Source organism: Salmo trutta, chromosome 38 (genome assembly GCF_901001165.1).
Source record: "Salmo trutta chromosome 38, fSalTru1.1, whole genome shotgun sequence".
Classification (NCBI taxonomy): domain Eukaryota; kingdom Metazoa; phylum Chordata; class Actinopteri; order Salmoniformes; family Salmonidae; genus Salmo; species Salmo trutta.
Window position 1 is genome coordinate 85,502 of NC_042994.1, and position 255,803 is coordinate 341,304.

The 255,803-nt window shown below is 41.6% G+C and overlaps 4 protein-coding genes and 4 long non-coding RNA genes across 10 annotated transcripts; 2 read left to right on the forward strand and 6 right to left on the reverse strand.

The window, feature by feature from the left end:
• Positions 1 to 43,167: 43,167 nt before the first annotated feature.
• On the reverse strand, positions 43,168 to 45,929 carry LOC115178722 (B-cell receptor CD22-like). Its single transcript, XM_029740013.1, has 7 exons — positions 45,897 to 45,929; positions 45,269 to 45,613; positions 44,269 to 44,472; positions 43,807 to 44,073; positions 43,627 to 43,714; positions 43,496 to 43,535; positions 43,168 to 43,374 (listed from the first exon to the last, which is right to left on the reverse strand). The coding sequence occupies exons 3-7, from the start codon at positions 44,435 to 44,437 to the stop codon at positions 43,207 to 43,209; spliced, it is 732 nt and encodes a 243-aa protein (XP_029595873.1). The 5' UTR covers positions 44,438 to 44,472; positions 45,269 to 45,613; positions 45,897 to 45,929; the 3' UTR covers positions 43,168 to 43,206.
• An 8,322-nt stretch (positions 45,930 to 54,251) lies between these two features.
• On the forward strand, positions 54,252 to 55,749 carry LOC115178738 (uncharacterized). Its single transcript, XR_003872691.1, has 2 exons — positions 54,252 to 54,756; positions 55,422 to 55,749. It is a non-coding gene; the product is annotated as an uncharacterized LOC115178738 (long non-coding RNA).
• Positions 55,750 to 57,763: 2,014 nt separating this feature from the next.
• LOC115178729 (uncharacterized) lies at positions 57,764 to 60,885 on the reverse strand. The gene is made up of 4 exons (XR_003872679.1): positions 60,850 to 60,885; positions 60,265 to 60,591; positions 59,408 to 59,472; positions 57,764 to 59,224 (listed from the first exon to the last, which is right to left on the reverse strand). It is a non-coding gene; the product is annotated as an uncharacterized LOC115178729 (long non-coding RNA).
• A 5,147-nt stretch (positions 60,886 to 66,032) lies between these two features.
• On the reverse strand, positions 66,033 to 71,561 carry LOC115177895 (B-cell receptor CD22-like). Its single transcript, XM_029738890.1, has 10 exons — positions 71,384 to 71,561; positions 69,201 to 69,413; positions 68,672 to 69,016; positions 68,330 to 68,560; positions 67,717 to 67,980; positions 67,324 to 67,414; positions 67,119 to 67,158; positions 66,720 to 66,800; positions 66,456 to 66,548; positions 66,033 to 66,301 (listed from the first exon to the last, which is right to left on the reverse strand). The coding sequence occupies exons 1-10, from the start codon at positions 71,559 to 71,561 to the stop codon at positions 66,278 to 66,280; spliced, it is 1,560 nt and encodes a 519-aa protein (XP_029594750.1). The 3' UTR covers positions 66,033 to 66,277.
• Positions 71,562 to 103,842: 32,281 nt separating this feature from the next.
• LOC115177896 (sialoadhesin-like) lies at positions 103,843 to 110,197 on the reverse strand. Its single transcript, XM_029738891.1, has 4 exons — positions 110,067 to 110,197; positions 104,709 to 104,956; positions 104,193 to 104,537; positions 103,843 to 104,081 (listed from the first exon to the last, which is right to left on the reverse strand). Exons 1-4 carry the CDS (start codon positions 110,195 to 110,197, stop codon positions 103,843 to 103,845), a joined length of 963 nt encoding a protein of 320 aa, XP_029594751.1.
• A 5,648-nt stretch (positions 110,198 to 115,845) lies between these two features.
• Positions 115,846 to 117,911, forward strand: LOC115178732 (uncharacterized). The gene is made up of 3 exons (XR_003872684.1): positions 115,846 to 115,961; positions 116,048 to 116,234; positions 116,815 to 117,911. It is a non-coding gene; the product is annotated as an uncharacterized LOC115178732 (long non-coding RNA).
• Positions 117,912 to 152,291: 34,380 nt separating this feature from the next.
• On the reverse strand, positions 152,292 to 153,959 carry LOC115178727 (uncharacterized). The gene is made up of 4 exons (XR_003872677.1): positions 153,830 to 153,959; positions 153,473 to 153,590; positions 153,201 to 153,387; positions 152,292 to 152,618 (listed from the first exon to the last, which is right to left on the reverse strand). It is a non-coding gene; the product is annotated as an uncharacterized LOC115178727 (long non-coding RNA).
• A 14,114-nt stretch (positions 153,960 to 168,073) lies between these two features.
• Positions 168,074 to 239,624, reverse strand: LOC115178715 (B-cell receptor CD22). 3 transcript variants are annotated; one of them, XM_029740004.1, is made up of 13 exons: positions 174,091 to 174,312; positions 172,276 to 172,494; positions 171,794 to 172,138; positions 171,454 to 171,684; positions 171,004 to 171,219; positions 170,537 to 170,866; positions 170,210 to 170,425; positions 169,787 to 170,053; positions 169,281 to 169,544; positions 168,909 to 169,172; positions 168,652 to 168,742; positions 168,474 to 168,528; positions 168,074 to 168,379 (listed from the first exon to the last, which is right to left on the reverse strand). In XM_029740004.1, the coding sequence occupies exons 4-13, from the start codon at positions 171,533 to 171,535 to the stop codon at positions 168,140 to 168,142; spliced, it is 2,025 nt and encodes a 674-aa protein (XP_029595864.1). In that variant the 5' UTR covers positions 171,536 to 171,684; positions 171,794 to 172,138; positions 172,276 to 172,494; positions 174,091 to 174,312; the 3' UTR covers positions 168,074 to 168,139. The 3 variants fall into 3 exon arrangements, with proteins under 3 accessions (XP_029595864.1, XP_029595865.1, XP_029595866.1); XM_029740005.1 differs by lacking the exons at positions 172,276 to 172,494; positions 174,091 to 174,312 and adding an exon at positions 239,539 to 239,624; XM_029740006.1 differs by lacking the exons at positions 171,794 to 172,138; positions 172,276 to 172,494; positions 174,091 to 174,312 and having other exon boundaries at positions 171,454 to 171,753.
• Positions 239,625 to 255,803: the final 16,179 nt, after the last annotated feature.

Genomic DNA, 255,803 nt, shown 5'->3' on the forward strand with positions numbered 1-255,803 from the left:
CTCCACCCGGCACAGCCAGAAGAGGACTGGTCACCCCGCATAGCCTGGTTGCTCTCTAGGTTTCTTCCTATATTATTAGTAGATTTGGATAGAAAACACTCTGAAGTTTCTAAAACTGTTTGAATTGATGTCTGTTGAGATATAACAGAAACTCATAAGGCAGGCAAAAACCTGAGAAAAAATGCAAACAGGAAGTGGTCTGTAGGAATTCAATTAATTCCCTATTAAAACTACAGTGTCTGTGGGGTCATTGTTCACTTCCTAAGGCTTCCACTAGATGTCAACATTCTTTAGAACCTTGTTGAGGCTTCTACTGTAAAGTGATGATGAATAAGAGCTACTGAAGTCAGAACCACTGCCAGCAGGGCATGAGCCTCAGACATGCCTTTCACATGAGAGGTACCTCAATTCCATTGCATTTCTGAAGACAAAGGATTTCTCCGGTTGAAACTTTATTGCGGATTTGCGATAAAAACATCCTAAAGATTGATTCTATACATCGTTTGACATGTTTCTACGAACTGTAATGGAAATTTTTAGTTTTCGTCTGACATGCGCGTCCTGAATTTGGATTTGTGAACTGAAGGCGCGAACAAAAAGGAGGTATTTGGACATAAAGGATGGACTTTATCGAACAAAACAATCATTTTTTGTGGACCTGGGATTCTTGGGAGTGCATTCTGATGAAGATCATCAAAGGTAAGTGAATCTTTATAATGCTATTTCTGACTATTGAGTGACTCCAACATGGCGGATATATTGTATGGCATGTTTTTGTGTCTGAGCACCGTAATCAGATTATTGCTTTTTCGATTAAGCTTTTTTGAAATCTGTCACAGCGGTTGCATTAAGGAGAAGTTTATCTAAAGTTCCATGTATAACACTTGTATTTTCATGAACATTTATGATGAGTATTTCTGTAAATTGGTGTGGCTCTCTGCAAAATCACCGGATGTTTTTGGAGGCAAAAGATTACTGAACATAACGCGCCAATGTAAACTGAGATTTTTGGATATAAATATGAACTTTATCAAACAAAACATACATGTATTGTGTAACATGAAGTCCTATGAGTGTCATCTGATGAAGATCATCGAAGGTTAGTGATTAATTTTCCCTCTATTTCTGCTCTTTGTGACTCCTCTGTCATGACGTTGGCCTGTGGGTAAGGTTTATGACCCCCCCATAAATACCTTTCTCCCTTCCCCTCTCTTTCTGACCCTACTGAAGGACTGCTGTCCTGAAGGACTGCTGTCCTGTTAAATATAGAGTCTGGGAACATCAAACAAATGGGGAAATGAACCATATTTTGGTAATAAAACCAGTTGGAAATATGCTTTGGAACGTAATGAGTATGGATGTCAGTTCGGTTGTCATCTGAGACATTATGACTGATGACAGGAGGACATAAACTGTACCTGGGAAAGTATACACCCTCTAGTTATCAGAGTCACATGGAATTGTTATGCAATTGAAATGTTTGATATTGAAATTGTTTGTTAGGAGATTAAATGTAATTTTAGCTTCCAAATGAGAGAATTGGGTTTTCATAAGGAAAGTGCCCTGCTTGATCAGTGGCCCACCCCTGTGAAGAGACAGGGGTTATAAACGATGAAACACATCCTTCCCCCTCTCCACTATATAAGCCTTTGACGAAAGATAACAACATGTTCCAGTACGTGAGGTCTGCAGCCTCTACGTTAGAAGGACACACGTCAAGTACAGAACTAACCTCGGCGTGAGCTTTGGTGGCGAATGGTATGAACTTATGAGCTTATTCACTACAGAAGTGATACTTCCTAGCCATTGAGTTAGCAGCGGCCGCTGTAGACGTGGGCTAGGAAAGGACGGACGACGGATCCAGTCTAACAACGAACAGACGAAGATACCACCACGTATCCAATGTACCACCAGAGACATTCTTCCGAGGACAGGAAGATCTGTTGGCCAACCCGGCCAGCATCTACGACCAATATACCAAAGCACAGCTCAGAGTAAATATTTATTGCATTTTCCTTTTCCAAATGGGCGGTAATTTAGAATGCATAATTTATAATTTATAATTATTTACGATAGCATAGCTGCTGTTTCTTTGTTCCTAAGTCTTCCCGCTCTTTCATTCAAGCCCAACACCCGATAATATTCCGACCGGGAAAGCGTGTTTAGGTTCAAAGAGAGAGAAAATAAAAACATGGGGTCGACTCGTGCATGCGCCTCCGTCCCATTGTCCTCTGATAGAGCACTTACCAAAATCGCTAATGTTTTTCAGCCAGTGGCTGGAATTACATCATTCAGCTTTTTCCCGCCTTCTGAGAGCCTATGGGAGTCGTAGGAAGTGTCACATTACAGCAAAGATCCTCAGTTTTCATTAAAGAGAGCCAAGAAGAACAAGAACTTGTCAGACAGGTCACTTCCTGTAAGGAATCTTCTCAGGTTTTTGCCTGCCATATGAGTTCTGTTATACTCACAGACACCATTCAAACAGTTTTAGAAACTTTAGGGTGTTTTCTATCCAAAGCCAATAATTATATGCATATTCTATTTATTCTGTTTTTGGGCAGTAGTAATAACCAGATTAAATCGGGTATGTTTTTTATCCGGCCGTGCAAATACTGCCCCCTACCCCCAACAGGTTAAACCCAATTTTGTATTGCTGATTCAACTTGTTAGCCAGGGTTCGTGAAGATAGCCAAGAATTTACAACTTTCATTATGAGACTGAAAATAAGATAAGGGTTAATATTGACTGCTATCGATGTAAAAGATTACTAAGTATTTTAAGAGTTTATTCGGAAGATAACGGCTCTATAAACGTTCTTCCGTGGTGCCCCGACTTTCTAGTTAATTACATTTACATGATTAGCTTAATCAGGTAATATTAATTACAGAGAAAGAATTTGATAGGTTAGCATGTCATATCACTTAATCCGGCATAGCCAAAGACACGACATTCAGAGCCCCCATGAGAGGAATCTAAAATAGGATGACGCTTTCATTTTGATTAAGCCTATATAAAATTGAAAAGCAGATTACACAATATACCAAGTTTATTATATACATTATGGGAATTGTAGACCGGAGTTATTGGTGCGTGTGTGCTCTGGAGAATCGCCTCCGTGTTGTGCTCTGACGTAGTCAGTGGGTAGCATAAGCTATACAGTTCTGTATGAGGGCTGATAAAGCTGAGAAATAGAGCGTTTGGCCAAACGCAGTGCTATTTCTGCCTCGCGCGTTTCAGACGCGTGTTGGCTTGGTCATTATTAATTTCTCGAGCGAGGACAAAGAGCCAGCCGATTGAAATTTAGGAGAGATTAGCTTGACCAGCGATAAGTATCTCTCTGTCTCTCTCGCGTTTCGATGCGAGTAGACCACGGTGCATTACGTTGTTTGCCGCGAGTTCCGGTTAAAACATCGTCAAATATCGCCGAAAAGGGTTTGAACATAATACGTTATAAGTAAAACCTTTCCCTTGCCAAGGGAATCCTATGTTGTACATTTTTCAGGCATAAAGTAGCATTAGCTTGCTCGAGATGCTAAGCTAACAAAAGGGAAAACAGCCATTTTGTTTTGTGCCACATTGTAAATCCTCCGCCTTGCTGAACGGAAGTCCCGCCCTGGGTACTATCCTTCAAGAAGAATTAGTCAGGTGACACTCAAGTCGTTACTCGTGATATCCAGACGGATATCGATGTCTTATTCAATTGAACTAATAAGTGAAATTGCCAGATTTACATTCTCAAGTGGATCTTTTAAATAATATCCAAATTGATGAGTTTTCTAAATGAGACATTGTAAACTTTTTTCCACATTAACCTAGATGAATAAACCTCTCAGGTTAATTAAAGTTTAAATCCCAAATTTGCCTATACAGGTTTAATTTATCATTAAAATTGATCAATCAGTAAGATTTGGTTTTTGCAAAACCCATTCAGTAATCCAGTACTGACAGAGGTCCCGCCCCCACGGGAATCCCATGTGGCTTCGGCCCAAGGAAGAAGTGTACCATAGTGGGGAGTGTTCCCAACATTTGATCCACTGTTTACACTCATGATATGCAATCAATGGAGATTGTATGGATTATCGTCTCATTCAGTTTAATAAGTTAAATTGTTGAACATACCTTAATGTTCTTCCAATCAAATGAGACACTTAAACTTTGCATATTGACCTGGATGAAGCAACCTCTCAGGTTATTTCAAGTTTAATACCCAGATAGCCTACCCATGTAGGATTAATCATTGGCATTGATTCATTAATTCAATTTGCTTTTGCAAATTCATTCACGTCCAACTTCCACATTACTGGTACAGTACTGATTGTTCGTCAACATCTATAAATAGATTAAACTTGTCCTTGCAGCTTCCAATGAATTCCAAACCCAAACATTGAAAAAAATAAAATAGGAACATTTTTCCTCTACATTTTTCTAATAATGTGCAAGCTACCAAAGGAGGTGGTCACCACTCCTCTGCTAATTAGTGAACCTCCACCCATAAAAGGATTGATCTCTGACGTCAGCAGGGATACCAACCCTAATTGTGCCATTAGTGAAAAAACAGCCCGAAATTGCGAACGCTCTCCAAAATCAACCATCAAACACAGGCTTCGTGACGGTTCTCTCCACTTTAGCACTTATGTATCGCCATCAAAGGTTGGCATCGGTCCAATACCACAGTGCACAGCTGAAGCACGTGCAAGACATGGCTAACATGAGGGCACAGGTGGAGAGAACTGAGCAACTATTGACAAAAGCAGGAAATGAAAACATTCTGCTAGTCGAGGAACTGTGTTTGAAATCGGAACAATTAAAAGTAAATGCAAATACTTATGATGATGAACGAGCACAAACTCTCCAACAAAATCATCGTCTGCAGGAACAACTCGATTTAGCCAAAACTAAATGCGATGTAGTCCATGCCAAACTAGATAAATATGTTGAGTTATCTACAAACAGGAGCGTGCAATTTGATAACATGCAGGCAGTTTTGTTGAACGTTACTCAAGGTAAAAATGTTCTACTCCAAATTCTGCAGACCAAAGACGATCAGTTGATGAACACAATGACTAAGTTGGATGACAAATCAGCAGAACTTATTGAAGTTGCTGACCAAATGAATGATGAGAGAACTCAGGTGATGAGGATGGAAATATTGATTTCTAAGCAAGCAAAGGAAATCTCATCACTGAATCTCTCGCTCCGTACTCAAGACCTCTATCTGCAAACCATGACAGATAAGTTTGAGACCGAAAGGAGCAGAGGTGACACTCACGTGTCCAAAATCGGTACTCTAAGTGCTCAAGTGGACTCTGCAATGCAGCAGAAGACCACCCTTAGGTACCATCTGGAGGAAGTCCAGAATGGTCACGCTCTACAGCATGACTACCCATCCAAGCAACCGGAGTCCGGTACTCAAAGGAGTGAAGCCGATAGGTTTCAGACATTGCCTCCATCATGTGTCCCTCAGTCTTCTCCTCTTGGCCATTCGGCACTGAGCAATATGGAGCCTCTTGGACAACAAAGCCAAAGCTTGGCTTCTCCTCTTGGCCTGTCGGCCCCAATTTCTCCTCAGGATGAAGCCAACCCTCTCCGCCCGCTTGGCGCGGAATACCTTGACAAACTCGTTAAGAATTTCCCCACCTTTGACCCCGTTCCAGGTCAGCCAAACGATACTGAGACGTTCCTAGCTGACATAGAGGACCCGTTGGGTGGCTACCCGAACGCTACGGGTTCTGACAGGGTTTACCTGTTGAAGCGAATGTCGAATAGACACCTGACAAGGTTCATTCGTCTACAACAGCAACACGTGCTAAATGACTACGCTAAACTTGCCACAGCTTTGAAATTAGAATTCAGTGGTTCTGCGACTCGCAAACACGATAGCTCACTGGCTAACACGGTCAAACAAGCTCGGAACGAACACCCACAAGCTTTCTATCATAGGCTTCGTTCAGCTTACTTTGGCCTACTCACAGAAACAGGAATGGAAGAGCTGTTACCATTCAAACAAATGTTTCTGTCGAACATGTATCCCACCTCCATTACCTACTTGGGCCCTGCAGCCCACGTTGGCTTGCCTATCTTACAACTCAGAGAGCTTGCAAGCACAGCTTTTGAGGCATCAAAAGCTCGCAACTCTGAGAGCCCTGCCCACTCGGTTTTGAAGTTTGACCAGGAGCACTCACTCCAGTTAGAGGGTGCATTATCAGGTATTGGAGCGTTGAGAGATGACGCACAACAACAGTTTCTACAACGAAACCATGATTCCAATAACCGCCGCGGTCGAAATAACTGTAAAGTACGTCGCCTTCAAAACGACTACCGCTACAATCGACCTGTTCACTACGTTCCTGCACCCAACCCACACAAAGTGTCAGAGCACAAGGGTAACAAAGGGTTGAAGGACGATCAAAACGTAGACCAATGTTCTCCAGAAGTCCCACTACGGAAAGAACTAAAGCGAGAACAATTTGAGAAAAGGGTAAAAGATAAGTCACAAGGACTAGACGGGGAATTACCGGACACCAGGTCCGCAGAAATTAACACCCATAGCAAGGACGTTAAAGTTCAAATTTCTCCCGCTCTCATTCAAGACCCTATCCATGGCCCGCTTGATCAAGAAACAAGCCCCCAGGCTTTGTCTATAGACTCTGATACAAAAGTTGCGAAGAAAAAGGTCAAACGCTTCGTTAAAGCCAAGCCCACTCAAAATCGGAAAAGTCAATCTGCTTCCACCTTGAACAGAAATGGCACATCACGTCGTTGCGAACGACCACTCCACTTTGTGGGGAATATGTCCACTAACCACGAATCTAAATGGCCATACCTGGAAACAGTCCTGGAGGACTGCTTAACTTGTCATGCGCTAATTGATTCGGGTGCTACAATATCACTCATCTCTCAAACATTGTTTGATGATCTCAAAAGGGCTTTGAAGCCAACTAAACGTTGGTTAAAAGTGGAACGATGCGACACTACTCTTCGAGGGGTCACTCAGACTACCTCGCCTCTCACGTTGAGAGTCATGCTGAAACTACACTTCAAAGACGTATCGCTCGTTCACCCGGTGTATGTTACCAGCCTCGAAACTGTACCCTTGCTACTTGGAGTAGACTTGATGGATCGGTTAATCCCATTGATGGATTGGAAAACCAACCAGGTATGGTCACAGGCCACGGTGCCTTCTCCACTAACCACCCTGTCTTCCCCTAACGCTAGCTGCAACGCAGTCATTCACGAGGGATATCTGTCGAAAGCACCCCCTGGGAAAAAGACGTTTAGAAACCTCTTGGTGCAGAATCCGATCCAAGGAGATATTACGATATCTCGACACATTCAATCAGCCAATCTGATTGACCATTCTTTTCATGATTTCGAGCCAGCTGTCTCTGTGAATGAGCAACTTCCCTCCTCCTTGCAGTCGTGCAATACGGTAGTTGAGATGAACTTCTCTTGCCCTTCGTACACTTCCGCAAGCACTGCGGCCGTCTCAGCAAGAAAAACATTGATGCGCAGCGTATACTCTGCTTCCGATGATACACCTTCTGCTTTGTTGGGGACTGTCACCCCTTACAATGACACTAATGGCGTCAGTCCAGCAACTGACCCGATGACTCCCACTGGTGAAACACTTTGTGATATCACAGACCGATATCCTCGTCTCAGTTTGCAGGTACTGAAGAGGTTGCCACCCGCGGACGTGGTGGTGACTGACAGACCTCGACAGCCACTGAGGGTGTTGAAGCACAAACACCAGGAGATTTGGTTGAAAGGTTACAGCCATTCTCATAATAACGCGGCCACATAATAACGCGGCTGTCACGGTTGTCGTCGGTGATGGAGGACCAAAACGCAGCAGGTACGTGCAGGCTCATCTTGATGTTTATTTATTTTCAAAATGAACGTACAAAAATAACAAAACACGAACGATCAACAAAAACAGTCTGGTAAGGCACAAGGCGAAACACAGAACAATCACCCACAAATAACAAACACAAACACACCCTAATATATGGGACTCTCAATCAAAGGCAGATAGACAACACCTGCCTTCAACTGAGAGTCCCAACCCCAATTAACCAAACATAGAAACAGACATACTAGACTAAACATAGAATACCTGAAAACCAAACAGTGCCCAAAAACCCCGGAATACTTAAACCAAATGCCCCTTCAACAAAACACACCACCCCGAACCACATAAAACGAATACCCTCTGCCACGTCCTGACCAAACTACAATACTAATTAACCCTTATACTGGCCAGGACGTGACAGCAGCCAACTCGTACATAGGGTCCGACCTTTTCGTTTGCGCCTCGGACACCAACACCACCTGCTGGTGGGGGGGTCCCGAGACACAAAGGGGGGGAATAGTAGCCCAGACCCATGATGAGCCTCATCGAGGCCGGTGGGGGGTCGAGACTACGGACAACACCGTACGAGGCCGCCAGAGCATAAATCAAATCTAGTTGTAAACTCCCCTATGAGAACAGTGAGGAGCAGACAGGCCCCTAGACGGGGATTATCTTAGAACACATCTAAGATAGTACAGAGGTGTACCACACTGGTCGTAAAGGAAGTCCAGTGGACTTGTCCACCTCCAAAACAAATGGCAACAATAATCATTCCTTGCCATGTGTAGGTTCAACTACAACACAACTAGTAATATGCTCCAATCATGTGTTCCGGTAGATAATATTTAAGAATAAATCGGTAGGACAACTGGACCCCTTGAATACCAGTACCAATACCACAGTCAGTCCAGCAACACTCAGTAAGAGGATTAGTAACCTCACAAGTTAAATTACTATTGATAATAGCAACATAGGAGTCACTCAGAGTGCAACACGGGGAAGGGAATCTCCATTGCACTCTTCCAATGGTTAACACACGGCACTAATAAATAGAACCCTACGTTCAGGAGAAAAGTTATTAGAAGTCATGAACCATGATCACACCACGTACGACTGGTCTAATACTTAGACTACTTCCGTCGTGAGGTTAGCTCCTCCTTGGATAACATAGCTATGAAATAGACTTCATACCTACCGCCACTACAATAGTGGAAGACACAGTGACTTGTAGAAAAACTACTACAGACTCCCTTGACACCAATTCTGACTGACCTCCAGGCATTGACCTGAAAATTATCTGACTACGTCAGACTCATTCTGAACAAGTTGTAATCTGCCAGGATACTTGGTTTTCTTCCCTTGACATGCACGATTGTGTAAGCATAAACGCACATGCACAACGGAACATCCAATTAGGATTTATGCTAGGATCACTTAAGGGTCCAAGCAAAATACCAGCCTTAGTAAAGTTGAACATTTACTTCTAGGCCTTTGACTCTACAGCACTCACCAGTTTTCTAACCAGAAGTCCATAGGTCATCCCTGTAGACTGCCCAAAACTAGCGCCTTACAGCTGTAGACTTATCATATAGTTGTCAACTTAGGATAGTACCCTAAGCGTCACCCCACAAATTAGGAAAGCCCTAGATATGACATTAGACAATGCCATGATAGGGTCATTTTTCCAAGACCATGGACGTAGATAGAATACAGTCCAATTAGATGATTAAGGTGGCATAACTATATTTTGTTTTGTTTATGCTTTCATTCATTTTGTTTCATTTTCTTCGGCACATAGAAAGTGATAGAGCTATAAACAACTCCCCCATACAACCATCAGTTAGTGCCACAACGCCGCTCATTTGGGAGAAAATGTAATGATATATTTCATGAGTGTGTGTGCGTTGTTAACATCTGCCTAAGTTACTGCCCAGATATTCCAGTCTGGACGACCAGACGACGGTTCCGGAACGGCGATCCCAATCCGGACATCCGCTGCCGAGCCATGGAACGGACTTCTTCATTTGCAGAGACCCTACCCGGGTCGACCACCAGAGGGGGGACTGCAATAGCAACCACCAACTGGACATCTGCTGCCCAGCCTTGGAGCGGACTTCTTCATTTGCAGACACCCTACCCGGGTCGACCGCCAGATGGGGACCACAATGATGATCCACAACCAGGACAACCAGGACAACATGCAGGTTAATCGCAAGATTGAACCCAACATGGGGGGACTGTCATGACGTTGGCCTGTGGGTAAGGTTTATGACCCCCCCATAAATACCTTTCTCCCTTCCCCTCTCTTTCTGACCCTACTGAAGGACTGCTGTCCTGAAGGACTGCTGTCCTGTTAAATATAGAGAGTCTGGGAACATCAAACAAATGGGGAAAGGAACCATAAGTTGGTAATAAAACCAGTTGGAAATATGCTTTGGAACGTAATGAGTATGGATGTCAGTTCGGTTGTCATCTGAGACATTATGACTGATGACAGGAGGACATAAACTGTACCTGGGAAAGTATACACCCTCTAGTTATCAGAGTCACATGGACTTGTTATGCAATTGAAATGTTTGATATTGAAAATGTTTGTTAGGAGATTAAATGTAATTTTATCTTCCATATGAGAGAATTGGGTTTTCATAAGGAAAGTGCCCTGCTTGATCAGTGGCCCACCCCTGTGAAGAGACAAGGGTTATAAACGATGAAACACATCCTTCCCCCTCTCCACTATATAAGCCTTTGACAAAAAGATAACCACATGTTCCAGTACATGAGGTCTGCAGCCTCTATGTTAGAAGGACACACGTCAAGTACAGAACTAAGCCAACCTCGGCGTGAGCTTTGGTGGCGAATGGTATGAACTTTGAGCTTATTCACTACAGAAGTGATACTTCCTAGCCGTTGAGTTAGCAGCGGCCGCTGTAGACGTGGGCTAGGAAAGGACGGACGACGGATCCAGTCTAACAAACAGACGAAGATACCACCACGTATCCAATGTACCACCAGAGACATTCTTCCGAGGACAGGAAGATCTGTTGGCCAACCCGGCCAGCATCTACGACCAATCTACCGAAGCGCAGCTCAGAGTAAATATTTATTGCATTTTCCTTTTCCAAATGGGCGGTAATTTACAATGCATAAGATAATGTATTTACGATAGCATAGCTGCTGTCTTCCCGCTCTTTCATTCAAGCCCAACCCCCTTTCCTTTGTGTAACCAGCCATCATACAGGTTCCGTCCACCGGGACGTTTTCTGTATGACATCATTTGTATTCTGTGCATTTGTAATTCTGTGTGATTAGTTTAGGTATTTAGTAAATAAATAATTAAACCCAATTTTGTATTGCTGATTCAACTTGTTAGCCAGGGTTTGTGAAGATAGCCAAGAATTTACAACTTTCATTATGAGACTGAAAATAAGATAAGGGTTAATATTGACTGCTATCGATGTAAAATATTACTAAGTATTTTAAGAGTTTATTCGGAACATAACGGCTCTATAAACGTTCTTCCGTGATGCCCCGACTTTCTAGTTAACCTGTTATGGATAGGGGGCAGTATTTTCACGGCTGGATAAAAAACGTACCCGATTTAATCTGATTATTACTCCTGCCCAGAAACTAGAATATGCATATAATTATTAGCTTTGGATAGAAAACACTCCAAAATTTCTAAAACTGTTTGAATGGTGTCTGTGAGTATAACAGAACTCATTTGGCAGGCCAAAACATGAGAAGATTCTGTTCAGGAAGTACCCTGTCTGACCATTTCTTCCCCTTCTTTATTATCTCTATCCATTACAAAGGATCTCTGCTGTTACGTGACACTTCCTACTGCTTCCATGGGCCCTCAGAGCCCGGGAAAAAGCTGAATGACGTAATTCAAAGCCCTGGCTGAAACACACGAGCGCTTTTGCAGGGTGGTCTATCAGAGGACAAAGGGCTTCATGCTCGTGCCCGAGTCGACCCCGTGATTTATTTTCTTTCGGCTGTTTACCTAATTGCAGATTCCCGGTCGGAATATTATCGCTTTGTTACGACAAAAATGGCATAAAAATTGATTTTAAACAGCGGTTGACATGCTTCGAAGTACGGTAATGAAATATTTAGAAATCTTTTGTCACGAAAGGCGCCGTGCGCACGACCCTTATTTACGATTCTGATAGTGTCTAGAACGCACGAACAAAACGTCGCTGATGGAACATAACTATGGATTATTTTGGACCAAACCTACATTTGTTATTGAAGTAGAAGTCCTGGGAGTGCATTCGGACGAAGAACATCAAAGGTAATCAAACTTTTCTATTAGTAAATCTGATTTTGGTGAGTGCTAAACTTGGTGGGTGTCTAAATAGCTAGCCCTGTGATGCCGGGCTATCTACTGAGAATATTGTAAAATGTGCTTTCACCGAAAAGCTATTTTAAAATCGGACATATCGAGTGCATAGAGGAGTTCTGTATCTATAATTCTTAAAATAATTGTTATGTTTTTTGTGAACGTTTATCGTGAGTAATTTAGTAAATTCACCGGAGGTTTGCGGGGGGTATGCTAGTTCTGAACGTCACATGCTAATGTAAAAAAGCTGGTTTTTGATATAAATATGAACTTGATTGAACAAAACATGCATGCATTGTATAACATAATGTCCTAGGGTTGTCATCTGATGAAGATCATCAGAGGTTAGTGCTGCATTTAGCTGTCTTCTGGGTTTTTGTGACATTATATGCTAGCTTGAAAAATGGGTGTCTGATTATTTCTGGCTGGGTACTCTGCTGACATAATCTAATGTTTTGCTTTCGCTGTAAAGCCTTTTTGAAATCGGACAGTGTGGTTAGATTAACGAGAGTCTTGTCTTTAAAATGCTGTAAAATAATCATATGTTTGAAAAATTGAAGTTTTCGGATTTTAGAGGAATTTGTATTTCGCGCCACGCCCATCATTGGATATTGGAGCAGGTGTTCCGCTAGCGGAACATCTAGATGTATTAGGTTAATTACATTTACATGATTAGCTTAATCAGGTAATATTAATTACCGAGAATTAATTTTATAGGTTAGCATGTCATATCACTTAATCCGGCATAGCCAAAGACACGACACCTCTCTTTGGCTAGAAAATGTCTGTGTTTTTGTGTGTGTTGGCGCTGACCTAACATATGTTTTGCTTTCGCCGTAAAGCCTTTTTGAAATCAGACACTGTGGCTGGATAAACAAGAAGTAAAGCTTTAAAATGGTGTAAAATACTTGTATGTTTGAGGAATTTTAATTATGAGATTTTTTTGGTTTTGAATTTGCCACCCTGCACTTTCACTGGCTGTCGTCATATCGATCCCGCTAACGGGATCAAGCCATAACAGTTTTTAAAAGTAAAACGTTTCATATGAATTGTCTAAAACTTTGAGCTTATTTACAACATGATGCATAAATTACACTGAATCATACTTTATCTAAAGTAGGTAGAAATTCATAATTTTAGGTAAAAGAAGTGTGATTATGGTATTAATATTCCTTCTCATTAATGCCAATGCTCAAAAATGTCTGACAGCAATACAAAGTACATAATTTCAACACATCAAGATAAACTTGGTCTGAGACTTTACACATTAAAAAGCTGTTATCAATGTTATCAATATTAGTCACTGAGAAAAGTGCATTAAGTAATAAAAAAATCTCTAAATGGCAAAACCCCACAGAAAAAGAGCAGAAGCATAAACTATCCTATTTATCATCAATATACATAATTATCATTACAAGGAAAGACAATTCAACTCCAAATTTACTCAAAAGTTAAAGCTATGGAAAACATTCTGGATATGATAACAATATGATAGCAATATAATATGAGAATAGAGGTGTGAGGCCTAGCTTTGGTTTGATGCTGTAGCTCTTCAGTCCAAGTTCTGTTCTGGTTCTCTTCAGTCCAGGTTCTGTGGTGGTTTTCTTCAGTCCAGGTTCTGTTTTGGTTCTCTTCAGTCCAGGTTCTGTGGTGGTTTTCTTCAGTCCAGGTTCTGTTTTGGTTTTCTTCAGTCCAGGTTCTGTGGTGGTTCTCTTCAGTCCTGGTTCTGTTTTGGTTCTCTTCAGTCCAGGTTCTGTTTTGGTTCTCTTCAGTCCAGGTTCTGTGGTGGTTATCTTCAGTCCAGGTTCTGTTTTGGTCATCTTCAGTCCAGGCTCTGTGGTGGTTTTGTTCAGTCCAGGTTCTCTTCAGTTCTCATAATTGGAGGGTTGAGCGTCTCCCTGAGGGTCTGTATCACTGGGGGAGTCCCTCCCACTCTGAAATAAAAGGAAACATATTAGCACATTGAGACACAATGAGACACAGTTTCTCAAAACACAGTTAAATACTATATAAAACACAAACACACTCACAAACAAAAAAACACATACATAAATTAATTATAAGAGACTTACTGTCAGAGTGTCGTACTCTGTCGTACTCTGGTCCTCATGTTCAGAGCTGTGCACATGTCACTGTTAGGGTCAGGATGGACACTCTGTGGAGAGAGATTGAGAGTGAGGGAGAGAGAGAGAGAGATTGAGAGAGAGAGAGAGAGAGAGAGAGAGTGAGGGAGAGAGATTGAGAGAGAGAGAGAGAGAGAGAGAGAGAGTGAGGGTGAGAGAGAGATTGAGAGAGAGAGAGAGAGAGAGTGAGGGAGAGAGAGAGAGATTGAGAGAGAGAGAGAGAGAGAGAGAGAGAGAGAGAGAAAGACAGAAAAACTCTCAATACCATGTAAAATACAAACACACAAATTAAGCGTCAGCTGGAGTGGTGGAATCGCGTTCTCTGGAGGGGTGAATCACGCTTCACCAGGCCTTATCGCTCAACATCAGTCACCAACCTCACTAATGCTGTTGTGGCTGAATGAAAGCAAGTCCCTGCAGAAATGTTCCAGCATCTAGTGGAAATCCTTCCCAGAAGATTGGAGGTGGTTATAGCAGCAAAGTGGTGACCAACTCCATGTTAATGCCCATGATTTTGGAATGAAATGTTCTGTGAGCAGGTGTCCACATACTTTTGGTCATGTTGTGAATATACACTGAGTGTACAAAACATTAAGGACACCTTCGTAATAATGAGTTGCACCCCCCACTTTTGCCCTCAGAACAGCCTCTATTTGTCAGGGCATGGACTTACAAGGTGCCCGAAAGCATTCCACAGGGAGCATCCCTGTGGCCCCTTGCTTCCCACAGTTGTCAAGTTGGCTGGATGTCCTTTGGGTGGTGGACCATTCTTGATACACACAGCGTTTGATGGGTGGCTACTTTAAAGAATCTCAAATATTAAATATATTTTGATTTGTTTAACACTTTTTTGGTTACTACATGATTCCATATGTGTTATTTCATAGTTTTGATGTCTTCACTCTTATTCAACAATGTAAAACTAGTACAAATAAAGAAAAACCCTGGAATGAGTCGGTGTATCCAAACTTTTGACTGGTACTGTATTTATTTTTTATTTTTTTTAAATCTTTATTTTAACAGGGAAAACAGACTGAGACCTGGATCTCTTTTACGGCTGTGCCCTGTGTAAACATGTTGACATATACAGTTTTAGGCATACAGACAATAACATTTCAAACATACAAAACAAAGACACAATTCAACAGAAACAATCACAGATAACATCGTATTGATCCTCCATAACATTTTTAAAATGGGCAAGGGACACCAGAGTGTCTAACTTAAGTTGGATCTGCAGTTTGTTCCATAAATAAGGCGCAAAGGAACTAAAGGCAGTCCTGCCCAACTCTGTGGAGACCGCAGGAGTCTCTAATGTAATCCACATCTGTGATCTGGTTTTAAAATTTGTATATCTAGTGGAAATTAATGATGATATATATGGAGGTAGTTTTAAAAGAAGCGCTTTATAAATAAACAAGAGAGCATGTTGCTCTCGCCTCACAGATAGAGAGGCCCAACCCACATGTTGATAAAGGATACAGTGATGAGTTTTGTAACTATCACCCGTGATAAACCTGAGTGCACAATGGTAAATAGCATCCAGTGGTTTTAATGTGTTTGCCGATGCATGCATATAGATAATATCACCATAATCTAAAACGGACATAAAAGTAGCCTGCACAATTTGTTTTCTATTTACAAAGGACAGACAAGCCCTGTTTCTATAAAGGAACCCTATCTTGAATTTGAGCTTTTTTCCCAATTCAGTAACATGTTTTTTTAAAAGAAAGCCTATCATCTAACCATACCCCTAAATATTTATATGCAGAGACCTGTTTGATTTGAGTACCATCCAAGCTAGCGATTACAAAAGTGTTTCTAACTGAGAGTTTAGACCTAGAAAAAAACATGACATTTGTTTTCTTAGCGTTTAAAACAAGTTTAAGCTTTAAAAGAGACCCCTGTAGTATCCTAAAATCAGACTCCAACTGCATTAAAGCTTGGTCCGCTGTTGGAGCAATAGAGTACATCCCTGTGTCATCTGCATATAAATGGAATTTACAATATCTGACATCATCACCAATGTTGTTTATGTAAAGTGAGAACAATAGTGGGCCAATTATTGAACCCTGAGGGACCCCTTTAAGTAACTGTAAGGAGTCAGACTTGATCCCGTCGACCATGACGGCCTGAGTTCTATCTTTAAGATAGTCATAAAACCATCGGCAGGCATCCGTGCCCACTCCTATAGATGACAGCTTACTCAAAAGGATAGCATGGTCTACAGTGTCAAAAGCTTTTGACAAATCTACAAACAACGCAGCACAGTGCTTTCTATCATCTAAGGCATTTGCAATATCATTTACAACAAGCATAGTGGCCAATGTGGTACTGTGTTTAGATCTAAAACCAGATTGATTGGTGCTAAGAATACTGTTAGCAGAAAGAAAAGACTGTAACTGTTTGTTGACTATAGATTCTAGGATCTTTGCCAGACAAGGGAGCCTAGAGATGGGTCGATAGTTATCCAAATCACTACCGTCACCTCCCTTATGTAATGGCAGAACAAAAGCTGCTTTCCACACCTTAGGGATAATTCCTGTGCTTAATGTTAGATTAAAAATGTGTGTCACTGAACCAGCAATGATAGGTGCAGCACACTTAAGTAAGAACGGGTCTAAATTGTCAGCGCCTAAGGATTTCTTAGTATCAATGGCACACAGGGCAGCTAGAACCTCTGCTTCGGTTATTTTCTGGAAACTAAAAACAGGGTTACCATTTTTTAGAGTAACGGTTGAAAAGCAAGACGAAAAATCAACTAACTGGCCAGTGCCACAATGGCCACTTTTCCTTTCAAATAAAAAACCAGCAGAGATGAAATGCTTATTAAAAGCATCACAAATATCTTTTTTTTCACTTAGGATACAGGAATCTGAGGTAATTTGCTTAGGAAGAGAAACAGCAGAATTCCCCCGTTTCAGTGAATTAACGGTTTTCCAGAATTTTGCAGGATCTCCTGCAGAATCTGTCATAGCATTAAGGAAGTAATTTGATTTTGCCTTTTTGACAGCTGCAGTACATTTATTTCTCAATTGCCTAAAAAACAGCCAATCAGCTGTAGTACCTGTTTTCGTCGCCAAGGCCCAGGCCCGATTCTTTTGCAGCAAAAGACCTGACAATTCAGGAGAGAACCTAGAACTGGTTCGGTTTCTTACTCTGTGTTTCTTAAGCGGGGCATGTTTATCAGACATAGAGGTAACAATAGAAGAGAAAAAAGCAAGGGCTAAAACCGGGTCCAGAAAGCAGCAAGTGGATAAAAACTCAGAGTGATATAAGTCAAGGGTAAAAGCTTGCTGTGAGAAATGTTTATAATTTCTCTTAGAGATTATACAGGGATCAGAGTGTTTCAGCCTGGTATCTCTAATACAAGCAATAGGGCAGTGGTCACTGATATCAATTGCAAAAACCCCACTGGCTGTGTATTTATGGGGGGTATTTGTTAGAATAATGTCTAGTAGAGTAGATTTTACTGGGTTCTTAAAGTTGGGACGGGTTGGTTTAGTTATCAGCTGAGTTAGATTTAGCTCAGTACAAATGTCTTTTAATTTATCGGATACTGGTGAAAGCCAATCCAGGTTAAAATCTCCCAAAATACACAACGTCAGGTATCAAAGGCTCTACATGAGGCAAGGGTAAGAGACATGTTGGTGGAGAGGATGCTGGAGCCATACCTGTTAAGATGTAAATTGTCCCGAAGAAATAGACCTGGTCGGTCTGTAAAAGCTGCAAAGTTATCCACAAATGGAATTCCCATCGTGCAGCAGTATCCCTTAAGCCAGGTGTGTAATTGGCGTATACGACTAAAAACCATATCTGTGTAGCGTGGGGATGGAAATGGACCGGAAACAACGCACTGCTTCCCAGATTCCAGCAGCGTATTTATCAATGTTTTAAAATCGTCTCTCAATTTCTCTGACTGCTGGAGTTTAATGTCATTAGACCCAACATGGACAATGACAGTTGAAGCGGCGGAGTGCTTGCTAATAAGTAGCGGTAGCATGGAATTTAGGTCAGGGATCCTAGCGCCAGGGTAGCAGAATGTCTCAGCTTTCCGGAAGGAAACGTTTCGGACCATGGATGAACCCACCACGAGAACGGAAGGACTACAGATGGGTTTACTGGGTAAATGACAGGGCCTCTCCCGGGTGATCTGCCTCCTAGCAGGTTGAGGGGGGCTAGCAGCTGAGTCTGACGACCTAGCGGCGGGCAAGGAGCGCAGATGAGTATGCTTGGGCACTTCCACCTGAGAGTGAGACGGCAGCAGTAGAGATATAGCGGAGGGACCCTGTACAGTATGATTGGAATGCACTTCCAGGTCTTCCAGGACCTCGAATCTTCTCCCCAATTGTAGCATCTCCGAAACATTTGATGGATTCCGTTTCCTGGAGTGCTTTACTCCCCGGACAGCAATCCAGGCATCCTGAGGCGGAGCAGAAGGGGTGGAACAGACCAGGCCCTTCGGTTTAGCTCCTAGCCTGGGCCATGGCTCGTTTAAGGGAACCGAATGGAGTTTCTCCTTTACAGGCTCCCAAAAGTTGAGGTGCCGAGCCAGGGGCAGGTGACGTCGTCGATTTTGGAGGTGGTTTGTGCAACCATGGAGTCCAGGAGTTCTTCGTCCTCCTTGATCTGGCGCACGACAGATACTCTCCCCTCCAGCTCAGCGACTCTCTGGCTCAGATACTGGCAGGTGGTACATCCAGGGGTGAGCGGAGCCATGAGAGACAGGTGGTTTTGGGTCCGGAGGCTAGCAGTTAGCAGTTTGTTTTTAGCCTAAAGCCAGCTTTAAAATAAATCCTCAAATAACATTATAAAAATGGAAGTGTAGCAAAAATAAAAAGGCTAGAGCTGCCGCTTTCAATTGTTCTCTGCTTCCAATTCTTAGAATAGCCTAATTGACTTTCCAGGGAAAAATAAAAAATATACGGTAATGAAAAAGTAAAAACCGTGAGGTAGTCAGGTAGCGAAGTAAGATCGGCAACAAAACGCACAGCAGCACGTAAGCAAGTCTGCAAGTTGTGACCGGAAACAGGAAAACGGGAGATATAGTGTGTAATGTGAATATTTATGTTGTATTATACAGGGCACATTTGAAAAAGAGACCTAGTTCTCAATATGTACTCCATGTTAAAATAAAGGTTAAATAAAATAAATAAACCATTTTTGGGTATGAGTATGATAAAAGGTACCTCTACATGGGATCTTCAGTCTCCCTTCTAACCCTCTATGTCCCCAAAGAGAGACACCTACCTGGGAAGGTCAGTAAACAGTTAGGGAGTCAAGAGCCACGTCATGTTGGAGACCATAGCACTCATTCTATATGACATCACATTCTCACTAAACAATGATGTAATCTATTCTCTAACTACTAGTTCGACAAAATCATGGACTGTTATTCTTCTAAGGACAAAAGGCTTTAAATCAGGCAATAATCTCACTACTTGGTCTGATCTTGTTAAAACCTCTTTGGGCTCGACAACATCCGGTGAAATTGCAGAGCGCGAAATTCTAAATACAAAAATCGTAATATTAAACATTCATGAAAATACAAGTGTTATACATCGTTTTTAAGCTTACCTTCTTGTTAATCCAACCGCATTGTCAGATTTCAAAAAGGCTTTACGGCGAAAGCATACCATGCAATTATCTGAGGACAGCGCCCCACATACACAACATTTTTCAAACCAGCGGAGGCGTCACAAAAATCTGAAATAGCAATAAAATAAATCACTTACCTTTGAAGATCTTCCTCTGTTTGCAATCCCAAGGGTCCCAGCTACACAACAAATGGTCGTTTTGTTCGATAAAGTCCTTCTTTATATCCCAAAAAAGTCAGTTTAGTTGGCGTGTTTGATGCAGAAATCCACCTGTTCCACTCGCTCAACATGCAGACAGAAGAATCCCAAAGGTTACCGGTAAACTTCGTCCAAACAAGTCAAACAACGTTTCCAATCAATCCTCAGGTACCCTAATATGTAAATAAACTATAACATTTAAGACGGAATGTAGTATGTTCAATACCGGAGATAAATAACGAAGTGCGCGCCCTCATTCACGCGCGCCACAAGACGAGTCCTACTGAGGGACACTGAAAAACTACAACTACTTCTTCATTTTTCAAAAAACAAGCCTGAAACCCTTTCTAAAGACTGTTGAAATCTAGTGGAAGCCATAGGAACTGTAATCTGGGAGGATTTCTTTTAAATATCCCATAGGCAAGTATTGGAATGGCCTGTGACCTCAAATTTTTTTTTTTACGGATGGATTCTCCTCGGGTTTTTGCATGCCATATCAGTTCCGTTATACTCACAGACATTGCTTTAACAGTTTTCGAAATTTCAGAGTGTTTTCTATCCAATGCTACCAATTATATGCATATCCTAGCTTCTGAGCCTGAGTAACAGGCAGTTTACTTTGGGCATATCAGTCATCCGAACTTCCGAATACTGCCCCCTAGCCCTAAGAAGTTTTAACTGTGAGATGTATTATTATCAGCGATTGAACATTCCGTAATGTTCCGTCCCTCAGTGTTCTGGAATGGAATGCCATCACTTTCCTGGACATAAAAAATAATAAATATACCAAACTTATACTATGTGTATCATCTAACAGTACCATATGAAGTAATACAATATAATAGAAACAGATATAATTACTTTCTTGTTCTTTGCCTTCATACAGCATATAGTCTCATAAGTCTGATGATTGTTTCAGAAATATAACATAAAAACATATAGAATATATAAAATATAACTGGACCTTGAGGTTGCCTACTTCAGAAATACAACATTTTGGGAAAAAGATATTGGAATCAGTTTACAGTGGTTCCCAAACTTGGGGTCAGGCCCCCATGTGGGCTCCCCTGAGAAAATCTGTACTAATCTAATCAAACAATTATGGAACATAAAAATAAGATATATTTCAATATAAACATCTCCACAGCACCTATCTTCCCTATAGTCCTACATGAAAATGCTATCAACATGCAAACAATACAGTTCTAAAAATTTCACACATCAAGCAAACTTCTCCTTTAATGCTGTGTGTTCAGAATGTGTTCACAATTGACTGTTCTATTGACAGAATATGCTCACCGGGTGGCAGCACTGGGGAGGTTGATTTTCAGAGCAGCGTACTGGACATCCTCATCCTCTTTCTGGGGCTGAGGCACTTGGACAGTGGAGTACAGAGCCACTTCCTTGTTTTTGGAATGAGAGAAGTGGACGCTGGTTAAGTGAATGTCATCCTGGTCGTCTGTGTCAGCTGTCTGTGCTGCAGTAGGGGTCATGGCCATGCCTGAGATGTTGTCATACACTGGACTAGAGTCTCCCTGATGGAGGGAGAGGACAGACAACATGAGGAGTAGAAATGTTCCACAAAGAATACACAGTCATCACAGTCATCTTCTGATTCCAACAGACTCATCTGTCCATCATCTGCTGTGTCTCTTGTGTCAGAGGTGGATGTGGAGGCCTGCGTCCTGTTTTACACATGAATGAATGTATGAAGAAAAAAATCTATCAACGAAATTACATTTATTTATTTTTATTTAACCTTCATTTAACTAGGCAAGTCAGTTAAGAACAAATTCTTATTTACAATGACTAATGTGAAACTATGTGACAAATATGCATTCTCACTCACCTGAACCACATAAAGCCAGAGAGACAGAGGATGAGAACCAGAACCACTATGATTCCTACAGCTGCAGTCATAACTGAGGTCTGTTTCCCTATAATATAATATGGATGATATGAGTACATGGCATGTTCCTGTAATCTAAAAACTAACACAATGCAGATTATTAGCACAATACATGTTAATACTTTGGGATAATATAATACTTGTGACATCATAAAGCAACACAATTATAAACCGAAGTGTAATCAGTCAAAACACAATGATTAACATTCGATTGAAACATGTAGTTTTATATTGAAGTATTCAAGATGGAACTTTACCTGCTACAATGATCATCAGAGCTGTAGAGTTCATAGATCCTCTTCCATTCTGGGCCTCACAGTAATATTCTCCTCTGTCCTCAGAGCTGATGTTAGTGATGCTGTAACTCTGTCCTGATGCTTTTGGTGAGGTTACGTTCTTCTTGTACCAGGTGTATTTGTACACAGGTGGGTTGGCATCACTGCTGCAGGTCAGAGTCACTGAACTGCCCTCCACTATTTCACCAGAGGGTCTGACTGACACTGAGGTGTCCTTGGACCATCTGGTGTTGAAGATGACGGAAAAAATCACAACTCATATAACATGTAAAGCACCAAGAGATGATGTAAATTAGTATAGATTAGTATATTACACTGACATGTAGAACCATGTATTAGAGAGATGATGTAAATTAGTATAGATTAGTATATTACACTGACATGTAGAACCATGTATTAGAGAGATGATGTAAATTAGTATAGATTAGTATATTACACTGACATGTAGAACCATGTATTAGAGAGATGATGTAAATTAGTATAGATTAGTATATTACACTGACATGTAGAACCATGTATTAGAGAGATTATGTAAATTAGTATAGATCAGTATATTACACTGACATGTAGAACCATGTATTAGAGAGATGATGTAAATTAGTATAGATTAGTATATTACACTGACATGTAGAACCATGTATTAGAGAGATGATGTAAATTAGTATAGATTAGTATATTACACTGACATGTAGAACCATGTATTAGAGAGATGATGTAAATTAGTATAGATTAGTATATTACACTGACATGTAGAACCATGTAATATAGAGATGATATCAATGACTTTCACAGTAGATATATCAACACCCCATGTACTCACATCTGACAGTGAGAGTCTCTTCTGGAGAGAGGATTCTCTCAAAGCCTTCTACAGCACAAGAGTAGTTCCCTGCATCCTCACAGCTGACTGGGTCTAGGATCAGACTGTTATAACTGCTGACTGGGTCTAGGATCAGACTGTTATAACTGGTGACTGGGTCTAGGATCAGGCTCTTATAACTGTTGACTGGGTCTAGGATCAGGCTGTTAGAACTGGTGACTGGGTCTAGGATCAGGCTGTTATAACTGCTGACTGGGTCTAGGATCAGACTGTTATAACTGGTGACTGGGTCTAGGATCAGGCTGTTATAACTGTTGACTGGGTCTAGGATCAGGCTGTTATAACTGGTGACTGGGTCTAGGATCAGGCTGTTATAACTGCTGACTGGGTCTAGGATCAGGCTGTTATAACTGTTGACTAGGTCTAGGATCGGACTGTTATAACTGCTGACTGGGTCTAGGATCAGACTGTTATAACTGGTGACTGGGTCTAGGATCGGGTTGTTATAACTGCTGACTGGGTCTAGGATCAGCTGTTATAACTGGTGACTGGGTCTAGGATCAGGCTGTTATAACTGCTGACTGGGTCTAGGATCAGGCTGTTATAACTGGTGACTGGGTCTAGGATCGGGTTGTTATAACTGCTGACTGGGTCTAGGATCAGCTGTTATAACTGGTGACTGGGTCTAGGATCAGGCTGTTATAACTGCTGACTGGGTCTAGGATCAGGCTTTTATAACTGGTGACTGGGTCTAGGATCAGGCTGTTATAACTGCTGACTGGGTCTAGAATCAGTCTGTTATAACTGGTGACTGGGTCTAGGATCAGGCTGTTATAACTGCTGACTGGGTCTAGGATCAGGCTGTTATAACTGCTGACTGGGTCTAGGATCCGGCTGTTCTAACTGGTGACTGGGTCTAGGATCAGACTGTTATAACTGCTGACTAGGTCTAGGATCAGGCTCTTATAACTGGTGACTGGGTCTAGGATCAGGCTGTTATAACTGGTGACTGGGTCTAGGATCAGACTGTTATAACTGCTGACTGGGTCGAGGATCAGGCTGTTATAACTGGTGACTGGGTCTAGGATCAGCCTGGTATAATTACTGACTGGGTCTAGGATCAGACTGTTATAACTGCTGACTGGGTCTAGGATCAGACTGTTATAACTGCTGACTGGGTCTAGGATCAGACTGTTATAACTGCTGACTGTGTCTAGGATCAGGCTGTTATAACTGCTGACTGGGTCTAGGATCAGACTGTTATAACTGCTGACTGGGTCTAAGATCAGACTGTTATAACTGCTGACTGGGTCTAGGATCAGACTGTTATAACTGCTGACTGGGTCTAGGATCAGACTGTTATAACTGCTGACTGGGTCTAAGATCAGGCTGTTATTACTGGTGACTGGGTCTAGGATCAGGCTGTTATAACTGCTGACTGGGTCTAGGATCAGGCTGTTATAACTGGTGACTGGGTGTAGGATCAGGCTGTTATAACTGCTGACTGGGTCTAGGATCAGGCTGTTATAACTGCTGACTGGGTCTAGGATCAGGCTGTTATAACTGCTGACTGGGTCTAGGATCGGACTGTTATAACTGGTGACTGGTTCTAGGATTAGGCTGTTATAACTGGTGACTGGGTCAAGGATCAGGCTGTTATAACTGGTGACTGGGTCTAGGATCAGGCTGTTATAACTGGTGACTGGGTCTAGGATCAGACTGTTATAACTGCTGACTGGGTCTAGGATCAGGCTGTTATAACTGGTGACTGGGTGTAGGATCAGGCTGTTATAACTGCTGACTGGGTCTAGGATCAGGCTGTTATAACTGCTGACTGGGTCTAGGATCAGGCTGTTATAACTGCTGACTGGGTCTAGGATCAGGCTGTTATAACTGGTGACTGGGTGTAGGATCAGGCTGTTATAACTGCTGACTGGGTCTAGGATCAGGCTGTTATAACTGCTGACTGGGTCTAGGATCAGGCTGTTATAACTGCTGACTGGGTCTAAGATCGGACTGTTATAACTGGTGACTGGTTCTAGGATCAGGCTGTTATAACTGGTGACTGGGTCTAGGATCAGGCTGTTATAACTGGTGACTGGGTCTAGGATCAGCCTGTTATAACTGCTGACTGGGTCTAGGATCAGCCTGTTATAACTGGTGACTGGGTCTAGGATCAGACTGTTATAACTGGTGACTGGGTCTAGGATCAGACTGTTTTAACTGCTGACTGGGTCTAGGATCAGGCTCTTATAACTGCTGACTGGGTCTAGGATCAGACTGTTATAACTGCTGACTGGGTCTAGGATCAGACTGTTATAAATGCTGACTGGGTCTAGGATCAGACTGTTAAAACTGCTGACTGGGTCTAGGATCAGACTGTTATAACTGCTGACTGGGTCTAGGATCAGGCTCTTATAACTGGTGATTGGGTCTAGTATCAGGCTGTTATAACTGCTGACTGGGTCAATGATCAGTCTGTTATAACTGCTGACTGGGTCTAGGATCAGGCTGTTATAACTACTGACCGGGTCTAGGATCAGGCTGTTATAACTGGTGACTGGGTGTAGGATCAGGCTGTTATAACTGCTGACTGGGTCTAGGATCAGGCTGTTATAACTGCTGACTGGGTCTAGGATCAGGCTGTTATAACTGGTGACTGGGTGTAGGATCAGGCTGTTATAACTGCTGACTGGGTCTAGGATCAGGCTGTTATAACTGCTGACTGGGTCTAGGATCAGGTTGTTATAACTGCTGACTGGGTCTAGGATCGGACTGTTATAACTGGTGACTGGTTCTAGGATTAGGCTGTTATAACTGGTGACTGGGTCTAGGATCAGGCTGTTATAACTGGTGACTGGGTCTAGGATCAGGCTGTTATAACTGGTGACTGGGTCTAGGATCAGACTGTTATAACTGCTGACTGGGTCTAGGATCAGGCTGTTATAACTGGTGACTGGGTCTAGGATCAGACTGTTATAACTGCTGACTGGGTCTAGGATCAGGCTGTTATAAGTGGTGACTGGGTCTAGGATCAGCCTGTTATAACTGCTGACTGGGTCTAGGATCAGCCTGTTATAACTGGTGACTGGGACTAGGATCAGACTGTTATAACTGGTGACTGGGTCTAGGATCAGACTGTTATAACTACTGACTGGGTCTAGGATCAGGCTGTTATAACTGCTGACTGGGTCTAGGATCAGGCACTTGTAACTGCTGACTGGGTCTAGGATCAGACTGTTATAACTGCTGACTGGGTCTAGGATCAGACTGTTATAAATGCTGACTGGGTCTAGGATCAGACTGTTAAAACTGCTGACTGGGTCTAGGATCAGGCTGTTATAACTACTGACCGGGTCTAGGATCAGGCTGTTATAACTGGTGACTGGGTGTAGGATCAGGCTGTTATAACTGCTGACTGGGTCTAGGATCAGGCTGTTATAACTGCTGACTGGGTCTAGGATCAGGCTGTTATAACTGGTGACTGGGTGTAGGATCAGGCTGTTATAACTGCTGACTGGGTCTAGGATCAGGCTGTTATAACTGCTGACTGGGTCTAGGATCAGGCTGTTATAACTGCTGACTGGGTCTAGGATCGGACTGTTATAACTGGTGACTGGTTCTAGGATTAGGCTGTTATAACTGGTGACTGGGTCTAGGATCAGGCTGTTATAACTGGTGACTGGGTCTAGGATCAGGCTGTTATAACTGGTGACTGGGTCTAGGATCAGACTGTTATAACTGCTGACTGGGTCTAGGATCAGGCTGTTATAACTGGTGACTGGGTCTAGGATCAGCCTGTTATAACTGCTGACTGGGTCTAGGATCAGCCTGTTATAACTGGTGACTGGGTCTAGGATCAGACTGTTATAACTGGTGACTGGGTCTAGGATCAGACTGTTTTAACTGCTGACTGGGTCTAGGATCAGGCTCTTATAACTGCTGACTGGGTCTAGGATCAGACTGTTATAACTGCTGACTGGGTCTAGGATCAGACTGTTATAAATGCTGACTGGGTCTAGGATCAGACTGTTAAAACTGCTGACTGGGTCTAGGATCAGACTGTTATAACTGCTGACTGGGTCTAGGATCAGGCTCTTATAACTGGTGATTGGGTCTAGTATCAGGCTGTTATAACTGCTGACTGGGTCAATGATCAGTCTGTTATAACTGCTGACTGGGTCTAGGATCAGGCTGTTATAACTACTGACCGGGTCTAGGATCAGGCTGTTATAACTGGTGACTGGGTGTAGGATCAGGCTGTTATAACTGCTGACTGGGTCTAGGATCAGGCTGTTATAACTGCAGACTGGGTCTAGGATCAGGCTGTTATAACTGGTGACTGGGTGTAGGATCAGGCTGTTATAACTGCTGACTGGGTCTAGGATCAGGCTGTTATAACTGCTGACTGGGTCTAGGATCAGGCTGTTATAACTGCTGACTGGGTCTAGGATCGGACTGTTATAACTGGTGACTGGTTCTAGGATTAGGCTGTTATAACTGGTGACTGGGTCTAGGATCAGGCTGTTATAACTGGTGACTGGGTCTAGGATCAGGCTATTATAACTGGTGACTGGGTCTAGGATCAGACTGTTATAACTGCTGACTGGGTCTAGGATCAGGCTGTTATAACTGGTGACTGGGTCTAGGATCAGACTGTTATAACTGCTTACTGGGTCTAGGATCAGGCTGTTATAAGTGGTGACTGGGTCTAGGATCAGCCTGTTATAACTGCTGACTGGGTCTAGGATCAGCCTGTTATAACTGGTGACTGGGTCTAGGATCAGACTGTTATAACTGGTGACTGGGTCTAGGATCAGACTGTTTTAACTGCTGACTGGGTCTAGGATCAGGCTCTTATAACTGCTGACTGGGTCTAGGATCAGACTGTTATAACTGCTGACTGGGTCTAGGATCAGACTGTTATAAATGCTGACTGGGTCTAGGATCAGACTGTTAAAACTGCTGACTGGGTCTAGGATCAGACTGTTATAACTGCTGACTGGGTCTAGGATCAGGCTGTTATAACTGGTGACTGGGTCTAGGATTAGGCTGTTATAACTGGTGAATTGGTCTAGGATCAGGCTGTTATAACTGCTGACTGGGTCTTGGATCAGGCTGTTATAACTGGTGACTGGGTCTAGGATCTAACTGTTATAACTGCTGACTGGGTCTAGGATCAGGCTGTTATAACTGGTGACTAGGTCTAGGATCAGCCTGTTATAACTGCTGACTTGGTCTAGGATCAGACTGTTATAACTGGTGACTGGGTCTAGGATCAGACTGTTATAACTGGTGACTGGGTCTAGGATCAGGCTGTTATAACTAGTGATTGGGTCTAGGATCAGACTGTTATAACTGCTGACTGGGTCTAGGATCAGGCTGTTATAACTGTTGATTGGGTCTAGGATCAGGCTGTTATAACTGTTGATTGGGTTGGTCAGACGTTGTCCATTCTTGTACCAGATGTAGGTGAGATGTCTACATCTCAGTGTGACTCTCTCCCCCTCTGACACAGACGTAGGATCCATCTCCAACAGGATATCTAAGAGGAAACATCAGTCATATTTGACTCCAGACAGGCTTGTCATGTGATTAGACTTGTCCTTTTACAGTAATAACTGTAGGTGGAGTATTACCTGTGACAGTCAACATCACACCAGGAAGTCCAGAAAATCTCCAGGTCTGTGATTCTCAGGATGCAGTCTTTCTCAGGTAGTTCCACGGAACTCCACACGACCTTCATACTTAGGGTCCCATCTCAGATCATAAGGCTCATGATTCAACCATTTGTTATACCAGACTATCTCTGTGACTTGGGTCACACTGGGAACAGGACAGCGCATGTCCACTGATGACCCCTTTAAGGCACAGACACTCCTCACTGTATTTTGTCCCAGAACACCTGAAACACAAAATGAGAGAACTTCATCTGTGACATCAAGACTATAAAAAAACAGACATTACAATATTACATCCAAATGCATGTAAACATGTGCAGGATACTGTAGGACCCATCTACTCTAATGTTAATTCCCTTATATCATTATAGGATTCATTTCAGTATACATCATGGAAGTAAAAAGCACTGGTGGCAAGAGTTGGGGCCAATCCCGTTTCAATTCCAGTCAATTCAGAAAGTAAACCAAATTCCAATTCCACAATTTCCAAATGTTCCTAATTGAAAAGCATTGAAAATAATTTCAATTGGAATTTCAGTCTAGTTCCTGAATTGAGTGGAATTTAAATGGAATTGAACCCAACCCTGCTGGTGGTGGACAACATTCTTATACTGCTGCTGCTGCTGATGTGCAGAAGTGTGAATGGAAACCAGAGATAAGCATCACTCAGTGAGGTATGAAAGATAACTATTTATAGTGAAGTGGAGACACCTAACAGAACACACCAGAATAACATTATGATTCATATCCTTTTAGAAATGTCTGTAGATTGACATACAGGGCAACTGAAACATTATGAAGGAGACCATACCTGCTACAGACCAGAGAAAGACCACCAACACACTTCCTGCTGTTCTCAAGGCCATTGTTGCATCTCCCACCCTGCAGTCTTAGAAACATAAACAACAAGTCACTCTATAGCTGGTGAATAACTCCACCTGATACATTGAAGTAGAAACTGTAAATGGGGTACAGGGCCTCATTACTGAAAATGAACCAGGCTCATATTGCGTTGTGTTGTATTGTGCTATATGGTTGTCTATGTGAATACTGTCTGTAAGTCTATTGCACTATGTATGTAATGTGTGACGTGTTGCATGTCTGTCTACGTTTATCTCTTTAAGATGACATGATGTATGATGCAAAAATAATTTCCTAATGGTTTCAATAAAGTCATTATCATAAGAAGCATCAACAACAACAATCACTTATTGAACAGATCTGTGGAACTGTAAACACATATTTCTACATTGATTGTTCTGAAGCTGTTTTATTCTCAGAACCCCAAATATAGGAGGATAAATGTTCAACCCTCTATGGTCCGTCAAGCTGTACAGCAGCCTAAAGGCTGACCACCAGGTTCAATGATAGCTCCTATCCCCAAGCTGTGAGGCTAAACAGCAAGTGACTCAGACAGACACGCACGCACGCATGCACGAACGCACACACACACACATACAAACAAATACAGAAACCATCTGTAGGAAGGCCAATAAGGCCATCAAAGTCTAGAGAGCTGGTTGTTACGGATGTAGAATAGTTAAAACACACATCCTACACAGTATAGATGTCAACCCTACTCCCTATCAGTCTGGTCCTGAAGGGCCCTCAGCTAAATCCACTGTGTCATACACACACACACACACACACACACACACACACACACACACACACACACACACACACACACACACACACACACACACACTGCAGTGTTACAATGTTTGTTTACATGTCCTTTTTACCCTGTTTAATCATCTCATCTCTATGTAGATCAACACTCCTACACTGAGACACTTTATGAATACTGACCCTGAAGTAACAACCAAAACACAGCTCAAAACACAACAATAAGTAAAATGATACATTATCCTCAAGTATATGACTTATGACAAATAACAAATAACCTACAACTATATTTCCAGATATTGTCAAGTGTACTTACAGAGTGAAGTGAAGAGGAGAGGTCTTGTACAATGAGTTAACTGACTGGTAGTGAGTGGGAACTGCTAGTAAGTGTCAGTTCTGTGGTTGATACATATTTATAGCAGTCAGGACACAAGTAGCTGATACAGAACTGTTCTTTCCTTCCTCTTTAAGACATTAACTTGTCTGTTCCAGTGTTCTAGACTAGAGTTCTCCCTACTGGCATCTCAACATTACTGCACCATCCTAATAATAATGTCCTCAATAATGTTGGGCTAATAACAACATAACAAACTGACAATACATCAGATAAAATGGTGAAACACAACACCGTCTACTTGACAAAGTCACATTTAATAACACAAACACTGATGTCTGTAGTATTACAACATACCACTATCATATTATGTTACACTGTTGACCCTTGTGTACAGTACTGGTAGTAGCATTAGTTAGCAGAGGAATCAGTATCATCATCACCATAGCCTGCTGTATTGACTGCTGCTGTCCATATACTGTATAGTCTAATGTAGCCTGTTATCCATATATAGTCTAATGTAGCCTGTTATCCATATATAGTCTAATGTAGCCTGTTATCTATATATAGTCTAATGTAGCCTGTTATCTATATATAGTCTAATGTAGCCTGTTATCCATATATAGTCTAATGTAGCCTGTTATCCATATATAGTCTAATGTAGCCTGTTATCCATATATAGTCTAATGTAGCCTGTTATCCATATATAGTCTAATGTAGCCTGTTATCCATATATAGTCTAATGTAGCCTGATATATCCATATATAGTCTAATGTAGCCTGTTATCCATATATAGTCTAATGTAGCCTGTTATCCATATATAGTCTAATGTAGCCTGTTATCCATATATAGTCTTATGTAGCCTGTTATCCATATATAGTCTAATGAGCCTGTTATCCATAATTAGTCTAATGTAGCCTGTTATCCATACATAGTCTAATGTAGCCTGTTATCCATATATATTGCTTAATGTAGTCTGTTATCCATATATAGTCTAATGTAGCCTGCTATCCATATATAGTCTAATGTAGCCTGTTATCCATATATGGTCTAATGTAGCCTTTCATCCATATGTAACAGTATAGCTTCCGTTCCTCTCCTCGCTCCTACCTGGGCTCGAACCGGGGACCCTCTGCACACATCTACAACTGCCTCCCACGAAGCATCGTTACCCATCACTTCACAAAAGCAGCGGCCCTTGCAGAGCAATGGGAAAAACTACTTCAAGATCTCAGAGCAAGTGACGTCACCGATTGAAACGCTATTAGCGCGCACCACCGCTAACTAACTAGCCATTTCACATCGGTTACACTCACCCCCCTTTTGACCTCCTCCTTTTCCGCAGCAACCAGTGATCCGAGTCAACAGCATCAATGTAACAGTATTGCTTTAGTCTCTCTCCTCGCCCCTACCTGGGCTCGAATCAGGGACCCTCTGCACACATCAACAACTGCCTCCCACAAAGCATCGTTACCCATCGCTCCACAAAAGTGGAACAACTACTTCAAGTTCTCAGAGCGAGTGACTGAAAGGGGTGCGTACTGGTGGCAGAGAAGTCAGACGCAGGAGAGCAAAAACTGTGTTTCCAACGGCGCAGTTTAATAATAAAAAAACACCGGAAAACAGAACAATAAATATATGGGTACAAAACCCGACAAAACCCTGTCTTCATGATGTCTCTTCCTGGCAACCAACACGTCGGTGAAGAGCTTTAAGAAAGGTGTGAACATTTTCATGAGGAGAGAGAGGGACTTTACAAGAAATGTCTGTCTTATATGTCATAGGCTACTTGTATTTCTTCATTGGCGGCTACAATATGGAGAGTGGATAGATGGGTCCCTCCTGAGAGGTTTGAGAAACACTAGTTCTGGTGGGGGTGGTGTTCATTCCCCAAACTTGTTGCTAAAACTGTATTTGTTTTTTATAACACCGTTATACATAGCCTTTCTGAATAATGACATTACATTAATAACGACACTACATATGATGTGATAAAACTGTATTTTATTATGAATGAATACAACTGATTGACATAATAAAACAGTCATTTGTACACCCAGCTACCCCACATGCTGAGAGGATACAGACAGATTGTCATTTTACATTGATGCTCTCAATCAATCATTCTGTGCTCCTCATATTGTCAATTTAGTCATTTTGAATTGAATTAGTCCACTGAACAGACATGTATTAGTCCACTGAACATACATGTATGTATGTATTAGTCCACTGACTGTACATGTACAGTATATATTCACTGAACTGAAGATGTGGGTCTCATTCCAATATCACAGTAGCACACTACTTGTTTCAGTTAAGGTGGTCTGGTGTGGATGTTAGAACACCCCATGGACACTGGGGGCATTCCAGGCTGACTACATTACATTTACATTTTCGTCATTTAGCAGACGCTCTTATCCAGAGCAACTTACAGTAGTGAATGCATACATTTCATGCAATTTCATACATTTTTTTCCTGTGCTGGCCCCCCGTGGGAATCGAACCCACAACCCTGGCATTGCAAACACCATGCTCTACCAACTGAGCTACAGGGAAGGCTGTACAGTCAAGCTGTGCGCAGCAACCAATGTTTGTGTGCCACATCATCAATTGCGCAGTCAGGAATCACGGGTTAACTCATATCTTAAACACATACCTATATATATATATAGTCTGCCTGGGACAATATAGTCTGCCTGGAACATGCCCTATATTTAATTGCAATTCATTTCCAAAACAGCTCAGGCCGAGGGAGAGGGGAAAGGAAATCAGAGGAGCACCCCTCTTCACTTTGATTGACACTTCACACACTCATACTGTATGTCCAGTGTTCTGTCTGTGTGTCAGAGGACTACAAAAGTGGTGACACTCCCCAACACCCCCATTCTATCCAAGCTTCCTGTTCCCTTTTAAGGTAGGTACAGTACACGGTCCCTCCTCCTCTTCCTCAATCTTCATATTCATTATTCTGTTCTTCCTCTTCCTCTTCTTCCTCCCTCTGTCATATCCAGACGGTGCGTGGTGTTCAGGATAGTCTGGATGGTCAGGGTGTTCAGGGTGGTCAGGGTTGCCATGGTTTCCTGTCTCTTCGTCTATGGTCAGGCTTGTATTTGATGCAACATTTATCATCATAGAGACAGCCAGTGGTCCTCCAGAAGAAACACTCATCACAATTGATGGGAGCCATCCTCCTGGGACTGGGAGAGAGACACACAAACAGTATGAAAACACAATCCTGTCCCCACCTACTGTCAGGTGTCTGTAATTTTGTACAATTCATGGCCCATAGATTAGTAACACTTTAGAATAAAACATTACAAATGCTTATATAATTTGAAATTATAGATTATGTTTTGACAGACAGATGGATGTCCTTACCCTGTGGCGGCGTACTGGGAGGCTGAGGAGGTGTTGAGGCCTGTAGGGTTGGTCCTCTGAGGAGAGGGAGGGGTTCTCTGTATCTAGTGGTCTGGGTACCTGATCACCAGCCTGGTGCTCTCCAGCAGCCACTGTCAAAATACATAAAGTGGAACCAATAGGAACCAATAACACAGTTCCAAAAGTACAATGGAACCAATAGCCTAGTCCTAATAGTACAATGGAACCAATAGCATAGTCCCAAAAGTACAATCTCCTATAGTGCATGCTAAATAATTGAAAGCACATCTCACATAGTTAAATGCATTTGACAGCATTATGTTTCATCCCACCACTCACCTGGAGCCTCTCCAAGGCGCGAGCGGTCATGTTGGTATTCTTGAAGTTGACGAAGGCACATAATCTCTCATGTAGAACTCTGATACTCTCTATCTCACCACACATATAACCACAACTAGAGAGAGACAGAACATAGAGAGTATTAGAGTTGCCTCCCGAGCCTCAGAAGCCTGATACCTGATTGCATGAACACTTTGGAGCCTACTCTCCCATCTTGTGTCACTCCATGACTTCACTGTTATGTTCACGTGTTTCTTCAAAACACTTCATCTGTGTGTGCCAGCTGAAAAGAAGGTGAAGAGCTTTTGCACATGCCCAAAAAAACGAACTGCATCTTTTGAAGATTTGGCAGCATCTGCAATGACAAGGTTTAGAGTATGTGCTCCACATGGGACCAACACGGCTCTGGGATTTTCTTTGCGAAGTCTGGCTTGTACTCCTTGGTGCTTGCACTTCATGTTGGCCCCATTGTCATAAGCTTGCCCTCTGCAATCTTCAAATGGAATCTTCATCTCGTTGAGCTTATCTAAGATGACAGTGGACAGATTCAAGCCTGTTGTAACCCTCTAAATTCACAAAGCAGAGGAAGTGCTCCTTGATCTCTGGCCTTCCCTTTAAAGCCACGCTTATCAGAATAATGGACATTTGCTCCTGGTGACTAATGTCAGGTGTACAGTCCACGATAATGGAGAAGTACTTTGTCTCTTACTTGAGTCACTATTGCTTCCACAATCTGTATCAGTTCATTCTGTTTGCACTTCAAGGTAATGAGCATGTGTCTCTCCATCTTTAATTCTGCTGAGATGATTTTCCATAACGGGGCCACATTTTGCCAGTAATTCAACCTATTTTAGGAAGTTTCCATTATCTGGTTGGAAGAGTTTGTCTGATGAACCACTGAATGCTAGGTTTCTTTCAGCCGGAGACTGGGTGATGATACTTATTAAACGTGTAAGGATATCCCACCATCTCTTTCTTTCAGCCTCCAAAATTGTCATTTGTATCTGGTCAAGAGTCTGTCCCCGACTTAGGCGCAGATCAAGTTCTCTCCACTTAATCATATTGCTTGTGTGTTCAGGACTACCCTCATGGTGTTTCAGAATGGCGTTGATATTTGACCAGTCATTCACGCCTTCCTTTATTATTTTGTAGTCTTTTGTAGTAAAGAGCTTACAGCAAAAACAATACACAGCATTGTTTTTAATTGAGTATGTAAGCCAGCTCCTGGTAATCTTTTCCCCATTTAGCCAGCTCCTGGTAATCTTTTCCCCATTTAGCCAGCTCCTGGTAATCTTTTCCCCATTTAGCCAGCTCCTGGTAATATTTTCTCCATTTAGCCAGCTCCTGGTAATCTTTTCCCCATTTAGCCAGCTCCTGGTAATCTTTTCCCCATTTAGCAAGCTCCTGGTAATATTTTCTCCATTTAGCAAGCTCCTGGTAATATTTTCTCCATTTAGCCAGCTTCTGGTAATCTTTTCCCCATTTAGCCAGCTCCTGGTAATCTTTTCCCCATTTAGCCAGCTCCTGGTAATCTTTTCCCCATTTAGCCAGCTCCTGGTAATCTTTTTTCCCCATTTAGCCAGCTCCTGGTAATCTTTTCCCCATTTAGCCAGCTCCTGGTATTATTTTCTCCATTTAGCCAGCTCCTGGTAATCTTTTCCCCATTTAGCCAGCTCCTGGTAATCTTTTCCCCATTTAGCCAGCTCCTGGTAATCTTTTCCCCATTTAGCCAGCTCCTGGTAATCGTTTCTCCATTTAGCCAGCTCCTGGTCATCTTTTCCCCATTTAGCCAGCTCCTGGTAATCTTTTCCCCATTTAGCCAGCTCCTGGTAATCTTTTCCCCATTTAGCCAGCTCCTGGTAATCTTTTCCCCATTTAGCCAGCTCCTGGTAATCTTTTCTCCATTTAGCCAGCTCCTGGTAATATTTTCCCCATTTAGCCAGCTCCTGGTAATATTTTCTCCATTTAGCCAGCTCCTGGTAATCTTTTCCCCATTTAGCCAGCTCCTGGTAATATTTTCTCCATTTAGCCAGCTCCTGGTAATCTTTTCCCCATTTATCCAGCTCCTGGTAATCTTTTCCCCATTTAGCCAGCTCCTGGTAATATTTTCTCCATTTAGCCAGCTCCTGGTAATCTTTTCCCCATTTAGCCAGCTCCTGGTAATCTTTTCCCCATTTAGCCAGCTCCTGTTAATCTTTTCCCCATTTGACAGCTGTCTCTGTAATAAGCCTGAATGGAAACCTCTTCTAGTCTTGTCTTTAGGGTAAGAAAAATCCAGTCCTGGTTTGAATGGACCTCCGCGCACTAACTCAGTCCTCATAGAGTCTGTTAAGACTGGGGGGCCAGTCTGCTGGGTCATTTGGTGGAGCAGCAACTGTTCTATTAGGGTCTGAGCTGCTTGTATCTGATGCTGGCTGTACACCTCTGGTTGTGCTAGTACTGGCAGAGGCTGCCTGTACTTCACCTGGGTCTGTGTTGGTACTTGCTGAAGACGGCTGTATTGGGTCTGTGGTAGTATTTGCTGAAGCCAACCATACTGGGTCTGTGTTAGTACTTGTATTGGGTCTGTGTTAGTACCTGCTGAAGCCAGCTGTACTGGGTCTGTGTGTAACGCTCGTCGTTGGGTGATAAGGAAGCGGACCAAAGCGCAGCTGGGAGCGAACACATGTTTATTTAGACACAAATAAACACGTTACCAAAACAGCCAAAGAATAGACGAACCGTTAACTTGCTCAAACAAAAGAGACAACAACCCACAAACATCGTGGGGGGAAAAGGAACTTAAATGTGATTCCCAATCAGACATAACTAGCGACAGCTGTCTGATTGGAAATCACCCCCGAGCCCAACATAGAAATAAACCACAAAGAAAGGCTATAACCTCTCTGGGGCATGTGGGACGAACTCGTCCCACCTACGTAACAGCCACTGAAATCCAGTGGCGCGATTTTTGAATCGTTAGAAATGCTATAACTTCAATTTCTCAAACATATGACTATTTTACAGCTATTTAAAGACAAGAATCTCGTTAATCTAACCCCACTGTCCGATTTCAAAAAGGCTTTACAACAAAAGCAAAACATTAGATTATGTCAGCAGAGTACCCAGCCAGAAAAAATCTGACACCCATTTTTCAAGCTAGCATATCATGTCACATAAACCCAAACCACAGCTAAATGCAGCACTAACCTTTTATGATCTTCATCAGATGACACACCTAGGACATTGTGTTATACAATACATGCATGTCTGTTCAATCAAGTTCATATTTATATCAAAAACCAGCTTTTTACATTAGCATGTGACGTTCAGAAAAAGCATAACCACCGCAAACTTCCGGTGAATTTACTAACAGTTTGCTAAATTACTCACGATAAACGTTCACAAAAAGCATAACAATTATTTTAAGAATTATAGATACATTACCCCTCTATGCACTCGATATGTCCGATTTTAAAATAGCTTTTCGGATGAAGCACATTTTGCAATAATCTAAGTACATAGCCCGGCATTACAGGGCTAGCTATTTAGATACCCACCCAGGTCAGCATCCACCAAAATCACATTTCCTATAAGAAAGATGTTCTTACCTTGCTTGTTCTTCATCAGAATACACTGCCAGGACTTCTACTTCAATAACAAATGTTGGTTTGGTCCCAAATAATCCATCGTTATATCCAAACAGCGACGTTTTGTTCGTGAGTTCTAGAATGCTTCTTCGCGGTGTCGCGCATGGCGCATTGGCGTGTCAAAAATGTCTAAATATTCCATTACCGTACTTCGAAGCATGTCAACCGATGTTTAAAACCAATTTTTATGCCATTTATGTCGTAGAGAAGTGATAATATTCCGACCGGGAGTATGCATTGAGCCTAAACAGCCGAATAAAATTTCTCCTCAGAAGCGACTCATGCACGCGCATCATTGAAAGGTCCTCCGAGCATCCACTTACAAAAGGCGATAATATATTTCAACCTGAGGTTCCCTCGTAAACCTTCAGTTATTTCGCGGGCTCTGAGAGCCTATTGGAGCCCTGGGAATTGTCACGTTACAGCTAAGATCCTTACTTTTCAATAAAAAGAGGTAAGACGCACGACTCCTTGTCAGACAGGGTACTTCCTGCTTGAAACCTTGTCAGGTTTTTGCCTGCCATAGGAGTTCTGTTATACTCACAGACACCATTCAAACAGTTTTAGAAAATTCAGAGTGTTTTCTATCCAAACCTGAACAATAATATGCATATTCTAGCTTCTGAGTTGGTGTAGGAGGCAGTTAAAAATGGGAACATATTTTTTCCAAAATTCTCAATACTGCCCCCTACCCCAAACAGGATAACAAAACATAGAAAATAAACCATAGAAATGCCACACCCTGACCAAAATAGCAGAGTTCACTTGGTCAGGGCGTGACACTGTGTTAGTACTTGCTGAAGCTGCCAGTACTGCGTCTGTGTTAGTATTTGCTGAAACCGGCTGTACTGGGTCTGTGTTAGTATTTGCTGAAGCCGGCTGTACTGGGTCTGTGTTAGTACTGGCTGAAGCTGGATGTGGATCAACTGAGTCTGTGCTTGTACTGGCTGATGATCCAGCATCTCCTCTACTGACAAAATTAAGCATAGCACCTGTAAATTAAAGATATCAATACTATTATTAATTTTATCAGCTGCTTCAGGCCCATTCAAACTGTCTCCCCTAGATTTCCTTTTTATACATTTTAAAATATAAAATACTATTTACACTATGGCTTGGATGAATAATTGATGGTTATTGTTTACTGAGAGATGTGCATCCATATTGCCCAGTATGCCCAGCTAATCAACATTTTAAATTAAATATATAGATCAATAGTCAATGTCAATCCATTGCTTTCCATAATGCATTAGTCCAGAGTTGTAACTAAACCTTGACTGAGAGACTAGATATTCATTGTCTTGCTTTAAAATGATGTGCGCCTAAGAGGAGTGCCATCACGCCCATATATTGTCTGGACTGGTCCCCACAGAGGTTGCCACTGGAAAGCGCAAGTTTCATTTTGTGCACAATCATATGAACACATATGAATGCATGTTCACGTGCGACGCGATTATCTTTTCCAAGCTGCAGTTTATAAACACCGTTGCCCGTTAGTGTTTATCAAACTTAGTAGATAGTTGTATTTCACTCTCACTTTTGTCAGGCACAAAGTAACAAAACACAGCCCTGGAAGTGGCTGGTAATCAAGCAAGACACAGACAGACCAAGAGATGCACTGCCCAGCTAGGATAACAAGACAGACAGACTAGAGACAGATGCACTGCAAGCTAGCCCATCAATTTAACTTTACATCAAACTTGGAGAGGAGAGAACACAAGTTTACCTGATTGCTGTTCCCGCAATTCACTCTCGTTGTTTTTATTTCTCTTTTTGTGACCAGAAGGATAGTTCCGCTTCATCCTTTCATCGAAGTTGTAAACATTGACACATTGACACTCGCTTTAACACGAGGGGGAGGCGGGGCCCTTGCGTAATTTGTGGGACACTACGCAACTTGCGTAGTGAGCGTATAGGGCCGCCCGGCTCTGGATAGGGCAGAGAGTTAGAGCTCCAGACACCAGTAGCAGTATGAACCATTCCCAAAGAAATACAAGAAAGTAGAAATAGTCCATCCAGATCTTCACCACCTAGGAAATCTGTTGGACAACTTATATTATAGTACTCCTGCAATAGTCTAGGGAGTGACACACACACACACACACACACACACACACACACACACACACGGACGCAGGCATCCAAACGCACACACCTGTACAATGTCTGAACTACTGGGAAATAATCTGGCAAGGTTGAGGTGTGTGTGTGTGTGTGTGTGTGTGTGTGTGTGTGTGTGTGTGTGTGTGTGTGTGTGTGTGTGTGTGTGTGTGTGTGTGTGTGTGTGTGTGTGTGTGTGTGTGTGTGTCTAGCCACTCACGGTTACATGGTTCAGTATTACCATCTTGTGTCCAATAGGTAGAAATACAAGAAACAACATCAAAGTTTAAATAGTTATGAATCAATGTAAGTTAATAAAACAATCACTTTATTTGTTGCCTAAACTTCAGCTTATTTACAACATGATGTTTATACTGTACTCAATGTATCTAAAATACATAATAATGAATAATGAATAATTTGATAATAAAACAAGCAACATTATGACACAGAACAATATGGTATTACATAATACAAAATATAAAATGCCCAATAATATCTGACAGCGATACAAAGTAAAACATCTTTAAACACATCAGGAGCAACTCCAGAGCTACAAATATTTAAAAGCTACTGTCAATATTGTTTCTTTTTGTGTCACTAAGACAAGCCAAAACTTTAGATGTTATAAAAATCTGGAATTGGCAAAATCCCATAAAAACAGATAAGCAATACTATCTATAGACAGTAAACAGATAAGTACAGGAGAAAAGTAGGCCAGTTCAGAAAGGAAACCCGAGTGTCCAATTAGAGACTAGTATCATTCACCACCACCTTATTCTGTGGTCTATTTAAACTGACCGGGTCTGTTCTCACATCAGTCTACTACTGCTACTGTTACTATACGCTGGCTTCTTTTCCTCCACTGACTCTGCTGCTGTAACTACTGTTACTATACGCTGGCTTCTTTTCCTCCACTGACTCTGCTGCTGTAACTACTGTTACTATACGCTGGCTTCTTTTCCTCCACTGACTCTGCTGCTGTAACTACTGTTACTATACGCTGGCTTCTTTTCCTCCACTGACTCTGCTGCTGTAACTACTGTTACTATACGCTGGCTTCTTTTCCTCCACTGACTCTGCTGCTGTAACTACTGTTACTATACGCTGGCTTCTTTTCCTCCACTGACTGCTGCTGTAACTACTGTTACTATACGCTGGCTTCTTTTCCTCCACTGACTCTGCTGCTGTAACTACTGTTACTATACGCTGGCTTCTTTTCCTCCACTGACTCTGCTGCTGTAACTACTGTTACTATACGCTGGCTTCTTTTCCTCCACTGACTCTGCTGCTGTAACTACTGTTACTATACGCTGGCTTCTTTTCCTCCACTGACTCTGCTGCTGTAACTACTGTTACTATACGCTGGCTTCTTTTCCTCCTCTGACTCTGCTGCTGTAACTACTGTTACTATACGCTGGCTTCTTTTCCTCCACTGACTCTACTGCTGTAACTACTGTTACTATACGCTGGCTTCTTTTCCTCCACTGACTCTGCTGCTGTAACTACTGTTACTATACGCTGGCTTCTTTTCCTCCACTGACTCTGCTGCTGTAACTACTGTTACTATACGCTGGCTTCTTTTCCTCCACTGACTCTGCTGCTGTAACTACTGTTACTATACGCTGGCTTCTTTTCCTCCACTGACTCTGCTGCTGTAACTAGCTGTTTCTAACTATGCTGCTGGTTTCTGATATAATGTTTTCTTTGTGAATGCTCGCTAGCTGTGTTTGAACCTCGCAGGCATCGTTCAATATGCTCATGTTGCAGTGTTTGGCTGCTGTGGGGATGTGATTGATTGCGAGGATCAACCATGTTGCTGCTCTGTTGTCAGTCAATAGCCGGCTACAAGCTAGCTAAGTAGAACTAGCATCGAGAGTAACCTATCATACTGCCTACTTGTTTCTTCCCAATACCAGCTTCGAGCTGAGTCAGTGTGCTCCGTGAACCATCATGGAGAATACTCCCTCATCCATACAAGGAAGAAGTAGTCTATGCTAGACTAGCATACAGGCTATGTGTTGCTAGACAGTGAGTGAGTAGCAATGTTTTCTGATCATGAGCAGGAGATTAGCTCCTCCCACCACCCCAGGCTCCACCTGTTAGGTTCTGTGTTCCTGCTGGGGGATTGGTATAGCTGCTACCCTGAAGGAGCAGAGCCTATATCGCCAAGATTTAAATTAATCATTTGCTAATAAAAAATAAAAAATATTTCTATGTGAAATGTAATCAAATCTGGAAATGGCCAAATCTCATAGAAAAAGAGCAGAAGCATAATCTATCCCATTTATCATCTATTAACTGTATTTATCATCTATATACATACTGTATTGATCATCTATATACATATTGTATTGATCATTAGGAGAACAATCTACATTCCAGCATTTACTCAAAAGATAAAGATCATTGTCTGGTAAACCTTGATGCTGTCGCTCTTCAGTCCAGGTTCAGTGGTGGTTCTCTTCAGTCCAGGTTATGTGTTGGTTCTCTTCAGTCCAGGTTCTGTGGTGGTTCTCTTCAGTCCAGGTTCTGTTTTGGTTCTCTTCAGTCCAGGTTCTGTGGTGGTTCTCTTCAGTCCAGGTTCTGTTTTGGTTCTCTTCAGTCCAGGTTCTGTTTTGGTTCTCTTCAGTCCAGGTTCTGTGGTGGTTCTCTTCAGTCCAGGTTCTGTTTTGGTTCTCTTCAGTCCAGGTTCTGTGGTGGTTCTCTTCAGTCCAGGTTCTGTTTTGGTTCTCTTCAGTCCAGGTTCTGTTTTGGTTCTCTTCAGTCCAGGTTCTGTGGTGGTTCTCTTCAGTCCAGGTTCTGTGGTGGTTCTCTTCAGTCCAGGTTCTGTTTTGGTTCTCTTCAGTCCAGGTTCTGTTTTGGTTCTCTTCAGTCCAGGTTCTGTGGTGGTTCTCTTCAGTCCAGGTTCTGTTTTGGTTCTCTTCAGTCCAGGTTCTGTTTTGGTTCTCTTCAGTCCTGGTTCTGTGGTGGTTCTGTTCAGTCCAGGTTCTGTGGTGGTTCTCCCCAGTTCTCATAATCGGAGGGCTCAGCATCTATCTGAGGGTCTGTGTCACTGTCCAGGTTCTGTGGTGGTTCTCCCCAGTTCTCATAATCGGAGGGCTCAGCATCTATCTGAGGGGCTGTGTCACAGGGGAGTCCCTTAATCTGAAAGAAGACACATTGAATGAGCACTTTACGAACCCCTCCCTGCAACATTTTTATGTAAATTAATTTGCTTACTGTCTATGGTATTAGGATTGAAATCTTTGGTTGTTGACATTATTACCTGTGTGTCTGCTGTGGCATCACTTCCTCCTGTGTGTCTCCTGTAATGATGGACAGAGTGAGTTCTGCTCTCTACTGACCTCTAGTGGAGGTTGATGTGTAACTAACAGTATATCTCAATGAAAGTCTCACCTCTTCAGACTGCAGTAGATGGTGAGTAGCAGAGCTCCAGCAGTCAGGACAGCCCCCACCCCCACCACAGGAACCCAGGGAAACACTGCTGCAGGATCATGGGTTTATAAATGCATGATGTCAGAATGAAATCTGTAAAATGCCAGGGCACCAAAAATGATCAGAATGTGACATACTTACATGTAACATTAATATGGACAGGGATATGTTCTCTCCCTATAATGTTCAGAGCCTCGCAGTAGTATCCCTCTCTGTCCTCAGAGCTGATGTTATGGATGGTGTATCTCTGTCCAGAATGTCTCATTGACATTTTCTTGTATGTTATCTTGTACCAGGTGTATTTGTCCACAGGTGGGTTGGCAACACTGCTGCAGGTCAGATTCACTGAACTGCCCTCCACTATTTCACCAGAGGGACTGACTGACACTGAGGTGTTCTTTGGGCCATCTGGATAACAGACAAATTAAAAGTTTGGCTTCTCATTATGAAATTGTGTAAGTATTTTGAACTGTAAAATCAACATCCATTAATCTAAATGAAATAGTAGCCCTATTTGATGTCTGTTTCACTAAACATCAACACTGACCAATGATGTATTGGATGATTTTGACAGACTTTATAAAGTGTATTAGTCACACTCACACACTGCAGGAGAATTGATGCCTTTTACAGCACAGTAGAAGCTGTCTTCAGTTTTTAAGTGGACTGAGTACGAGGGGGAGGAGTCCTCTTGTCCAATCGTGCTGTTCCTGTACCAGATGTAGGTGGGGTTACCAGTCAGAGTACAGGTGGTGCTACAGGTCAGTGTCATTGACAACAATGTAGTGGTCACCTTCACCTGCAGGTCTGGAGTAGATAACATTAAACCCTCAATTACCTGTTTAGTTCAAATCAAGACAATTTTCCAGAAACAATTAAACAGATTAGCATTATATATATAATATCACTGTACCTGTTACAGACAGAGTGACTCCAGGATCACCAGTATATAGAATGTTACTGTACCTGTTACAGACAGAGAGACTCCAGGATCACCAGTATATAGAATGTTACTGTACCTGTTACAGACAGAGAGACTCCAGGATCACCAGTATATAGAATGTTACTGTACCTGTGACAGACAGAGTGACTCCAGGATCACCAGTATATAGAATGTTACTGTACCTGTTACAGACAGAGTGACTCCAGGATCACCAGTATATAGAATGTTACTGTACCTGTGACAGACAGAGAGACTCCAGGATCACCAGTATATTGAATGTAACTGTACCTGTTACAGACAGAGTGACTCCAGGATCACCAGTATATAGAATGTTACTGTACCTGTGACAGACAGTGACTCCAGGATTGCCAGTATATAGAACGTTACTGTACCTGTTACAGACAGAGTGACTCCAGGATCACCAGTATATAGAATGTTACTGTACCTGTGACAGACAGAGTGACTCCAGGATTGCCAGTATATAGAATGTTACTGTACCTGTTACAGACAGAGTGATTAAACAGATCAACACTATATATAATATCACTATACCTGTAACAGACAGAGTGATTAAACAGATCAACACCATATATAATATCACTGTACCTGTAACAGACAGAGCGTTTAAACAGATCAACACTATATATAATATCACTGTACCTGTGACAGACAGAGTGACTCCAGGAGTGCCAGTATATTTCCCTCCAGTCTGATCTGTTATAAATCTGAATTTGTACGTAGCTGAGTCACTCTCTCTCAGGTCTGTGATTGACAGGGTGTGACCATTCTCTTTATCCTTACGATACGTCACACGACCTTTGTAGTCTGGGTCATCTAACAGACTCACATATTTCCCCTCAGCATCATTTTTAGTGAACCAGAAGGTTGTTGTGACTGTACCACTGGGATATATGTAAGAGCAGGACAGCTCCACTGTTGACCCCTCCAAGGTACAGATACTCTGAGTGGTGTATGTAACACTCCAGCCAATCTGACCCAGTACAACTGAAACACAGTTAGAAATCACAAGGACGTTACATTAAGTTCAAGGTCTTTTGACTCACATTAACACTTTGTTCCATAGTTGCTAAGTTGAGACAATGATACTCTTTGGTTGAGTGAGAATGGAAACCACAGATAAGCATCACTCAGTGAGGTGTGAAAGACAACTGTTTAAAGTGAAGTGGAGATGCCGAATGTGTTGACAGTAGAACACAAGTTGTTATGCTTTTAGAAATATCTTTATATTGATAAACAGAGCAACTAAAAGACAGGAATGAGACCATACCTGCTACAGACCAGAGAAAGACCACCAACACACTTCCTGCTGTTCTCAAGGCCATTGTTGCATCTCCCACCATGCAGTCTTAGAAACATAAACAACAAGTCACTCTATAGCTGGTGAATAACTCCACCTGATACATTGAAGTAGAAACTGTAAATGGGGTACAGGACCTCATTACTGAAAATGAACCAGGCTCATATTGTGTTGTGTTGTATTGTGTTGTATTGTGTCTATGTGAATACTGTCTGTCTGTAATATGTGTGACGTGTTGCATGTCTGTCTACGTCTGTCTATTTAAGCTGACATGATGTATGATGAAAAAATAATTTCGTAATGTATACAATAGTCATCATTATAAACAACATCAACAACAACAATCACTTATTGAACAGATCTGTAGTACTGTAAACACATATTTCTGACCACCAGGTTCAATGATAGCTCCTATCCCCAAGCTGTGAGGCTAAACAGCAAGTGACTCACAAACATGCACACACGCACACACACACACACACACACACAAACACACACCCAAACACACACACAACCACACACACACACACCCAAACACCCTCACACACACAGCAACACCAGCCTTCGCTTTGGCTCCACCTCCTGGCCAGCTCAGGCTTCCGGCTTCGCTGGCCTTCCAGATGCTGCCAAACCTTCTGCTGCTGGCAAACGCCCTTCACTCATCAACCCCGGACTTGTTAGTCTTCATTACACACACCTGGTTCCAATCCCCACTCTATCACTGTATATATACTCCCTCTGTCATTCGTCTTTGTCGGTCATTGTAAATGTTGCTTGTTTCCCTGCTATTTCCTGAGTACTTTATTATTTTAATAGATTTCAGTAGTTCTAAACCTGCAACTGCCTCCTGACTCTCTACACTTGTGACACACACACACACACACACACACACACACACACACACACACACACACACACACACACACACACACACACAGAGCATCTGTAGTGAAGGCCCATAAGGCCCATGGAGTCTGTATCAAAGTCTATAGAGCTGGTTGTTATGGATGTAGAAAAGTTAAAACACACATCCTACACAGTATAGATGTCAACCCTACTCCCTATCAGTCTGGTCCTGAAGGGCCCTCAGGTAAAGCCACTGTGTCACACACATCAATCAAATTGAACATTTCAAAGGTCCCTGAATGCGTGGCACTTAGGTACAGAAAGCACCTCCCTCTCCAAACAGCTAGACTGCCCACGTTGCTGAAACAGAGCAATACCTAGCCAATTGTTTTGCCCTAGTTTTTGTCAGGCCCGCAAATTGGAGGCCACGCACTGCAAGCCTGTGTGAGTGGCCGAGACTGACAAATATCAGTGCCACCAGCTTGCACCTACACCAGAGGCTGTCCAAGCACCACAAGGGGCAGGTATTTAAGCAGAGTCTCAGGAAAGCCGTTAAATGAGCAACCCACTTCCACAATGAGCACCTCTCCCTGGCCTCTCCCCAAAACAACAATATCTGGTGTATTTGGCACACAGGAAAACATATCATAATTAACATCAAACCAGCTTCAAATCAAATTGTTTTTGTCACATGCGCCAAATACAACAGGTGTAGACCGTACAGTGAAACGCTTACTTACAAGCCATTAACTAACAATGCAGTTTTAAGAAAAATACAAAAAAAGGAAATAAATAAAAGTGACAAATAATTAAGAGCAGCAATAAAATAACATAGTGAGGCTATATACAGGGGTAAAGGTACAGAGTCAATGTGCGGGGGCACCGGTTAGTCGATATATATATCCTGGAATGACATTGACCTCATCCCGTCAGTAGATGACGCCTGGCTATTCTTTAAAAGTGCCTTCCTCACCATCTTAAATAAGCATGCCCCATTCAAAAAATGTAGAACTAGGAACAGGTATAGTCCTTGGTTCACTCCAGACCTGTCTGCCCTCAACCAACACAAAAACATCCTATGGCGTTCTGCATTAGCATCGAATAGCCCCCGTGATATGTAACTTTTCAGGGAAGTTAGGAACAAATATACACAGGCAGTTAGGAATGCTAAGGCGAGCTTTTTCAAACAGAAATTTGCATCCTGTAGTACTAACTCAAAAAAGTTCTGGGACACTGTAAAGTCCATGGAGAATCAGAGCACCTCCTCCCAGCTGCCCACTGCTCTGAGGCTAGGAAACACTGTTACCAACGATAAATCCACGATAATAGATATTTTCAATAAGCATTTCTCTACGGCTGGCCATGCTTTCCACCTGGCTACCCCTACCACGGTCAACTGCCCGGCACCCTCCACAGCAACCCGCCAAAGCCCCAACCATTTCTCCTTCACCCAAATACAGATAGCTTATGTTCTGAAAGAGCTGCAAAATCTGGACCCCTACAAATCAGCCAGGCTAGACAATCTGTGCCCTCTCTTTCTAAAATGATCTGCCAAAATTGTTGCAACCCCTATTACTAGCCTGCTCAACCTCTCTTTCGTATCGTCTGAGATTCCCAAAGATTGGAAAGCTGCCGCGGTCATCCCCCTCTTCAAAGGGGGTGACACTCTAGACCCAAACTGCTACAGACCTATATCTATCCTACCCTGTCTTTCTAAGGTCTTCGAAAGCCAAGTTAACAAACAGATTACCGACCATTTCGAATCCCCCCCGTACCTTCTCCGCTACGCAAACTGATTTCGGAGCTGGTCATGGGTGCACCTCAGCCACGCTCAAGGTCCTAAACGACATTATAACTGCCATCGATAAGAGACATTACTGTGCAGCCGTATTCATCGACCAAGGCTTTCGACTCTGTCAATCACCACATTCTTATTGGCAGACTCGACAGCCTTGGTTTCTCAAATGATTGCATCGCCTGGTTTACCAACTACTTCTCTGATAGAGTTCAGTGTGTCAAATCGGAGGGCCTGTTTTCCGGACCTCTGGCAGTCTCAATGGGGGTGCCACAGGGTTCAATTCTCCGGCCGACTCTCTTCTCTGTACACATCATTGATTTTGCTCTTGCTGCTGGTGATTCTCTGATCCACCTCTACGCAGACGACACCATTCTGTATACTTCTGGCCCCTCTTTGGACACTGTGTTAGCTAACCTCCAGACGAGCTTCAATGCCATACAACTGTCCTTCCGTGGCCTCCAACTGCTCTTAAACGCAAGTAAAACAAAATGCATGCTATTCTATCGATCTCTGCCCGCACCTGCTCGCCCGTCCAGCATCACAGGCTCTGACTTAGAATACGTGGACAACTACAAATACCTAGGTGTCTGGTTAGACTGCAAACTCTCCTTCCAGACTCACATTAAGAATCTCCAATCCAAAATTAAATATATATCTCCTATATCTCAACAAAGCATCCTTCACTCATGCTGCCAAACATACCCTCGTAAACCTGACCATCCTACCGATCCTCGACTTCGGTGATGTCATCTATAAAATAGCCTCCAACACTCTACTCAACAAATTGGATGCAGTCTATCACAGTGCCATCCGTTTTGTCACCAAAGCCCCATACACTACCCACCACTGCGACCTGTACGCTCTCGTTGGTTGGCACTCGCTTCATACTCATCGCCAAACCCACTGGCTACAGTCTCTGCTAGGTAAAGCCCCGCCTTATCTCGGCTCATTGGTCACCATTGCAGCACCCACTCGTAGCACGAGCTCCAGCAGGTATATCTCACCGGTCACCCCCAAAGCCAATTCCTCCTTTGGTCGTCTTTCCTTCCAGTTCTCTGCTGCCAATGACTGGAACGAACTGCAAAAGTCTCTGAAGCTGGAGACTCATATCTCCCTCACTAACTTTAAGCACCAGCTGTCAGAACAGCTCACAGATCACTGCACCTGTACATAGCCCATCTGTAAACAGCCCATCTATCTACCTACCTCCTCCCCATACTGTATTTATTTATTTATCTTGCTCCTTTGCACCCCAGTATCTCTACTTGCACATTCATCTTCTGCTCATCTACCATTCGTGTTTAATTGCTATATTGTAATTACTTAGCCACCATGGCTTATTTATTGCCTTAACGCCCTTATCTTACCTCATTTGAACTCACTGTATATAGACTTTTTGTTTTCTTTTGTTCTACTGTATTATTGACTGTAGGTTTTGTTTATTCCATGTGTAACTGTGTTGTTGTATATGTCGATTTGCCATGCTTTATCTTGGCCAGGTCGCAGGTGCAAATGAGAACTTGTTCTCAACTAGCCTACCTGGTTAAATAAAGGTGAAATAAAAAACACCACCTGGTATAGAGGTCCTGGATGGCAGGAAGCATGGCCCCAGTGATGTATTGGGCCATTCTCACTACCCTCTGTAGTTCCTTGCATTCGGAGGCCGAGCAGTTGCCATACCAGGGAGTGACGCAACCTGTCAGGATGCTCTCGATGGTGCAGTTGTACAACCTTTTGAGGATCTGAGAACCCATGCCAAATCTTTTCAGTCTCTTGAGGGGGAATGGGTTTTGTCGTGCCCTCTTCACGACTGTCTTGGTGTGCTTGGATCATGTTAGTTTGTTGGTGATGTGGACACCAAGGAACTTGAAGCTCTCAACCTGCTCCACTACAGCCCTGTCAATGAGAATGGGGGCGTGCTCAGTCCTCCTTTTCCTGTAGTCCACAATCATCTCCTTAGTCTTGATCACGTTGAGGGAGAGGTTGTTGTCCTGGCACCACACGGCCAGGTCTCCGACCTCCTCCATATTTTCTGTCTCGTCGTTGTTGGTGATCAGGCAGGCCGACCACTGTTGTGTCATCAGCAAACTTAATGATGGTGTTGGAGTCATGCCTGACCGTGCAGTCATGAGTGAAAAGGGAGTACAGGAGGGGACTGAGCACGCAACTCTGAAGGGCCCCCATGTTGAGGATCAGTGTGGCGGATGTGTTGTTACCTAGCCTTACCACCAGGGGGCGGCCCATCAGGAAGTCCAGGATTCAGTTGCAGAGGGAGGTGTTTAGTCCCAGGGTCTTTAGCTTTGTGATGAGCTTTGAGGGCACTATGGTGTTGAACACTGAGCTGTAGTCAATGAATAGGATTCTCACATAGGTGTTCCTTTTGTCCAGGTGTGGAGTGCAATAGAGATTGCATCATCTGTGGATCTGTTGGGGCGGTATGCAAATTGGAGTGGATCTAGGGTTTCTGGGATAATGGTGTTGATGTGAGCCATGACCAGCCTTTCAAAGCACTTCATGGCTACAGATGTGAGTGCTACGGATTGGTAGTCATTTAGGCAGGTTACCTTAGTGTTCTTGGGCACAGGGACTATGGTGGTCTGCTTGAAACATGTTGGTATTACAGACTCAGAAAGGGAGAGGTTGAAAATGTCAGTGAAGACACTTGCCAGTTGGTCAGCGCATGCTCGCAGTACACGTCCTCGTAATCCATCTGGCCCTGCGGCCTTGTGAATGTTGACCTGTTTAAAGGTCATACTTCAGCTGTGGAGAGCGTGATCACACAGTCGTCCAGAACAGCTGATGCTCTCATGCATGTTTCAGTGTTACTTGCTTCGAAGCGAGCATAGAAGTAATTTAGCTCGTCTGGTAGGCTCTTGTAATTTAGCTCGTCTGGTAGGCTCACCAGGCAACTCTCGGCTGTGCTTCACTTTGTAGTCTGTAATAGTTTGCAAGCCCTGCCACATCCGACGAGTTTTGGAGCCAGTGTAGAACAATTCTATCTTAGTCCTGTATTGACTTTTTTCCTGCTTGATGGTTCGTCGGAGGGCATAGCGGGATTTCTTATAAGCTTCAGCGGCATCTCTAGCCTTTAGCTCAGTGTGAATATTACCTGTAATAAAATGCTGCTGGTTGGGGTATGTACGTACAGTCACTGTGGGGACAACGTCATCAATGCACTTATTGATGAAGCCAGTGACGACTGTGATGTACTCCTCAATGCCATCAGAAGAATCCCGGAACATTTTCCAGTCTGTGTTAGCAAAACAGTCCTGTAGCTTGGCATCTGCTTCATCTGACCACTTTTACATTGACTGAGTCACTGGTGCTTCCTGGTTTAATTTTTGCTTTTAAGCAGGAATCAGGAGGATAGAATTATGGTCAGATTTGCCAAATGGAGGGTGAGGTAGAGCTGTGTACGCGTCTCTGTGTGTGGAGTAAAGGTGGTCCAGAGTTTTTTTCCCTCTGGTTGCACATTTAACATGCTGGTGGAAATGAGGTAAAACAGATGTAAGTTTCCCTGCATTAAAGTCCCCGGCCACTAGGAGCGCCAGCTCATTGAGTTTGGTCTTAGTGCCAGCATCGGTCTGTGGTGGTATGTAGACAGCTACGAAAAATAAAGATGAAAACTCTCTAGGTCTACCTGTCTACCACAGGTGGGCAAAACCTTGAGACTTCCTTAGATATTGTGCACCAGCTGTTGTTTACAAATATACATAGACCGCCATCCCTTGTCATACCAGAGGCTGCTGTATGTTATTCATGTCGTCGTTCATCAAAGATTTGACAGTTTTGAATGTCCCAATGGTAGGATATATGTGATTTTAGTTTGTCCAATTTATTATCCAGCGATTGTACGTTGGCCAATAGTACAGATGGCAACGGCATATTAGCCACTCGTCACAAGGCACCCCGATCCTCTTCCGCAAAATCTTTTCCGTCTCTTTCTCCTGCGAATGACAGGGATGAGGGCCTGTTCGGGAGTCTGGAGTAAATCCCTCTCGTCCAACTCATTAAAGAGAAATTCTTCATCCAGTTCAAGGTGAGTAATCGCTGTTCTGATTTCCAGAAGTTATTTTCAGTCATAAGAGATGGTAGCAGCAACATTATGTACAAAATAAGTTTCAAACAACAAGAAAAAACTAACAAAATAGCACAGTTGGTTAAGAGCCCATAAAACGGCAGCCATCTTCTCCGGCGCTAACAAGGTGTCCCTTTAGACAAGAATGTTTATGCATGTATGCTGTCGGTGAGACTATTTGTCTCACCTCGCTGGCTATCAGGTCAACAAGGCGGTCATATCTAGCAATGTACAAATCCCCCCCCCCTCACACACTGCAGTGTTACAATGTTTGTCTGAATGTCATTTTTACCCTGCTTAATCATCTCATCCCTATGTAGATCAACACTCCTACACTGAGACACTTTATGAATACTGGCCCTGATGTAACAACCAAACACAGCTCAAAACATAACAACAAGTAAAATGATACATTACCCTCGAGTATATGACTTAGTACTAAAAAAAAACAACCAAAAACTATATTTCAAGATATTGTCAAGAGTACTTACAGAGTGAAGTGAAGAGGAGAGGTCTTGTACAGTGAGTTAACTGACTGGTAGTGAGTGGGAACTGCTAGTAAGTGTCAGTTCTGTGGTTGATACATATTTATAGTAGTCAGAACACAAGTAGCTGGTATAGAACTGTCCTTTCTTCCTCTTTAAGACATTAACATGCATGACGACCAGAACAACATGTCAGAGAAGGAAGGTTACTCTATTAGAGTGGGCCCTACATTTCTTAAATGGACAAAATGTCCCCCATTTTCACTTTTATATAAATACAGAACCATGTTAACAATATGTTTACTATTCTATATGGAATGTTTATAATATTTTAGAATGTGTTGCCTTGTCCCTCTGAGTTCTACATGGAACAGGTCAAAGTTCCATTTACATTTGGTCAGATCCATGATGTCATTCATTCTATTCTACAAACACATTCAATTTACACTCCTCATCAGCTGCATCAAAGTGGTACTGAAGGTTCCAGTGTTCTAGACTAGAGTTCTCCCTACTGGCATCTCAACATTACTGCACCATCCTAATAATAATGTCCTCAATAATGTTGGGCTAATAACAACATAACAAACTGACAATACATCAGATAAAATGGTGAAACACAACACTGGCTACTTGACAAAGTCAGATTGAAGCACACAAACACTGATGTCTGTAGTAATACAACATACCACTATAATACTATGTTACACTGTTGACCCTTGTGTACAGTACTGGTAGTAGCATTAGTTAGCAGAGGAATCAGTATCATCATCACCATAGCCTGCTGTATTGACTGCTGCTGTCCATATACTGTATAGTCTAATGTAGCCTGTTATCCATATATAGTCTAATGTAGCCTGTTATCCATATATAGTCTAATGTAGCCTGTTATCCATATATAGTCTAATGTAGCCTGTTATCCATATGTAGTCTAATGTAGCCTGTTATCAATATATAGTCTAATGTAGCCTGTTATCCATATATAGTCTAATGTAGCCTGTTATCCATATATAGTCTAATGTAGCATGTTATCCATATATAGTCTAATGTAGCCTGTTATCCATATATAGTCTAATGTAGCCTGTTATCCATATATAGTTTAATGTTGTGGCGAAATCCTGCACAGAGCCTTCACTGTGCGCTGCCACTTTAAAAGCACATCGGCAGTCAGGAAGGAGGAAATAAAGTTATTCCTGCTCTCTGTGTGGAGCTGTCGGTTGGTGCACAGTGTGTGCTGCTCTGTAGAAGTCTTGTTTATTTTCAGTGTGCTTAGTTGTAAAGTGTTAAGTTGATCGCCGTTGTTACCTCTCTAGGTTGTGGTTTTAAAATACTTGTTTTTCCAGACATTAAAGTTAGGTTGACTTTAGGTTCTGAATGAAAGATGAAAAGACGTGATTTATAGACGTCTTTGTTTGAGCCAAATGAAAGCTGGTCCAGAGCAGGCAAAATCTCAACCAAACACAGAAGTCTATGATGGTTTCAAATTTGGTCCGGACCAGACCAAAAACCAACATCCGTGAACGTGGAAATCAGGACCGGTCCGGAATGCACCAAAAAAACATCCAGTCCAGACAGGACCAAAAAAAGACCTCCAAAAGTTGTCAGTGTTGGACGGTGCTTACTGAGGTATAGCCTACAGTGTTGTCTGAAATAGAATTTTAGGAATGCCCATCTATGTTGTAGGCCTACCATTTGTAAAACACCAAAAAAGACTGCCAGTTCGGACATGACCAAAGATGTCCAAAAGATGTCGGCCTGTGCTTACGGGGATGTATTCTACCATGTCGGCCCAAAACGGAATTTTATGAATGCTCATCCATTTGGTAGGTCCACCGTTTGTAAAACAGGCCATTGCATCATCTTAATTAGTCCTGATTCCTGTGACTAATCAATTTGGCTAATTAAGCTCTGAAAATCTGCATCCCAACTTTTTCAGGAGGATTTATCCTGAGCCTATTTGCAATGTGTTCACACAGCAACAAATGCAGAAATATTTTATTTTCGCTATGATCAGCTTAGTAAAAAATTGAAGGATACAAACTTGAAACCACTGATCATGACAATTTAGCCAATGGATGAATCTCCTGGACAGCAGTGACTAGCCTGGTTGTCCAGACAATATTGTCTATTTTACCTTGACTTGTATTGTTTTTAGAAAATGTTGTTTGTTAAGTGTCAGCACATTTTTTATGTGATTGGGCGTCATTTAGGTAAGGCTATTTGATAGGAGAAATCTGATATAAACAGGTTCCCGAAAAGGCCACATACTCTTTCTTTTTCTTTATTTACAGAATGTTGGTGGAGCTCAGCAGTGATGCGTCTCTCCAACAGCACCCTGGACAGGAGTGCTGGGAACGGACAAGATAAATATTTTGCATCCCTGCCATTGACAAAGTGGTTACTGCTTATCACAGGGTGGAATCAGTGCTCACCTAAAAACCCCACTGGTTGAGAGAAATTGTCATTGTTTTTAGTCAGAATTATGTGAGGTTTTCTGTGTTGTTGGAGGTGGGTCTTGGTCAGTTTAGCTCAGAAAATGCTGCCCTCGTCAAAGCATAGGCCTAATCCTATGCAGGCCGGCCTTGTGTTTCATGTTAATACAACTGCTAAACAAAACCAGCCATCACTGTGTCTCATGTTAATACTACTCCTAAACACATCCCACCATCACTGTGTCTCATGTTAATACTACTCCTAAACACAACCCACCATCACTGTGTCTCATGTTAATACTACTCCTAAACACAACCCACCATCACTGTGTCTCATGTTAATACTACTCCTAAACACAACCCACCATCACTGTGTCTCATGTTAATACTACTCCTAAACACAACCCACCATCACTGTGTCTCATGTTAATACTACTCCTAAACACAACCCACCATCACTGTGTCTCATGTTAATACTACTCCTAAACACAACCCACCATCACTGTGTCTCATGTTAATACTACTGATAAACACAACCCACCATCATTGTGTCTCATGTTAATACTACTCCTAAACACAACCCACCGTCACTGTGTCTCATGTTAATACTACTCCTAAACACAACCCACCATCACTGTGTCTCATGTTAATACTACTCCTAAACACAACCCACCATCACTGTGTCTCATGTTAATACTAATCCTAAACACAACCCACCATCACTGTGTCTCATGTTAATACTACTCCTAAACACAACCCACCATCACTGTGTCTCATGTTAATACTACTCCTAAACACAACCCACCATCACTGTGTCTCATGTTAATACTAATCCTAAACACAACCCACCATCACTGTGTCTCATGTTAATACTACTCCTAAACACAACCAACCATCACTGTGTCTCATGTTAATACTACTCCTAAACACAACCCACCACCACTGTGTCTCATGTTAATACTACTGATAAACACAACCCACCATCACTGTCTCATGTTAATACTACTCCTAAACACAACCCACCATCACTGTGTCTCATGTTAATACTACTCCTAAACACAACCCACCATCACTGTGTCTCATGTTAATACTACTCCTAAACACAGCCCACCATCACTGTGTCTCATGTTAATACTACTCCTAAACACAACCCACCATCACTGTGTCTCATGTTAATACTAATCCTAAACACAACCCACCATCACTGTGTCTCATGTTAATACTACTCCTAAACACAACCCACCGTCACTGTGTCTCATGTTAATACTACTCCTAATCACAACCCACCATCACTGTGTCTCATGTTAATACTACTCCTAAACACAACCCACCATCACTGTGTCTCATGTTAATACTAATCCTAAACACAACCCACCATCACTGTGTCTCATGTTAATACTACTCCTAAACACAACCCACCATCACTGTGTCTCATGTTAATACTACTCCTAAACACAACCCACCATCACTGTGTCTCATGTTAATACTAATCCTAAACACAACCCACCATCACTGTGTCTCATGTTAATACTACTCCTAAACACAACCCACCATCACTGTGTCTCATGTTATACTACTCCTAAACACAACCCACCACCACTGTGTCTCATGTTAATACTACTGATAAACACAACCCACCATCACTGTCTCATGTTAATACTACTCCTAAACACAACCCACCATCACTGTGTCTCATGTTAATACTACTCCTAAACACAACCCACCATCACTGTGTCTCATGTTAATACTACTCCTAAACACAGCCCACCATCACTGTGTCTCGTGTTAATACTACTCCTAAACACAACCCACCATCACTGTGTCTCATGTTAATACTACTCCTAAACACAACCCACCATCACTGTGTCTCATGTTAATACTACTCCTAAACACAACCCACCATCACTGTGTCTCATGTTAATACTACTCCTAAACACAACCCACCATCACTGTGTCTCATGTTAATACTACTCCTGAACACAACCCACCATCACTGTGTCTCATGTTAATACTACTCCTAAACACAACCCACCATCACTGTGTCTCATGTTAATACTACTCCTGAACACAACCCACCATCACTGTGTCTCATGTTAATACTACTCCTAAACACAACCCACCATCACTGTGTTTCATGTTAATACTACTCCGAGAGCTCTTATGAAGCATCCACTCAATCACTCTTACTTTAGGCCATTTTCAAACAAGTCTCCACAACAATCTATTACTCTTAAAGTCCTTAAAATAGCATGCAGAAGTATTATGTGTGAAACCACATGTACAATACTGTATCAGATTAATATGCAAAACTACATCTACAAAGTATACTGTACTTAACAGAAAAATAAAACAATGAAAATTGTAATAGCATTGCCATGCACAAAACAGGATACAGAAGTTCATGGATACAAAGAAATGATAAAAGATACATATTTTAAGATATCGTCAAGCGTACTTACAGAGTGAAGGGGAGATGTGTTGTAAGTTAACTTACTGGAAGTCTATGTAAATAGACACTGAGTGTGAGGTTTGAAGTGTGTGGTTGACAACTTTGAAGCAGTCAGGGACAATAGAGTTGAATAGAGGGCACACTTGCTAAAAAGACTGTTTTAGCATGGCTAAGCCATTGAATACACCATTTCAATTGGTATACCGACTGTTATTAAACTTATGGAAGTTGAAGAAGAATACATGAACTGCTTTGAAATGGAAATAGCCCTCAATGGCGCTGCTCATTCTGTCACAGAAGACATCTTGACAAAGATGCCAAGATATACCCTCTGTCCAACTCTATGTCAGTAACTAAGACACTTATGCAGAGAGGGCTTCATTCCACAGTCACACAGACAGTGTTCCAGAGCATCAAAACTGTGATGTATGATGGGTAAATTGTGACTGACTGGTCTATTAATAATGTTGAGTAGTTATTTATCATGCAAGGTGATTTGTAGATCTTGACTCGCCTATAAAGTCGGCTGCAATGTCGAACATTCCCACATTTACATAACATTATAGCATTTGTAACAAAAATCCCATTCAAGTCATGGGACCGACATTAAGATTTCACATATTAACATTCTCACATCAGGTTCAAATCATCTATAAGTGACTTTGTTGAGCTTCACAATGCATTTTTTTACATTTGAATGATTTCGACATTATGTGTGAGAAATGCCTTTTATCAGTCGCATTACTTGAATGGGATTTGTGCCACGAATGCTACAACGTTAGCAAGTTGAAACAGTGCCAGGGGAAACTAAACCAAAGCATGTACTGCTGTCACACCATGTTCATAGACTGGTAAAAGGGTAAGGAAACCAATGTGTCATTTTGTAATTTGGGTGAACCTTCAAGATATTATAACAATATATTAGCAAGAGAATAGAGGTGTAAGGACTAGCTTTGGTTTGGAGCCATAGCTCTTCAGTCCATGTTCTGTGGTGGGTCTATCAGTCCAGGTTCTGTGGTGGTTCTATCAGTCCAGGTTCTGTGGTGGTTGTCTTCAGTCCAGGTTCTGTGGTGGTTCTATCAGTCCAGGTTCTGTGGTGGTTCTATCAGTCCAGGTTCTGTGGTGGTTTTCTCCCCTGGATGGTCTGATACACGGAGGGCTGAGCATCTCTCAGAAGAGCTGTGAACGTGTCACTGGGCGAGTCCCTCACACTCTGAGAGACAGCGACACAGGAAACACAGTATGAACACTTTACACACTGCTCTGTAGCATTCTCTCTCACTTCTACTTTCTGTGTCTCTCTCTCACTCACCCAATTACCCACTCACACAAACAAACAAACACAAAAACTGTATACAAAATAAACACATAAATGAATACGTTATAATATACTTACTGCCAGACTGTCTGGTCCTCATTTTCAGTGGTGTGTGTGTCACAGTTAGGGTCAGGATGGACACTCTGTGGAGAGAGAGCTGTGTCAAGGTAACACTGAAAATAGTAGAAAGAGACTATTGTGACACAGTAAAAAAATAAGCAGTTACTTATCAACAGGTAGTTTGTTGATATCATGACCATCTGTAGAGCATCTATCCAGATTATCCAAATAAAGTGTGACTAAAAAACAATATCACTGTAAATCCCTTTATCACTGAGTTTTCACTCTAATACACTGATGGAAGAAATCCTATGTTATACAGATGTAAACACAAACCAAGACAAATGCCCATAACTAAATGGAATTCAACAGTTTAGCTTTATTGAATGTAACTGTCCCTGTGACAGACAGAGTGACTCTAGGATCACCAGTATATAGAATGTTACTGTCCCTGTTACAGACAGAGAGACTCCAGGATCACCAGTATATAGAATGTTACTGTACCTGTTACAGACAGAGAGACTCCAGGATCACCAGTATATAGAATGTTACTGTACCTGTGACAGACAGAGAGACTCCAGGATCACCAGTATATAGAATGTTACTGTACCTGTTACAGACAGAGAGACTCCAGGATCACCAGTATATAGAATGTTACTGTACCTGTTACAGACAGAGAGACTACAGGATCACCAGTATATAGAATGTTACTGTACCTGTGACAGACAGAGAGACTCCAGGATCACCAGTATATAGAATGTTACTGTACCTGTGACAGACAGAGAGACTCCAGGATCACCAGTATATAGAATGTTACTGTACCTGTTACAGACAGAGAGACTCCAGGATCACCAGTATATAGAATGTTACTGTACCTGTGACTGACAGAGTGACTCCAGGATAGCCAGTATATTTCCCTCCAGTCTGATCTGTTATAAATCTGAATTTGTACGTAGCTGAGTCTCTCTCTCTCAGGTCTGTGATTGTCAAGTTGTGTCCATTTACTTCATCCTTAAGATACGTCACACGACCTTTGTAGTCTGGGTCATCACTCAGAGTCACGGTATAAAGGTTGGTAAACCAGAAGGTTGTTGTGACTGTATGACCTCTGGGATATGTGTAAGAGCAGGACAGCTCCACTGTTGACCCCTTCAAGGTACAGATGGTGTACATCATACTTCAGCCATACTGACCCAGTAACACTGAAACACAGTCACACATTATAGTGATTATACATTACAGACCCATTTGCTCACACTAACAGCGTTTGTCCACACTTTGTTGCCGTACTCTACTTGCTGAGTGTGAATGGAAACCACAGAAAGGGCCTAAGCATCACTCAGTGAGGTGTGAAAGACAACTATTTCAGAAAAGAAGAAGCCCCTAACAGACGATGTCACTGAACACACCAGAATAACATTACGATAACATTACTAAAACAGTTATGAATGAGACCATACCTGCTACAGACCAGAGAAAGACCACCAACACACTTCCTGCTGTTCTCAAGGTCATTGTTGCATCTCCCACCCTGCAGTCTTAGAAACATAAACAACAAGTCACTCTATAGCTGGTGAATAACTCTGATACATTAAAACAGTCCAGGGTCCATATTCACACAGTGTCTCAGAGTAGACTAGGAGAGCTGATCTAGGATCACTTTTGCCTTTTAGATCATTATTATATGGACTGGTAGGACCTGATCCTACATCAGCACTCCTACTCTGAGACAATGAATGAATACTGGCCCTGATGTAACAACCAAAACACAGGTCAAAAATGTAAGTAAAAGTAAAATGATACAGTACATAACCACAAGTATATGATTTATGACCTCCCACCAAAAAAAAAAAATATATATATCTATATATATATACTGCTCAAAAAAATAAAGGGAACACTTAAACAACACATCCTAGATCTGAATGAAAGAAATAATCTTATTAAATACTTTTTTCTTTACATAGTTGAATGTGCTGACAACAAAATCACACAAAAATAATCAATGGAAATCCAATTTATCAACCCATGGAGGTCTGGATTTGGAGTCACACTCAAAATTTAAGTGGAAAACCACACTACAGGCTGATCCAACTTTGATGTAATGTCCTTAAAACAAGTCAAAATGAGGCTCAGTAGTGTGTGTGGTCTCCACGTGCCTGTATGACCTCCCTACAACGCCTGGGCATGCTCCTGATGAGGTGACGGATGGTCTCCTGAGGGATCTCCTCCCAGACCTGGACTAAAGCATCCACCAACTCCTGGACAGTCTGTGGTGCAACGTGGCGTTGGTGGATGGAGCGAGACATGATGTCCCAGATGTGCTCAATTGGATTCAGGTCTGGGGAATGGGCGGGCCAGTCCATAGCATCAATGCCTTCCTCTTGCAGGAACTGCTGACACACTCCAGCCACATGAGGTCTAGCATTGTCTTGCATTAGGAGGAACCCAGGGCCAACCGCACCAGCTTATGGTCTCACAAGGGGTCTGAGGATCTCATCTCGGTACCTAATGGCAGTCAGGCTACCTCTGGCGAGCACATGGAGGGCTGTGCGGCCCCCCAAAGAAATGCCACCCCACACCATGACTGACCCACCGCCAAACCGGTCATGCTGGAGGATGTTGCAGGCAGCAGAACGTTCTCCACGGCGTCTCCAGACTCTGTCATGTCTGTCACGTGCTCAGTGTGAACCTGCTTTCATCTGTGAAGAGCACAGGGCGCCAGTGGCGAATTTGCCAATCTTGGTGTTCTCTGGCAAATGCCAAACGTCCTGCACGGTGTTGGGCTGTAAGCACAACCCCCACCTGTGGACGTCGGGCCCTCATACCATCCTCATGGAGTCTGTTTCTGACCGTTTGAGCAGACACATGCACATTTGTGGCCTGCTGGAGGTCATTTTGCAGGGCTCTGGCAGTGCTTCTCCTGCTCCTCCTTGCACAAAGGCGGAGGTAGCGGTCCTGCTGCTGGGTTGTTGCCCTCCTACGGCCTCCTCCACGTCTCCTGATGTACTGGCCTGTCTCCTGGTAGCGCCTCCATGCTCTGGACACTACGCTGACAGACACAGCAAACCTTCTTGCCACAGCTCGCATTGATGTGCCATCCTGGATGAGCTGCACTACCTGAGCCACTTGTGTGGGTTGTAGACTCCGTCTCATGCTACCACTAGAGTGAAAGCACCGCCAGCATTCAAAAGTGACCAAAACATCAGCCAGGAAGCATAGGAACTGAGAAGTGGTCTGTGGTCCCCACCTGCAGAACCACTCCTTTATTGGGGGTGTCTTGCTAATTGCCTATAATTTCCACCTGTTGTCTATTCCATTTGCACAACAGCATGTGAAATTTATTGTCAATCAGTGTTGCTTCCTAAGTGGACAGTTTGATTTCACAGAAGTGTGATTGACTTGGAGTTACATTGTGTTGTTTGTGTTCCCTTAATTTTTTTGAGCAGTGTATATATATACATATATATTTAATGATCACGTCAACCGTACTTACATAGTGAAGGGGTGTAACGGGTTGGCAGTCATGGTGAAGGAATGAGGCACAGGAAGCAGTGAGCACAGGGTAGTGGCGTATTTAATTCACACTCACTCATAAAACAAATACTCCCAAACACAGGGGAGAAAATACACACGGCGTAAAATAGCGCCGCCACGAACATGAGCCGTCACAATCAAAATAATCCCGCACAACACGGAAGCGGACCAGCTAACATAAATAGCCGCGCTAATTAACCAAACTAACACAGGTGCACAAAACCAAAAAGAAGGGAAAACCAAAAATTGAATCAGTGGTAGCTAATAAGCCAGTGACGACGACTGCCGAGCGCCACCCGAGCAGGAGGGGGCGCCACCGTCGGTGGGAATCGTGACAGTACCCCCCTCCTGACGCGCGGCTCCCGCAGCGCGCTGACACCGGCCTCGAGGACGACCCGGAGGGTGAGGCGCAGGGCGATCCGGATGGAGGCGATGGAAATCCTTCAACATGGATGGGTCCAAGACGTCCTCCACCGGCACCCAGCACCTCTCCTCCGGACCGTACCCCTCCCAGTCCACGAGGTACTGCAGGCCCCTCGCCCGGCGTCTCGAGTCCAGAATGGCCCGTATGCTGTACGCCGGGGACCCCCCGATGTCCAGAGGGGGTGGAGGGACCTCCGGCACCTCACCTTCCTGCAGGGGACCAGCTACCACCAGCCTGAGGAGAGACACATGAAACGAGGGGTTAATACGGTAATAGGAAGTGAGTTGTAACCGATAACACACCTCGTTTATCCTCCTCAGGACTTTAAAGGGCCCCACACACTGCGGCCCCAGCTTCCGGCAGGGCACGCGGAGGGGCAGGTTCCAGGTCGAGAGCCAGACCCTGTCTCCCGGTACGAACACGGGTGCCTCACTGCGGTGGCGGTCAACACTCCTCTTCTGCCGTCCACTGGCCTCCTTCAGGGAGTCCTGGATGGCTCTCCAGGTCTCCTTGGAGTGCTGTACCCAGTCCTCCACCGCAGGAGCCTCGGTCTGGCTCCGGTGCCATGGTGCCAGGACCGGCTGGTAACCCAAAACACAATGAAAGGGTGACATGTTAGTAGAGGAGTGGCGAAGTGAGTTCTGGGCTAACTCAGCCCAGGGAATGTACCTTGCCCACTCCCCTGGCCTGTCCTGGCAATACGACCTCAGAAACCTGCCCACCTCCTGGTTCACCCTCTCCGCCTGCCCATTGCTCTCGGGGTGATAACCGGAGGTCAAACTGACCGAGATCCCTAGCCGCTCCATAAACGCTTTCCAGACCCCAGCGTCTTCAACTTCTTGAAGGCTCCGTCCGCCTCCGTCGACCATCGCAAACGCACCGGCCCCCCCTTCAGCAGTGAGGTAATGGGAGCCGCTACTTGGCCAAAACCCCGGATAAACCTCCGGTAGTAATTGGCAAAGCCTAAGAACCGCTGCACTTCCTTCACCGTGATTGGAGTCGGCCAATTATGCAAAACCTTAACGCGGTCACACTCCATCACTACCCCCGTGGTGGAAATACGATAACCCAGAAAGGAAACGGCTCGTTTGGAAAACACACATTTCTCAGCCTTAACGTATAGGTCATGCTCCAGCAGTCTACCAAGCACCTTGCGCACCAGGGACACATGCGCGGAGCGGGTGGCGGAATATATCAGAATGTCATCGATATAGACAATCACGCCCTGCCCGTGCAGGTCCCTGAGAATCTCGTCAACAAAGGATTGAAAGACGGCTGGAGCATTTTTCAACCCATACGGCATGACAAGCTACTCATAATGGCCCGATGTGGTACTAAAGGCGGTTTTCCACTCGTCTCCCTTCTTGATACGCACCAGGTTATACGCGCTCCTGAGATCCAGTTTTGTGAAGAACTTTGCTCCGTGAAATTATTCCACCGCCGTAACGATGAGAGGTAGTGGGTAACTAAACCCCATCGTGATAGCGTTTAGACCTCTGTAATTAATGCATGGACGAAGACCTCCCTCATTTTTCTTCACAAAAAAGAAACTTGAGGAGGCGGGTGAGATGGTGGGCCGAATGTACCCCTGTCCCAGGGATTCCGTGACATATGTCTCCATAGCCGCCGTCTCCTCCTGTGACAAGGGGTACACGTGACTCTTGGGAAGCGCAGCGTTAACCTGGAGATCTATCACACAATCCCCGTCGATGGGGGTGGTAATTTAGTCGCCCTCTTTTTACATAAGGCGATCGCCAAATCGGCGTATTCAGGGGGAATGCGCACGGTGGACACCTGGTCTGGACTCTCCACCGACGTGGCACCTATGGAAACTCCTAGACACCTCCCTGAACACTCCTCTGACCACCCCTGGAGAACCCCCTGTTTCCACGAAATATGGGGATTGTGACCAGCCAGCCAGGGGACCCCCAGCACCACCGGAAACGCAGGCGAATCAATAAGGAAAAAAGGAATGCGTTCCTTATGATTCCCCTGCGTTACCATGTCCAGTGGCACCGTAGACTCCCTGACTAGCCCTGACCCTAATGGTCGGCTATCTAGGGAGTGCACGGGGAAGGGGGAATCTAACGGCACCCGCGGAATGCCCAGCTTAATGGCAAGTCCACGATCCATATAGCTCCAATGACCCCAAGCATACTTCCAAAGTTGTGGCAAAATGGCTTAAAGACAACAAAGTCAAGGTATTGGAGTAGCCATCACAAAGCCCTGACCTCAATCCTATAGAACATTTGTGGGCAGAACTGAAAAAGCGTGTGCGAGCAAGGAGGCCTACAAACCTGACTCATTTACACCAGCTCTGTCAGGAGGAATGGGCCAAAATTCACCCAACTTATTTTGGGAAGCTTGTGGAAGGCTTCCCGAAACGTTTGACCCAAGTTAAACAATTTAAAGACAATGCTACCAAATACTAATTGAGTGTATGTAAACTTCTGACCCACTGGGAATGTGATGAAAGAAATAAAGCTGAAATAAATCAATCTCTCTACTATTATTCTGACATTTCACATTCTTAAAATAAAGTGGTGATCCTAACTGACCTAAGACAGGGAATATTTACTAGGATTAAATGTCAGGAATTGTAAAAAACTGAGTTAAAATGTATTTGGCTAAGGTGAATGTAAACTTCTGACTTCAACTGTAGTAAACAGATTGGTACACAAGTAAGGTAAGCCATTTATATAATCAAAAATATGAAAATGGAAAAATCCCATAGAAAAAAAGCAGAAGCACAACCCATCCCATTTATCATTAATATACATGATTATCATAAATGCCTGCATTAACTCAAAAGCTTAAGTTCATGGTCTGGAAAACATAATAGATATGATAGCAAGAGAATAGAGGAGTGAGGCCTAGCTTTAGCTTGGAACTGTAGCTCTTCAGTCCAGGTTCTGTGGGGATTGTCTTCAGTGGGAGAGTCCCCTCACATTCTGAAAGAAGACATTCTGATTTAGCATTCCCTCTTTGGACACACACACACACACACACACACACACACACACACACACACACACACACACACACACACACACACACACACACACACACACACACACACACACACACACACGCACACACACTTACTGCCAGGGTGTCATACTCTGGTGACCTGGTCTTCATGTTCAGAGGTGTGTACGTGTCACTGTTGGGGTCACTGGTAGGGTCAGCATGGACATTCTGTGGACAGAGAGAGAGAGAGAGAGAAAGATAGAGAGGGGGAGAGGGAGGGAGAGAGGAAATGCATGAGTTCTTTGAGACAGCAGTCTTTCCATAATTTTCTCTGTACACATCCATGTGTAAAACACAAACACATTCACAAACAATCAAAATTCATTAAAAGAGACTTACTGCCAGAGTGTCGTATTCAGGGGACATGGTCCTCATGTTCAGAGCTGTGTATGTGTCACTGTTACAGTCAGGACGGACACTCTGTGTAGAGAGAGAGAGAGAGGTAACAATAAAAATAGTATGAAAGAGACTGTCGTGACACAGTAAATTAATTCCGGCAGGTATGAAGGTGGAGGTGTAACTCAGGGTTTCCCAAACTCTGGGTTGGGTCCCCTCTGGGTGCACGTTTGGGTTTTTGCCCTAACACCACACAGTTTAATCAAATAATCAAAGCTTGATGATGAGTTGGTTTATTGAATCAGCTGTGTAGTGCTAGGGCAAAAAACAAAACGTGCACCCAAAAGAGAGGGGGGCCACAGGACCGATTTTGGGAAACCCTGGTGTAACTGATGGAATAACCTGTGTGTCTGCTGTGGCATCACTTCCACCTGTGGATCTCCTGTAAAGAGGAACAGAGTGATTTCTGCTCTCTACAGACCTCTAGTGGAAGTTGACATGTTACAAATACAATTTTGAACATTAATTCATTAATTAACAAACGAATGAAAGGAGTAAATAACAAATCAGAGTGCTAACAATCATACAAATATGCATTTTAACTCACCTGAAACACATGAGTCCAGAGAGACAGAGGATGAGAACCAGAACAACCACTATGATTCCTACAGCTGCAGTCAGAACTGAGGTCTGTTTCACTATAATAGAATATAGATTTACATTTACATTTACGTCATTTAGCAGACACTCTTATCCAGAGCGACTTACAAATTGGTGCATTCACCTTAGATGACATGAGTGCATATTATTATAAACTGAAAATGAATATACGGCAATACAGGACATTAATGCAATACAATACTTGTATATTTAAGCCTTTAAGCATGTATGTATAGTTGTAAACAAACATGTAACAAGGCAAACTAGAAGAAGATTACCTTAAAACATAATTTCTTATTGAACATCATTTTGTTTTGAAGTATTGAAGATGTAACTTTACCTGCTACAATGATCATCAGAGCTGTAGAGTTCATAGATCCATTTCCATTCTGGGCCTCACAGTAATATTCTCCTCTGTCCTCAGAGCTGATGTTAGTGATGCTGTAACTCTGTCCTGATGCTTTTGGTGAGGCTTCATTCTTCTTGTACCAGGTGTATTTGTCCACAGGTGGGTTGGCATCACTGCTGCAGGTCAGAGTCACTGAACTGCCCTCCACTATTTCACCAGAGGGACTGACTGACACTGAGGTGTTCTTTGGAGCATCTAGTAAAGCAGAATTTGTCAGAGGGTTAGGACTATAGTATACTACCTCAAATGACATCATGTGTAAAATTAATTATATCTAAAGTCAGAGGACTATCTAAAACTATCACTTACAAAAAACATGAACAAGAATACATTTGGAGATACTTTAGGACCGGAGTGTCTACTAAACTATTCTTCAAGTGTTTGAGGTACTGAACATTCTAACTATAGACATGCATACATCTATGACATTGTCTGTCATTTCTATGTAATGATGAATATTGATAGATAAAGCAGTAATACCCTTCTCATTGATATTAAATTATTGATACTTGCTAAGTAGAATACTAGTTTAATTCATACTCACACACTGCAGGAGAGTGGAAGTCCTCATGGTGTTCTACAGTACAGGAGTAATTGTCCACAGAATGACCCAAGACTACTAGGGTATTACTAGAGTATTGTTGGGAAGTGGGCTCATCTAGACGTTGTCCGTTCTTGTACCAGATGTAGGTGGGGTTACCAGTCAGAGTACAGGTGGTGCTACAGGTCAGTGTCTTCTGTCCCTCTGCAGCAGGAGTCACCTTCACCTGCAGACCTGAAACAATATGTATAAAACCACATACACCTCTGTGCTAACAGGATGGTTCATTTATTTTCTCCTGTAATTCAATATGATATACAGTTGTATCATACAGTGTAGTATTACCTGTGACAGTCAGAGTTGTTCCTGGGAAACTATGACCCCATTCAAAGTTGTTTGTTTTAAAAGTGAAGCGATACTCAGCTGAGTCTTCCTCTCTCAGATCTGTGATTCTCAGGATGGAGGGACCTTCATTTCTCCATGTCTCTTTGTCAGTGTACTTCACACGACCTGCATACCCTGGGTCTCTGGTTAGTTCTTCAGGGGTCGACTTATCACTTCTAAACCAGAATGTTGATGTGGTGGAATAATAACCAACATAAGTACAGGATATGTCCACTGTTGACCCCTTCAAGACACAGATTCTCCTCTTGGTGTAATTCACTCTGTTGCAGTTCTGATTCTGAACACCTGAAACATAAAGAGGGCATCATTTACACAGTGGGATCGTGAGCTTCAGTAATCCAAAGTAGTTATACCATCCTGTCTTGTCAAAGTGTTGCACTTTTGCTAGACAACTGTGAGGGCTGTTTAGTAGACAGAAGAGTTATACTTGAACAGTTATTCTAAAATACTGAGTTAAATCCAGACTCACACACTGCAGGAGAGTGGTGATCCTCATGGCCTTTTACAGCACAGGAGTAACTGTCTGAATAATAACTATTGACAGAGTACTGCTGGGAAGTGGGCTCATCTAGACGTTGTCCGTTCTTGTACCAGATGTAGGTGGGGTTGTCAGTCAGAGTACAGGTGGTGCTACAGGTCAGTGTGTTATCCTGATGTCCACCAGTCACCTCCACCTGAAGATCTGGAGAAAAAACAATATCACTGTAAATCCCTTTATCACTGACTTATCACTCTAATACAAAGATGGAAGAAATCCTATGTTATACAGACTATCATACATACACACCACAACAATTGTCCAGAACTTATTGGAATTCTAATTCTAATTGAACATCTTGTGTTATACAGACATAAATACAAACCAAGACATTTATCCTGAACTAAATGGAATTCAACAGTTTAACTATATTGAATGTAACTGTAACTTTACCTGTGACAGACAGAGTGACTCCAGGACTTCCAGTATATAGAATGTTACTGTACCTGTTACAGACAGAGTGACTCCAGGATCACCAGTATATAGAATGTTACTGTACCTGTGACAGACAGAGAGACTCCAGGATCACCAGTATATAGAATGTTACTGTACCTGTTACAGACAGAGAGACTCCAGGATCACCAGTATATAGAATGTTACTGTACCTGTAACAGACAGAGTGACTCCAGGATCACCAGTATATAGAATGTAACTGTACCTGTTACAGACAGAGAGACTCCAGGATCACCAGTATATAGAATGTAACTGTACCTGTTACAGACAGAGAGACTCCAGGATCACCAGTATATAGAATGTTACTGTACCTGTTACAGACATAGTGACTCCAGGATCACCAGTATATAGAATGTTACAGTACCTGTGACAGACAGAGTGACTCCAGGATCACCAGTATATAGAATGTTACTGTACCTGTCACAGACAGAGTGACTCCAGGATCACCAGTATATAGAATGTTACTGTACCTGTGACAGACAGAGAGACTCCAGGATCACCAGTATATAGAATGTTACTGTACCTGTTACAGACAGAGAGACTCCAGGATCACCAGTATATAGAATGTTACTGTACCTGTCACAGACAGAGAGACTCCAGGATCACCAGTATATAGAATGTTACTGTACCTGTGACAGACAGAGTGACTCCAGGATCACCAGTATATAGAATGTTACTGTACCTGTCACAGACAGAGAGACTCCAGGATCACCAGTATATAGAATGTTACTGTACCTGTTACAGACAGAGTGACTCCAGGATCACCAGTATATAGAATGTTACTGTACCTGTTACAGACAGAGAGACTCCAGGATCACCAGTATATAGAATGTTACTGTACCTGTGACAGACAGAGAGACTCCAGGATCACCAGTATATAGAATGTTAATGTACCTGTTACAGACAGAGTGACTCCAGGATCACCAGTATATAGAATGTTACTGTACCTGTTACAGACAGAGAGACTCCAGGATCACCAGTATATAGAATGTAACTGTACCTGTTACAGACAGAGAGACTCCAGGATCACCAGTATATAGAATGTTACTTTATCTGTTACAGACATAGTGACTCCAGGATCACCAGTATATAGAATGTTACAGTACCTGTGACAGACAGAGAGACTCCAGGATCACCAGTATATAGAATGTTACTGTACCTGTGACAGACAGAGTAACTCCAGGATCACCAGTATATAGAATGTTACTGTACCTGTTACAGACAGAGTGACTCCAGGATCACCAGTATATAGAATGTTACTGTACCTGTGACAGACAGAGAGACTCCAGGATCACCAGTATATAGAAGGTACTGTACCTGTTACAGACAGAGTGACTCCAGGATCACCAGTATATAGAATGTTACTGTACCTGTTAGACAGAGAGACTCCAGGATCACCAGTATATAGAATGTTACTGTACCTGTTACAGACAGAGAGACTCCAGGATCACCAGTATATAGAATGTTACTGTACCTGTTAGACAGAGAGACTCCAGGATCCCCAGTATATAGAATGTTACTGTACCTGTTACAGACAGAGAGACTCCAGGATCACCAGTATATAGAATGTTACTGTACCTGTTACAGACAGAGTGACTTCAGGATCACCAGTATATAGAATGTTACTGTACCTGTTACAGACAGAGTGACTCCAGGATCACCAGTATATTTCCCTCCAGTCTGATCTGTTATAAATCTGAACTTGTACGTAGCTGAGTCTTTCTCTCTCAGGTCTGTGATTTTCAGGTTGTGACCATTCTTCTTATCCCCATGATACTCCAGACGACCTGCATACTCTGTGTCCTGACCTAGATCTTCAGGTTCTACACCAGTCTCCATTTTAGTGAACCAGTAGGTTGATGTGACTGTACCACTGGGATATGTGTAAGAGCAGGTCAGCTCCACTGTTGACCCCTCCAAGACACAGATACTCTGAGTGGTGTAAGTCACACTCCAGCCATCCTGTCCCAGTACCACTGAAACACAGTCACACAACACAATGGTATCAGAATGAAGACAAGGTCTATTGGCTCACACTGAAGGTAGGGTTATTGCACACTTTGTTGCCGTAGTTGCTGAGTTGAGTGTGAATGGAAACAACAGATAAGCATCACTCAGTGAGGTGTGAAAGACAACTATTTATAGTGAAGTGGAGACACCTAACAGAACACACCAGAATAACATTATGATTCATATCCTTTTAGAAATGTCTGTAGATTATTAAAGAGAGCAACTAAAAGATAAGAATGAGACCATACCTGCTACAGACCAGAGAAAGACCACCAACACACTTCCTGTTGTTCTCAAGGCCATTGTTGCATCTCCCACCCTGCAGTCTTAGAAACATAAACAACAACTCACTCTATAGCTGGTGAATAACTACATACATACCATCAGGGGCAGCAGGTAGGGCTCTAGTCAAAAGTAGTGCACTCTATAGGGAACATGGTGTCATTTGGGATGCAAAAATAACAACACATCATCACCACAGCCTTGAGTGGATGGTGTGTAAATAGCATCATCAAAGTAGTTTGGTAATATGGTCTGTGTCAGCGGTATCGGCAGGTAGCATAGCTGTTAAGAGAGTTGGGCCGGTAACTGAAACATTATTGGTTAATATCCTCGACCAGGCAAGGTGGAAAAATCTGCCAATTTGAGCAAGGCAGTTACCACCAGGTTGAATGATAGCTTCGATCCCCAAGCTGTGAGGATAAACAGCAAGTCACACATAACTTTTATATCATCATTATATGACAGTGTCTGTATTCACAAAGTGTCTCAGAGTAGGATCTAGGATTAGTTTCCCATTTAGATCATAATTATATGGACCAGGAGGACCTGATCCTAGATCAGCACTCCAAGTCTGAGACCCTTGAGTACATGACTTGTGGCTAAAAACAAACAACTATATTTCCAGATATCAAGAGTACTCACAGACTGAAGGGGAGAGGTCTTGTACAGTGAGTTAACTGACTGGTAGTGAGTGGGAACTGCTAGTAAGTGTCAGTTCTGTGGTTGATACATATTTATAGTAGTCAGAACACAAGTAGCTGATAAAGAACTGTCCTTTCTTCCTCTTTATGTCATTAACATGCATGAGGACCAGAACAGCACATCAGAATAGTGTTTACTATAGCCTACTATATGGAATGTTTATAATATCTTAGAATGTGTTTACTATAGCCTACTATATGGAATGTTTATAATATCTTAGAATGTGTTTACTATAGCCTACTATATGGAATGTTTATAATATCTTAGAATGTGTTTACTATAGCCTACTATTTGGAATGTTAATAATATCTTAGAATGTGTTTACTATAGTCTACTATATGGAATGTTTATAATATCTTAGAATGTGTTTACTATAGCCTACTATATGGAATGTTTATAATATCTTAGAATGTGTTTACTATAGCCTACTATATGGAATGTTTATAATATCTTAGAATGTGTTTACTATAGCCTACTATTTGGAATGTTAAAATATCTTAGAATGTGTTTACTATAGCCTACTATTTGGAATGTTTATAATATCTTAGAATGTGTTTACTATAGTCTACTATATGGAATGTTTATAATATCTTAGAATGTGTTTACTATAGTCTACTATATGGAATGTTTATAATATCTTAGAATGTGTTTACTATAGCCTACTATATGGAATGTTTATAATATCTTAGAATGTGTTTACTATAGCCTACTATATGGAATTTTTATCATATCTTAGAATGTGTTTACTATAGCCTACTATATGGAATGTTTATAATATCTTAGAATGTGTTTACTATAGCCTACTATTTGGAATGTTAATAATATCTTAGAATGTGTTTACTATAGTCTACTATATGGAATGTTTATAATATCTTAGAATGTGTTTACTATAGCCTACTATATGGAATGTTTATAATATCTTAGAATGTGTTTACTATAGCCTACTATATGGAATGTTTATAATATCTTAGAATGTGTTTACTATAGCCTACTATATGGAATTTTTATAATATCTTAGAATGTGTTTACTGTAACCTACTATTTGGAATGTTTATAATATCTTAGAATGTGTTTACTATAGTCTACTATAGGGAATGTTTATAATATCTTAGAATATGTTTACTATAGCCTACTATATGGAATGTTTATAATATCTTATAATGTGTTTACTATAGCCTACTATATGGAATGTTTATAATATCTTAGAATGTGTTTACTATAGCCTACTATATGGAATGTTTATAATATCTTAGAATGTGTTTACTATAGCCTACTATTTGGAATGTTAATAATATCTTAGAATGTGTTTACTATATTCTACTATATGGAATGTTTATAATATCTTAGAATGTGTTTACTATAGCCTACTATATGGAATGTTTATAATATCTTAGAATGTGTTTACTATAGCCTACTATATGGAATGTTTATAATATCTTAGAATGTGTTTACTATAGCCTACTATTTGGAATGTTAAAATATCTTAGAATGTGTTTACTATAGCCTACTATTTGGAATGTTTATAATATCTTAGAATGTGTTTACTATAGCCTACTATATGGAATGTTTATAATATCTTAGAATGTGTTTACTATAGTCTACTATATGGAATGTTTATAATATCTTAGAATGTGTTTACGATAGCCTACTATATGGAATGTTTATAATATCTTAGAATGTGTTTACTATAGCCTACTATATGGAATGTTTATAATATCTTAGAATGTGTTTACTGTAACCTACTATTTGGAATGTTTATAATATCTTAGAATGTGTTTACTATAGCCTACTATTTGGAATGTTAAAATATCTTAGAATGTGCTTACTATAGCCTACTATTTGGAATGTTTATAATATCTTAGAATGTGTTTACTATAGCCTACTATATGGAATGTTTATAATATCTTAGAATGTGTTTACTATAGTCTACTATATGGAATGTTTATAATATCTTAGAATATGTTTACTATAGCCTACTATATGGAATGTTTATAATATCTTATAATGTGTTTACTATAGCCTACTATATGGAATGTTTATAATATCTTAGAATGTTTTTACTGTAACCTACTATTTGGAATGTTTATAATATCTTAGAATGTGTTGACTATAGCCTACTATATGGAATGTTTATAATATCTTAGAATGTGTTTACTATAACCTACTATATGGGATGTTTATAATATCTTAGAATGTGTTTACTATAGTCTACTATTTGGAATGTTTATAATATCTTAGAATGTGTTTACTATAGTCTACTATTTGTAATGTTTATAATATCTTAGAATGTGTTTACTGTAACCTACTATTTGGACTGTTTATAATATCTTAGAATGTATTTACTATAACCTACTATATGGAATGTTTATAATATCTTAGAATGTGTTTACTATAACCTACTATATGGAATGTTTATAATATCTTAGAATGTATTTAGTATAACCTACTATATGGAATGTTTATAATATATTAGAATGTGTTGACTATAGCCTACTATATGGAATGTTTATAATATCTTAGAATGTGTTTACTATAGCCTACTATATGGAATGTGTATAATATCTTAGAATGTGTTTACTATAGCCTTCTATATGGAATGTTTATAATATCTTAGAATGTGTTTACTATAGCCTACTATATGGAATGTTTATAATATCTTAGAATGTGTTTACTATAGTCTACTATATGGAATGTTTATAATATATTAGAATGTGTTTACTATAGCCTACTATATGGAATGTTTATAATATCTTAGAATGTGTTTACTGTAACCTACTATTTGGAATGTTTATAATATCTTAGAATGTGTTTACTATAGTCTACTATTTGGAATGTTTATAATATCTTAGAATATGTTTACTATAGCCTACTATTTGGAATGTTTATAATATCTTAGAATGTGTTTACTATAGTCTACTATTTGGAATGTTTATAATATCTTAGAATGTGTTTACTATAGTCTACTATTTGGAATGTTTATAATATCTTAGAATGTGTTGCCTTGCCCCTCTCAGTTCTACATGGAACAGGTCAAAGTTCTATATATATATTTATTATTATTTATCTAAGCATTATTTTACCAGGTAAGTTGACTGAGAACATATTCTCATTTACAGCAACAACCTGGGGAATATTTAAAAGAGGGATGAATGAGCCAATTCAAATCTGAGGATGATTAGGTGGCATGAGGGCCAGATTGTGAATTTTAGCAGTGGACACAAGTGTTAACAACCCTACTCTTACAATAATTGCCATGGGATCTTTAGTGACCACAGAGAGTCAGGACACCCGTTTAACATCCCATCCAAAAGACAGCACCCTATACAGGACAACGTCCCCAATCACTACCATGGGGCATTGGGATGTATATTTTTTTAAACCAGAGGAAAGAGTGCCTCCTTCTGGCTCTCCAACACCACTTCCAGTAGCTTCTGGTCTCCCATCCAGGGACTGACCAGGTTCAGGATGCAGGGTGGTATGCTGCTAACAGTTGGCTGGTTCCATGGACTTGTAAGTAATCATTTCATGGTAAGGTCTACGCCTTCCATTAGATTTTCCTTCTATTCTACAAACCCATTCAAGTTACACTCCTCATCAGCACCATCCTAATAATAATGTCTTCAATAATGTTGGACTAATAACAACATTACAAACTGACAATAAATCAGATAGAATGGTGAAACACAACACTGGCTACAACTTGACAAAGTCACATTTAATAACACAAACACTGATGTCTGTAGTAGTACAACATGCCACTGTCATTCTGTAACACTGACTGCGTCCTAAATGACACCCTAATCCTTATATAGTGCACTATCTTTGACCAGAGCCCTATGGGCATGGTATGACTGTGTGTGTTTGCGTGCCCTCTTAACTTGATTGGCCTGCAGCCCTGTCAATCACCCTTTGCACCGCTGTTCATCCAACCAATCAGAGTGCTTGGATGCGCTGCAGGACACCGCCTCCCCTCACCTTTAGTTAGTACACGGCATCGTCAGTCTTGAGAAGAAGTGTTGTGTTGCTGACAGACTTTTGACATGCAGTTCCTTACTGAAGTGTGAGACCAGAGAATATAACCACACAATAATATAAAACATCTTCAAATGGTAACAGCTGTGTCTGCATGTATGTGGTGGTGGTGACCATCAAGAATAGAGTGACGGGCCTCAACACCATGTTCTGACCAGACAGCACTATAGTGGGCAGAACCTAAACCAATCAGCATTAAGTACGTAGCGGGTCTCGGCATTGTCAGCTAACCGCTCAGACGAGCTCCAGCTGTTTATACATGTAAAAAAGGTCTGGATGACCTCTACTAATCCCTAGGTACTGACTCAGGAATGTGTGAAGGACCACAGGGACGTCTGACAAAGGGTTGTTATTGTGACCACAACAAGGCCCTCCGGTTCACTTTGGGTTCTTATACAACAGGGTTTCTAGGAGGAAAGAGATACATGGAAATAGAATTAAACCTTCTCTCCAGCTGCTTCTTACCCGTTGGGCTTTTTGTCCCTTCCTGCCTCCCGTCCAGGATGAGAACATCATGCAGTCCATGCATCTGTTCGACAACCTCATTTAGTGACACTTCCTGTGGGTGTGGCCTATCAGAAGGGACGCCCATATTTACCCACACTGCCCCCGCCCCTAGCTCTATCCCAAAAACAGACTCAATGGGGCTGCCAGGGGGGTAAACGATGCCTCTCCATTGGATCTCCACTCTCCCATCCACCCCTAACCCCTCTCCTCCTACCTGGGAAAGTTTGACACTAGTTAGGGGGTCAAGAAACATATGACATCACATTCTCACTAAACAATGATGTATTCTATTGTCTAACTACTAGTTGGACAAATGGTGGATTTTCATCTAATGACAAAGGCTTTAATCTGAACTTGTTAACTGTGAGATGTAATATTATCAATCATGGAACATTCCGGTATGTTCCATCTTTCTGTGTTCCGGAGTGGAATGCCCTCGCTGATGGAACTACCTTCAACACTCCAAACATCCATGATGTCATATTGTGTCTGCATGATGTGTTTTAAAATGGTAATAAATAATATTTAATGTAACAGGACATTGCTCCTACTGAAAGTGTCTGTGTTTATTTTGTACTGATGATGATGATGAAGGTGGATTAACCACTATTGCTCTCCAAACCAATGTAAATGTATTATTTGAAGTTACTGTATGTACTGTACAATACAAGAGGTGAGATGTTGAAAGATTTCCATTTTCTATCCACTAAATATACTGTTATAACAAGGTGAAAACAGTGACAATTAAGTTTATTCTGAAAGGTTGATTACCTAAAATATCACCGTTCACACATGATTTGTTTTAATCGATAAGAAACGTTGCATCAAGCAGAACTCTTTCCTGGACATTGAGGCAAAATTGTGCCTTAGTTTTTAGTTCATTTAAAAAAATCACACAAACGTATATTATGTGTATCATGTTACAGTACCATATGAAGTAATACAGTAATTCTTATTTAGTCTCACAAGTCTGATGATTATTTCAGACAGATAAAATAATAGTTATGTAAAATATAACTGAACCTCGAGGCTGCCTAATTCACATATATAACGTTTTTGTCAAAAGTTCTTGTAATCAGATTCCGAGTTTGCTGTAACTTAAAAAATATTAGAAAATAAATAGTTACTTATTAAATATTTACAAGGTTAATTTCTTATTCATCATAGTTTAAAAGGCAAAACTGACCCTAGATCAGCACTCCTACTCTAACTGTGAATAGAGTTGTCCTGTGTGACTCAGTTTGTACAGCGTGACTCACGGGTTCCATTCCTGCTGGGACTACACATATGAAGGATTTATGCACCATGACTGTAATGACTGAGTGAATGGGTTCCATTCCTGCTGGGACTACACATATGAATGATTTATGCACCATGACTGTAATGACTGAGTGAATGGGTTCCATTCCTGCTGGGACTTCCCATATGAAGGATTTATACACCCATGACTGTAATGACTGAGTGAATGGGTTCCATTCCTGCTGGGACTTCCCATATGAAGGATTTATGCACCATGACTGTAATGACTGAGTGAATGGGTTCCATTCCTGCTGGGACTACACATATGAAGGATTTATACACCATGACTGTAATGACTGAGTGAATGGGTTCCATTCCTGCTGGGACTACACATATGAAGGATTTATGCACCATGACTGTAATGACTGAGTGAATGGGTTCTATTCCTGCTGGGACTACACATATGAAGGATTTATGCACCATGACTGTAATGACTGAGTGAATGACTTTGGATAGAAGTGTCTGCCAGATGGTGTATATGAGGTTTATGGAGAATGAATCAAAGTCTAGAGAGCTGGTTGTTATGGATGTAGAAAAGTGAAAACACACATCCTACACAGTATAGATGTCAACACTACTCCCTACCCTGGTTAACAGGAAGGTGATGCTGACTCAGCATCTAAACCAACAACACTTACTGGCAGTGCAGAGAAACAAGACGTATCCTACTGTAAGTGTGAGTTCTGTGGTTGACACATTTTAAAAGTAGCCTAGTCAAGATGTTAAGACATTAACGTGCATAAACAACATGTCATAAAATAGTTGCATTTGTTATTTTGAGGAGTGGGTCTACATTTTATAAAGAGGCTAAATCTGACCCATTCCCATCACTCCTCATCAGCTGCATCAGAGTGGTACTGAAGGTTCTAGTGTTCTAGACTACAGTTCTCCCTCCTGGCATCTCAACATTACTGCACCATCCTAATAATAATGTCCTCAATAATGTTGGGCTAATAACAACATAACAAACTGACAATACATCAGATAGAATGGTGAAACACAACACTGGCTACTTGACAAAGCCACATTTAATCACGCAAACACTGATGTCTGTAGTAGTACAACATACCACGATCATATTATGTTACACTGTTGACCCTTGTGTACAGTACTGGTAGTAGCATTAGTTAGCAGAGGAATCAGTATCATCATCACCATAGTCTGCTGTATTGACTGCTGCTGTCCATATACTGTATAGTCTAATGTAGCCTGTTATCCATATATAGTCTAATGTAGCCTGTTATCCATATATAGTCTAATGTAGCCTGTTATCCATATATAGTCTAATGTAGCCTGTTATCCATATATAGTCTAATGTAGCCTGTTATCTATATGTAGTCTAATGTAGCCTGTTATCCATATATAGTCTAATGTAGCCTGTTATCCATATATAGTCTAATGTAGCCTGTTATCCATATATAGTCTAATGTAGCCTGTTATCCATATATAGTCTAATGTAGTCTGCTATCCATATATAGTCTAATGTAGCCTGTTATCCATATATAGTCTAATGTAGCCTGTTATCCATATATAGTCTAATGTAGCCTGTTATCCATATATAGTCTAATGTAGCCTGTTATCCATATATAGTCTAATATAGCCTGTTATCCATATATAGTCTAATGTAGCCTGTTATCCATATATAGTCTAATGTAGCCTGTTATCCATATATAGTCTAATGTAGCCTGTTATCCATATATAGTCTAATGTAGCCTGTTATCCATATATAGTCTAATGTAGCCTGTTATCCATATATAGTCTAATGTAGCCTGTTATCCATATATAGTCTAATGTAGCCTGTTATCCATATATATTCTAATGTAGCCTGTTATCCATATATAGTCTAATGTAGCCTGTTATCCATATATAGTCTAATGTAGCCTGTTATCCATATATATTCTAATGTAGCCTGTTATCCATATATAGTCTAATGTAGCCTGTTATCCATATATAGTCTAATGTAGCCTGTTATCCATATATAGTCTAATGTAGCCTGTTATCCATATATAGTCTAATGTAGCCTGTTATCCATATATATTCTAATGTAGCCTGTCATCCATATATAGTCTAATGTAGCCTGATATCCATATATAGTCTAATGTAGCATGTTATCCACATATAGTCTAATGTAGCCTGTTATCCATATATAGTCTAATGTAGCTGTTATCCATATATAGTCTAATGTAGCCTGTTATCCATATATAGTCTAATGTAGCCTGTTATCCATATATAAACTAATGTAGCATGTTATCCATATATAGTCTATTGTAGCCTGTTATCCATATATAGTCTAATGTAGCATGTTATCCATATATAGTCTAATGTAGCCTGTTATCCATATATAGTCTAATGTAGCCTGTTATCCATATAGACTAATGTAGCATGGTATCCATATATAGTCTAATGTAACCTGTTATCCATATATAGTCTAATGTAGCCTGTTATCCATATATAGTCTAATGTAGCCTGTTATCCATATATAGACTAATGTAGCATGTTATCCATATATAGTCTATTGTAGCCTGTTATCCATATATAGTCTAATGTAGCCTGTTATCCATATATAGTCTAATGTAGCCTGTGTCATGACGTTGGCCTCTTTGGGTACAGGGCTATCAGTTGACCCCCTCCCCTTTGTACCATCCCCCAACATACCTTCCCCCCAACCCAGGCCCTGTGTGAAAGGGTTGTAAAAACTCTAAGAGGAGAATCTCCTACCACAGGTTTCATTGAGAGACAAAGGAAATTCTTCCAACTCATAGAATTGGAGAACCGAGCGACATGTGTTTTCTGGAGAAGATATGGAAGATTGGTGAAGAATCCAGCTACGAACTGATCCGCTTGGTACAATTTTGTGATACTCAGAAGAGACAATATAGCCATATTACCATAAAACTGTTTATATAATAGCCTCAGCGATGAGACTTGCATCATAATGGTTGTATAACATGTATTAATAAGGATAAAGCTATTTGTAATACATTGAGATGCTATGTACTGATGTTAATGTGATAGAATTGGATTTCTGTACCAAGCTTCACTCAGTCATCGGCACGCCCCCCAAGGGACACAGACAGGACCAGGCGTCATTTGACAAGCCTGTTCAAGGGTCACTATAAAAAAACCCACCCTGATTTACTTTCTTAAGACCAGGCCTGCACTCCATGGCCAGTAGGTTTTACCATCCAAGTACTCTACTGAAAGTGAACCATACCACGTGGTTAACTTTTAGACTATTGATATGGACAGAATAAGAACAAGTCTTTGATATTAATTATTAGTCTGCAGCTAAGTAAATTATATCATCGAACGCGAAGACCAACGAAACATCCATTCTATAACGACATTAATGAATGTCGCTTTGAAAGATCCATTCTAACCGAGAGAGAGAGAGAGAGAACTCTCCATCAGAACAGAACTCTTCAACAAGGATCCCGACGACACTGAGCGTAAATATATATTGATTGCAATTGTTCCCGAATGAGTGAGCGTTCAATTGTTAATTGTAATATTAATGAACTCTGTAGGTGTGCATCCCCAGCTGACTTTTATGATCCATTGTTCAACAGGCCGACCTGCCTGTTAGCCCATTAGGGCACATTACGCTACCAATCCTTTGTGACGATAATTACTGTTTGTATGTTTTCTGTTAATTACTTAGTGTAGTAAATAAATGATTTTAAGACAATTGATGTATGGATGATTTTAGTAAAGACTGGGTTCGTGCAGGTACAACAATTAACGACGTTTGGAATGAGACTGGACTAGAGGTAAAATACACCATTTAAACCAAAAGATAATCGGCCTATATTATAATATAGGAAAGTTATGTTAGGAAAATTATAACTTTGTAATCTGAATATTCTCCTTGGTGCCCTGATCTCCTAGTTAATTACAATTAAACGATTAATCAGTTTAATCGCGTGATAATAATTACAGGGAGTGAATTGATAAACATGTCTACAGTTTAATTGTACCCCAAAGACACGACACCTGTTATCCATATATAGTCTAATGTAGCCTGTTATCCATATATAGTCTAATGTAGCCTGTTATCCATATATAGTCTAATGTAGCCTGTTATCCATATATAGTCTAACGTAGCCTGTTATCCATATATAGTCTAATGTAGCCAGTTATCCATATATAGTCTAATGTAGTCTGTTATCCATATATAGTCCAATGTAGCCAGTTATCCATATATAGTCTAATGTAGCCTGTTATCCATATATAGTCTATTAAATAAATTAATAAATAATTAATACAACCCACCGTCACTGTGTCTCATGTTAATATTACTCTTAAACACAACCCACCATCACTGTGTCTCATGTTAATACTACTCCTAAACACAACCCACCATCACTGTGTCTCATCTTAATACTACTCCTAAACACAACCCACCATCACTGTGTCTCATGTTAATACTACTCCTAAACACAACCAACCATCACTGTGTCTCATGTTAATACTACTCCTAAACACAACCCACCATCACTGTGTCTCATGTTAATACTACTCCTAAACACAACCCACCATCACTGTGTCTCATGTTAACGCTACTCCTAAACACAACCCACCATCACTGTCTAATGTCAATACTACTCCTAAACACAACCCACCATCACTGTGTCTCATGTTCATACTACTCCTAAACAGAACCCACCATCACTGTGTCTCATGTTAACACCACTCCTAAACACAACCCACCATCACTGTGTCTCATGTTAATACTACTCCTGAACACAACCCATCATCACTATGTCTCATGTTAATACTACTCCTAAACACAACCCACCATCACTGTGTCTCATGTTAATACTACTCCTAAACACAACCCACCATCACTGTGTCTCATGTTTATACTACTCCTAAACACAACCCACCATCACCGTGTCTCATGTTAACTAAACACAAACCACCATCACTGTATCTCATGTTAATACTACTCCTAAACACAACCCACCATCACTGTGTCTCATGTTAATACTAATCCTAAACAAAAGTCACCATCACTGTGTCTCATGTTAATACTACTCTTAAACACAACCCACCGTCACTGTGTCTCATGCTAACACTACTTCTAAACACAACCCACCATCACTGTGCCTCATGTTAATACTACACCTAAACACAACCCACCATCACTGTGTCTAATGTTAATACTACTCCTAAACACAACCCACCGTCACTGTCTCATGTTAATACTACTCCTAAACCCAACCCACCGTCACTGTGCGTCATGTTAATACTACTCCTAAACACAACCCACCATCACTGTGTCTCATGTTAATACTACTCCTAAACACATCCCACCATCACTGTGTCTCATGTTAATACTACTCCTAAACACAACCCACCATCACTGTGTCTCATGTTAATACTACTCTTAAACACAACCCACCGTCACTGTGTCTCATGCTAACACTACTTCTAAACACAACCCACCATCACTGTGCCTCATGTTAATACTATACCTAAACACAACCCACCATCACTGTGTCTAATGTTAATACTACTCCTAAACACAACCCACCGTCACTGTCTCATGTTAATACTACTCCTAAACCCAACCCACCGTCACTGTGCGTCATGTTAATACTACTCCTAAACACAACCCACCATCACTGTGTCTCATGTTAATACTACTCCTAAACACATCCCACCATCACTGTGTCTCATGTTAATACTACTCCTAAACACATCCCACCATCACTGTGTCTCATGTTAATACTACTCCTAAACACAACCCACCATCACTGTGTCTCATGTTAATACTACTCCTAATCACAACTCACCATCACTGTGTCTCATGTTAATACTACTCCTAAACACAACCCACCGTCACTGTGTCTCATGTTAATACTACTCCTAAACACAACTCACCATCACTGTGTCATGTTAATACTACTCCTAAACACAACCCACCGTCACTGTGTCTCATGTTAATACTACTCCTAAACTCAACTCACCATCACTGTGTCATGTTAATACTACTCCTAAACACAACCCACCATCACTGTGTCTCATGTTAATACTACTCCTAATCACAACTCACCATCACTGTGTCTCATGTTAATACTACTCCTAAACACAACCCACCATCACTGTGTCTCATGTTAATACTACTCCTAAACACAACCCACCATCACCGTGTCTCATGTTAACTAAACACAAACCACCATCACTGTGTCTCATGTTAATACTACTCCTAAACACAACCCACCATCACTGTGTCTCATGTTAATACTACTCCTAATCACAACACACCATCACTGTGTCTCATGTTAATACTACTCCTAAACACAACCCACCATCACTGTGTCTCATGTTAATAATACTCCTAAACACAACCCACCGTCACTGTGTCTCATGTTAACACTACTCCTAAACACAACCCACCATCACTGTGTCTCATGTTACTTCTACTCCTAAACACAACCCACCATCACTGTGTCTCATGTTAATACTACTCCTAAACACAACCCACCGTCACTGTGTCTCATGTTAATACTACTCCTAAACACAACCCACCATCACTGTGTCTCATGTTAATACTACTCCTAAACACAACCCACCATCACTGTGTCTCATGTTAATACTACTCCTAAACACAATCCACCATCACTGTGTCTCATGTTAATACTACTCCTAAACACAACCCACCATCACTGTGTCTCATGTTAATACTACTCCTAAACACAACCCACCATCACTGTGTCTCATGTTAATACTACTCCTAAACACAACCCACCATCACTGTGTCTCATGTTAATACTACTCCTAAACTCAACTCACCATCACTGTGTCATGTTAATACTACTCCTAAACACAACCCACCATCACTGTGTCTCATGTTAATACTACTCCTAATCACAACTCACCATCACTGTGTCTCATGTTAATACTACTCCTAAACACAACCCACCATCACTGTGTCTCATGTTAATACTACTCCTAAACACAACCCACCATCACCGTGTCTCATGTTAACTAAACACAAACCACCATCACTGTGTCTCATGTTAATACTACTCCTAAACACAACCCACCATCACTGTGTCTCATGTTAATACTACTCCTAATCACAACACACCATCACTGTGTCTCATGTTAATACTACTCCTAAACACAACCCACCATCACTGTGTCTCATGTTAATAATACTCCTAAACACAACCCACCGTCACTGTGTCTCATGTTAACACTACTCCTAAACACAACCCACCATCACTGTGTCTCATGTTACTTCTACTCCTAAACACAACCCACCATCACTGTGTCTCATGTTAATACTACTCCTAAACACATCCCACCATCACTGTGTCTCATGTTAATACTACTCCTAAACACAACCCACCATCACTGTCTCATGTTAATACTACTCCTAAACACAACCCACCATCACTGTGTCTCATGTTAATACTACTCCTAAACACAATCCACCATCACTGTGTCTCATGTTAATACTACTCCTAAACACAACCCACCATCACTGTGTCTCATGTTAATACTACTCCTAAACACAACCCACCATCACTGTGTCTCATGTTAATACTACTCCTAAACACAACCCACCATCACTGTGTCTCATGTTAATACTACTCCTAAACACAATCCACCATCACTGTGTCTCATGTTAAAACTACTCCTAAACACAACCCACCATCACTGTGTCTCATGTTAATACTACTCCTAAACACAACCCACCATCACTGTGTCTCATGTTAATACTACTCCTAAACACAACCCACCATCACTGTGTCTCAGGTTTATACTACTCCTAAACACAACCCACCATCACTGTGTCTCATGTTAATACTACTCCTAAACACAACCCACCATCACTGTGTCTCATGTTAATACTACTCCTAAACACAACCCACCATCACTGTGTCTCATGTTAATACTACTCCTAAACACAACCCACCATCACTGTGTCTCATGTTAATACTACTCCTAAACACAACCCACCATCACTGTGTCTCATGTTAATACTACTCCTAAACACAATCCACCATCACTGTGTCTCATGTTAATACTACTCCTAAACACAACCCACCATCACTGTGTCTCATGTTAATACTACTCCTAAACACAACCCACCATCACTGTGTCTCATGTTAATACTACTCCTAAACACAACCCACCATCACTGTGTCTCATGTTAATACTACTCCTAAACACAACCCACCATCACTGTGTCTCATGTTAATACTACTCCCAAAGCTCTTACGTAGCATCCACTCAAACTCTTTTACTCACTGTCACTCTTACTTAGGGCAATTTTCAAAATGTCTCCACAACAATCTATTACTCCCAGAGCTCTTAAAATAGCATGCTCAAGTATTTATGTGAAATCACATGTAGAATGTACATCACTTCCTTTGTAGCCCACAATATAGCTCAGCATTTGTCAAGGGTGCCAATAATTTTGGTCATGACTGTATAGCCCACAATCAGATTAATATTTAAAAATGAATTTACACACACACACACACACACACACACACACACACACACACACACACACACACACACACACACACACACACACACACACACACACACACACACACACACACACACACTTATACTTGACCCTGTTATACTTTGACACTGAACATGACCCTGTTGAATGGAGATCTGGGTATTACTGGCATACTATACTGATCATGTTTTAAACATGTAATTGAATAAACTGAACTAAACACATGAACCACAGTCCAGGATCAGTATTCACAAAGTGTATCAGAGTTGGAGTGCTCTTCTGGGATCAGTTTAGCCTTTTAGATCATAATTATATGGACCGTCTGAGACACTTTATGAATACAGGCCCCTGATGTAACAACCAAAACACAGTTCAAAATAAATCAACAATTACAAAGATACAGGAAGTCTTTTGATGTTTGGCTAAAAACATCAAAACTAAAACTATATTCCAAGATATCGTCAAGTGTACTTACAGAGTGAAGTGAAGGAGAGAGGTCTTGAATAGTTAGTCAACTTACTGTCACTGCGTGGGAACAAGAAGTAGTCTACTGTAAGTGTTAGTAGAAACAGGCGTAGCCTAAGTGTGAGTTCTGTGGTTGATACATTTTCAAAGTAGCCTAGTCAGGGCATTAACATGCATGAACAGCATGTCACATAAGGGATGTTACTGTATCTAAATAGAAAATGGTCTAAAGTCAGCATACTGTAGTTACATTTCTTTATTTGAGGAGTGGGCCTACATGTTTTACAAGAGACAAAATGTGACCCATTCCCATCACTCCACATCAGCTGGTACTGAAGGTTCCAGAACAGATGAAAGGGGAGTATCTTTGGTTCCAGTGTTCTAGACTAGAGCGCTCCCTACTGGCATCTCAACATTACTGCAGCTTCCAGGATTCATATGTCCCTGCTAGTCCGATAAAAATATACAAAATAGAAGGTAGAAAATGTCATAAATATATATAGACTAAAACAGTCACGCACATAAAAATACTGTGTTATTGGGACTTGTGTTGAACTGGCATTTGAATTGAGCGAATTAGTGATCTCAGCTAGCTAGTTAGCTTCATGAAGCTGCTGTTATTCAGCGATAAGAAAGCATTTTTGTGCATCACACAGCTACTCTGAATGGACTGGCTTGTGAACAATACGATGCGCTGCCACTGAATTACAGCAAGACCCCATAGTTAGCTAGTGAGCTAGCTAGCTAGCTAACATTTAGCTATCAACATTAGCTAGCTTGAAACAACAGACAACAGTGAGCTGTCATTATGCCAAGGCCAAGGCAAGCTGCTCTGAATTTCCAGTGTGTGCTTGTGTGAAAGAGGTGTCTTCAGCTCACTGATCTTCAGAACAATGGACCCAAAGTGAACCCTGATATGCATATAACTAAGTCTGTCTGTCTGGAATTATTGTGTCCCATTGTGTCTGCATGATGCATGTTTCTTTTAAATGACAATTAATAATCTTTCGTGTAATTGGTTATTGCCGATTCGTTATTGTTATTTTATTGTCTGATCTCTTTTTTGTAGCATTTTTAATAAAAACTACTGCATTTTTAGTTAAGAAATTGTCATTACCCATTTTAGAGTAAGGTCTACACCTGTTGTATTTGGCGCATGTAACTAATACAATTTGATTTGATTTGTGTGTCTAGGTCCTGGACATTGCTCCCTCTGACACTAGGATTCTGAACCTCTAAAAGTCTAAGCCGTTTGGAGGGTTCTACTAGCTGACATATGGAATTGTTTTAAGGTGGTCATACCATGGATCATTTAGCTATTTGATGTTGAATTATAGTACCCCTTTAGGTAAAAAAGGAGAAGGACTAATGTTTGTGAGAGCAGGCAGGTGACTGCAATATAGTCTGCCTGGAACATGCCCCATATTCAATTGTACCTCAATAGAAAAGTAGCATTTATTTACCCCCTGTAGGGGCAATTACTAGGCACCCTATGATATCAGGCTAGCAGTCTCACAGTAACATCACAAGGGGTCACATTCAGGTCACATGTCCAGTCACATGACCATACATACATACACAGTAAAACACATGATAACAACAGATGTCAGACCCCTTAGTGTCTACAACGTGGTCATCATAGAGACGGTTCACTGGGCAAAGATCCCTTCAAGTTCTAATGATGATGTCATTTCCATGTTTCACAGCTCAGGCCGAGGGAGAGGGGGAAGGAAATCAGAGGTGCACTCCTCTCACTTTGATTGATACTTCACACACTCATTATCCTGTCTGGGCTAGGGGGCAGTATTTTCACGGCCGGATGAAAAACGTACCCAATTTAAACAGGTTATTACTCTGGCCCAGAAACTAGAATATGCAACTGTTTGAATGGTGTCTGTGAGTATAACAGAACTCATATGGCAGGCAAAACCCTGAGAAAAAGTCAACCAGGAAGTGGAGGATCTGAGAATTGTACTTCTTCTTTCTAGTCCCTTTCGAAACTACAGTATCCGTGGGGTTACATGGCACTTCCTAAGGCTTCCATTGGCTGTCTAAAGCCTTCAGAAAATGGTTTGAGCATTCTCCTGTCACTGGGCAGAGTATAGGAGCTCAGTTACTGAGTGGTCTGCCTGGCAACAAAGGGACTGGATAGGCGCAGTCACGCGAGCACGCCGTTCCTTCTTTTTCTCCTTGAATGAACACGCTATTGTCCGGTTGGAATATTATTGCAATGTTACGTTAAAAATACCATAAAGATTGATTTTAAACAGCGTTTGCCATGCTTCTAAGTACGGTAATGGAACATTTTGACTTTTTGTCTCTGGTTCCGCGCTCGCGCGTTATGCCTTTGGATAAGTGATCTGTACGCATGAACAAAACTGAGGTATTTGGACATAAATATGGATTATTTGGAACAAAAACAACATTTGTTGTGGAAGTAGCAATCCTGGGAGTACATTCTGACAAAGTTCAGCAAAGGTAAGAGAATATTTCTAATACTAATTCTGAGTTTAGGTTGCCCCGAACTTGGCGGGTGTCTGAAAAGCTCACCGTGATGGCTGAGCTATGTACTCAGAATATTGAAAAATGTGCTTTCTCCGTAAAGTTCTTTTAAAATCTGACACAGCGGTTGCATCCAGGAGTAGTCCATCTATAATTCTTTAAATATTTGTTATATATTTTGTCAACGTTTATGATGAGTATTTTTGTAAATTGATTTGCACATTCACCGGACGTTTTGGTGGGAATACATTTTCTGAACATCACGCGCCAATGTAAAATGCTGTTTTTGGATATAAATATGAACTTTATCAAACAAAACATACATGTATTGTGTAACATAATGTCCTAGGAGTGTCATCTGATGAAAATCGTCAAAGGTTAGTGCTTCATTTAGCTGTGTTTTGGGTTTTATTGACACATGTCCTTGCTTGGAAAATGGCTGTGTGATTATTTTTGTCTATGTACTCTCCTAACAATCTAATGTTTTGCTTTCGCTATAAAGCCTTTTTGAAATCGGACAATGTGGTTACATCAAGGAGAAGTGTATCTTTACAATGATGTAAAATAGTTGTATGTTTGAGAAAGTTGAATTATGACATTTTGTTGTTTTTGAATTTTCCGCCCTGATATTTCACTGGCTGTGTCCCGCAGGTGGGATGCTAGCCCATAGATGTTAAATATGTCTAGTGTTCTGTCTGGGATCTGTGGTCTGTGCCAGAGGACTTCAAACGGGGTGACACCCCCCATCCACCATCCCCCCAAACCTCCCTGTTTCCTTTTAAAGTAGGGACATGGTCCCTCATCCTCTTCCTTCATCTTTATCTTTCTCCTCCCTCTCTACTATCCAGTCACTGTGTGGTGGTCAGGGTTGTCATGGTGGTCAGAGTTGCCATGGTTTCCTGTCTCTTCCTCTCTGGTCAGGCTTGTGTTTGAAGCAACACTTGTCACCATAGAAACAGCCGGTGGTCCTCCAGAAGAAACACTTGTCACCATTGATGGGAGACATCCTCCTGGTCCTGGGAGAGAGAGAGACAAACTGTATGAAAACACAAGCACCTGCACCTGTGCTCCTGCTTCCTCCTTCCATCATTTTGACCATTTCAAAAGTTGATATGAGTTGATTGGTAACACTTAGAATAACTCATAATGATGTTTTGAATTACAGACGGATGTCTTTACCCTGTGGAGGTGTACTGGGAGGCTGAGGAGTTGTTGAGGCCTATAGGGTTGGTCCCCCTATAGGGTTGTTCCCTGAGGAAAGGGAAGGGTTCTCTGCATCCAGCGGTCTGGGTACCTGATCACCAGCCTGGTGCTCTCCAACTCCACCCTCTGGACAGAAGGACACACAGCAGCAACAGCCAAAATATTTAGAATGGAACCAATAGCTAAGTCCCAAAAGTCCAAGAAAAGGGTCACTCATTATTTGTAAAACCAGAGAGTCATTCTAATGTACTATCTTTGGTGAAACATAGCTAAACCTCACAATAAATCAATATTAGATGCACAGTATGTATTTCTATATTGTTGTAATACTGGCTGTCTGGGTACCTGATCACCAGCCTGGTGCTCTCCAGCTCCACCCCCTGGACAGGAACACATACCGCAGGCGCAGTCCAAATACAAACAATTGAACCAGTAGCATGGTCCCAAAAGTACAATGGAACTAATAGCATTGTCCCAAAAGTACAATGAAACCAATAACATTGCAATGGAATTACCGGCCTGTTTTTCAATTTCCGCCAGAAAGGAGTTGAATCGTTGTTATTTTCTCTCTGTGTTGGACAATGGTGATACTATTTATGTGCAAGACTCAAGCTCTACACTGAAGGCTCTTGACTCTGTGTATCATGCAGAGACGTCTAACTCACCATTGTGATCTCTACAGTGCTGTCAGGTGGACATCAGTAGAAACATGCAGGCTCAAACACTGGTACATTCTTATTCAGAAGACCATTTATGGAAAACTGCCATGCTATATATCCTCTCTTCTAGCAGGAAATGAGAACACATACAAACTCAGATCTCAATCTTGTTTTATGCTAACAGTAGCAAAGATTAGAACCAAACATGGAAAAAAGTACTTTCATTATTCAGCCCATTGATCTTGGAATGTCCTCCATTGGAGGAGTTCAAAGGACAAATAGATGAACAGGTTATTGAGACATGTAGCTGTTTCTAGTTGTCAGCCCATGTCACTAGTTTGCATTGCCTTTTTTTAAGCCCCCGTTCCCACAGGAGACCTTTTGCCTCTTGCCAGGCCGCCATTGTAAATAAGAATTTGTTCTTAATTGACTTGCCTGGTTAAAGAAAGGTTAAATAAAGATTATCCTAAAAGTGCAATGGAACCAATAGCATAGTCCCAAAAGTACAATAGAACCAATTGCATAGTCCTAAGCATACAATGGAACCAATAGTATAGTCCCAAAGTACAATGGAACCAATGGCATAGTCCCAAAAGTACAATTTAACCAATTGCATGGTCCCAAAAGTACACACTCCTTACTCCTTAAGTTCAAGCTAAAAAATTGAAAGCTCATCTCACAGTTAAATGCATATGACAGCATTATGTTTCATCCCATCTCTCACCTTTAGCCTCTCCAAGGTGCAAGTGGATATGTTGGGATTCTTGAAGGTGACAAAGGCACATCATCTCTCTTGTAGAACTCTGATGCTCTCTCTCTCCCCACACCTACAGTACATAACCTAGATTTAGAATGTAGAACTCTGATAAACTCTATCTCCCCTGTGGTGGATGAATCAGAATTAGTTGGGTAACATAGATCATTTTGATGTCTTATCTGCATAATATGCTTATGTGATATACTTGTTATTAGATTGTACAGGATGGAACATTGGACAGGATGGAACATTGTCTTCATATGTGAATGTGTCTTTACCTATTCTTAAACCATGTGAAGGGATGGCGTGATTAATGGGGAACCAATTACTTGTCTCCACAATGTCTGTGCGCAAGTTACTCCCTCCTTTGGCATTGGGGGGAGGTGTATGGCAGTGTCTGGAACCATTGTATGTCCTCTCTGATGTTGCACTTATCCTGGGATAGTGTATGACCTAGCGGCTCACTCCCCTCAGTGAGCTTGTCCAAGGGTGGGGTCAAGAAGGGGTTTAACTTGAGATGGGAGTATATAGAGTTGACCATTGAGTTACGCCATTGGATGAGTTGGTGTTTTTGTGCTATGAAGTACCAAGAACGAGATTAGAACCTCGTCTTAGGGACCAAACTGAAGGATAATTTATAGCGAATGCTATCTGGCTACGGGATACTCCTTTCTCATTTATAAAGACTCATTTTGTGAACTGTTCCTAATATCTGTGGTTTGTTATGTCGACTAGGGGGTGGATCTTTGCTAGAAAAGATCTCAGTAGCCATTTTGTTGTCACTCTCAACGGTTCATTAGAAAATGGCGAATCGTTGAAAGTCATTGCTATTGCAAAGCTCTATTATTAAAGATTTAGTTTAAGTATAACTCTGACTCGTGTGTTAAGTTTGTCTCTCCTCATTTGATAAGACATAAATTAACCACCACACACCTCATGTACAGTACAGAATTAAGAATTACAATGTAGAACTCTGATACTCTCTATCTCCCCACATCTATAGTAGAGAACATAGAATTAGAACGTAGAACTTTGATACTCTCTATCTCCCCACACCTACAGTACAGAACATAGAGAGTATCCCAGTTCTACATTCTAAGTCTATCTCCCCTCACCTACAGCACAGAATGTAGAAGGAGGAGAGGAAGGGAGGGAGGTGACCACAGTCAAAATACAAGGAATATAGGAACAGGGTGCTATTTCAGACAGCCTATAGAACCTATAACTGTAGGAATATATACTGTGGAATAACCAGAATTAAACATACTCACCCACTGGAGTCCAGAGGGGAGGAGAGGTCTACTACTGGAGTCCTGAGGGGAGGAGAGGTCTACTACTGGAGTCCAGAGGGGAGGAGAGGACCACCACTGGAGTCATGAGGGGAGAAGAGGTCCACCACTGGAGTCCTGAGGGGAGGAGAGGTCCACCACTGGAGTCATGAGGGGAGAAGAGCTCCACCACTGGAGTCCTGAGGGGAGGTGAGGTCCACCACTGGAGTCATGAGGGGAGGAGAGGTCCACCACTGGAGTCATGAGGGGAGGAGAGGTCCACCACTGGAGTCATGAGGGGAGAAGAGGACCACCACTGGAGTCATGAGGGGAGAAGAGCTCCACCACTGGAGTCATGAGGGGAGGAGATACCCACCACTGAGTCCTGAGGGGAGGTGAGGTCCACCACTGGAGTCATGAGGGGAGAAGAGCTCCACCACTGGAGTCCTGAGGGGAGGAGAGGTCTACTACTGGAGTCATGAGGGGAGGAGTTGTCCACCACTGGAGTCATGAGGGGAGAAGAGGACCACCACTGGAGTCATGAGGGGAGAAGAGCTCCACCACTGGAGTCATGAGGGGAGGAGATACCCACCACTGAGTCCTGAGGGGAGGAGAGGTCCACCACTGGAGTCATGAGGGGAGAAGAGCTCCACCACTGGAGTCCTGAGGGGAGGAGAGGTCTACTACTGGAGTCCAGAGGGGAGGAGAGGACCACCACTGGAGTCATGAGGGGAGAAGAGGTCCACCACTGGAGTCCTGAGGGGAGGAGAGGTCCACCACTGGAGTCATGAGGGGAGAAGAGCTCCACCACTGGAGTCCTGAGGGGAGGTGAGGTCCACCACTGGAGTCATGAGGGGAGAATAGGTCCACCACTGGAGTCATGAGGGGAGGAGAGGAACACCACTGGAGTCATGAGGGGAGAAGAGGTCCACCACTGGAGTCATGAGGGGAGGAGAGGTCCACTACTGGAGTCCTGAGGGGAGGAGAGGTCCACCACTGGAGTCCTGAGGGGAGGAGAGGTCCTCCCCTCAGGCAACATTGTTGCTAAACCTCACAATAAATCAATGTTAGATGTACAGCATGTATTTCATTATTATTGTAGTGTTTTGGTTAAATCTGAAATCAAACTACTGTAATAATGGCTATGCCCCCTGTGGTGGGTTCTGGTAGTACAGTCTGTATATACTATGCTCCCTGTGGTGGGGTCTGGTAGTGCAGTCTGTCTATACTCTGCCCCCTGTGATGGGGTCTGGTAGTGCAGCCTGTATATACTATGCCCCCCTGTGGTGGGGTCTGGTAGCGCAGTCTGTATATACTATGCTCCCCTGTGGTGGGGTCTGGTAGTACAGTCTGTATATACTATGCTCCCTGTGGTGGGGTCTGGTAGTGCAGTCTGTCTATACTCTGCCCCCTGTGATGGGGTCTGGTAGTGCAGCCTGTATATACTATGCACCCTGTGGTGGGGTCTGGTAGTGCAGTCTGTATATACTATGCTCCCCTGTGGTGGGGTCTGGTAGTACAGTCTGTATATACTCTGCCCCCTGTGGTGGGGTCTGGTAGTACAGTCTGTATATACGATGCTCCCTGTGATGGGGTCTGGTAGTGCAGTCTGTATATACTATGCTCCCTGTGGTGGGGTCTAGTAGTACAGTTTGTATATACTCTGCCCCCTGTGATGGGGTCTGGTAGTACAGTCTGTATATACTCTGCCCCCTGTGATGGGGTCTGGTAGTGCAGCCTGTATATACTATGCTGCCTGTGGTGGGGTCTGGTAGTGAAGCCTGTCTATACTATGGCGGGGAGATGGAGAGACAGACAGACAGACACACAGACACAAAGACACATTTAAGATGAGGGAGGACGCACAGTTTTTATGAGCATGGACTTATTTCTATCACAGCATTTTGGATGACTGTCATTCATATTCCATTCACCCAGCTCAATGTAACATGGATATATTTAACTACTACATGTCATGATACTCTAGTGTTCCCTATAGCCATCATGAGGTTGTTACAACCTAGCCTATGAATGAAAGGTCGAGAGAAGCATTTGAGAAATCAAGGTGACAGACAGTGACACATTCAATACTGCCTTGCACACTCTGGCCTGCATCTAGCTGATCTAGCATGTAATCTTTAGTCCAACAGTTGCAAACAAGAGTTTCTCTTGGACAAATTCAGGTATGTTTATCCCCATTTCATTCCATTTGCTTTTGTTTAAAAAACGTTTTTCAACAGAATCGGTGGAATGAATACACCTCTGATCACAATCAAACACAGTTCACTTTCAAAGCAGACACATACAAACAGCATGATCACATTGCCCATTGTAGAATTCCTTCTTACATCTCTGCACTATACTCCTCTCACCTTTTCCCTTCACTTGTGGACTTCAGTGCACAACACATCAGCTGTCTGTGAGCAGGCAAAAAAACCTTTCCAAGCCAAACCTTCATATCATGACTGTTAACGCTACACAGAGCCTACATCATTGTTACCATATTAGCTAACGTCATAGTCAACATAGCTACTAGAACTAATGCGTTAGTAAACACGCTACAATCATGCAGTACAGTGTACAGTCAGCAAGCAGTTTAGCAGTTACACCGGTGGGCCCAGGTGGCAATAAATGAATAAAACCAAAAGCTTACCTTGACTTGGAAGAGGTCCAGTGTTGGATAGCCGTAGCCAACTAGCTAACATACCATCCCTCTCTGTTTGAGACGGTTATTTGAGTAACTAAACTAGCTAGCTGCATTAGATGCTGGCTAGGTAAGTGAAAGTGAAAGCGAAAGCAAAAAGCAAAGTAGAGTTTGCTAGCTCTCTCCCACTCTCTCTTGCTTCTCCTTCATTTTTAAAGAAATACATTTTTTCAAAACTGTTCAGCTATTGTCTTTCTCTTTGAGTCAACTACTCACCACATGTTATGCACTATAGTGCTAGCTGGCTGTAGCTTATGCTTTCATAACTAGATTAAATATCTGATACTTTGATTGGTCGGACAACATGTCAGTTCATGCTGCAAGAGCTCTGATAGGTTGGAGGACATCGTCCGGATGTTGTCATGATTACTGTGTAAGTCTATGGAAGGGGCTGAGAACCATGAGCCTCCTAGGTTCTGTATTGAAGTCATTGTACAGGACAAAAACTAGCTGTCCTCCAGTTACACCATGGTGCTAACCTACAGAGAGCTGTTGAGGCTACTGTAGACCTTCATTGCAAAACAGCAGTTTTAGTGAAAATAAATACTGGCCGTGCTTATACAGCTGAATACCCTTCACTGGAGGAGACAACAAAGGGTTAAACTAGGGTCATTTCAGTGAATAGAAATAATATTTCTGAGGTTAATAAGACAACTAAGCAACACTTCCTCTGTTTGAGTAATCAACTCGACAGTAAGATTTAATTATTTGAATCAGCTGTGTAGTGCTTGGGCAAAAACCAAAACGTTTACCCCTTGGGGTACCCCAAGACCGAGTTTAGGAAACGCTGGCCTAGCCACTCATGGTTCAATGATTCAATGGCGCCATCATTTGGCTAATTGCAAGAAATACAAGAATCAAGAGCAGAGTGGAAATAGTTATGAGTTGATGCATTGATCATTTTGAGCGTTTTTATAACATGATGCTTATACTGTATTGACACTCAAACCAGACTGTAAAAACTGAAAAGGTAAACATGTATCTAAAATAGGTAAAAATTAAAATTTGATGATAAAACAAGTGATATCATGACACTGAACAATATAGTATTACGTAATATAAAATAATAATTAATATAAAATGTATAAAAACTGCAAATGTTTAAATGTATGTAATGTACTGATGACATTTAAGAAATTAAAAATAAACAATATAGTATTATAAAATATAAAACATAAAATGCGGAATAATGTCTGACAGCAATACAAAGTAAATCATCATTAACCACATCAGGAGAAACTTGACCCAAGAACAAAACATATTAAAAAGATGTTATCAATATTATCTATATTAGTTGCTGAGGAAAGTAGGACTATTGAAGTTATAAAAAAATCTGTAAATGGCAAAATCCCATAGAAAATGATCAGAAATATAATCTTAAATTATAGATAGTAAACAGATTGGTACACAATAAAAGTATTCTATTTATATCATCAAACATATGGAAATGGAAAAATCCCATTGAAAAAAAGCAGAAGCATAACCCATCCTATTTATCATCAATATTAGTATCATTATAAGAAAATAAAACATTTCTTCCAGCATTTACTCAAAAGCTAAAGTTCATGGTCTGGAAAACCATCTAGATATATTAGCAAGAGGATAGAGGTGTGAGGCCTGGCTTTGGATTGGAACCGTAGCTCTTCAGTCCAGGTTCTGTGGTGGTTCTCTTCAGTCCAGCTTCTGTGGTGATTCTCTTCAGTCCAGGTTGTGTGGTGGTTCTCTTCAGTCCAGGTTCTGTGGTGGTTCTCTTCAGTTGATGTTCTGTGGTGGTTCTCTTCAGTGCAGGTTCTGTGGTGGTTCCCTTCAGTCCAGCTTCTCTGGTGGTTCTCTTCAGTCCAGATTCTGTGGTGGTTCTCTTCAGTCCAGATTCTGTGGTGGTTCTCTTCAGTCCAGGTTCTGTGGTGGTTCTCTTCAGTCCAGGTTGTGTGGTGGTTCTCTTCAGTGCAGGTTCTGTGGTGGTTCTCTTCAGTCCAGGTTCTGTGGTGGTTCTCTTCAGTCCAGATTCTGTGGTGGTTCTCTTCAGTGCAGGTTCTGTGGTGGTTCTCTTCAGTCCAGGTTCTGTGGTGGTTCTCTTCAGTCCAGATTCTGTGGTGGTTCTCGTCAGTTGATGTTGGTAGGTATTTTCTTCAGTCCAGCTTTGAGTTTATTGAGTTTATTTTATTTTTACAGGGACAGTGCACATTAATCAACGTTTCAGTAAAAGTGCCAGTTTTAGCCAGCCGGCTAATTTTCAACCGCAGTCCCTGGGCAGGTTATTAAAAACAATTACAATATAGACAATCATAGAACAGTGAGCACACGCAGAGTAACATAGGACAAGCAAGACATAGCATAAAGACAGAGCAACATAGGACAAGCAAGATGTAGCATACAGACAGAGCAACATAGAACAAAAAGCAACAAGACAAAATCGATAAAAACAAAGTGTTTCCACACCTCACAAGCTACAGACAACAGACAACATGGAAAGCGGCAATACATAGCTAGGGATTATGTTCACAAATCTGATTGACCTTTAGCCATGTCTTCATGCATTTTGTGAAAGTGTGATATGTGGTGCAGTTATGTGTGTCTGATGGCAGTGTATTCCAGACATGGGACGCTCTCACAGAGAAAGCGGATTTACTAAAGGTGCTTTTCCTTAAGGGAACTATACAGTCACCTCTCATGGCAGACCTTGTGGATCTGCTGCCATATGTTTGGATTTTCTGTTTAACAAAAATACTGAGTGGAGGGGGAGCTAGGCCATTTAGGATCTTGAATACAAGACATGCGTCGGTGTATTGCACCAGATTTTCCCAACTCAGGAGCTCATGCTTTCTGAGGATGTAACAGTGATGATGGCTATTGGGCTTCCTATCGAGCACTTTGAGAGCCTGTTTGTAGACAGACTGAATAGGTTTTATTGTTGTATAGCAAGCTTGGGCCCAACTAGTCAAGCAGTATGTTAAGTGGGGGAGTATCATCGATTTGAAGTACAGTCTTGCTACCTCTGTGGTCAAACAAGTTCGTGTAAATCAGAAATTAGCTAGGTTGGATTTGGTTATTTCAATTACCTTTTTCACATGCTTTTTAAAAGAGAGGTTGGAATCAAGTATGATGCCAAGGTACTTAAAATCAGATACCACCTGGAGCTTCTCCCCTGTGGTGGTTCTCTTCAGTGCAGGTTCTGTGGTGGTTCTCTTCAGTCCAGGTTCTGTGGTAGTTCTCTTCAGTCCAGGTTCTGTAGTGGTTCTCTTCAGTGGGAGGGTCCCCTCACATTCTGAAAGAAGATACTGAATTAGCAATTTACACTCCCACTAAAATGTTTATGGACACACACACACACACACACAAACACACTTACTGCCAAGGTGTCATACTCTGGTGACCTGGTCTTCATGTTCAGAGGTGTTTACATGTCACTGTTGGCGTCACTGTTAGGGTCAGGATGGACATTCTGTGGACAGAAAGAGAGAGAGACAGAGAGAGAGAGCGAGAGAGGGAAAGATATAGAGAGAGAGGGAGAGAGGGAGAGAGAGAGGAAATGCATGTGTTCTTTGAAACACCAGTCTTTCCATCATCGATAAGAGACATTACTGTGCAGCCGTATTCATCGACCTGGCTAAGGCTTTCAACTCTGTCAATCACAACATTCTTATTGGCACACTCAACAGCCGTGATTTCTCAAATGATTGCCTCGCTTGGTTCACCAACTACTTCTCCGATAGAGTTCAGTATATCAAATCGGAGGGCCTGTTATCCGGACCTCTGGCAGTCTCTATGGGGGTGCCCCAGGGTTCAATTCTCGGGCCGACTCTCTTCTCTGTATACATCAATGATGTCGCTCTCGCTGCTGGTGATTCTCTGCTCCACCTCTACGCAGACGGCACCATTCTGTATACCTCTGGCCCTTCGTTGGGCACTGTGTTTACTAACCTCCAGATGAGCTTCAAGGCCATACAACTCTCCTTCCGTGGCCTCCAACTGCTCTTAAATGCAAGGAAAACAAAATGCATGCTCTTCAACCGATCGCTACCCACACCTGCCGCCCGTCCAGCATCACTACTCTGGACGGTTCTGACTTAGAATATGTGGACAACTACAAATACCTAGGTGTCTGGTTAGACTTTAAACTCTCCTTCCAGACTCACATTAAACATCTCCAATCCAAATTAAATCTAGAATCGGCTTCCTATTTCGCAACAAAGCATCCTTCACTCATGCTGCCAAACATACCCTCGTAAACCTGACCATCCTACCGATCCTCGACTTCGGCGATGTCATTTACAAAATAGCCTCCAATACCCTACTCAATAAACTGGATGCAGTCTATCACAGTGCCATCCGTTTTGTCAGCAAAGCCCCATATAATACCCACCACTGCAACCCGTATGATCTCATTGGCTGGCCCTCACTGGCTCCAGGTCATCTACAAGTCTCTGCTAGGTAAAGCCCCGCCTTATCTCAGCTCACTGGTCGCCATAGCAGCCCCCACCTATAGCACGCACTCCAGCAGATATATCTCACTGGTCACCCCCAAAGCCAATTCTCCTTTGGCCGCCTCTCCTTCCAGTTCTCTGCTGCCAATCACTGGAACGAGCTGGAAAAATCTCTGAAGCTGGAGACTCTTACCTCCCTCACTAGCTTTAAGCACCAGCTGTCAGAGCAGCTCACAGATCACTGCACCTGTACATAGCCATCTGTAAATAGCCCATCCAATCTACCTCATCCCCATACTGTATTTATTTATTTATCTTGCACCTTTGCGCCCCAGTATCTCAACTTGCACATTCATCTTCTGCACATCCTACCATTCCAGTGTTTAATTGCTATATTGTAATTACTTTGCCACCATGGCCTATTTATCCTACCTCATTTGCACATGCTGTATATAGATTTTTCTTCTGTATTATTGATTCTATGTTTGTTTATTCCATGTGTAACTCTGTGTTGTTGTATGTGTTGAACTGCATTGCTTTATCTTGGCCAGGTCGCAGTTGTAAATGAGAACTTGTTCTCAACTAGCCTACCTGTTTAAATAAAGGTGAAATATAGATATATTTTTTCTCTAAACACATTCAAGTACTGTATAAAACACAAACACACTCACAAACAATCAAAATTAATTATAAGAGACTTACTGCTAGAGTGTCGTAGTCAGGGGACATGGTCCTCATGTTCAGAGCTGTGTATGTGTCACTGTTACAGTCAGGATGGACACTCTGTGTAGAGAGAGAGAGAGAGGTAACAATAAAAATAGTATGAAAGAGACTGTCGTGACACAGTAAATGAATGGAGTTGTAACTCAGGGTTTCCCAAACTCGGAGCTGGGGCCCCCCCTGGGTGCACGTTTTGTTTTTTGCCCTAACACTACACGGGGGGGAGGGGGGGGGGGTTGGGGTTGGAAAACCCTGGTGTAACTGATAACTGATAGAATCACCTGTGTGTCTGTTGTAGCATAACTTCCTCCTGTGAATCTCCTATAAAGAGGGACAGAGTGAGTTCTGCTCTCGACTGACCTCTAGTGGAAGTTGATATGTTACTAATACAGTTTAGCAGTTAAGGGCATTGGGCCAATAAATACATTTATGAATGAATAAGGTTAATAACAAATCAGAGTGCTAAGGTGAAAGAATAATACAAATATAAGTTTTCCCTTTTTCACTCACCTGAACCACATGAGTCCAGAGAGACAGAGGATGAGAACCAGAACAACCACTATGATTCCTACAGCTGCAGTCACAACTGATGTTCGTTTCCCTAAAAGATCAAATGGATGATATGAGTACATGTTATTATGAAGTGAAAATGAATATACGGCAATACAGGACATTAATGCAATACTTGTATATATAAGCCTATGTATAGTTATCAACCAAAGTGTAATAAGGCAAACTACAAGAAGATAACCTTGAAACATAATTTCTTATTGAACATCATTTTGTATTGAAGTATTGAAGATGTAACTTTACCTGCTACAATGATCATCAGAGCTGTAGAGTTCTTAGATGCTATTGTATTCTCAGCCTCACAGTAATATTCTCCTCTGTCCTCAGAGATGATGTTAGTGATGCTGTAACTCTGTCCTGATGCTTTTGGTGAGGTTACGTTCTTCTTGTACCAGGTGTATTTATCCACAGGTGGGTTGGCATCACTGCTGCAGGTCAGAGTCACTGAACTGCCCTCCACTATTCCACCAGAGGGACTGACTGACACTGAGGTGTTCTTTGGGCCGTCTGGTAAAGGAGAATTTGTCCGACGGATAGGACAGTAGTATATTTACAAATGACATGTCAAAAATATATTCACTGTTGATATCGGAGAACTATCTAAAACTCTAACTTACACAAAATGTTAACAAATACACATTTGGAGATTCTATACTTTAGGACTACTTCATTTAATTCCAATTGTTTTGCTACCTTACCATTCAAACACTGAGCTGTACTTTACTCACATTTCACATCCATGTTTATGGTCCTAGACCTGTCTGTCCCCATCTCATTCTGGGCCTCACAGTAGTACTCTCCACTGTCAGATGACTGGATTTGATTGAAGACATGCTGTGGTCCTGTCATACTCTGATAGTCACCTCCATTCTTATTGTACCACCAGGTGTAACTCTGCACAGGTGGGTTGGCATCACTGCTGCAGGTCAGAGTCACTGAACTGCCCTCCACTATTTCACCAGAGGGACTGACTGACACTGAGGTGTTCTTTGGGTCGTCTGGTGGACAATATGTAACAACAGTGTTTAAAATAGTGTTTTACTTGTGATTGAAATATGAATTTAAATGTGATCCTCTGATCAAAAGATGAGGTTAGGTGTACTAACACTGAACGTCCACAGACACAGAAGAAGAGTTGAGACGTCCATATTTATTCTCAGCCCCACAGTAGTATTCTCCTCTGTCCTCAGAGCTGATGGTTGTGAAATTGTATGTCTTTTCAGATCCTGTCAGTGAAGCTCCATTCTTCTTGTACCAGGTGTATTTGTCCACAGGTGGGTTGGCATCACTGCTGCAGGTCAGAGTCACTGAACTGCCCTCCACTATTTCACCAGAGGGACTGACTGACACTGAGGTATTCTTTGCTTTATCTAATGTAAAATACCAAACATTTTGTCAAAGTAATATGAACAATTAGTAAAAAAAAATATTGGGGTTGTAAAATGATTGATAAAGTAAGGCATGTCTATTTTGCCTGAGTGCATGATACTTGCTAAGTAGAAATCAAATCAAATAGAGTACTGCACTATTGTGCTGCACTGTACTCACACACTGCAGGAGAGCTGAGACCATTGTGGCCTTTTACAGCACAGTAGTAGCTGTCTGCATCCTCACTGCTGATGGAGTACATGTGGGAGGAGTTATCTTGTACATTCTGTCCATTCCTGTACCAGATGTAGGTGGGGTTGTCAGTCAGAATACAGTTGGTGCTACAGGTCAGTGTCTTCTGTCCCTCTGCAGCAGGAGTCACCTTCACCTGCAGACCTGAAACAATATGTATAAAACCACATACACCTCTGTGTTAACAGGATGGTTCATTTATTTTCTCCTGTAATTCAATATGATATACAGTTGTATCATACAGTGTAGTATTACCTGTGACAGACAGAGTTGTTCCTGGGAAACTATGACCCCATTCAAAGTTGTCTGTTTTAAAAGTGAAGCGAAACTCAGCTGAGTCTTCCTCTCTCTGATCTGTGATTCTCAGGATGGAGGGACCTTCATTTCTCCATGTTTCTTTGTCAGTGTACTTCACACGACCTGCATACCCTGGGTCTCTGGTTAGGTCTTCAGGGGTCGACTTATCACTTCTAAACCAGAATGTTGATGTGGTGGAATAATAACCAACATAAGTACAGGATATGTCCACTGTTGACCCCTTCAAGACACAGATTCTCCTCTTGGTGTAAGTCACTCTGTTGCAGTTCTGATCCTGAACACCTGGAACATAAAGAGGGCATTATTTCCACAGTGGAATCGTGAGCTTCAGTAATCCAAAGTAGTTATACCAAAGTAGTTAATCCAAAGTAGTTAACTGTGAGGGCTGTTTAGTAGACAGAAGAGTTATACTTGAACAGTTATACTAGAATACTGAGTTAAATCCAGACTCACACACTGCAGGAGAGAGGAGATCCTCATGGCCTTCTACAGCACAGGAGTAACTGTCTGAATGATAACTATTGACAGAGTACTGCTGGGAAGTGGGCTCATCTAGACGTTGTCCGTTCTTGTACCAGATGTAGGTGGTCAGAGTCAGAGTACAGATGGTGATACAGGTCAGTGTCTTATTCTGATGTTCACCAGTCACCTTCACCTGAAGACCTGGAGAAAAAACAATATCACTGTAAATCCCTTTATCACTGACTTATCACTCTAATACAAAGATGGAGGAAATCCTATGTTATACAGACTACTATACATACACACCACAACAATTGTCCAGAACTTATTGGAATTCTAATTCTAATTGAACATCTTGTGTTATACAGACATAAATACAAACCAAGACATTTATCCTGAACTGAATGGAATTCAACAGTTTAACTATATTGAATGTAACTGTAACTGTACCTGTGACAGACAGAGAGACTCCAGGACTTCCAGTATATAGAATGTTACTGTACCTGTTACAGACAGAGTGACTCCAGGATCACCAGTATATAGAATGTTACTGTACCTGTGACAGACAGAGAGACTCCAGGATCACCAGTATATAGAATGTTACTGTACCTGTTACAGACAGAGTGACTCCAGGATCACCAGTATATAGAATGTTACTGTACCTGTGACAGACAGAGAGACTCCAGGATCACCAGTATATAGAATGTTAATGTACCTGTTACAGACAGAGTGACTCCAGGATCACCAGTATATAGAATGTAACTGTACCTGTTACAGACAGAGAGACTCCAGGATCACCAGTATATAGAATGTAACTGTACCTGTTACAGACAGAGAGACTCCAGGATCACCAGTATATAGAATGTTACTGTACCTGTTACAGACATAGTGACTCCAGGATCACCAGTATATAGAATGTTACAGTACCTGTGACAGACAGAGTGACTCCAGGATCACCAGTATATAGAATGTTACTGTACCTGTCACAGACAGAGTGACTCCAGGATCACCAGTATATAGAATGTTACTGTACCTGTGACAGACAGAGAGACTCCAGGATCACCAGTATATAGAATGTTACTGTACCTGTGACAGACAGAGTGACTCCAGGATCACCAGTATATAGAATGTTACTGTACCTGTGACAGACAGAGTGACTCCAGGATCACCAGTATATAGAATGTTACTGTACCTGTGACAGACAGAGTGACTCCAGGATCACCAGTATATAGAATGTTACTGTACCTGTGACAGACAGAGTGACTCCAGGATCACCAGTATATAGAATGTTACTGTACCTGTTACAGACAGAGTGACTCCAGGATCACCAGTATATAGAATGTTACTGTACCTGTTACAGACAGAGAGACTCCAGGATCACCAGTATATAGAATGTTACTGTACCTGTGACAGACAGAGTGACTCCAGGATCACCAGTATATAAAATGTTACTGTACCTGTTACAGACAGAGTGACTCCAGGATCACCAGTATATAGAATGTTACTGTACCTGTTACAGACAGAGAGACTCCAGGATCACCAGTATATAGAATGTTACTGTACCTGTTACAGACAGAGTGACTCCAGGATCACCAGTATATAGAATGTTACTGTACCTGTGACAGACAGAGTGACTCCAGGATCACCAGTATATAGAATGTTACTGTACCTGTTACAGACAGAGTGACTCCAGGATCACCAGTATATAAAATGTTACTGTACCTGTTACAGACAGAGTGACTCCAGGATCACCAGTATATAGAATGTTACTGTACCTGTTACAGACAGAGTGACTCCAGGATCACCAGTATATAGAATGTTACTGTACCTGTTACAGACAGAGAGACTCCAGGATCACCAGTATATAGAATGTTACTGTACCTGTTACAGACAGAGAGACTCCAGGATCACCAGTATATAGAATGTTACTGTACCTGTTACAGACAGAGAGACTCCAGGATCACCAGTATATAAAATGTTACTGTACCTGAGACAGACAGAGTGACTCCAGGATCACCAGTATATAGAATGTTACTGTACCTGTTACAGACAGAGTGACTCCAGGATCACCAGTATATAGAATGTTACTGTACCTGTGACAGACAGAGTGACTCCAGGATCACCAGTATATAGAATGTTACTGTACCTGTTACAGACAGAGAGACTCCAGGATCACCAGTATATAGAATGTTACTGTACCTGTTACAGACAGAGAGACTCCAGGATCACCAGTATATAGAATGTTACTGTACCTGTTACAGACAGAGAGACTCCAGGATCACCAGTATATAAAATGTTACTGTACCTGAGACAGACAGAGTGACTCCAGGATCACCAGTATATAGAATGTTACTGTACCTGTTACAGACAGAGAGACTCCAGGATCACCAGTATATAGAATGTTACTGTACCTGTTACAGACAGAGTGACTCCAGGATCACCAGTATATAGAATGTTACTGTACCTGTTACAGACAGAGAGACTCCAGGATCACCAGTATATAGAATGTTACTGTACCTGTTACAGACAGAGAGACTCCAGGATCACCAGTATATAGAATGTTACTGTACCTGTTACAGACAGAGAGACTCCAGGATCACCAGTATATAAAATGTTACTGTACCTGAGACAGACAGAGTGACTCCAGGATCACCAGTATATAGAATGTTACTGTACCTGTTACAGACAGAGAGACTCCAGGATCACCAGTATATAGAATGTTACTGTACCTGTTACAGACAGAGTGACTCCAGGATCACCAGTATATAGAATGTTACTGTACCTGTGACAGACAGAGTGACTCCAGGATCACCAGTATATAGAATGTTACTGTACCTGAGACAGACAGAGTGACTCCAGGATCACCAGTATATAGAATGTTACTGTACCTGTGACAGACAGAGTGACTCCAGGATCACCAGTATATAGAATGTTACTGTACCTGTGACAGACAGAGAGACTCCAGGATCACCAGTATATAGAATGTTACTGTACCTGTTACAGACAGAGTGACTCCAGGATCACCAGTATATAGAATGTTACTGTACCTGTTACAGACAGAGTGACTCCAGGATCACCAGTATATAGAATGTTACTGTACCTGTTACAGACAGAGAGACTCCAGGATCACCAGTATATAGAATGTTACTCTACCTGAGACAGACAGAGTGACTCCAGGATCACCAGTATATAGAATGTTACTGTACCTGTGACAGACAGAGAGACTCCAGGATCACCAGTATATAGAATGTTACTGTACCTGTTACAGACAGAGTGACTCCAGGATCACCAGTGTATAGAATGTTACTGTACCTGTTACAGACAGAGAGACTCCAGGATCACCAGTATATAGAATGTTACTCTACCTGAGACAGACAGAGTGACTCCAGGATCACCAGTATATAGAATGTTACTGTACCTGTTACAGACAGAGAGACTCCAGGATCACCAGTATATAGAATGTTACTGTACCTGTGACAGACAGAGAGACTCCAGGATCACCAGTATATAGAATGTTACTGTACCTGTGACAGACAGAGAGACTCCAGGATCACCAGTATATAGAATGTTACTGTACCTGTGACAGACAGAGAGACTCCAGGATCACCAGTATATAGAATGTTACTGTACCTGTTACAGACAGAGAGACTCCAGGATCACCAGTATATAGAATGTTACTGTACCTGTGACAGACAGAGAGACTCCAGGATCACCAGTATATAGAATGTTACTGTACCTGTTACAGACAGAGTGACTCCAGGATCACCAGTATATAGAATGTTACTGTACCTGTTACAGACAGAGAGACTCCAGGATCACCAGTATATAGAATGTTACTGTACCTGAGACAGACAGAGTGACTCCAGGATCACCAGTATATAGAATGTTACTGTACCTGTTACAGACAGAGAGACTCCAGGATCACCAGTATATAGAATCTTACTGTACCTGTGACAGACAGAGAGACTCCAGGATCACCAGTATATAGAATGTTACTGTACCTGTGACAGACAGAGAGACTCCAGGATCACAAGTATATAGAATGTTACTGTACCTGTTACAGACAGAGAGACTCCAGGATCACCAGTATATAGAATGTTACTGTACCTGTGACAGACAGAGAGACTCCAGGATCACCAGTATATAGAATGTTACTGTACCTGTTACAGACAGAGTGACTCCAGGATCACCAGTATATAGAATGTTACTGTACTTGTGACAGACAGAGTGACTCCAGGATCACCAGTATATAGAATGTTACTGTACCTGTTACAGACAGAGAGACTCCAGGATCACCAGTATATGTTACTGTACCTGTTACAGACAGAGAGACTCCAGGATCACCAGTATATAGAATGTTACTGTACCTGTGGCAGACAGACAGAGAGACTCCAGGATCACCAGTATATAGAATGTTACTGTACCTGTTACAGACAGAGAGACTCCAGGATCACCAGTATATAGAATGTTACTGTACCTGTGACAGACAGAGAGACTCCAGGATCACCAGTATATAGAATGTTACTGTACCTGTTACAGACAGAGTGACTCCAGGATCACCAGTATATAGAATGTTACTGTACCTGTTACAGACAGAGAGACACCAGGATCACCAGTATATAGAATGTTACTGTACCTGTTACAGACAGAGTGACTCCAGGATCACCAGTATATAGAATGTTACTGTACCTGTGACAGACAGAGAGACTCCAGCATCACCAGTATATAGAATGTTACTGTACCTGTTACAGACAGAGTGACTACAGGATCACCAGTATATAGAATGTTACTGTACCTGTGACAGACAGAGTGACTCCAGGATCACCAGTATATAGAATGTTACTGTACCTGTTACAGACAGAGAGACTCCAGGATCACCAGTATATAGAATGTTACTGTACCTGTTACAGACAGAGTGACTCCAGGATCACCAGTATATAGAATGTTACTGTACCTGTGACAGACAGAGAGACTCCAGCATCACCATTATATAGAATGTTACTGTACCTGTGACAGACAGAGTGACTCCAGGATCACCAGTATATAGAATGTTACTGTACCTGTGACAGACAGAGTGACTCCAGGATCACCAGTATATAGAATGTTACTGTACCTGTTACAGACAGAGTGACTCCAGGATCACCAGTATATATAATGTTACTGTACCTGTTACAGACAGAGTGACTCCAGGATCACCAGTATATAGAATGTTACTGTACCTGTTACAGACAGAGTGACTCCAGGATCACCAGTGTGTAGAATGTTACTGTACCTGTTACAGACAGAGTGACTCCAGGATCACCATAATATCTCCCTCCAGTCTGATCTGTTATAAATCTGAACTTGTACGTAGCTGAGTCACTCTCTCTCAGGTCTCTGATTGTCAGGTTGTGACCATTCTTCTTATCCCCATGATACTCCAGACGACCTGCATACTCTGGGTTCTGACCTAGATCTTCAGGTTCTACACTAGTCTCCATTTTAGTGAACCAGAATGTTGATGTGACTGTACCACTGGGATATGTGTAAGAGCAGGTCAGCTCCACTGTTGACCCCTTCAAGGTACAGATACTCTGAGTGGTGTAAGTTACACTCCAGCCATCCTGACCCAGTACCACTGAAACACAGTCACACAACACAAGGGTATTACATTAAGCCAATGCCAATTGTCTCATACTAACAAATTTGTCCACACTTTGTTGCCATAGTTGCTGAGTTGAGTGTGATTGGAAACCACATAAGCATCATTCAGTAAGGTATGAAAGATAACTATTGAAGTGAAGTGGAGACGCCTAACAGAACACACCAGAATAATTAAACACAAATGTAATTTTAATATTTTACAAATGCCTGTAGATTGACAAACATATCAAGGTATGAATGAGACCATACCTGCTACAGACCAGAGAAAGACCACCAACACACTTCCTGCTGTTCTCAAGGTCATTGTTGCATCTCCCACCCTGCAGTCTTAGAAACATAAACAGCAACTCACTCTATAGCTGGTGAATAACTCCACCTGATACATTGAAGTACAAACTGTAAATGGGGTACAGGGCCTCATTACTGAAAATGAACCAGGCTCATATTGTGTTGTGCTGTAATTTGCTTTATCTTGGTTACCCAGAAGCAAAATGATATCTGGAATGTTTGTAATTTCCTGTTTTACTTCTCTGGGGAATGGTGATAACAATTGAAAGGAAGCAAAGTCTCTTCCCTTGAAAATGGAAAGTCTTGGCGACTCCTCCCTTCCGCTAATTTCACCCTTTTTTATAATGGCTACATGGATACAATAAAGTCATCATCATCACCATCATCATCTTCATCATCATCACCATCATCATCAACAACAACACCAATCACCTATTGAACAGATCTTTAGTACTGTAAACACATATTTCCACATTGATTGTTCAGAAGCTGATTTATTTACAGAACCCCAAATATAGGAGGATAAATGTTCCATCCTCTACTGTCCATCAAGCTGTACAGCAGCCTAAAGACTGACCACCAGGTTCAATGATATCTCCTATCCCCAAGCTGTGAGGATAAACTGGAAAAGACTTACGCCTCAATGACCTAGAGCCTAGAGACCCATGGTTATGTGGTTCAATGGAGCCATCATTTGTCCAATAGGTAGAAATACAAGAAACAAAAGCTGAGTGGAAATAGTTATGAATCAATGTATTTGTAACGAGGGTCGTATTACGGGGACCAAGGCGCAGCGTGTAGAGTGCTCATGCTTTACTGGAATGAAAACACTTAAACAAAAAACAACAAAACGACAGCCAACAGTTCCGTCAGGTATACTAACAAAACGGAAAACAACTACCCACACCAACACAAGAAAAACAGGCTGCCTAAGTATGGCTTCCAATCAGAGACAACGATTGACAGCTGCCTCTGATTGGAAACCATACCTGGCCAAAACATAGAAAGCAAAAACATAGAATGCCCACCCACCTATCACACCCTGACCTAACTAAACAGAGAAAACACAGCTCTCCTAGGTCAGAGCGTAACAGTACCCCCCCCCCCAAAGGTGCGGACTCCCGGCCGCAAACCTGAACCTATTTGGGAGGGTCCGTGTGGGCATCCATATTTGCCGAGTGCTCTGGTTCTGGGCGTAGCACACCCCCGCCCACTGATCCCCCCGCTTCTGTGTGTCCGGAGGAACCAGACCGTGGGTCATCGCCGGAGGCTCTGAAAAGCCAACCGCCGCTGAAGACTCTGAGCTGAAAGCCGCCGCTGGAGACTCTGGGCTGCAGACCGCCGTTGAAGACTCTGGACTGCAGACCGTCTCTGAAGACTCGGGGCTGCAGACCGTCGCTGAAGGCTCCGGACTGGGGAGCGTCGCTGGAGGCTCCGGACTGGGGAGCGTCGCTGGAGGCTCCGGACTGAGGAGCGTTGCTGGAGGCTCCGGACTGAGGAGCGTCGCTGGAGGCTCCGGACTGAGGAGCGTTGCTGGAGGCTCCGGACTGAAGAGCGTTGCTGGAGGCTCCGGACTGAGGATCGTCGCTGGAGGCTCCGGACTGGGAAGCGTCATTATAGGTTCCGGACTAGTGACCGTTGCTGCTGGCTCCACGACATGGATCATCTCTACAGGTTCCCCGCCATGGATCATCACTGGAGGCTTCGTACCCTGGATTATCTCTACAGGTGCCGGGTCATGGATTATTCCTACAGGCTTCGTGCCATGGTTTTTCCCTACAGGCTCCGGACCATTTATAATCCCTACGGGCTTTTTGCCAAGGATTATCTCTATAGGCTCCGGGCCATGGATTACCTCTGGAGGCTTTGTGCCATGGAACATCCCTACAGGCTCCGGGCCATGGATCATCACTAGAGGCTTCGTGCCATGGATCATCGCTACAGACTTCGGACTATCGATTATCACTGGAGGCTTTATTCATGAAGCTGGACCAGGTCTCACCGGACTGGGGAGACGCACTGAGGGCCGAGTGCTCAAAGCAGGCACCGGCCGTACTGGGCTATGGAGGCGAAATGGAGGGAGAGCGCGAGGAGCAGGCACAGGACGTACTGGGCTATGGAGGCGCACTGGAGAGAGAGTGCGAGAGGCAGGCACATGCTCACCACAATAAGCACGGGGAGTTGGCTTAGGTATCACCCCTGGGCCAGCCAAACTACCCGTGTGCCCCCCCCAAAAAAAATTGGGGGGCTGCCTCTCGTTCTTCCCCGGTATGCTCCGATATCTCTCTATTACCTGGCCCCAAGTCCATTCTCTCCTTTCCGTCCACTCCTTATGTGACCAGGTGTCCATTTCTGCCTGGGCACGCCGCTTGATCCAATCATGGTGGGTAGTTGTAACGGCTGTTGCAGGGAGTAGACCAAGGCGCAGCGTGTTTAGTGCTCATCTTGAATTTTAATGAATAAATAGAACACTTACAAAAGAAACAAAATGACAGCCAACAGTTCCGTCAGGATTCCAAACTACTAAACGGAAAACAACCACCCACAAAACCCAAAGGAAAACAGGCTGCCTAAGTATGGCTCCCAATCAGAGACAATGATCTACAGCTGTCCCTGATTGAGAACCATACTCGGCCAAAACAAAGAAATACAAAACATAGAAAAAAGGACATAGAATGCCCACCCTAGTCACACCCTGGCCTAACCAAAATAGAGAATAAAACCCTCTCTATGGCCAGGGCATGACAGTAGTTCTGCAACAAGGGTCGTATAAAGGGGACCAAGGTGCAGCGTGTAGAGTGCTCATGCTTTACTTTAATGAAAACACTTAAACAAAAAACAATAAAATGACAGCCAACAGTTCCGTCAGGTATACTAACAAAACGGAAAACAACTACCCACACCAACACAAGAAAAACAGGCTGCCTAAGTATGGCTTCCAATCAGAGACAACGATAGACAGCTACCTCTGATTGGAAACCATACCTGGCCAAAACATAGAAAGCAAAAACATAGAATGCCCACCCACCCTGACCTAACTAAACAGAGAAAACACAGCTCTCCTAGGTCAGAGCGTGACCGTATTAATAAACTGAACTGAACTAAACTAAACACATGAAACCACAGTCCAGGCCAGGGTTCCTATTCACAAAGTATCTAAGAGGCCATGAGTGCTGATCTAGGATCAGTTTAGCCTTTTAGATCATAATTATATGGACGGAGGTCCTGATCCTAAATCAGCGCTCCTACTCTGTTACACTTATGGGCCCGATTCCGACACGAGTTAATCGCGACTAAATGGAAAATAATTATCTATTTATGCACGTTTTTCTCTATGCGTACTCTCACCTTCAACCTAATCATGAGAATAGTATGCTATTCACCGACTGTTTGTTTGGGGTGGGGATTGAATAAATTAAGGTGTGTCTACAGATACGCCGTAAGAGAGAGAATACAGTAGATGGCACACGTCAAACGTGTGATTTACGACCCTATGTCCGGGTGACGTGTGTCAGGACATCCTGGCGGGAAATTATCACGTGGGTATGCCCATATATGGGCATCCTGTTCCTGTTCTCACGTGTTAGAGTGTGTGTTAATTTATGCATCAATTTCATCTATTCCTTTGAAGTTGTCATGATGATTGATGTGTAGGGACCTCGATGAACTGGGGGGATGTGTTTCAACATTTCAAAGAGTATGGCCCCCCACCCCCTGTTTTATTGACCTTAGGGCTGTTGTTTATGAAACAGGAATGTCTGGGGGTGTTGGGGGACGCATTATAAATAAGCCCCAGAACAGCACAAGTGCCCCGGAACACTAATCAAGAAATTCAAAATAAATCCAGAACATTAAACAGAAAATTATGTCTCTAGGCCAATTCTGGGTGTACTATGTGCCTCGTGTCAAGAACCCAATGACAAAATCATCGAGGACATTTTGTGTGCGGCCCCTGAATGTTTTAAAGGAGTTTTGGATATGAGTGATGGACATATGGCTTACATGTTCCAACCGGAGGATTCAATTGTGAAGATTTTCACAGACAGCGGTCCCAGCCCCCTTTATCAAGCAAAACTCTGGAGTTTTTCTCCTGCGCTGCGTATGAGAGAATGGCTTAAGATACGGCTAGTGCTATGTCAGATTGAACAAGCCCTAAGTGGTACATTCCTTCCCGGCTACGCGTTGGAAGAGGAGGTGTGCGGGCGCGATGATTTGAAAGTCATAAGAATCTCTTCAATGGCGTATAGCCCCGACTCCAAAGAGACAGTTTTAGCATGTGAACAATATGATAGTACAAATGCTACAAAATCTGTTAGTTCATATGTATTTTCCAAAGCCTTGAGGATGTGAACTATTTTATGACTGTCTTTAGCTTTACATGATGTGATTACCATATATTCCTGACCATGATGAAAAAGCTGGACAATTTTTTCCAAAATTGTGAACAATTAAGCCGCTGGGCGCTTCTATCCTTAAGACATACCCAGGGTCTACATGCAAAACGTTTGATCCATCCAAGGAATGAAAATGTATGGAACGTGGAATGGTTGGGATATCTAGCGAGCAAGAGAGCCTGTCTTGATAATGGTGAATTGGAAACGGATGGGTGTCTGGGTTAACCATATAGCCGGCCCCATTATCTGTAAGAAAGGAATAGTAAAATTGTTTTGTATTAATTATAGCATGTTTTAAATGGTCTGTACTAAATATTTGGAATTAAATAAATAGTTTTAAAATTGTATCTCACCGTATAAGCCTGTAATTTCACGCTCCCTCTCTCCATGGGTGTCTGAGGAAAAAAAACATTCCGGAAAGACGGGTTTGTGCGTGCGCATGTGTGTGTGCGTGAGGGCGTGTGTGTGTGTGTTTCGAAAATAATGGGTTTTTCGAGGTTGTTTGAAACAAGCTAGTCACTTTCGTGTTTAAGGCACACAAGCCTTTCAAATCCGAAGCTTTTTGAAGGTGAGTTAGTGAAAATAATATATTAGATTTTGGGTGCGTTAGGTATTTTATGGGAATTGTTTGGTTATAACGTAATTAATGCCCTGTTGGGTACTATCTCTAATATTAAACCCGTGTTATATATGTTTTTTATGATTTTTCAGGTATGTATTTATGTCAATTGCACGTATTTTTATAAGTTAAAATGTATATATTTCGTATAAATATATGTTAATATTATCTAACGTCTATAGGATACCCGGCTGCTACCAGGAATAATTGATTTGGATCAGCCATCATTAGATGGGGATTCTCAGAAGCAAACAGCGCCCGGTCCTTTACATAGCCCGTCACAATCACGCTATTTTCGAAGTAAGTCCAAAAATAAAATAATAATATTTATACATTAAAAACAAAAAGTGTGTACCCTATTTTTAAAGCTAATTTTGTGTTTACAGCGGACAGACTCCCCCCAAGAAGGATACATTCTGCATTATGGACCGATGAAACAGACAGTATTCTACCGTTCTGTACGAACGGTCTTACCCTAACTCCAAACACCAGCCATCGGCCCAGAACAGCGTGAAGACAGAACAGCTAAACGATAATCGGTGAATCCTTCCTTACTCATGGAACTTTTTGAAGGTGATTTAAATAGTCAATATGATGTTTGTATATAGATATATATTATTTAAGAATGATAGGTATTAAGTCTTGTCATTTACATGTATGTTTTTTAAAAATGAAGGCTATTTATCCGTTGAACCATAGTTTTTATTCATACTGTTTGTAAACAATAGCTTCTGCACTCTTAGGGTCTATTTGACCTGCTTATTATATCAAACCTCTCAGACTAGATAGTATGATTAGAAACCGTGGCCAACTATGTTCACACTGTGATTAGAAACGATAATTAGAAACTATGAAAAACTATGATCAAACTATGATTATAAACTATGAACAACTATGAAGACAGGGCTGTGTGTGTGTGTGTGTGAGAGAGTGATGGTCTATTATTTAAGTGTGTAATATGACTCTCTCTCTCAATGTATACCCTTTCTATCAATGTATACCAAAGTAGCAAACATTTAACAACGTTTCAACATTCGGTATTGCAACATTTCTGAAAGACAATGACATAGAATTTTAGCCAATTATTAATATAATGTGTTACATAGTGTGCAGCTGTGATAACTTTAGGTAATATATTCTCTCTCTCTCTCAGGCTCTGAAAAAGAGAAAAGACAGGACATTGACTCCTGAGTGTTGAACTTATGCCCACTCTACAGCCACCCTGGTTATTATATGACCCTGAGGGTCATCTACGAACGTTGGAACATCTTGAAAAACAATACGGGGCACATGTACTCTTAAATGTCCACTCAGAGCATGGTACCTCTATAATTTTTGTTTTTAGGTTTATGACTTCTAGGGAGTGTTTCCAACATGCTGTGCTGCGGCATATGCATTGATAGGTCTTAGATTTTCTAGACTGGGTATCTGTAAAACACTTTATGACAACTACGGATGCAAAAAGGGGTTTTAAGAATTACATTTGGTTGACAGATTTGTATTATTATAAAAAATAATATAACATTATTATTATCATAATCTTTATTATTATTGTGTTATAGGCGAGACATACCCAGAAGTGTCAACGTCTTGTCAAGTGCTCAAATCTGTACAGCAGCCACATATAATCACGTAGAGTAGCTCCAACTTACAAGAATGTGTTTACCAGGCAGTGATGAAAACATTTTAAATGAGCTCTAATTCAAACATACAAAGATATATATTTGATTCAATTACCACGTTAAAACTGTTGTTACAATATCACTTCTCATTGTGTACATTTCGAGGTTTCAACAACAATAAAACAACCATCTAATTAATGTTTCTCGGACAAACACACTGCTGAGTTTCCTATTTATTAAAAAACAGTCATTAAGACAAAACACTAAAAGTTGTAATATAAGCTGTATACATGTCATTCTATACTGAAAACAGGTACATTCTGAAAGATTTTGATGTTGATGTGATAACACACGTTTTTATTAATCTGTCAATTTAGGATAATACTGTTTATTTTATACTTTACTTAAATTGTATTATTTATCTTGTCTCATACGATGCTAATACACTCTACCAAGCAATGCAAACAGATGTGGAATTAACATTATAACAGGTGTGTGTCTTTTTGGATCAATAATTGATCAAGAATACCAAGAGGCATGATCAGATCCTCTTCCCTATTACGGCATCATATAATGCACAGTCATATGCAAATCCATAAAACACCGTCAATAAAACATTGAAAACCTGTTTGCATTGTCATTATTTTCGTCACCATACATCAAAGGCTGAATTGTGATCATTTTCTTTGTACATGCACTGAGCTACCAAGTGGCTGGAGCCAAGCAACAGGCTAAATTAAAAAGACCCAAATAAAATGTATGTGAAAAGATGGGGTCAAATTTAATTTTTTGTTTTGTTTTTGTTACAACCAACAGGTCTTCCTAACATTTGACATAACTAGTAAGCCTTACATCCTGAATGTATATGGGCTCCCAAATATGGACCTGGGAACACACGGGAGGGGTGGGACCACAAGCCCTTCTAAGTAATTGAGCCGAGAACATAATTACTATATTATATTTAAAATCATTGACCCATAAGAGAACACAGGACCAAAGCAAAGCATGACTCATATAGAATTAAAACAACATTCATAATGAAAAATATAATCTAATAAACAAATGTTTGCATAATGAAAGACATGAAAACTGTCTCCAACAATGTATTTAGCTATGTAAAACTTTGATATTGTCAGTAAGGTCATTGAGACTAACAATAGACAATAGTTATTGTGGGAGGTTTAGGGTTAAAATATAGTGAAGGATCATCAATGTTAGAGATTTGTTCACAGTGGGGATTCTGAAAGATGGGGGATTAGAACCCAAAGTAATAGTGGTAAGATCATAAAGGTCATTTCATATTCCGGTTTAGGGGGTTAATAACTTTCTGGAAACCGCTATTCACACTATGTGGATTATAAACATGTACAGACACGGAGCAAACACATCAAGGTGTAACAGGGATGAATGGCTATTCAATGTACAACAGTAGTCTTCTGTAACATGCAATACGTTTTAAATATGTTTACATACATCCATGACTGAATGGTTTTACAAACTCCTTTGAAGGGTTTTGTTAGTAAATTGTGACAGGCCTCATTCAGCAGTCTAGAGATTAACCTAGAGACACCAAAAACAGCAATGTTTAGAGCAGCTTGGAGATTATTCTCCATGTAAGGGGCAAAGAGCTGATTTACCTAACTCTGTACAGACCAAAGGAATGTCCAGAGTTAGCAAACCCTGACAATGTGTATGATAACTCTGACTCGTACGTCTAATGATTATTGTAGGTGTTAACAACAGAGGGAGTTTACAGTAGGTCAAAGAGCTTTATAAAGGCAAAGAGAGCAACAAATTGACATACATGACCTCAAAGAGGGGCCCCCTACTTTATAATAGGGAATGCAGGGATGTGTACTGAACCTGTACCCATTATAAAACAACATGATCTAGGGTCATATGCATCTAAAGTTTTTAATGAAGTGGCAGCTGTATTCATATAGATTATTTAAACATAGTCTATAACCAGTAAGAACATAGATTGAATGATCTGCTTTGCACTATTAAGCAAGAGGCCTGACCTATTTCTATAGAAGAAGCCCCTTTTTATATTCAGCATCTTAACTAACACACCACTATGTTTTTTTCAAGTCAGCTTAACGTCTATGTTCATACAACTTCAATCATTAGAATAATATTTGTACACCCTAGAAAACAACATATACTTAGTTACAGCACTACACATATCCAGAAGACAGGGCCGTACTGTAGTACTACACTATTACACAGTTATGTACTACTAATGTAGTAGTGTCTAGGATGTTAAGGAATATCTATAGGGGGGAACATGTACATGATATAACACAGTCCCCACAGCATCGAAGGATGCGTACACTGACGCTGACATTGTATTTTGTTATGTGGAAGTAGCATAAGTATGTGTAAAGAGTTTACATTTTTGTTTAAAAGTTCAGAATATGTCTCTTGTGAAAATTGAGATGGGGTACATATATTCTGTATTTCAAATATCATTGGTAACTCACGTTATTATGGTTCAATGATAGGTGTTCCATTCTGTGGACTGAGAATACATATAATTTGCACAACACACACATTTATATTATTTTTTAATTGTAAAACTACATGTAATTTACCAAAGTTAGTGTAATTGTCTGTAGTTCTTGAAATTAAAGAAAATAAAAGGACATCTAGTGTCACGTCCTGACCCTAGTAAGATGTAATTTTCTATAGTAGAGTAGAGCAGGGCATGACAGGGGGTGTTTTGGGTTGTTCTATGTTTTCTATTTCTATGTTTAAGTTCTAGTTTGACTATTTCTATGTTGGGATTGTTTGGGGTTGATCTCTAATTGGAGGCAGCTGATCCTCATTGCCTCTGATTAGAGATCATATTTAAGTAGGGGTTTTTCTCTTCCTGCTTGTGGGTTATTATATTTTGTGAGTGTGTTTTGTTCCTCCTGCGTCACGGTTTGTTGTTTTGTCAGTAAGTTTATCTTTGTTATTGCATTAAGTTTCACTAACTAATAAATATGTGGAATGAAACCGACGCTGCATTTTGGTCCCTTTCTTCTAACAGCCGTGACAGAATAACCCACCAAAAAAGGACCAAGCAGCGTGGAATGGAGCAGCGGGAAAGATGGACTTGGGACGAGATATTAGATGGGAAAGGACCCTGGAGGCAGGCTGGGGAGTATCGTCGCCCGAAGGAGGAACTAGAGGAAGCCAAGAGGGAGCGACGTTACTACGAAGCGCTATATCCACCAATAATGAAGGTGGAGAGGCACCCCCATAAAAAAAATTTTTGGGGGGGGCATAAGGGGAGTTTGTCAACATCAGGGGGGAGCCCTGCTCAAACTTCCTGTGCCTATCGGAGAGAGCCGTGGAGCAGACAGAAGTCAGTACAGGAGTCAAGTGCGGAGCTCGACGCGAGATTCCGAAGGGAAGTACTGGCAGAAAGAGCACGGCGGAGCGGGCGTGCAGAGGAGCGAGCGATGAGTTACGGTGTGGTGCGCACTATGTCGCCCATACGCACTCATAGCCCGGTGCAGTCGGTGCAAGCTCCTCGCCGGTGTAGGGCAAAGATGGTCATTGAACCTGGAAGGAGTAGGCCTGCTTAGCATGCCAGGTCCCCGGTTTGCCTACATAGCCCGGTCCGTCCTGTCCCTGCTCCTCGCACTCCCCCTCCAGTGCGCCTCCATAGTCCAGTACGTCCTGTGCCTGCTCCTCGCACTTTCCTTTCAGTGCGCATCCATAACCCGGTACAGCCAGTGCCTGCTGTGAGCACTCGGCCCTTAGTGCGTCACCCCAATCTGGTGAGACCGATTCCTGCTCCTCGCACTATTCCTCCAGTGCGCCTCCATAGCCCAGTATGTCCTGTTCCTGCTCCCCGCACTTGCCCTGAGGTGCGTTTTACTAGTCTGGTGACTCCTATGCCAGTCCCACGCATCAGGCCTCCAGGGCGCCTGCCCAGTCCGGGGTGTCCTGTTCCTGCTCCCCGCACTCGCCCTGAGGTGCGTGTCACTAGTCTGGCGCCTCCTATGCCAGTCCCACACATCAGGCCTCCAGCGACGCTCCTCAGCCTGGAGCCTCCAGCGACGCTCCTCAGCCCGGAGCCTCCAGCGACGCTCCTCAGCCCGGAGCCTCCAGTGACGCTCCTCAGCCCGGAGCCTCCAGCAGAGATCTACAGCCCAGAGCCTTCAGCAAAGTTTATCTTTGTTATTGCATTAAGTTTCACTAACTAATAAACATGTGGAATGAAACCTACGCTGCATTTTGGTCCGCTTCTTCTACCAACCGTGACATCTAGAGAAAATAAAGCAATTTATACATGAAAAACTGAAAAAAAATCGATATTGTCACGATTGTCATAAGGAGTGGACCAAAACGCAGCGGGAAAATGTATACTCATCGTCTTTTTTTATTTGAAGAAGGAAAAACGAAATAAACACGTATACAAAACAAATGACTCCAAACAATCCCGTCAGGTGCAACAAACACTAAACCAGGAAATAACTACCCACAAACCCGCATAGAACAAACACCCCTATAAATAGGACCTTCAATCAGAGACAACAAGAAGCAGCTGCCTCCAATTGATGGTCAACCCAATAAACACCACATAGAAATAGACCAACTAGAAATAACATAGAAATACACTAACATAGAACATAACCCCCAAAAAAACGAAACACCCTAAACAAACACCCCCTGCCACGCCTTGACCAAACTACAATAACAAACAGCCCCTTTACTGGTCAGGACGTGACAGTATCCCCCCTAAAGGTGCAGACCCCAGATGCACCTTAAACAACAAAATAATACAAAAAAACACAAAAATAAACCCCAACACAAAAATAATCCCCTAACTAAAGGGAGGGAAGGGAGGGTGGCCACCGTCACCGACAGTTGTTGTGCTACACCCCCCCTCCCCAACCTCCTACTCCTACTACGCTAACTGCTTATTATTATTTACCCCTCCCGAAGTCTCTGGACTAAGGTGCATCGCTGAAGACCTCGGGCTGAGGCGTGTCGCTGGAGACCACGGGCTGATGCGCGTCGCTGGAAACCTCGGGCTGATGCGCGTAGCTGGAGACCTCGGACTGGAGGGCGACTCTGGGAGCTCCGGACTGGAGGGCGACTCTGGGAGCTCCGGACTGGAGGGCGACTCTGGGAGCTCCGGACTGTGGGCCGTCTCTGCTGGCTCCGGACTGTGGGCCGTCTCTGCTGGCTCCGGACTCTGGGCCGTCTCTGCTGGCTCCGGACTGTGGGCCGTCTCTGCAGGCTCCGAACTGTGGGCCATCTCTAGACGGGGCACTGTCGCCGGAAGCTCTGGACGGGGCACTGTCGCCGGAAGCTCTGGTCAGGGAACTGTCACCGGAAGCTCTGGACGGGGAACTGTCACCGGAAGCTCTGGACAGGGAACTGTCGTCGGAAGCTCTGGACGGGGAACTGTCGTCGGAAGCTCTGGACAGGGACTGCGCACTGAAGGCCTGATGCGTGGGGCTGGCTTTGGAGGTGCCAGACTAGGGACACGCACCACAGGGCTAGCGTGAGGAGCAGGAGCAGGACGAACTGGACTGGGCTGACGCACTGGAGGCCTGGTGCGTGGGGCTGGTACTGGAGGTACCAGACTGGAGACACGCACCCCAAGGCTAGTGCGAGGAGCGGGAACAGGACGTACTGGACTGGGCTGACGCACTGGAGGCCTGGTGCGTGGTGCTGGCTTTGGAGGCGCCAGACTGGAAACACGAGGAGCGGGAACTGGATACACTGGGTCATGAGTAGGCACCGGCGGTCTGGAGCGCACCGCCTGCACAACCCGTCCTGGCTGGATGGTAACAGTAGCCCTGCACGAGCGGAGTGCTGGCACAGGGCGAACTGGGCTGTGCAGAGGCCTGATGGCTGCCGTGCGCAGAGCAGGCGTAGGGTAGCCTGGGCCTAGGAGGCGCACTGGTGGAAAGATGTGCTGTGCAGGCATACTCCTACCCGGCTGGATGCCCACTCTAGCACGGCACTTGCGAGGGGCTGGGATCGCTAGCACCGGACTGTGCGTGCGCATGGGTGAGATCGTGCGCACTTCCGCATACACCGGTGCTCTCATGATCCGTTGCTCCCCATAATAAGCACGGGGAGTTGGCTTAGGTCTATTACCTGACCTAGCCACTCTCCCCGTGTGCACCCCCAAAAACATTTCTTGGGGCTGCCTCTCGCACTTGCCAATCGGCGCGTATAACGCCTCGTAATGGCACCTTTCTGCCTTGGCTGCCTCCAGCTCCTCCTTAAGGCGCTGGTACTCCCCAGCCTGGTGCCATGGTCCTGCCCATCCAGGATCTCCTCCCATGTCAATGAATCCTTATATTCCTCCTGCTGCTCCTTCCTCTGCTGCTCGGTCCATTTGTGGTGGGTAGTTCTGTAACGATTGTCGTAAGGAGTAGACCAAAACGCAGCGGGAAAATGTATACTCATCTTCTTTTTTTATTTGAAGAAGGAAAAACAAAATAAACACGTATACAAAACAAATGACTCCAAACAGTCCCGTCAGGTGCAACAAACAATAAACCAGGAAATAACTACCCACAAACCCCCATAGAACAAACACCCCTATAAATAGGACCTTCAATCAGAGGCAACGAGAAGCAGCTGCCTCCAATTGAAGGTCAACCCAATAAACACCACATAAAAATAGACCAACTAGAAATAACATAGAAATACACTAAGATAGAAGATCACCCAAACAACCCCGAAACACCCTGAACAAACACCCCCTGCCACGCCCTGACCAAACTACAATAACAAACAGACCCTTTACTGGTCAGGACGTGACAGATATATTTATTTGTTAATCTTTATATACAGTACTACACATATCTATAGTGCCCATGAGTTTCTAGGGGATAGACCCTATGTTTCAAGAGAAAATAGGCAAAATAATGAAAAAGATTCGAATCCATAACTACATAATATGCAATGAACTACAGACTTTTTCATTTGTAAATCATTATTATAACCCCAAATGAAACCTTTGGTTTATATAGCCCTGGGGTCAATGAAAAAAAGATGTATATGTATTAGGTTGTTAAAATCTTAGATTACGTGTACAAAACAACTCATTGCTGAACTAAATGTAACGGCTGTCGTGAGAGAGAGTAGACCAAGGTGCAGCGGAGTTAGTGTTCATCATTGAATATTTAATAAAGAAAGAACACTATACAAACAAAACAAGAAAACCGACAGCCAAACAGTCCTGTCAGGTGCAAAACACTAACAGAAACAATTACCCACAAAACCCAAAGGAAAAACATGCTCCTTATGTGTGACTCCCAATCAGCAACAACACTCTACAGCTGTGCCTGATTGGAAGCAACACGGCCAAAATCAATTAAACAAACCAACATAGAAAAATGCACATAGAACGCCCACCCAATGTAACACCCTGGCCTAACCAAAATAAAGATAAAAAACCACTCTCTATGGCCAGGGCGTTACACTAAATCATAATATGTATTTGTATTATAACCTCTGAAGAACGTGGCTACCACTCACAAGTATTATTAAAAATGTGTAATACATAATATATGTACCCCATCTCAATTTTCACAAGAGACATATTCTGAACTTTTAATTTAAACTCTTTACACATACTTATGCTACTTCCACATAACAAAATACAATGTCAGTGTCAGTGTATGCATCCTTCGATGCTGTGGGGAATGTATTATATCTTGTACATGTTCCCCCCTATAGACATTCCTTAACATCCTAGACACTACTACATTAGTAGTACATAACTGTGTAATAGTGTAGTACTACAGTATGGCCCTGTCTTCTGGATATGTGTAGCGCTGTAACTAAGTATATGTTGTTGATTGAAGTTGTATCAACATAGACGTTAAGCTGACTTTTAAAAAAACATAGTGGTGTGTAAGGGAATACCCCCCTGATTTGGACAAAATAACATGGCAACATATTGGCATAGCACGAATCATACACACGATTGCAAAAACCACCCAAAGCGGCCCATCTCCGGGCCAATCATATGGCAATTTTCCGATGGCAATTGCCAATTGTAACACCCCAAATTTCCTTTAGATGGCGAGCGCGCTCCACCTTGGATTTTCATACAGCAAATGATACCCAATTCTTACCCAAGTCTCAGATTTTGATAAAATGATTTTTTTTGTTGAAAACTTAGCACCTTGTAAAAAAGTGGTTTCTGGACCGTTTTTCGAAATTATTTCGATTGTTATGTCAATTACACATGTATAAGAGCTGTATGAACATGCTTCTGACGTTTTTTATTGATGTCGTTTTTTGGGTTGCTTTTGCTTGTGCGCAAGGCATATGATTTGTGCATTTTGAATATGATTTCATAGGAAAAAAGTGACATTTTTTTTTTCATTTTTTTTGCAAAATGACATATCCAATGCTTTTTTTTGTCACTTCTGGAAGTATTGCAAGTGCCAAATTACAGCAAATATCCAAAAGATAGCTAGAGCTCTCCGCAGTGAATTTTCATATTGCAAATGTAACACAATTCAAGTCCCAAGAGTCAAATTTTGAAAAAAATGACATATTTTTTGAAAACTTTTCAACCCTAAAAAAGTGGTTTCTGGACCGTTTTTCGATTTTTTTTTGATTTTTATGTCAATTACACATGTATAAGAGCTGTATGGACATACTTTTGACATATTTTATTGACATAATTTTTTGGGTTGTTTTTGCTTGTGCATAAGGCATATGTTTTGTGCATTTGGAATATGATTTCATAGGAAGTCAAAAGTGACATATTTGCTTGTGCATAAGGCATATGATTTGTGCATTTGGAATATGATTTCATAGGAAGTCAAAAGTGATATATTTATATTTTTTGCCAAATGCCATTAGAAATGTGCAAATGAAATGTCCAATTCTTTTTTTGTCAATTATACATGTATGAAAGTATTGAATGTGCCAAATCAGTATGTTTGTCCGTTTGCCATGTACGATCATAGGAAGTCGGTTTCCAAACCCAAAAGTCAGTGAACCATGGTCCAAATGGCATTTATACTGCCCAAATGATATATATCCCTATGTTAAGCCATCAATCAACGCAGATGGTCTACTTGTCATGTATGATGAGGGAGAAGTGGGACTCTGTTGCTTTTAACATTTTTAACGAATTTGACATGCTCAGAATGCATAATTGACTGGCCCGATGATCTCGGGATGGCCGTGCAGTGACTGTGGTTCCTCTCCATCACTCGTTGTGTTGATTTCATCATGTCAACTTTGGTGATATTTTTTGCTGTTGAATCATATTGCAAATGCACGTTACATTTGCAATATTGCGCGTTACGTTTGCAATATGATTCAATGGGCATTTAGCATCACAAATTTAGGCATGCTCAAAAATACTGCAGAAATGCATTATTGACTGGCTCGATGAACTCGGGATGGCCGGGCAGTGACTGTGGTTCCTCTCCATTGCTCGTCACCCAGCAGTCAGCGTCCATCAGTCAATTAGATGTCATTTTGACACCAAACTGATAGCATCTGACACCAAATCCACTTTTTCCAACTCGTATAGAAGCCAACTATCACATATGTCAGTGAAGGCCCATAATTCACAGTGCTTTCAATTTTAACCATAAAAAAACATAAAACACATAGTTACGTTATAGCTGCGGGTCCAGCTCTGACATTATGTGTAGGCCTATGTGAGGCGACCCCGAATCCGAAGTTTCGGCTCGATAGGTCATTCGGTGCCCGAGCAATGGCCTAATTGGTGCTGAAAATCCACTTTTTCAGGGCGTTACTACGGGGTCCCTGAATGAGCTATCGGACAGAGACATTGGGGTCCGTCTCTATGGGCCGAGGCGGTTTCAATGCACCTAGTCTTGCGACTCTGGGACATTTCTACATGTCGCCATGTCCGTGATATTCAAAATGAATTGAAAATATTGCAAATGTACGAGGCGGTTTCTCGGTCAGAGAACCTTCTAGAGCCCCATAAATCACCGTGCACTATCGACTTGAGCTCTAGAACAGGTTTCTAAAATTTCGGAGCTCTAGGTCTGACGGTTCTTGAATCGTTTGAACGAAAGTAACTATTGAAGGCGGTATAAGCCTCTAAGCCCCACAATATGTATCTATGGCCAAATTGTGTGTGTGTGTTTTTGTTTTTTTGCAAAAAGAATAGACACACGTTGTCTTTGGGGTAGGCATATACAGAATCCTGAATATGAAGTCTCTACCTTAAGAATTGACTGAGTAACAGATGGTTGAGTTGCGTGATTTTCACTATCTGCAGGTGGCAATATGACAATAGCTCTAGGCTATTTTAAACCACTTCCGGTTGTCACAGGAAGCTCTTGCTTCACACACGTTGTCTTTGGGGTAGACATAAACGGAATCCTGAATAAGAAGTCTCTACCTTAAGAATTGACTGAGAAACAGATGGTTGAGTTGCGTGATTTTCACTATGCGCACGTAATATGACAATAGCTCTTGGGTGATTTTAACCACTTCCGGTTGTCACAGGAAGCTCTTGCTTCACACACGTTTTCTTTGGGGTAGACATAAACGGAATCCTGAATAAGAAGTCTCTACCTTAAGAATTGACTGAGAAACAGATGGTTGAGTTGCGTGATTTTCACTATGCGCACGTAATATGACAATAGCTCTTGGGTGTTTTTAACCACTTCCGGTTGTCACAGGAAGTTCTTACTCAACACACGTTGTCTTTGGGGTAGACATAAACAGAATCCTGAATAAGAAGTCTCTACCTTAAGAATTGACTGAGAAACAGATGGTTGAGTTGCGTGAATTTCACTATGCCAACGTAATATGACAATAGCTCTTGGGTGATTTTAACCACTTCCGGTTGTCACAGGAAGCTCTTGCTTCTCACACGTTGTCTTTGGGGTAGACATAAACGAAATCCTGAATAAGAAGTCTCTACCTTAAGAATTGACTGAGAAACAGATGGTTGAGTTGCGTGATTTTCACTATGCGCACGTAATATGACAATAGCTCTTGGTTGTTTTTAACCACTTCCGGTTGTCACAGGAAGCTCTTGCTTCACACACGTTGTCTTTGGGGTACACATAAACAGAATCCTGAATAAGAAGTCTCTACCTTAAGAATTGACTGAGAAACAGATGGTTGAGTTGCGTGATTTTCACTATCTGCAGGTGGCAATATGACAATAGCTCTTGTGTGTTTTTAACCACTTCCGGTTGTCACAGGAAGCTCTTGCTTCACACACGTTGTCTTTGGGGTACATATAAACAGAATCCTGAATAAGAAGTCTCTACCTTAAGAATTGACTGAGTAACAGATGGTTGAGTTGCGTGATTTTCACTATCTGCAGGTGGCCAAATGACAATAGCTCTTGGGTGTTTTTAACCACTTCCGGTTGTCACAGGAAGCTCTTGCTTCACACACGTTGTCTTTGGGGTACATATAAACAGAATCCTGAATAAGAAGTCTCTACCTTAAGAATTGACTGAGTAACAGATGGTTGAGTTGCGTGATTTTCACTATCTGCAGGTGGCAATATGACAATAGCTCTTGGGTGTTTTTAACCACTTCCGGTTGTCACAGGAAGCTCTTGCTTTACACACGTTGTCTTTGGGGTACATATAAACAGAATCCTGAATAAGAAGTCTCTACCTTAAGAATTGACTGAGAAACAGATGGTTGAGTTGCGTGATTTTCACTATGCGCACGTAATATGACAATAGCTCTTGGGTGTTTTTAACCACTTCCGGTTGTCACAGGAAGCTCTTGCTTCACACACGTTGTCTTTGGGGTAGACATAAACAGAATCCTGAATAAGAAGTCTCTACCTTAAGAATTGACTGAGTAACAGATGGTTGAGTTGCGTGATTTTCACTATGCGCACGTAATATGACAATGGCTCTTGGGTGATTTTAACCACTTCCGGTTGTCACAGGAAGCTCTTGCTTCACACACGTTGTCTTTGGGGTACATATAAACAGAATCCTGAATAAGAAGTCTCTACCTTAAGAATTGACTGAGTAACAGATGGTTGAGTTGAGTGATTTTCACTATCTGCAGGTGGCAATATGACAATAGCTCTTGTGTGTTTTTAACCACTTCCGGTTGTCACAGGAAGCTCTTGCTTTACACACGTTGTCTTTGGGTTACATATAAACAGAATCCTGAATAAGAAGTCTCTACCTTAAGAATTGACTGAGAAACAGATGGTTGAGTTGCGTGATTTTCACTATGCGCACGTAATATGACAACAGCTCTTGGGTGTTTTTAACCACTTCCGGTTGTCACAGGAAGCTCTTGCTTCACACACGTTGTCTTTGGGGTAGACATAAACAGAATCCTGAATAAGAAGTCTCTACCTTAAGAATTGACTGAGTAACAGATGGTTGAGTTGCGTGATTTTCACTATGCGCACGTAATATGACAATGGCTCTTGGGTGATTTTAACCACTTCCGGTTGTCACAGGAAGCTCTTGCTTCACACACGTTGTCTTTGGGGTACATATAAACAGAATCCTGAATAAGAAGTCTCTACCTTAAGAATTGACTGAGTAACAGATGGTTGAGTTGCGTGATTTTCACTATCTGCAGGTGGCAATATGACAATAGCTCTTGTGTGTTTTTAACCACTTCCGGTTGTCACAGGAAGCTCTTGCTTCACACACGTTGTCTTTGGGGTACATATAAACAGAATCCTGAATAAGAAGTCTCTACCTTAAGAATTGACTGAGTAACAGATGGTTGAGTTGCGTGATTTTCACTATCTGCAGGTGGCCAAATGACAATAGCTCTTGGGTGTTTTTAACCACTTCCGGTTGTCACAGGAAGCTCTTGCTTCACACACGTTGTCTTTGGGGTACATATAAACAGAATCCTGAATAAGAAGTCTCTACCTTAAGAATTGACTGAGTAACAGATGGTTGAGTTGCGTGATTTTCACTATCTGCAGGTGGCAATATGACAATAGCTCTTGGGTGTTTTTAACCACTTCCGGTTGTCACAGGAAGCTCTTGCTTTACACACGTTGTCTTTGGGGTACATATAAACAGAATCCTGAATAAGAAGTCTCTACCTTAAGAATTGACTGAGTAACAGATGGTTGAGTTGCGTGATTTTCACTATGCGCACGTAATATGACAATAGCTCTTGGGTGTTTTTAACCACTTCCGGTTGTCACAGGAAGCTCTTGCTTCACACACGTTGTCTTTGGGGTAGACATAAACAGAATCCTGAATAAGAAGTCTCTACCTTAAGAATTGACTGAGTAACAGATGGTTGAGTTGCGTGATTTTCACTATGCGCACGTAATATGACAATGGCTCTTGGGTGATTTTAACCACTTCCGGTTGTCACAGGAAGCTCTTGCTTCACACACGTTGTCTTTGGGGTACATATAAACAGAATCCTGAATAAGAAGTCTCTACCTTAAGAATTGACTGAGTAACAGATGGTTGAGTTGAGTGATTTTCACTATCTGCAGGTGGCAATATGACAATAGCTCTTGTGTGTTTTTAACCACTTCCGGTTGTCACAGGAAGCTCTTGCTTTACACACGTTGTCTTTGGGTTACATATAAACAGAATCCTGAATAAGAAGTCTCTACCTTAAGAATTGACTGAGAAACAGATGGTTGAGTTGCGTGATTTTCACTATGCGCACGTAATATGACAACAGCTCTTGGGTGTTTTTAACCACTTCCGGTTGTCACAGGAAGCTCTTGCTTCACACACGTTGTCTTTGGGGTAGACATAAACAGAATCCTGAATAAGAAGTCTCTACCTTAAGAATTGACTGAGTAACAGATGGTTGAGTTGCGTGATTTTCACTATGCGCACGTAATATGACAATAGCTCTTGGGTGATTTTAACCACTTCCGGTTGTCACAGGAAGCTCTTGCTTCACACACGTTGTCTTTGGGGTACATATAAACAGAATCCTGAATAAGAAGTCTCTACCTTAAGAATTGACTGAGTAACAGATGGTTGAGTTGCGTGATTTTCACTATATGCAGGTGGCAATATGACAATAGCTCTTGTGTGTTTTTAACCACTTCCGGTTGTCACAGGAAGCTCTTGCTTTACACACGTTGTCTTTGGGGTACATATAAACAGAATCCTGAATAAGAAGTCTCTACCTTAAGAATTGACTGAGAAACAGATGGTTGAGTTGCGTGATTTTCACTATGCGCACGTAATATGACAATAGCTCTTGGGTGTTTTTAACCACTTCCGGTTGTCACAGGAAGCTCTTGCTTCACACACGTTGTCTTTGGGGTAGACATAAACAGAATCCTGAATAAGAAGTCTCTACCTTAAGAATTGACTGAGTAACAGATGGTTGAGTTGCGTGATTTTCACTATCTGCAGGTGGCAATATGACAATAGCTCTTGTGTGTTTTTAACCACTTCCGGTTGTCACAGGAAGCTCTTGCTTTACACACGTTGTCTTTGGGGTACATATAAACAGAATCCTGAATAAGAAGTCTCTACCTTAAGAATTGACTGAATAACAGATGGTTGAGTTGAGTGATTTTCACTATATGCAGGATGACCATATGACAATAGCTCTAGGCTGTTTTAACCACTTCCCGTTGTCACAGGAAGTTCTTACTCAACACACGTTGTCTTTGGGGTAGACATAAACAGAATCCTGAATAAGAAGTCTCTACCTTAAGAATTGACTGAGTAACAGATGGTTGAGTTGCGTGATTTTCACTATGTGCACGTAATATGACAATAGCTCTTGGGTGTTTTTAACCACTTCCGGTTGTCACAGGAAGCTCTTGCTTCACACACGTTGTCTTTGGGGTACATATAAACAGAATCCTGAATAAGAAGTCTCTACCTTAAGAATTGACTGAGTAACAGATGGTTGAGTTGCGTGATTTTCACTATCTGCAGGTGGCAATATGACAATAGCTCTTGTGTGTTTTTAACCACTTCCGGTTGTCACAGGAAGCTCTTGCTTTACACACGTTGTCTTTGGGGTACATATAAACAGAATCCTGAATAAGAAGTCTCTACCTTAAGAATTGACTGAGAAACAGATGGTTGAGTTGCGTGATTTTCACTATGCGCACGTAATATGACAATAGCTCTTGGGTGTTTTTAACCACTTCCGGTTGTCACAGGAAGCTCTTGCTTCACACACGTTGTCTTTGGGGTAGACATAAACAGAATCCTGAATAAGAAGTCTCTACCTTAAGAATTGACTGAGTAACAGATGGTTGAGTTGCGTGATTTTCACTATGCGCACGTAATATGACAATGGCTCTTGGGTGATTTTAACCACTTCCGGTTGTCACAGGAAGCTCTTGCTTCACACACGTTGTCTTTGGGGTACATATAAACAGAATCCTGAATAAGAAGTCTCTACGTTAAGAATTGACTGAGTAACAGATGGTTGAGTTGAGTGATTTTCACTATCTGCAGGTGGCAATATGACAATAGCTCTTGTGTGTTTTTAACCACTTCCGGTTGTCACAGGAAGCTCTTGCTTTACACACGTTGTCTTTGGGTTACATATAAACAGAATCCTGAATAAGAAGTCTCTACCTTAAGAATTGACTGAGTAACAGATGGTTGAGTTGCGTGATTTTCACTATCTGCAGGTGGCAATATGACAATAGCTCTTGTGTGTTTTTAACCACTTCCGGTTGTCACAGGAAGCTCTTGCTTTACACACGTTGTCTTTGGGTTACATATAAACAGAATCCTGAATAAGAAGTCTCTACCTTAAGAATTGACTGAGAAACAGATGGTTGAGTTGCGTGATTTTCACTATGCGCACGTAATATGACAACAGCTCTTGGGTGTTTTTAACCACTTCCGGTTGTCACAGGAAGCTCTTGCTTCACACACGTTGTCTTTGGGGTAGACATAAACAGAATCCTGAATAAGAAGTCTCTACCTTAAGAATTGACTGAGTAACAGATGGTTGAGTTGCGTGATTTTCACTATCCGCACGTAATATGACAATGGCTCTTGGGTGATTTTAACCACTTCCGGTTGTCACAGGAAGCTCTTGCTTCACACACGTTGTCTTTGGGGTACATATAAACAGAATCCTGAATAAGAAGTCTCTACCTTAAGAATTGACTGAGTAACAGATGGTTGAGTTGCGTGATTTTCACTATCTGCAGGTGGCAATATGACAATAGCTCTTGGGTGTTTTTAACCACTTCCGGTTGTCACAGGAAGCTCTTGCTTTACACACGTTGTCTTTGGGGTACATATAAACAGAATCCTGAATAAGAAGTCTCTACCTTAAGAATTGACTGAGTAACAGATGGTTGAGTTGCGTGATTTTCACTATGCGCACGTAATATGACAATAGCTCTTGGGTGTTTTTAACCACTTCCGGTTGTCACAGGAAGCTCTTGCTTCACACACGTTGTCTTTGGGGTAGACATAAACAGAATCCTGAATAAGAAGTCTCTACCTTAAGAATTGACTGAGTAACAGATGGTTGAGTTGCGTGATTTTCACTATCTGCAGGTGGCAATATGACAATAGCTCTTGTGTGTTTTTAACCACTTCCGGTTGTCACAGGAAGCTCTTGCTTTACACACGTTGTCTTTGGGGTACATATAAACAGAATCCTGAATAAGAAGTCTCTACCTTAAGAATTGACTGAATAACAGATGGTTGAGTTGAGTGATTTTCACTATATGCAGGATGACCATATGACAATAGCTCTAGGCTGTTTTAACCACTTCCCGTTGTCACAGGAAGTTCTTACTCAACACACGTTGTCTTTGGGGTAGACATAAACAGAATCCTGAATAAGAAGTCTCTACCTTAAGAATTGACTGAGAAACAGATGGTTGAGTTGCGTGATTTTCACTATGTGCAAGTAATATGACAATAGCTCTTGGGTGTTTTTAACCACTTCCGGTTGTCACAGGAAGCTCTTGCTTCACACACGTTGTCTTTGGGGTACATATAAACAGAATCCTGAATAAGAAGTCTCTACCTTAAGAATTGACTGAGTAACAGATGGTTGAGTTGCGTGATTTTCACTATCTGCAGTTGGCAATATGACAATAGCTCTTGTGTGTTTTTAACCACTTCCGGTTGTCACAGGAAGCTCTTGCTTTACACACGTTGTCTTTGGGGTACATATAAACAGAATCCTGAATAAGAAGTCTCTACCTTAAGAATTGACTGAGAAACAGATGGTTGAGTTGCGTGATTTTCACTATGCGCACGTAATATGACAATAGCTCTTGGGTGTTTTTAACCACTTCCGGTTGTCACAGGAAGCTCTTGCTTCACACACGTTGTCTTTGGGGTAGACATAAACAGAATCCTGAATAAGAAGTCTCTACCTTAAGAATTGACTGAGTAACAGATGGTTGAGTTGCGTGATTTTCACTATGCGCACGTAATATGACAATGGCTCTTGGGTGATTTTAACCACTTCCGGTTGTCACAGGAAGCTCTTTCTTCACACACGTTGTCTTTGGGGTACATATAAACAGAATCCTGAATAAGAAGTCTCTACCTTAAGAATTGACTGAGTAACAGATGGTTGAGTTGAGTGATTTTCACTATCTGCAGGTGGCAATATGACAATAGCTCTTGTGTGTTTTTAACCACTTCCGGTTGTCACAGGAAGCTCTTGCTTTACACACGTTGTCTTTGGGTTACATATAAACAGAATCCTGAATAAGAAGTCTCTACCTTAAGAATTGACTGAGAAACAGATGGTTGAGTTGCGTGATTTTCACTATGCGCACGTAATATGACAACAGCTCTTGGGTGTTTTTAACCACTTCCGGTTGTCACAGGAAGCTCTTGCTTCACACACGTTGTCTTTGGGGTAGACATAAACAGAATCCTGAATAAGAAGTCTCTACCTTAAGAATTGACTGAGTAACAGATGGTTGAGTTGCGTGATTTTCACTATGCGCACGTAATATGACAATGGCTCTTGGGTGATTTTAACCACTTCCGGTTGTCACAGGAAGCTCTTGCTTCACACACGTTGTCTTTGGGGTACATATAAACAGAATCCTGAATAAGAAGTCTCTACCTTAAGAATTGACTGAGTAACAGATGGTTGAGTTGCGTGATTTTCACTATCTGCAGGTGGCAATATGACAATAGCTCTTGTGTGTTTTTAACCACTTCCGGTTGTCACAGGAAGCTCTTGCTTTACACACGTTGTCTTTGGGGTACATATAAACAGAATCCTGAATAAGAAGTCTCTACCTTAAGAATTGACTGAGAAACAGATGGTTGAGTTGCGTGATTTTCACTATGCGCACGTAATATGACAATAGCTCTTGGGTGTTTTTAACCACTTCCGGTTGTCACAGGAAGCTCTTGCTTCACACACGTTGTCTTTGGGGTAGACATAAACAGAATCCTGAATAAGAAGTCTCTACCTTAAGAATTGACTGAGTAACAGATGGTTGAGTTGCGTGATTTTCACTATCTGCAGGTGGCAATATGACAATAGCTCTTGTGTGTTTTTAACCACTTCCGGTTGTCACAGGAAGCTCTTGCTTTACACACGTTGTCTTTGGGGTACATATAAACAGAATCCTGAATAAGAAGTCTCTACCTTAAGAATTGACTGAATAACAGATGGTTGAGTTGAGTGATTTTCACTATATGCAGGATGACCATATGACAATAGCTCTAGGCTGTTTTAACCACTTCCCGTTGTCACAGGAAGTTCTTACTCAACACACGTTGTCTTTGGGGTAGACATAAACAGAATCCTGAATAAGAAGTCTATACCTTAAGAATTGACTGAGTAACAGATGGTTGAGTTGCGTGATTTTCACTATGCGCACGTAATATGACAATAGCTCTTGGGTGATTTTAACCACTTCCGGTTGTCACAGGAAGCTGTTGCTTCACACACGTTGTCTTTGGGGTAGACATAAACAGAATCCTGAATAAGAAGTCTCTACCTTAAGAATTGACTGAGAAACAGATGGTTGAGTTGCGTGATTTTCACTATCTGCAGGTGGCAATATGACAATAGCTCTTGGGTGATTTTAACCACTTCCGGTTGTCACAGGAAGCTCTTGCTTCACACACGTTGTCTTTGGGGTAGACATAAACAGAATCCTGAATAAGAAGTCTCTACCTTAACCTGTCTGGGGTATGTGGGACGATTTCGTCCCACCTACGTAACAGCTACTGGAATTCCAGTGGCGCGATTTATGAATCGTTAGAAATACTATAACTTCAATTTCTCAAACATATGACTATTTCACAGCTATTTAAAGACAAGAATCTCGTTAACCTGTTTGGTATAGGGGGCAGTATTGAGAATTTTGGAAAAAATATGTTCCCATTTTTAACTGCCTCCTACACCAACTCAGAAGCTAGAATATGCATATTATTGTTCAGGTTTGGATAGAAAACACTCTGAATTTTCTAAAACTGTTTGAATGGTGTCTGTGAGTATAACAGAACTCCTATGGCAGGCAAAAACCTGACAAGGCTTCAAGCAGGAAGTACCCTGTCTGACAAGGAGTCGTGCGTCTTACCTCTTTTTATTGAAAAGTAAGGATCTTAGCTGTAACGTGACAATTCCCAGGGCTCCAATAGGCTCTCAGAGCCCGCGAAATAACTGAAGGTTTACGAGGGAACCTCAGGTTGAAACATATTATCGCCTTTTGTAAGTGGATGCTCGGAGGACCTTTCAATGATGCGCGTGCATGAGTCGCTTCTGAGGAGAAATTTTATTCGGCTGTTTAGGCTCAATGCATACTCCCGGTCGGAATATTATCACTTCTCTACGACATAAATGGCATAAAAATTTGTTTTAAACAGCGGTTGACATGCTTCGAAGTACGGTAATGGAATATTTAGACATTTTTGACAAGCCAACGCGCCATGCGCGGGACCGTGAAAAAGCATTCTAGAACTCACGAACAAAACGTCGCTGTTGGAATATAACGATGGATTATTTGGGACCAAACCAACATTTGTTATTGAAGTAGAAGTCCTGGCAGTGTATTCTGATGAAGAACAAGCAAGGTAAGAACATTTTTCTTATAGGAAATGTGATTTTGGTGGAGGCTGAACTGGGTGGGTATCTAAATAGCTAGCCCTGTAATGCCGGGCTATGTACTTAGATTATTGCAAAATGTGCTTCATCCGAAAAGCTATTTTAAAATCGGACATATCGAGTGCATAGAGGGGTAATGTATCTATAATTCTTAAAATAATTGTTATGCTTTTTGTGAACGTTTATCGTGAGTAATTTAGCAAACTGTTAGTAAATTCACCGGAAGTTTGCGGTGGTTATGCTTTTTCTGAACGTCACATGCTAATGTAAAAAGCTGGTTTTTGATATAAATATGAACTTGATTGAACAGACATGCATGTATTGTATAACACAATGTCCTAGGTGTGTCATCTGATGAAGATTATAAAAGGTTAGTGCTGCATTTAGCTGTGGTTTGGGTTTATGTGACATGATATGCTAGCTTGAAAAATGGGTGTCAGATTTTTTCTGGCTGGGTACTCTGCTAACATAATCTAATGTTTTGCTTTTGTTGTAAAGCCTTTTTGAAATCGGACAGTGGGGTTAGATTAACGAGATTCTTGTCTTTAACCTCTTACATCTAGGGGGCAGTAATTTCACGGCTGGATAAAAAACGTACCCGATTTAATCTGATTATTAGTCCTGCCCAGAAACTGGAATATGCATATAATTATTAGCTTTGGAGAGAAAACACTCCAAAGTTTCTGAAACTGTTTGAATGGTGTCTGTGAGTATAACAGAACTCCTATGGCAGGCAAAAACCTGAGATGCTTCTGTTCAGGAAGTACCCTGTCTGAACATTTCTTGCCCTTCTTTATTATCTCTGTCGTTTACAAAGGATCTCTGCTCTTACGTGACACTTCTCACGTCAACAATGGAGTCTCACAGCCCGGGAAAAACAGGAATGACGTAATTCAAAGCCCTGGCTGAAGCACACGAGAGCAAAAGCTAAGTGGTCACTTGATGGACTAAGCCTTAGGCGCGTGACACGCCCCGCCCCCGGCTTTCGGTTTTTTCCTCAGTTTACAGACAGGCAGATTCCCGGTCGGAATATTATCGCTTCTCTACGAGATAAATTGCATAAATATTGGTTTTAAACAGCGGTTGACATGCTTCGAAGTACGGTAATGGAATATTTAGAAATTTTTTGTCATATTTTGCGTCATGCTCGTGGCCGAGATTTAGCGTTGGGATAGTGTCTAGAACGCACGAACAAAACGTCGCTGTTTGGATATAACGATGGATTATTTGGGACCAAACCTACATTTGTTATTGAAGTAGAAGTCCTGGCAGTGTATTCTGATGAAGAACAAGCAAGGTAAGAACATTTTTCTTATAGGAAATGTGATTTTGGTGAAGGCTAAACTTGCAGGGTGTCTAAATAGCTAGCCCTGTAACGCCGGGCTATGTACTTACATTATTGCAAAATGTGCTTCATCCGAAAAGCTATTTTAAAATCGGACATATCGAGTGCATAGAGGAGTTCTGTATCTATAATTCTTAAAATAATTGTTATGCTTTTTGTGAACGTTTATCGTGAGTAATTTAGTAAAATCACCGGAAGTGTTCGGTGGGAATGCTAGTTCTGAACGTCACATGCTAATGTAAAAAGCTGGTTTTTGATATAAATATGAACTTGATTGAACAGACATGCATGTATTGTATAACACAATGTCCTAGGTGTGTCATCTGATGAAGATCATCAAAGGTTAGTGCTGCATTTAGATATGGTTTGGGTTTATGTGACATGATATGCTAGCTTGAAAAATGGCTGTGTGATTATTCCTGGCTGGGTACTCTGCTGACATAATCTAATGTTTTGCTTTCGCTGTAAAGCCTTTTTGAAATCGGACAGTTTGGTTAGATAAAGGAGAGTCTTGTCTTTAAATAGCTGTAACATAGTCATATGTTTGAAAAGTGTAAGTTTTCGGATTTAGAGGAGTTTGAATTTCGCGCCCCGCCCATCATTGGATATTGGAGCAGACGTTCCGCTAGCGGAACGTGTAGATGTAAGAAGTTAAATAGCTGTGAAATAGTCATATGTTTGAGAAATTGAAGTTATAGCATTTCTAACGATTCAAAAATCGCGCCACTGGATTGAAGTGGCTGTTACGTAGGTGGGACGAAATCGTCCCACATACCCCAGAGAGGTTAATCTAACCCCACTGTCCGATTTCAAAAAGGCTTTACAACGAAAGCAAAACATTAGATTATGTCAGTAGAGTGCCCAGCCAGAAAAAATCAGACAGCCATTTTTCAAGCTAGCATATCATGTCACATAAACCCAAACCACAGCTAAATGCAGCACTAACCTTTGATGATCTTCATCAGATGACACACCTAGGACATTGTGTTATACAATACATGCATGTCTGTTCAATCAAGTTCATATTTATATCAAAAACCAGCTTTTTACATTAGCATGTGACGTTCAGAAAAAGCATAACCACCGCAAACTTCCGGGGAATTTACTAACAGTTTGCTAAATTACTCACGATAAACGTTCACAAAAAGCATAACAATTATTTTAAGAATTATAGATACATTACCCCTCTATTCACTCGATATGTCCGATTTTAAAATAGCTTTTCGGATGAAGCACATTTTGCAATAATCTAAGTACATAGCCCGGCATTACAGGGCTAGCTATTTAGACACCCGGCAAGATTAGCCTTCATCAAAATCACATTTCCTATAAGAAAAATGTTCTTACCTTACTTGTTCTTCATCAGAATACACTGCCAGGACTTCTACTTCAATAACAAATGTAGGTTTGGTCCCAAATAATCCATCGTTATATCCAAACAGCGACGTTTTGTTCGTGAGTTCTAGAATGCTTTTTCACGGTCCCGCGCATGGCGCGTTGGCTTGTCAAAAATGTCTAAATATTCCATTACCGTACTTCGAAGCATGTCAACCGCTGTTTAAAACCAATTTTTATGCCATTTATGTCGTAGAGAAGTGATAATATTCCGACCGGGAGTATGCATTGAGCCTAAACAGCCGAATAAAATTTCTCCTCAGAAGCGACTCATGCACGCGCATCATTGAAAGGTCCTCGGAGCAGCCACTTACAAAAGGCGATAATCTGTTTCAACCTGAGGCTCCCTCGTAAACCTTCATGTTTTTCGCGGGCTCTGAGAGCCTATTGGAGCCCTGGGAATTGTCACGTTACAGCTAAGATCCTTACTTTTCAATAAAAAGATGCAAGACGCACGACTCCTTGTCAGACAGGGTACTTCCTGCTTGAAACCTTGTCAGGTTTTTGCCTGCCATAGGAGTTCTGTTATACTCACAGACACCATTCAAACAGTTTTAGAAAATTCAGAGTGTTTTCTATCCAAACCTGAACAATAATATGCATATTCTAGCTTCTGAGTTGGTGTAGGAGGCAGTTAAAAATGGGAACATATTTTTCCAAAATTCTCAATACTGCCCCCTGGCCCAGACAGGTTAAGAATTGACTGAGTAACAGATGGTTGAGTTGCGTGATTTTCACTATGTGCAGGTTATATGACGATAGCTCTTGGGTGTTTTTAACCACTTCCAGTTGTCACAGGAACCTTAGAATCAACACAGGTAGACCTCACAGTAGCCTGATGGATTGTTGTAGAAGACAGGTTCATAAGGCATTCATAACCCACATAGGCTTCAGGTTGAATTTTGGAGAATAGTCTATGTGTTCCTATGGGGAGAGAAGTCATTGCACACAGTTTGATCTAAACACCTTCTTTTCACTGTGAAGGGTTAATGCCACAGGGTCAAGGTTGGCTTGCACAGATCGGGAGGACCTCAGGAACGCTCCTGGTTCCTCTCCATCGCTCGTTGTGTTGATTTCATCATGTCACCTTTGGTGATATTTTTTGCTGTAGAATCATGTTGCAAATGCGCGTTACATTTGCAATATTCCATGTTACGTTTGCAATATGATTCAATGGGCATTTAGCATCACAAATGTGGCATGCTCAAAAACACTGCAGAAATGCATAATTGACTGTCCCGATGAACTGGGGATGGCCGTGCAGTGACTGTGGTTCCTCTCCATCGCTCGTTGTGTTGATTTCATCATGTCAACTTTGGTGACATTTTTTGCTGTTGAATCATATTACAAATACACGGATGCGTATTTGCAATATGATTCAATGGGCATTTAGCATCACAACTTTGGCATGCTCAAAACCACTGCAGAAATGCATAATTGACTGTCCCGATGAACTGGGGATGGCCGTGCAGTGACTGTGGTTCCTCTCCATCGCTCGTTGTGTTCATTTCATCATGTCACCTTTGGTGATATTTTTTGCTGTTGAATCATGTTGCAAATGCGCGTTACATTTGCAATATTCCATGTTACGTTTGCAATATGATTCAATGGGCATTTAGCATCACAAATGTGGCATGCTCAAAACCACTGCAGAAATGCATAATTGACTGTCCCGATGAACTGGGGATGGCCGTGCAGTGACTGTGGTTCCTCTCCATGGCTTGATGGTGAGTTTTTTTTGTGATTTTTTGAAAAATGTCCAAAATGACTAGGTGCGCCCCATACTGGATGGGCACTGATGGAAGGTGCTCCCTACCCAACCGTAGACCCCTTGCACCACCCTAAAGGCACTTAAAACCCTTCTAAAAAATTACTCCTGGTAACCCATTTCGGGTCACCATGTGCACTGATGCGCATTTGCAATATGATTCAATGGGCCTCAACATCACGAATTTGGCATGCTCAAAAACACTGCAGAAAGGCAAAATTAACTGTCCCGATGAACTGGTGATGGCCGGGCAGTGACTGTGGTTCCTCTCCATGGCTTGATGGTGACATGAGACAAGTGGGATTGTCGTTTTTTAGCGATTTTTTTTTTTTAAATGTCCAAAATGACTAAGGGCGCCCCATACTGGATGGGCACTGATGGAAGGTGCTCCCTACCCAACCGTGCACCCCTTGCACCACCCTAAAGGCATTTAAAACCATTCTAAAAAATTACTCCTGGTAACCCATTTCGGGTCACCATGTGCACGGATGCGCATTTGCAATATGATTCAATGGGCCTCAACATCACGAATTTGGCATGCTCAAAAACACTAAAGATATGCAAAATTGACTGTCCCGATGAACTGGGAATGGCCGGGCAGTGACTGTGGTTCCTCTCCATGACTTGATGGTGACATGAGAGAAGTGGGACTGTCGATTTTTAGCGATTTTTTGAAAAATGTCCAAAATGACTAGGGGCGCCTTATACTGGATGGGCACTGATGGAAGGTGCTCCCTACCCAACCGTGCACCCCTTGCACCACACTAAAGGCATTTAAAACCATTCTAAAAAATTACTCCTGGTAACCCATTTCGGGTCACCATGTGCACGGATGCGCATTTGCAATATGATTCAATGGGCCTCAACATCACGAATTTGGCATGCTCAAAAACACTAAAGATATGCAAAATTGACTGTCCCGATGAACTGGGAATGGCCGGGCAGTGACTGTGGTTCCTCTCCATGGCTTGATGGTGACATGAGACAAGTGGGATTGTCGTTTTTTAGCGATTTTTTTTTTTTTAAATGTCCAAAATGACTAAGGGCGCCCCATACTGGATGGGCACTGATGGAAGGTGCTCCCTACCCAACCGTGCACCCCTTGCACCACCCTAAAGGCATTTAAAACCATTCTAAAAAATTACTCCTGGTAACCCATTTCGGGTCACCATGTGCACGGATGCGCATTTGCAATATGATTCAATGGGCCTCAACATCACGAATTTGGCATGCTCAAAAACACTAAAGATATGCAAAATTGACTGTCCCGATGAACTGGGAATGGCCGGGCAGTGACTGTGGTTCCTCTCCATGACTTGATGGTGACATGAGAGAAGTGGGACTGTCGATTTTTAGCGATTTTTTGAAAAATGTCCAAAATGACTAGGGGCGCCTTATACTGGATGGGCACTGATGGAAGGTGCTCCCTACCCAACCGTGCACCCCTTGCACCACCCTAAAGGCATTTAAAACCATTCTAAAAAATTACTCCTGGTAACCCATTTCGGGTCACCATGTGCACGGATGCGCATTTGCAATATGATTCAATGGGCCTCAACATCACGAATTTGGCATGCTCAAAAACACTAAAGATATGCAAAATTGACTGTCCCGATGAACTGGGAATGGCCGGGCAGTGACTGTGGTTCCTCTCCATGGCTTGATGGTGACATGAGAGAAGTGGGACTGTCGATTTTTAGCGATTTTCTGAAAAATGTCCAAAATGACTAGGGGCGCCTTATACTGGATGGGCACTGATGGAAGGTGCTCCCTACCCAACCGTGCACCCCTTGCACCACCCTAAAGGCATTTAAAACCCTTCTAAAAAATTACTCCTGGTAACCCATTTCGGGTCACCATGTGCACGGATGCGCATTTGCAATATGATTCAACGGGCCTCAACATCACGAATTTGGCATGCTCAAAAACACTAAAGATATGCAAAATTGACTGTCCCGATGAACTGGGGATGGCCGGGCAGTGACTGTGGTTCCTCTCCATGGCTTGATGGTGACATGAGAGAAGTGGGATTGTCGTTTTTTAGCGATTTTTTTGAAAAATGTCCAAAATGACTAGGGGCGCCCCATACTGGATGGGCACTGATGGAAGGTGCTCCCTACCCAACCGTGCACCCCTGGCACCACCCTAAAGGCATTTAAAACCATTCTAAAAAATTACTCCTGGTAACCCATTTCGGGTCACCATGTGCAGTGATGCGCATTTGAAATATGTTTCAATGGATCTCAACATCACGAATTTGGCATGCTCAAAACCACTGCAGAAATGCATAATCTACTGTCCCGATGAACTGGGGATGGCAGGGCAGTGACTGTGGTTCCTCTCTGTCGCTCATTGTGTTGATTTCATCATGTCAACTTTGGTGATATTTTTTGCTGTTGAATCATATTGCAAACGCACGTTATGTTTGCAATATAGAGCGTTACGTTTGCAATATGATTTAACCTCTACGGGCCACGGGGGCAGTATTGAGAATTTTGAAAGAAATATGTGCCCATTTTTAACTGCCTCCTACACCAACTCAGAAGCTAGGATATGCATATTATTAACACATTCGGATAGAAAACACTCTGAATTTTCTAAAACAGTTTGAATGGTGTCTGTAAGTATAACAAAACTCATATTGCAGGCAAAAACCTGTGAAAAATAGATTTAAAAAAATGAGAATTTTGTGACTGTACTATTTAGTGTCATTGTTTTAAAGATACCACAGTGAGAAAGGATTCAGTTCGCAACTCCTACTGCTTCCACTAGATGTCAACGATCTTTAGAAAGTTGTTGGAAGCATCTGTCATGAATACAGACCGAATTAGAAAGCTTACAAGTTGACACGTCATCACTTCATTTTTTGCGCCTGCGCATGAATCTGAGAAGAGTGCCTTTGTCATTATCGTTTATTCTAGACACTTGATAGGTTGTGTGAAAATATTACTGATGTTTACTGATGTTTCACGTTAAAAATGGAACAAAAGATTAGTGCTAAACAACGTTTGACATGTTTAAACAAACGTAAATAGATTATTTACTAGGTTTTCTTTAGCTTTTCGACGTGACTTTACACTGCCCACCTCATTTTGTGGGAGCCTACTGAACGCTAACTATTTGGACATAAATTATGAACTTTGTCAAAAGAAACCACATTTGTTCTGGACCTGGGATCTCTGGCAGCGCCTTCTGATGGAGATAATCAAAGGTAAGGGGATATTTAGAATGTTATTATCGATATTAGATGATGCTAATGCTAACGGTATAGCTTAGCTTAGCTTAGCATGTAGCTTATTGTTGTTAGCATAGTACCCAGTTTATGCAAAATGTGATTTCCCAGTAAAGTTATTTTGAGATCTGGCCATTCGGTAGCAATTACGAGATGATAATATATTATTCTTTGAATGACAATATTATAATTTACCAATGTTTTCGAATAGTAATTCCGTGATTTGTAATGCTGGATTCACTGGGTGCATTCGAGCCGAAAAAAATTCTGAATTTCACCGCGACTGTAAATGCTGTTTTTGGATATAAATATGAACTTGATGGAACTAAAAATGCATGTATTGTATAACATAATGTCCTATGAGTGTCATCTGATGCAGATTGTCAAAGGTAAGTGCATAATTCTAGCTAGTTTTCTGTCTGTTGATGCCCTTCTTTGAATTGGCTAAACATTACACGCAGCTATTGTCAATGTACTCTCCTCACATAACCTAACTTTATGCATTCTCCGTAATGCCTCTGAAAATCGGACAGCGTGGTTAGATTTAGGAGATATATCTTTCAAATGGAGGAAAATAGTTGATTATTTGATTTTTTGAAATGATTACTCTTGCAGTTTTGAATTCCCCGCCATGGTCACATGACAATGAATCCCAATACCGGGATAAGATCGGGATAAGATCCTCAACAGGTTAATGGGCATTTAGCATCACAAATTTAGGCATGCTCAAAAACACTGCAGAAATGCATAATTGACTGGCCTGATGAACTCGGGATGGCCGGGCAGTGACTGTGGTTCCTCTCTGTCGCTCATTGTGTTGATTTCATCATGTCAACTTTGGTGACATTTTTTGCTGTTGAATCATATTACAAATACACGGATGCGCATTTGCAATATGATTCAATGGACATTTAGCATCACAACTTTGGCATGCTCAAAACCACTGCAGAAATGCATAATTGACTGGCCCGATGAACTCGGGATGGCCGGGCAGTGACTGTGGTTCCTCTCTGTCGCTCATTGTGTTGATTTCATCATGTCAACTTTGGTGATATTTTCTGCTGTTGAATCATATTGCAAACGCACGTTACGTTTGCAATATAGCGCGTTACGTTTGCAATATGATTTAATGGGCATTTAGCATTACAAATTTAGGCATGCTCAAAAATCCTGCAGAAATGCATAATTGACTGGCCCGATGAACTCGGGATGGCCGGGCAGTGACTGTGGTTAATCTCCATTGCTCGTCACCCAGCAGTCAGCGTCCATCAGTCAATTAGTTGTCATTCTGACACCAAACTGATAGCATCTGACACCAAATCCACTTTTTCCAACTCGTATAGAAGCCAACTATCACATATGTCAGAGAAGGCCCATAATTCACAGTGCTTTCAATTTTAACCATAAAAAAACCTAAAACACATAGTTACGTTATAGCTGCGGGTCCAGCTCTGACATTATGTGTAGGCCTATGTGAGGCGACCCCGAATCCCAAGTTTCGGCTCGATAGGTCATTCGGTGCTCGAGCAATGGCCTTAATTGGTGCTGAAAATCCACTTTTTCAGGGCGTTACTACGGGGTCCCTGAATGAGCTATCGGACAGAGACATTGGGGTCCGTCTCTATGGGCCGAGGCGGTTTCAATGCACCTAGTCTTGCGACTCTGGGACATTTCTACATGACGCCATGTACGTGATATTCAAAATGAATTGAAAATATTGCAAATGTACGAGGCGGTTTCTCGGTCAGAGAACCTTCTAGAGCCCCATAAATCACTGTGCACTATCGACTTGAGCTCTAGAACAGGTTCTAAAATTTCGGAGCTCTAGGTCTGACGGTTCTTGAATCGTTTGAACGAAAGTAACTATTGAAGGCGGTATAAGACTCTAAGCCCCACACTATGTCCCTATGGCCAAATTGTGTGTGTGTGTTTTTGTTTTTTTTGCAAAAAGAATAGACACACGTTGTCTTTGGGGTAGGCATATACAGAATCCTCAATATGAAGTCTCTACCTAAAGAATTGGCTGGATGACATAGTGTTGAGTTGTATGATTTTCACTATGTGCAGGTTATATGACAATAGCTCTTGGCTGTTTTTAACCACTTCCGGTTGTCACAGGAAGCTCTTACTCAACACACGTTGTCTTTGGGTTAGACATAAACAGAATCCTGAATATGAAGTCTCTACCTTAAGAATTGACTGAATAACAGATGGTTGAGTTGCGTGATTTTCACTATATGCAGGTTGACCATATGACAATAGCTCTTGGCTGTTTTTAACAACTTCCGGTTGTCACAGGAAGCTCTTACTTCACACACGTTGTCTTTGGGGTAGACATAAACAGAATCCTGAATATGAAGTCTCTACCTTAAGAATTGACTGAATGACAGATGGTTGAGTTGCGTGATTTTCACTATCTGCAGGTTGCTTATATGACAATAGCTCTAGGGTGATTTTAACATTTTCCGGTTGCTCCAGGAACCTTAGAATCGACACAGGTAGACCTCACAGTAGCCTGATGGATTGTTATAGAAGACAGGTTCATAAGGCATTCATAACCCACATAGACTTCAGGTTGAATTTAGGAGAATTGTCAATGTATTCCTATGGGGAGAGAAGTCATTGCACACAGTTTGATCTAAACACCTTCTTTTCACTGTGAAGGGTTAATGCCACAGGGTCAAGGTTAGGCTTGCACAGATCGGGAGGACCTCAGGAACCCTCCTGAGGTTGAATTGTGCTTCTAACCCTAATGGTTTTCTCACTGTCACCCATAAGCACTTGACATATTGGTGCAGGCCTCATTTTGGGCCTAGTTTTCTCACGGTCGCTGCGCTCATACCGAGCAAGCTACGGTCAAGCGGGGCGTCTCATTGAACTCGTCTCAGCCTAGAGATAATGGTAATGCCATTGCAGGCTCTTTGTGTATTTAAGCACCGCACTGTGTCACTACGTCCTCTCTGTGTGTGTGTTTGAGAGAGCTTTTCTTTGACATCTGATGGGATAAATGACTGATTTACAGTTCATGAGGGTTGCCTAGTCACACATATGAAGTTGTGGAAATATCTGACCTTTTTAACCCTTCAAAACAGCCCCTATGACACCATTATAAGGCAATTCTGGTTGACACAGGAATCTGAACGTTAGGCTCTTATAGAATATTGAGTTTTAAGTGTTTCTCTTAAGAACTGACTTATTTACAGAGGGTTGAACAAGTGTGTGTTGTTTCAGAAAATCACAGAAAATCACAGAAATCTCGCAGAGCTCCGAAACCTGCCTTAACGGACTCATCTGAACACGCTGCAACTGGATATGTAACCTTTTTGAAAAAAAACCCTCTTGTTGTTGAATATCACCAATGTGTCATTGTACAATTTCTCTGAAATGAACATTGGTAAATGCATGGTTCCTTTTCTCCTGACACCGTAGGCTCATGTAGTTTGATGTGAAGCGGTCAAATCAGCACTCTATTTTCCTCTTTGACTTTCAATCCCAGAAAAATAGCCATAACTCGAAAAGCGTCGAGGCCTCGACTCCATCCTGTTCGGGGCCAACTGTCCATTATGCCAAACCCACGCAGACCGAGTTTCGTCTTCGAATTATCTTCCGTTTAGGAGAAAAAGCCGTGTCGCGATTGGTGATATATGTTACATTTGCAATATGATTCCATACGCCCTCTCGTGGAATAATCCGGGACTGCAAGGAAATGACCAAAATTTGAAAATTTAATTAAACGGAAACCGAAGGTCCGAGAGACTCCGTTCGATGACTTCCTGGAAGATCCGGCCCCCGCGAGCGGCCCGACGCCGTCTGCGGATTTATCGGACGTGGTCGGACGTCTAGTAAGGGAGGGTACATTTGCAACATGGACTTTCTCACTAACCATACGGATGGCGCACGCGACGTCCCTTCATGTATGTTAGTTAACCTCTCTGGGCCAGTGGGACGCCATCTACTCAACAGCCAGTGCAATCCTGTGGCGCGATATTCAAATACCTTAGAAATGCTATTACTTCAATTTCTCAAACATATGACTATTTTACACCATTTTAAAGACAAGACTCTCGTTAATCTAACCACACTGTCCGATTTCAAAAAGGCTTTACAACGAAAGCAAAACATTAGATTATGTCAGCAGAGTACCCAGCCAGAAATAATCAGACACCCATTTTTCAAGCTAGCATATAATGTCACAAAAACCAAAACCACAGCTAAATGCAGCACTAACTTTTGATGATCTTCATCAGACGACACTCCTAGGACATTATGTTATACAATACATACATGTTTTGTTCAATCAAGTTCATATTTATATCAAAAAACAGCTTTTTACATTAGCATGTGACTAGCATGTGACTTGCATTCCCACCGAAACTTCCGGTGAATTTACTAAATTACTCACGATAAACGTTCACAAAAAAACATAACAATTATTTTAAGAATTATAGATACAGAACTCCTTTATGCAATCGCTATGTCCGATTTTAAAATAGCTTTTCGGTGAAAGCACATTTTGCAATATTCTGAGTAGATAGCTCGCCATCACGGGCTAGCTATTTAGACACCCACCAAGTTTAGCCCTCACCAAAGTCAGATTTACTATAAGAAAATTTGGATTACCTTTGCTGTTCTTCGTCAGAATGCACTCCCAGGACTTCTACTTCAATAACAAATGTTGGCGTTTTGTTGTGCGTTCAAGACACTATCCGAAGGGTAAAGAAGGGTGACGCGTCCGACGCGTTTCGTGACAAAAAATTTCAAAATATTCCATTACCTTACTTCGAAGCATGTCAAACGCTGTTTAAAATCCATTTTTATGTGATTTTTCTCGTAAAAAAGCGATAATATTCCGACCGGGAGTCGTTGTTTTCGTTCAAAGACTGAGAAAGTAAACATGGTGTCGGCTCGTGCATGCGCCTCCAGTCTCATTGTCCTCAGATCGACCACTATCCAAATGCGCTAATGTTTTTCAGCCATGGCCTGCAAAGTCACCATTCATCGTTCTGGTGCCTTCTGAGAGCCTATGGGAGCGTTAGAAAATGTCACGTTATGCCAGAGATCCCCTGTTATGGTTAGAGATGATCAAGAAGGCCAAGAAATAGTCAGAGAGAGCGCTTCCTGTTTGGAATCTTCTCAGGTTTTGGCCTGCCAAATGAGTTCTGTTATACTCACAGACACCATTCAAACACTTTTAGAAACTTTAGGGTGTTTTCTATCCAAATCAAACAATTATATGCATATTCTAGTTACTGGGCAGGAGTAGTAACCAGATTAAATCGGGTACGTTTTTTATCCGTCCGTGCAAATACTGCCCCCTATCCCCAACAGGTTTTAAGATGCTGAATATAAAAAGGGGCTTCTTCTATAGAAATAGGTCAGGCCTCCTGCTTAATAGTGCAAAGCAGATCATTCAATCTATGTTCTTACTGGTTATAGACTATGTTTAAATAATCTATATGAATACAGCTGCCACTTCATTAAAAACTTTAGATGCATATGACCCTAGATCATGTTGTTTTATAATGGGTACAGGTTCAGTACACATCCCTGCATTCCCAATTATAAAGTAGGGGGCCCCTCTTTGAGGTCATGTATGTCAATTTGTTGCTCTCTTTGCCTTTATAAAGCTCTTTGACCTACTGTAAACTCCCTCTGTTGTTAACACCTACAATAATCATTAGACGTACGAGTCAGAGTTATCATACACATTGTCAGGGTTTGCTAACTCTGGTGGAAATTCCTTTGGTCTGTACAGAGTTAGGTAAATCAGCTCTTTGCCCCTTACATGGAGAATAATCTCTAAGCTGCTCTAAACATTGCTGTTTTTGGTGTCTCTAGGTTAATCTCTAGACTGCTGAATGAGGCATGTCACAATTTACTAACAAAACCCTTCAAAGGAGTTTGTAAAACCATTCAGTCATGGATGTATGTAAACATATTTAAAACGTATTGCATGTTACAGAAGACTACTGTTGTACATTGAATAGCCATTCATCCCTGTTACACCTTGATGTGTTTGCTCTCTGTCTGTACATGTTTATAATCCACATAGTGTGAATAGCGGTTTCCAGAAAGTTACTAACCCCCTAAACCGGAATATGAAATGACCTTTATGATCTTACCACAATTACTTTGGGTTCTAATCCCCCATCTTTCAGAATCCCCACTGTGAACAAATCTCTAACATTGATGATACTTACTTAATTACTTAGAAGGGCTTGTGGTCCCACCCCTCCCGTGTGTTCCCAGGTCCATATTTGGGAGCCCATATACATTCAGGATGTAAGGCTTACTAGTTATGTCAAATGTTAGGAAGACCTGTTGGTTGTAACAAAAACAAAACAAAAAATTAAATTTGACCCCATCTTTTCACATACATTTTATTTGGGTCTTTTTAATTTAGCCTGTTGCTTGGCTCCAGCCACTTGGTAGCTCAGTGCATGTACAAAGAAAATGATCACAATTCAGCCTTTGATGTATGGTGACGAAAATAATGACAATGCAAACAGGTTTTCAATGTTTTATTGACGGTGTTTTATGGATTTGCATATGACTGTGCATTATATGATGCCGTAATAGGGAAGAGGATCTGATCATGCCTCTTGGTATTCTTGATCAATTATTGATACAAAAAGACACACACCTGTTATAATGTTAATTCCACATCTGTTTGCATTGCTTGGTAGAGTGTATTAGCATCGTATGAGACAAGATAAATAATACAATTTAAGTAAAGTATAAAATAAACAGTATTATCCTAAATTGACAGATTAATAAAAACGTGTGTTATCACATCAACATCAAAATCTTTCAGAATGTACCTGTTTTCAGTATAGAATGACATGTATACAGCTTATATTACAACTTTTAGTGTTTTGTCTTAATGACTGTTTTTTAATAAATAGGAAACTCAGCAGTGTGTTTGTCCGAGAAACATTAATTAGATGGTTGTTTTATTGTTGTTGAAACCTCGAAATGTACACAATGAGAAGTGATATTGTAACAACAGTTTTAACGTGGTAATTGAATCAAATATATATCTTTGTATGTTTGAATTAGAGCTCATTTAAAATGTTTTCATCACTGCCTGGTAAACACATTCTTGTAAGTTGGAGCTACTCTACGTGATTATATGTGGCTGCTGTACAGATTTGAGCACTTGACAAGACGTTGACATTTCTGGGTATGTCTCGCCTATAACACAATAATAATACATATTATTATAATAATAATGTTATATTATTTTTTATAATAATACAAATCTGTCAACCAAATGTAATTCTTAAAACCCCTTTTTGCATCCGTAGTTGTCACAAAGTGTTTTACAGATACCCAGTCTAGAAAATCTAAGACCTATCAATGCATATGCCGCAGCACAGCATGTTGGAAACACTCCCTAGAAGTCATAAACCTAAAAACAAAAATTATAGAGGTACCATGCTCTGAGTGGACATTTAAGAGTACATGTGCCCCTTATTGTTTTTCAAGATGTTCCAACGTTCGTAGATGACCCTCAGGGTCATATAATAACCAGGGTGGCTGTAGAGTGGGCATAAGTTCAACACTCAGGAGTCAATGTCCTGTCTTTTCTCTTTTTCAGAGCCTGAGAGAGAGAGAGAATATATTACCTAAAGTTATCACAGCTGCACACTATGTAACACATTATATTAATAATTGCCTAAAATTGTGTGTCATTGTCTTTCAGAAATGTTGCAATACCGAATGTTGAAACGTTGTTAAATGTTTGCTACTTTGGTATACATTGATAGAAAGGGTATACATTGAGATAGAGAGTCATATTACACACTTAAATAATAGATCATCACTCTCTCTCACACACACACACACACAGCCCTGTCTTCATAGTTGTTCATAGTTTATTATCATAGTTTGATCATAGTTTGTCATAGTTTCTAATTATCGTTTCTAATCACAGTTTGAACATAGTTGGCCACGGTTTCTAATCATACTATCTAGTCTGAGAGGTTTGATATAATAAGCAGGTCAAATAGACCCTAAGAGGGCAGAAGCTATTGTTTACAAACAATATGAATAAAAACTATGGTTCAACGGATAAATAGACTTCATTTTTAAAAAACATACATGTAAATGACAAGACTTAATACCTATCATTCTTAAATAATATATATCTATATACAAACATCACATTGACTATTCAAATCACCTTCAAAAAGTTCCATGAGGAAGGAAGGATTCACCGATTATCTTTTAGCTGTTCTGTCTTCACGCTGTTCTGGGCCGATGGCTGGTGTTTGGAGTTAGGGTAAGACCGTTCGTACAGAACGGTAGAATACTGTCTGTTTCATCGGTCCATAATGCAGCATGTATCCTTCTTGGGGGGAGTCTGTCCGCTGTAAACACAAAATTAGCTTTAAAAATAGGGTACACACTTTTTGTTTTTAATGTATAAATATTATTATGGATTTTTGGACTTACGTCGAAAATAGCGTGATGGTGACGGACTATGTAAAGGACCGGGCGCTGTTTGCTTCTGAGAATCCCCATCTAATGATGGCTGATCCAAATCAATTATTCCCGGTAGTAGCCGGATATCCTATAGACGTTAGATAATATTAACATATATTTATACGAAATATGAATATATACATTTTAACTTATAAAAATACGTGCAATTGATATAAATACATACCTGAAAAATCATAAAAAACATATATAACACCAGTTTAATATTAGAGATAGTTCCCAACAGGGCATTAATTACGTTATAACCAAACAATTCCCAGAAAATACCTAACGCACCCAAAACCTAATATATTATTTTCACTAACTCACCTTCAAAAAGCTCCATGAGGAAGGAAGGATTCACAGATGATCTTTTAGCTGTTCTGTCTTCACACTGTTCTGGGCTGTTGGCTGGAGTTTGGAGTTACGGTAAAGCCGTTCGTACAGAAGGGTAGAATAGTGTCTGTTTCGTTAGCCTCGTTCAGAGGTCGAGTCCATAATGCTTCATGTCTTTTTGTTATGGGGGGCTGTCCGCTGTAAATTTACAGACCGGGGTGGGGGAACCGATAGTAACGGTATTGTTTAGAGAAGAAAACAATGCTTTAAAACACCAGGGGTCGGTCTAGACATATTCTGGCTGGCTGGATTGCCTTTTGCTTACAAAATTCTCAGGGGAAACAGCTTGGGGGGTGTTTTTAGTGACACCCTGTATGCATACCTAACCGTTATTACCGGTGTTGATTAGAAATAACACTGTTTTTAAACCCAGGGGGCAGTCTAGACATATTATATTCTGGCTGTGGGTTTTGACTTTTGAGCCCCCACATCCTCTGGGGGGGAAATAAATTTGGATTTGAAAGGCTTGTGTGCTAATAACACGAAAGTGACTAGCTTGTTTCAAACAACCTTGAAAAATCCATTGTTTTGGAAACACACACACACACGCCCTCACGCACACACACATGCATACGCACACACCCGGCTTTCCTGAATGTTTTTCATTCTCAGACACCCATGGAGAGAGGGAGCGTGAGATTACAGGCTTATACGGTGAGATACAATTTTAAAACTATTTATTTAATTCCAAATATTTAGTACAGACCTTTTAAAACATGCTATAATTAATACAAAACAATTTTACTATTCCTTTCTTACAGATAATGGGGCCGGCTATAGGGTTAGCCCAGACACCCATCCGTTTCCAAATCAACCATCATCAAGACAGGCTCTCTTGCTCACTAGATATCCCACCCATTCCACGTTCCATAAGTTTTCATTCCTTGGATAGATCAAACATCTTGCATGTAGATCCTGGGTATGTCTTAAAGATAGAAGTGCCCAGCGGCGTAATTGTTCACAATTTTGGAAAAGATTGTCCAGCTTTTTCATCATGGTCAGGAATATATGGTAATCACATCATTTAAAGCTAAAGACAGTCATAAAATAGTTCACATCCTTCAAGGCTTTGGAAAATACATATGAACTAACAGATTTTGTAGCATTTGTACTATCATATTGTTCACATGCTAAAATTGTCACTTTGGAGTCGGGGCTATACGTCATTGAAGAGATTCTTATGACTTTCAAATCATCGCGCCCGCATACCTCCTCTTCCAACGCGTAGCCGGGCAGGAATGTACCACTTAGGGCTTGTTTAATCTGACATAGCGCTAGCCGTATCTTAAGCCATTTTCTCATGCGCAGCGCAGGAGAAAAACTCCAGAGTTTTGCTTGATAAAGGGGGCTGGCCCCCTGTCTGTGAAAATCTTCACAATTGAATCCTCCGGTTGGAACATGTAAGCCATATGTCCATCACTCATATCCAAAACTCCTTTAAAACATTCAGGGGCCGCACACAAAATGTCCTCGATGCTTTTGTCATTGGGTTCTTGACACGAGGCACATAGTACACCCAGAATTGGCCTAGGAGACATAATTTTCTGTTTAATGTTCTGGATTTATTTTGAATTTCTTGATTAGTGTTCTGGGGCGCTTGTGTTATTCTGGGGCTTATTTATAATGCGTCTGCCCCCCCCAATACCCCCAGACATTCCTGTTTCATAAACAACAGCCCTATGGTCAATAAAACAGGGGGTGGGGGGGCCATACTCATTGAAATGTTCAAACACATCCCCCCCAGTTCAACGAGGTCCCTACACATCAATCATCATGACAACTTCAAAGGAATAGATGTAATTGATGCAATAATTAACACACACTCTAACGCGTGAGAACAGGAACAGGATGACCATATATAGGCATAACCACATGATAACTTCCCGCCAGGATGTCCTGACAGGATGCCCATATATGGGCATACACAAGCCACCCTGACATAGGGTCATAAATCACACGTTTGACGTGTGCCGTCTACTGTATTCTCTCTGCCGTATTCTGACCTTGACTTAATTTCCAATAATTCCACCACAATCACACATGAGGAAACCATGAATAAGATCTAGCAACACCATTCTCCATGCGCTATAATTTACAACTTCTGATGAGCTGTTGATAAGAGCTAGGTAAATGAGGAATACGTTTGGATAAGTGAATTGTAAATATAAATAACACTTGTTTCATATCTATTTTACTTTATTGTCTATGGAGAGAAATGTGAAATAGCAGCAAACTGAAGCATATCAACATATCAACTTTTTCCACAGTAAGGTTTATGAAATGCTGTGCCATTATGCAGAATATAAAGTGTACAGCCTTTTAACTTACAGGGATGAGCATGTCTCTGGGATGTCTCAAGTATAGGCTACCCCGACATGCTCTGTCTCCTATATCTTTCCTGTTAAATATTAGCCACTATCAGTATCAACCGTCAGTAGGCCTAATAACCAAACATATTACACTGCCAATGTACTGTTAGTTCCCTTCAGATGGTATAGACTATATTATCATTCCATTTAATTGCATTGTTTCTTTTACCTTCATTTTGTTCCTCTGTAAATGTCATCCCGGCCGTGTGGTTGTTGCTGAGGATCGGTAGTAACAGGTGATCATATTGTGGTGGTTAATTTCTTTACTATCAAATGAGGAGAGACAAACTTATCACACAAGTCAGAGTTATACTTGAACTAAATCTTTATTAACTTATTAATAAGGGAGCAGGTCAATACAACGCACACACATAAAGTGAATCGATTGAGTGCTCTACAATAATGATGGCTGGTCGACCAATCACCCTCAGATGATTCGTTGAGAGCCCCGAGACAAAAGTACAAAGGTATTGTTTAGCCAAGATACACCCCGTTCAACCTACATGACGAACAACAAATGAATAGAATGGGTCTCGACGTTAAGATTTGTATGAATGATACTTATAATTCACAGCAGACAGTATCTGCTGTAAAAACAGTTCTCTTTGTGTAGAGACCAGGGTCCCGCCCTGGGGTCATCTCTCCCTGGTACCATATACAGTTGGAGTCAGAAGTTTACATACACTTAGGTTGGAGTCATTAAAACTAGTTTTTCAACCACCCCACAAATGTATTGTTAACAAACTGTAGTTTTGGCAAGTCGGTGAGCACATCTAGTTTGTGCATGACACAAGTAATTATTATTTCACTTAGAACCCATTGTATCACAATTCCAGTGGGTCAGAAGTTTACATATACTAAGTCGACTGTGCCTTTAAACAGCTTGGAAAATTCCAGAAAATGATGCCATGGCTATAGAAGCTTCGGATAGGCTAATTAAAGTCATTTGAGTCAATAGGAGGTGTACCTGTGGATGTATTTCAAGGCCTACCTTCAAACTCAGTGCCTCTTTGCTTGACATCATGGGAAAATCAAAAGAAATCAATCAAAACCTCAGAAAAAAATTATAGACTTCCACAAGTCTGGCTCATCCTTGGGAGTAATTTCCAAACGCCTGAAGGTAACATGTTCATCTGTACAAACAATAGTGCGCAAGTATAAACACCATGGGACCAAGCAGCCGTCATACCGCTCAGGAAGGAGACGTGTTCTGTCTCCTAGAGATGAACGTCCTTTGGTGCGAAATGTGCAAATCAATCCCAGAACAACAGCAAAGGACCTTTACATTTACATTTAAGTCATTTAGCAGACGCTCTTATCCAGAGCGACTTACAAATTGGTGCATTCACCTTGTGAAGATGCTGGAGGAAACAGGTACAAAAGTATCTATATCCACAGTAAAACAAGTCCAATATCGACATAACCTGAAAGGCCGCTCAGCAAGGAAGAAGCCACTGCTCCAAAACCGCCATAATAAAGCCAGACTACGGTTTGCAACTGCACATGGGGACAAAGATCGTACTTCTTGGAGAAATGTCCTCTGGTCTGATTACACAAAAATAGAACTGTTTGGCCATAATGACCATCGTTATGTTTTGAGGAAAAAGGGGGAGGCTTGCAAGCCAAAGAACACCATCCCAACCGTGAAGCACGGGGGTGGCAGCATCATGTTGTGGGGGTGTTTTTCTGCAGGACGGACTGGTGCACTTCACAAAATAGATGGCATCATTAGGAGGAAAATTAAGTGGACATATTGAAGCAACATCTCAAGACATCTGTCAGGAAGTTAAAGCTTGGTCGCAATTGAGTCTTCTAAATGGACCATGACCCCAAGCACACTTCCAAAGTTGTGGCAAAATGGCTTAAGGACAACAAAGTCAAGGTATTGGAGTGGCCATCACAAAGCCCTGACTTCAATCCTATAGAACATTTGTGGGCAGAACTGAAAAAGTGAGTGAGAGCAAGGAGGCTTACAAACCTGACTCAGTTACACCAGCTCTGTCAGGAGGAATGGGCCAAAATTCACCAAACCTATTGTGGGAAGCTTGTGGAAGGCTGCAGGCAGCCTGGTGGTTAGAGCATTGGAATAGTAAGCGAAAGGTTGCAAGATCGAATCCCTGAGCTGACAAGGTAAAAATCTGCCATTATGCCCCTGAACAAGGCAGTTAACCCACTGTCCATAAGCCGTCATTGAAAATAAGAATTTGTTCTTAACTCACTTGTCCAGTAAAATACTAAGTGAGTGTATGTAAACTTCTGACCCACTGGGATTGTGATGAAAGAGATAAAAGCTAAAATAAATAATGTCTCTACTATTATTCTGACATTTCGCATTCTTAAAATAAAGTGGTCATATTAACTGATGTAAGACAGGGAATATTTACGAGGATTAAATGTCAGGAATTGTGAAAAACTGAGTTTAAATGTATTTGGCTAAGGTGTATGTAGACTTCCGACTTCAACTGTAGAACCGAAACATTAACACATGCTCTGGAATGCGGTGTCTTTAGGTTTTATCATCCAAAAGACATCATAAATATCCTGTCAGTGTTATCTTCCAGAGGCCCATCCTCGGTAGAACACACACACAATAGTTAAAAGAATCCTCTATTATGTTGCATAAAACAACCATTTGATGCAATAAAAGTATTATAACATAATCTTGCAATTTTGCTCTCACACCTCGCTATCACGGGCTGCGTTTGAGAGCATCAAAACCCTGATGTATCATGGGTAAATTGTGACTGACTGATCTGCAATTAATATTGAGTAGTTATTTATCATACATGGTGATTTGTAAATTAGTCAATCTCGACTCGCCTTCAAAGCTTGAAAACCAATGATGTCTTCCAATATTATAATAACTGTCTACTGTACTGTGGAAAACATGTATAAATTCATCTTTAAGATTTTCGACATAACAGACAATAAAGACCGCTGTAATAATTCACACAATATTTTCTATTTATTGTGAGCTAATTTACAACATGATGCATACATTACACTGAATCACACTTTATCTAAAGTAGGTAATAATGAATAATTTGACAAGAAAACAAGTGTGATTATGTTATTTTAATAACCCTTTTCATGAATGCTGTTGCACAATAATGTCTGACAACAATACAAAGTAGATCATTTGTTCACATCAAGAGCACCTTGGTCCAAGAGCAATACACATTAAAAAGCTGTTATCAAGATTATCCATTATCCATATTAGACACAGAGAAATGTGTATTAGGTAATCAAAAAAATCAGGAAAAGGCAAAATCCCATTCAAAAAAATCTGGAGCATAATGTTAAACTATAGATAGTCAACAAATACATACACAAGACGGCTATTTATGTTATGAAAAATCTGGAAATGGCAAAATCCCAAAGAAAAGAGCAGAATCATAATCTATCTAATTTATTATCAATCTACATCATTATAATGTCAAGGAATGAGAATTCAACTCCCCCTCCCTGGTTCTCGAGGGCGCCAGGCTGCCCATCATTATGCACAGCTGTCACCATCGTTACGCGCATCAGCACTTCATTGGACTCACCTGGACTCCATCACTTTATTGATTGCCTCTCTTATATCTGTCTATTCCTCAGTTTGATCCCCATGTCAGCATTGATGTTGTTTCGTTTCCCTTGTCCAGACGCTGTCCGTGTTTTGTTTCATGTCTGTTATTTATTAAATGTTCACTCCCTGTACTTTCTTCTCGTCTCCCGGCGTCTGTCCTCACACTTCTAGATATGACAGCAGGATAATAGAGATGTACGGCCTATCTTGGTTTGGTGCCGAAGATCTACAGTCCAGGTTCTGTGGTGGCTCTCTTCAAATCAAAATGTATTGGACACATACACGTGCTTAGCAGATGTTATTGCGAGTCTAGTGAAATGCTTGTAGAGAACTACCAGTCTACTTCAGTCCAGGTTCTGTGGTGGCACTCTTCAGTCCAGGTGCTGTGATGGCTCTCTTCAGTCCAGGTTCTGCGGTGGCTCTCTTCAGTCCAGGTGCTGTGGTGGCTCTCTTCAGTCCAGGTTCTGCGGTGGCTCTCTTCAGTCTAGGTTCTGTGGTGGCTCTCTTCAGTCCAGGTTCTGTTGTGCTTCAATGGGCCAAAATTCACCCAACTTCACCCAAGCTTGTGGAAGGCTACCCAAAACGTTTGACCCAAGTTAAACAATTTAAAGGCAATGCTACCAAATACTAATTGAGTGTATGTAAACTTCTGACCCATTGGGAATGTGATGAAAAAAAATAAAAGCTGAAATAAATCATTCTCTCTACTATTATTCTGACATTTCTGTGACATTCGTCGTTAGGAGGAGACCAAGGCGCAGCGTGAGTTGGGTTCATCATACTTTATTTTAAATGTGAACCAGCTAAAACAATAAACAATACAACGAACGACAAGCTATGCATGCAAACACATACAACACAAAGACAAGATCCCACAACTGACTGTGGGAGAAAGGGCTGCCTAAGTATGATTCCCAATCAGAGACAACGAATGACAGCTGCCTCTGATTGGAAACCATACTCGGCCAATAAAAGAAAAAACAACATAGACATACAACACATAGAATGCCCACTCCATGTCACACCCTGACCTAACCAAACAGAGAAAAACGGCTCTCTCAGGTCAGGGCGTGACAATTTCACATTCTTAAAATAAAGTGGTGATACTAACTGACCTAAGACAGGGAATTTTTACTCGGATTAAATGTCAGGAATTGTGAAGAACTGAGTTTAAATGTATTTGGCTAAGGTGTATGTAAACTTCCGATCATTATCATCATCACAATCATCAATCAATTATTGAACAGATCTGTAAACACATACATTGATTGTTCTGAAGCTGTTTTATTCTCAGAACCCCTATCTTTAGTGACCACAGAGAGTCAGGACACCCATTTAATGTCCCATCCGAAAGACAGCACCCTACATAGAGCAATGTCCCCAATCACTGCCCTGGGGCATATAATATTTTTGATCTGAGGAAAGTGTGCCTCCTACTGACCCTTCAACACCACTTCCAGTAGCATCTGGTCTCCCATTCAGGGACTGACCAGGGTGAACCTTGTTTAGCTTCAGAGGCGAGCCAGCAGTGGGATGCAGGGTGGTATGCTGCTGACAGGTGGTATGCTGCTGACAGCTGGTAAGCTCCATGGGCTTGTAAGTAAGCATTTCACAGTAACCTTTTGATTAGATTTTCATTCTATTGTACAAACCCATTCAATTTACACTTCTCATCAGCTGCATCAAAGTGGTACTGAAGGTTCCAGTGTTCTAGACTAGAGTTCTCCCTACTGACATCTCAACATTACTGCACCATCCTAATAATAATGTCCTCAATAATGTTGGACTAATAACAACATTACAAACTGAAAATGAATCAGATAGAATGCTGAAACACAACACTGGCTACTTGACAAAGTCACATTTAACCACACAAACACACATGTTTGTAGTAATACAACATGCCACCATTATTCTGTTACATGGGCTGCATCCCAAATGACACCCTAATCCCTATATAGTGCACTACCTTTGACCAGAGCCCTATGGGCATGGTATGACTGTGTGACCTCTACTAATCCCTATGTACTGACTCAGGACTGTGTGAAGGACCACAGGGACGTCAGAGCAAAGGGTTGTTATTGTGACCACAACAAGGCCCTCCGGTTCACTTTGGTTCTTATACAACAGGGTTTCTAGGAGGAAAGAGATACATAGAAATATAATGAAAACTTCTCTCCATCTGCTTCTTATCCGTTGCGCTTTTTGTCCCTTCCTGCCTCCCGTCCAGGATGAGAACATCATGCAGTCGATGCATCTATTCGACAAAGTCATATGGTGACACTTCCTGTGGGTGTGGCCTATCAGAAGGGACACCCATATTTACCCCCACTGCCCCCGCCCCATGCTCTCTCCCAAAAACAGACTCAATGGGGCTGTCAGGGGGGTAAACGATGCCTCTCCATTGGATCTCCACTCTCCCATCCACCCCTAACCCCTCTCTTCCTACTTGGGAAAGTTTGACACTAGTTAGGGGGTCAAGAAACATATGACATCACATTCTCACTAAACAATGATGTATTCTATTCTCTAACTACTAGTTGGACAAAATGGTGGATATTCATCTAAGGACAAAGGCTTTAATCTGAACTTGTTAACTGTGAGATGTAATATTATCAATCATTGAACATTCCGGTATGTTCCATCTTTCTGTGTTGTGGAATGCTCTTGTTGATGGAACTACCTTCAACACTCCAAACATCCATGATGTCATATTGTGTCTGCATCATGTGTTTTAAAATGGTAATAAATAATATTTCATGTAACAGGACATTGCTCCTTCTGAAAGTGTCTGTCTATATTTTGTACTGATGATGATGAAGGTGAATAAACCACTGTTGCTCTACAAACCAATGTAAATGTATTATTTGTAGTTACTGTATGTACTGCACATTACAAGAGGTGGGATGTTGAAAGCTTTTCATTTTCTCTCCACTAAATACACTGTTAAAACAATGTGAAAACAGTGACAATTAAGTGTAATCTTATACGTTTATTACAATAAATGTCCCACTTCACACATTATTATTTTTAAAGCAATAAGAAACGTTGCATCAAGCAGAACTCTTTCCTGGACGTTGAGGCAAATATGTGCCATAACTTTGTCAGAAAAATATATTTTTTTAATTCTTGCAAATTGACAATACCATATGAAGTAATACAATATAATAGAACAGATAGAATAACTATTGTTGTTAGACTTCATATATAGTCTCTGTCACTCCCTGATCTGTTTCACCTGTCCTTGTGCTTGTCTCCACCCCCCTCCAGGTGTCGCTCATCTTCCCCACTATCCCCTGGGTACTTATACCGGTGTTCTCTGTTTGTCTGTTGCCAGTTTGTCTTGTTTGGCAAGTCAACCAACGTTTTGTCTCAGCTCTTGCTTTTACCCAGTCTCTCTTTTTCTCGCTCTTCTGGTTTTGACCCTTGCCTGTCCTGACTCTGAGCCCGCCTGACCTGACCCTGAGCCTGCCTGCCGTCCTGTACCCTTGCCCCACTACTCTGGATTATCGGCCTCTGCCTGTCTTGACCTGTTGTTTGCCTGCCCCTGTTGCTGTAGTAAACATTGTTACGTCAACACAGTCTGCATTTGAGTCTTAACTGAAACGCGATAGTCTCATAAGTTTGATGATTCTTTATGACAGATAACATATAGCAAAATATAGTTATATAAAATAGAACTGGACATCGAGGCTGCCTAATTCAGATGTATACAGGTTTTGTCAAAAGTTCTTGAAGTCAGATTCTGAGTTTACTGTAACTTCAAAAATATTTGTAAAAATTACATATATACTTTTACAAATATTTACAATGCTCCTTTCTTATTCATCATAGTCTAAAAGTCAAAACTGACCCTAGATCAGCACTCCTACTCTGAGTGTGAATAGAGTAGTCCTGTGTGACTCAGTTGGTAGAGCGTGGCTTGGGGGTTCCATTCCTGCTGGGACTAACCATATGAAGGATTTATGTACGCATGACTGTAATGACTGAGTGAATGACTTTAGATAAAAGTGTCTGCTAGATGGCGTATATTATTATAAACCGGGAAGTATACTTGTTTACTTTTCTATTTATGTTGGTAACCAGTTTATAATAGCATTGAGGGACCTCGGGGGTTTGTGGTATATGACCAATATACCACGACTAAGGGCTGTATCCAGGCACTCCACTTCATGTCACGTTGCCTAAGAGGAGTCATTAGCCATGGTACAGTGAATTGGCCAATATACCCCACCGCCTCTGGCCTTATTGCTTAATAACATATGTCTGTATACACTGAGTGTACAAATCATAGACTAACCACGTGAATCCAGGTGAAAGCAATGATCCCTTATTGATGTTACTTGTAGATGAAGGGGAGGAAACAGGTTAAAGAAGGATTTTCTGCCTTGAAACAATTGAGACACGGATTGTGTATGTGTGCATTCAGAGGGTGAATGGGCAAGACAACATATTTATTTGAACAGGGTATGGTAGTAGGCGCCAGGCGCACCGGTTTGAGTGTGTCAAGAACTACTGGGTTTGATGAATCCTGGCTCCTGCTGTTTCACGCTGATGGGAGGACTAGGGTATGGAGAGAACCACATGAGTACATGAAGCCATCATGCCGCGTGTCAACATTACAGGCTGGTGGTGGTGGTGTGGGATGTGTTTTCATGGTACACATTGGGCCCCTTGATAAAAGTGGAGCAATGTTTGAATACCACAGGATATCTGAACATCATCAGGTGCATTCCTTCATGGCACCAGTGTATCCATCTGCAGATAGATGTTTTCAGCAGGATAATGCCCCATGCCACAAGGCTAGGATTGTCCAGTGACAGTGAATTGACAATGAATTCAGCTTAATGCAGTAGCCTGGCCAGTCACCAGATCTTAATTCAATTGAGCATCTGTAGGATGAGATGGAACGAGCTATTCGGAGTAAAGATCCACTACCAGCCAACTTGACACAACTGTGGGAAGCACTGGAGTCAACATGGGCCAGCATCCCTTTTGACACCTTGTAGAGTCCATGTCCTGACAAATTGAGGATGTTCTGAGGGCAAAAGGGGGTGCAACTCAACATTTTGTAAGGTCAGTGTATATCACTTAGTTTGAATATACGGGTCCAGATACGCAGTACATCACCAAAAGAATGTGGACACCTGCTCGTCAAACATCTCATTCCAAAATCATGGGTATTAATGTGGAGTTTGTCACCCCTTTGCTGCTATTACAGCCTCCACTTTTCTGGGAAGATTTTCACTAGATGTTGGAACATTGCTGCGGGGACTTGCTGCCATTCAGCCACAAGAGCATTAGCGAGGTTGGACACTGATGTTGGGCGATTAGGCCTGTCTCGCAGTCGCCGTTCGATTGGGTTGAGTTCAGGGCTCTGTGCAGGCCAGTCAAGTTCTTCCACATCGATCTCGACAAACTATTTCTGTGTGGACCTCGCTTTGTGCACGGGGGCATTGTCATGCTGAAACAGGAAAGGGCCTTCCCCAAGATGTTGCCTCCACCAAGTTGGCACTATGCATTGGGGTAGGAGGCGTTCTCCTTGAATCCGCCAAACACAGATTCGTCCATCAGACTGTCAGATGGTGAAGAAGGATTCATCACTCCAGAGAATGTGTTTCCACTGCTCAAATCAAATCCAATTTTATTTGTCACATGCGCCGAATACAGTGAAATGCTTACTTACAAGCCCTTAACCAACAATGCAGTTTTAAGAAACCTAAAAAAATACAAATAAAAAGTAAGAGATAAGAAAAACAAATAATTAAAGAGCAGCAGTAAATAACGATAGCGGGGGCTATATACAGGGGGTACCGGTCCAGAGTCAATGTGTCAATGTGCAATGGTGTGTGTGCAACAGAGTCAATGTCTCCAGAGTCCAATGGTGGCGAGGTTTACACCACTCCAGCCGAAGCTTGGCATTGCACATGGTAATCTTAGGCTTGTGTGCGGCTGCTCGGCCATGGAAACTCATTTCATGAAGCTCCCGACGAACAGTTGTTGTGCTAGCGTTGCTTCCAGAGGCAGTTTGGAACTTGGTAGGGAGTGTTGCAACAGAGGACAGCCGATTTTTATGCGCTCTGCACTACCACTTCACCGCTGTGTGGCCTACCGCTTTGCGGCTGAGCAGTTGTTGCTCCTAGACATTTCCACTTCACAATAACAGCACTTACAGTTGACCGGGGCAGCTTTAGCAGGGAAGAAATTTGACAAACTGACTTGTTGGAAAGGTGGCATCCTATGACGGTGCCACGTTCAGTAAGGCCATTCTACTGCCAATGTTTGTTTATGGAGATTGAATGGTTGTGTGCTCGATTTTATACACCTATCAGCAACGGGTGAGGCTGAGATAGCTGAATCCACTAATTTGAAGGGGTGTCCACTTTTGTATATATAGTGTACAAGGTTTTTGTTAAACTTTTTGTGTTCAGGTCTTCTTGGTTCTGGGTTTGTTGTGTTCAGGTCTTCTTGGTTCTGAATTTGTTGTGTTCAGGTCTTCTTGGTTCTGGGTTTGTTGATTCTATTGTAGATCTCAGAGCGGTCCTCCTCAGCTGCTTGTGCCGCCACATGTCTGAAGAGAGAGAAACAGAAATTAAACAGAATCCGCATCCCAACTCAGGTCAAAAGGAGTGCACTAAATAGGGAACAGTGTGCCATTTGGAATACAGTGAGAAAAAACTTCCTAAAAATCACTCCCTCATTATTGTCATAGTAATTGGCTTGAGATTTCCATTGTTGGGTTCATAGTTTAAGGATATAACATCAATAGTGGCCACTAGGGGTCAACTGTTTTGCTTATTGATGACATCTCCTACAAAAAGCAGCAGCATATGAATGACATTAGTGCAGAATATGGTCACCGGGTGGCAGCTATGAGGCGGTTACATTTCACAGCAGCTTATTGCACATCCTCATCCTGTTTCTGTTGTTGAGGCATGAATGACCTTAATGCAGAATATGCATTACTGATGACATCATCATTGTCTACTCCTCCAATGAGCATATGGCCGTAACTACATATGAGAACACAGAGGTTCGGAGCTCGTAATTGTTTTCTAATTTAAAACTAATAATAATAGCCCAATACAAATATTGTACACAATAAAGAAAATGAACTACGGATCAACATCTAAATATCGCTCCCAGCGTTGGTCAAAGCTCAGAACGCTTATATTCTTGATCTGACTATTCACGCCTGCCTCTTTGTGAACGAATGGAATCATGAACTGTGGTTTGTTTGTTATGTTCTCCTGCATCCCCTGGATTTGCCTCCCTGATTTGTCTTTTTAGCAGCACATTCACCATTTTCTCAGAAGGATAATAATTCCCCTTCTCGCGGCACAGGCCGAGGGCGACGTGAAACGAACTACCCCAGGCCGCAGGTTTCTCTGCTAACAGTGAGTTTGCCAGATGCGGGACAAAAGGCAATTTTTAAAACAGTCCTGTATTGTCTAAAGAAATCCACCAATCAAAAAATCCCTCTCAGAGAATGAGTGCACAGCTGTTAAATAGTCTCTTATAGATACATGCTGTATGTCAGTCAGTCAGGTTGGAGGGATAGCTGCAGCAGAGACTTCTATTCTATTGCAGTAACATTGAAGGGTTCTGGTTAGTATTACTTAGCCAGCTAGAAGGATGAAGTAAGAAGCTAACGTTAAACGAAGCCTACCTCAGCAGGAGCAACAAATACGCTACTAAGTCCTTTACAGAGAGTAGGCTACTGAGACAGACAGTGATGTGGTACTTAGTGGAGAGGCTGAGGCAGGCTGCAATGCAGGTGGAAGTAGAGGAGACAGAGAGAGAGGATGCAAGCAGAGGGAGAGGTTTTTACAGTGGTTCCAAAACTTGGGGTCGCGGACCCATATGGGGTCCCCTGAGAAAATATGTACTAATCTAATCAAACAATTTAGGAACATAAAAAAATCTGTTTCAATAGGAACATCTCCACAGGACCTATCCTCCCTGTCGCCCTACATTAAAACGCTATCAACATGCAAACAATACAGTTCTAAAAATGTTATACGTATTTTTCTTCTGTGATTAGTGTGTCAGTGTGAATCATTTCCCATATTTCCTCCCTTTCAGGTGTATAACATTACAGCTGTATAGCTAATAGGCTATGTGTTTGTAGAGGGACTGAGGTGAATTAACCTACAGCAGCCAAGGTGATAATGCCCTCCCCCCTCCACCAGCAGCAGCGTCCTGGACATCCAGATTTTGTTGTAAACAAGCAAACTTCTCCTTTAATGCTGTGTATTCACAATTTTCTAGTATTGACTCTGTTGTTGTAATGGCAGAATATGCTCACTTGGGGGCAGCACTGGGGAGGTTGAATTTCACAGCAGCGTATTGGAAGTCTTCGTCTTGTTTCTGTGGTTGAGGCAGCTGGACGTTGGAGTACAGAGGCACTTCCTCGTATTTGGCGCGAGAAAAGTGGACGCTGGCGTAGTGAACATCATCCTGGTCATCTGTGGCTGCTGTCTGTGCTGCAGTAGGGTTCATGGCCATGCCTGAGATGTTGTCATACACTGGACTAGAGTCTCCCTGATGGGGTGAGAGGACAGACAACATGAGGAGTGTAAAGTCCCACTAAGAATACACAGTCATCACAGTCATCTTCTGATTCCAACAGACTCACCTGTCCGTTGTCTGCTGTGTGTCTTGTGTCAGAGGTGGATTTGGAGGCCTTCTTCCTGTTTTATAAATGAATGAATGAATTTATTATTGAAAGAATGAATCAATCAATGAACAAATTAAGTTATAAAAAAAGTCATAAAAAAGTGTTACAGTGAAATAATATTTAAAAGATCACTCACCTGAACCACATGAGTCCAGAGAGACAGAGGATGAGAACCAGAACAACCACTATGATTCCTACAGCTGCATTCATAACTGAGGTCTGTTTCCCTATAATAAAATATGGATGATATGAGTACAATAGTACAATATTTGTTAACTGATCTAATCTCAAAGTATATATAATTCTAAAATAAAGTATGATAAGCCAAAGTATAATTATTAATATCAGATTTAAATGTAATTTTGTATTGAAGTATTGAAGATGAAAGTTCACCTGGTAAACTGATCATCAGAGCTGTAGAGTTCATAGATCCTCTTCCATTCCAGGCCTCACAGTGGTAATGTCCATTGTCCTTAGACTTGAACTTACTTATGTTGTACATCTGTCCAAATCCATTTTGAAAAGTCTTATTTTGAAAGTACCAGGTGTATTTGTCCACAGGTGGGTTGGCATCACTGCTGCAGGTCAGAGTCACTGAACTGCCCTCCACTATGTCACCAGAGGGACTGACTGACACTGAGGTGTTCTTTGGGTCGTCTGGTGGACAATATGTTACAACAGTGTTTTAAATAGTGTTTTACTTGTGATTGAAATATGAATTTAAATGTGATCCTCTGATCAAAAGATGAGGTTAGGTGTACTAACACTGAACGTCCACAGACACAGAAGAAGAGTTGAGATGTCCATATTTATTCTCAGCCCCACAGTAGTATTCTCCTCTGTCCTCAGAGCTGATGGTTGTGAAATTGTATGTCTTTTCAGATCCTGTCAGTGAAGCTCCATTCTTCTTGTACCAGGTGTATTTATCCACAGGTGGGTTGGCATCACTGCTGCAGGTCAGAGTCACTGAACTGCCCTCCACTATTTCACCAGAGGGACTTACTGACACTGAGGTGCTCTTTGGGTCATCTGGTAAAGGAGCATTTGTCAGAGGGGTAGGACAGTAGTATATTTACGACAGTAGTATATTTACAAATTATATGTCATGTCAAAATAAATGATCTGTTAATATCAGCGAACTATCTAAAACTCTAACTTACACAAAACGTTAATAAATACACATTTGGAGATGTTATGCTTTAGGACTTATGCATTTAATTACAATTGTTTTGCAACCTTATCATTCAAACACTGAGCTGTACTTCACTCACATTTCACATCCATGTTTATGGTCCTAGACCAGTCTGTCCCCATCTCATTCTGGGCCTCACAGTAGTACTCTCCACTGTCAGATGACTGGATTTGATTGAAGACATGATGTGGTCCTGTCATACTCTGATAGTCACCTCCATTCTTCTTGTACCACCAGGTGTAACTCTGCACAGGAGGGTTGGCATCACTGCTGCAGGTCAGAGTCACTGAACTGCCCTCCACTATTTCACCAGAGGGACTGACTGACACTGTGGTCTTTGGGCCATCTGATGTAAAAGACCAAACATTTTATCAAATTAATATTAACAATAGTAAAAATATATATTTTTGTTCTGTAATGATTGATAAAGTAAGACCTTTCTCTTTTGCCTGAATGCATGATACTTGCTGAGTAGAATACGGTACTATTGTACTGTACTCACACACTGCAGGAGAGCTGAGACCATTGTGGCCTTTTACAGCACAGTAGTAGCTGTCTGCATCCTCACTGCTGATGGAGTACATGGGGGAGGAGTTATCTTGTACATTCTGTCCATTCTTGTACCAGATGTAGGTGGGGTTGTCAGTCAGAGTACAGGTGGTGCTACAGGTCAGTGTCTTCTGTCCCTCTGCAGCAGGAGTCACCTTCACCTGCAGACCTGAAACAATATGTATAAAACCACATACACCTCTGTGTTAACAGGATGGTTCATTTATTTTCTCCTGTAATTCAATATGATTTACAGTTGTATCATACAGTGTAGTATTACCTGTGACAGACAGAGTTGTTCCTGGGAAACTATGACCCCATTCAAAGTTGTATGTTTTAAAAGTGAAGCGATACTCAGCTGAGTCCTCCTCTATCAGACCTGAGATTCTCAGGATGAAGGGACCTTTATATGTTCCAGTGTGCTTCACACGACCTGTATACCCTGGGTCTCTGGTTAGGTCTTCAGGTGTCGACTTATCACTTCTAAACCAGAATGTTGATGTGGTGGAATAATAACCAACAGTACAGGACATGTCCACTGTTGACCCCTTCAAGACACAGATTCTCCTCTTGGTGTAAGTCACTCTGTTGCAGCTCTGACCCTGAACACCTGAAACACAGTGACATAACAAGAGGTCAACTGGATTATATTCTCAGTTCTATCTAGAAATACTAGAAATTCTCATAGTGAAACCAACACACACAGGTTAAACAGTATTTTCAATGATGAATTAAATAAACACTCACACACTGCAGGAGAGTGGAGATACTCTTGGCCTTTTACAGCACAGGAGTAGCTGTCTACAGCATTAGGGAGGACTGAATAGGGGGAAGTGTTGTCAGTTACTATCTGTCCATTCTTGTACCAGATGTAGGTGGGGTTACCAGTCAGAGTACAGGTGGTGCTACAGGTCAGTGTCTTATACGCTGAAAACTGTTGAGGAGTCACCTTCACCTGAAAACCTGAATTAAAGGGGAGTAAAAACAGAGAACATCATTTAGAATGAATGATTCATTTCATGACTCTTCAAAACTGTATAATGTGCTGTGCAGTGTTACCTGTGACAGTCAGAGTACATACATCTATGACATTGTCTGTAATTTCTATGTAATGATGAATATTGAAGTATTACCCTTCTCATTGACTTTAAATGATTGGTACTTCCTAAGTAGAATACTAGTTTCATTCATACTCACAAACTACAGGAGAGTGGAGACCCTCTTGACCTTCAACTGCACAGGAGTAAATGTTCACAGTAGAATCCCAGACCACCAGCATATTACTAGAGTACTGCTGGGAAGTGGGCTCATCTAGACGTTTGCCGTTCTTGTACCAGATTTAGGTGGGGTTGTCAGTCAGAGTACAGGTGGTGCTACAGGTCAGTGTCTTCTGTCCCTCTGCAGCAGGAGTCACCTTCACCTGCAGACCTGAAACAATATGTATAAAACCACATACACCTCTGTGTTAACAGGATGGTTCATTTATTTTCTCCTGTAATTCAATGATATACAGTTGTATCATACAGTGTAGTATTACCTGTGACAGACAGAGTTGTTCCTGGGAAACTATGACCCCATTCAAAGTTGTTTGTTTTAAAAGTGAAGCGATACTCAGCTGAGTCCTCCTCTCTCAGACCTGAGATTCTCAGGATGGAGGAACCTTCATTTCTCCATGTCTTTTTGTCAGTGTATTTCACACGACCTGCATACCCTGGGTCTCTGGTTAGGCCTTCAGGGGTCGACTTAACACTTCTAAACCAGAATGTTGATGTGGTGGATTTATAACCAAGATAAGTACAGGATATGTCCACTGTTGACTCCTTCAAGACACAGATTCTCCTCTTGGTGTAAGTCACTCTGTTGCAGCTCTGACCCTGAACACCTGAAACACAGTGACATAACAAGAGGTCAACTGGATTATATTCTCAGTTCTATCTAGAAATACTAGAAATTCTCATAGTGAAACCAACACACACAGGTTAAACCGTATTTTCAATGATGAATTAAATAAACACTCACACACTGCCGGAGAGTGGAGATCCTCATGGCCTTTAACAGCACAGGAGTAACTCTCTGTTTCAGAAGTCCAGAAAGTGTATTGTTGGGAAGTGGGCCAATAAAGAGACTGTCCATTCTTGTACCAGATGTAGGTGGGGCTACCAGTCAGAGTACAGGTGGTGCTACAGGTCAGTGTCTTCGACGTTGCCGACCGTGTTGGAGTCACCTTCACCTGCAGAGCTGGAGTAGATAAACACATTAAAACCCTGAATCACCTGTTCTATAGTTTAGTCACATGTGTCATGACGTTGGACTGTGGGTAAGGTTTATGACCCCCCCATTAATACCTTTCTCCCTTCCCCTCTCTTTCTGACCCTACTGAAGGACTGTTGAATAGCTTTGTTAAATATAGAGAGTCTGGGAACATCAAACAAATGGGGGAAAGGAACCATATTTTGGTAATAAATCCAGTTGAAAATATGCTTTGGAACTTAATGAGTATGGATGTCAGTTCGGTTGTCATCTGAGACATTATGACTGATGACAGGACGACATAAACTGTACCTGGGAAATTATACACCCTCTAGTTATCAGAGTCACATGGAATTGTTAAGCAATTGAAATGTTTGATATTGAAATTGTTTGTTAGGAGATTACATTTAATTTTAGCTTCCAAATGAGAGAATTGGGTTTTCATAAGAAAGTGCCCTGCTTAATCAGTGGCCCGCCCCTGTGAAGAGAAAGGGGTTATAAACGATGAAACACACCCTCCTCCCCTCGCCACTATATAAGACAATGACACAATGTAACCAGGGTTCCACTACGTGAGGTCTGCAGCCTCTGCGTTATAAGGACACGCATGTCAAGTACAGAACTAAGCCAACCTCGGCATGAGCTTTGGTGGCGAATGGTATGAACTTTGAGGTTATTCACTACAGAAGTGATACTTCCTAGCCGTTGAGTTAGCAGCGGCCGCTGTAGACGTGGGCTAGGAAAGGACGAACGACGGATCCAGTCTAACAACCACAGACGAAGATACCACCACGTATCCACTTTACCAACATTGACATTCTTCCGAGGACAGGAAGATCTGTTGGCCAACCCGGCCAGCATCTACGACCAATCTACCGAAGCGCAGCTCAGAGTAAATATTTATTGCATTTTCCTTTTCCAAATGGGCGGTAATTTAGAATGCATAAGATAATGTATTTACGATAGCATAGCTGCTGTTTCTTTGTTCCTAAGTCTTCCCGCTCTTTCATTTAAGCCAACCCCCTTCCTTTGTGTAACAAACGTCGGCTCCGTCCACCAGGGACGTTTTCTGTATGACATCATTTGTATTCTGTGTATATGTAATTCTGTGTGATTAGTTTAGGTATTTAGTAAATAAATAATTAAACCCAATTTTGTATTGCTGATTCAACTTGTTAGCCAGGGTTCGTGAAGATAACCAAGAATTTACAACTTTCATTATGAGACTGAAAATAAGATGATTAAGATGACGGCTATCGATGTAAAATATTACTAAGTATTTTAAGAGTTTATTCGGAAGATAACAGCTCTATAAACGTTCTTCCGTGGTGCCCCGACTTTCTAGTTAATTACATTTACATGATTAGCTTAATCAGGTAATATTAATTACAGAGAAAGGATTTTATAGAATAGCATGTCATATCAATTAATCCGGCATAGCCAAAGACACGACACATGATGCAAGACATTCTCAAACACATTTAATTCTTAAATCTGTTTCATATATACAAATCCAATTTCTAGACCTAAATGGACAGTAGATATTAATTGAACAGACTAGCAGTATAAAGCATGTTACTGTACCTGTTACAGACAGAGTGACTCCAGGATCGCCATAATATCTCCCTCCAGTCTGATCTGTTATAAATCTGAACTTGTACGTAGCTGAGTCTTTCTCTCTCAGGTCTGTGATCCTCAGGTTGTGACCATTCTTCTTATCCCCATGATACTCCAGACGACCTGCATACTCTGGGTCCTGACCTAGATCTTCAGGTTCTACACCAGTCTCCATTTTAGTGAACCAGAAGGTTGAGGTGACTGTACCTCTGGAATATATGTAAGAGCAGATCAGCTCCACTGTTGACCCCTCCAAGGTACAGATACTCTGAGTGGTGTAGGTCACACTCCAGCCATTCTGCCCCAGTACCACTGAAACACAGTCACACAACACAATGGTATCAGAATGAAGACAAGGTCTGTTGGCTCACACTGAAGGTAGGGTTTGACCACACTTTGTTGCTGTAGTTGCTGAGTGTGAATGGAAACCACAGAAAATCATCACTCAGTGAGGTGTGAAAGATAACTATTTAAGTGAAGTGGAGACTCCAAACAGAACACACCAGAATAACATTATGATTCTTAACCTTTTAAAAATGTCTGTAGATTGATAAACAGAGCAACTAAAAGATAAGAATGAGACCATACCTGCTACAGACCAGAGAAAGACCACCAACACACTTCCTGCTGTTCTCAAGGCCATTGTTGCATCTCCCACCCTGCAGTCTCAGAAACATAAACAACAACTCACTCCATAGCTGGTGAATAACTACATACAAACCATCAGGGGCAGCAGGTTGGGCTCTAGTCAAAAGTAGTGCACACTATAGGGAATATGGTGTCATTTGAGATGCAGTATAACAACACATCATCATCACAGCCTTGAGTGGATGGCGTGTAAATAACATCATCATAATAGTTTGGTAATATGGAGTGTGTCAGCGGTATCGGCAGGTAGCATAGTGGGTAAGAACGTTGGGCCAGGAACTGAAACATTACTGGTTCAAATCCCCAACTTGGCAAGCTGAAAAAATCTGCAAATTTGAGCAAGGCAGTTACCACCAGCTTGAATGATAGCTTCTATTCCCAAGCTGTGAGGATAAACAGCAAGTCACACTTAGCTTTTATATCATCATTATATGATAGTGTCTGTATTCACAAAGTGTCTCAGAGTAGGATCTAGGATTAGTTTCCCATTTAGATCATAATTATATGGACCAGGAGGACCTGATCCTAGATCAGCACTCCAAGTCTGAGACCCTTGAGTACATGACTTGTGGCTAAAAACAAACAACTATATTTCAAGATATCAAGAGTACTTACAGAATGAAGGGGAGAGGTCTTGTACAGTGAGTCAACTGACTGGTAGTGAGTGGGAACTGCTAGTAAGTGTGTGTTCTGTGGTTGATACATATTTATAGTAGTCAGAACACAAGTAGCTGATGCAGAACTGTCCTTTCCTTCCTCTTTATGTCATTAACATGCATGAGGACCAGAACAACATGTCAGAATAGTGTTGACTATAGCCTGCTATTTGGAATGTTTATAATATCTTAGAATGTGTTTACTATAGTCTACTATTTGGAATGTTTATAATATCTTAGAATGTGTTTACTATAGTCTACTATTTGGAATGTTTATTATATCTTAGAATGTGTTTACTATAGTCTACTATTTAGAATGTTTATAATATCTTAGAATGTGTTTACTATAGCCTACTATATGGAATGTTTATAATATCTTAGAATGTGTTGACTATAGCCTACTATTTAGAATGTTTATAATATCTTAGAATGTGTTGACTATAGCCTACTATATGGAATGTTTATAATATCTTAGAATGTGTTTACTATAGTCTACTATTTGGAATGTTTATTATATCTTAGAATGTGTTTACTATAGCCTACTATTTAGAATGTTTATAATATCTTAGAATGTGTTTACTGTAACCTACTATTTAGAATGTTTATCATATCTTAGAATGTGTTGCCTTGCCCCTCTCAGTTCTACATGGACCAGGTCAAAGGTCTATATATATTTTTATTTTTATTTATCTAAGCCTTATTTTACCAGGTAAGTTGCCTGAGAACACATTCTCATTTACAGCAACAACCTGGGGAATATTTAAAAGAGGGATGAATGAGCCAATTCAAATCTGGGGATGATTAGGTGGCATGAGGGCCAGATTGTGAAGTTTAGCAGTGGACACCAGGGTTAACACCCCTACTCTTACAATAATTGCCATGGGATCTTTAGGACACCCGTTTAACATCCCATCCAAAAGACAGCACCCTACACAGGACAACGTCCCCAATCACTACCATGGGGAATTGGGATGTATATTTTTTAAAACCACACAAACACTGATGTTTGTAGCAATACAAAATGCCACTGTCATTCTGTAACACTGACCTTGTCCCAAATGACACCCTAATCCCTTTATAGTGCACTATCTTTGACCAGAGCCCTATGGGCATGGAATGACTGTGTGTGTTTGCGTGCCCTCTCAACTTGATTGGCCTGCAGCCCTGTCAATAACCCTTAGCACCGCTGTTCATCCAACCAATCAGGGTACTTGGATGCGCTGCAGGACACCGCCTACCCTCACCTTTAGTTAGTGCACGGCATTGTCAGTCTTGAGAAGAAGTGTATGTCTTGCTGACAGACTTTTGACATGCAGTTCCTTACTGAAGTGTGAGACCAGAGAATATAACCACACAATAATATAAAACATCTTCAAATGGTAACAGCTGTGTCTGCATGTATGTGGTGGTGGTGACCATCAAGAGTAGAGTGACGGGCCTCAACACCATGTTCTGACCAGACAGCACTATAGTGGACAGAACCAAAACCACTTAGCATTAACATGAGACACAGTGAAGGTGGGTTGTGTTTAGGAGTAGTGTTAACATGAGACACAGTGATGGTGGGTTGTGTTTAGGAGTAATTTTTACATGAGACATAGTGATGGTGGGTTGTGTTTAGGAGTAGTGTTAACATGAGACACAGTGATGGTGGGTTGTGTTTAGGAGTAATTTTTACATGAGACACAGTGATGGTGGGTTGTGTTTAGGAGTAGTATAAACATGAGACACAGTGATGATGGGTTGTGTTTAGGAGTAGTATTAACATGAGACACAGTGATGGTGGGTTGTGTTTAGGAGTAGTGTTAACATGAGACACAGTGAAAGTGGGTTGTGTTTAGCAGTAGTTTAACATGAGACACAGTGATGGTGGGTTAAGTTTAGGAGTTGTATTAACATGAGACACAGTGATGGTGGGTTGTGTTTAGGAGCAGCATTAACATGAGACACAGTGATGTTGGGTTGTGTTTAGGAGCAGTATTAACATGAGACAGTGAAGGTAGATTGTGTTTAGGAGTAGTATTAACATGAGACACAGTGATGATGGGTTGTGTTTAGGAGTAGTATTAACATGAGACACAGTGAAGGTGGGTTGTGTTTAGCAGTAGTATAACATGAGACATAGTGATGGTGGGTTGTGTTTAGGAGTAGTGTTAACATGAGACACAGTGATGGTGGGTTGTGTTTAGGAGTAGTATAAACATGAGACACAGTGATGATGGGTTGTGTTTAGGAGTAGTATTAACATGAGACACAGTGATGGTGGGTTGTGTTTAGGAGTAGTATTAACATGAGACACAGTGAAAGTGAGTTGTGTTTAGCAGTAGTTTAACATGAGACAGTGATGGTGGGTTGAGTTTAGGAGCAGTATTAACATGAGACACAGTGATGGTGGGTTGTGTTTAGGAGTAGTATAAACATGAGACACAGTGATGATGGGTTGTGTTTAGGAGTAGTATTAACATGAGACACAGTGATGATGGGTTGTGTTTAGGAGTAATTTTTACATGAGACACAGTGATGGTGGGTTGTGTTTAGGAGTAATTTTTACATGAGACACAGTGATGGTGGGTTGAGTTTAGGAGTAATTTTTACATGAGACACAGTGATGGTGGGTTGTGTTTAGGAGTTGTATAAACATGAGACACAGTGATGATGGGTTGTGTTTAGGAGTAGTATTAACATGAGACACAGTGATGATGGGTTGTGTTTAGGAGTAGTATTAACATGAGACACAGTGATGGTGGGTTGTGTTTAGGAGTAGTATTAACATGAGACAGTGATGATGGGTTGTGTTTAGGAGCAGTATTAACATGAGACACAGTGATGGTGGGTTGTGTTTAGGAGTAGTATTAAAATGAGACACAGTGATGGTGGGTTGTGTTTAGGAGTAGTATTAACATGAGACACAGTGATGGTGGGTTGTGTTTAGGAGTAGTATTAACATGAGACACAGTGATGGTGGGTTGTGTTTAGGAGTAGTATTAACATGAGACACAGTGACGGTGGGTTGTGTTTAGGAGTAGTATTAACATGAGACATAGTGATGGTGGGTTGTGTTTAGGAGTAGTATTAACATGAGACACAGTGATGGTGGGTTGTGTTTAGGTGTAGTTTAACATGAGACAGTGATGGTGGGTTGAGTTTAGGAGCAGTATTAACATGAGACACAGTGATGGTGGGTTGTGTTTAGGAGTAGTATTAACATGAGACACAGTGATGGTGGGTTGTGTTTAGGAGCAGTATTAACATGAGACACAGTGATGGTGGGTTGTGTTTAGGAGCAGTATTAACATGAGACACAGTGAAGGTAGGTTGTGTTTAGGAGTAGTATTAACATGAGACACAGTGATGATGGGTTGTGTTTAGGAGTTGTATTAACATGAGACACAGTGAAGGTGGGTTGTGTTTAGCAGTAGTAGAACATGAGACATTGTGATGGTGGGTTGTGTTTAGGAGCAGTATTAACATGTGACACAGTGACGGTGGGTTGTGTTTAGGAGTTATTTTTACATGAGACACAGTGAAGGTTGGTTGTGTTTAGCAGTAGTATTACATGAGACATAGTGATGGTGGGTTGTGTTTAGGAGTAGTATTAACATGAGACATAGTGATGGTGGGTTGTGTTTAGGAGTAGTATTAACATGAGACACAGTGATGGTGGGTTGTGTTTAGGAGTAATTTTTACATGAGACACAGTGATGGTAGGTTGTGTTTAGGAGTAGTATTAACATGAGACACAGTGAAAGTGAGTTGTGTTTAGCAGTAGTTTAACATGAGACAGTGATGGTGGGTTGAGTTTAGGAGCAGTATTAACATGAGACACAGTGATGGTGGGTTGTGTTTAGGAGTAGTATTAACATGAGACACAGTGACGGTGGGTTGTGTTTAGGAGTAGTATTAACATGAGACACAGTGATGGTGGGTTGTGTTTAGGAGTAGTATTAACATGTGACACAGTGAAGGTGGGTTGTGTTTAACAGTAGAATAACATGAGACACAGTGATGGTGGGTTAAGTTTAGGAGTTGTATTAACATGAGACACAGTGATGGTGGGTTGTGTTTAGGAGCAGCATTAACATGAGACACAGTGATGTTGGGTTGTGTTTAGGAGCAGTATTAACATGAGACAGTGAAGGTAGATTGTGTTTAGGAGTAGTATTAACATGAGACACAGTGATGATGGGTTGTGTTTAGGAGTAGTATTAACATGAGACACAGTGAAGGTGGGTTGTGTTTAGCAGTAGTATAACATGAGACATAGTGATGGTGCGTTGTGTTTAGGAGTAGTGTTAACATGAGACACAGTGATGGTGGGTTGTGTTTAGGAGTAATTTTTACATGAGACACAGTGATGGTGGGTTGTGTTTAGGAGTAGTATAAACATGAGACACAGTGATGATGGGTTGTGTTTAGGAGTAGTATTAACATGAGACACAGTGATGGTGGGTTGTGTTTAGGAGTAGTATTAACATGAGACACAGTGAAAGTGAGTTGTGTTTAGCAGTAGTTTAACATGAGACAGTGATGGTGGGTTGAGTTTAGGAGTTGTATTAACATGAGACACAGTGAAGGTAGGTTGTGTTTAGGAGTAGTATTAACATGAGACACAGTGATGATGGGTTGTGTTTAGGAGTTGTATTAACATGAGACACAGTGAAGGTAGGTTGTGTTTAGGAGTAGTATTAAAATGAGACACAGTGATGATGTGTTGTGTTTAGGAGTAGTATTAACATGAGACACAGTGATGGTGGGTTGTGTTTAGGAGCAGTATTAACATGAGACACAGTGATGGTGGGTTGTGTTTAGGAGCAGTATTAACATGAGACACAGTGAAGGTAGGTTGTGTTTAGGAGTAGTATTAACATGAGACACAGTGATGATGGGTTGTGTTTAGGAGTTGTATTAACATGAGACACAGTGAAGGTGGGTTGTGTTTAGCAGTAGTAGAACATGAGACATAGTGATGGTGGGTTGTGTTTAGCAGTAGTATAACATGAGACATAGTGATGGTGGGTTGTGTTTAGGAGTAATTTTAACATGAGACACAGTGATGGTGGGTTGTGTTTAGGAGTAGTATAAACATGAGACACAGTGATGGTGGGTTGTGTTTAGGAGTAGTATTAAGATGAGACACAGTGAAAGTGAGTTGTGTTTAGCAGTAGTTTAACATGAGACAGTGATGGTGGGTTGAGTTTAGGAGTAGTATCAACATGAGACACTGTGATGGTGGGTTGTGCTTAGGAGTAGTATTAACATGTGACACAGTGACGGTGGGTTGTTTTTAGGACTAGTTTTAACATGAGACACAGTGATGGTGGGTTGTGTTTAGGAGTAGTATCAACATGAGACACTGTGATGGTGGGTTGTGCTTAGGAGTAGTATTAACATGTGACACAGTGACGGTGGGTTGTGTTTAGGAGTAGTTTTAACACGAGACACAGTGATGGTGGGTTATGTTTAGGAGTAGTATAAACATGAGACACAGTGATGATGGGTTGTCTTTAGGAGTAGTATTAACATGAGACATAGTGATGGTGGGTTGTGTTTAGGAGTAGTATTAACATGAGACACAGTGATGGTGGGTTGTGTTTAGGAGCAGTATTAACATGAGACACTGATGGTGGGTTGAGTGAAGGAGTAGTATTAACATGAGACAGTGATGGTGGGTTGTGTATAGGAGTAGTATTAACATGAGACACAGTGATGGTGGGTTGTGTTTAGGAGCAGTATTAACATGAGACACAGTGATGTTGGGTTGTGTTTAGGAGTAGTATTAACATGAGACACAGTGATGGTGGGTTGTGTTTAGGAGTAATATTAACATGAGACACAGTGATGGTGGGTTGTGTTTAGGAGTAGTATAAACATGAGACAGAGTGATGATGGGTTGTGTTTAGGAGTAGTATTAACATGAGACACAGAGATGGTGGGTTGTGTTTAGCAGTAGAATAACATGAGACACAGTGATGGTGGGTTGAGTTTAGGAGTAGTAGTAACATGAGACACAGTGATGGTGGGTTCTGTTTAGGAGCAGTATTAACATGAGACACAGTGATGGTGGGTTGTGTTTAGGAGCAGTATTAACATGAGACACAGTGACGGTGGGTTGTGTTTAGGAGTAATTTTTACATGAGACACAGTGATGGTGGGTTGTGTTTAGGAGTAGTATAAACATGAGACACAGTGATGATGGGTTGTGTTTAGGAGTAGTATTAACATGAGACACAGTGATGATGGGTTGTGTTTAGGAGTAGTATTAACATGAGACACTGATGGTGGGTTGAGTGAAGGAGTAGTATTAACATGAGACACAGTGATGGTGGGTTGTGTTTAGGAGTAGTTTAACATGAGACAGTGATGGTGGGTTGAGTTTAGGAGCAGTATTAACATGAGACACAGTGATGGTGGGTTGTGTTTAGGAGTAGTATTAACATGAGACACAGTGACGGTGGGTTGTGTTTAGGAGTAGTATTAACATGAGACACAGTGACGGTGGGTTGTGTTTAGGAGTAGTATTAACATGTGACACAGTGAAGGTGGGTTGTGTTTAGCAGTAGAATAACATGAGACACAGTGATGGTGGGTTAAGTTTAGGAGTTGTATTAACATGAGACACAGTGATGGTGGGTTGTGTTTAGGAGCAGCATTAACATGAGACACAGTGATGTTGGGTTGTGTTTAGGAGTAGTGTTAACATGAGACACAGTGATGGTGGGTTGTGTTTAGGAGTAATTTTTACATGAGACACAGTGATGGTGGGTTGTGTTTAGGAGTAGTATAAACATGAGACACAGTGATGATGGGTTGTGTTTAGGAGTAGTATTAACATGAGACACAGTGATGGTGGGTTGTGTTTAGGAGTAGTGTTAACATGAGACACAGTGAAAGTGGGTTGTGTTTAGCAGTAGTTTAATATGAGACACAGTGATGGTGGGTTAAGTTTAGGAGTTGTATTAACATGAGACACAGTGATGGTGGGTTGTGTTTAGGAGCAGCATTAACATGAGACACAGTGATGTTGGGTTGTGTTTAGGAGCAGTATTAACATGAGACAGTGAAGGTAGATTGTGTTTAGGAGTAGTATTAACATGAGACACAGTGATGATGGGTTGTGTTTAGGAGTAGTATTAACATGAGACACAGTGAAGGTGGGTTGTGTTTAGCAGTAGTATAACATGAGACATAGTGATGGTGGGTTGTGTTTAGGAGTAGTGTTAACATGAGACACAGTGATGGTGGGTTGTGTTTAGGAGTAGTATAAACATGAGACAGTGATGATGGGTTGTGTTTAGGAGTAGTATTAACATGAGACACAGTGATGGTGGGTTGTGTTTAGGAGTAGTATTAACATGAGACACAGTGAAAGTGAGTTGTGTTTAGCAGTAGTTTAACATGAGACAGTGATGGTGGGTTGAGTTTAGGAGCAGTATTAACATGAGACACAGTGATGGTGGGTTGTGTTTAGGAGTAGTATAAACATGAGACACAGTGATGATGGGTTGTGTTTAGGAGTAGTATTAACATGAGACACAGTGATGATGGGTTGTGTTTAGGAGTAATTTTTACATGAGACACAGTGATGGTGGGTTGTGTTTAGGAGTAATTTTTACATGAGACACAGTGATGGTGGGTTGAGTTTAGGAGTAATTTTTACATGAGACACAGTGATGGTGGGTTGTGTTTAGGAGTTGTATAAACATGAGACACAGTGATGATGGGTTGTGTTTAGGAGTAGTATTAACATGAGACACAGTGATGATGGGTTGTGTTTAGGAGTAGTATTAACATGAGACACAGTGATGGTGGGTTGTGTTTAGGAGTAGTATTAACATGAGACAGTGATGATGGGTTGTGTTTAGGAGCAGTATTAACATGAGACACAGTGATGGTGGGTTGTGTTTAGGAGTAGTATTAACATGAGACACAGTGATGGTGGGTTGTGTTTAGGAGTAGTATTAACATGAGACACAGTGATGGTGGGTTGTGTTTAGGAGTAGTATTAACATGAGACACAGTGATGGTGGGTTGTGTTTAGGAGTAGTATTAACATGAGACACAGTGACGGTGGGTTGTGTTTAGGAGTAGTATTAACATGAGACATAGTGATGGTGGGTTGTGTTTAGGAGTAGTATTAACATGAGACACAGTGATGGTGGGTTGTGTTTAGGTGTAGTTTAACATGAGACAGTGATGGTGGGTTGAGTTTAGGAGCAGTATTAACATGAGACACAGTGATGGTGGGTTGTGTTTAGGAGTAGTATTAACATGAGACACAGTGATGGTGGGTTGTGTTTAGGAGCAGTATTAACATGAGACACAGTGATGGTGGGTTGTGTTTAGGAGCAGTATTAACATGAGACACAGTGAAGGTAGGTTGTGTTTAGGAGTAGTATTAACATGAGACACAGTGATGATGGGTTGTGTTTAGGAGTTGTATTAACATGAGACACAGTGAAGGTGGGTTGTGTTTAGCAGTAGTAGAACATGAGACATTGTGATGGTGGGTTGTGTTTAGGAGCAGTATTAACATGTGACACAGTGACGGTGGGTTGTGTTTAGGAGTTATTTTTACATGAGACACAGTGAAGGTTGGTTGTGTTTAGCAGTAGTATTACATGAGACATAGTGATGGTGGGTTGTGTTTAGGAGTAGTATTAACATGAGACACAGTGATGGTGGGTTGTGTTTAGGAGTAGTATTAACATGAGACACAGTGACGGTGGATTGTGTTTAGGAGTAGTATTAACATGAGACACAGTGAAGGTGGGTTGTGTTTAGCAGTAGTATAACATGAGACATAGTGATGGTGAGTTGTGTTTAGCAGTAGTATAATATGAGACACAGTGACGGTGGGTTGTGTTTAGGAGTAGCATTAACATGAGACACAGTTATGGCTGGTTTTGTTTAGCAGTAGTATTAACATGAAACACAAGGCTGGCCTGCATGGGATTGGGCCTATGGCTGGACTGGATGTTTTTTTTGGTGCATTCCGGACCGGCCCTGATTTCCACGTTCACGGACGTTGGTTTTTGGTCTGGTCCTGACCTAATCTGAACCAATTTTAGACGTCTGTGTTTGGTTCAGAATTTTCTAGGTCTGGACCAGCTTTCATTTGGCCCAAAAATAGACATCTATTAATCACGTCTTTTCATATTTCATTCAGAACCTAAAGTGAACCTAATTTCAACGTCTGGAAAAACAAGTATTTTAAAACCACGACCTTGAGAGGTAACACCGGCGATCATCTTAACACTTTACAACTAAGCACGCTGAAAATAAACAAGACTTCTACAGAGCAGCACACACTGTGCACCAACCGACAACTCCACACAGAAAGCCAGAAGAGATTTATTTCCTCCTTCCTGACTGCCGATGCACTCTTAAAGTGGCAGCGCACGGTGAAGGCTCTGTGCAGGATTTCGCCACAACATTAAACTATATATGGATAACAGGCTACATTAGAATATGTCTAGATAACAGGCTACATTCGACTATATATGAATAACAGGCTATACTAGACTATATATGGATAACAGGCTACATTAGACTATATATGGACAACATGCTACATTAGACTATATATGGATAACAGGCTACATTAGACTATATATGGATAACAGGCTACATTAGACTATATATGGATAACAAGCTACATTAGACTATATATGGATAACAGGCTACATTAGACTATATATGGATAACAGGCTACATTAGACTATATATGGATAACAGGCTACATTAGACTATATATGGATAACAGGCTACATTAGACTATATGGATAACAGGCTACATTAGACTATATATGGATAACAGGCTACATTAGACTATATATGGATAACAGGCTACATTAGACTATATATGGATAACAGGCTACATTAGACTATATATGGATAACAGGCTACATTAGACTATATATGGATAACAAGCTACATTAGACTATATATGGATAACAGGCTACATTAGACTATATATGGACAACATGCTACATTAGACTATATATGGATAACAGGCTACATTAGACTATATATGGATAACAGGCTACATTAGACTATATATGGATAACAAGCTACATTAGACTATATATGGATAACAGGCTACATTAGACTATATATGGATAACAGGCTACATTAGACTATATATGGATAACAGGCTACATTAGACTATATATGGATAACAGGCTACATTAGACTATACAGTATATGGACAGCAGCAGTCAATACAGCAGGCTATGGTGATGATGATACTGATTCCTCTGCTAACTAATGCTACTACCAGTACTGTACACAAGGGTCAACAGTGTAACATAATATGATAGTGGTATGTTGTATTACTACAGACATCAGTGTTTATGTTATTAAATGTGACTTTGTCAAGTAGCCAGTGTTGTATTTCACCATTCTATCTGATGTATTGTCAGTTTGTTATGTTGTTATTAGTCCAACATTATTGAGGACATTATTATTAGGATGGTGCAGTAATGTTGAGATGCCAGTAGGGAGAGCTCTAGTCTAGAACACTGGAACCTTCAGTACCACTTTGATGAAGCTGATGAGGAGTGTAAATTGAATGTGTTTGTAGAATAGAATGAATGACATCATGGAACTGACCAAATGTAAATGGACTTTGACCTGTTTCATGTAGAACTCAGAGGGACAAGGCAACACATTCTAAGATATTATAAACATTCCATATAGAATAGTCAACATATTATTAACATGGTTCTGTATTTATATAAAAGTGAAAATGGGGGACATTTTGTCCATTTTAGAAATGTAGGGCCCACTAATACAGTAACCTCCCTTCTCTGACATGTTGTTCTGGTCCTCATGCATGTTAATGTCTTAAAGAGGAAGGAAAGGACAGTTCTGTATCAGCTACTTGTGTTCTGACTACTATAAATATGTATCAACCACAGAACTGACACTTACTAGCAGTTCCCACTCACTACCAGTCAGTTAACTCACTGTACAAGACCTCTCCTCTTCACTTCACACTGTAGGTACAATATCTTGAAATATAGTTTTTGGTAATTTTTTTTTAGTACTATGTCATATACTTGAGGGTAATGTATCATTTTACTTGATGTTATGTTTTGAGCTGTGTTTGGTTGTTACATCAGGGCCAGTATTCATAACGTTTCTCAGTGTAGGAGTGTTGATCTACATAGAGATGAGATGATTAAGCAGGGTAAAAATGACATGCAGACAAACATTGTAACACTGCAGTGTGTGTGTGTGTGTGGGGGGGGGGTATTTGTACATTGCTAGACATGACCACCTTGTTGACCTGATAGCCAGCGAGGTGAGACAAGTAGTCTCACCGACAGCATACATGCATAAACATTCTTGTGTAAGGGGTCACCTTGTTAGCGCCGGAGAAGATGGCTGCCGTTTTATGGGCTCTTAACCAACTGTGCTATTTTGTTGTAGTTTTTTCTTGTTGTTTGTAACTTATTTTGTACATAATGTTGCTGCTACCGTCTCTTTTGACTGAAAATAGCTTCTGGAAATCAGAACAGCGATTACTCACCTTGAACTGGATGAAGAATTTCCCTTTAATGAGTTGGACGAGAGGGATTTACTCCAGACTCCCGAACAGGCCCTCATCCCCGTCATTCGCAGGAGAAAGAGACGGAAAAGATTTTGCGGAAGAAGATCGGGGTGCCTTGTGACGAGTGGCTAATATGTCGTTGCCATCTGTACTATTGGCCAACGTACAATCGCTGGATAATAAATTGGACAAACTAAAATCACATATATCCTACCAATGGGACATTCAAAACTGTAAAATCTTACATTTCACCGAGTCATGGCTGAACGACGACATGAATAACATACAGCTGGTGGGTTATACACTGTATCGGCAGGATCGAACAGCAGCCTCTGGTATGACAAGGGATGGCGGTCTATGTATGTTTGTAAACAACAGCTGGTGCACAATATCTAAGGAAGTCTCAAGGTTTTGCCCACCTGAGGTAGACAGGTAGACCTAGAGAGTTTCCTCTTTATTTTTCGTAGCTGTCTACATACCACCACAGACCGATGCTGGCACTAAGACCAAACTCAATGAGCTGTATACAGCCATAAGAAAACAGCAAAACTCTCATCCAGAGGCGGCGCTCCTAGTGGCCGGGGACTTTAATGCAGGGAAACTTAAATCTGTTTTACCTCATTTCCACCAGCATGTTAAATGTGCAACCAGAGGAAAAAAAACTCTGGACCACCTTTACTCCACACACAGAGACGCGTACACAGCTCTACCTCACCCTCCATTTGGCAAATCTGACCATAATTCTATCCTCCTGATTCCTGCTTAAAAGCACAAATTAAAGCAGGAAGCACCAGTGACTCAGTCAATTTAAAAGTTGTCAGATGAAGCAGATGCCAAGCTACAGGACTGTTTTGCTAACACAGACTGGAAAATGTTCCGGGATTCTTCTGATGGCATTGAGGAGTACATCACAGTCGTCACTGGCTTCATCAATAAGTGCATTGATGACGTTGTCCCCACAGTGACTGTACGTACATACCCCAAACAGCAGCATTGTATTACAGGTAATATCCGCACTGAGCTAAAGGCTAGAGATGCCGCTGAAGCTTATAAGAAATCCCGCTATGACCTCCGACGAACCATCAAGCAGGAAAAAGTCAATACAGGACTAAGATAGAATTGTTCTACACTGGCTCCAAAACTCGTCGGATGTGGCAGGGCTTGCAAACTATTAGACTACAAAGTGAAGTACAGCCGAGAGTTGCCTGGTGAGCCTACCAGACGAGCTAAATTACAAGAGCCTACCAGATGAGCTAAATTACTTCTATGCTCGCTTCGAAGCAAGTAACACTGAAACATGCATGAGAGCATCAGCTGTTCTGGACGACTGTGTGATCACGCTCTCCACAGCTGATGTATGACCTTTAAACAGGTCAACATTCACAAGGTCGCAGGGCCAGATGGATTACGAGGACATGTACTGCGAGCATGCGCTGACCAACTGGCAAGTGTCTTCACTGACATTTTCAACCTCTCCCTTTCTGAGTCTGTAATACCAACATGTTTCAAGCAGACCACCATAGTCCCTGTGCCCAAGAACACTAAGGTAACCTGCCTAAATGACTACCAATCCGTAGCACTCACATCTGTAGCCATGAAGTGCTTTGAAAGGCTGGTCATGGCTCACATCAACACCATTATCCCAGAAACCCTAGATCCACTCCAATTTGCATACCGCCCCAACAGATCCACAGATGATGCAATCTCTATTGCACTCCACACCTGGACAAAAGGAACACCTATGTGAGAATCCTATTCATTGACTACAGCTCAGTGTTCAACACCATAGTGCCCTCAAAGCTCATCACAAAGCTAAAGACCCTGGGACTAAACACCTCCCTCTGCAACTGAATCCTGGACTTCCTGATGGGCCGCCCCCTGGTGGTAAGGCTAGGTAACAACACACCCGCCACGCTGATCCTCAACATGGGGGCCCTTCAGAGTTGCGTGCTCAGTCCCCTCCTGTACTCCCTTTTCACTCATGACTGCACGGTCAGGCACAACTCCAACACCATTATTAAGTTTGCTGATGACACAACAGTGGTCGGCCTGCCTGATCACCAACAACGACGAGACAGCAAATAGGGAGGAGGTCGGAACCCTGGCCGTGTGGTGCCAGGACAACAACCTCTCCCTCAACGTGATCAAGACTAAGGAGATGATTGTGGACTACAGGAAAAGGAGGACTGAGCACGCCCCCATTCTCATTGACAGGGCTGTAGTGGAGCAAGTTGAGAGCTTCAAGTACCTTGGTGTCCACATCACCAACAAACTAACATGATCCAAGCACACCAAGACAGTCGTGAAGAGGGCACGACAAAACCCATTCCCCCTCAAGAGACTGAAAAGATTTGGCATGGGTTCCCAGATCCTCAAAAGGTTTTACAACTGCACCATCGAGAGCATCCTGACTAGTTGCGTCACTGCCTGGTATGGCAACTGCTCGGCCTCCGAATGCAAGGCACTACAGAGGGTAGTGAGAATGGCCATGCTTCCTGCCATCCAGGACCTCTATACCAGGCGGTGTTTTTTATTTCACCTTTATTTAACCAGGTAGGCTAGTTGAGAACAAGTTCTCATTTGCACCTGCAACCTGGCCAAGATAAAGCATAGCAATTCGACATATACAACAACACAGAGTTACACATGGAATAAACAAAACATACAGTCAATAATACAGTAGAACAAAAGAAAACAAAAAGTATATATACAGGGAGTGCAAATGAGGTAAGATAAGGGAGTTAAGGCAATAAATACGCCATGGTGGCTAAGTAATTACAATATAGCAATTAAACACGAACGGTAGATGAGCAGAAGATGAATGTGCAAGTAGAGATACTGGGGTGCAAAGGAGCAAGATAAATAAATAAATACAGTATGGGGAGGAGGTAGGTAGATAGATGGGCTGTTTACAGATGGGCTATGTACAGGTGCAGTGATCTGTGAGCTGTTCTGACAGCTGGTGCTTAAAGTTAGTGAGGGAGATATGAGTCTCCAGCTTCAGAGACTTTTGCAGTTGGTTCCAGTCATTGGCAGCAGAGAACTGGAAGGAAAGACGACCAAAGGAGGAATTGGCTTTGGGGGTGACCAGTGAGATATACCTGCTGGAGCTCGTGCTACGAGTGGGTGCTGCTATGGTGACCAGTGAGCTGAGATAAGGCGGGGCTTTACCTAACAGAGACTGTAGCCAGTGGGTTTGGCGACGAGTATGAAGCGAGGGCCAACCAACGAGAGCGTACAGGTCGCAGTGGTGGGTAGTGTATGGGGCTTTGGTGACAAAACGGATGGCACTGTGATAGACTGCATCCAATTTGTTGAGTAGAGTGTTGGAGGCTATTTTATAGATGACATCACCGAACTCGAGGATCGGTAGGATGGTCAGGTTTACGAGGCTATGTTTGGCAGCATGAGTGAAGGATGCTTTGTTGAGATATAGGAAGCCGATTCTAGATTTAATTTTGGATTGGAGATGCTTAATGTGAGTCTGGAAGGAGAGTTTGCAGTCTAACCAGACACCTAGGTATTTGTAGTTGTCCACGTATTCTAAGTCGGACCCGGTGATGCTGGACAGGCGAGCAGGTGCAGGCAGTGATCGATAGAATAGCATGCATTTTGTTTTACTTGCGTTTACGAGCAGTTGGAGGCCACGGAAGGAGAGTTGTATGGCATTGAAGCTCGTCTGGAGGTTAGTTGACACAGTGTCCAAAGAGGGGCCAGAAGTATACAGAATGGTGTCGTCTGCGTAGAGGTGGATCAGAGAATCACCAGCAGCAAGAGCAAAATCAATGATGTGTACAGAGAAGAGATTCGGCCTGAGAATTGAACCCTGTGGCACCCCCATAGAGACTGCCAGAGGTCCGGAAAACAGGCCCTCCGATTTGACACACTGAACTCTATCAGAGAAGTAGTTGGTAAACCAGGCGATGCAATCATTTGAGAAACCAAGGCTGTCGAGTCTGCCAATAAGAATGTGGTGATTGACAGAGTCGAAAGCCTTGGTCGATAAATACGGCTGCACAGTATTGTCTCTTATCGATGGCAGTTATAATGTCGTTTAGGACCTTGAGCGTGGCTGAGGTGCACCCATGAACAGCTCTGAAACCAGTTTGCGTAGCGGAGAAGGTACGGGGGGATTCGAAATGGTCGGTAATCTGTTTGTTAACCTGTTGGGGCTAGGGGGCAGTATTTTCACGGCTGGATAAAAAAACGTACCCGATTTAATCTGGTTACTAATCCTACCCAGTAACTAGAATATGCATATACTTATTATATATGGATAGAAAACACCCTAAAGTTTCTAAAACTGTTTGAATGGTGTCTGTGAGTATAACAGAACTCATTTGGCAGGCAAAACCCTGAGACAGATTCTGACAGGAAGTGGATACCTGATGTGTTGTATTACCTTTAAACCTATGCCATTGAAAAACACAGGGGCTCATTAATGTTTTGGCACTTCCTATTGCTTCCACTAGATGTCACCAGCCTTTACAAAGTGTTTTGAGTCTTCTACTGTGAGATCTGACCGAACAAGAGCCTTGGAACTGTGATGGCCCATTAGACTCTGGCGCGCGAGGTCATGTTGGGTACCCTCGTTCCAATACGTTTTAAAAGAGAATGCATTCGTCCGCCTTGAATATTATTCATGTTCTGGTTAAAAAAGGCACTAATGATTTATGCTATACAACGTTTGACATGTTTGAACGAACGTAAATATATTTTTTCTCTTCGTTCATGAAGTGAAGTCCGGCGGTCTTAGATCATGTGCTAACAACACGGAGCTTTTTGGACATAAATGATGAGCTTTTTTGAACAAAACTACATTCGTTATGGACCTGGGATGCCTGGAAGTGACATCTGATGAAGAGAATCAAAGGTAATGGATTATTTACATAGTAATTTCGATTTTAGATCTCTCCAACATGGCGGTTAGTCTGTATCGCAAAGCGTATTTTTCTGGGCGCAGTGCTCAGATTATTGCAAAGTGTGATTTCCCAGTAAGGTTATTTTTAAATCTGGCAAGTTGATTGCGTTCAAGAGATGTAAATCTAAAATTCTTTAAATGACAATATAACATTTTACCAATGTTTTCTAATTTTAATTATTTAATTTGTGGTGCTGACTTGACTGCCGGTTATTGGAGGGAAACGATTTCCTGAACATCAACGCCATAGTAAAACGCTGTTTTTAGATATAAATATGAACTTGATAGAACTAAAAATGCATGTATTGTCTAACATAATGTCCTAGGAGTGTCATCTGATCGAGATTGTCAAAGGTTAGTGCATAATTTTAGCTGATTTTATGGTTTTGGTGACGCCTGTCTTTGAATTGACAAAACATTACACACAACTATTGTCAATGTACTGTCCTAACATAATCTAACTTTATGCTTTCGCCGTAAAACCTTTTTGAAATCGGACAACGTGGTTAGATTAAGGAGATGTTTATCTTTCAAAGGGTGTAAGATAGTTGTATGTTTGAAAAATTTGAATTTTGACATTTATTTGGATTCAAATTTGCCGCTCTTGAAATGCACCTGCTGTTGATAGGGTGCACCACGGGGGGCACGCTAGCGTCCCACATAGCCCCAAGAGGTACGTAGCGTGTCTCGGCATTGTCAGCTAACCGCTCAGACGAGATCCAGCTGGCTGTTAGTACATGTAAAAAAACGGTCTGGATGACCTCTACTAATCACTAGGTACTGACTCAGGAATGTGTGAAGGACCACAGGGACGTCAGAGCAAAGGGTTTTATTGTTGTCACGACTTCCGCCGAAGTTGGTTGGTCCCTCTCCTTGTTCGGGCGGCGTTCGGCGGTCGAAGTCACCGACCTTCTAGCCATCGCTGATCTACATTTCATTTTTCATTGGTTTTGTCTTGTCTTCTATCACACCTTGTTCCAATTCCATCAATTACATGTTGTGTATTTAACCCTCTGTTCCCCCCATGTCCTTGTCGGTAATTGTTTCTTGTAGTGCTTATGCAACGGTATGCTGGTATTTACCGGGTTTTGTTTGACCCATTTATTGTATTGTTCTGTTGACGGTGGTTTATGGATATTAAACGACACCGTTGTAAATCAGTTTTCGCTCTCCTGCGCCTGACTTCTCTGCCGCCAGTATGCACCTCACTACAATTGTGACCACAACAAGGCCCTCCGGTTCACTTTGGGTTCTTATACAAAAGGGTTTCTAGGAGGAAAGAGATACATGGAAATAGAATGAAACCTTCTCTCCAGCTGCTTCTTACCCGTTGTGCTTTTTGTCCCTTCCTGCCTCCCGTCCAGGATGATTACATCATGCAGTCCACGCATCTGTTCGACAACGTCATTTAGTGACACTTCCTGTGGGTGTGGCCTATGAGAAGGGACGCCCATATTTACCCCCACTGCCCCCGCCCCAAGCTCTATCCCGAAAACAGACTCAATGGGGCTGTCAAGGGGGTAAACGATACCTCTCCATTGGATCTCCACTCTCCCATCGATGTCATTTACAAAATAGCCTCCAATACCCTACTCAATAAACTGGATGCAGTATATCACAGTGCCATCCGTTTTGTCACCAAAGCCCCATATACTACCCACCACTGCGACCTGTACGCTCTCGTTGGCTGACCCTCGCTTCATACTCGTCGCCAAACCCACTGGCTCCAGGTCATCTACAAGACCCTGCTAGGTAAAGTCCCCCCTTATCTCCGCTCACTGGTCACCATAGCAGCACCCACCTGTAGCACGTGCTCCAGCAGGTATATCTCTCTGGTCACCCCCAAAGCCAATTCCTCCTTTGGCCGTCTTTCCTTCCAGTTCTCTGCTGCCAATGACTGGAACGAACTACAAAAATATCTGAAACTGGAAACACTTATCTCCCTCACTAGCTTTAAGCACCAGCTGTCAGAGCAGCTCACAGATCACTGCACCTGTACATAGCCCATCTATAATTTAGCCCAAAGAACTACCTCTTCCTCTACTTTATTGATTTATTTATTTTGCTCCTTTGCACCCCATTATTTCTATTTCTACTTTGCATTTTCTTCCACTACAAATCTACCATTCCAGTGTTTTACTTGCTATATTTTATTCACTTTTGCCTTTACCTCCCTTATCTCACCTCATTTGTTCACATTGTATATAGACTTATTTTTCTACTGTATTATTGACTGTATGTTTGTTTTACTCCATGTGTAACTCTGTGTTGTTGTATGTGTCGAACTGCTTTCCTTTATCTTGGCCAGGTCGCAATTGTAAATGAGAACTTGTTCTCAACTTGCCTACCTGGTTAAATAAAGGTGAAATAAAAAAATAAAAAATAAACATGATGATATTGAAGGTGGATTAACCACTATTGCTCTCCAAACCAATGTAAATGTATTATTTGTAGTTACTGTATGCACTGTACAGTCAAGAGGTGAGATGTCGAAAGATTTCCTTTTTCTTTCCACTAAATATACTGTTATAGCAAGGTGAAAACAGTGACAATTAAGTTTATTCTGAAAGGTTGATTACCTAAAATATCACCGTTCACACATTATTTTTTTTAATCGATAAGAAACGTTGCATAAAGCAGAACTCTTTCCTGGACATTGAGGCAAAATTGTGCCTTAAACCTCTCTGGGATCATTCGGGACGTGAGCGTCCCACCTCGCCAACAGCCAGTGAAATTGCAAGGCGCCAAATTCAAACAACAAAAATCTCATAATTAAAATTCCTCAAACATACAAGTATTATACACCATTTTAAAGATGAACTTCTTGTTAATCCAGCCAGTGTCCGATTTCAAAAAGGCTTCACGGCGAAAGCACACCATGCGATAATGTTACCATTCTGGATTTCCTCCAGATGGTACCTAAGGGTGGTATTCTGCTGCATTGCAGAGTCCACTTGAGCGCTTAGAGTACTGATTTCAGACACGTGAGTGTCGCACTTGCTCCTTTCGGTCTCAAACTTATCTGTCATGGTTTGCAGATAGAGGTCTTGAGTATGGAGCGAGAGATTCAGTGATGAGATTTCTTCCACTTGCTTGGAAATCAATATTTCCATCTTCATCACCCGAGTTCTCTCAACATTCATTTGGTCATTGACTTCAATGAGTTCTGCTGATTTGTCATCCAACTTAGTCATTGTGTTCATCAACTGATCATATTTGGTCTGCAGAATTTGGAGTAGAACATTGTTACCTTGTGTAACTTTCAACAAAACTGCCTGCATGTTATCAAATTGCGCGCTCCTGTTTGTAGATAACTCGACAGATTTATCTAGTTTGGAGTGGACTACATCGTATTTAGTTTTGGCTAAATCGAGTTGTTCCTGGAGACAACGATTTTGTTGAAAAGTTTGTGTTCGTTCATCATCATAAGTATTTGCAATTACTTTTAATTGTCCCGATTTCAAACGCAGTTGCTCGACTAGCAGAATGTTTTCATTTCCTGCTTTTGTCAATAGTTGCGCAGTTCTCTCCACCTGTGCCCTCATGTTAGCCATGTCTTGCACGTGCTTCAGCTGTGCACTGTGTTATTCGACCGATGCCAACCTTTGATGGCGATACATAAGTGCTAAAGTGGAGAGAACCGTCACAAAGCCTGTGTTTGATGGTTGATTTTGGAGAGCGTTCGCAATTTCGGCAGTTTTTTCACTAATGGCATAATTAGGGTTGGTATCGCTGCTGAGGTCAGAGATCAATCCTTTTATGGGTGGAGGTTCACTAATTAGCGGAGGAGTGGTGACCACCTCCTTTGATAGCTTGCACATTATTGGAAAGATTTAGAGGAACAATTTTCCTATTGTTTTTCAATGTTTGGGTTTGGAATACGTTGGAAGCTGCAAAGACAAGTTTCATCTATTTATAGATGTTGACGAACCATCAGTACCGTACCAGTAATGTGGAAGTTGGACGTGAATGAATTTGCAAAAGCAAATTTAATTAATTAATCAATGCCAATGATTAATCCTACCTGGGTAGGCTATCTGGGTGTTAAACTTGAATTAACCTGAGAGGTTGCTTCATCCAGGTTAATATGAGACGTTTTAAAGTTTCTCATTTGATTGGAAGAACATTAAGGTATGTTCAACAATTTAACTTATTAAATTGAATGATACGATAATCCATACAATCTCCATTGATTGGATATCATAAGTGTAAACAGTAGATCAAATGTTGGGAACATTCACCACTATGGTACACTTCTCCCTAAGGCCGAAGCCATCTGGGATTCCCGCTGGTGCGGGACTTCTGTCAGTACTGGATTACTGAATGGGTTTTGCAAAAACCAAATTTTACTGATTGATCAATTTAATGATAAATCAAACCTGGATAGGCTATTTGGGAATTAAACTTGAATTAACCTGAGAAGTTGCTTCATGTAGGTTAGTTTACAATGTCTCATTTAGAAACTCATCAATTTGGATATTATTAAAAATATCAATTTGTGAATGTAAATCTGGCAATTTCACTTATTAGTTCAATTGAATAAGAGATTGATATCCGTCTGGATATCATAAGTAATGACTTGAGTGTGACCTGACTAATTCTTGAAGGAAAGTACTGGCACACACTTCAGCCTTCACTGATTGCACACGCTGAAATCAAACGGAAGTACCCGGGGCGGGACTTCCGTTCCGCAAGGCGGAGGAATTTCAACGTGGCCCAAGAAAACAAAATGGCTGTTTTCCCCTTTGTTAGCTTAGCATCTCGTGCAAGCTAATCCTACTTTATGCCTGAAAAATGCACAACATAGGATTCCCTTGGCAAGGGAAAGGTTTTACTTATAACTATTATGTTCAAACCCATTTCGGCGTTATTTTGCCGATGTTTTAACCAGAACGCGTGGCAAACAACGAAATATGCCGTGGTCTACTCGCAAGGAAACGCGAGAGAGCAAGAGATAATTATTACTGGTCAAGCTAATATCTCCTCAATTTCAATCGGCTGGCTCTTTGTCCTCACTCGAGAAATTAATAATGACCGAGCCTACACGCGTCTGAAACGCATCATATTCATTAAGTACCAACGCATATTTTCCACTGGTTGGATTACCGAAATATGGTTCCTTTCCCCCCACTGTTTGATGTTCCCAGACTCTCTATGTTTATCAAAAGCTATTCAAGAGTCCTTCAGTGGAGTCAGAGAGAGAGGGAAGGGAGAAAGGTATTTATGGGGGGGGGTCATAAACCTTACCCACAGGCCAACGTCATGACACTGTATATCCCACAATCAGATTAATATGTAAAAATACATTTACACACACACACACACACACACACACACAGAAACCGACACATCACACACACACACACACACACACACACACACACACACACACACACACAGACACACACACACACACACACACACACACACACACACACACACACACACACACACACACACACACACACACACACACACACACACACACACACACACACACACACACAGTTATACTTGACCCTGTTATACTTTGACAGTGAACATGACCCTATTGAATTGAGATCTGGGTATTACTGGCATACTCTACTGATCATATTTTAAACATGCAATTGAATAAACTGAACTAAACTAAACACATGAAACCACAGTCCAGGGTCAGTATTCACAAAGTGTATCAGAGTAGGAGAGCTGATCTGGGATCAGTTTAGCCTTTTAGATCATAATGAAATGGACCGTCTGAGACACTTTATGAATACAGGCTCTGATGTAACAACCAAAACACAGTTCAATATAAACCAACAAGTACAAAGATACAGTAAGTCATGTGATGTATGGCTAAAAACATCCAAACTAAAACTATATTTCTAGATATCGTCAAGTGTACTTACAGAGTGAAGTGAAGGGGAGAGGTCTTGAACAGTTAGTCAACTTACTGTCACTGTGTGGAAACAAGAAGTAGTCTACTGTAAGTATTAGTAGAAACAGGCGTAGCCTAAGTGTGAGTTCTGTGGCTGACACATTTTAAAAGTAACCTAGTCAGGGCATTAACATGCAGCAACAGCATGTCACATAAGGGATGTTACTGTATCTAAATAGAAAATGGTCTAAAGTCAGCATACTGTAGTTGCATTTCTTTATTTGAGGAGTGGGCCTACATGTTTTATAAGAGACAAAATGTGACCCATTCCCATCACTCCATATCAGCTGGTACTGAAGGTTCCAGAACAGATGAAAGGGGAGTATCTTTGGTTCCAGTGTTCTAGACTAGAGCTCTCCCTACTGACATCTCAACATTACTGCAGCTTCCAGGCTTCATATGTCCCTACTAGTCCGATAAAAATATACAAAATAGAAGGTAAAATAACATTTGGAAATGTAGAAAATGTATATAGAATAAATCAAGCACACACGTGAAAGTACTGTTATTGGGACTAATGTTGAACTGGTGTTTGAATTGAGTGAATTAGTGATCTCAGCTAGCTTGTTAGCTACATGAAGCTGCTGTTATTCAGTGATAAACAAGTATTTTTGTGCATCACACAGCTACTCTGAATGGACTGGATTGTGAACAATACGATGTGCTGCCGCTGAATTACAGCAGGACTCCATAGTTAACTTGTAAGCTAGCTAGTTAGCTAACTTTTATTTACCAACGTTAGCTAGCTAGATACAACAGACGACAGTGAGCTGTCATTTTGCCAAGGCCAAGGCAAGCTGCTCTGAATTTCCAGTGTGTGCTTGTGTGAAAGAGATGTCTTCAGCTCACTGATCTTCAGAGCAATGTACCCAAAGTGAACCCTGACATGCATATAACTAAGTCTGTCTGTCTGTCTGTCTGGGATTATTGTGTCCTATTGTGTCTGAGTGATGCGTGTTTCTTGGAAATGACAATGATTCATCTTTCACGTAATTGTTGATTGCTGCTTCATTACTGTTATTTTATTGTGTGATTTATTTATTTTTTTTAGCATTTTTATATTTTAAAAAATCTAATATTTTTGAACATAAAAACAACTGGATTGTTGCTTAAGGGCTTGTCATTAATCATTTTACAGTAAGGTTGTATTCGGCACATGTGACTAATACAATTTGATTTGATTTGTGTGTTTACGTGCTGGACATTGCTCCCTCTGACACTGGGATTCTGAACCTCTAAAAGTCTAAGCCGTTAGACTTGGGGGGTTCTACTAGCTGACATATGGAATTGTTTTAAGGTGGTCATACCATGGATCATTTAGCTATTTGATTTTGAATTATAGTACCCCTTTAGGTAAAAAGGAGAAGGACTAATGTCTGTGAGAGCAGGCAGGTGACTGCAATATAGTCTGCCTGGAACATGCCCCATATTCAATTGTAATTCAATTCAAAAATAGCATTTATTTATCACCTGTAGGGGCAATTACTAGGCACCCTATGGCATCAGGCTAGCAGTCTCACAGTGACATCACAAGGGGTCACACATTCAGGTCACATGTCCAGTCACATGACCATAAATACATACACAGTAAAACACATGATACAACAGATGTCAGCCCCCTTAGTGTCTACAACATGGTCATCATAGAGGAGGTTCACTGGGCAAAGATCCCTTCAAGTTCTAATGATGATGTCAATTCCATGTTTCACAGCTCAGGCCGAGGGAGAGCGGGAAGGAAATCAGAGGTGCACTCCTCTTCACTTTGATTGACACTTCACACACTCATTATATATGTCTAGTGTTCTGTCTGGGATCTGTGGTCTGTGCCAGAGGACTACAAACGGGGTGACACCCCCCCCCCCACATCCCCCCAAACCTCCTTGTTTCCTTTTAAAGTAGGGACATGGTCCCTCATCCTCTTCCTTCATCTTCATCTTTCTCCTCCCTCTCTACTATCCAGTCACTGTGTGGTGGTCAGGGTTGTCATGGTAGTCGGAGCTGCCATGGTTTCCTTTCTCTTCCTCTCTGGTCAGGCTTGTGTTTGAAGCAACACTTGTCACCATAGAAACAGCCGGTGGTCCTCCAGTAGAAACTCTGGTCACCATTGATGGGAGCCATCCTCCTGGTCCTGGGAGAGAGAGAGACAAACTGTATGAAAACACAAGCACCTGCACCTGTGCTCCTGCTTCCTCCTTCCATCATTTTGACCATTTCAAAAGTTGATATGAGTTGATTGGTAACACTTTAGAATAACTCATAATGATGTTTTGAATGACAGCCGGATGTCTTTACCCTGTGGAGGTGTACTGGGAGGCTGAGGAGTTGTTGAGGCCTATAGGGTTGGTCCCCCTATAGGGTTGGTCCCTGAGGAAAGGGAAGGGTTCTCTGCATTCAGCGGTCTGGGTACCTGATCACCAGCCTGGTGCTCTCCAGCTCCACCCCCTGGACGGGAAGACAAACCGCAGGCGTAGTCCAAATACAAACAATTGAACCAGTAGCATGGTCCCAAAAGTGCAATGGAACTAATAGCATTGTCCCAAAAGTACAATGAAACCAATAACATTGCATTGCATTTTATTACCGGCCTGTCTTTCAATTTCCGCCAGAAAGGAGTTGAATCGTTGTTATTTTCTCTCTGTGTTGGACAATGGTGATACTATTTATGTGCAAGACTCAAGCTCTACACTGAAGGCTCTTGACTCTGTGTATCATGCAGAGACGTCTAACTCACCATTGTGATCTCTACAGTGCTGTCAGGTGGACATCAGTAGCAACATGCAGGCTCAAACACTGGTACATTCTTATTCAGAAGACCATTTAAGGAAAACTGCCATGTTATATATCCTCTCTTCTAGCAGGAAATGAGGACTCATACAAACTCAGATCTCAATCTTGTTTTATGCTAACAGTACCGAAAATTTGAACCAAACATGGAAAAATGTCCTTTCATTATTCAGCCCCTTGATCTTGGAATGTCCTCCATTGGAGGAGTTCAAAGGACAAATAGATGAACAGGTTATTGAGACATGTAGCTGTTTCTAGTTGTCAGCCCATGTCACTAGTTTGCATTGCCTTTTTTAAAGCCCCCGTTCCCACAGGAGACCTTTTGCCTCTTGCCAGGCCGCCATTGTAAATAAGAATTTGTTCTTAATTGACTTGCCTTGTTAAATAAAGGTTAAATAAAGATTATACTAAAAGTGCAATGGAACCAATAGCATAGTCCCAAAAGTACAATAGAACCAATCGCATAGTCCTAAGCATACAATGGAACCAATAGTATAGTCCCAAAGTACAATGGAACCAATGGCATAGTCCCAAAAGTACAATTGAACCAATTGCATGGTCCCAAAAGTACACACTCCTTACTCCTTAAAAGCACTTATATCTTTTGTCCATTCACCCTCTGAAAGGCACACACAATATGACACAGTAATCACAGACAGACAGACAGACAGACAGACAGACAGACAGACAGACAGACAGACAGACAGACAGACAGACAGACAGACAGACAGACAGACAGACAGACAGACAGACAGACAGACAGACAGACAGACAGACAGTTCAATATGTGTATCATGGGGCACAGGTATGGAGTGACAGTGCCAGTGACATCAACTGTGAAATTCGATGCCATAAACTTTGTGTTAGGCAGTGTGAGATTTTTTGGGGTGGGCTTTGTGAAAAGGGCAGGAGGGTATCTGATACTTTGAGGTGAGCGTGAAAGTGTTGGTTCGTGGGGAGGAGTTTGAGTATATGTGTGTGTGAATACACCCCTGTTTGATGACCTCTCACCTTTGCATTTGAGGAAGTTGAAGGAATGGCAGAACCACCCTCTGATCCCCCTCCAGCCTCCGTGGGGGTCTTGGGGCCCCCCTCATTCCACAGCAGCAGGGAGAACTCAGCCCCCGGGAGGTCGATAAGGTGCGTCACGTTACTCAGCACCAGCTCTACATACACTCTTAGAAAAAAGGGTTCCAAAAGGGTTCTTCGGCTGTCCCCATAGGAGAACCACTTTTGATTCCAGCTAGAACTCTGTTTGGTTCCAGGTAGAACTCCTTAGGGTCCCATTTCAAACCCTCTTTGGAAAGGTTCTACATAGAACTCAAAAGGGTTCTATTAGGAACCAAAAGAGTTCTACCTGATGATCAATATATATACCACAATTATCAAAAGAGAATGTCCTTCCTGATGGTAGCCTATGCAGTGGCGACCCATCATTCACGCAGGTGGGGCGTGTTTTTCCTGTTTTGCATGTTATTTTGGCATTAATACATGTCACATAAAAAAATTGTCACGTAAAAAAATAAATAATTGAGTTACTTTAACCATATCTACATGTACATACTACCTCAATCAGCCTGACTAACCAGTGTCTGTATGTGGCCTCTACTTTTCTAGCCTCGCTACTGTATATAGCCTCGCTACTGTTATTTTTCACTGTCTTTTTACTGTTGTTTTTATTTCTTTACTCACCTATTGTTCACCTAATACCTTTTTTGCGCTATTGGTTAGACCCTGTAAGTAAGCATTTCACTGTAAGTTCTACACCTGTTGTATTCGGCGCATGTGACAAATAAACTTTGATTTGATTTGATAATAAAGCCGTATACAAACATGGTCTCTTTTTTCCTTTCTTGAGTAAGGCAGCTCCAAAATACAGGTGTTTCATCCTAGCTCAGTGCTTTCTGTGGTGGTGGGGGGGGGGGGGGGGGCAGCCAGCGGAAAATACGTAGCGTAGGGGTTGGTAATGTTCTCTAGTTGCGCTGTGATTGGCTCAGTGTTCTGTCACTCATGGGGACACTACATCACCGCAGAATCTACGGGAGAGCTTGAAAATTCAAGCCCCTTTCGGTGCTGCCATAGAGTTACATTGGAAGTGCCCACTCAAGAAGGCTAAATGTCATTGGCCACAGATAAAATGACGTCAAATCACGTTATATCTACTGTAGCTTTGATTGGACTGATCATGTCAACATCATATTTTCAAAACCTTAGCTAGCAAGCTAGCAGTCATCCTCATGAATCAAGTCAACAATATGCTGGCAAATCTTTTTCAATCCTTGTCATGTGAAGAGAAATAATGAAGAGAAATTATAGATAAAACGTATCGGTGCTCGTCGGCCATTGGACATAAACATTACACAACAAGTTGGAAATTGCAAATTCAACAATGAGTGGTTTGGAAGGAATCAGTGGCTAACTGCAAGCATTGCAAAGCAATCACTAGCCTGCTATTCAGTAATACTAATTGTAATACTAATTGTATGTTGTGTAATAAGCTGTTAGTAGCCCATGTGCCTCGCCCTAATAATTTGGTCCCTTTTCCCCTCATAACTTAGCCTACTGTTCTGACTTAGTGCACATGTAGCCTATAGCTTGTTTTAAAGAAATGTCATCATCAAAAATTGTAAGAGCTTTCATTGTCTGCATCTAGGCCACCTTTATTTATCCTAAGGTTCTGACTTGGTGTACACTGAGAATACTGTAAGAAGGGCCCACGTTCTGAATTCTGTACATTTCAAAAGAAGCTGAACAAATAGTTACATTGACTACGTTCGTCCTAGTTCGCTCATTATTGTCTTAATCGAAATTACGAATCCGCCCGTCGTCCCCTTATGCCATAGTATCTCAATTGTAAGTAGAAACAACATTTGTTTAAGCAAGTCAGCCATATCAGCTATGTTTTTTAGAAGACATCAAATGAGGCTGAATGAACTGTTTCGCTGCCAGACAAGGCTACGCTGGTAGGTGTTGGGACAGCTTTATGTAGGGCCTAACAGTTTGTGGGCACTGTTTGTCACCGTTAAAGTGCAATTAATGTGTTGTTTTGGCATGCATCAAAAAAATAAATTTGTTTGTTTGCCCCACCAAGATGTACATGCTTAAAACGCCGCTGAGCAATGGTGTAGTGGTTAGCCAGATAGGAAAACTTGTATGTAGCCTATGTCAGGGTTCAGGTTGGGTCCAATGCTCTGAAGATCAGTAAGCTGAAGACACCTCTTTCACAAAAACACACAATTTAGTCTGCAGTTCAGAGCAGCTTGCCTTGGCATCATAACAGCTCAGCTCACTGTTGTCTAATGTCACTAGCTATCTAGATAACATTGTTAGCTATAAGTGAACTAACTCGCTGTCTAGCTAAGTAGCTCACTAGCCAACTATGCAGTCTTCCTGTAATTCAGTTGCAGCGTAATGTATTGTTCATAATCCAGTCTGTTCTAAGCAGTTGTGTGATGCAACAATCATTATTTTTAAGTTAGTCAGATCCCTTGATTGTCAGAGCTAACAGAGTTACTAGCTAGCTAACTAAGGATAGCTAATTTCCACTTTCGCTGAATAACAACAGCTGCTTCATCTAACAAGCTAGCTGATATAGCTAGTTCACCAAATTCAAATGCCAGTCCCACAACAACTCTTAATAACAGTATCTTTATGTGCATGGTTTATTCTGTATACAATTAGTATATTTTCAAATATTATTTTACGTTCTATTTTGTGTACCTACTTTTGCCTGCCATATGAGTTCTGTTAAACTCACAGACACCATTCAAACAGTTTTAGAAACTTCAGAGTGTTTTCCATCCAAATCTACTAATAATATGCATATCCTAGCTTCTGAGTTTGAGTATGCCCTCCGACGAACCATCAAACAGGCAAAGCGTTAATACAGGACTAAGATTGAGTCGTACTACACCGGCTCTGATGCTCGTCGGATGTGGCAGGGCCTGCAAACCATTACAGACTACAAAGGGAAGCACAGACGAGAGCTGCCCAGTGACACGAGCCTACCGGACGAGCTAAACTACTTCTATGCTTGCTTCAAGGCAAATATCACTGAAACATGCATAAGAGCACAAGACTGTGTGATCACGCTCTTCGCAGCCGATGTGAGTAAGACCTGCGGCCTTGTGAATGTTGACCTGCCTTAAGCTAATCATGTAAATGTAATTAACTAGAAAGTTGGGGCACCACGAAATAATGTTTATAGAGCGGTTATCTTCCGAATAAACTCTTAACTAGCCTCTTGACGGGCTCAAAAGGGTTCTATTAGGAACATCCAGCGAAAAATCCTATCGCCATTAGCATAACAAAATTTAATATATATATTTTTTCAAATATAGGACTATGTTATATCGTTTTATAGATACACCTCTCCTGAATCGACCCACGTTGTCCGATTTCAAAAAGGCTTTACAGCAAAAGCAAAACATTAGATTATGTTAGAGGAGTATATCGTCAAAGTAGTCACATAGCCATTTTCCGACCAACCACATGCATCACAAATAACCAAAAAACAGCTAAATGCAGCACTAACCTTTGACAATCTTCATCAGATGACACTCCTAGGACATCATGTTACACAATACATGCATTCTTTTGTTCGATAAAGTTCATATTTATATATAAAAACAGCATTTTACATCGGCGCGTGACGTTGAGGAACTATTTTCCCTCAAATGCATCCAGTGAATCAGCGCTACAATTTACTAAATTACTATTCGAAAACAATTTTTAAATGTAATATTGTCATTCAAAGATTTATAGATTAACATCTCGTGAAAGCACACATTTTGCCAGATTTAAAAATAACTTTACTGGGAAATCACACTTTGCAATAAAAGTGGACGCTATACTCAGAAACATAGGCTAGGGATACACGGCGGCGCCATCTTGGAACAATCAATAATCAAATCTAATCTTGTATAATATTGAAAATCTTGCCTTACCTTTGAACATCTTCATCAGATGGCAGTTCTAGGAATCCCAGGTCCACAACAAATGTATTTTTGTTCGAGAAAGTTCATAATTTATGTCCCAATAGCTTGTTCTTGTTAGCGCGTTCTGAGGCTCCTCCAAATGTGCCGTCGTCCGTGGGACTTCTCGTGAGGATAGTGTAAAAAAATAAATATTTAAGTTCGTTCAAACATGTCAAACGTTGTATAACATAAATCTTTAGGGCCTTTATCAACCATAGCTTCAATGATATTCAATGGTGACGGTTGCATTGTCTTTCAAAACGTTTTGAAAGGGGAGGGTAGCCAGGGGCGCCCGCATCATAATGGTGATGGCCCTCCTCATGTGACCAAGATCAACAGCCTCTCATTTGGGCAGTTTATATAGTAGAAGACTCAAACCACTTTGTAAAGACTGGGGACATCCAGTGGAAGCAATAGGAAGTGCTCAATGAACCATAGCTCACGGTGTGATTTATAGGCAAAGTGCTGAAGTTGAGTCCGCAAATCAGATTTCCACATCCTGTCAGAAACTGTCTCGGGGTTTTGACTGCCATATGAGTTCTGTTATACTCACAGACACCATTCAAACAGTTTTAGAAACTTTAGGGTGTTTTCTATCCACATATATTAATTATATGCATATCCTAGCTTCTGAGTTTGAGTAGGAGGCCGTTTCAAATGGGCACATATTTTTTCCAAAACTCGCTGTAGCGCCCCCTATCCTAGGCAACCGTCAAGAGGCTAGCCTATGAATGAAAGGTTACAACGTAGGTGCACAGGTCGAGAGACAAATTTGAGTAATCAAGGTGACAGACAGTGACACATTCAGTACCGCCTTGCAAACTCTGGCCTGCATCTAGCTGATCTAGGATGTAATCATTAGTCCAACAGTTGCAAACATGAGTTTGCAAATTCAGGTATGTTTATCCCCATTTAGTTCCGTTTGCTTTCTTTTAAATAAAGTTTTTCAACAGAATCGGTGGAATGAATACACCTCTGATCACATTCAAACACAGTTCACTTTCAAAGCAGACACATACAAACAGCATTATCACGTTGCCCATTGTAGAATTCCTTCTCGCATCTCTGCATTATATTCCTCTCACCTTTTCCCTTCACTTGTGGACTTCAGTGCACAACACATCAACACATCTGTGAGCAGGTGAAAAAACCTTTCCAAGCCAAACCTTCATATCATGACTGCTAACGCTACACACAGTCAACATCATTGTTACCATATTAGCTAACGTATTGTCAACAAAGCTACTAGAACTAATGTGTTAGTTAACACGCTACAATCATGCAGTACAGTGTACAGTCAGCAAGCAGTTTAGCAGTTACACCGGTGGGCCCACGTGGCAATAAATTAATAAAACCAAAAGCTTACCTTGACTTGGAAGAGTTCCAGTGTTGGATAGCCATAGCCAACTAGCGAACATACCATCCCTCTCTGTTTGAGATGGTTGTTTGAGTAGGCTAAACTAGCTAGCTGCATTAGGTGCTGGCTAAGTACGAGGAAGTGAAAGTGAAAAAATACAACAAAATTGAGTTTGCTGGCTCTCTCCCACTCTCTCTTGATTCTCCTTCATTTTTAAAGAAAATAATTTGTTCAAAACTGTTCAACTATTGTCTTTCTCTTTGAGTCAACTACTCACCACATTTTATGCACTGCAGTGCTAGCTGGCTGTAGCTTATGCTTTCAGAACTAGATTAAATATGTCATACTTTGATTGGTCGGACAACATGTCAGTTCATGCTGCAAGAGCTCTGATAGGTTGGAGGATGTCTTCCGGAAGTTGTCATAATTACTGTGTAAGTCTATGGAAGGGGTTGAGAACCATGAGCCTCCTAGGTTTTGCATTGAAGTCATTGTACCCAGAGGACGACGAAAACTAGCTGTCCTCCGGCTACACCATGGTGCTAACCTACAGAGTGCTGTTGAGGCTGCTGTAGATCTAAAACAGCTGTTTTAGTGAAAATAAATACTGGCCGTGCTTATACAGCTGAATACCCTTCACTGGAGGAGCACACAAAGGGTTAAACTAGGGTCATTTCAGTAAATAGAAATAATATTTCTGAGGTTAATAAGACAACTAAGTAACACTGCCTCTGTGTTTGAGTCATCAACTCGACAGGAAGATTTGAATCAGATGTGTAGTGCTTGGGCAAAAACCAAAACGTTTACCCCTTGGGGTTCTCAGGACTGAGTTTAGGAAACGCTGGCCCAGCCACTCATGGTTCAATGATTCAATGCCGCCATCATGTGTCTAATAGGCAGAAATACAAGAAACAAGAGCTGAGTGGAAATAGTTATGAATCAATGTAGAATTTGTTGATCAAATAATCTATGTATTTGTCTTAAATTTTGATCTTATTTACAACATGATGCTTAAACTGTATTGACACTAAACCACACAGTAAAAAATGCAAAGGTAAACATGTATATAATGTATATAAAATACGTATTAATGAAAAATGTGATGACAAAACAAGTGGTATCATGACACTGAACAATATAGCATTACGTGATATCCTCTACGGGCTAGGGGGCAGTATTGAGAATTTTGGAAAAAATATGTGCCCATTTTTAACTGCCTCCTACACCAACTCAGAAGCTAGAATATGCATATTATTGTTCAGGTTTAGATAGAAAACACCCTAAAGTTTCTAAAACTGTTTGAATGGTGTCTGTGAGTATAACAGAACTCCTATGGCAGGCAAAAACCTGACAAGGTTTCATGCAGGAAGTGGCCTGTCTGACAAGGAGTCGTGCGTCTTGCATCTGTTTATTGAAAAGTAAGGATCTTAGCTGTAACGTGACAATTCCCAGGGCTCCAATAGGCTCTCAGAACCCGGGAAAAACCTGAACGATGACGAGGCAGCCTCAGGCTGAAACACAGAATCCCCTTTTCCAAGTGTCCCATCAGAGGACAATGAAATTAGGCGTGTGCGCGATTCGACCCCGTGCAGTATTTTCCTTCGGCTGTTTAGCTAATTGCAGATTCCCGGTTGGAATATTATCGCTTTTTTACGAGAATAATGGCATAAAAATTGATTTTAAACAGCGGTTGACATGCTTCGAAGTACGGTAATGGAATATTTAGACATTTTTTGTCACGTTCTGCGCCATGCGCACGACCGTGATTTACCATTCTGATAGTGTCTAGAACGCACGAACAAAACGCCGCTGTTTGGATATAACGATGGATTATTTGGGACCAAACCTACATTTGTTATTGAAGTAGAAGTCCTGGGAGTGCATTCTGACGAAGAACAGGAAAGGTAAGACCATTTTTCTTATAGGAAATGTGATTTTGGTGAAGGCTAAACTGGGTGGGTGTCTAAATAGCTAGCCCGTGATGGCTGGGCTATGTACTTAGAATATTGCAAAATGTGCTTCATCCGAAAAGCTATTTTAAAATCGGACATATCAAGTGCATAGAGGAGTAATGTATCTATAATTCTTAAAATAATTGTTATGCTTTTTGTGAACGTTTATCGTGAGTAATTTAGTAAATTGTTAGTAAATTCCCCGGAAGTTTGCGGGGGGTATGCTTTTTCTGAACGTCACATGCTAATGTAAAAAGCTGGTTTTTGATATAAATATGAACTTGATTGAACAGACATGCATGTATTGTATAACATAATGTCCTAGGTGTGTCATCTGATGAAGATCATAAAAGGTTAGTGCTGCATTTAGCTGTGGTTTGGGTTTTTGTGACATTATATGCTAGCTTGAAAAATGGGTGTCTGATTATTTCTGGCTGGGCACTCTCCTGACATAATCTAATGTTTTGCTTTCGTTGTAAAGCCTTTTTGAAATCGGACAGTGTGGTTAGATTAACGAGAGTCTTGTCTTTAAATAGCTGTAAAATAGTCATATGTTTGAGAAATTGAAGTAATAGTATTTCAAACGTTTTAAAAATCGCGCCACAGGATTCAACTGGCTGTTACGTAGGTGGGACGAATTCGTCCCACCGGTCCCATAGAGGATATACAATTATAATTAATATAAAATTTAAAATACTGCAAATGTTTAAATGTATGTAATGTACTGATTACATTTTTTAAAATAAAAAACAATATAGTATTATAAAATATAAAACATAAAATGCAGAATAATGTCTGACAGCAATACAAAGTAAATTATCATTAACCACATCAGGAGAAACTTGACCCAAGAACAAACATATTAAAAAGCTGTTATCAATATTATCCATATTAGTTGCTGAGGAAAGTAGGACTATTGATGCTATAAATCCCTAAATGGCAAAATTCCTTAGAAAAAGATCAGAAATATAATCTTAAACTATATCTAGTGAACATATTAGTACACAAGAAAACATATGGAAATGCTCTCATTTAGCTCATTTAGAAAACATATGGAAATGGAAAAGTCCCGTTTAAAAAAAAAGCAGAAGCATAACCCATCCCATTTATCATCAATATACACAATTATCATAATAAGAAAATAAAAAACATATTCCAGCATTTACTCAAAAGCTAAAGTTCATGGTCTGGAAAACCATCCAGATATGATAGCAAGAGAATAGAGGTGTGAGGCCTGGCTTTGGGTTGGAACTGTAGCTCTTCAGTCCAGCTTCTGTGGTGATTCTTCAGTCCAAGTTCTGTGGTGGTTCTCTTCAGTCCAGGTTCTGTGGTGGTTGTCTTCAGTCCAGGTTCTGTGGTGCTTCTCTTCAGTGGGAGGGTCACCTCACATTCTGAAAGAAGATACAGAATTAGTCATTTACACTCCCACTAAAATGTTTATGGACACACACACACACACACACACACACACACACACACACACACACACACACACACACACACACACACACACACACACACACACACACACAAACAAACAAACAAACACACTTACTGCCAGGGTGTCATACTCTGGTGACCTGGTCTTCATGTTCAGAGGTGTGTACATGTCACTGTTGGGGTCACTGTTGGGGTCAGGATGGACATTCTGTGGACAGAAAGAGAGAGAGAGAGAGCGACAGAGGGAAAGATGGAGAGAGAGAGGAAATGCATGTGTTCTTTGAAACACCAGTCTTTCCATCATTTTCTCTCAGCACATTCAAGTACTGTATAAAACACAAAAACACTTACAAACAAACAAAATTAATTATAAGAGACTTACTGCCAGAGTGTCGTAGTCAGGGGACATGGTCCTCATGTTCAGAACTGTGTACGTGTCACTGTTACAGTCAGGACGGACACTCTGTGGAGAGAGAGAGAGAGAGAGAGAGAGAGAGAGAGAGAGAGGTAACAATGAAAATAGTATGAAAGAGAATCTCGTGAAACAGTAAATTAATGAAAATGGAGGTGTAACTCTGGGTTTCCCGAACTCAGTGCTGGGGCCTCACCTGGGTTCTCGTTTTTTTTTTTGCCATAGCACTACACGAAGTGGGGGGGGGGGGTCCTGGTGTAACTGATAACTGATAGAATCACCTGTGTGTCTGTTGTAGCATCACTTCCTTCTGTGAATCTCCTGTAAAGAGGGACAGAGTGAGTTCTGCTCTCTACTGACCTCTAGTGGAAGTTGATATGTTACTAATACAGTTTAACGGTTAATAAGGGCATTGGGTGAATAAATACATTTATGAATTAATTAAGTTAATAACAAATCAGAGTGCTAAGGTGAAAGAATAAAACAAATATCAGTTTTCCCTTCTTCACTCACCTGAACCACAAGAGTCCAGAGAGACAGAGGATGAGAACCAGAACAACCACTATGATTCCTACAGCTGCAGTCAGAACTGTTTGTTTCCCTAAAATATCAAATGGATGATATGTGTACATGTTATTAAAAACTGAAAATGAATATACAGCAATACAGGCCATTAATGCAATACTTGTAAAGGGATCTTACAACCCAATGTATAGTTATAAACTAAGGTGTAATAAGCCAAAGTATAATGATTAAGATTAGCTTGAAACATGTAGTTTTGTATTGAAGATGCAACTTTACCTGCTACAATGATCATCAGAGCTGTAGAGTTCATAGATCCTCTTCCATTCTGGGCATCACAGTAATATTCTCCTCTGTCCTCAGAGATGATGTTAGTGATGCTGTAACTCTGTCCTGATGCTTTTGGTGAGGTTACATTCTTCTTGTACCAGGTGTATTTGTCCACAGGTGGGTTGGCATCACTGCTGCAGGTCAGATTCACTGAACTGCCCTCCATTATTTCACCAGAGGGACTGACTGACACTGAGGTGTTCCTTGGACCATCTGATATCAAATACATTGTATTTATTTATTTATAGCAACAATTGTGTTTACATTTTACGGGTGAGTTTGAAATAGTTTATACATTATAATAAATTATTAATTCAGAGTAAAAGAAAATCTGAAACAGAATCACTAAAAATAATGATGATATTGTGGTAACACAAATTCAGGGAAATGATGTTAAACACAAAAATATTGATTGATAGATATATTTATGTGGAAAACAATCTATTCTAAATTCAAGTACCAACATTGTCTGTATATCAAACTGGACATTAAAACCCCAAATGTACTAACATGTGACAGTGAGAGTCTCTTCAGCAGAGGGGAGATCCTCATGGCCTTCTACAGCACAGGAGTATCTGCCTGTATCCTCACTGCTGACTGAGAATAGTCTATAGACAGGAGAGTAGATGTTGCTGTTTGGTATAGGCTGTCCATTCTTATACCAACTGTAGGCTGTGATGGAGTCCAGTGTACATTTGGTTCTACATGTCAGTGTGACATTCTCCCTCTCTGACACAGATGTAGGATCCATCTCCAACACAACATCTAGAGTAAAAGGAAACAAATCATTATTCTCCTCCTATATATGTCCTCTTATGTGAAATATTATATTTGTTTTTCCCTGTTACATAACACTGCAGTGTCTGTATGACTGCCCTTTAATAAGGATATTACAGTCATTAATATGATTTATTTAGTCAGGACAGTCAACTCTGTAATCATTTCCACATTTTTCCAGGAAGTCCTGGGTTCAATAGAATCAATTTAAAACTCAACATTCTCATTAGCATATATACAAAAGCACAGCTAAAATCACATTATACACTGAAGCACACACATCATATGCATTAGCAATCATACAAAACCACACTCTCATTACAGCTATCTAGACATGTGTCATAGATGTGAGATGTGTGACAGATTACCTGTGACAGTCAGGGAGACAGGTGAGGCAGAAAACCTTCCTCCAGATGTTATCAATCTGAACCTGTACCCAGCAGAGTCACTCACTCTCAGGTCTGTGATTCTCAGGGTACAGTCACTCTCCTTATCCCCAAGGTACTCTATATGACCCTCATACCCTGGCACTGAGTTCAGATCTTCAACATCCATACCAGACTCCCATTTAGTAAACCAGAAAGCTTGTTTGATCTCATGATAACTGGGATATGTGTAAGAGCAGGATATGTCCACTGTTGACCCCTTCAAGGCACAGATACTCTGATGGGTGTAAGTCACACTCCAACACTTCTTACCTGAAATACAAGACAATATATCACCTTTATAAAATTCTTTAATTACAATATCTACTGTATACACTTATGCTGTTACGTTTCCCAGCAAGATAACCTAAAATGTCACCCAAACAAAAGGGGGAATTAATAAAAGAGTCACTGACAAAGACTAAAATGAGACCAGTGGGTTTTTAGGAGGGGTTCTGAAAGACAATCATGGGGGTGTCCATTGAAAATTGACTAGTATCAACAACTGGAACCAAAAAGACATGGGTGCCCACCATGAGCGCCCACCATGAGCGCTCACCACGAGCGCCCACATTTTCCCAAGAAGAGGCAAACAAAATAAAAACCCACATGCCAGCACAGGTGTAACACATACTGACTAACGAGTGACGCCAATCAGGGCACCCCACCTCCAAATATAAATGAAAAACAAAAATCAACAATGTTTAAATCATATGCTGTGAAAGTAACCACTAAGTGACTATCCCCTCAGCTTTGTAGTTTTTAAACTTTGGTGCAAAAACGTAATGAAAGGTATCTGGTAAATTCATCCATTGACTGCATTTTCATGTATTTGATTATATATCTTGAAGCCCATTCAACACTGCGTGGCAAAGGATACGGAACTAAAGCATAAGTGGACGTCACATTCACAGCAAATTAAATAATGATCGTCTGACAACCTGAAAAAAATGTTGTATGTAAAAGTCCAGACTCACACACTGCAGGAGAGTGGAGATTCTCATGGCCTTTTACAGCACAGGAGTAACTGTCTGCATCACTAAAGTAGTCTGAGTACAGGCTGGAAGTGTCCTCCTTTACTTTGTGTCTGTTCTTGTACCAGATGTAGGTGGGGTTACCAGTCAGAGTACAGGTGGTGATACAGGTCAGTATCTTATACTGATGTCCACCAGTCACCTTCACCTGAAGACCTGGAGAAAAAACAATATCACTGTAAATCCCTTTATCACTGACTTATCACTCTAATACAAAGATGGAAGAAATACTATGTTATACAGACATAAATACAAACCAATACATTTATCCTGAACTAAATGGAATTCAACAGTTTAACTATATTGAATGTAACTGTACCTGTGACAGACAGAGAGACTCCAGGACTTCCAGTATAATTCCCTCCTTTCTGATCTGTTAATAATCTGAACCTGTATATAGCTGAGTCACTCTCTCTCAGGTCTCTGATTGTCAGGTTGTGATCATTCTTCTTATCCCCATGATACTCCAGATGACCTGCATACTCTGGGTCCTGAACTAGATCTTCAGGTTCTACACTAGTCCCCCAATCAGTGAACCAGAAGGTTGATGTGACTGTATGACCTCTGGGATATATGTAAGAGCAGGACAGCTCCACTGATGACCCCTTCAAGGTACAGATACTCTGAGTGGTGTAAGTCACACTCCAGCCATTCTGACCCAGTACCACTGAAACACAGTTAGACAGCACAATGGTATCAGAATTAAGCCAAGGTATTTTGGCTCACACTAAGAGTAGGATTTGTCCACACTTTATTGCCATATTTGAACCCACAGATAATCATCACTCAGTGAGGTGTGAAACATATCTATTTAAAGTGAAGTGGAGAAGCCTAACAGAACACAAGCAAATGTAATTTGAACATTCTACACATGTTTTAGACTGACAAACATATCAAGTTATGAATGAGACCATACCTGTCACAGACCAGAGAAATACCACCAACACACTTCCTGCTGTTCTCAAGTCCATTGTTGCATCTCCCACCCTGCAGTCTTAGAAACATAAACAACAAGTCACTCTATAGCTGGTGAATAACTCCACCTGATACATTGAAGTAGAAACTGTAAATGGGGTACAGGGCCTCATTACTGAAAATGAACCAGGCTCATATTGTGTTGTGTTGTATTGTGCTATATGGTTGTCTATGTGAATACTGTCTGTCTGTAAGTCTATTGCACTATGTATGTAATGTGTGTGACGTGTAGCATGTCTGTCTGCATCTGTCTATTTAAGATGACATGTTGTATGATGCAAAAATAATTTCCTAATGGATACAATAAATGTTTCATCATCAACAACAACAACAATCAGATATTGAACAGATCTGTAGAACTGTAAACACATATTTCTACATTGATTGTTATAAACCTGTTTTATTCTCAGAACCCCAAATATAGGAGGATAAAGGTTCAATCCTCTACTGTCCATCAAGCTGTACAGCAGCCTAAAGACTGACCACCAGGTTCAATGATAGCTCCTATCCCCAAGCTGTGAGGCTAAACAGTAAGTGACTCACACACATGCACACATGCACACGCACAAACACAGTCTTGTACAACTAACCTTGTGGGGACACAGATTTCATTTCCATTCAAAATCCTATTTTCCCTTAGCCAAACCCTAATCTTAACTCTAACCCTAACGCTAACGCTAACCCTAACCCCAAAACCAATCCTTAACTCAAACCCTAACCTTAACCCTAACCCCAAAACCAATCCTTAACCCAATCCCTAACCTTAACCCTAACCGCAAAACCAAACCTTAACAGTAGCTCCCAACCCTAAACTTAACAATAAACCCTTCTGGTCCCCACAAGTATAGTTAAAACGTACACACACACAATAATGTGAACACCTCAAATGAGTGGATTCAGCTGTTTAAACCACCATCGTTGCTGACAGGTGTATAACATCGAGCACACAGCCATGCCATCTCCATAGACAAACACTGGCAGTAGAAAGGCCTTACTGAAGACTTGATTTTCAACATGGCACCGTCATAGGATACCACCTTTCCAACAGCTCAGTTTGACAAATGTCTGTCCTCGTTTGCAACACTCACTACCGAGTTCCAAACTGCCTCTGGAAGCAACGTTCAGCACAAGAACTATTAGTCCTGAGCTTCAGGAAATGGATTTCTGCCCTGTTAGAGCAGGTTTACATAGATTTACATATATTACATAGATTACATAGGTTTACATAGGTTTACATAGCCGAGCAGCCGCACTCAAGACGAAGATCACCATGCCCAATGCCAAGTGGTGTAAAGCTTGCAGACATTGGAGCAGTGGAAACGTTTTCTCTGGAGTGATGAATCACGATTCACCATCTGGTAGTTCGATGGACGATTCTGTGTTTGGCCGATGACAGGAGAACTCTACCTGCCCCAATGCATAGTGCCAACTGGAAAGTTTGGTGGAGAAGGAAAAATGGTATTGGGTTGTTTTTCATGGTTTGGGCTAGGCCCCTTAGTTTCATTGAAGGGAAATCATAACGCTACAGCATACAATGACATTCTAGACAATTCTGTGCTTACAACTTTGTGGCAACAGTTTGGGGAAGGCCATTTCTGGTTTCAGCATGACAATGCCGTACACAAAGCGAGATACAAACAGAAATGGTTTGTCGAGATTGGTGTGGAAGAACTGTACTGGCCTGCACAGAGCCCTGACCTCAACCAAATCGAACACCTTTGGTATGAATTGGAATGCCGACTGCAAGCCAGGCCTAATCGCAGAACATCAATCCCCAACCTCAGTAATGCTCTTGTGGCGGAATGGAAGCAAGTCCCCACAGCAATGTTCCAAAATCTACTGGAAAGCCTTCTCAAAAGAGTGTAGGCTGTTATAGCAGGGACAAACTCAATATTAATGCACATGATTTTTGAATGAGATGATCGACAAGCAGGTGTCCACATACTTATGGTCATGTAGTGTAGGTACCCTACACATACAGACACCATCTCTAGTGAAGGCCCATAAGGCCCATAGAGTCTGCATCAAAGTCTAGAGAGCTGGTTGTTATGGATGTAGAAAAGTTAAAACACACATCCTACACAGTATAGATGTCAACTCTACTCCCTATCAGTCTGGTCCTAAAGGGCCCTCAGATAAATCCACTGTTTCATTCACACCCACACACAGGCCAGTACACGCACACACACACACTGCAGTGTTACAATGTTTGTTTGCATGTATTTTGTACTCTGGTTAATCATCTCATCACTATGTAGATCAACACTCCTACACTGAGACACTTTATGAATACTGACCCTGATGTAACAACCAAAACACAGCTCTAAACATAACAAGAAGTAAAATGATACATTACCCTCAAGTATATGACTTATGACTAAAAACAAATAACTAAAAACAATATTTCAAGACATTGTCAAGAGTACTTATAGAGTGAAGTGAAGGGGAGAGGTCTTGTACAATGCGTCAACTGACTGGTAGTGAGTGGGAACTGCTAGTAAGTGTCAGTTCTGTGGTTGATACATATTTAAATTAGTCAGGATACAAGTAGCTGATACAGAACTGTCCTTTACTTCCTCTTTAAGACATTAACATGCATGACGACCAGAACAGCATGTCAGATAGGGGAGGTTACTGTATTAGAGTGGGACCTACATTTCTAAAATGGACAAAATGTCCCCCATTTCCACTTTTATTTAAATACAGAACCATGTTAACAATATGTTGACTATTCTATATGGAATGTTTATAATATATTAGAATGTGTTGCCTTGTCCCTCTGAGTTCTACATGGAACAGGTCAAAGTTCCATTTACATTTGGTCAGTTCCATGATGTCATTCATTCTATTCTACAAACACATTCAATGTACACTCCTCATCAGCTGTATCAAAGTGGTACTGAAGGTTCCAGTGTTCTAGACTAGAGCTCTCCCTACTGGCGTCTCAACATTACTGCACCATCCTAATAATAATGTCCTTAATAATAATAAAGCCTTACAAAATACTTTTAAACTGGAAGAACTTGTCTCGATTGGTATTTTTAAATCACTGATCGATGATCTTGAGACTGATTCCCTGACCTGTCAACGTTTTTAATTTGCTGTTTTTGATTTTGTTACACTCTTGTGAATTCTATGGTTTTTACTAGATTACTTATAGTTTTTCATGTTGTTTGTCTGTAATTTTTGTCATGACTTGGTGCTGCCTATCTTGGCCAGGACTCTCTTGAAAAATAGATTTTAAATCACAATGAGCCCTTCCTTGTTAAATAAAGGTTAAATAAATAAATAAAATATTCTTGGGCTGATATCAACATTACAAACTGGAAATAAATCAGATAAAATGGTGAAACACATCACTGGCTACTTGACAAAGTCAGATTGAAGCACACAAACACTGATGTCTGTAGTAGTACAACATGCCACTATCATATTATGTTACACTGTTGACACGTGTGTACAGTACTGGTAGTAGCATTAGTTAGCAGAGGAATCAGTATCATCATCACCATAGCCCGCTGTATTGACTGCTGCTGTCCATATACTGTATAGTCTACTGTAGCCTGTTATCCATATATAGTCTAATGTAGCCTGTTATCTATACATATTCTAATGTAGCCTGTTATCCATATATAGTCTAATGTAGCCTGTTATCCATACATAGTATTATGTAGTCTGTTATCCATATGTAGTCTAATGTAGCCTGATATATATATATATATATATATATATATATATATATATATATATATATATATATACAGTTGAATTAGGAAGTTTACATACACCTGTCAGAATAATAGTTGAGAGATTGATTTATTTCAGCTTTTATTTCTTTCATCACATTCCTAGTGGGTCAGAAGTTTACATACACTCAATTAGTATTTGGTATAATTTCCTTTAAATTGTTTAACTTGGGTCAAACGTTTCGGGTAGCCTTCCACAAGCTTCCCACAATAAGTTGGGTGAATTTTGACCCATTCCTCCCGACAGAGCTGGTGTAACTGAGTGAGGTTTGTTGGTCTCCTTGCTCGCACACGCTTTTTCAGTTCTGCCCACAAATTTTCTATAGGATTGAGGTCAGGGCTTTGTGTTGGCCACTCCAATACCTTGACTGTGTTGTCCTTCAGCCATTTTGCAACAACTTTGGAAGTATGCTTGGGGTCATTGTCCATTTGGAAAAGCCATTTGCGACCAAGCTTTAACTTTTTTAGGATAGGGGACAGCATTTGGAATTTTGGATGAAAAGCTTGCCCAAAGTAAACTGCCTGCTACTCAGGCCCAGAAGCAAGGATATGCATATAATTGGTAGATTTGTATCGAAAACACTTGAAAGTTTCTAAAACTGTTAAGATAATGTCTGTGAGTATAACAGAACTGATATTGCACGCGAAAACCTGAGGAAAATCCATCCAGGAAGTACCGTTATTTTGAAATGGCTGTTTTTCCAATGAAAGCCATTTAACCTGTTTGGGATAGGGGGCAGTATTGAGAATTTTGGAAAAAATATGTGCCCATTTTTAACTGCCTCCTACACCAACTCAGAAGCTAGAATATGCATATTATTGTTCAGGTTTGGATAGAAAACACCCTAAAGTTTCTAAAACTGTTTGAATGGTGTCTGTGAGTATAACAGAACTCCTATGGCAGGCAAAAACCTGACAAGGTTTCATGCAGGAAATGGCCTGTCTGACAAGGAGTCGTGCGTCTTGCATCTGTTTATTGAAGAGTAAGGATCTTAGCTGTAACGTGACAATTCCTAGGGCTCCAATAGGCTCTCAGAACCCGAGAAAAACCTGAACGATGACGAGGCGGCCTCTGGCTGAAACAGATTATCGCCTTTTCCAAGTGGCCGATCAGAGGACCATTGAATGAGGCGCGTGCACGATTCGCCCCGTGGAGAAATTTCATTCGGCTGTTTAGGCTCATTGCAGATTCCCGGTCGGAATATTATCGCTTTTCTACGAGATAAATGGCATAAAAATTGGTTTTAAACAGCGGTTGACATGCTTCGAAGTACGGTAATGGAATATTTAGACATTTTTTGTCACGCCATGCGCCATGCTCGTGACCGTGATGTAGCATTCTGATAGTGTCTAGAACTCACGAACAAAATGTCGCTGTTTGGATATAACGATGGATTATTTGGGACCAAACCTACATTTGTTATTGAAGTAGAAGTCCTGGGAGTGCATTCTGACGAAGAACAGGAAAGGTAAGAACATTTTTCTTATAGGAAATGTGATTTTGGTGAAGGCTGAACTGGGTGGGTGTCTAAATAGCTAGCCCGTGATGGCTGGGCTATGTACTTAGAATATTGCAAAATGTGCTTCATCAGAAAAGCTATTTTAAAATCGGACATATCGAGTGCATAGAGGAGTAATGTATCTATAATTCTTAAAATAATTGTTATGCTTTTTGTGAACGTTTATCGTGAGTAATTTAGCAAACTGTTAGTAAATTCCCCGGAAGTTTGCGGGGGGTATGCTTTTTCTGAACGTCACATGCTAATGTAAAAAGCTGTTTTTTGATGTAAATATGAACTTGATTGAACAGACATGCATGTATTGTATAACATAATGTCCTAGGTGTGTCATCTGATGAAGATCATAAAAGGTTAGTGCTGCATTTAGCTGTGGTTTGGGTTTTTGTGACATTATATGCTAGCTTGAAAAATGGGTGTCTGATTATTTCTGGCTGGGCACTCTCCTGACATAATCTAATGTTTTGCTTTCGTTGTAAAGCCTTTTTGAAATCGGACAGTGTGGTTAGATTAAGGAGAGTCTTGTCTTTAAATAGCTGTAAAATGGTCATATGTTTGAGAAATTGAAGTAATAGTATTTCAAACGATTCAAAAATCGCGCCACTGAATTCAGGTGGCTGTTACGTAGGTGGGACGAATTCGTCCCACCTGCGCCAGAGAGGTTAAAGGGATAGGACCCAGATTCTGTTCCCTATGGCTTCCACTAGTTGTGAACAGTCTTTAGGGAAAGACTGCTGCAGGAGTTACTTCCTGACTGATGTCTTGAGATGTAGCTTCAATATATCCACATAATTTTCCTTCCTCGTGATACCATCTATTTTGTGAAGTGCACCAGTCCTTGCTGCAGCAAAGCACCCCCACAACATGATGCTGCCACCCCCATGCTTTACGGTCGGGATGGTGTTCTTCGGCTTGCAAGCGTCCCCATTTTCCCTCCAAACATAACGATGGTCATTATGGCCAAACAGTTCTATTTTTGTTTCATCAGACGTGAGGACATTTCTTCAAAAAGTACAATCTTTGTCCCCATGTGCAGTTGCAAACCGTAGTCTGGCTTTTTTTATGGCAGTTTTGGAGCAGTGGCTTCTTCCTTGCTGAGCGGCCTTTCAGGTTATGTCGCTATAAGACTCGTTTTACTGTGGATATAGATACTTTTGTATCTATGGGGCAGTATTTTCACGGCCGGATGAAAAAAACGTACCCTATTTAAACTGGTTACTACTCTTGCCCAGAAACGAGAATATGCATATTATTAGTAGATTTGGATAGAAAACACAAAAGTTTCTAAAACTGTTTGAATGGTGTCTGTGAGTATAACAGAACTCATTTGGCAGGCAAAAACCTGAGAAGATTCCAAGCAGGAAGTGGCCTGTCTGCGAATTTGTAGTCCTTTTGCTTCTCTATCGAAACTACAGTATCTGAGCTGTTACGTGGCACTTTCTAAGGCTTCCATTGGCTCTCTAAAGCGTTCAGAAAGCGGATTGAGGCGTCTCCTGTCTCTGGGCAAAGTATGGTAGCTCAGTTTGTCAGTGGTCTGTCTGGTGACTAAGAGATTGGAGATGCGCGTTCACGAGACCATGCTGTTTTTTCTTTTCGTCTTTGAATGAATACAGTATTGTCCGGTTGGAATATTATCGCTATTTTATGTGAAAAATACCATAAAAATTAATTTTAAACAGCGTTTGACATGCTTTTAAGTACGGTAAAGGAACATTTTCAATTATTTTGTCTCGATATGCGCTCGCGCGTTACCCTTTGGAAAGTGACCTGAACGCTAGAACAAAACGGAGGTATTTGGACATAAATATGGATTATTTGGAACAAAAACAACGTTTCTTGTGGAAGTAGCAGTCCTGTGAGTGCATTCTGACGAAGAACAGCAAAGGTAATACCATTTTACTAATAGTAATTCTGAGTTTAGTGAGCCCCGAAGTTGGCGGGTGTCTGAATAGCTAGCCGTGATGGCTAAGCTATGTACTCAGAATATTGCAAAATGTGCTTTCGCCGAAAAGCTATTTTAAAATCTGTCATAGCGATTGCATAAAGGAGTTCTGTATCTATAATTCTTAAAATAATTGTTATCTATATTGTCAACGTTTATGATGAGTACTTTAGTAAATTCACCGGAAGTTTTGGGTGGGAATGCATGTTCTGAACATCACATGCCAATGTAAAAAGCTGTTTTCGATATAAATATGAACTTGATTGAACAAAACATGCATGTATTGTGTAACATAATGTCCTAGGAGTGTCATCTGATGAAGATCATCAAAGGTTAGTGCTGCATTTAGCTGTGGTTTGGGTTTATGTGACATTATATGCTAGCTTGAAAAATGGGTGTCTGATTATTTCTGGCTGGGTACTCTGCTGACATAATCTAATGTTTTGCTTTCGTTGTAAAGCCTTTTTGAAATCGGACAGTGTGGTTAGATTAAAGAGAGTCTTGTCTTTAAAATGGTGTAAAATAGTCATATGTTTGAAAAATTGAAATTATTGAATTTTTGAGGTTTTTTGTATTTCGCGCCACGTTCTTCCATTGGATATTTGGCGAGGTGTTCCGCTAGCGGAACGTCTAGATGCAAGAGGTTATTAATACTAGTCCTAAACACAACCCACCATCACTGTGTCTCATGTTAATACTACTCCTAAAGCTCTTATGAAGTATCCACTCAATCACTCTTACTCCTACTTTCACTCTTACAAAAAAGTCTCCCCAACAATATATTGCTCTCAGAGGCCTCAAAATAGCATGCACAAGTCTTATACTTGAAACCACGTCATTAAACTCTCCAAAGACAAAGAAGAGGAAATTAAGTACTTTAAAATGGAGACAGCCCTCAATGGCGCTGCCCATGCTGTTTTTCTGCACTTAAAAATGCATGTCAAATATTAACCATAAATAAATGAAACACCATCAAAATATCTTACACATAGATTTACATGCAATGCATAATTCACACAAATTCTCTATGTTGGTCTACATTATGTATGTCTAGGTTAACTAACAAAGAAAACAGCAATATAAAAACATTGTTATGCCCTGCAGAAGTTTGAATTGTCATGTCCGGCAGAAGTTTGAATTGGCATGCCAGGCAGAAGTTTGAATTGTCATGCCAGACAGAAGTTTGAATTGTCATGCCAGACAGAAGTTTGAATTGTCTTGCCAGACAGAAGTTTGAATTGTCTTGCCTGGCAGAAGTTTGAAATGTCATGCCAGGCAGAAGTTTGAATTGTCATGCCAGACAGAAATTTGATGACGAGAAACAAATAATAATGAAAAGATAGACATCATCAAGCGTACTTACAGCATGAGGAGAGAGAGGGGAGGTGAACTTACTGTCCAAGAAGAGAATGAAACAGAAGGGTGTGAGTTCTGTGGTTCACAACAACTGTATGTACTGAGGGATTAAGATGGTGATGCAAAGCTGTCTTCCTGTCTTCATGATGCCTCTTCCTGACAACCATCATGTCAGTGAAGGGCTTTAAGAAATGTGTGAACACCTTCATGGGGGTGTCAAGGGCTGGGGGCGGGGGGTAAATTATCAGGTCAGACAGTGTCCACAATATGGTCTAAAGATGATGTTGATCATCTGACATCAATGATGACATGTTTCACAGCTCAGGTCGAGGGAAAGGGGGAAGGAAATCAGAGGAGCACTCTTCTTCACTTTGACTGACACTTCACACACTCATACTGAATGTTCAGTGTTCTGTCTGTGTGTCAGACCATTACCGCTGCAGTCTGTGTGAGGACGTCCATCGGGAGCTGGCCTGCAGAGACACCACCCTCAGCTTCGACCAGCTGGTGGATCTGTCCATCCGGCTGGACAACTTGCTGGCTGCTCGCGGACGTCCAGATCGGGGTCTGGTGGTTCCATCCTCCCGCACTCCCTCTTCTATACCCATGGAGCTGGGAGGGAGGGTGCACAGGGAGACCGGAGGGTGTTCCCGCTCATGCATCATCTGTGACCGCAGAGGTCACACTGCTGGTCAGTGCCGGGTAGGTTCTTCTGGGAATCGAAGTAGCAGGCTGGGCGCTCTGGCGCCACCCCAGGTGAGTAGGCACCATTCTCTTCCAGAGCCCTCTGTTGCCCATATATTTGTGTCTGTCACTTTTCCTGATTTTCCCCGCGTTCCCAGCATAAGGCGCTAGTAGATTCAGGCGCGGCTGGGAATTTTATTGATCAAGCGTTTGCTCATAGTTTAGGGATCCCCATTGTACCCGTGGATGTGCCTTTCCCCATTCACACCTTAGATAGTCGACCATTAGGTTCAGGGTTTATCAGGGAGGCCACAGCTCCTTTGAGTATGGTGACGCAGGGGGGGTCACAAGGAAAAAATTTATATTTTCCTTATTGACACTCCTGCGTATCCCGTGGTGCTGTGTCTACCTTGGTTAACCTGTTAGGGTATAGGGGGCAGTATTTTCACGGCTGGATAAAAAAATGTACCCGATTTAATCTGGTTACTAATCCTACCCAGTAACTACAATATGCATATACTTATTATATATGGATAGAAAACACCCTAAAGTTTCAAAAACTGTTTGAATGGTGTCTGTGAGTATAACAGAACTCATTTGGCAGGCAAAACCTGAGACAGATTCTGACAGGAAGTGGATACCTGATGTGTTGAATTGACTTTAAGCCTGTACCATTGAAAAACAAAGGGGGTGAGGAATGTTTTGGCACTTCCTATTGCTTCCACAAGATGTCCCCAGCCTTTACAAAGTCTTTTGAGTCTTCTACAGTGAGATCTGACCGAATAAGAGCCTTGGAACTGTGATGGCCCATTAGACACCTTGCGCGCGAGTTGATGGTGGGTACTCTCATTCTGAAACGTTTTAAAAGAGAACCCAATGGTCCGCCTTGAATTTTATTCATGTTCTGGTTAAAAAAGGCCCTAATGATTTATGCGATACAACGTTTGACATGTTTGAACGAACGTAAATATATTTTTTCCGTTCGTGAAGTGAAGTGAAGTCCGGCTGGCTTAGATCATGTGCTAACAACACAGAGGTTTTTGGACATAAATGATGAGCTTTTTTGAACAAAACTACATTCGTTATGGACCTGGGATTCTTTGGAAGTGACATCTGATGAAGAGAATCAAAGGTAATGGATTATTTACATAGTATTTTCGATTTTAGATCTCTCCAACATGGCGGTTAGTCTGTATCGCAATGCGTATTTTTCTGGGCGCAGTGCTCAGATTATTGCAAAGTGTGATTTACCAGTAAGGTTAATTTTAAATCTGGCAAGTCCATTGCGTTCAAGAGATGTAAATCTATAATTCTTTGAATGACAATATAATATTTTACCAATGTTTTCTAATATTAATTAATTATTTTGTTGTCATGACTTGACTGCCGGTATTGGAGGGAAACGATTTCCTGAACATCAACGCCATAGTAAAACGCTGTTTTTAGATATAAATATGAACTTGATAGAACTAAAAATGCATGCATTGTCTAACATAATGTCCTAGGAGTGTCATCTGATGGAGATTGTAAAAGGTTAGTGCATAATTTTAGCTGATTTTATGGTTTTGGTGACGCCTGTCTTTGAATCGACAATACATTACACACAGCTATTGTCAATGTACTCTCCTAACATAACCTAACTTTATGCTTTCCCCGTAAAACCTTTTTGAAATCGGACAACGTGGTTAGATTAAGGAGATGTTTATCTTTCAAAGGCTGTAAGTTAGTTGTATGTTTGAGAAATTTGAATTTTGACATTTATTTGGTTTCAAATTTGCCGCTCTTGAAATGCACCTGCTGTTGATAGGGTGCGCCACGGGGGGCACGCTAACGTCCCACATAGCCCCAAGAAGTTAACTTGTCATAACCCCACTTTTTCTTGGCCACAGAGGTCTCTCACGGGGTGGTTGCGAGAGTGCTCAGGTAGGTGTGTAGGGGTTTCCGTTGGTGCTACTATGGTAGAAAGTCCAGACCAGGTCTCCACCATGCACATTCCCCCCGAATATGCCGATTTGACGACTCAATTACCACCCCATCGACAGGGGGATTGTGCGATAAATCTCATGGTAGGCGCTTCACTTCCCAGGAGTCATGTGTATCCCCTGTCGCAAGCGGAGACGGTGGCTACGGAGACATATGTCTCCGAATCCCTGCGTCAGGGGTACATTCGGTCCTCCATTACACCCCTCTCCTCAAGTTTCTTTTTTGTGAAGAAGGATGGAGGTCTGCACTGATTATCGAGGTCTCAATAAAACCCGCTACCTCTGATCGCCACGGCGATTGAGTTAATGCACGTTGCACACTTCTTCACCAAACTGGATCTCAGGAGTGCGTACAACCTGGTGCGTATCTGAGGGGGAGACGAGTGGAAGACAGCATTTAGTACCACCTCAGGGCATTATGAGTACCTCGTCATGCCGTACGGGTTGAAGAATGCTCCATCAGTCTTCCAATCTTTTGTAGACGAGATTTTCAGGGACCTGCATGGGCAGGGTGTAGTGGTGTACATCAATGACATTCTGATATACTCCACTACACGCACCGAGTATGTGTCCCTGGTGCACAGAGTGCTTGGTCGCCTGTTGGAGCATGACCTGTATGTCAAGGCTGAGAAATGCCTGTTCTTTCAACAGTCCGTCTCCTTCTTAGGGTATCGCCTATCCACGTCAGGAGTGGAGATGGAAAGTGACCGCATTGCAGCCATGCGTAATTGGCCGACTCCCACCACGATGAAGGAGGTGCAGAGATTTTGAGGGTTTGCCAATTACTACCGAAGGTTTATCCGGGGTTTTGGTCAGGTAGCTGTTTCCATTACCTCACTGCTGAAGGGGGGTCTGGTGCGCTTGCAGTGGTCGACTGGGGCGGACAGGGCTTTTAGGCAACTGAAGGCTCTGTTTACCTCTGTTCCTGTTTTTGCTCATCCGGATCCCTCTTTGCAATTCATAGTGGAGGTGGACGCGTCTGAGGCTGGGATAGGAGCTGTGCTCTTTCAGCACTCGGGTAAGCCACCTAAGCTCCGTCCCTGTGCCTTCTTCTCTAAGAAGCTCAGCCCAGCGGAGAGCGAAACTATGATGTGGGGGACCGGGAGCTGTTGGCTGTCATCAAGGCTTTGAAGGCGTGGAGACATTGGCTTGAGGGGGCTAAACACCCTTTTCTCACCTGGACTGACCACTGCAATCTGGAGTACATCCGGGAGGCGAGGAGACTTAATCCTCACCAGGCAAGGTGGGCCATGTTTTTCACCCATTTTGTGTTTACCCTCTCTTACAGACCAGGCTCCCAGAACGTTAAGGCAGACGCACTGTCCCGGCTGTATGACACAGAGGAGCAGTCCATAGATCCCACTCCCATAATCCCAGCCTCGTGTTTGGTGGCACCGGTGCGCTGTCTTAGTGGGAGGTACTGGTGGCCCACTTTAGCTAAGGACGTGAGGGTTTATGTTTCCTCCTGCTCAGTGTGCGCCCAGTGCAAGGCTCCTAGACACCTACCCAGAGGTAAGTTACAACCCTTACCCATTCCACAACAGCAGTGGGCGCACTTGTCGGTGGATTTCCTAACCGATCTTCCACCTTCACAAGGTAACACCACGATCCTGGTCATTGTGGACCGTTTTTCTAAGTCCTGTCGTCTCCTCCCTTTGCCCGGTCTCCGGCACTACGGGGTGCCTGAGGATATAGTGTCTGATCGGGGCCCCCAGTTTACGTCAAGGGTCTGGAAGGCATTCATGGAACATCTGGGGGTCTCGGTCAGCCTTACCTCAGGTTTTCACCCTGAGAGTAACGGGCAGGTGGAGAGAGTTAACCAGGATGTGGGTAGGTTTCTGAGGTCTTACGGCCAGGACCGGCCGGGGGAGTGGGCGGCGTTCGTGCCCTGGGCAGAGATGGCCCAGAACTCGCTCCGCCACTCCTCCACTAACCTCACTCCCTTTCAGTGTGTGTTGGGGTATCAGCCTGTTCTGGCCCCTTGGCATCAGAGTCAGACTGAGGCTCCTGCGGTGGACGACTGGTTCCGGCACGTGGAGGAAACCTGAGACACCGCTCACGTCCACCTTTCGTGCGCCGTATGGCGCCAGAAAGTTGTCGCAGACCGTCACCGCAGTGAGGACAGGGTCTGGCTCTCAACTCGAAACCTGCCCCTCCGCCTGCCCTGCCGGAAGCTGGGTCCGCGGTTTGTGGGGCCATTTAAAGTCCTGAGGAGAGTGAACGAGGTATGTTATAGGTTAAAGCTTCCCCCCCCATTACCGCATTAACCCCTCATTCCATGTGTCTCTCCTCAGGCCGGTGGTGGCTGGCTCGCTCCAGGAGGCAGAGGTGCGACTTCTACTGAAGTTGATGCCCCTCCTTGTTCGGGTGGTGCTCGACGGTCGACTTCACCGGTCTTCTAGCCATCATTGATCCATTTTTCATTTTCCATTGGTTTTGTCTTGTCTTCCTACACACCTGGTTCCAATCCCATTCATTACATGTTGTGTATTTAGCTCTCTGTTTCCCCTCATGTCCTTGTCAGAGATTGTTTGTTGTTATCTGCTCGTGTATTTTGTATTGGTGCGTGACGGGTTATTTTACCCATGTTATTTTATTTATGTACGTTGGTTTTTGGAGTTTGTTTTATCTTAATTAAACTACTCCAGTTACACCAAGTTGGTTTCTCCTGCGCCTGACTTCCCTGCCACCTACACAACCGACAATGACAACAACAATCATTTAGTGAACAGATCTGTTGTAATGTAAACATACAAAACTAGGCGTATGTCGCGGGTCACTACTTCACATCAGAGCCATTTGAACATTTACTTTTTTTGGGGGGGCAGAAATGTCTTCTGGAACATGTGAACTTTCATGTGCCTTAATAACAAACTTGTATGCCGTCTGTAAATACGAATACATTTTTGTAATTAGGAGCTTAGTTGGTTTAGCCACAGAAAAAGTGGGAAAACTTCCCGCTAGCCATGATTGGCTGAGATAAGGAATGGGCTGGATATGCCGAGAGACGAGTTTGGATTGGTCTGCCATGTAGCATGCTTCTGTCTATTTGAGCTGCTCAGTATGTGTAGGAAATCCTTTCTAACGCTGCTTTTAATGAAAGATATCACGTAGTAGAACTGCATAAGTGTTGTTCTCCACTTTCTGGAGGACCAAGTTTTAAAATAAGTGGAATTGGAGTATGATCGCTAAGGGGATGGAGAAAACACCTGTCTCCGGATTACATCTTCAAACTAAGGGCAACATGGCATCCGTGACAGAGAGGTAGAAGTGTGCATCCATGAATACGGGTAAGTATGTCTAGCTAGCTACATTTTCAGACATTACACATTTCTCATTTGGTCAGAAAGTCGTTTTCATTTCAAGTTAAAGTGTACTGTTAGCTAGCTAGCTAATGTTAGCTGGCTGGCTCGCTTGCTAACATTACATGTATGATCTGTGTATTAATATTATTCATATCTCAGAACCATTTGCTTTGCTAGTTATAGCCTAATTATAGCTAGCTAACACTGAACCTGGTTGGTTAGCTACCTGCAGATTTATGCAGGGTAGTAATGTCATGATTTGGGATTATGGTTAGGTATTTAGCTAGCTAGCTACATGTCTTAACAAAAGACTCCACCATGCAAGTAACCATTTCAATAGAATGTTAATGAGGTCACTGTGAAAACTGTTAATAGACATAGCTGGTAAATTTGCTCTGGCTATCTACTCCGATTTCAAAGCACTTTCGTCTGAGGGTACCAGAGCGCAGAATAGATGACGAATTTTCGAACGCTCAACACCAGTTGAATATGGCCGGTGTCATTAAACGTTGGCAAAAAAGCAGAATTCAATTGTTGCCAGCAGCACAGTTGCAGTCACCAACATAAAACATAAACATAAAAACAGCCTAACCAGCTCTGCTAGGGCAAGTAAAATGTCTGGAAGTAGCCAGTTAGCTTGGGTGCTTGACTGCTGTTAGAACAGAACAATCGGATCAACCCTTAAAGAGATGGGTGGGGCTAAAGCTTAATTAAGAGGGTGTGAACAATGCTGAATGGGTGTAGACAAAAAAGTGCTCTCCAGTAGGTGTACCAAATTAATCAAAAGCCATTTTCTCCAAAAGTGAAGTTACAAGTTTATCAACTTTCAAAGCAGAATTACTTTCCCATTGTTCCTCAACTGCAGTGCATGATATGCCATTTTCTAGCTCAGAGTTTGCACTTTTATCCAATGTAAAAAACACAATTTGAAGACCGAATTGTGCCGGTCGATTTCTACATTGATTGTTTTGAAGCTGTTTTATTCTCAGAAACCCAAAGGAGGAGAAATGTTCCATCCTCTACAGTCTGTCAAGCTGTTACAGCAGCCTGAAGACTGACCACCAGGTTCAACGATAGCTCCTATCCCCAAGCTGTGAGGCTAAACAGCAATGACTTACACACACACACACACACACACACACACACACACACACACACACACACACACACACACACACACACACACACACACACACACACACACACACACACACACACACACACACCCACACACACACACACACACACACACACACACACACACACACACAGAGAGAGAGCATCTGTAGTGAAGAGCCATAAGGCCCATGGAGTCTGTATCAAAGTCTAGAGAGATGGTTGTTATGGATGAAGAAAAGTTATAACACACATCCTAGACAGTATAGATGTCAACACCACTCTCTGTGAGACTGGTCCTAAAGGGCCCTCAGCTAAATCACTGTGTCACACACATTTTAAACACTTTATTTGAATCCACCAATCAAATTGAACATTTCAAAGATCCCTGTATGCATGGCACTCAAGGGTACAGAAGCCCCTCATTCTCCAAACATCTAAGCTGCCCACGACAGCTGAAACAGAGCAGTACCTAGCCAATTGCTTTGTCCTAGTTTTTGTCAGGCCATCAATCTGGAGGCCACACACTGCAAGCCTGTGTAAGTGGCCAAGACTGACAAATATCAGCGCCACCAGCTTGCACCTCCACCCAGGCTGTCCAAGTGCCACGAGGGGCTGGTATTTAAGCAGTTTCTCTGTAAAGGCCTGCTCCATGTAGCAATCAAATGAGCGGCCCTCCACCAATAACAATACTATCTGGAGTATTTGACACACAGGGAAACACATCATCTTCAACATAAACCAGCTTCCCCTTACACAAGAATGACTATGCATGTGTGCTGTTGGTGAGACTACTTGTCTCACCTAGCTGGCTATCAGAGGTCAATAAGGTGGTCATGACACACACACACCCCTCAGGTCAACGAGGTGGTCATGTCTAGCAATGTACAACTCTCTCACACACACACACACACACACACACACACACACACACACACACACACACACACACACTACAGTGTTACAATGTTTGTCTGCATGTCTTTTTTACCCAGGTTAATCATCTCATCCCTATGTAGATCAACACTCCTACACTGAGAACCTTTATGAATACTGGCCCTGATGTAACAACCAAACACAGCTCTAAACATAACAAGATGTAAAATGATACATTACCCTCAAGTATATGATTTATTACTAAAAAGAAGTAACCAAAAACAATTTTTCAAGATATTGTCAAGAGTACTTACAGAGTGAAGTGAAGAGGAGAGGTCTTGTACAGTGAGTTAACTGACTGGTAGTGAGTGGGAACTGCTAGTAAGTGTCAGTTCTGTGGTTGATACATATGTAAAGTAGTCAGGGCACAAGTAGATGATACAGAACTGTCCTTTCCTTCCTCTTTAAGACATTAACATGCATGAGGACCAGAACAACATGTCAGAAAAGGAAGGTTACTGTATTAGTGGGCCCTACATTTCTATAATGGCCAAAATGTCCCCCATTTCCACTTTTATTTAAATACAGAACCAGGTTAACAATATGTTACCTATTCTATATGGAATGTTTATAATATCTTAGAATGTGTTGCCTTGTCCCTCTGAGTTCTACATGGAACAGGTCAAAGTTCCATTTACATTTGGTCAGTTCCATGATGTCATTCATTCTATTCTACAAACCCATTCAATGTACACTCCTCATCAGCTGCATCAAAGTGGTACTGAAGGTTCCAGTGTTCTAGACTAGAGTTCTCCCTACTGGCATCTCAACATTACTGCACCATCCTAATAATAATGTCCTCAATAATAGTATAATAGCCTTCAGGCTTCATATGTCCCTGCTAGTCCGATTAAAATATAGAAAATAGAAGTTAAAATAACATTTGAAAATGTAAAATATGTATATTGATTAAACCAGGCACACACGTAAAAATACTGTGTTATTGGGACTTGTGTTGAACTGGCATTTGAATTGAGCGAATTAGTGATCTCAGCTAGCTTGTTAGCTACATGAAGAGGCTGTTATTCAGCGATAAACAAACATTTTTGTGCATCACACAGCTACTCTGAATGGACTGGATTGTGAACAATACGATGTGCTGCCAGTGAATTACAGCAAGACCCTATAGTTAGCTAGTGAGCTAGCTAGTTAGCTAACTTTTAGCTATCAACATTAGGTAGCTAGAAACAACAGACAACAGTGAGCTAGCTAGTTAGCTAACATTTAGCTATCATCATTAGCTAGCAAGCTAAAAACAACAGACAACAGTGAGCTGTCATTATGCCAAGGCCAAGGCAATCTGCTCTGAATTTCCATTGTGTGCTTGTGTGAAAGAGATGTCTTCAGCTCACTGACCTTCAGAGCAATGGACCCAAAGTGAACCCTGACATGCATATAACTAAGTCTGTCTGCCTGTCTGGGATTATTGTCTCCTATTGTGTCTGAGTGATGCGTGTTTTTTGAAAATGACAATGATTATTCTTTCATGTAATTGTTTATTGCTGCTTCATTGTTGTTATTTTATTGTGTGATAAAAAAAAATATTTTTTGCATTTTTATAAGTTAAAAAATCTAATATTTTCTTATATAAAAACAACTGGATTGTTGCTGAAGGGCTTGTCAGTAACCATTTCACAGTAAGGTCTACACCTGTTGTATTCAGCACATGTGACAAATACAATTAGATTTGATTTGATTTGTGTGTTTAGGTACTGGACATTGCTCCCTCTGACACTGGGTTTCTGAACCTCTAAAAGTCTAAGCCGTTTGGGGGGGTTCTACTAGCTGACATATGGAATTGTTTTAAGGTGGTCATACCATGGATCATTTAGTTATTTGATTTTGAATTATAGTACCCCTTTAGGTAAAAAAGGAGAAGGACTAATGTTTGTGAGAGCAGGCTGATGACTGCAATATAGTCTGCCTGGAACATGCCCCATATTCAATTGTAATTCATTTCAATAATAGCATTTATTTATCCCCTGTTGGGGCAATTACTAGGCACCCTATGGCATCAGGCTGGCAGTGAGTCTCACAGTGACATCACAAGGGGTCACATTTTCAGGTCACATGTCCAGTCACATAACCATACATACATACACAGTAAAACACATGATACAACAGATGTCAGCCCCCTTAGTGTCTACAACATGGTCATCATAGAGGCGGTTCACTTGGCAAAGATCCCTTCAAGTTCTAATGATGATTTCATTTCCATGTTTCACAGCTTAGGCCGAGGGAGAGGGGGAAGGAAATCAGAGGTGCACTCCTCTTCACTTTGATTGACACTTCACACACTCATTATATATGTCTAGTGTTCTGTCTGGGATCTGTGGTCTGTGCCAGAGGACTACAAACAGGGTCCAGTATCCAGTTGCTGCGTGGTGATCAGGGTTGTCATGGTGGACAGGGATGACATGGTTTCCTGTCTCTTCCTCTCTGGTCCGGCTTGTGTTTGAAGCGACAATTGTCACCATAGAAACAGCCGGTGGTCCTCCAGAAGAATCACCATCACTTTGTACATTTCACAAGTTTATATGAGTTGATTGGTAACACTTTAGGGCGGCAGGTAGCCTAGTGGTTAGAGCGTTGGAATAATAACCGAAAGGCTGCAAGATCGAATCCCTGAGCTGATAAGGTAAAAATTAGAAGAAGTCCACTACTGGAATCCTGAGGGGAGGAGAGGTCCACCACTGGAGTCATGAGGGGAGGAGAGGTCCACCACTGGAGTCCTGAGGGGAGGAGAGGTCCACTACTGGAATCCTGAGGGTATGAGAGGTCCACTACTAGAATCCTGAGGGGAGGAGAGGTCCACTACTGGAATCCTGAGGGGATGAGAGGTCCACTACTGGAATCCTGAGGGGAGGAGAGGTCCACTACTGGAATCCTGAGGGGATGAGAGGTCCACTACTGGAATCCTGAGGGGATGAGAGGTCCACTACTGGAATCCTGAGGGGAGGAAAGGTCCACTACTAGAATCCTGAGGGGAGGAAAGGTCCACTACTGGAATCCTGAGGGGAGGAGAGGTCCACTACTGGAATCCTGAGGGGATGAGAGGTCCACTACTGGAGTCCTGAGGGGAGGAGAGGTCCACTACTGGAATCCTTAGGGGAGGAAAGGTCCTTCCATCAGGAAACATTGTAGCTAAACCTCACAATAAATCAATGTTAGATGTACAGCATCGTATTTCTTTGTTGTAGTATTTTGGTTAAATCAGAAATCAAACTCCTCTAATAATGGCTATGCTCCCTGTGATAGGGTCTGGTAGTACAGTCTGTATATACTATGCCCCTGTGGTGTGGTCTGGTAGTGCAGTCTGAATATACTATGCCCCTGTAGTGTGGTCTGGTAGTGCAGTCTGTATGTACAATGCCCCCTGTGGTGGGGTCTGGTAGTGCAGTCTGTATATACAATGGCCCTTGTGGTGGGGTCTGGTAGTGCAGTTTGTATGTACAATGCCCCCTGTGGTGGGGTCTAGTAGTGCAGCCTGTCTATATTATGGCGGGGAGATGGAGAGACAGACAGGCAGGCAGGCAGGCAGGCAGGCAGGCAGGCAGGCAGGCACACACATTTAAGATGAGGGAGGACGCAATTTCTTTATGAGCACGGCTTATTTCTCTCACAGCATTTTGGATGACTGTCATTCATTTTCCATTCACCCAGCTCAATGTAACATGGATATATTTAACTACTACATGTCATGATACTCTAGTGTTCCCTATAGACATCATGAGGTTGTACAACCTAGCCTATGAATGAAAGGTTACAACGTAGGTGCACAGGTCGAGAGACAAATTTGAGTAATCAAGGTGACAGACAGTGACACATTCAATACTGCCTTGCAAACTCTTGCCTGCATCTAGCTGATCTAGGATGTAATCATTAGTCCAACAGTTGCAAACATGAGTTTGCAAATTCAGGTATGTTTATCCCCATTTAGTTCCGTTTGCTTTCTTTTAAATAAAGTTTTTCAACAGAATCGGTGGAATGAATACACCTCTGATCACATTCAAACACAGTTCACTTTCAAAGCAGACACATACAAACAGCATGATTACGTTGCCCATTGTAGAATTCCTTCTCGCATCTCTGCATTAAATTCCTCTCACCTTTTCCCTTCACTTGTGGACTTCAGTGCACAACACATCAACACATCTGTGAGCAGGCGAAAAAACCTTTCCAAGCCAAACCTTCATATCATGACTGCTAACGCTACACACAGTCAACATCATTGTTACCATATTAGCTAACGTATTGTCAACATAGCTACTAGAACTAATGTGTTAGTTAACACGCTACAATCATGCAGTACAGTGTACAGTCAGCAAGCAGTTTAGCAGTTACACCGGTGGGCCCACGTGGCAATAAATTAATAAAACCAAAAGCTTACCTTGACTTGGAAGAGTTCCAGTGTTGGATAGCCATAGCCAACTAGCGAACATACCATCCCTCTCTGTTTGAGACAGTTGTTTGAGTAGGCTAAACTAGCTAGCTGCATTAGATGCTGGCTAAGTAAGAGGAAGTGAAAGTGAAAAAAATACAACAAAATTGAGTTTGCTGGCTCTCTCTTGATTCTCCTTCATTTTTAAAGAAAATAATTTGTTCAAAACTGTTCAACTATTGTCTTTCTCTTTGAGTCAACTACTCACCACATTTTATGCACTGCAGTGCTAGCTGGCTGTAGCTTATGCTTTCAGAACTAGATTAAATATCTGATACTTTGATTGGCCGGACAACATGTCAGTTCATGCTGCAAGAGCTCTGATAGGTTGGAGGACGTCTTCCGGAAGTTGTCATATTTACTGTGTAAGTCTATGGAAGGGGTTGAGAACCATGAGCCTGCAAGGTTTTGTATTGAAGTCATTGTACCCAGAGGAGGACGAAAACTAGCTGTCCTCCGGCTACACCATGGTGCTAACCTACAGAGAGCTGTTGAGGCTACTGTAGATCTAAAACAGCTGTATTAGTGAAAATAAATACTGGCCGTGCTTATACAGCTGAATACCCTTCACTGGAGGAGCACACAAAGGGTTAAACTAGGGTCATTTCAGTAAATAGAAATAATATTTCTGAGGTTAATAAGACAACTAAGCAACACTGCCTCTGTTTGAGTAATCAACTCGACAGTAAGATTTGATTATTTGAATCAGATGTGTAGTGCTTGGGCAAAAACCAAAACGTTTACCCCTTGGGGTCCCCAGGACTGAGTTTAGGAAACGCTGGCCTAGCCACTCATGGTTCAATGATTCAATGGCGCCATCATTTGTCTAATAGGCAGAAATACAAGAAACAAGAGCTGAGTGGAAATAGTTATGAATCATTGTATTATTAGTTGATCAAAAAATCTATGTATTTATTGTCTTAAATGTTGATCTTATTAACAACATGATGCTTAAACTGTATTGACACTAAACCACACAGTAAAAACTGAAAAGGTAAACATGTATATAACGTATATAAAATACGTAATAATGAAAAATGTAATGACAAAACAAGTGATATCATGACACTGAACAATATAGTATTACGTAATATACAATTATAATTAATATAAAATGTAAAAAACTGCAAATGTTTAAATGTATGTAATGTACTGATTACATTTTTTAAAATAAAAAAAACATTATAGTACCATGTAATATGAAATATAAAATGCAGAATAATGTCGGACAGCAATACAAAGTAAATCATTAAACACATCAGGAGAAACTTGACCCAAGAGCTAAAATTATTAAAAAGCTGTTATCAATATTATCCATATTAGTTGCTGAGGAAAGTAGGACTATTGATGTTATAAAACATCTGTATCTCGCAAAATCCCATAGAAAAAGATCGGAAATATAAACTTAAATTATAGATAGTAAACAGATTAGTACACAAAACCCTGGTGCAACTGATAGAATCACCTGTGTGTCTGTTGTAGCATCACTTCCTCCTGTGGATCTCCTGTAATGATGGACAGAGTGAGTTCTGATCTCTACTGACCTCTAGTGGAAGTTGATATCTTACTAATACAGTTTAACGGTTAATAAGGGCGTTGGGTGAATAAATACATTTATGAATTAATTAAGTTAATAACAAATCAGAGTGCTAAGGTGAAAGAATAATACAAATATCAATTTTCCCTTCTTCACGCACCTGAACCACATGAGTCCAGAGAGACAGAGGATGAGAACCAGAACAACCACTATGATTCCTACAGCTGCAGTCAGAACTGTTTGTTTCCCTAAAATATCAAATGGATGATATGTGTATATGTTATTATAAACTGAAAATGAATATACAGCAATACAGGACATTAATGCACTACTTGTATATAAAAGCCTATGTATAGTGTCACGTAGAGTAGGCCAGAAGGCTAAACTGGAAAACCTAACCTCTATAAAAAATAAAAAGATGGCGGAGCCGCAAAAGTTCTTCTGTGCAAAGGTGTTTATTTACATAGTGATTCCGGAACAAAAACAACAGTACTGCCATCAAACCTTATGGGTCAGCTAAAAACAATGCTGCCCCACCCACAGCTCAATCCAAAATGCCTCTCCATGAACTGAAAGAGAGGCTCCTTTTGTAGGGGTAGCCCCTCCCCTCAGAACAATTAACACTAATTAATTAAGCAATTACCTATTCAACCTACAGTTTCCATTTATCTACACATACCAAAATATATACCTTGCAACACGTTTATGAAACAACATCACAATATAACATTTACAAAATTACATCACTACTGACAGTGTCAACCAACATGCCCATTTACATGAATGAGCCATTCCGGACAGGCACTACAAAGTAAGCCCAATTCCCTTAGCTCGGGTCCTTATCCAGCATAGCCGGAAGCTACAGAGATGGAGAGAGAGAGGAACAGAACAAACAACTGCGCTCATCCATAACATCGATAAGTATACTAAATATTGCTTATATTAAATATGAACACTTGTCTGTTTATTTCTTTATACCCTAACCGGTTACTGAAGTGTGAAATGTATGTACTAAGATAGAGAAGTTAACTTGTGTGTCGACCCACATTGTTAACTTATCTGATAACGGAGCAGGGAGGAGTAATGAATGTGTGCGTGCGTTAAAGTACCAAATGCTGCCCGCGGCCAGTGACGGACTTCTACGTCACATATAGTTATAAACAAAAGTGTAATAAGGCAAACTATGAGAAGATTACCTTGAAACATAATTTCTTATTGAACATAATTTTGTATTGAAGTATTGAAGATGTAACTTGACCTGCTACAATGATCATCAGAGCTGTAGAGTTCATAGATCCTCTTCCATTCTGGGCCTCACAGTAGCATTCTCCTCTGTCCTCAGAGATTATGTTAGTGATGCTGTAACTCTGTCCTGATGCTTTTGGTGAGGCTACATTCTTCTTGTACCAGGAGTATTTGTCCACAGGTGGGTTGGCATCACTGCTGCAGGTCAGAGTCACTGAACTGCGCTCCACTATTTCACCAGAGGGACTGACTGACACTGAGGTGCTCTTTGGGCCATCTGGTAAAGGAGAATTTGTCAGAGGGGTAGGACAGTAGCATATTTATGACAGTAGTATATTTACAAATGAAATATTTTCTCTGTTGAAATCGGAGAACTATCTAAAACTCTTACTTAGACAAAACGTTAACAAATACACAATTGGAGATTCTATACTTTAGGACTACTTCATTTAATTATAAATGTTTTTCTACCTTATCATTCAAACACTGAGCTGTACTTTACTCACACTTCACATCCATGTTTATGGTCCTAGACCTGTCTGTCCCCATCTCATTCTGGGCCTCACAGTAGTACTCTCCACTGTCAGATGACTGGATTTGATTGAAGACATGATGTGGTCCTGTCATACTCTGATAGTCACCTCCATTCTTCTTGTACCACCAGGTGTAACTCTGCACAGGTGGGTTGGCATCAATGCTGCAGGTCAGAGTCACTGAACTGCCCTCCACTATTTCACCAGAGGGACTGACTGACACTGAGGTCTTTGGTTTATCTGATGTAAAATACCAAATATTTTATTAAAGTAATATTATCAATGAGTAAAACAATGTTTTTGTTCTAAAATGATTGATAAAGTAAGAGCTGTGTCTTTTGCATGAGTGCATAATACTTGCTGAATAGAATACTGTATTATTGTACTGTACTCACACACTGCAGGAGAGTGGAGATCCTCATGGCCTTTTACAGCACAGAAGTAACTGTCTGCATCACTAAAGTAGTCTGAGTACAGGCTGGAGTGTCCTCCTTTACTTTGTGTCCGTTCTTGTACCAGATGTAGGTGGTGTTGGGGTTGTCAGTCAGAGTACAGGTGGTGCTACAGGTCAGTGTCTTCTGTCCCTCTGCAGCAGGAGTCACCTTCACCTGCAGACCTGAAACAAAATGTATAAAACCACATACACCTCTGTGTTAACAGGATGGTTCATTTATTTTCTCCTGTAATTCAATATGATTTACAGTTGTATCATACAGTGTAGTATTACCTGTGACAGACAGAGTTGTTCCTGGGAAACTATGACCCCATTCAAAGTTGTCTGTTTTAAAAGTGACGTGACACTCAGCTGAGTCCTCCTCTCTCACATCTGAGAATCTCAGGATGGAGGGACCTTTATATCTCCATCTCTCTTTGTCCGGGTACTCCTGGGAAACTATGACTCCATTCAAAGTTTGAGTTTTAAAAGTGAAGCGATACTCAGCTGAGTCCTCCTCTCTCAGACCTGAGATTCTCAGGGTGAAGGGACCTTTGTATGTTCCAATGTACTTCACACGACCTGTATATCCTGGGTCTCTGGTTAGGTCTTCAGGGGTCAACTTGTTAGTCCAACTAGCACTCCGTTTAGGACTAAACCAGAGTGATGATGAGACGGTATCATAACCAACATACGTACAGGATATGTCCACTGTTGACTCCTTCAAGGCACAGATTGTCCTCTTGGTGTAAGTAACTCTGTTGCAGCTCTGACCATGAACACCTGAAACACAGTGACATAACAAGAGGTCAACTATATTATATTCTCAGTTCTATCTAGAAATGCTACAAGTTCTCATAGTGAAACCAACACACACACAGGTTGTACAGTATTGTTAATTAAAGAAACACTCACTCACTGCAGGAGAGTGGAGATCATCATGGCCTTTTACAGCACAGGAGTAACTGTCTACTGCATTAGGGTAGACTGAGTAGGGGGAAGTGCTGTCAGTTACTATGTGTCCATTCTTGTACCAGATGTAAGTGGGTTTACCAGTCAGAATACAGGTGGTGCTACAGGTCAGTGTCACCCAATGTTGCCAAGTTTTAGAAGTTACCTTCACCTGCAGGTCTGGAGTAGATATACACATTAAAACCCTGAATCACCTGTTCTCTAGTTTAATCACATGATGCAAGACATTCTCAAACATATTTAATTCTTAAATCTGTTTCATATATACAAATCCAATTTCTAGACCTAAATGGACAGCAGATAATAATTAAACAGACTAGCAGTATAAAGCATGTTACTGTACCTGTGACAGACAGAGAGACTCCAGGATCACCAGTATATAGAATGTTACTGTACCTGTTACAGACAGAGAGACACCAGGATCACCAGTATATAGAATGTTACTGTACCTGTGACAGACAGAGTGACCCCAGGATCACCAGTATATAGAATGTTACTGTACCTGTTACAGACAGAGTGACTCCAGGATCACCAGTATATAGAATGTTACTGTACCTGTGACAGACAGACTCCAGGATCACCAGTATATAGAATGTTACTGTACCTGTTACAGACAGAGTGACTCCAGGATCACCAGTATATAGAATGTTACTGTACCTGTTACAGACAGAGAGACTCCAGGATCACCAGTATATAGAATGTTACTGTACCTGTGACAGACAGAGAGACTCCAGGATCACCAGTATATAGAATGTTACTGTACCTGTGACAGACAGAGAGACTCCAGGATCACCAGTATATAGAATGTTACTGTACCTGTGACAGACAGAGTGACTCCAGGATCACCAGTATATAGAATGTTACTGTACCTGTGACAGACAGAGTGACTCCAGGACTTCCAGTATATTTCCCTCCAGTCTGATCTGTTATAAATCTGAACTTGTACGTAGCTGAGTCTTTCTCTCTCAGGTCTGTGATTATCAGGTTGTGACCATTCTTCTTATCCCCATGATACTCCAGACGACCTGCATTCTCTGGGTCCTGACCTGGATCTTCAGGTTCTACACCAGTCTCCATTTTAGTGAACCAGTAGGTTGTTGTGACGTTATGACCACTGGGATATGTGTAAGAGCAGGTCAGCTCCACTGTTGACCCCTCCAAGACACTGATACTCTGAGTGGAGTAAGTCACAGTCCAGCCATCCTGACCCAGTACAACTGAAACACAGTCACACAACACAATGGTATCAGAATGAAGACAAGGTCTGTTGGCTCACACTGAAGGTAGGGTTTGTCTCCACTTTGTTGCTGTAGTTGCTGAGTTGAGTGTGAATGGAAACCACAGATTAGCATCACTCAGTGAGGTGTGAAAGATAACTATTTAAAGTGAAGTGGAGACTCCTAACAGAACACACCAGCATAACATTATGATTCTTATCCTTTTAGAAATGTCTGTAGATTATTAAACAGAGCAACTAAACATTATGAATGAGACCATACCTGCTACAGACCAGAGAAAGACCACCAACACACTTCCTGCTGTTCTCAAGGCCATTGTTGCATCTCCCACCCTGCAGTCTTAGAAACATAAACAACAACACACTCTATAGCTGGTGAATAACTACATACATACCATCAGGGGCAGCAGGTAGGGCTCTAGTCAAAAGTAGTGCACTCTATAGGGAATATGGTGTTATTTGGGATGCAGTATAACAACACATCATCATCACAGCCTTGAGTGGATGGTGTGTAAATAACATCATCATAATGGTTTGGTAATATGGAGTGTGTCAGTGGTATCAGCAGGTAGCATAGTGGGTAAGAACGTTGGGCCAGTACCTGAAACATATCTGGTTCAAATCCCCGACCTGGCAAGGTGGAAAAATCTGCCATTTTGACATTTAGCAACGCAGTTACCACCATGTTCAATGATAGCACCAATCCCCAAGCTGTGAGGCTAAACAGCAAGTCACACATACCTTTTATATCATCATTATATGACAGTGTCCATATTCACAAAGTGTCTCAGAGTAGGATCTAGGATTAGTTTTCCATTTAGATCATAATTATATGGACCAGGAGGACCTGATCCTAGATCAGCACTCCAAGTCTGAGACCCTTGAGTACATGACTTGTGGCTAAAAACCCAAAACTATATTTCAAGAAATCAAGAGTACTTACAGACTGATGGGGAGAGGTCTTGTACAGTGAGTTATGTAGGTCTTGTAGGTCTTGTACATATTTATGTAGTCAGAACACAAGTAGATGATACAGAACTATCCTTTCCATCCTCTTTAAGTCATTAACATGCATGATGTGCAGAACAGCATGTCACAAAGAGGTCTAACTGTATTTCAATAGAGAATGTAGAACAGACTGCATATCTAGTTGCCTATCTTCATTTGAGTGGGCTAAACATTTTTACATGGTCAAGACTGTATTCCATTGACTACATAGAGAATCATGTTATGTGTCTGAACCAAGTAAGACTAGCTGTCGCCATTGGTGTCTGCTTATAGGGATCCTGTTAAATCAAAATCAAATAATGTAAACAATGTGTTTACTATAGTCTACTATTTAGAATGTTTATAATATCTTAGAATGTGTTTACTATAGCCTACTATATGGAGTGTTAATAATATATTAGAATGTGTTTACTATAGTCTACTATTTAGAATGTTTATAATATCTTAGAATGTGTTTACTACAGTCTACTATTTGTAATGTTTATAATATCTTAGAATGTGTTGCTATTCTATTTGTAATGTTTATAATATCTTAGAACGTGTTGCCTTGCCTTAGAATGTGTTCTACATGGAACAGGTCAAAGGTCTATATATATATATATATATTATTTTACCTGGTAAGTTGACTGAGATCACATTCTCATTTATAGCAAAAACCTGGGCAATAGTTAAAAGGGGATGAATGAGACAATTAGAAGCTGATTAGGTGGCATGAGGGGCAGACTAAGCTAGGACTCCAGGGTTAACACCCCTACAATAAGTACCAAGGGATTGTTAGTGACCACAGAGAGTCAGGACACCATTTTAATGTCCTATCTGAAAGACAGCACCATAAACAGGGGAATGTCCCCAATCACAACCCTGGAGAATATATATTTTTTTAGACTAGAGGATAGAGTGCCTCCTACTGGCCCACCAACACCACCTCCAGCAATATCTGTCCTTCCATCCAGGGACTGACCAGGGTGAACCCTGCTTAGCTTCAGAGACAAGCCAGCAGTGGGACACAGGGTGCTATGCTGCTGATATTTGGTCAGTTCCATGATGTCATTCATTCTATTCTACAAACCCATTCAATTTACACTCCTCATCAGCTGTATCAAAGTGGTACTGAAGGTTCCAGTGTTCTAGACTAGAGTTCTCCCTACTGGCATCTCAACATTACTGCACCATCCTAATAATAATGTCCTCAATAATGTTGGACTAATAACAACATAACATACTGACAATACATCAGATAGAAAAACAAGTCCCATTTAAGCACATAAACACTGATGTCTGTAGTAGTACAACATGCCACTATCATTCTGTTACACTGACACCCTAATCCCTATATAGTGCACTACCTTTGACCAGAGCCCTATGGGCATGGTATGACTGTGTGCGTGTGCTTGATTGGCCTGCAGTGCTGTCAATCACCCTTCACACCGCTGTTCATCCAACCAATCAGGGTGCTTGGATGCGCTGCAGGACACCGCCTCCCCTCACCTTTAGTTAGTACACGGCATCGTCAGTCTTGAGAAGAAGTGTTGTGTTGCTGACAGACATTTGACATGCAGTTCCTTACTGAAGTGTGAGACCAGAGAATATAACCACACAATAATATAAAACATCTTCAAATGGAAACAGATGTGTCTGCATGTATGTGGTGGTGGTGACCATCAAGAGTAGAGTGACGGGCCTCAACACCATGTTCTGACCAGACAGCACTATAGTGGACAGAACCTAAACCAATCAGCATTAAGTACGTAGCTGGTCTCGGCATTGTCAGCTAAGCGCTCAGACGAGCTCCAGCTAGGTTCACTTTGGGTTCTTATACAACAGGGTTTCTAGGAGGAAAGAGATACATGGAAATATAATGAACCATGTAAAGTTATACACACACAATGCTATAGGCCTCTACATGTTCACACTGCTGCCTCACAAGTTACGATAAATACAATAAATCATGTTCTCAACTGAACACTATAAAGCTAAACATGCGTAACATTGTTGTGCCTGAATCACATATCAATGAACATTGATGGTTAAACGATAGGCAGGCCCAGGTAGGGCCTGAATCTAGCATTAGCCATGTCAAGGCACTGCCACTGTACTATACAATCACACCAGTAAGGACTGAAAGGTGAGATAATGGCATCAGACTGAACAGCCTCCATGTAGCCTTAGCATTATCATTAGCGGTAGTCTACAAAGATTTAGCAGGATAGCCAGCTGTGGCTAACAAATGTTCAGCAAAAATCAGACTGAACAGCCTCCATGTAGCCTTAGCATTATCATTAGCGGTAGTCTACAAAGATTTAGCAGGATAGCCAGCTCATGCTAACAAATCCTCAGCAAAAATCTGACTGAACAGCCCGCATGTAGCCTTAGCATTATCATTAGCGGTAGGCTACAAAGATTTAGCAGGATAGCCAGCTCATGCTAACAAATGTTCAGCAAAAATCAGACTGAACAGCCCACATGTAGCCTTAGCATTATCATTAGTGGTGGGCTACAAACATTTAGCAGGCTAGCCAGTTCATGCTATCAAATGATCAGGAAAGGCACATAAACTCAGCAAAAAAGGAAACATCCTCTCACTGTCAACTGTGTTATTTTCTGCAAACTTGACATGTTTAAATATTTGTATGAACATAACAAGATTCAACAACTAAGACATAAACTGAACAAGTTCCACAGACATGTGACTAACAGCAATTGAATAATGTGTCCCTGAACAAAGGGGGGGTCAAAATCAAAAGTAACAGTCAGTATCTGGTGTGGCCACCAGCTGCATTAAGTACTGCAGTGCATCTCCTCTTCATGGACTGCACCAGATTTGCCAGTTCTTGCTGTGAGATGTTACCCCACTCTTCCACCAAGGCACCTGCAAGTTTCCGGACATTTCTGGGTGGAATGGCCCTAGACCTCACCCACCGATCAAACAGGTCCCAGACATGCTCAATGCGATTGAGATCCGGGCTCATCGCTGGCCATGGCAGAACATTGACATTCCTGTCTTGCAGGAAATCACATACAGAACGAGCAGTATGGCTGGTGGCATTGTCATGCTGGAGGGTCATGTCAGGATGAGCCTGCAGGAAGGGTACCACATGAGGGAGGATGATGTCTTCACTGTAAAGCACAGTGTTGCGATTGCCTGCAATGACAACAAGCTCAGTCCGATGATGCTGTGACACACCACCCCAGACCATGACGGACCCTCCACCTCCAAATCGACTCGTCAGTGAAGAGCACTTTTTGCCATTCCTGTCTGGTCCAGCGACGGTGGGTTTGTGCCCATAGGCAATGTTGTTGCCGGTGATGTCTGGTGAGGACCTGCCTTACAACAGGCCTACAAGCCCTCAGTCCAGCCTCTCTTAGCCTATTGCGGACAGTCTGAGCACTGATGGAGGGATTGTGCGTTCCTGGTGTAACTCAGGCAGTTGTTGTTGCCATCCTGTACCTGTCCCGCATGTGTGATGTTCTGATGTACCGATCCTGTGCAGGTGTTGTTACACGTGGTCTGCCACTGCGAGGACAATCAGCTGTCCATCTTGTCTCCTTGTAGCGCTGTCTTAGGAGTCTCACAGTACGGACATTGCAATTTATTGCCCTGGCCACATCTGCAGTCCTCATGCCTCCTTGCAGCATGCCTAAGACACGTTCACACAGATGAGCAGGGACCCCGGGCAGTCTTTTGGTGTTTTTCAGAGTCAGTAGAAAGGCCTCTTTAGTGTCCTAAGTTTTCATAACTGTGACCTTAATTGCCTACCGTCTGTAAACTGTTAGTGTCTTAACGACCGTTCAACAGGTGCATGTTCATCAATTGTTTATGGTTCATTGAACAAGCATGGAAAACAGTGTTTATTAAACCCTTTACAATGAAGATCTGTGAAGTTATTTGGATTTTTACAAATTATCTTTGAAAGACAGGGTCCTGAAAAAGGGACATTTCTTTTTTTGCTGGGTTTATAAACATGAATCCCTGCAAATAGACTTTACTATCAACACTCAACTCGGACTACTTACATTATTTTACACACACAGTAACCAAAGCAACAACTACTTTGCTATAAGCTCTGCTCCCATTTCCCTCTTTATCAGATTAGCCCCGCCCAGTAGGCGGGCACTAGCAAGGTAATTAGAGGACACACGGGAGCAGCGATTGGCTTGTTGGCAGGTCAACGTGCGTGCGTGTCAGTGGAGGCTGCTGAGGGGAGGACAGCTCATAATAATGGCCGGAACAGAGCAAATGGAATGGCATCAAACACCTGGAGACCATGTGTTTGATGTATTTCATACCATTCCACTAATTAAGCTCCAGTCAGTACCACAAGCCTGTTCTCCCCAACGTCCTGTGGTGTGTGGGTGTGTGTGTGTGTGTGTTTCAGAAGATGACTGATATCATGCGCTCCATGATAAAATGGGAACGTGTACTGTACCCCTCTATGCAGAATTTGTTCACCAAGCTATTTGGTAAGGAATAGAAGCGACGTCTATCTCTCACAATTAAAAAAGCCAAAGTAGTGCACTATATAGGTAATAGGGTGCCACATTAGTGCACTATGAAGGGAATAGAGTGCCATTTGGAACGCATACTTAAAGTTAGACTATACCTTTGACTATACGCTGATAAGACAGCACAAACTTTTTGAGGGTTCTAGATTTGTTAAAACAACAGGTTTATATTTTTACTAAATCAATGCAACAGGTTAAAATGATAACATTACCGGAAAGGGCCACAATCTAAGGCGATGCAGCTATTACCAATGTCATTGGACATTGGTCCAGTAACGACACCAGGATAATTTGACATGGGAAGAAATGGAGCCATTTTGGGTTTGGACAATCCTCGCGAGAATTAAAGATAATGAAGTCTAAAGGGTAATAAATAAAAAAATACTCCTTGCAAACTCAGAGAACCTTGGGTGTTTTAATCTCATGAGAGATTTTATGTTGTCTTATTCTGAAATAGATTTGTAAAGGGAACTGGCCTGGCCATTTCTGTTAGTTTTTTCCATATGGTTTGCAAATACCCACTCATTTGTTATGAATATTTGTTTTTGGTGTTAATACCGGGTTTGACTTGTGGACTGGACTATTTCCTTTGGTCTAGTGGGTTTTCACGGGTTAGTGCCGTAGCCGCTAGTTTTAATTGAACACATTGTTACGGCTTGGTAATCGTGGAGGAGGAATGAGGCGCAGGAAGCAGCGAACACAGGGTAGTGGTGTTTTTAATATACACTCACACAAAAAACAAATGTTCCCACACACAGGGGAGAAAATACATACGGCGTCAAACAACGTCGACACGAACATAAGCCGTCTGTCAAAGAAACAATCATTAATCCCGCACGAACAGGAGCGGGCCAGCTAAACTAAATAGCCCCTCTGATGGCTAATTGACCACAGGTGTCACAAAATAAAAAAAGGGAAAAGCAAAAGGGAATCGGTGGCAGCTAATAGGCCGGTGACGACGACCGCCGAGCGCCACCCGAGCAGGAGGGGGCGCCACCGTCGGTGGGAATCGTGACACACATGTACAAATATTTTGTTAAGAAATGTACTGGAAACTTACTGTAAATCTGGGATATGAAATTTATGTGACCAGCCTCCTTATTATAATACGTTTTTAATAAAAGTAATACCTTGATTGATTATTGACTTTTCCTCTCCTCATTATTAGTTAAAGGTAGAATTTCCAACACATTCTACACACACACACACATGCTCCTACACACTCAACCCCTTTCCCCACAATCAACAATCAGCTCAGATGCTCAACGGTTGTTACATCCCAGAGCCCAACTCAAGATAGGACCTGATTTACGAATGCATATACAGTTACAGCTGTTTAGAAAGCATGCAAGATTGAGCAAAAATTGGCAGAAATGTGAGATTTGATTAACCAATGTCAAGTCTTAGGTGATGGAGATCAGATCCACCTCGTTCCCCTGAAACACACACACGCTGGTCCCTCGTTGTGACCATTTTCCCAAGCATCTCTGTGTAGTCAGACCTTTGATTATTTTGTGCCACCAGGGCCACAATAATATTGTCCACGTGTGACCCCCTCCCCATGGGTTACTGCAGCCAGTGTTGCCAGCACTGCCACTACCTGGGTGAAGGTACCCTATCGGAATCCCCACCGGCTAGGTACAAGGTCGTCAATGTTCTCATTAGCAGCTTTGAGAATTTCCTTGTAAGACCAACACTGCAAGGCAGGCTCAGAATCTTGAGAGGGCGGTGCTGCTCTAGTAGGTCTTGCACCGCATTTATCTTTCTGTTTTGGCTGCATATAGGCAGCTTACAGAAGGACCATAAAACAGATAGGGACTTCACTTTAGTGTATGGGTTGTTCAGGTGGGTGTCTAGGGTATAGGGTCGGGGACCGTTCCGTCATGATAGGACAATAAATAAATAAATTAAATGTATAATTTATTTTAAAATGTATATCCCTCATCTGCACAAAATTGAAAGCTCTCTCTCACAACCCCTGCTAACAGACATACGTTGGTTCTGGGATATGCAGCCATTTCCTTTTTCACTCACTTAATGCCACACTTTTCCAAACACCGAAAACACACACCATACCTTCCATCCCAATAAGTCCACACACTGTGCTTTCTATGCTGTGTTTTTATCTTGTTATCTTCACCTTGTTGATGGAGTATTTTTGCGCTGCAATTTGTTATATTTGAAGGTGTGTTATTTTGCTAGTTATCCTTTCTTCAAATGCAGTCTTATCCATTTATAAAATACTATGAATATAAATGTAATACTAATTATTTTACAACATACCCTATCTTGAAAGGTACAGTGTAATTCTACTTTATTTATTCAACAATTGCTTTATTTAATTGCTTTTCTATCTATTTTTATATTATTATTACAATCCATACCATGGCTTGTATTGTGTGTTCCATTATTCGGCTCCTCTATGAGAACTTTGTAATATTTTGAATAGCCATGGAGTAGTTGTTATGTCTCGGAACATTTGGTTGTCAATATACAGTTTATTGACTACGAGAGCTACACGCTTCCATCTAAATCTATTCTTCTTGAAGATTGGATACAGAACTTTGCACCGTTCTGCTATCTCCGTCGGGAACTGATCATCCATGCCTATTTTCGTGCCAGCAAGTCTTTTCCCCAGGCTTTTAACCATTACTTTATCCTGAAAGAAAGCAAATTTGGCAACGTTTGGACACTCATATCTCTGTCCAAAACGGTGAACATATTCCAGTTGAATTTACTGACAGCATTGGAAAGGGGGATACCTAGTCAGATGTACAATTGAATGCATTCAAATGAAATGTGTCTTCTGCATTTAAAGCAACCCCTCTGAATCAGAGAGATGCGGGGGGCTGCCTTAATCGACATCCACGTCTTCGGTGCCCGGAGAAAAGTGGGTTAACCGCCTTGCTCAAAACAGATTTTTACTTTGTCAGCTCGTGGATTCGATCCAGCAACCTTTTGGTTACTGGCCCAATGTTGTAACCACTAGGCTACCTGCGCTGTAAGAAAGCACTCCTTCACCCAACTTCTCCTTCTCTTTTTTGGATACCAGTAGGTACTAGATTTTCTCTCATAAATGTAGTCTGTATGTCTAGTAAGGCTTCTCTCAGAAAGATTTTCTCCTTTTAAGTTCATTAAACCTCTTAAGGATCGGACCGTTTTTTTCAATTTTCACCTAAAATTAAATACCTAAATCTAACTGCCTGTAGCTCAGGGCCTGAAGCAAGGCAGTTAGACTTGGGTATGTCATTTTAGGCAAAAATGGAAAAAAAGGGTTTGATCCATGAGTTTAAACAGATTAGCACTATATATAATATCACTGTACCTGTAACAGACAGTGTGATTAAACAGATCAACACTATATATAATATCACTGTACCTGTAACAGACAGAGTGATTAAACAGATCAACACTATATATAATATCACTGTACCTGTAACAGACAGAGTGATTAAACAGATCAACACTATATATAATATCACTGTACCTGTAACAGACAGAGTGATTAAACATATCAACACTATATATAATATCACTGTACCTGTAACAGACAGAGTGATTAAACAGATCAACACTATATATAATATCACTGTACCTGTAACAGACAGAGTGATTAAACAGATCAACACTATATATAATATTACTGTACCTGTAACAGACAGAGTGTTTAAACAGATCAACACTATATATAATATCACTGTACCTGTAACAGAGTGCTTAAACAGATTAGCACTATGTATATATATATATATATATATATATATTTACAGTGGAAGTCGGAAGTTTACATACACCTTAGCCAAACACATTTAAACTCAATTTTTCACAATTCCTGACATTTAATCCTAGTAAAAATTCCCTGTCTTAGGTTAGTTAGGTTCACCACTTTATTTTAAGAAAGTGAAATGACAGAATAATAGTAGAGAGAATGAATTATTTCTTCTTTTATTTCTTTCATCACATTCCCAGTGGGTCAGAAGTTTACATACTCTCAATTAGTATTTGGTTGCATTGCCTTCAAATTGTTTAACTTGGGTCAAACGTTTCGGGTAGCCTTCCACAAGCTTCCCACAATAAGTTGGGTGCATTTTGGCCCATTCCTCCTGACAGAGCTGGTGTAACTGAGTCAGGTTTGTAGGCCTCCTTGCTCGCACACACTTTTTCACTTCTGCCAACACATTTTATTTTGGATTGAGGTCAGGGCTTCGTGATGGCCACTCCAATACCTTGACTTTGTTTTCCTTAAGCCATTTTGCCACTACTTTGGAAGTATGCTTGGGATCATTGTCTTGCGCTTACATGTCAGGACTGTTCCATTGTAACTTTACCATGTCTCTGGACTTTACACATCTCCTGAAATATGTGGCGTTAAAGACTCTGCTGACTATGGATTCTCGTTCAAGTGCTGTCTGTAAATCGAAATGTTGTAACCCTCGATCTAGACTTGCCATTATTTTGCTGCTTCTATTGTCCAAAAATGGTAGACCTCCACAACTCCGGTTCATCCTTGGGAGCAATTTCCAAATGCCTGAAGGTACCACGTTCATCTGTACAAACAATAGTATGCAAGTATAAACACCATGGGACCACGCAGCCGTCATACCGCTCAGGAAGGAGACGTATTCTGTCTCCTAGAGATGAACATACTTTGGTGCAGAAAGTGCAAATCAATCCCAGAACAACAGCAAAGGACCTTGTGAAGATGCTGGAGGAAACAGGTACAAAAGTATCTATATCCACAGTAAAACGAGTCCTATATCGACATAACCTGAAAGGCCTCTCAGCAAAGAAGAAGCCACTGCTCCAAATCCGCCATAAAAAAAGCCAGACTACGGTTTGCAACTGCACATGGGGACAAAGATCGTACTTTTTGGAGAAATGTCCTCTGTTCTGATGAAACAAAAATAGAACTGTTTGGCCATAATGACCATCGTTATGTTTGGAGGAAAAAAGGAGAGGCTTGCAAGCCGAAGAACACCATCCCAACCGTGAAGCACGGAGGTGGCAGCATCCTGTTGTGGGGGTGCTTTGCTGCAGCAGGGACTGGTGCACTTCACAAAATAGATGGCTTCATGAGGGAGGAAAATTATGTGGATATATTGAAGCAACATCTCAAGACATCAGTCAGGAAGTTAAAGCTTGGTCGCAAATGGGTAGTAATGTCATAAAATGGGATTATGGTTAATTGTTTAGCTAGCTAGCTAGCTACATGTCTTAACAAAAGACTACACCATGCAGGTAACCATTTCAATAAAATGTTCATGAGGTCACTGTGAAAAATGTTAATAGACATAGCTGGTAAATTTGCTCTGGCCATCTACTTCGATTTCAGAGCACTCTTATCTCAGGGTACCAGAGCGCAGAATAAATGGTGAATTTACGAACGCTCAACACTTGTTGAATTTGGCCGGCGTCATTTAACATTGGCAAAAAAGCGGAATTGAATTGTTGCCAGCAGCACAGTTGCATTCACCAACATAAAAACAGCCTAACCAGCTCTGCTAGGTCGAGAAAATGTCTGGAAGTTAGCCAGTTAGCTTGGGTGCTTGACTGCTGTTGTTAGGACAGAACACTCGAATCAACCCTTAAAGAGATGGGTGGGGCTAAAGCTTAAGAGGGTGTGAACAATGCTGAGTGGGTGTAAATACTTTATTTGAATCCACCAACCAAATTGAACATTTCAAAGATCCCTGTATGCATGGACTCAAGGGTACAGAAGCCCCTCATTCTCCAAACATCTAACCTGCCCACGACAGCTGAAACAGAGCAGTACCTAGCCAATTTCTTTGCCCTAGTTTTTGTCAGGCCATCAATCTGGAGGCCACACACTGCAAGCCTGTGTAAGTGGCCGAGACTGACAAATATCAGCGCCACCAGCTTGCACCTCCACCCAGGCTGTCCAAGTGCCACGAGGGGCTGGTATTTAAGCAGTTTCTCTGTAAAGGCCTGCTCCATGTAGCCATCAAATGAGCACCCCTCCACCAATAACAATACTATCTGGAGTATTTGACACACAGGAAAACACAATCTTCAACATCAAACCAGCTTCCCCTTACACAAGAATGATTATGCATGTGGGCTGTTGGTGAGACTACTTGTCTATCAGGTCAACGAGGTGGTCATGTCTAGCAATGTACAACTCACACACACACACACACACACACACACACACACACACACACACACACACACACACACACACACTACAGTGTTACAATGTTTGTCTGCATGTCTTTTTTACCCAGGTTAGTCATCTCATCCCTATGTAGATCAACACTCCTACACTGAGAACCTTTATGAATACTGACCCTGATGTAACAACCAAAACACAGTTCAAAACACAACAAGAAGTAAAATGATACATTGCCCTCAAGAATATGATTTAAGACTAAAAAAAAGTAACCAAAAACAATTTTTCAAGATATTGTCAAGAGTACCTACAGAGTGAAGTGAAGAGGAGAGGTCTTGTACAGTGAGTCAACTGACTGGTAGTGAGTGGGAACTGCTAGTAAGTGTCAGTTCTGTGGTTGATACATATGTAAAGTAGTCAGGGCACAAGTAGCTGATGCAGAACGGTCCTTTCCTTCCTCTTTAAGACATTAACATGCATGACGACCAGAACAGCATGTCAGATAGGGGAGGTTACTGTATTAGAGTGGGTCCTACATTTCTATAATGGACAAAATGTCTCCCATTTCCACTTTTATTTAAATACAGAACCATGTTAACAATATGTTGACTATTCTATATGGAATGTTTATAATATCTTAGAATGTGTTGCCTTGTCCCTCTGAGTTCTACATGGAACAGGTCAAAGTTCCATTTACATTTGGTCAGATCCATGATGTCATTCATTCTATTCTACAAACCCATTCAATGTACACTCCTCATCAGCTGCATCAAAGTGGTACTGAAGGTTCCAGTGTTCTAGACTAGAGTTCTCCCTACTGGCATCTCAACATTACTGCAGCCTCCTAATAATAATGTCCTCAATAATGTTGGGCTAATAACAACATAACAAAATGACAATACATCAGATAGAATGGTGAAACTCAACACTGTCTACTTGACAAAGTCACATTTAATAACATAAACACTGATGTCTGTAGTAATACAACATGCCACTATCATACTATGTTACACTGTTGACCCTTGTGTACAGTACTGGTAGTAGCATTAGTTAGCAGAGGAATCAGTATCATCATCACCATAGCCTGCTGTATTGACTGCTGCTGTCCATATACTGTATAGTCTAATGTAGCCTGTTATCCATATATAGTCTAATGTAGCCTGTTATCCATATATAGCCTAATGTAGCATGTTATCCATATATAGTCTAATGTAGCCTGTTATCCATATATAGTCTAATGTATCCTGTTATCCATATATAGTCTAATGTAGCCTGTTATCCATATATAGTCTAATGTAGCCTGATATATCCATATATAGTCTAATGTAGCCTGTTATCCATATATAGTCTAATGTAGCCTGATATATCCATATATAGTCTAATGTAGCCTGTTATCCATTAATAGTCTAATGTAACATTTTATCCATCTATAGTCTAATGTAGCCTGTTATCCATATATAGTCTAATGTAGCCTGTTATCCGTATATAGTCTAATGTAGCCTGTTGTCCATATATAGTCTAATGTAGCCTGTTATCCATATATAGTCTAATGTAGCCTGTTATCCATATATAGTCTAATGTAGCCTGTTATCCATATATAGTCTAATGTAGCCTGTTATCCGTATATAGTCTAATGTAGCCTGTTATCCATATATAGTCTAATGTAGCCTGTTATCCATATATAGTCTAATGTAGCCTGTTATCCATATATAGTCTAATGTAGCCAACCCACCGTCACTGTGTCTCATGTTAATACTACTCGTAAACACAACCCACCATCACTGTGTCTCATGTTAATACTACTCCTAAACACAACCCACCATCACTGTGTCTCATGTTAATACTACTCCTAAACACAACCCACCATCACTGTCTCATGTTAATACTACTCCTAAACACAACCCACCATCACTGTGTCTCATGTTAATACTACTCCTAAACACAATCCACCATCACTGTGTCTCAAGTTAATACTACTCCTAAACACAACCCACCATCACTGTGTCTCATATTAATACTACTCGTAAACACAACCCACCATCACTGTCTCATGTTAATACTACTCCTAAACACAACCCACCATCACTGTGTCTCAAGTTAATACTACTCCTAAACACAACCCACCATCACTGTGTCTCATATTAATACTACTCCTAAACACAACCCACCATCACTGTGTCTCATGTTAATACTACTCCTAAACACAATCCAGCATCACTGTGTCTCATGTTAATACTACTCCTAAACACAACCCACCATCACTGTGTCTCATGTTAATACTACTCCTAAACACAACCCACCATCACTGTCTCATGTTAATACTACTCCTATTATGAAGAATGCACTTTATCAATCTCACTCTTACTGTCACTTTTGG

Coding starts and splice junctions, on each gene's coding strand:
- LOC115178722 (XM_029740013.1), bottom strand. CDS start 44,437: ATGACACTGACCTGTAGCACCACCTGTACTCTGACTGGTAACCCCACC. Junction 43,715..43,806: donor TGTCCATATTAATGTTACAT/GTAAGTATGTCA, acceptor ATGATCCTGCAG/CAGTGTTTCCCTGGGTTCCT. Junction 43,375..43,495: donor ATGCCACAGCAGACACACAG/GTAATAATGTCA, acceptor GTCTTCTTTCAG/ATTAAGGGACTCCCCTGTGA.
- LOC115177895 (XM_029738890.1), bottom strand. CDS start 71,561: ATGGAGACTGGTGTAGAACCTGAAGATCTAGGTCAGGACACAGAGTAT. Junction 67,415..67,716: donor TCTGATGATCATTGTAGCAG/GTAAAGTTACAT, acceptor ATTCTATTATAG/TGAAACAGACCTCAGTTCTG. Junction 66,549..66,719: donor CTGAATACGACACTCTGGCA/GTAAGTCTCTTT, acceptor CTCTGTCCACAG/AATGTCCATGCTGACCCTAC.
- LOC115177896 (XM_029738891.1), bottom strand. CDS start 110,197: ATGGAGACTAGTGTAGAACCTGAAGATCTAGGTCAGAACCCAGAGTAT. Junction 104,957..110,066: donor AGAGAGAGTGACTCAGCTAC/GTACAAGTTCAG, acceptor GTGATAAGTCAG/TGATAAAGGGATTTACAGTG. Junction 104,538..104,708: donor TCTCCTCTCTCCTGCAGTGT/GTGAGTCTGGAT, acceptor TTTATGTTCCAG/GTGTTCAGGATCAGAACTGC.
- LOC115178715 (XM_029740005.1), bottom strand. CDS start 171,535: ATGCTGGTGGTCTGGGATTCTACTGTGAACATTTACTCCTGTGCAGTT. Junction 169,173..169,280: donor TGTGTCTGTGGACGTTCAGT/GTTAGTACACCT, acceptor ATTGTCCACCAG/ACGACCCAAAGAACACCTCA. Junction 168,743..168,908: donor TCTGATGATCAGTTTACCAG/GTGAACTTTCAT, acceptor ATTTTATTATAG/GGAAACAGACCTCAGTTATG.